Raw genomic sequence first — 288,358 nt, forward strand, 5'->3', positions numbered from 1 at the left:
TCATTGCTTGAAACAGAGCAGTGCTAGCTGGCTGCTTAAGAAAGAGGAGGGGAATGCACAGAGCTGCAGGACTCTGCCCAGCAATGAGCACTGCTCCAGCACATGGCACACATCAGGAAAGCTGCCACTACCAGCAGATGAGCTTTAGAAAAATGACCTGAAATAGCTCCAATACAGATGCCCAGGTGCAATTCCCACCCTACGCCCCTGATGGGCAACACATGGCAGAGAAGAGATGTCCCCCATCTCCACTGCTCAGCACTTCAGCCCTGGACAGAGACCCAGCACAGCGGCCAAGCTGCTGCTCCCACTGCTCCCACCACTGAGGCAGCAGCCCCCAGCAAGGGGCAGCTATGCTGGCACTGGGGAGCAGTGACTTCCAAAGACCACCACAGATGCTTCCTTCAGTGCCCACAAAGCAAAGTCCCTGGGGAAGCCACTGAGGTGGCCTTAACCACAGCAGGATCCCCTCCAGGCACCAGAATTGCTCAGGGTCACACCAGCAGGAGAGGTGGCTAAATGGAACAAAAAGCTCCTATCCTGCTCACACTTCATCCTGGGACTTATGACTAAAAACCTCTAGGACCTGATAGAGCTTGGCCATGTCTGGATCCTAGGAAAAATACAAGCACAATGGGAATAATTTATTTTAACACCTAGGAAAAATACAAGCACAATGGGAATAATTTATTTTAACAAACTAAAAATGTATTGTGCTTTTGGAAAGAAATTAATAAATATTATGCTTCCATGGAGTAAAAACAATATGTACCAATATATTTTCTGCCCCAACTTAGGAAATGGGTTCCCAACTCTAAAATTACACAAGTTTGTTAGTGAACACAGTTTTACATGTACACAATTCCTTCATTTATCTAATGTATTTGCAGGTGAAAACTTTACTAACTTGTGCAATAGTTCTTACACGCTTTTAATACATCTCTACCTGAAGAGAAGCAAATTATAAAAGCAAATTCTGTGCAAGATATGAGACTGCTGCAGGGGAAAAAAACAATGAACAAATCAAACAACAATACCCACAAAACAAAAACAAAAACAAAAAAACCCACTTATCTCACATGTAAAACTTTTTTCCTAGCTTTTTGTCCCCAAAATGCATAACACTAGTTGTGTAAAAACTAAACCACTATATGAGGCATATTTTAAAACCTCATATAAACAATGAAGCTTTTATGGCATCCTCAGAGCAAAGAATGTCCAAATATGGCTGAGAGTTAAGTACCCTGAGAATCAACTGCTCTTAATGAATTAACTGAAGTTTGTCAGTCCACATTTACCAAGAACCAGAAGAGAAATAAAGAGAAGCAAACGTGATTCCACTCATTTTCCTGTACCATTCTCTAAAGATACTGTGTTATAAACATCCTCCATATCTTGGATACTGGAGGCATCTGTTGACTCTTGGTCACTGACTACAATTCCTACTGAAGAAAGGCTAGAAATGAAGGAGTGCATCTTTTTTGCATAAATATCCCTAATGTTAAAATAGGGTAGGTCATTGCTTTTCTCTTTGCGATCATTGTTGCACTGGTCTCTATCAATAGCTTTTTGCTTTTGGTAGTACTTAGAAAACTTATTGAAAATAATGGTGATTGGAAGTGCTACCACCAGAATCCCACAGATAATGCAGAGGGTGCCGAGCAGCTTTCCAGCAAGTGTGACCGGGTAAGTGTCCCCATAACCAACAGTGGTCATGCTGATGGTTGCCCACCACCAGCAAATAGGGATGCTCTGCAGTTCTGATGAGTCATCATCCTTCTCCACTGAGTAGACAAGCACTGAAAAAATAGAAATCCCAACTGACAGAAACAAAAGCAGAAGTCCAACTTCTTGGTAGCTGTGTCTCAGAGTGGCACCCAAAGACCGCAGTCCTACAGAGTGCCTGGCCAGTTTCAGGATGCGAAATATCCTCATTAACCGCAGGATCTGAACCACCTTCCCCATGTTCTCAATATCTTCACTCTCTTCTTCCTTCGTGTCCACAGCCAATGTGGCATAAAATGGGATAATAGAGACAAAATCAATGATGTTCAGTGGTTTCTTCCAGAACTTCTTCTGACTTGGAGCAGTGAAAAGCCGGATCACTAGCTCAGCAGTAAACCAGATGATGCATGTAATCTCCACAGCTTCCAGCACAGGGTCTCCAATCTCCCTGTCATTGGCATCCAGCCTTTGAAATTCTGGCATGCTATGAACGCACATGGCCACAATTGATGCCAGAACAACACTCAGGGATGACACGGCAATTATCTTGGCAGACAAGCAGTATGCAGGATTTTCCATCCTGACCCAGATCTTCTTTCTTATTTCACCAAAACAAAGATTATCAAACTTTTCTAGCTCTTTGTCAAATATGGATGACTCTTCATTGGAGGAGTCCATACTGTCATTGCTCTTCTGATCCCAATCTTTTTCAGGACCTTCCTCTTTCCGTTCTTGGTACCGATTGCTGCAGCAGGAATCAATAAACAGCTCATTTATCCCCCAGTACTCTATTTCCTGGCAGAAGGAAAAGACACAAAGTTCTTCCATGACGTGAAGTTTGCCTGTATAATAGAAGTTCAGTACATATCGGAACAAGGAAGGATTCCTGTCAAAGTAATATTCCTTGTCTGTCACACTATAATCATCACACAGTTCTAGAATAGCCTCTTCTGAATGGCATTTGAGAAGTCTTCCAAGTCTGGTATGGGGAAATCGGAGCAAGGTACTTTGATCAACTGATTGCTTAAAGCCACCCACATTCAAATTGATAAGTTCTGCATCTTTGCCAGGTCTGCGGAAAAATTCACCATAAACCATTTTGGACAGACGAGTTCCACTGCTGCTGCCCAATGAGATTATATAGAACCTGAAAAGAACATAAGATATTGTTAGAACATTTAATTCAGTTTTGCTCTTGTGACACATTCTTTTCTCCATCTCTGGGTACTGTGAAATGCTGTAACAAAACAAACAAAAAAAAGAAATAATTTTATGAATACCCTTATTCAGCATTTCACATGTGTAGTTTTAAATTAGGTTGGTTTACAGCTTTAGCAAGTTTGAAAGCAGTAGGTTCTGGTTTAGGTCTCCTTTTTACCAGTGTAAAGGAAGATTGCAAATTCATCTGCAAATCAGTCTCTGTTTCACTACCACACTGAAATTAATAGTCACGAAATCCATGTACTTCAGTTATGCCAAAAATCTTTAAAGACAAAACTTATCAATCAATCAAAACATTTAGGATAAAACTTTCAAGCAGGTTTCTCTCAATTACAGTTTCAGCTGAGTTATATGATGTTGCAATTTATAATCCATTAATTCCAATGTTATTTGCTTGAATGTGGACTGCAACTACTTTTGCTGACAGTTCATTTACTTCTAGCGTAATCCACACATCAGCATTCTGTGCTCTTGAAAACATATCACAACTTCTTTTGAAGATTTTCAATTTCTGACTTCTGAATGCTGTAGTACATATTTGGGTATCTGCATTCCCTCAGGTATTTTTCTATCTGCCTTCCTACTCACCTGAAGTGTCACAACACTCTTACAACCTTGGTCAGTTCCAGAAGCAATTCCTGTTCTGCCACAGCCTAGCTACAACCACTACAGCAATACTGAGAAGTTGGAAATGTCATCTCTGTAAAAAGGAGCTTTTAGAATGGAACTTCCACAGTAATTCTTCCTCAACAACTAACTGTGGACACCTGCAGATGGACAGAAGGGCATTTAAATGTTTCTGTATTTTACTATAAATTCAGCTAAAACTAAATTCAAAAGGCAGTTAAAGTTACCAGTAAGTAAGTTAACTTTTACAGAACTGCTTTCTTGCTTTCCTTCCAAGGAGAAGCTGTTGTAAAGCCAAAACTGGCAGTTCTTACACTTGCCATCAGATTATATGTAACTTAAGATCATGAGGAGAGCAAATGTTTTTGATCTCTGACACTTAAACACTAATTGATGCACACTAAGCTAATTTATTTCAATTTAGTATGGAAATCAATTCATTTTAAATGTGACAAGATAGTATCAAAATTCTCCTGTCCTAAGAGAAGACATCTTATGGTGTCATGCTCAGCATGTAGAGCTGGGGGAAGAAGAGGGAAAGAGAGTTGACACTCAGAGTGATGGTGTTTGTCTCCCCAAATCACCATTAAATGGGATGGAGCCCTGCCTTCCTGGGGATGGCTGGACACCTGCCTGCCCATGGGAAGGGGTCAATGAATCCTTGTTTTGCTTCACTTTTGCTTTACCTATTAAATGCTTTTTATCTCAACCCACAAGTTTTGCCATTTTACCTCTCTGGTTCCCTGCCCCATCCCACAGGAGTGGGTGAGCATGGGGTTGAACTGCCAGTTGAGATTGAATCATGACAACACAGAAATGATTTTGCACCTTTAGATTTAGTTTGAAGGCAGGCATTTGCTAGCTAATAGAGTGGTTGTAAGGCACATTTGCTCCAGGCATTTCCCAAGGCTTCAGTTTTTAGGAATCATTAAGAGGTCAAATAAGACCATTGATCTCTGATCACAGAAGAAGGGCAGCAAGACTCATCTGATAAACATCACCACACTTCACTCATGATCTAGAGCCAAGCTCTGTTTTATAGCACTATAAATAATAAAAAAAAGCCATAAATCTGGACTGGGGTGACTGGAAGTCAAAGTATATTCAGACCCAAGAAACCTCTAGTTATTGATTCATTTTAGTCAATAAAATCTCCACTTCTAGCAACTCATTAACATGAGAACCCTGGCAGTGTAAGTGAGCACTATAAAAATCAGGCAAGATCTCAAATCATAGAGTCACAGACCAATAGAACGGTGAAGGTCAGAAGGGACCTTAAAGATCATCTCATTCCCTCTCACAGGCCAGGAACACCTTCCACTAGATCAGATTGCTCAGAGGTCCATCCAACCCAACCCTGAACAATTCTGGATGAAGTAGGATGAAATATCAACAGCTTCTCTGGGCAACCTGTGCCAGTGTCTCACCAACCTCACAGTAAAGAACTCCTTCCTAATACCCAATCTAAATCTACCCACCTTCAGCTTAAAGCCATTATCTTCCTGTCTGGAGGCACTTCTGATCATGACAAATAATGACAAATACAAAGCAAGTTTTACTCAGAAATAACTAAAGCAAGAACTTAGTGCCCAGCAAATTCTTAGTACACTAGAAGTACACTCACTGGTTGAGACTGCAATATAAAACCATATCGATGATGCAGATTATATTCGTAATTGTGCCTCCATGAAATTGCTCTGTATAATAAATTCAGTGGGCAATATTTCACTGCTTTATTTTGAGGGTACTGTAGTCATAATTTGTGCAAGATACAGAGAGAAAGTGGAACTTGCTTAGGAAGACCATGGTCTAGAACCTGCTTAATGTGTTACTACTATGAAGTGATTTTTAGACTACGGAAAGAACATACAGGAAAGATTCACAATAACTGTGTCAAGAGGAGCTTGATCATCTGAAGAATGTCTTCTTTTACTTGCAGAGACCCTGACTCCTGAGCCATGGACCAGGACATAGTAACTGGCAGAACAATCAGAACAATTTGTGTCACTTTAAGAAGTGACTCAAGCCACAGGGCAATGACCACAGATGACAACTTCTGTCTCAGCACAACGTGCTCTCTACTCAAGGAAACCCTTCACTCACTCAGGAAACTTTTTTCCTCAAGGGTAAAACTGTGCTCAGCTGGAAATGGTATTTTCCTGGAGTGCCAAGGCCTGTGTCATGAACATCCTAAGAACATAGAACTACCACGAACTTTGCAAATCTCAACTTGAAGGGCAACATTAACCTCTCTGACCTTCTTCAAATATAGATAACATAATAAACTGGAAACCATTCCAAATCACACAATTCTTGCCCCGGAGAGAGTATAACAGAGCAAATAAACACATACCAGATGTTAGTTACTTGTTTGCTTTAATTGCTTCAGCTGTTTCAAGGAGCTACTGGCTAAGAATTCATATAGAATAGAAAATGAAACAAGACACAGAAGAAAGATGGTAACTGGAAGAATGAATATTATTTTCCAAGATAACGAAAAAAAACCCCAACAAATAGAAGTTCCAAATGTTAAGCTTCGGGGCTAAATAAAAGCCAGTCATTAGGAAAGCTGTGTGAAAAGGATACAAAATTTGGAATAAAAACCAGAATGACAGGATCTTCCCAGTCCAATTTGGAGATGGGCTCTAGCCAGTGCTTCTGCAGTCACACATTGTTGGTGAGGCCACAGGCCCATTGTCTTGAAAGGGGAGTTGCAAATTTCTGGGCTTTTAGCACGCTGTGAAATCCCTAAAGCTCTCAAAAGAGGAGTCACGGAGACAGTTTGCAGATACAGTCCCTTTGAGACAGCTATGCCACAGATGTGTAACACATCCCAAAGTGCTGTGGTTTCCAACCTCCTCTGGAACAAACCACTAAGAGATTTTTACTGACCACATGGATCCCCATACTACACATTTATTTGTCAGCAAAGTTCCTCTTTCTCAGTTATGTTTTGCATAGTATCTGCACAAAGTCTCCATTCTCTGTGAGGTCGTACACCACAAGCTTCAGAACATTTTTTTTGAGCATGGTACCACTTTGGTACCACTGGTAACTCCAAATTGGGGCAGTTTCATCTTTTGCAAGCATTAATCTGTGTTTATCCAGGCACAATAGAAAGGAAGTTGAACTGGTTTACAATGGTTGTGCTTGGCTACTTAAAATACTCAAAGAGAGATCATGCCTACAGATTTTCTACCAGTTTCTTTCAAGGCTATGTTGTCTTAGCCTCACCCCCTCCTTCCTGCACAGTTACACTCCATAAACCTCTCAAGATTAAGTTCACATTTTAGCATGGTTTCCTCTAAGTCGAAGGAACATTAATTAAAGGGCCTAGTCCTGCTCACAGTGAAGTCACAAGGGATGTAACATTGATGTGAACCTGAAAGGGCATGCAAATCCTGGTAACTCTACAGAGTATTTCCAGAGCTCAAAGACATTTTTTCCCCAAGGAATCTGATGATCTTGGCAGATTTCCATTTTAGGGTTCCAAACTCAGGAGATTCAACTGTGAGTAAATTCCCTCTAAAGAATCTTACTTTGACACTCAGCCATGCCCAGGAAGCAGATTTTGTCTCCTAATGATGCAGACAAGCACCTGGGCTGTTACTTCTGCTAATTTCCCAAGAATTGAGAGCTTCTACCAATCATCCAAGCTACACACGTGCAGGTTTTGACACCAAGTACTTCTAAAATGCTGTGGATTACAAACCAAAACAACCTTCAGCTCAGGATCAACATTTCACTGATTTTTTAAGTGTTTGAATTTATCCACTCATCATAGGGCAAATACTTGTCTAATGCACCACCTAGAAGTACTGTCTACATTTTCTGACTCACTGAGCAGAGAAAAACATTTAAATGCATGTAAAATTTACTTGATCAATCACAATTAGGGATTGGGACTGAAATCCAGTCAGCATGACCTAAGTTGTTGTCTGTCAGCTGGACAGTAGTAACTGCTTTAGCACACTTAATTAAGCCTGGAAAAAAAAGCCTCCGGAAAAAAGCACAGGCTCTTTCACTATGATATAAGCTGCAACATTCAACTCATTGTAATACTTGACACAGTTAATTGTAAAGTCATTCACAGACTATGGAGGTGGAGGTTAACTTTAAAAAGTCATCTAGCACAAATAGCAAGACCATCTGAAGAAACCACTCTGTGGTTATGGACACTCTGTGAGGCAAAGAGGATAAATTAATCAGCTAAATTATTTTCTCAGCTGTAATTTATTTTTTTGTATTCCACTGGCAGTGTCATCCTTTATCCAGAATATTGCATTAAAATGCCATGAAAATAATAAAATCATGCAACTACCTTTCTTTTAAAATTGATTCAGTACAACCTCCCAGAAGACGTCAGGTAAATAAAGTTTGAGTTGAATTTTGTTCTGATGCTACTCCCATGTAAGCCTATTTGGCTATGGTCACCCCAGTACAATTCTACTGTCACCAGGCTGTTTCAGACACTGAGTGTGTGACAAATGTTTGTGCAACTTTGCAATACAATGAAGATCAGAAAGAGATGATCATCATGTGATCATTATGTAACAACTATAGCTGTTAGAAGCACTACTGACATTCAAATGTAAAATTATTTAAACATTCATACCATTTTATTTAAATGTTCATACCTGTCAAAAAAAGGTCCTCAAATATAGGGAGTTAAAAAAAAAAATCACCTCCTCCAAAAGACCGATAAGGAAGAAATGAAGCTGTTACAACTGAGAGTAAAAGAACACAAGCAAGAATAGAAGAAGCATCTCCAGCCCATGGTTCCCATCACTCAACCAGGCACAGGTTTTTGGGGGTGAGTCACCAGAGATGGGGTCCCCCTCTGCCATGAGTAGGTAAGCAGCCTACATGAGTAGTGCCATGGTGTAACATGGAGTAGTGAAGGGGTGTAACTTCCATGGGACCAATACAATGTAAAATGAAACCTCCCAAAATGAAATTCTGCTATTTCCACTATGAGGATGCTGGTAAGAACAGAGGATATGCCAAGGGTTGGATATGAGAAAGGGGCAAGGCAAAACACACCAGCTGTAGCCTGCACATGACAGAAGCTTCTTGGGAATGCAGTATGTGATCTGAACTCCTTTCTCATATACATAAAGAACAAGTAGCAACACCTAATACCACCCAGTTATTAGAATGTCACCTTGTAAAATGATTAAAGTAAAAAAAAAAAAAAAATTAAAGTTATTCTCTCTCTGACTTGAAAAGGCTCTGGAGATACACATTATGAGAGTTAACAAGGCTTGCACCTTGCAACATTCCCAAAGGCTCTGCAATTTATATTATGTTCATATAAATTAAAAGATCATTATCCGCAACTAAGTGGAAGTGACAGATTAAAATGTGCTGGCTTGAAAACCAACCTGCAAATCCCTACACTGAAGCACAGTTAGAATGCTGCAGTTCCCAAACCTGTTCCACAGCCAGCCCACACAGACAGCTGACCACACTAAGCACTTCCTTGTGTTCTATCATCCCAAGGGCTGAAGTTCACAGAAATATTTGAGAAGACACCAAAGGCATTGTTACAAGCAGGTCATCACTGCTGTGGTTGATGGTACAATAAATTGTTTCTCTCCAGGTTATTTTGGCAATAATCTTGTTTGACAGGTCATACTAATGGCACCCATCAAGAGCACAGCTTCAAAACACAAAGTACTATCTGAAGTGGACATTGCAACTTGTAGGTCTAGGTACCTCTGTAATGAGCACAATTTCTATGGATCCCTTCCCCAAATTATTTTTTGTACCCCATTTTCCACGGAGTTCTCCATTTTCTTCCATTCAAGTACTCCTCCAGTGATCACAATGAACATAAAATCCTATTGTTACACTTACTGGGGTAATTTGTGGTACCACTAGTTGTCAAAAATATTTGATACATGATCCCAAAGTCAAACACTTCCATATAGGAAAAAATGATGCAGAATAAAAATATACTTCTTAAAAATATACTTCAATATACTTCTTAAAAATAGTTCTGCATTCTCCATCATTGATTAGTCTAGAATCTAAGAAGATCCTCGATGAAACTGTAATTCACTTATAAATGTTGTTTGATTTTGAAAGGTTACCTACCTAAGCGAGGAAAATAACGCAGATACCGAGACACAGAGAGCAGTGTCCCTGAAGTCACACAGAAGATCAGCTGCCCACAAACAAGCCCACATCCCTCTCACATCATTACCTCCTTCACAGTCTCCCCAAAAGCAATCACACACCACTCCAGGTACTGGCACACTGAGACATGTGGGCCTAGAGCTGCCTTCTGACAGTTCAGCTAATAAAAACCAACAAAACCAACAATATTAATCTATCACAGAAAATCTAAATACCATTCCTGTATTTACAGTGCAGTTTCAATATCCATGGCTGTATCGAGGGGCTATGACGGCAGAGATGAAAAACTGCCCCATCTATCCCACCACAACTCCTCTAGGCCCAACATAAAGGGATGAACAATTAGACATGATGTATTTTTTCCAATACACAGGTCCATGAACCATTGAAGGCTTTCCTGAGATTTTAAGGAGGGTGTTAATGGTTCACAAGCACAGTGGCAAATTATACCCACATAGAGCCATAACTCTTCCATGTTTAGGAAAGGAATGCTGACCTAGGTGCAATTCAGAATACTCTTATCTCTTGTGAAAGGCGTACAGAGTGTTAAAATTAAGATTTAGTTCACTGCCAAGAAGACTGATCTGATACTCAAAATCTTCTATTTGTTTGTCCATCCTACATTTTCTGATTTCTCACTTTGGAGTCTGAGGACCTGTCCTCTTATTCCTAGTACAGATGGCAGAGCTGTTGATCATTTCTGCTCCTAGATTATCTCTTCCCACTCCTAATTTCTTTACTTTTTTTTAAATTAACTTTTTTTATTTTTGGAAGCAAGGTAATATTTTTAAAGGACACAAATCCAATCACAACAGTCAATTTCCCTGGGTGAAAAAGTTGTTCTGAACAATCTAAAATCTATGCACCACATAAAGTAGGACTTCTCCTTAAACTGAGAAGAGACAATAACATAAACAGCAGGATTATGTTGCAACACATTACAGCCGTAAAAACTGTAAGGAGACCTGAAACCAGTCCTGTCTGTGCTATCACAACACCTCCACTAGCAGCAGCCACAGGAGCAGCAGAGCTAAAAGGGCAATTCAGCTGCAGAGCACTCAACTAGCTACACAACTTTTGAATCCATTATATCTTTATTCTGCAAAGTCCTGGCTTTGGGATAAGCTGCTTGAACAAAAAAATTATCTCACTGCAATACTGTTCTCGGTGTACCTTGTTGGAGCCTTTTTAATTTATTTAGAAATAAGATGCTTACATTAGTAACATACCACTGAATACAGAAAACAGGCTTAGAATGGACCTTGAAGAGTAATATAATTCAGCTTCTCCCCCTCCTCAAGGCAGGATCAGCTACTTCTAGATCAATTTTGGCAGATGTTTATTTCATGTCCCATGATAAAGCCTCTCCAGGGAGGTTTTGGAATCTGCTCCAGTGCTTGAATGCCCTTGTTCTCCCAAAATTATTTTCCTAACATCTTTTAAGCACACTGTGCTGCAGTCCAGGCCCATGGATGTGTACATGTCCAGCAGATTTGGAATGGGATGGAGTCATTGAGGATGGACAGCAGAAACAGACTATCTACAAATTCTCCACAACAAGTAATTTACTTCCTTTGCTATATATTTAATTTTACTTGTCAGCCTAAGTAGATAAAGTTACATTATATTTATTTTTTATGTTTTGAAAAAATGCTATTAATTTCAGAGATAAACAAAGGTTTTCTTGACCACAGTGAAGTTCTCCAAGATATTCAGAGTCTCTTGGGCAACAAGAACACAAGCAATTGTTATTGTGAATATTCTGACTGAAACCTTCAACTGAAAAATCTGTAAAAACACTTGTGTTTGCAGCATGTTAATCTCACTAAAGGAGTCAGTACTGTTCAATATAAATTCTCTTGACCCTAGAAAACTCTAAAGCAGAGCTCCAAATCTCACTTACATATAAGTTCTGCAGCCTGCTGTGATCCAACATTCATTTTCAAAGCATCCAAGTAAGTTTTACAATGTGCTAGCATGAGTGACTTGAGGCCACAGGCTAAGGAAGGATACGTGGAGGCAGCTGGAAAAAATATCTGCAAGGGACATAGGGTTCAGAGCCACACTGCAAACCTTACCCACAGTGAGGCCTCCAGAAGCCTCCATTTCTTCGAGCACTCAGATTTTAGTACTTGCTCACTGCTCCTACACTGGACATCGTTTGGTTACACCACTCCTCTTGACTTTCCAGGTAACATAACAAACTAATTTGTGGTGAAAAGATCCTTTGGAGGTCATCTTTCCCACCCAGTGTCAAAGCTGGTTCAGTGAAAGAAGGCTGTTTAGGGCCAATTGTTTTTTTTAACATCTCCAAAATTTCCCAAACTCTCTGGTAACCTAGTCCAGCCGGACCCCTCTTATGGGGAAAATATTTCTCCTAAAGCCTAGTTAGACATTCTCCTGCTCCAGTCTGGGTTCAGTGACTCCTTCTGTGGACCTGCTGGCTACAGCCTTGCTGACAAAGCCCAGGATGCAGCTGGCCCTCACTGTGAGGGCACAGTGCTCACTTGAGTTCTGCATGCTGCCTACCCCAATGCCTATGTCCTTCTCTGAGAGCTGCTTTCCATTCAGCCACCCCCAAACTGCTGCATGGGGCTACTTCATCCCAGATGGAGCTTCTCCAGGATGCTGAAAGCCCTTTTAACAGCATCCCATCAGTCAACCAGTGTATTATTGGTCATCTCAGTCCTTAAAAAACAAAGGTGTTCTCCCTGTTTGTTTCAACCAGGCTGTGCCCACAAAGCATTCAGCAAGAAAGGACATTTGCCAGAAAATGTGTGAAGTGAGGACGTGACAGGCTAAGACACAGAATTGCATCACTGCACCGCTGTTCAATTGAATATTCACAGAAGCTGAGGCATTGTCATTGCACACAAAAAGGAACAGCCAGCAAGTAAGTTTTTTTTCGCAAAATAAATGTCAGTCCTAACTACTGCAATTCATTTCAGCACTTGTCAGCATTATTACCCATTATTTTTTTAGGAAGTGCTGAGTAGACACCATCACCTGGATTTACATATGCAAAGTGATATCACACATTGGCACAATTTGTAAGGTACTGGGGGTGCTGTGTGCGTGGGCTGGATTCTGGCTAGTACATGTGTTTGCACAGCCCTTAACAATACAGCCATTTAATCAACTCAAAGGCAGACCTTATAAAATTACTCTGGTGCCATTTTTGCTATTGTCTTCCAATGGCAGAAAGTTTGGAACAGACATAAAGCCCAGCCAGATTAGGAGAAATTTCAGAAGTCACAATCCAGCCCTTTCTCTCCTTACTTCTCCCAACTTTTTTTTACAAATATATTTTTCTAACTTTTAAAATGACCCACACAAATGTTCAGAGAGGGAAAAATGAAGGTGTGTGGCTGCATAAATCCTAATCCCACAAAATTAGCAGATGTTTTGTGGAAGACTTTAACAGGATAAGGGATTTCTTAGGTTTTTGCCTGGGCTAAACTTCAGCTAGATAGATTCATAAGCTCCCACAACAAGCCCCCAGGATTTTGAAGACACCACACACCAAGAGGTCCAAAGGAAGATCTGAGATCCTAACTACATGTCTTCCAAAAAAGAATTAGAGTTCATTAAGCATATGCAGTGCATTAGAAGAAACTAAGAGCAAAACAGATTTGGGAGTTGTTGGTAGTTTCCCTTTACAAGCTGCTGCTGGAAGCAAAGCACCACTGAACATCACTGTAAGCAAAAACTTGTTTGGCCTTAAGGGCAATGTGAAACTAAAGCTCTCTAGAAGAAAAATAAGATAGTTGAAATTATACTTTTTTCTTTCTGTCTACTTTTGAATGAGGTACTTCAGTAAGTGCTCAGTAAAACTCTGGAGAGAAAAATAACAACTTCTGCCTCTCATTTCATTTGTGAGGCAGTTTTACCACAGCCCTCAGACTTAGTATCTGAATAAATAAACCCTTGATATCTTCTGAAATCAGTAATACTTATCTAAGAGAACATGTCTGATTGCCTAAGACCCAAGTCTCAGGGCCAGGAGCTTTTAGAGGTGTCAGTTGAGACTCAGCCCAAATTTTCCAGAGACTTGGTCCACAGTTTTCAGATAGAGTTAAATACACACACGCAAAAGGAAACTTTTCAAGTCACATTGGACTTCTTACAAGTTGGAGTACTGCCTCAAACCAGGGCTTTTGCTGAGCTCCAAGGATAAGTGATAGCCTAAAAAGACTGAAACACATCCCCTGCCTCTAGCAGCTACAGAAGACCTCAGGAAACACTGGCTTCATGGTCAGGAAATGGATGGAGCATCCCAGAGAGCCAGGAACAAGCACTTGGCCGAGCAGCAAGTGCTTGCAGATTAAGCTTTTCTCACTTTCAAGATTCACAGGTTTCAATGTGAATCCACAATAACTCTTATTTGACCACCAAACATGCTATGAGCTAATTTTCCCTTTGTTTTGTTCTTTTCTGTCATCATAACAAATTAATCAAAGTAAGTAGGAAAAACTTCTCTCTGCCTGGCCTAACATCCAGCAAACTGTAAAACAAAATCATGACTCCCTGAAAAGAACAGCTTACAATGACAACATAAACACCATTACTGTTTCCAGACTAATAGCACTGAGCTAAAATACCACCAAGAACTCATTCTATCCCCCTTGTCCAGCTCAAGCTTTTACCAATTTCATGGGTGAATTAAAAGAGCAGTATTGATCTATACTGGCTGCCCTTTTCAGAGCAAACATTGCACTGGACAGGAAGACACACAGATCTTCTTAGCTTAAGAAGAATACACAAGGCAGCATCATTTTCAGCAGCTTATTCAAGGGAAAAGGTGTCTGCCCCTAAAATGTCATGCTGAAACCATCATTCAATGCTTGTCACTAGCTACAGCTAAACCATGGAGGACTGATTTACATTTGTGCTGCAGTAATGAGTGAGCTGTTTTCAAAATGAAAACCTAACTTATGGCTCTATTTGCTCTTCTCTCAACAGGCAATAAATGGAGTTCATAAAATTACCAAGCAGCTTTGGAATGGTAACCTAATTAAATCAGCAGTAACTGATTGAAATAACTGAAGAATTTTATATATATACAAGATAAAGCCTTCAATAAAAAGGAGTCTTCTTTGGGACATGCCGAGTCTTCCACCACCCCTGTTTTAAACATACTGATTGACAACAATTGTCCACAAAATTAATATTGTAGATTTATAATTGCATCTCACAAACTATGAGGGTGATTCTTCTCTCACTGAGGCCAGGAGTAAGAAGCCCCTTGCTCCCTGTAACACATACCACCATGGTACCAAAAAGGTTTTAGAGCTGAAGCCTCCACAGAAGTTAACACCACCGGAAGCAGCAACAGCTCCTGTCTGCTGAAGGAGAGGAGGTAGAAGAGAAGCAAGGAGCATGGCAGAGCAATCAGAAGTGCTTCCAATTTTTATGAAACTACCCAGGCTGTGTTGTAACTCCTCCATGCAAACCAAAGTTGTTATAGATTTTTCCTGAGTTGATTATCTGCCTCCCACAGGTAACCTGCCTGTACTTACATGAACACCAACAGTCAATTTGTTAGGCTCAAACAACAAAAAACCAGAGAAATATGAAACTTAGTATTGGCAATTTTGTGCCCCATATAAAGTTTTACAAGATTGATGTACGAGACAGTTTTTGTCCATAAATCTCATAACGCTTCTATTAAGAGCTGTGAGGCAGATGCCTTGGGCTCCATGCTTTGGAAGCTGAACCTGAGACTTGAGATGTGACCTTCTCGATGTCATGTAGCAGGTCAACATGTTCTACTTCAACATTCCCAAGTCCATGAAGACTGCCATTGCTTTGAGGAGAAGACAAGCAATCCTCTGCCCAAGCTGAGCTCTGAGCCTGTCATTAGAGTAGCACTGAGCTAGAATGACTAAACATGTGGAAGAATCAACCAGTTTTTAAGACACCAGTTGGCATCTAAACTGCTTGTCCAAGCTGATGAACAAAGGAGAAAAATGTAAAAAAGGAAGAAAAAGGAGGAAGCAAAATTCTGCCTCAGATCATAAATAACCTGTCCTCCTTAAACCATCCACACTCTATTTTGTCCATGTGGCCTTTGCTGGTTTTTACTGACAGGCTGGTAAGACCAAAAAAATTTTAAAAAATGGAAAAGAGAGAAGTTAATTTCTTAGCCTTTACCCTGTTCAGAGCATACACAGCTCCAGCTGCACAGAGGCACCTCCAGAGAACTCACACAGTGCAACACTTCACAGGACAAGAAGGGACAACTGCATCTCTTGCTGGTGCTGGCACAGGTGAGGATGTGTCAGAACCCAGGACATCCCTCTGGCTGTCCTGAGCAGCCAAGACCCCTGCCAGGGGGCTCAGAGACCCTGGCACGGGGCCCAAAATGCCTGTGGTTTTGATTATGACCTGTGGAGCAAGTTAGCAACCTTAGATGAAGATCTGCAAGCCGTGACAAATTAAGTAGAATGATAGTGAATTTATCACAAGGTGAAAAAGTAGATTTTGGGGTTTTTAGAATGGGGATTCAGGGGGGCAAGATGGAGGGATCTGGGTGTGTCCAGCCTTTCTCCTTCTTCTTCTTGGCCTCCATCTTCTGCTGTGATGTTGGCGCTTTTAGATTGGTTTAGAGTAGAAGCTCACTAACATAGGTGATAGGTATTGGGAAGTAATTGTAAATACTGTACACGTAGTTTTTAGTATAAAGACATAACACTGCCCTGGGGGCAGGCAGTGTGCCTTGGACTGTCTTGCAGGGCAGGAGAAAGAATTTTATGGATAAGATACAATAAACAACCTTGAGGCCGAGAAATGAAGAGCCCTGACTCTTTCTTCAAGCGCAGAGCTGGGAAAAGAGACTTTCTAACTTTTCTTGGGGTCACTCTGACCAGAGAGAGATTCCGACAAGGATGGTGCCAGGCTGCCCATCTGCCACTGTCTGCCTGTGGATTGATTCTGGATTCACAGTTCAGCAGCCCTGCCTGTCCAAGATGAACCTTTAAGACATAAACCTGCCTGGAGGAGATGGCAACAGACACTGAGCAAACCAAAGTCAGGCTGATGTCTGCAGCCAGGGCAGGTGGCTGCTCTGAACAAAAGGGAGTCTGAAGGGCTGAGCGGCAGTGGCCTCTCCTGGAGGCCCCTCCCAGAAATTCCTCATCAGCTATGAGAGCTGGTGCACCAAGACCCCTCACCTCAGTCCTCACTCACCTGTCAGAGATGGGAAGGCAAAATGGGTAAGACACCTTAGTGTGAAGGGCAAGAATATGAGATGGAGAGTTTGTGGGCAAAAGAAAGGAGAACAGAAATTCATGCTATGACTAGGGACATCAGGAATACCCAGCAGACAGACAGGAGTGACATAAACAATTTAGAGAGGGCAAAATGAGTGAACCCTTCCACACCTTTATATCAACATAACCAGCACACAGAGACCAATATGTTTACTCCAGCCTTACCTGAGCTCCTTGCTGAACAATGCATGAAAATCAAGGTCTCAGGCTTTACCTGTAACACAGCAAATGGCCCCAAATGTGCAGCAAAGTAAGCAGAACAAGAACAGTGACCAAAATGGGACCTTCTAATACAAATCATAAAGCTCATCTTGCCAGAAGACAGATGTCTCTTGAAAATTACTGTGGAATGAGCTCCCTCAGAAACTAAGGACCAACACAGTCAACATAATCTTCCTCTGCAATAGAGATAAATATTCTAGAAGTCATCTCCTTTAAAATAAAATGAAAAAACAAAAGAAAACCATTACAAGCAAGTATCACATGCAGAACACCCTTGCAAGAAAAACGAGCCAGTTATCCACAAATGACAGATGACAGCAGTTTAACACACTGCTGTTAGGATGTCAGGTACAATACGAATGAGACAAGACAACGAGAACACATGCACATAAAATGGAAAGTACAGTAATAAGGAAAGAAGCATCAGTAAAATATGGGAAAATGAAAAGGATCAGAAGGAAATGAGGTATAAAAAAGAAAAAATGGTAAAGAATGAAGCAACATACTGAGGTAGCATATTGAAGCAGACGATCCTCTAGCATTTACTGGTGCAGAACCATTGTCTGGAACAGGTCAAGGACAGTTTCTGTCAGCTGAGGATTTGGTCTTCCACACAGAACCAGGCAATGGCAATGACAGCATCCTGCCTGGTTTCCTTGGGATGCCTTCCCCCTCAGAAAGTGAAGAGGCAAGACAGGAAGAAAATAAGATGATGCCATAAATTAAAAGGCAAGGCGTAACAGAAATAAAAAAATAGATGAAGAACAAGAAATAAAAACAAAGGGATGGGGCAAAGGCAAGATAAAAAGAAAATATTCACAGATTAGTGGAGTACATTTTATTTATTCATGATCTCTGTTTTATTATGTGTCCTTGGCAGATGTCCCACAACTGAAAATTTGCAAGGCAGATATTGATGTGAGTTTAGAGACTTGAGCCTTGTTTCTAGTCATTAGCCTTAGGCAGATCTTTTTAATAGATGTGCCCCAATAGGAAGTAAACAAGTTCCTTAAATCAAGAGTCTTTGGACAGGAGACATGCTGCAAACAAATGGGCTTAGACAGGGACTCCAGGAGGTAAGACCAAAAGCATGGTCTCGACCTTCTTTTCAAGTAACCAAGCTGAAGGTCAGGCGGCTCATACAGACATTGTCTAACAGGATACAGACTGCTCTGACAAATTCACACCCGACCCTGCCTGTCACACGCCCTCCCTGTTAAGCAGCCCTTATTTCACCTGAGAGGTGCAGGCTCAGCCTGCCCAGCTGGCAGGACAGGGATGCCAACACAGGCAGCCACGGCAGCGGTGGCAGCAGTCTCTGGAACCATCCCAGCAACGAGGCAGGATACAGTAGGACACAGCAGGACACGAGTCCCACACCAGCCTGGCCAGGGCCCAGCCAGAACAAAAAGCTCACCTCTGGCAGAGGCACCAGTGCTGAGTGCAGAAAGCTCAGCTGCCTCACTCCTCAGGCAGGTTTAAGGTGCCTCTGCAGCTGCCTCAGTCACTGCAGAACCTTGTTCTGCACTGAGGATGAATGGTCTTGGCACTGAGTGTGAGTAGTTGATTTTATCCAGCCTGTGGCTGTAATTGCACAGCTAAGGTGATACTGGTGGCCAAACACCCATTTATCATATTTTGAGTTTAAGGTGGTTTTATTCTTCTTGCCCTGGGAAAGTTGCTAAGTCCTAGAGAGGGTGAGCAAAGAACTGCTCCTCCTTCAGGATCTCTCTGTTTCTGCAAAGGACATTCTAGTAAAACATCTGACCTCACCTGTCCCAGGAACAATTCTAGGGGTCACACTGCAGTTGGTATCAGCTCAGCTGAAAGCTGATTATTGATTTTCTTTTGCCCACACTCACAAATAGGAAGTTGAAAGGCTGCTACAACTTCTGTGGGTTGCCTTAGTGCTGAGACAGGTAACAAGACGCAGACATTTATAGACAAGGAAGAAGGTCTCTCAAAATGACCTTTAATGTCCTCTGCTATGAATACATATAGATTTACTCTTTTTTTAGTTCAAGACTCTCTTAAATCTGTCCAGACAGTATAAAGCAGATCTAACAGACAAGTAAAGAACCATGATTTAGGAAATCTGATATTATTCTGAACCTTCCCCATACTTTAATTCCTGAAATTGAAATGAAAATCTAATTATATTATGCCTCTTTTTAAAGAAAACTGTTCTGAAATCTGCAGCTAAGAAGCACCCTTGTAAAAGCTAGGTATGACTACTGTCAATTAAACTTCTTTCATCATTTAGCTACCTACCTGTATTTAAGTAATTTACACAATTTCAGAACATAAAATCATTTTTGTCTACCCACACTACTATCTCAGCAGAAATTTAGATACAGAAACGAAAAAGTTTCTTCATTACAAGCCATGTAATTGTCTTTCATTCCCCCAAATGACTACTGGTTTCAACACTGCTGCTATGGGCAGCGCAGCAGCAGATATTAAATACATATTGCAAAGTTGAAAAGCCACCTCTACTTCATGGCTTAGGATGAACTCAGATCAATTCCTACCAAAACTGTACATTATTTAACCCTAACTGATTAGAGGAGAGAAATATTTTGGGAAAGGCTGCAATTTTGACTTGAGGAAAGTAAGAATGAGTGGTCCAGGACATGTCTCATGTCTCTGAAAATGAGATCTGCCCCAGGTATCCCAAGTTAGACACCCAGAACTTGACTCATACATCCCCTCTGAAACTCCTGGCTCCCTACAAAAGGCATGCCTGCTCCCTCTGTCCCCTCAGGATGGTAGCTTGAGTGCCTTATGCCATCTATTGGCCTAGACCGGTGACAGGCAGTCGGAGGAGAACTTTAATTCTGGGAAAGTGACTGTGTTAAAAGGAATCTGTCGGCAGATCTGTAAATTCCGCTAATGGAATCAATACACTGCCGCTGCTCAGATCTTGAGGTCTACCTTGCCTAGCAGACACACTGAGTTCAGCTCCCAGAATAACCAGCAGCTGTGCTTTGCATTAGGAAAATGAAAAATGGTACACAGCGATCTCGCAGGCAAGAAAATCCAGAGAATCCAAAAATAAGCAGAGAGAATTTTCACTGTCCTACACATGAACGTTTAAAAAGTCATTCATAAAAAAGAGAAAGTTCCTTCAAAGTCCACTTAGTTCTAAAATCTCGTTAACTATCCCAAACTTAGTAAAGTCTACTTTAAACAGGACGTGCACAGTTAACAAACTTCTTCCACCTTTCCTTACCCACAGAGGCTACTGTAGCCATTCACGGCTGCTTAAATCTAGTTTACTTTTTAACCTAAACGAGTTTCTAAAAGACAAGGCAGAGCTGTGCCATGCGAAAGGACTCAGAGGCATCGCTACTGATCCTCTCCCGTACAGGCCATTACAAAGCAGCCGCGGAGACCTCGGCAGGACGCGTCCGCTCCGAGGGCCAGAGCGGTGCCCGCGCCCCGCTCCGGAGCCGCCTCCCCGCGGAGGGGCTGCACGTCCCGAGCAGGATGGTACAAGGCAAGACTTCGCCGGGGCAGCCAACGCGCCGAGGCTCCCCCTTCCCAGGTGGCTTCCTGTGCACCCCTCTTCTTCCTCCTCCTCCTCCTCCTCCTCTCCCCGACTGTTTGCCCCGCGAAACGCAAGGAGAAGACACCGCGCCGGACTCCGCGCTGTCCCCTCCGAGCCGCAGCCGCTCCCCTGGGCAGCGCTGCCTACCTGGAGCCGCGGCCGCCGCCGGCCGCCCCGCCGCGCTCCGCCAGCTCCGCGGGGCCGCCCGAGGTGGGAGGGGAACACCGGCGGCGGCAGGCGGGCTCAGCCGAGTCCCCTCCCCGGCCCCGGGCATCCCCCGGCCCCGCTCCCGTCGCGGCGCGCAGCGGGCCGGGCGCTGCCTGCGGCCCCGGGGTCCCGCAGCGCCCTCGGGGGCCCCGCTCCGCTCCCCGTGGTTCCGCACCGCGCCCGAGCGGTGCCGCCTCGCCTCCGGGGGTCCTGCTCCGCCCGGGCGGTCGGTGTTCCCCACAAGTCCCGCTCCAAGCCCCGGGGATCCTGCTCTGTGGCGGAATCCCACCCCCACGGTTTCCTCTTCTCTCCCGGAGCGTTCCCGCACTTCGCCCGTCGGTCCCGCACAGCACCCCCGGCGCCTCGCCACGCGCCCGGGGCCGTCCCGCTCCGTTCCCCGGGGCAGTCCCGCACCCGCCCGGACCCCGTGCCCGGACCCCGTGCGGACCCGGCTGCGCCGCTGCCCCGCGTCGCCACCTACCAGGCACGCCCAGGCGGTCCCCGCTCCCCCGCGGCTCGGAGGGGGCAGCCCGTGCCGAGGGGCGATGCTGCCGAGGCGGAGGGGCTGGGCCGGCCGCCTCCCGCCCGGGCTGCGGCAGCAGTGCCGGCCCTGCCGCCCGTGCCGCGCTCTGGGCTGCGGGGCTCGCCCCGTCCCGCTTTTGTGCGGCGGCGGGGCCGGCGCTGCGCGCTGAGCTGTCAGCGCCGGGGGATTGATCTGCCATCGATTCCCAGGCGCTGCGCTGAAGTAGCACACACGCGGCTTGATTAGCTGGCGGTGCAGCCTGAGATGCGGAGTGTCCTCCGCACGCTGCAGGGGGATGTAATTTGTGCTCCGTGTTATGCCCCAGAGTAGTTGTCTGCTTGTGTCGGGGCTCAGTTCTGCCCGAGTTCAAGTCAGAGGGCAATGGGAAGCCAGGCCAGCTCCCAGTGTAACTCGAAAGCACAGCTGCGACAGCGTTCCACGATTAAACACTTTTTTTGTTTCAGTGGTGTCGTTTTGAAAATTGCCGATAATGAACGGGGAAGTTTATTCCTTTATTACAAATTTTGACACAATGTAAGGTATTTTCTACACTTTTGCCAAACTTTTCAAAACTTTTCACTAAGAAAAAGTACTCTAAAACATCATCATTATCATCATCATCACTAACTGCAGGATTGGGGGGGGGGGAATCTGTTTCATAACTATTTCTGTCAATTATTTTCCTAATCAATTTTAGCTTGAAAAAAATCCTGCACAAATATTGCATAAAATTCTCCTCTGTTTTAGGGGGAGATTTTGTTGTGGTGGGTGTTTTTAGATTTTTTTACATATTTTAAGGACAATAATTCAACAACCTATTTTTTAGAGGCAACACAAATACTTACTATGCTGATGTGTTCCTGTTGCGGTAAAAATTTTTTAGTCTTATAAGAGTTCTCAGTTGTGAAGACTAAGGAGAGGGGAGATCCTAAGAGAATACATTTCTCTCTGATTGTGTTTACTGTTATTCCCTTAAGATACTATTGCTGTGCAGAGAGGATGAATTTTATTACATGTTATGGTGTATAATAGCATTAATAAATTAAATTTTTTATCTCATTTCTCTTTCGTTAATCACAGAAGTTTTAATCACTGCAGAATGTCTTGTCCAGATATTACATCAACCCTTCAATGTTGTGTACAGCAATATGCATTTATGCTACACATGTTTTTCAAAAACCTATAGTTAAGCAGGAGTACAGAATGACATTTAGTTACAGAAAGTTTGTGAGAAAGCCATGCCCTGAGTGCAAAGTGAGTTCCTCAGAACTGTTCAAATACAAGAATGTGAACAGAATACTTCCTGAAGACGAATGAGGTCATCTTAGTGGGTCATTTGGAGATTTCAGCATAACATTTGAAAGATCCTGGAGAAATATTGTTACTGACTTTTGGAAATGATACTGCAGCACTGCAGCCCATCAGATGGTTACACAACCTCAAGTCATCACAGGCAAGAATGTGAGATGCTGGAAATTGCCCGGGAAGGTGAGAGCTGCAGCTGCCTGGGCAGCAAGGACACACATGTTTCTAACACACAGGGACATTTGTAGTGACAGAGGGGCAAAAGGTAGGTTTATTGCCGGTGTCAACACGGCTGGTGACACTGGTGACTCTTTCCTCAGAGCCTGTTGTGGGCACTGGATGTGTCCCATGGTGCTGCTCTGCCTGGCAGAGAGGGCAGAACATGCTGTCTTGGCTGCTCATCAAGCCTGTCGAGCTGCAGTCTGCATTATCATAACTTAGAGCTCCTTACATCAGCATCATCCTGCACTGCTCTTTTCTAAACAACAGACCCAGTCCCCTGAGGGCAGCACATTTAGAAAAGCCAGTTCTTTCCTCCCAGTGTTCTGCAGACCCAGGCATCTTCTGTATTTTATCTGCATCAAGAAATACCACAAAACATAGGGATTGCATTTATTTTTGTATTTGATGCATCATGGTTTCTTTTTACATAAGCAGTGTCTGAGCACTGAGATGTCTGAGAAACATCTTCCCTTTTAAAGCAGTTTTTCACGTGCTTCCTCTAAAACACAGCAACTCCCCTGAGCTGTGATCATGCTTTTACATGGAGGGATGACTTGTGGGGTTTTGGCAGGTTTCAGCAACTACATTTTAAAGTATGCCCTGGAATTTGCTTGACTCAATCATCTGGAGAAGGAGAGATTTCTATCTTCCTCATGCAGAAAAACTTATTGGCAGCTGTTTATGGTAGGCATAAGCCTAGTTCCTGGCAGTGAGAAAAAGAATTGAAAGGAAATCTAAGCTATAACTCCATCATCTTCATTGCCCTGCAGTGGTTTATAATATTGCAAAATGGTGTTAACTGTTGCTCTCCAGCTTAAAATGACTGTGAGACAAAGGCTGTTAAGGAAAATGGCATACATAAGGCTGGCTCATAGTATCTTGTGCTCTAGCCAAGGGTCAACCAGAAATATTATTCAGGAACAAATAATTACAAAATGTCCAGATTAGTCTTTAAAAATATTAACTCCTTCAAAGTTGCTGGTAATAAGTTAACTCAAGACAAAACTGTTGTTTAAAATTTCTCGTAAGAAGATTTTCACCAATGGAGTGAATGGAGTGAGGAGTGAACATATGGCTACATCGGAAGGGATTGTGACCCCCCATAAAATAGCTTACATCCTTTTTATGGCTCTTTAAAGCACGCAGTGGGCCTATCCAAAGTCAAGCTGCCACTGGCTAATCTAAACTGGAAACAGCAGTGCCCTGCCTGAGCACTGTTGTGCATGTGTTTGTTGTGTTTGTGTAACATTTCCATCCCTAGGGACTGGCCATTATCCCCCCCCCCCATTTGTTTTCTTCCCTGAATTGCCTTCATCCAACCAAAACATGTCAGCAGTTACACCAGGGGGACTCTATTAAAGACAAATGGACTCAATGTTCTTCCTGAAGAAATACTCACAATTTAAGCTGCGCAGCTGTGGGACAAATTTAGAGTAACTCTGCCTTAGGTACTTTCTTGGGGGAAAAAGAAAAAAAAAGGTGATTAGAATGGCAACCCTCCTGTCAGCAAGAGCTGAATCTGCTCCATTCTGCCTGCTGCAATCCCACCCTTTCCAACCTGCTAGGGACACATGGGACAGGGACTGCAACACCACTTGCAGCCCCTGCAGTGCCCTGCTGGTGACCATCCACGGCCACCACAGCAGCCAGCACAGGGATTTCTACTTGCTGCACAAAACCAGACACAAAACACAGCTTTTCACACTCCCATGGACTTACATGTGCCTCAGTGCAGGGGTTTCATTTGCACCCTGTCTGGATGAAAACTATCTCATTCAGTGGAGTTTTACATGGAGTTTGCACTACCTCTAAAAGCTCAGTCCTGCCTCTCATACAAATCAGAGGAACTGCTGTTGCAGTATTTTGTTTTTGCATTGTCACAGGTAAACTGACCACAAGTAAACAGAGGTAAACTGAGCCCTCTTGTATTTGCTTTTGTATTCCACACCTGGGGACTGTCTTATGCTGTTTTGATTTAAGAAAGTTAGTGGGAATTTTCAATTCATTTTACTCAGTTCAAGAAGATAAAACTTTATCTGTGAATGGCAGGACCTCTTCTTAATTATCCTGAGAGAATAACTTCATATAATGAAACCTAGTGCCTTCAATTCATTAAATAGAATATTTCTAATAATAAAAAAGTATTACCAGAAGAAAGTCAAAGGGTTTTAAATGGTTTGTGCGGCAGCATGATCCAGTAACGAGGAAAAACTGCATCTGCTGCAGAGCCAGGAACAGAACTTAGAGCTCTGGAGTTTTTTTACTATTTTTTAGTGCTGAAATTGTTAGTAAAGTATGAATAGTCAGAGAAGAAGACTGCATTTGAATTTAAAAGCATCTGCAAGTGTTGCTAGGAATATGTGAACCATAACAGATCTTCAATTAAGCAGAAGGTAAGAAATTTATCAGTGTCAGCTCCCTGGTTACCAGGCTATTGACACAGTTCTTAGAAAGATAAGTCAAATGTACATGTGCATTAAACATACTGCATTTCTGAAAATTATTTTTTCCATTAATTATGAAAACATATTAACACAGAACCTTGTTTAACAAAAGATGAACAGTAAATTACTGAATCACTACTCAGCAAAGCAGGTAGGAAATTCCTGGTACATTTTCTAACTCAAAGCAATCTCAAATTACAATGTGACCTGTAGCAGGATGTGTCTAAAGTGAGCACAATGTATAAACAACTCCTGTGGAAATGTTGAATGCAGCAGCTGTCATTACACAGGCTACCAGTACAGTAATTACACTTCAGATGTGTAACCTGGCTTGCCTGTCACAGCTGAATTCTTGTTTACAACAAATACACTGGGGTTTGCAGAGCTGTGCCTTTTTCAAAAATAATGGGAAAACATAGTTCCTAAGGTAAAAGATGAAAAGGTCTTTCAGTGGGAAAAGAGTGGTGAAAATGGCTTGTATGTAATCTTTTAATTTCTATTACAAGTTTATGGCAGGGGAAGGAGTGGGTGTGTGTGCTTAGGAAGCTGCAGCAGAAGGTGGGGGCTTCTTTTGTCAACCTTTTTTCTCTTACTTTTTCTTTTCTCCTTTGCTGTCTTTCTTCTCCATTTTCAACTCCATTACTATTTGGCATTACTAAGGTAGTCCCTCAGAAACCTCAGTCCAGGCACATAATTTCATTTGGATACTTGGGATACAGTCAAGTACAAAGGAAGAAATTCTGAAGATTGAATAAGACAGGGCTATAGAAGAAACTAAAGATCAGGGTTTGGAAGGCAAGATAATGCTAAAATGAATAGAGCAATAGTAAAGCTACAGCAGTGTTTCAATTTTCCTTAATTATTTTCTTTTATTTCTCTTCAAATCTATAATACTTTTTCTTCTTGTTCTAGTTTCTTTTCATTCCTTTTGGGGATTTTTCATTATTTTGCATTTATGCTCAGCTCCAAAGTCCTTGACATGTCCATTTCTCTGACTTTCTGTCACCACGTGTGTGGGTGAAAAATAGGATTGCAAAGATTTTCTTCAGTACTTCAGAGAAAAATGGGCCAGGAATCAATATTGCTATACTGGCATAGTAAGGGTATTTACATCTGAAAGCATTCTACCGTGCTCTTCTCATGAATAATGAAAGAAATCATGGCATTCTTGTGGGGCTGGGCTAGCAAAAAAAAATATTTGGAGAACATGAAGGGACTGCTACATTTTCATTTCCATCCTTTGTTCAGTTATGGTGTTCTGGGAAAAAAAATAGAACACTAAAATGTAAGAATTTTGTCCCCATTTTGGAAAGTTTATATTCTGAAGAATCTATGGATGCAGACCATTGACACCACTACTACAGAAATTCCAAAGAAGTTTGATACAGAAGTCTTTCAGTTCTAGAGACACTGCATTTTAGTGAAATGATAAGAAGTTCTCCTATTTGCATCCCTTCAAAGGCTAGGTCTTCAACCTAAGATAAACAGGACCTTATTTTTATCACAGATAAGTGGTTTGATGTATTCTATGTATCTTAAACATGCCCCTGATAAGAAGAATTGTTTTTCTGGGGGGATGCTCATCTTCATGTGATTGAGTACAGGACAAGCTTTAGCCTAATGGCTTGGGCTAGGAACTTAAAATCAAAGGATTAAAAGTAATGTAGAGGAAACCATGTTCTATGTGATTAAAAATCAGGGAAATCTTTTTCTAGTTAGGACAAAGGATATTTATATGACTTTTTTTTGTCATGAAGCAGTTGCACAAGAAGCACTCTCCAAAAAAGGCAGCATCAACAAAATGACTGCATAGCTCATTGCAGATGAGACAGTAACATGTTCTTGATGACAAAAAAAGAAACACTGGCATTCAAAAAGGAATGTTTGTTCTGCCCTCAAAAGAATAAATAACCATCCTCATCACTGTATCCACAAACAGGGTAAAAATGTAGATGTTGAGTGGAGAAAGTGGATTAAATGGGGTGTCTTACTCTGCTTTGCCAAAGTCTCCTTTGGCTGCTATCTAATTTTCCATCAAACAGCAATATAATCTGTTGCATTATGCTTTACAGTCTCCCCAGAAATCTCCCTGATTCCAGGATGTGAGCATCCCTGAAACCCCAGCTTTAAACTCGTGTCAGGTCATATTCCCAGCAAAGAATGACTAAGCAGGACACAGTCTGGTGGTCAAAGGGACTTATGACAGGCTTACTTTTCATAGTGCACGTGATTTTTTTGTGGAGCCTTTCTGTCCCTTCTTGTGTAAACAAGCTACATTTCATATAGGTTTATGTTTAGCACAGCATATAAAATATTTGTTACAGTTTTGTGCTGCTTGAAGGTGGGAATTATTTTGCATGCAGCAGTTCAAATGCAATGAGTGGAAAGGTCTTTTAAGGAACCCATCTGCTCAGAGTTTAGACTTGAAAGAGTAGAGAAAGGTGTCATTAAGGTAACTGGTCACCCCATGGCTATGAGCAGAACATGACCATAAAAATCCCAAGGTATCTTCAGCAGAGATAAACTTTCCTATCATTATGTACTGTTCTGGTAAAACCTCATCTGTGTTCTAGTGAACTCTGTTACAGAGACACATGCTACTAGGATGCTCAGATGAATGGAGAATCAAGTGTAAAACAGGATGTGAAAAATTAGGGTGCTTCAGTCCACAAAATAAAGAGTAGCAGTATGAGTTCTTTTGAAAATGAGTCAAAAATCAGGAGGTGAATTAGAGTAAATTGGACTCACAAGTGTATTGGTACAAGAATGAATCAATATAAACTACTCAAGAACCCAGTCTAGATAAAAATTACAACATTTCCAAATGCCAATGAAATAAAGGTCTGGAACATTCTTTCATTAGAGAGTTTGGGGGAGGAAAAAACTTTAATGGTTTTTTGAGTGGGTTTTTTGAATATGGTGAAAATGATTGTCTAGAGGATTGCCTACAATATTGGGGTACTAAGTAGAGGGATTTATGGACTCATAAACTTATGAGATTTTTAAGAATTCCACTGCAAGCAAATGTAGAAAACCTCCAATTTAAAGTAGCACCATATAACATTTGCACAAAGGAAGCTGTGATTTGTCAACATGATCAAAAGTGCTTTTAATGCTATATCCAATTTCTTGTCGTGGTTAAAATCAGGTACTTTAAGAACTGCTTCCTTCAGCAACAAGCATCTATTTATATGCCCAGTTTGAGTGTGAAAGCACTGGATAAACATAGATGCAAACAATACATCTGATGAGACTGGTCTTACCAAAGTCAAAACAGGCAGGTCAACAATAAATCAGGTATAGAGCAACCTGACTCCTTAATGGAAAGATAGATGAATCCCACAGTGAGCTTGGGTTTAATAGCACTGTAGCACCCTCCTGTACAAATGCAATAAATAGTACAGAACTCAGTAAAATATTTATCTGAATGAATTATGAAGGTTCTAACACAGTATCAAAACATGAGCTTTCATACCCTACAAGTGTGTGAAAAATATTTTCCCTATAACATTTGGATATTTCCAGCTGTTTGAGTTAATGTAGTTGCAGCAGAATCTATTATTTTATTAATACTTACTTTAACACCAGCCACTGCTCATTGACTGCATGAGATTAAAAAAAAACACTTATCACCTTAAGGGGATGAAGATATTCAAAGCACATTGAAAGAAAGTAAACATCAGTGCTGCTTCCCAATGCTGAGCTATAAAGAGACAGCAAGGGAGTTTAAAGCAAACTGCTTTGCAAACACAGGATTCAGTTGCTACGCACAGAAATTCTAAAATCTGGGACATCATCTGGATTAACATGCAATATTATCAGGTTGATGGATAGTTTTGAAAGCTCCATCCTTACTCTGATGCAGATGTCAGAGTGCTGCTCTTTAATTTAACCATGGTACTGGATGGGGATTTCACCTAATGTAAAATTAAGTCATATTATGAACTGTAAGATGATTTTGTTTTATTGTAGTAGTCTTGTCTCTAATATGTATAAAATCTAGAATAGCATATTTGCATGTTGTTTAGGGCATGGCAATGGTACCATAAAAACATCAAGCCAGTACTCCCTAGATGGAGCCCTCCCTGGCCAGGGCATTGCTGCTCTTTAGTTCTGATGTACTGGGCAGGCTGGAACTCCAGTGGGAACTTGATCTGAAGGGACTGTGGCATGAATGAGTCCATGATGGAGCAGAGATCCACCTGCAGTCTATGGAGAGTCCACCACCAGAGCAGGTGGATGCCTGAAGGAGACTGTGACACTCAAAGGATGAGATAGGGGTGCATAATGAAGTTTTATTGAACAGTCTGGGACCTGGGCATAATGCAAATGGTATGGAATAAGGGGTGGAATGTGCTGGTTTGGGCTGTAGTAGAGTTATTTTTCTTCACAGTGCCTGGTGTGGGGCTGTGTTTTGGATTCATGCAGAAGACAGGGTTGTTAACAAATCTATTTTCGTTATTGCAGGGCTTACACAGACCCAAGGCCTTTCCTGCTTCTTGCACAGCCATGCTGTCAAGGGGGTGAGGGGTACATGGGAGGGTGGGAGGAGACACAGCCAGGACAGGTGACCCAAAATGACCCAAAGGTCTATTCCAGAACATATGGCATCATGTTCAGTATATAAAGTGGGGAAAGAAGGAGGAAAGGGAGTGATGTTTGAAGTGATGGAGTTTGTCTTCCGCGTCACTGTTAGTTTGATGGGGCCTTGCTTTCCTGGAGATGGCTAAACACTTGCCCAGCCATGGGAAGCAGTGAATTAATTCCTTGTTTTGCTTTGTTTGTGGATATGGATTTTGCTTTCCCTATCAAACTGATTTTATCTCAATCCACAAGTTTTCCAGCTTTTACCCTTCTGATTCCCCAATCTCACTGATGCTTGAGTGCAGCAAGCAGCTGCAAGGGGTTTATTTGCTGGCTGGGGTGAAACCCCAGCAAGGCTACTGCACGAACAACCTCCTGTTTAATTTGTTCAAAAGTTTGTTGTTGTTCAGGACCCCACTTAAAAATTTTCTCCTATTCCACATGATAGAGCGGGTTTACAATCTGGCTCTGGAATATTCATCCTCCAAAAACCCTCACTGCCTAGGAAAGCTTGTCTTTCCTGTTTTCTGTTTGGTGAGGGCATAGTTGCTATTTCATTGATCATGTCCTTTGGAGTCTGTTAACATCCATCTTGCCATTTTACTCCTAAAAACTGAATCACCTGGGGAGGTCCCTTGACCTTACTCTGCTTTATGGCAATACCAGCCTTTGGGAGACTCTGGATTATCTTCTCCCCTTCTCAAAAACTTCTTTTGTAGTGTGCCCCATATGATGGTGTGGTCAATTCACTGCAAGGGTTCTGGAGCCTCTCCCTTTCCCTGCAGTCTGTCTCAACTGCAGCCATGCCAGCCCAGCTGCTCCCTCCACCTCCAAACCAGCGTTAACCCACAGCTTCCCCCACCACATTTGCCCTACCAGAAGGAACCCCTTCTCCCAGGAAGAGACTCCCTTTCCCTGATCCCAGCAATGACCTGAGATGGTAGAATAACCTCCAAGTCCTGGCCATGCTCACTCCTGGCTACTGCGAAAATTAGCTCTCTCCTGGCCAGAACCAGGACACTGCAAAACTACTAAGTGTCCATGGAATTCTGAAATGATTGGTATTGGCATTCTGTCATCATCCATCAGGGTACCCTATGGGAGCTGTGGTTCAGTTGCTGAATATCTTCAGTTTCTCTCCATGGGAAGGAGTCTTACGCCATGCAAAATCTTCCAGGATGCAGGACAGACTGTTACTCATCAAGACATCAGAGCCCACTGCAGCTGGGGAAGTCTGGCAAGGGAATTTGGCCTGCTATGGAGAGATGTGAGATCACAAAATCATAGAATCATTTAGATTGGAAAAGACTTTACGATCATCAAGTCCAATCCTAAAGACATTTAGTCTATAATCTCCAAATGATATCCAGAAACTCAAAGAGATTTTGGCCCAACTTCTAAGCAACCTGATGAAAAACCCCTAGATTCTTCTAGATTGAATTTCTTCTGAATTCTTTTTCTCTCTAGACTGAAGTTCAGTTCTTTTGAACTTTCTCTTCTGCTAAGTATTTCATTATTTTTTCTCTCTATCTCTGTTTTGGAGTAAAACAAATGTCAAACTTATTACCAGGACATAATGCCATTTTTTGACTGAAACTAATGAACATTCAATGACATTTATTGTGGAATCCATAGAGTATATGAAACACAGAACAGATGTGACCACTATCTCATTAGGCCACAAACTTTTTCCTGTAGAATACATAATCTAGAGCACATTTCCCCTGTATTCACTCAAATACATTGTAAATCTAGATTGATTCAATTTAAAATAATGATGTTGCTGTAGATCACAAATGATCTTCCATTCTTACCTGGCCATTTTGGTGCATGTATTCTGTAGTGTAAGAGCAGTTCACAAAGTTTTTGTATCTTGCTTAGCAGTACTGTGAACCATTATTACCCCTGTCTTATAAATGGGGAATGTAGATGCTGGTGTCTAAGGAGACTTCCAGGATCACTTAGAAAATCTGAAACAGAATGCCCAAATCTCAGTATAATGTTCTAGTTCAGTGCAATGATTCCTGTTTTGTCTTACTGCTCAAGATGAAGAGGGGAAAAAATCGAAGAAGAGTTTGGAAGACGCAACAAGCTTCTGATTAGCACAGTATTTCCCACATTCTGTAGAGTTCAGTTGGAGGTTAAGACCATTTTACCATTCTGGCCTTATTCATAAAGTGGTCTTCATATATGAGACTGGTTCCTTACATTTTCCATTGGACAAGATGGGGATATTCCCACAGCTTATCCATGTGTTTCATGGTCCTGCATAAGGTCATTCATCATTTGGTTTTTATTATTAAAGTCTCTTTCTACAGAAGAAGGAAATCTGGCAAAAATACAGAATTGTTTCCTAACCATCATGAGAAAATGCAGTGAAACCTTTAACTTAACCCTGAACAGGTGCCAGTTCCAGGAACAGGAGATGCATCATCTGAATTTAGACTTCTGCTCTCCCCACAAGCAATATGGAGCTCTGTAAGCAATGCAATACAGATAAACACTGATGACATTGAAGACAGTTATTCTAATTATTCAAATTTTCAAAAGAAATAAACCATTAAGCCCAAGTTTTTCACTGATTACAGTGTGCTAGGAAAACATCCTCCATATTTTGGGACCCTAATCCGAAAGTCATCAAAATCAAAGAGGATCAGATTGTTTTTCATTCAAGACTGTAATATCAAACATAAGACTTCAATAAATAAGCACAAAAGTGTATTTAAATAAATTACAGTTAGACTTACAAGTTACATTTTATGAAGACACTCTGGGAGGATTACTCTTCACTTGCTTATGTATGTTTTCATTTGAATTGCTAAGAAGAAATGGAATTACTGGAACAGATGGATCAAATTTGTTTATTTGCAGGTGATTACATACTATTTTTACTTGCTATCTCTATTGCTACAAAGTCTAATTAGTACCGGTGTATGGTTGCACACCAGAGAAAATTTCCTGCCTTCTTACAGCACCAAAGACTTACTGAAGAACTAAAAGATATTACAAGGTCTCCAAGACTCTACATAAATAAAGACAAGTTTCCAAATCAGTGAAATATGAGTATAAATCCAGAGAAGTATTGATAGTCACCAAGGAAATTTGTCTGAAGAGGAGGAGGATTGAAGATGAGCTAAAAATACGGAAAGATTCTCTCTGTGTGACCTATCTGTATGACAGGAGCTACTTTATGTGTCCATTACTCTGAGGGATATAAATGTGCAATAGCATCTTTAAATATAGACAAAGAGAGAGAATGGGAGGGAAGAGTAAAATATGTTTGTCTATATTTGAAATGGAACTAGATCATAGATTGTATTTTCAATTTAAGAACGAGCCATTCTTTCCTTGTTTATTATATATATCATCGTGTAACCATATATAACTACATATAGACAAAGAGAGGGTTGTGTGGGGGCAGCAATTATTAATGGACATTACTGAATGATAAATAAAGAGCTAGCTCAGAACTGGTATTCATTGCACACAGATGTCTGGACCATGGGCAGATGTCTTAAATCGTCTACACAAAGCGCTTTTGTACTATCACAGTAATCTAAATTGCTTTGCATTTGGTTCCAGGCATTTCCACACACTGCTCTCCACCACACATAAATTCCTATTCTCAAATCCCATCTAGGCTTCAAGGACCAAATTACTTCCTGGTGTAACTCTTTGGCTTAATTTGCCTCAGTTTTATTGATGCAGACAAACGTTGGCCTGGTGTTCTCAGTTACAGGAGATCTTGTCCATAACTTAGATCATGGTGCTGGCTCTGGGGAGGGCATCCACCTCTCCATTTTGGAGGGGATGAAAGCATGAGCAGGAAGGAGGAGGGTTGATGCCATGGCTTCATATGTGCTTTGTGTGAACTGTATCGTGACCAACACTCCTGGGGGAAGCTTGCTTCAAAGGTCCTGCTGTTCCCTGTTCAGAGAAGAAAGGACTGCCATAGCCTGCCTTCTAAAGCTTTCACTCAGAACCTCTGTCCTTTTAAATTCTGTCAATCATCATACCTACTGTCCTGGGCTACAGGGGAGCTCTAAGAAAGCCACTCATAACTCTGAGACAGGCACTTTCCTGACTCTCTGAGGTCTTAGAACTACTGCACTCCCACAGCAGGACTGTGCTTCACTGCAAATCAAGTCAGTGATGATTTAGGAAATAATTTCTATCCCCAGAGGAGGCATATCTTGCAGCAGAGACAGCCCAGCATAAGTTGCTGAGTTTTAGTTAATGGCCTGAGTCTATCTAATGTGTCTGCTCTTAGAGATTTCACTTACAGATGAACTGTGTGTTTTCTGTCTCCTCGTTTTTTTTATATGGAAAACATTTGAATTAGGCTAGCACATAAACACTCTGTCTAGGAACAGAATTGTGGGAGGAGGAGTTAACAGAGAGAGACAGATGGAGTAGTAGTTTGAATATATTATTTTGCATTGCAACCCTATGAAGAAAATAAGTCATGCATTTCCTGGTGGACATTTTACAAGGGTCACTTTATAAGGGTGAGATTGCAAAATCTCTCTCACTTTTACTATTCCTATTAACACAGATTTATCTTTGTTGTTAATTTAGCATGCATTTTTCCATGCAGTCAGAATAACTTTCTAGGTCTATTTAACAGCCATATTAGATTGTATGGACTGCCTTTTTTCCTGCTTGCTGTGGGAGAGATGCCAGGTATCAGCTGAAAGGCTGGTAATTTTAAGATACCCTGTACATAGTTGTTAGCACTGAGAGTGTGCATAACACCACATCCTTTCTCCCTCTTCTTGTCCTGATACAGATTGAAAGGCCAAAAGGAATTCCTTTTCTGTTATACTGGACATTTGGACCATACAGTTTGAGTAAAGCCTTTTAGATTTCACTTGAACTTTAGCAGTTAAAACTGTGACAAACGAAACTTCTAGCTTTCTTCCACAACTCAGAAACATAAAAGTATACAGAAATTAATCTACAATTGATGGATGAAAAAAAAAAAAGAAAAAAAAAGAAAAAATAAGGAAACAAAGATTCACTGAGAGTGACGGTGTGGATAAACAAGCTGTGTAATGTTTTCAGTAACTCTGTGATAAGGCTGTGCTGTAGCAGACCTACTGCAATTCTTTTTCCATTCTGCTAAGTGGTTGTTAATTATTGTGATACTGGTTAAACTGCAAGGAGTGAATAGGACACCTCTAGAATACCATTTTGCCCTATAGCCTCAGCCTATATGTGAAGAATTTAAGAATTGAAGGCAGGTTGAAGAATTAAGGGATACCTGGATGGAATCTGTTTGGGATGGAAAAGCATAAGCAACCTTGACACTGCCCTGAGCCAAGGTTACCATGACTTGTGATGTGCTTGTCAACAGTGCAGATCTTCAAATGCCCAGTGGAGTTCTTGCAAACTAGGCAAAATCTCAGGCAGTTCCTTGGTGGTACCTAAGATCAAATTTGGGAAAAATAGAATAACCCTTTCATAATATTGTAAAAGCACACTGCGCAGTGAAATAAATCCATAACTCAAATGGTTTCAGCTCTAACTATAATAAACAGGGTCATACCATCCAATATTTAAGACCTGACTGCCTGATCGTGGGCTTATTTATTATTAGAACTCATTATTTATATAATACCCTTGATAGATAGTGCTTCTGAGGAAAACACCTTCTAAAGCTACAAATCTATCACATAGGGAATTTCAGAAGGAAACAACTGCGACACAAACCAATTGGGAATAACACTTGTTTCTGGAGCACAGCAAACTTTGGGTTTCACATTCAATTAATTTTTTTTATACTCTTGAAGATGTGCGAGAGGTCCAGTGAGGTTACCGTGATAGCAGCACAAATACACGCCAATTTAAGACGATCCTGTGCAATCTTTGTTGGGATCTAGAGCGAGCCCTGAGCGGCTCCCGCTGCCCGGGCTGCGCTCCCGGGAAGGTGCCGGAGCGGAGGGAGCAGCCGGGCGATCCTCCGGCTCCCTCTCCAGGACATCGGGCTTAATTACAAATAAATCCTCCAGCTCTGCGGCTCCTGCAGCCTTCTCATGGGCAAAGGGAAGAGCGAACCCCGAATGTCACAGGCATAAGCCTAGGACAGGAGTATCCCCAGTGTAAGGTTCATTTCGATCCGAAACGCAGTGAGAGAGGGATGCAGGCAATTCTGAGCACTCCCTTGGAAATAACTGTGAACACCCGCAGTCCTCAGCACTTACAGACAATGTGAGCAGACAGCACAGTAACCCCTTTGCTCACTGTGTGACCTGGCCATGCTCACTGTGTGACCTGGCCATGCCCTGAGCGTCAGCAGCTCAGCTCAGCAGCGCCAGGAGCATCCTGCTCACACACATCACTCACCTGGACTCAGGGCCCAAGGTGTAACTTCTCTGCCTTCAGCATGCAGCAAAGCCAGGGTCCTTTTCTCAGATCTGTTTCTGCTCAGATTCGCTTCTCCATTGGGTTAATTTTCTCCAAATGTGAGGATCATTTCTGTTCTAGGTGTTCAACACATCCCCCAATAAGATAGTTTCTTCATTTAGTTTGTGACACCCATCAGCCTCTAGCTATGTTCTCTTTTACTGTTAGTTTTGACCTCTTATTTTAAAGGTCAACAGTTTCTTCCTATTTTGTTAACCCAAATGTCTTAGAACTGCATTTTATACATTTGCTTCTGTCAGACTTCAGCTGTCCATGGAAGGCTATGCAAAATCCTCCACAGAGGAGACAGGACAAATTGGCTTTGGGTAGCAACGTTTTCATAGCAAGGGGGACTACTGGGGTGCCTTCTGTGAGAAGTTGCCAGAAGCTTCCCTCATGTCCAACATCCAATTTCAGCCAGCTCCAGGACACATGTGCTGGCCAAGGCTGAGTCCATCAGGGATGATGACAGCATCTCTAGCATAACAGAGTTAGGAAGGGGAAAGAAAGCCCTGTGCCACTGCAGCCAGGAAAGAGGAGTGAGAACATGTGAGAGCAACAGCCCTGCAGGCCTGAGGTCAGTGCTGGAGGGGCAGGAGGTGCTTCAGGTGCCGAGCAGAGATTCCCCTGCAGCCCCTGGTGCAGCCTATGATGAGGCAGCTGTGCCCCCAGAGGTCCTTGGGATCCAAGAGATCCACCTGTAGGACGATCCCACCAGAGCTGTGGGTGCCTGAAGGAGGCTGTGATCCTGTGGGAAGCCCCTGCTGGAGCAAGGGACCTGTGGCCTATGGAGAGAGGAGCCCATGCTGGAGCAGGTTTGCTGGCAGCACTTGCGTCACTGTGGGGGATATTCTCTTCCTGAAGGACTGCATCCCATGGGAGGGATCACATTGGAGCTGTTTGCAAAGAACTGCAGCCTGTGGGAAGGACTCATGTCAGAAAAGTTCATGTAGGACAGTTTTCTGTGGGAGGAACACTGGAGCAGGGGAAGATTGTGAGCAGTCCAGTTAAGGAAGGACATTGAGACGCTGGAGCACATCGAGAGAAGGGCAGCAAGGCTGATGAGGGGCTTGGAACACAAGTCCTGTGAGGAACGACTGAGGGAGCTGGGGCTGTTTAGCCTGAAGAAAAGGAGACTCAGGGGTGACCTTATCACTCTCTACAGCTCCCTGAAAGGTGGCTGTAGTCAGGTTGGTCTCCAACCTGAGGTTGGTCTCTTTCTCCAGGCAGCAACTGACAGAACCAGAGGACACAGTCTTAAGCTGCTCCAAGGGAAATATAAGTTGGATATTGGAAAATGTTTTTACAGAAAGGGTGATAAAGTACTGGAATGGTTTGCCCAGGGAGGTGATGGAGTCACCATCCCTGGATGTGTTTAAAAAAAGATTGGATGTGGCACTCAGTGCCATGGTTTAGTTGAGGTGTTAGGGCTGGATTGGACTCAATGATCTTAAACATCACTGGTATTTCTGGGATTCTGAGTCCTCCCCTGAGGAGGAGGGAGTGGCCACAACCACCATTCTCTGTTGTCCTGTGCTGCTGGTGGGGAAGAGGGAGAAAATTTGGAAGTGGAGTGCAGAAAGAAGGCATAGGTAAGGGGAAAGTACTTTTAAGATCTTAGTTTTTATTTTTCATTATTGTACATTGATTTGATTGGCAGTAAATTAGACTAATTTCCCGAAGTAGGATTTTTTTTCTTAATACAGTCACTGGTAGCTGATCTCTCCCTGTCCTTATCTCAGCCCAAGAGCCTTTCCTTATATTTTCTGTGTCCTGTCTAGCTGAGGAGGACACTTTGCATCCAGCCAGGGTCAAGTCACCACACAAGAGCACAGTAGCTGCAAAACAATTGGCTCAGCTCATGCTTTATCAGAACAGCACCAATTTCACAGAATCACAGAATAACTCTGAGTAGGAAGGGTACCACAAGGATCATGAAGTCCACATCTTAGGCAAATGGCCCATAAAGGGATCAGACCCACAACTTTGGCATTATTAGCAACCTGCTCTAACCAAATTAGTCTTGAGAACTTGAGAGTTAGGAGCTGACAGACATAAAAATAGAGAGACCTAGGAACCAAGTAAGAGCAGATTCAATCAGTAAAACAAATAATCAGGTGATGTGAATTACAGGTTCATAATTAAGAGGATAAACAGCTGAAAAAAGGTCTCATCAATATAAATGTGGCAGCCTTTCTATTTAACCCAAGACTAAAAACCCAGTAAGGCTTTGATTTCTATGCAAAACTGAGAAAGGAGGTTTTTTTTTTGGTATGGTGCTATAAAGGAAAAAGCACCATACATAGAGGCTGAGCAAAGGAACAATGAAGCTGAGCCTGGTGCAGAGGTGAGAGCTCTATGTCTATTAAACATAAATTATTTTAGTTAAGGTGTTAAATGTATTAACTTTTCTGGTTTATCTTCTGTAACTTCCTAGTGATGACTAAGGAAAATTCATTTTTCCAATTGCCTAGTCTAGAACTGTTGGCCTAAACTTAAGGCTAATTTAATATTTTGAGGAGAACTTTCTGAGCAAGAAATTTGTAATCAGCTTGTCACAGCTCAAACTGCTGCTAATCCCTATCTTCTCTTACAGGTTGTTACTAATAGTGATATTTTTCTCTGGGGTATGGACTCAAGAGACACCAGGTAATGTTGCTGCAAACTGATTTTACATCAGTTTGCAGGCTTTTCCATAGGTGTTATCTAGGCTTATGTGTGTGTTTCAGAAGAGTCTGAAGCTCTTGTGGCAGCCTTACTTGCATGTTTTTCTGTGAAACTTTAAACATGAAAGGATTTGCTGGAAACTGCATTCTTTAGTTTCATGTGTCACTATATTAAGCAAATGTTTCTACCTTTCCTCACTCTGGTAACAAGTACTGATGAATTAATAAGGAATTTATTTTTATTCTCTTGAGTGTAGTTATTGTTAGTCTCCATACAGCATCTAAGGTATTATATCATCATTTAATCTAGCTAAGTACCAGGAAGCTGTTTGCTCATTCCTTGTCCCCTCCCACCCCAGCAGAATGGGGAGGAGACTCAGGAAAAGCCTCAAAGATTAAGAACTATATTTTAATAATTTGAACCAAGTAAAATATACAAATTATAATAATTTTAATTTTTAACTTTATAAAACCTAAGAAAAAATTGTGATGCGCAATAGTTGCTCATTACAACTGATGCTCAGTCTGTCCCCGAGCAGTGATTGGTGCCTCCCCCCAGTTTATGTATAGGTCATGACAGTCTATTGCATAGAATATACATTTGGCCAGTTCAGGTCATTGTCCTGACAGTGCTACCTCCTGGCTTCTTGTGTACCTCCTCCCTGACACAGCATGAGCCACTTAAAAGGTCTTTGGCTTGGTGCTAAGCACTGCTCAGCAGCAACCAAACTTCAGTGTGTTATCAGCATAATTCTTGCACTGAATCCAAAATGCAGCTCTGTACCAGCTACTGGGAAGAAAATGAACTCTATCCCAGCCAAAATCAGGACAAAATATTATAAAGATAGTAGTGATTCATCTCAGAGGAAACCGTTTTCTTAGCCAAAAGTCTTTCCTTACAAAACAGAGCTGGTCCTGGAGCAGCAGATGCAGAGAACTGTTTCTAGGACTGTCTGCCCTACTCACTGTGGGTCCTGTAAAAAATGCATTGGCCATCCCCAAAGATCAAAGTAAATAGATACTGGAGAAGGTTTTATCCAGCTTGGAGCAATTATCTAGCTTCTGCACTGAATCCAGTTGGTAGCTTGGAGTGTGGGTGGAATAGGGTCATGTTCACCGGCGTCTGTCTGCGCTCCTCAGAGTGACCATCTCTGATGTGGGAATTGCATCACTAGTAAACGTCAGCCTGTGGTGCTGAACCCTCTAGGAAAACGAATCCTCTCAGCTCCTAAAATGCACCATTATTATAAAAGGTCTACCTAGTGTTAGCTCATGATGCCATAGAAACAAACTCCTGTTGAGGCAACAAATCCCCATTTATCAGATGTGTGTGTCAAACAAGAAGCCTTCTCTAGTCCTACACTTAGACAGTGTGTACCTGCCTCCTGCCTGGAAGAGGTTTGGGAGCCATGGCCTGGTTTATGCTGTGGTGATAGCTTGGGACTGAAGCTGTTCAAGCCATCTTCTCTGTTTCTGTGTGGTCCTTTCCCAGTATGAGCCAGCTGGCTTCTGGTACTGGTACTTGGGCAAGTGACCAGGGTAGGCTGATGGAAGGGCACAGCTTATGTGGCTGCTCTCCACCCAAACTGACTTTTGGCTCTTGTAAATAGAGGGGTACAGGTGGAACGTTCTGGTTATTTTGTGGTTGGTTTGTAGGGTTTTGTTGGGATTTTTTTGGTTTAGAGGTTGGGGGTTTTTTTTCACTTTTCAGGAGTGTGTGGGACTTTGACATTTTGTTTTACTTCATCTAAGGTGTTCAGATTGGGGCAGCCAATGTAGTACCTTTTTGACTGTGTTCCAAAATCCTATTTCCATGACCAGCTGTTGCAGGTGGCATTTCCAAATCATCGAATGGCATTACTAATAGGATACTAACTTTGGAGCTGGCTTTTCTCCCGTAATTACTGCCAGTATAAACACAACCTCTCACCTCTCTTGATAAGAGTTGTACGACTATCACCACACTGACTTTACAAAGCAATCTGGGAAATAGCAGATTTGTTTGTAGTTTATTTTGAATCCCCACCTTACCAGGTTTTCAATACATTCAACACAGGATCCATGAGTTCAGAGTGCTTGGGGGACTTTCTGAGCATAACACTGACTGCAGAATACTTTGAAGACAAATACTTATCTCTTTTTGTTGTTGGTAAGTTGATGTAGAAGAACTTGGTGAGAGAATTACATACGGTGAAATGTTTAAAATTCTCTAAGGTGCTTCTATACTAGAATTCCCTATATATAATACTAGATTATTCTACTGTTATAGAGCATAGTAGGCTGGATCTCATTGTAAGTAAACCCAACTGCTACCTTGATTTCTGTGTAACCTATACTGTCAATTTGATTTTTGATAACTTAGCCATGATCAGACTTGATTTTGGGTTCAAATTGAAACTTACATGGTAGTTTCTAGGCATGTTAAAGCTGGATCTCACAAAAAATCTCATGGATTTTCTTTGTGATAAGAATGTTTTTAGTAATGGCACATAGTGCTCTGAAAATTCACTAGCTGAAGCTGGCACATTATTATTATTTTTGTACTAGTGGCTTCAGCTTGGTGGAGGTGTATACTTAATGAAGTTTAAGAAAAATTAGCTCAGCCCTCTAGCTATGGACTTAGTAGTCAGCAAGATGTACATTTCTGTGAAAAGCATCACAGAATGCTGTGGAAGGGCACGGTGATGATACTTTTGGGATATAAACACCTGCTTTAAGATTATATGTATAAATGTAAATTTGGCCTTGAAAAAGCTCTCCATGCCATCCATTATTCTAGAAGTGGGTTTTGTGTCAAAACCCACTTAAAATGTGGTCTTTGTTCAGACATCACGCACAAAAACACTCTGTAGCTGGGATACATAAATCTTAAACCATAAAGAGATTTTTTAAAGGAAAAACCCAAAACAACTAAAACACTAAAAAAGCTCAAAACCACAAAAATTTTTTGTATACTAAAAACATCCAAGCTAATCATTAGTGTGTTCAAAATCCTGGTCGATTGTCTCCTGAAGAGACTCTGCTGGGCAGGCATCAGAGAAATATGAGCCTGTGCCAGCCACAGGTCATAGTCCTGATGTTGCTGTTGTCATCTGTCACCATATTGGTGGTTTGGATTTTTTTTCCATCTCCAGTGCTTCAGCTGCAAGTATTTCCTGTCCCAGTGTGCCTGTAATTTTACCATTCTCTTTTTCTTTACACTTAGTCACAGCTCTTTCCCCCTTCTGAGTCCAGGGAATACGGCTGGGCTGTATCACAGCAAGTTCAGCTGAATCTCTATGTCAGAGCAGGTTTCTCAAGGAGTTAGCAGAGCAGGAGTTATACTTGTTAATACAGCTAACACAGTTCTTTGCTCTCTATTTGCCTGTAGATCAGTCTGGCACAGCCTGGGAGCTGAATGAGGCCATGGCAGCCCAGTGTGGCTATAGAGTAACTTACACCACCTGCAGGAGCATTCAGCTCCGTGCTTCTGCACTCAGCTGCCATTCTCACTTAGAAGTAAGTCTGTTACAGACACTTCAATTACAGTGCTCTTCTACACTAACTTTATGTGAGAAATTACTGAATTATTAATGGGCATTAACTGAGGTGTCATAGTGTGTTGAGTATCTGTTAGTAGAGAATAATATAATCTTCTTCAAATGTATTCAAAGGTCTGAGAATATTCCATGGTACTGCCATTTGGAGTACCATGTACAGAAGAACAAATGAAGTATATCACATGTGCCCTTAAAGGGCAACTATTTTCTTGTGGCTTGCAATATGGAATTGCATCAGGCAGCTGTGTTGCACTCTGCCCTAATATTTAGTGTCTTGAGACACTTCACAGCAAAAACGAAAACTTTGGTTGCTGGCTCACTGCTACTATGTCATAAAACACAAAATCAGCTATCTCTTAGGTTTGTTTATTTTCTTATTGTTCACTTCTGGGGCTATGCAAAAGGAACAAACCTGCTGCCCAAAGTATTTATGTTGCTGTGTAGTTATACACCTATGTGCATACATCTTGTGCAGTCAATGAAATTTAAAGTGATAATGCTTCAGTATGGAGTTGCTCTTCTGTGCAGAGGCTGGTGGGTGTATTTTGTAATTTAATTTAAAGTCACTAGGATAGGTGGTGCCCAGCTAGGGAAAAGCAGTCTAACAGGCAAATGTTCCATTTGCCCACACAGAAAGATGTGTTCACAGTAACTGTACAAATCAAAGCATCTCACACTCCTGATATGAGCAATGCTACAACTCATCTGAAAAGTGCAAGTTGCTATTATGGTCCATGGAATCCCAGAGAGATAAAATGTGAAAATAACTACATGGAGGTAAGTACTTATGGAAAGTGATAGAAGTAAAGAAGTAGGTACTGCAAGATGCTCTCTTAGATTGTGTTTCCAATGCATATTCCTAGAATTTTGTCAGCTTCAGACTGCCCCATCATGAGCAGCTTGTTAGTGAGTGCACAGTATGCATCTTAAGTGATACATTTGTATTTTGATTGGGTAACTTATATTAGCAGTATTAGCTAATAAAGCTGAAAAATCATATCAAAAAGGTTAAGCTCGTAGATTGAACTCCCTGAATGTTGCCCCAATAAATCTTATTTGAGACAACAGAGAATGTATAACTCCTGAAGGAAGTTTCCCTGCTGGGGAGGAATGCAGAAGGAGAAGTGGACTCCTCTTGGAAGAGGACGTTGGAGTCAAGAACAAACTCTGGTGTTAAGTGGAAATAGAAAGTAGAAAATAGGTGGAAAAATAAAAAGAAACTGAAATCAAGCAGACTATAGGTGAATCACCAGGCATGGTGGCATCTCTGTCTAGGAAATTCTGTCTAAGTTTCTCTTGAAAAAGGCTTGTAGGGTGTTGAAGACAAGGAAATAAGTGTTATCAGCAAACCGCTTACAGATGTTTTTTCTCCTCAGATTTCTGTCAGGAGGGAGGTTCCACAGACTATAAAAGACTTTGTTCAAGATGAACCTGAGGACTGGACTCTTGTATTTCCAGAAGTAAAACTGCAGGTTTCTTTTTTCAAAAGCTAGTGCTACCTCTGGCACAACTATCTTTCTTTTCATTAACCACGCAGTACTTTCAAAAAGTACCTAAGTAACAATAATAGGACTTCTGTATCAAGTGGTTTTAGTATATTTTTATAGATTAGAAGTACAGACAGTTGTAGGCTGTGTCTCCAAGAAATCAAGTCCTCCCCAGATAGGAGATTGTTTTGGTTTTTGTTTGCTTATTTTTTGCACCAAAAAAAAGCCTTAAAATCCTACAGCCCTTAAAAAAATGTGAAGAGGCCTTTTTCTTCTTGGACTCTTGTATGTGCAGAGTCTTCAGCAATGCAGTTAGTGCCATTAGTTAGTTGTTCTCTGTTGCCCTTAATATGGAAAGTTTTCTGTATGCATGAGGTGGGGAAAGCTGGAGGGATATCCCACTAGTAAAATTCACAGGCAACAGACCACTGGGCAGTTCAACACAGTAAATCATTCAATGCAATAAACCTGTTACTTTGACCATCATGTTTAAACTATTGATACATTTCTCTGGGTAGGCAAAGGCAGAAGAAACCTCAATATGGCAAATAGTATTTCATCAGCCAGAAGAAAAAAGGGCTCTGCTTGTGAGTAATGCTTGGAGTGCAGGCTATGGACTCAACGCCACAGACTCCAGGGTTCTGCTGCGAGTGCCATACACTGCTGCCCAAGTTCAGCTGGTTGAGGTTGGTGTGCTCCTTCTGGCCCCACAAGCTGCCAGGCTGTGCAGGTCTAACCAGATTCCTTCCTTACAGGATCAGGGAATTACCTTTTCTGTGCTGAGATCAAGTACATTTTACAAATACCAGTGGGTGATCCTGATGGTGGATACTGCTGTGGCATGTCCTGTAGGTAAGGAGCGTGGTACCATGCTCCAACACCAAAATGTACAGGGACAGATTCACAGCCAGTGAGCTGACAGCTTTCATGTCTTGTCCCTAAGATGGTGTGGACTACACAAACAAAACAATCACCTGGACTGTTCCAAAGTATATTCCACCACTGTCTGCTGGAGTGACTAGCCTTAAGGATGTGCTTGTGGAAGCTGGCGTGGATCTACACAAACTCTCTGCCAAGGAAATGGCTTCCAGGAAATATGTGTTATTGAATGAGTTAACAACAATTACAATGAAGGTTCCAATTGGTGCAGAAGGTGGTTATTACAAGGTTGGTGACTTATATTAGGTGCCATGCAAGCAATATTCTGGGATGTATGTTTGTTTTCTGATGACGAATAATTCTTCATCTTGTGCCTTTCAAATGGAAGATGGAAGTGTGGGAGTGAGGGAGAACAAAGGATTTGTTAAAAACTCCAGAAGCCCTGGCCAAAGATAGCATTTGTAATCACTACTTCATGAACAATTTCTTTTCTTGCAAGCACAGGTAGACAGAATCCTACACAGAACTATTGATTCATTAATTACTCAGGTTAACAGGGAGCTTTCGCCTATTATTCCAGATGTCATACTCCTCTGAGATGGTTCTAACTGCATTGTAAAGCATTGATGAGTTCCTGTTGTATTTTACACAGACCACTTAAGAGAATGGGAATAACCCATTAGTCCAGCAGACCATGTGCCCTTGGGATGGGTTAGGACTACACATCTAAATCTAGCTGCTTGGGGTGAACTGAGTCTTGGGCAAATGTAGCCACTGAACTTCTGGTGAGGTTGCATAAGCAGCCCTATTCACTATGAAATAGTCTCCTGCTGCTTTGAATCTTGGGGAGTGGGAGATCACTTTCCAAAGGAAGTCTTCTGAATATTCTGAGATAATCTAAACAGGGATACAAGAGTTCAGGATTCCTGAGCAAAAAGGGCAGTTGGTTGGGGCTGTAGATTTAACTGACCTTGAGATACTCCAACATAACTTTAATGCAAAATCAAGCCATACTAAAGGGTACTGATTTGAATTCTAGACTTCTGTGAGCAGTGGACAGCTTGGGGTAAAATACACCATCAACCTGTTCTTGGAACACCAGTGGGAAGACAACAAATGGGGACTAACCAAACATACTATCATCAAGGAAATAGAAACACCATTTGAACAAGCAGAGGTTGTTATAACCAATAGTAAGTAGCTAAACATTGAATTTACTAAAGGTTTTGGTACTGTTAAGAGCTTAATGCTATTTGTTCCTTTTCAGATTTAAATCTGAGTGCAGGGCTAATGAATGTTACAGTGGGAACATTCCTCCCAGATGCTGAGCTTGTGAACTTAACCATTGAAGGGGTCGTTGTGGCTGTACCTGAAGCTGTTCAGCATGGCTACCTAATACACAGGGCCAGATATGCTAATGGAAGCAAAGCATATGTACTACAAGTCCCACTTGATGCACCAAGTGTTAAAAAAGAGGTATGTACTAAGGCACTGCAGCATCCCATGGTATAGAAATGATGATATTACTTGGTGATTTTTCATGTCTAAATATTGTTTTCCTAGTACATGGGAGAGGACATGAGAACCTACATCCTGAATGTCACACTCACATTCATCACCTATCCATCAAGTGAGACCTTTGTTGTCCCAGTAGTTGCACTGTCAGCTGTGAAAGATGCAGGTAAACTTTGTGGAACTTAGACAAAACTGCACCAGCCTGGCTGTGAACTCTGGCTGTGAGCTGGGCTGATTTCAGCCAGGGATGCTGCCAGTCCCAGGGAGCTGCACTAAACTGATGGCAGCTGGCTGACTCTTGGTTGTTTTGCAGTACTGCCCAGTGCAACAGGGTTTTGTGATGGGAGGAACCTCCATCTCATTATCACTCGGGGGAATGTGGACCAAAACTGGCTACCTTTCATCTCAGACTGGCACCTGACCCAAGAGGCTGCACAGATGTACAATTACATTCTGAGGGACAATGGCACTCACCTGGCAATCTCTGTCCCTTTTCCTTCTCCCCATGTGAGCTATGAGGTAAGGCTGCCAACATGTAGCAATTGAAAGGCATGTTCTAGCTGTCAGATGTCAACAAAACACAGTATATTGTTAAAAGCAAAATAAAACTTCTCTTTGAGGTAATCCTCCCTTATATCTGAGAAGACTATTTTCTGCCCTTGTAAGAAAACTTTAATTTCCCTTGTTGGCAGAAATGGGCAAGAAAAAAAGAAACATATTCTGCATTTACTGAGCATTTGGCTCAGCATATGGCTGAGCGTATTTAAGGACAACTATACATGCAGTGGAGTTTGTATTGCATTCTTTTACAGAACAACTGAAAAATGATCACCCTGTGAACTTCTGGATTAAAAACATCCTGTTTAAATACATCCTGTGGACTTGACTTTGCTCAAGCACCATTATCTTTGGCTTGTGATAACCTGCCCTCTTAGTTTTTGAATGCTTTAGTTGAACAGTGTGTATTCTCTTGTTTAACCTGTGATTGTCATCTCTAGGGCTTTCACACCTCTGCAATAAAGGCTTCATTCTACTTAACCTTGAAGGATGACATCACCTTGGCTCAGAGGAGAGATTTCTCGATTTCCTGCTTATTTTCACCTTCAGAGCTAATACGTAATAGCATGTTGGGGATTAGCTGTTAATGCTATTTGAGTTGCAAAACTAAACTATGCAGTCTGAAACGTTTCTTGGTTTTAGAGTTGTGTGGCACTCTGTTTGCTTGTCAGACTTCCTACCAGTTAATATGCCACAAGGCAGGTATAATTAAACATTGGAGTGGCTATCCTGCCTAGTACAGGCATGGGGGAAGGAAGTGGGAAAGTCTACTTCCCCACACACCTCCAGAATCAAGAAGCTATGTAAAAGCTATGTAAAGGGTTTTTGTGCTTGTTTTGAGAGTTGAATGGGGGGGGGGGGGGTGTTGGTGGAATGTGGGGAGGATCAGCATATAAAATAGTCATTCTAAAGATGTTAGAACCCTAAATATTAAGAGTTTTAGCAACTCATCAGTATTAAATGTATGGAATATCTTGGCTAGAAAAATCCTTTTAAAGAGAATGAGAGCTCCTTGTGGGCTGCCAAAAGAGCTTGCCATCAAATCCATTCAGAACTTTGTTGTTAGGCTGCAAGAGGAGGTTGAATCCTGATTTGCATGAAAATGTATATTGCTCTTTCAGAATGCCTGCCCAATGGCACTGTGATTATTACTGCAATCAAACTGGTAGGTGGTGAAGACCTGGACACTGCTCTGCTTGTCTTGAGGGACAGACAGTGCAAACCCAGTCTAGTGACAGAGAGGACTGCAACCTTCAAGTTCAATGTGAACACTTGTGGAACGAGTAGAAAAGTAAGGACTTGGTCACATCAAGTTTACTCTGCATTAGGGTAGGGTTATTGCTAGACCTGGCAGAATTTCAGAGGGAGCTCAAGCTGCATGGAAGTCACAGCTGAAACCAGCACAGTAGTACATCTGTACCTTTCTGAGCTTACTAAATTCAGTTGAGCAGCATTTCTTACTGAGTAGTAAAAATGTTTTTTCAAGATCAGAGGTGCTTTCTGAAACTTGCCTTCAGTTTGACACCTCTGAATTGTTTCATGGTGGGCTTGAATGGGAGTTTATGCTGGTCAGATGTACTTGTACGCCTTGCAGAAGCTCTTTGGGTATTGCTAATGACTACATGGCCAAAGACTAGAGTGGGTACTATTCCTACCATCAAATACTGTACAAATAGAAAACAAACAAAATAGAAAATAATCAGAATATGCCTAAATTCCGATCATAATAAATGCAGCTTTCTGCATTGTTTCATTTCATTCTACTCACTGATTCAGTAAATAAGCTCAGCTGTTCTTTTTCTCAGGACCCATGCACTCCCTTTCTAGGGTGCTCTGTCATATTCAAGCTAATAAGCTTTCTTCTTGACTATGGCATAGCTGTCACCTATGGTAAACTTTAGTTCAGTGGGCCTTGGGCTTTTGGCTGGTAATTTCTGCCTAATTGTAAACATACTCTGCTCAGTGCAATCTGGCAGTCAAGCAGAGGGATGTAGATATTGTACCAAACACAAATCAGACTCTAATGTGACTGTCCTGTTTGTAATGATGTACATGCTTCAGTTCAACAGCACAACTGTCACATATGAGAACGAGGTACTCTATTTCAGACCTGGCGATGCTATTCCCATATACCAGTAAGTGTTGTTCCCTAAAAAAAGATTGTACATGTTATTTTGGCTGTGAAAAATCTAATGCTAAACCCTTTCTTTCAGACTGAAATTTCTCTGCTTGTATGCAGTTGAGCAGACTGCTGATGTTCCATATGAATCTAAGAAGAACCCACCACCCAGTATTAAGCCAGGGTCTGGCTGTCTTGCCCTTTCATTGAAGCTTTTCAAAGGTAACATCTGTGATTAGACTCTATAAAATCACTGAATGGCTGCAGCCAGAAGGGATCTGAGATTGATCTTACTCATCCACTCTGCTCAAGCACAGGCAGTGTAGAAAATGTTCCCCAGAACCATGTTCAGATGACTTTTAAATGTATCAAAGGATGAAGAGGAAAATTTTTAAGGCCTCTGATGGGACTTTTCTTCCAAAATGCAACATAAATGGTCAAATATCAGTAGTGGAGCAGAATTAGCATCACTGACACATGTATGGTTTTCCTGCTTTGTCTGGGCATGATGTAAGTTTTGTGTAGTGAATGTGATGCCAGCTTCTCTCTCCTATGAGCTCCTGAAGTGTTGCTGAGCAGGTTCAGCAACTCCCTGCAATGGTTGTAACCTGTGTCAAAGATACTGCTTTAAAGTGGTACCTATGCCAGCAAAAAGGGTTAACTGAAGCCTGAACCAAACACTCATGATGACTGGAATGGCCATTATGATTTTTTTTAATATTCATTTTCCCTTTTCACTACCTTTGAGACAATTTTGAATAGCAATATTAATGGCTTTTTGCAGAAGGAGTGTTTCATTTCTGGATCCTCAGAGCCAGGGAATATGTCTGAGATTTTTGCTTTCACAGCTGATCTTGCTTTCTTACCATTCTGTCCCCAATTCCTGACATTTGTATGCTGTCCCAGGTTTTAGTATTACTATGCCAGAGTAAATGGTAGTGGAAAAAACAGTGAAGCAGAAAGTTTGCAGATATTTCCTCCATAAAAAGGAAGCTTCTAATATCAATACTCTCTTGCAGAGAAATCCTATTCAGAGCCCTACCAGGAATCAGAATATCCTGTGGTAAAATACCTGAGGGAGGCTCTGTATTTTGAAGTTGAACTGCTCCAGCCTAAAGATGCAAGACTGGACCTAAACCTGGATGACTGTTGGGCTACCAATTCCCAAAGCCAGGACAGCCTCCCCCAGTGGCACTTCCTTATACATGGGTGAGGAAGGCTTCCCTCCTCTGTTTGGTAACTGCTCAGCACAAGGTGCTGTACCTCAGCTGGGAGGAAAGGGGAAGAGGCAGAGGTGCAAGTGGCAGAGGTCACCTTGGAGGCAATTGCTGCTAATCTGTGAGGCATGTGTTGGTGTCAGCATAGTGGCTGTGCCTTATGGGGCCAGCAGGTCTTGGGGGTGGCCAGAAGTGCTTCTAGCTAACAGTTTTGGCTGGAAATGAAGAGCAAGAACCCTGATCGTGAGCAAAGGCAGGGATCGTGAACTGGGGAGATCCTATTCATTCCCCTATGGCCCAAGGAAAATGGAGAGGGAAGCTCTGCTGTATTTAATTTCTTTGCTGTGTTTGAAGATCTGGTTGAAGGTTTAGATCAAATACATTTCCTCTCGTGCATTTCCCAAACAGGTGTGAAAGCAACAAAGACTCCTACAGAACTGTGTTCCATGAAGTTAATTACAGCTTCAGAGTAAAATTTCCCCAGCACCTCAAGAGATTTGAAGTGAGGATGTTCACCTTTGTCCAGGGCACATCTCTGTTACAAGAGCAGGTCAGATGTCTCTGTTCTGTCATGAGCTGTTGGCAGTCCTGACAGGTGAGCCCAGGGTGATGCATGCAGCCCATGCTGTGTAAGGGTTCAGCTGGCCAGTGCTGCCTGGGGCTACTGGACACCTCCTTGAAGGTATAACACCCTCCTAGGGGTGAATAAAGGCCATCCACTTTTGTTCAGTTCACAAAACAGACTTATAGATTCATTCAGGTTGGAACAGACCTCCAAGATTCTCAAGTCCAATCTTTGACTATCATGCCTACTAAATAATTTTATGAAGTGCCACATCTATTCATTTTTTGAACACTTCCAGGTATAGTGACTCCACCACTTTTCTTGGGAGGCTGTTCCAATGCTTTGTCACTTTTTCAGTGAAAAACTTTAAACTAATACCCAAGTTGAACTGTTCCTAGTGCATTTTGAGGCCATTTTCCCCTTGTCCTGTCACTAGTTCTCTGGGAGAAGAGGCCCCCCCCCCCTGCCCCCACCTTGACACAGCCTTCATATCCTTTGGGATCGGTACAGCCTTGGATTCCAAGTAAGACTTCCCTAAATAATCTAAATATTCTTGTCTTGTAGTTGTATTTCCACTGCAGTGTGGTGATCTGCAATACTAAGCAACAGCCTTTAGACCTCTATTGTCCAAGGAGATGCAATCCTGGGAAGCACAGATTTGGTAAGAAAACAGACATGTCTCAAGTCTCTCCTGTGTTTTTGCTCAGCAATTTGGCATGTGCTCTCACTAATCGTGCCAGGTTGCAGACTTCTAGTCCTAGATTATGCTGTCCAGGGAATTAAAAGCTGAAATGTCTTACAGCCCACAGTGCACATCCACATGGCCAAGTGTCATCTGGACCAGTGCTTGTTAGGAAGAAAAACAATAAGGACAGGTTGGTGTCAGTCTTAAATTACACTATTGGAACACCAAGTGTACTGCTGCTGCAAGGTAACAAATTTGTGTGTACGTCTCTTCTCCCTGCAGGTCAATGCACCAACTTCTGACAGACTGAACAAACACTACTTCATTTTATGAAGTTGCAGTTAGGTGCCCTAAGCAACCACAGCCTGCTGCCCAGATTCACAAGTAAAATTGTTTCTGTGGTATCTACTGGGAAAATAGATTATCAGAGTCTATGGAGAAAAGGGTCAGTTAACCCATATTGGGTGTAACTCTAAGTTAAATAATTGTATTGTTCTTCTCTGTTCCTCTACAACATTAAACTCTTGGTCTTTTGTGTGTTCATCTGACCTAGTCTGCTCAGCTAATATGTCTGAAACTTGTGTTACTTTGCAGTTGGAAGCATCTGTTTTGGAGTAGGGGAAGAAGATAGCAACAAGTCTGAACTTAATTGTACATCACTTCAAGCTTTTCTTTAAGCTTCTGTATGAACAAAGGACTGGGAGAACTTAATGTCAGTAAAAGAATGTGGGTTTTTTTGGAGTAAGATGGAATGAACACCCTTGATCCTGTAGTGGCTGTTGACAGGAAGGCTTTAAACTGAGATTCTTGCAGGAGTGTTGTGGCTCTACCATGTCAAGTCGCCTTCCCTAGGTGGGTCAAACAACTCACAAGTAACATCAGTGACTGCTTAGCTAAGTATCCTCTGAGGATTAGCTGAGGAAAAAAAATTAGCGAAGATTTGTGATAATAATAATGATAGTATGTCTCTGTCCCTCTGGGAGCCTCTCAGGAACCCTGGGCCAGTCCCGAGTCGGCAGACACCGGGGGGCAGCCCCGACACGGCCGACAGCGGGGAGACACTGTCTGTGTGTGCCCCAAGGGTGCTGAGGGCACCGGGGCTGGCAGGGAGACACTCTCTGTGTGTGCCCCGAGGGTGCTGAGGGCACCTGGGCTGACAGCAGGGAGACACTCTCTGTGTGTGTCCCGAGGGTGCTGAGGGCACCTGGGCTGGCAGGGAGACACTCTCTGTGCCCCGAGGGTGCTGAGGGCACCTGGGCTGGCACCTTTGCAGCACAAGAGACACCAGAGACATCGGTAGAAGATAAAGGGCCGACTCTGAGCAGGGGTTAATCCAAGGTTTTATTAGGAGTCCCAAAGGAGCTCCTGCACCTCAGGGGGCCTCCTGCCGAGAGCCCCGGGAGATGTGCCAAGGTTACATTTAAAGGGAGGTGGAAACCAAAAGTAGATAACGTTTTACCAACCAATGAGTGACCCTAAGGGATGGATGCTGGCGGATAGACATTTAGGACAGCGTATGGGGCAAGGCTTGGGGGGCTGACTCCCGGCCTCTGGCTAATCACTCGATGACCTGGACCGAAACTTCTGGATGGAGGGGATGGGATGCTGAGTGTTTGACAGAGAGCCAGGGTGGGGGTTTGGGGATGATCTCATCCCAGGAGAGAGATAACACAGGTAAAGGGAGGGGGGGTACAGTTTGGGATAAACCATTTGGGAAAAAATATGGGGATACAAAACAAAACTACTTCAAAGTATTACAAAATATAAAAACCCACTACAACAATAGTACATGGACTCTATCTGCAAAATGTTAATGATTTTTCCTTACTAGAGAATGTGATGCTTAGGGGCTCCTGACAGATTTTCCTCTGTGTGTTTTGTTTTGGTTTTTTTAATGGATAAGAAATTTCTTGGTTTCCTCTTTGCATCTGAAAAGAGTTTGGATTCAATATTTTTTATATTTTCCTGTTCTAATGAAAGCTACTGCTTAGCATGAATCTTGATCCCTTAGAAGTAAATATACAATAATGGGTGCCTGCTTTTTAACTTTAGATTAAGAAGAATTATACAACAGGAAATTTCTGTGAAAGCTAACTTGAGCAAGAACATATTTTCTGACTCTATTAGCGCTTTGTGAGGCACATTTTTTCCTACTTCATGCTATCTCTGTTGCTACCTGTACAGAGACCCCCTCCCCCCCCCAAACGGTTTGTGCTGTAATTGCAGCCCATGTAAGTCTTGTCTTTTAGTTGTCTGCTAAGTATATCTATAGTGATGTCTTACTGTCATTTCTGGAGAAATCTCTGTGGGCTTTGTGATAAGAAACATGTCAAAACTGTTTTCCAGTAGAGAAGGCTATTGTGATGAAGGATTCATTTTGCTACCCCTGTTGTAGATGAAGACTAAAGCCACGGAGTTGTGATATTGAGGAATATCAACATAGGAATAGTGGGAAAATGCAGAACACATAAGCCTGACAACAGATTTGACAACTCAATGACTTGGTGCCCAGTGCTTTCCCCTGTGTTAGCCCACTGGTCTGAGGACTGGGTAATGCTCACTCTGCAGGCAAAACCCATCAAGAAATCAAGGGAGACACCTCTACTGTGCTGCCAGGGTTTTGCACCTAAGAGAACACAGCCATGGGAGCTTTAGCGAGTGTGGTGCCTTCCCTGTGTCTTACCTCGTGCTGACAAGAAATGAGAAACCTCATGTCTCCCCAAGAAATTAGACTGTTAAGCAGTGTTTTCTCCGGTTGAGTGAATGGCAGTCTTCATCTGCCTTCACCAGCACAGCACAGGCTGCCTTGAGGAACCTGAGCCACCTTCTTTCTTATATTTGTGTGGGGGAAGAGCGTAACATTTAGAGACTGCTGTGAGAACCAAGCCTGCAGTTGGGCAGCCCATTTCAGTACTGTTAACTCTGTCTTAGTTATGGCTCCCTGGGTTTTCAGGTCTTTTTCTTAAAACCAAGGCTCAAGGACATCAGCAGGCATAGAAATCCGGTAATTACAATCTTGTCTAAGACGTTCATTTATTTTCATAAGCTTAGTCAACATCTAGACATGCTTTATCTGTTGATGGGCTTTCAGGGGTTGTAAAAAAGCAAGGTGATGGCCAGGTACATTGTGGCTCTACTCTTCAGTTCTTCTAAAAGCATTGTTTAGTGCCATTTTGAAGGATGAGTTATGTAAAGAATCATCTTCTCTATTAACCTTTCTGCTATGTGGGGAAATTCAAGGACATTTCCCTCCATGGTTGGACAAGGATTTATATAAAGCTTCTTGTCAGATGTTCCAACAGCCTGTGAGACACACAAAATCCATTTGAATATCAGCAAAATCTTTTAAAGACATGACAGTAGTACTCTCTCTACCTCAGAGGTGTCTGTTTATACTAAAATTCAGGAGCTGCCTTCCTGCTTATATATATAAAAAAGAAAAAAAAATCTTCAAGTGTTTTATCAACACCTCTTTGCCTTTTAAGTGGATATTTTATGACCACATGCTTTTCTCCTGGTATTTGGGATGTTATTTTTATATCCCTGTTAACACAAGTTGAAAGCAGATCAATCTTCTTTGTTTATGCTTCGAGTCTTCTGCAATTCAATAGGTGAATGACAAAAGTGGTAAGGGAAAAGAGAAGTCTGGTGTGATTTGTTTTTTATAGGAAAATAGGAACAATAACAGAAATATACTGCAGATAGTTATTTCCATTTCAAGTAAATATTGATAAATCACTGCTAATAAGTAACCTCCTATCTGGTCACTGATAGGCAGAAATCTCCTCTTTTATGTAGGCTGTATTAAATGACAGCCAGTATTTTAAAACTTACTTTTGTTTTGGTGACTTAAAGTAGCAACAACTTAATATTGAAAAACTAAGAAAAGTGCCATCTACTTTTTTGTCCCAATTAATTTTCTCTCCCTGGCATATTCCTTTACTTTTTGTTTTACATGCCAAACTCTTCAGTAAATGCTATGCACCTCTATCCAGAGGAAAACATGTTCTGACAATGCTCTAATGATTTGGAAAGCTTAAGGAAGTTCAGGTCTTGGCTTCTGCCACAAATCTATTTGAGCTTTTAGCCACTTCCATATAATTTCTTCTTTTATTTGTGCCTGTGAGCCTAGAAACACCTACAGTATTAGCCTGAATGCTGAAAGGGCATGTGCTTGGAGAGAAATGCTTTGAAGCATAAATAAGGTGAGTCTTCCTCCTTATCATGACATCAAGCACTGTAAGAGTGCAAGCCTAGGCTGATGTTGGTGTATAAAGAAACAAAAAGTCAGGGGCTTGATCAGGGATGGGGGCTTCTATAGCTCATTAGAAAGAGACAGATTTATTGGGATCTGTGAATTCTCTTTCCAGTTTCCCTCCTGTTAAAGGCAAGAAGAGGATTTGTGGTTGCATGGCAGATAAATTGGGCAGCAAAACTCAGTCACTGGGCCCTTAGAAGCTGGAGGTGTATTTATGTTTTTGTGGAGTATTTTTTAGCTACTGCTAGGCAGAGCTGGAAGCATAGCTGCTGGCTTCCCTAGCTGGAGAGGATCTGGCAGTTCCCAGAGAAGCAGCTCTCCCAAGGCACTGGCTGAAGCCCATTTGCGGGAGGTTTTCTTTGTCCCAAGCACACCTATGTGCAGCCCAAATGTGTCACCATAAAACCTCTTGGCACCTACGTGGTGCTCCTCAGCATAGAATTTCAAAGCCCTGTTGTGTGTGCGGGCGGCTCCAGGCTCGCCTCTGCTTTGGGGGCTGGGGGGTGAGTTCTGTGGATCGCTTGGCTGGGGAGCTTCTTCCACTGTGAGCCCTTAACCACTGGGGAATATTCTCTCCAAGGTTCTTATTCTTCTCCTCAAGAGGTGATTTGACCTCCTTGCCCCCCTCAGGGTCTATGTCTAGGTATTGCTGCTGCTGGCAGCCAACACTGCTGTACAATCCTTTGTACAGAGTGGGCAGAGAAGCTGCTGGGTTCAGGTGGAAAGCCTGTCCTGCTGAGTGAGGCTGTGCAAGCCTCCTGAATCCCGGGCTAATCCTGCCTGCAAGGCGCCTCCTCCTTTGCACTGCTGTGCCTCCTGCTAAATAGAGCATATCTTCTCCTTCCAGTTGCCTCAGAACAGCCTCTGGTCCCTGAGGCAGGAAATGAACCCAGAGTCTATTGTCATATCCTTGGTACCAGCAACTGCTCCTTCCAGCAGCACCAACCAGCTCATGGAGTTAACTGGTTAACTCAACCAAAGGAGTTAACTGGTATAAAATCCATTATATGTAACTGCCTGTTCTGCCCTTTTTCTTCCCTAATAAAAGGTTTAGGATGGATGTGGGGCTTCAATCCCTCTTCTCCCTGGCTTCTGGAACTTTTAGCCCTGTGTGGTTATATCTGGTCCCCCCTCAGCAATTCAGCCAGAGAGGAGGCAAGGGCACAACTTGCAGCATGAAGAACAGCTCAGGACACAGCTGCTGGGGTCCATTCTTCTCCTCTGATTGGTGCCACTTGCTCATTTCTCTTGCCCTCAGCCTGCTTCTGGGCTGATCTCTGGCTCAGTGAGAAGTGTGTATTTTAAAGTGTGGAAATACTTGTTTAAAAAGCTGAAAAATGTATTTATGTTCAGCAACTGATAGTAATCACCTCCTCAGTAAACTGAGAGTAATGGACGGGTAGTTCAACCAAATTGCAAGGTTGCCTGTATCTGAGGGCTTCTCCTGAGGTTCTAAAATCCCCTTCAATTAATTAATTTCTGTAGAAGATCTTATAATGGACTTTATCCAATTTCACTTTAGCACTTAAGGACTGTCCTGCTGTCCTTTCATTTTTATGGCTAGTATCACTTAAGAAGTATGATTTCATGTACCTGAGAAGATTTGATACAGTAGAAAACTGTATTTTAGTGTGGATGGTTTCTTCTTTAGGATCCACATTCTGCGCTCCAAGTTACTAAGGAATTTTAATGACATGCTAACCTGCAAAAGAGTGAGCTCTTGGGGACAAAGAGTTAATTTAATTGTGTAGGACTAACCCCAGTTGCCTCTCCTGTATCTTTTCAGCATGCTGAACTCTATCAGACAGAGTATAAATTAATTTTTCAGCCATGGTCTTTCAGCTATTTTAGATTTATTTCCATGTATATTTTTAACACATGGTGTTGAGAGAAGGTGCTTGTATGTGAGAGATGTTCTCTACTTCTGTGCCTTGTGCAACTTTTTCAGACTGAGGTTCAAATTTTTGCCTCTTTTCTTCAGATTATTGCTGTTAGAATTAAATACAGCTTATGGACCTTACTCTCCTGAAAGTTAGATCTCATAACCATAGGTGGGGAATCTCTTGATCCCTTTCATATCACTTGGATATCCTAAACTCCTGGGCCTAAAGGAAAATGAAGAGGAACCTGAACTGTATTCTGTACTGTATTCTGAACCTGAACTGTATTGAGAATAACAAAATCCAGTATTTAATAGCAGCAGGCCTTGTACCATCTTGTACTGTGAATACAGTAATTCAGATAATTTTCTCTGGATCAGTGAAATGTGTGTTAAGGGGAAGAGTTACAAAAGGTGGGGCTTATAGAGCTGTTGCATGTTAGGCAGAGGAAGAATTCATTTCTTTCTGAAGGGGAGGAACAAATCTGACACATCCTGGGAAACCTCAGCCATGGGCAGTACTAAACCTACTTCTTCCTCCTATTCCCACACCTAAGTTGGTCCCACTATCCCCACAGGTGAAAGGAGAGATCCCCCAAGAGAGGATCAAATTAGATTGTGCATGAGCAGAACCTATTCTAATAAACTCTCTGCATTGTGGATGTGGGCTTTGCCCCTCTGTGGCACAGGGAGTGATTTAGTGGAACTCTTTCCCCAAGGTCAGCTTAGATGCAGCCCTGTCCTGCTGGAGCCATGGGCGTAGACACAGCCAAGGTCTGGCTCACTGACACAGAGCCGTGTTCTTCTGAGACTCACAGCCTTGCCTCATGGTTACCTAGAGCTGCTGTTCCACCTTGCACTTGCAAGGAGAGGAACTCCTTGGGCATGTAAAAAGTTACAGCTCAACTGCTTCGGGGCATTTACCTCCCCATTTCATTGGGGTGGTGGGGAATGCTGACTGAGCCACTTCTCCAAGGTGCAGGGTACCTCCTCCTGGGCCTTTCTCCATACAGCATCACCCAGCTTGTGAGCAGCAGCTTTCTGAGGCCATTAGTCTTTGTTTGCAGATGGAGAAACTGAGGCAGCAATGCTGGATGACCAGCCAAGGTCATGAATAAAATAAAAATTAAAGCAGACCCTTTTAACTCCGTGTTTCTCTGTTTTAACCATGACCCTACAGGCTTTCATAGCTGGAGAGCATAGTCCCTGCCTGTAGTTTCAGGTGTAGAACACTTAAAGGACAAAGTTAGAAGTCTTCCCACAAATATGTCTTTGAGAAAGAATCTGTGATCAGGCTTTCAGTTATAGTTCTGTGCAAGGTATCATGCAGTTTCAATCCTTTGCAAAATATTCAGATTGACTTCTCCTATGTGGCAAATCTGCTGAAATCTGGATAAGCTGCACAGATTTATACTGAGAAATGCTCTCCTGACATCAGTGTTGCCACCTCATATTTCTAATTTGACAATTTTATAGGGCTTTAAAAAATTATTCTACTTCTACTCTTGCTGAAACAGTAAAGTCTGTAACAAATCTAACATGGGTTAGTTACAAACAGAAGCATATGGGATATGCTTAAATGTGGTTACATCTGAGTGACAGTAGTACCTGCATAAATTTGAGAGTAGTTGCTTTTTTGTGGTAGTGCTGGATTTCATTCTGATTGCCCCAGTATGCACATATTATGTGAGAAGAGCACTGAATCAGCTTAGGCTGATCCTTGGAAGAAAAAATGTACAAAGATAATAGTAATTCCTTCTAAACAAACAGAGGGGAAAAAAAAAGGGAACGAAGTTTTAGCTTTGTGGTTCTCTGCTACAGGATTTATCCACCAATCTAAACCAGCTGTCCCACAGAGACATGCTGATCTGTGGAGAGACAAACCTGTTACCTTCCAGCTGCTGTGTGCTCTATGCCTTACATCTCCCCCAGCAGAAAAAGTTCATATGACTTATATGACTAATTAGCTCCCCACAACTGGGGTTTGCTCCTCTCTGGCTTGTTTCATCGGCCAAGTCTTATGCCTCAGTTAGACAATGAGATTTACAGAGCAGCACATACTTTCAGTGGTGTGGTGCCCATCAGCTGAAAGTCAAAGTCATTAAAATTAAAACTACATCCCTAGTTGTTTTGTTTCTTTGGGTTTTTTTTAATCTTTTGTGTGCATGTGTTACAGGACTGTGGCTGGCTGTAGAAAACAGCTGAACTTTGATTGGCTTTTAATAAAATTATATGATTACCAGAGCCCTCCTAGCTTTCAGTACACCTCGAGAACAGAATTTCACATCTTTGTGAAACCTGAATCAATTTATTTCATGTCAGAGAGTAAGATATCTCAATCTAATTTATTTGTTTAAGAAATTTGATGTAAAAGTCTTCCATCATTTATTGGCATTGCATAAGGGTTTTTTACAAATTAAATACAGAAAAATTATATACTTCTGTATATATTAATAAAGAAGAGAGGACTTAGCAGTTTATCTATACAAAATGTCAGTTTGTTTATATTTCATTTTCAATATTTAGCAGTCATCACTAGATTTTACTTATCTATCAATCAGATTTATAATACAGCATACAGACTATGACATTTATTTGTTTACATGCAAAGATGTTCTCACTATTACTTAGTTACTTGATTTTTAGGTACAGTGGACAGGTGGATAAATAGACAATGCATGAACTAAATACATGTTTTTCCTCATCCTATGATTAAAGTGCCTACAAATCAATACCCATAGTATTCTTATGAAGCTGTTGTCATATTTTAAAATTCAGTTTAACACCTATGGATTTACGATTGTCTTTATAAAACAGGCTCGGTCAGAAGAGTGATGTGTAAATCCTAAGAAGAGCAGCTGTCTTTTTTTTTTTTTTAATTTCTGTATCAGATTAGGTTTAATGTTTCTCAAAAGCTTATTCAAACAAAAAAAAAAATTAAAAACCAAAACAAAACAAAAAAACACCAAAAACCAACCAAACAAAAAAGGGCAAATAGCAAGACTTCTGTCTCAGCAACCTGCAGCCCAAGTTTGCAGGCAACCCTACATCACCTTCCAGCCTCGCGTCCCAGGTACAGAGGTGCTTCCCCGTCCCTCGCACCGTCCTCCTCTCACACCGGGCCCCGCCGTTCTCTGACGAGGAAGAAATTTCGATGTTTTTTGTTTGTAAAGACCCTGAGCGTGCCGGGGCAGGCGCTCCCGGCGGGCTCTACGCCCGCTTGACGCTGTTGAGGAGCTCGGTGAGTTCGCCGATGTACTTGATGGTGTACTTCAGGGTCTGGATCTTGGTGAGGGGCTGGCCCCGCTGGCTGTAGATGGGGGGCAGGTAATTGCGCAGCGTGTGCAGCGCGTCCGCCAAGGTCCTCATCCGCAGCTTCTCCCGCTCGCTGGCCTTCCTGCGCCGCTGGGCCGACATCCGCACCTTGGTGCCCTTGGGCAGCCGGGCCTGCCCGGGGCTGGGCAGGTAGGCGGCGGGGAACTCCACCAGGCCGTACCCCGCCAGGCCGCTGCCGCCGCCGCCGCCGCCGCTGCTGCTGTAGGGGGTCTCGGCCGCCGCCGGGCACGGGGACGAGGAGTAGGATTCGAAGGAGGGCGTCGGGGACAGGCTGTGCGGGGGCGAGATGGGGTGCAGCTCGAAAGGCCCAGCGGAGGTTTTCCAGTCCCAGGCTGACAAGCAGGCGGGGTGTTCCGAAGCCAGAGCATCTTCCATGTTGATCAATGTCTCGTGCAGCTTGTCCATGCTGGAGGAGCGCTCGGGAGAAGCGGTGCCCTCTGCCCACCAGCAAAAGCTGGAGCCGCCGGCTGCCGAGAGCTTTTTATGATGGAGGGAGGAAAGTGACAGAGTGGGAACACGGGCTTGGTGCGAGGAGTTCAAAGGAGCGCCAGAAGTGCTAAGATAGAAAATGAACTCCTGATGTGCTAGTTTCTTCTCAGTGATAATTATCAACCTTCAGCTAAAAAGCCTTTAAGCTAACAGGCAACAGCAAGAAAGGGAGAAAAAAAGATTATCTTCTCGCAACTAAACCGATTAAGGCTCCGCATCTACACTGAGCGTTGGGCTAGAGGGAAAAGTGCTGAGAGAGGAAAAAGAAAATTAATCATTTTACAAAACAATTTACAGATCTAGAATTTATTGGTCGCTAACACAGACCCTAAATTTTGGCCATTGAGCCCTGATTTCTGAGTGACTGAAGGTGATGGCTCTGCAGCAGTGATATGTGACCCATGCTGACTGCTGCTGGGCTATCTCTTATCTGCATGTTAATTGTGAAAGTCAAAGATGGTTTGTTTGGATTTGTGTGTGTTATGGCTCTCCGTGGATTTTTCCTCTCATGAGATTGCAACTCACGAGAAACCAATCACTTTGGTTTTCAATATGAGAAAGGAGGAAAGAACTGCAGTACATTCCCCTGCAGTTTGTAGCTTTATGTGCTATTTTAATACATGACTGGGAAATCAAAAAGGAAATCTGTAATTGTAAACAAGGTCAAAGTCCCATTAAAAAATAGGAAAATGTAATTAAAAAGAAAGGTCTAGGAAGCAAAATATACAATGTATAAACTTTGGGTCCAGACAAATGTTTTCTATGGAAATTTAATTCAAAGTAATATATAGGTTATATATGTGTTAGAGAAGAGTAGAAGCTACTTCTGTAAAATTTTCTACCTCTAGGAATCTGTTCTTCTGGCAGAAAAGCCCTTTTCTAGCCCCTGTTCAATGCAACAGTAGTTACATGTTACACAGTTCAAATGAAAACGTATAACCTATAAATTAATATCATTAATAATAAGCACTTCTCATCTCTAGGCTTCAGTACAGCTTCCAGTGATGATTAATGGTCTCTATTACTCTGGGGAAATGGCTAAGTGGAGGCAAGGAGGAGCTTTCCCCAAATCACACAGCAAAGCATTAGGAGAGCCAGGAAAACTGTCCAAAACTCCTGAGCTCTGCAGATGTTGAGCAGCTTGGCTGCCAGCCATGACTTTGTGTTGGCACATAATGGAAACAAAATGTAATATGTAATGAAAAGAAGGGGAGAAAGAGTGTCAACCTGGAGGAAAAATAAAAGTAGGATTTATTTTAGAGTTTCCTTCTGTGTAATGATCTCTGTGTGCTCCATAATCCACTCCAAACAAAGGGAGGGAATGCCTCAGAATTGAACATGGCCTGCGGAGGTTTTGTGGAACATGCCACTTCTTTCTGTGAAATCCTCACTACAACCACACAGAAAAAGCCCAATCCAATACTCAGCATAGTCACTGAGAAGGCTTTTGTGAGTTTTTCTGAGTAAGGTATCAAAATGTTAGGAGGCATCTTATGGTTTAAAACTTAGTGGGTTTATCCTGAGATGAGTAAGAAAGTACCAAAAAGTGAAGGATTTTTGCATTTCAACCAGGGCTGAGAAAGTTTGACTATTGTGACATCTACCCCACACGAGAACTCAGGGCACAGCTCCTGCAGACAGGATTGCTTTGTGTTTTATGGATACCTCATCATATTCTGAGCTCTTCTCTGGTCCTTCTTTAAGGAAAATGACATTAAACAGTCCTAAGAAGCACAGAGATGCTGAAACTGCTGAAAACTAAATTAAGACAAGATGACATGTATTTTCTGTGACTTCAGTGATCTGAATGGTTTCATTGAGTACCCAGACAATGGTCACAATGTCACAAGTTAGGCATGGGATCTAATTTTGCATAAATAGGGAACTTGTGCTATCCAACTCTTTCACCTTTTTTTTCCTTTTTCCTCCTTGTATTTGTGTTTGTAGTGTCTTTTCCGTTTGATAGGGCCCCTGCTCTTATTTAACTTTTTTTTTTTCCTCTTAACACAGCAATTAAAAGACTACAAACACAGAAATAGAAGGAGGGGGAAGTGGAAAAAAAGGCACTTTTGTCAGGATGTGAAAAGGAAAAGAAGCTTCCCAATATATGTATGCATATATGTATGCGTACATGTCTATATGTGCATAATATATACGTATGGAATATTTAAATATATTAAAAATACATAGTGAGCACATATAGAGACTGTTCTGTACAGCAGTTTCATTTTGGAACCAAATAGCAATTAATGCAGTCAAATTTAGAAGCAAAAACATCAACCAGTCACTTGTTTGATGACTATAAATCAAAAATCAGTTAATTTAAAAGTGTTGGTCAGACACCAAAGGGGGAAAGGATTTTGTGCACATCCAAGATTTTGTTCAGATTTTTGCTGTGAATGAGAGATTAACTCATTCTGATTTCATCTCTCTGTTATATATTGAGATTAGGCAGGGAAGAGGAATGCAAATTATAGCAATAGCTATAAATTTTCTTGTGTCTTATGAGTAAATGTTTAAAGCATCCAAGGCAGGATATGAGAGTATGTCGACGAATATTCTAATAATTGCATGAAAAATCACTGGATCCTGTAAGGTTGTGCTCCTTGAACTGTTACACATGCAAGAAAAGTTTACAGGTTTTTCTGTATTAATAGATATTATGGGGCTGATGCCTTGCAGTTCTTGTGCATCCTTTTTATGACCATTGTGCTCCCTGACACTGCTTTAGCTTGGGCACAGCTATTTGTGTCCCAAAGGCTGCCTGGCTGTGGTCCAGGGGTGAGCAAAGGGCTTCCCCAGACTAAAGCAAGTGTTGCCACAGCACATCTTCAGAGCCAAAGGAGGGGCTGTGCCCTGTTTGCTCTGCTGGTGGAAATGCAGACAGAGGTTCAGTTTGGAAAACCAGCCACCCATTTCTGGCCACAGCCCCCAGGTTCCCTAAGAAGACTCAAATGAAGCATGCCTCAGTTTTGGCTGAATTGGGAAGCTGTGCAGCACCTTTCCATGATCCTGGTGTGATCCACAGCCTGCATTAGTCAGCAGAGTCTCATGGCATGTAGCTGTTCTTGGATTAACGAGTTTTGGACAGTGTTACATTTGCACCCACTAGAATGAGAATTCTCACTTAGGAAATTATCTTGCAAAATATATAAGAAAGTTATAACACACAAAAATCAATGGGAATGGTAGAACTGTTCTCAGTGCTATTTATAACACTTTAAAAAGTATCATACAGAGAAAGATAAGGCTACAGGCTGGATACCAGGTTTATTTTTCTAAACCTTATGACAACTGGATGCTCTCATTGAAGGTCTAAGAAAGTCCAGTATTTCAGGTGGCCTCTTCCTAGACATTAAATACACAGAAAAAGGAAAAAAACAAAGTTTTGCAATCTTTATTTTATTCTGCCTCCTCAAAATTTTAGGAATTTCCTTTTTATCCATTAATAATGCCAAAAAATTGAAGGAAAGTGAGATACTAGGCTAACACCAGTGAAATATGAACTGACAAAAAACGATAAGGCATTTTCTTCTTGACTGGTAGTTTGGATTTTCATTTCAATAATATATTCTGCAGTACAAAGGCTAACATCTCAATCTTCATCTCCTTTAAAATGAAATGTTCCTTGCTCATATTTTTTAATTCATCACAGGAAAATGGATGCATAAAGGAGCAAAAATTTTTCCATTTAAAAAACCCAAACCACCCATGGCATAGAAAATTTCTAGAGCTTCAGGTTTTACATTTAAAATAAGAAGTCCAGATAATATGGCATGATTATGTATAGTAAAAAAATGCATTTTTTTGTACAGTAATTTACAACTGATATAATTTTTTTTCTATATTAGAATGTATTTCCACCGTACTGTGATTTTGATAGGAGAAACATAGAGTGAGAAAAAACTATAGTGGCTGGGAAGAATGCAGGCTGAAACTGAGTTAACATGGATAAAGATGTTTAAATAACACTAATCTCATCACAGTCCGCCTCCTTCACAATCTTGGCTTATTTTTCACAAGAAGTAGACCATACTAACATCCTTGTAGGGCAGTTAGATGATACAGTCTCATCTTGCAGTTTGTAAGGTGAAAAAAAATCTCCCAAAAGCTTTTAAAGTCCCTTCACCTCCTCTTTTACAAACGGCTCCCCAAGCATTGGCTGCAGTGCCACCCGCTCGCTGGGGAGATGTCTGTGGCCTTCCTGCACAAGGAGTCACATATAAAACGTGGGGCACGCAGCTGCAGGTCTCACCAGCTTCAGCAGACCCAGCAGGTGTTCAACACTTCTGAAAAACAGTGTTGAACACCTCTGTTTGCATCCAAGCTGGCAATAAAGGAAGGAAAGGATCCACCACATTTGTTATCCAGACTCATCATTAGCCACCAGACAATGCTTCTCTCCTTTTTAATGCTTTGCCTCAGTTTGGGTAGAATAATTTTTTTTTTTTTAGAATTTTTAGACCTTGAAGCTCCCTTCCTACTTGTGGAAGAAGGTTTAATCTGGGTCCAACCTCAACTGAAGAAAATTAGACTTCTGAATAAGCAAACTGGTCAACAAATCCATATATTTGGGGGTTTTTTAAGGTCAGTATGCTGAAGAATGCAGATGCATAGCCACTTACAGTTCCCAGAGAGAAAAAAGGCAGTAAGAGAACAAGGACCAATTCTAAGTCCAGCCGTATAAGAGGGAGGCCAAAACTCTTACTATAATCAATTAAAATAATACGTAAATTAGATGTCTAATTGTTATTAGACAACTAGACCATCTTTAGTCAAGCAAATCTGTGGCTAGCACAAAAGAAACTGTTGTTATTAATTTGTAGTAAGATCAGAATGCTGTTAAAAAATGTTCTACTGCTGTTAAAAAAATCCTGCCATAAAGGTTTAAAATGTTTAATGTTCTCAAGGGTGCAACTCCAAAATATCCAGACTGGACCCTGCTCATGGAGAAGAAACAGTCAAGTGAGTATCACCGATTTCTCCAGGGCTTTGCATTGTGAACCAGCATCTCTCTGGTGTTGGGCTGGGAGGATCAGGACTTATCTATTTGCTTTACATCCTCAAATGTAAGTATTTGATCCTCCAAATAGTGTCAGTCCCCATCGACTGACAAGTGACATCAGCTCCGCAATTCATTTAAAACATCTGATCTCCAAGCAACTGGCTTCCCAGATGAAAAGCCCTACGTGTGGAATTTACACCTACCCACCTTTTAAGTAGTGAGTTTATTACCTAGTGGTTTTCAGCTGATATTTAGGAATGTCTTTTTAATACCCCTGTTAACAGAAGTTGAAAGGAGGTTCGACTATGTGGTTGGTCTTTAATGTCCACTGGCTACTTCAGCCCGAAGGAAGGGGCAAAGCTGGGGGAGGAAGGAGAGCCTAATAAGATCAAATTTGCTCAGAAATGAGAGGTAACAGATATTATCAAAATAATAAAAGCCGTTTCTGCAGGAAAACTCTATTAGCACTTAGTGCAGCTAATTATGTCCATTTTCATATTTAGTTTTAAAAACTATTGTGTGCTGTAATGGAGGAGATATATCTCCATTTTTCATGGGAGAGGTGGAGGGTTACCTGTTGCAAGTATTTCAAGATCAGCTATACCTCCTTTCCTACCCAAAAGCATACATTCAAATTTAATAAATTGTGAAGTACAATATATTTTATCCCCAAGTGTTTCTTCTACTGTCCCATGAACAGTGGGATGATTGCCTTTGCCATGTGTAACAGTGGTTTCACAGGCCTTATTAAAAACTGGGATAGCACCTAAGGGTTTGCAGTCTTGCTTTCCTGCTGTTAAAATGGGCTTTCATGCATTCATTTTGCAATCTGATGAATTTTCCAGAACTAGGTAAATATTACAAGAAATTAAAATAGCCAAGAAAATTGCATTGAAAGCTCAGTTGTGGCTGTAGTCGAGCTGCAGAGCTGTGTGTTTGTGAAGGGAGCTCTTTTTCAATTTCTGTGATTACATTTCAGTTCAGGCTGTTCCTTTTTGTCCACTGAACCTCCTCATCAGTATCTGCTCATTTCTTCCTCCCCCACATCTTAGCACTGATGGGCAGAATTGCTGTGTGCTGCTAACAGAAATCATGTTTCATCTCCATGCTAAACGAACTTATGCTCTGGGCAAAGTCTCAGTTCAGTAATTATAAAATGGATCAATAGTCTGGATAAGAGACAACATACAAGTGTTAGATTACAGATTTTATTAGCACTTACATATTTCACATTCTGAAATAAAATGCTGTGTGTCTGTTGAGCACCTTTCAGAGCACGTGGTTAGCCCCGGGTGAGGACCATTAATTTCAAACTGCAATAATAGATTTCTTGACAAGTTGCTAAATCTTAATTTTAGTCACATTCAATCTCACCAAAAAGCCCCCAAGTCTGTCTTTCAGGCTATTGATGAATCTAAATAGGATGTTAATTTGGGGATTTTTTTTTTTTTGCATTTGCTCAGAGTGCTTCCATGAATTTTGCCTACTGAATTAAACTCAGTCTTAGAAGAGTCCATGAATCCATTTGAGTAAAATCGTTTGTATTTTTGTAGATAATGCTGTGTATGCAGAGGTTTCCAAATGATATTGAAGTGTAGGTAGTGGTTAATGTCTTGGAGAGCAGAGCTTCCATCAGAGGGACTGGAGAAAATTATCTGGGAGCAGCCATGGGATGTGCAGAGAAAGCAAAAGCAAATCCCTGTGCTGGCTGGGATAACCCCATGCAGCAGCACAGGCTTAGGAAGACAAGCCAGGAGGCAGCTTCTTGGAAGACTTGGGAAGCCTGGTGGGTTGAAACACTGGAGCAAGTCTAGAAAAAGTTCACCAAGCTGTCTGGGGGACCCTAGGGAATGTGGTGTGTGGAAAGAGGGCCAAGGAACTCAGGGCAAGCCTTACCTCTGCCTGCAATTGCAGCTACCTGGTGGGAGGGGAAAAGAAGAGCAACCAAGCTCTTTGCACACTGCAGGAAAGAGGCAACAAACAGCATTTCTGAGTCTTAAAAGCCCTTGACCTTTCAGTGATGCATTATAGGTTTCCTGCTGGTGATAGAAGACACAGATATTTTTCCTGCCTGATTATGTTTTTGAACGGTTGTGTTTGGGTTATGAGACCATAGTGCAGAGGTCTACGACTCAAGACCCTGCTCCTTTTCTTTACCTCATAATCAAATTTTATTTTCTACCCCTTCTCAATTTTTCTACTTCTAGTTTGTTCCATCTATCACTGAATATTATTCCTTTTCCTATTTGTTGTCATTTAATTAATTTAATTTCTCTCTCTCTTTCTTTTTCTTTGAGGTTTCATTTACTTGATTTTCTGTGTCTCACTCTTTTTGGTTCTTCTTGGTACTGACAGGAGAAAATTATGCCTTTTCTTGACATCTCCTGCTCACATAATCATACATCTCTCTTTATCTACTCATGGATAAAGTTAACTTAGAAGCAGGAAACATGTAATTATCCACTTGAAACAAGTTTTTAAGGCAGTCCTAAGCACAGCCCATCAAACAGGTATATTGTTTTACTATATAGTTACAGCTGGGGACTCAGTTAAGGTTGTAAAGTTAAAAAAAATAAAAACAAAACTTTAGCTCACTGCTGTTTAGAAAACTATTTCTATTTTTAAACACAAAAGAGAGTAAAAAACCTAAACTCCAACCAAAAATACTTAAGTATGGGCCAATAAGTCAAACTTAGGAATCTATCATCAGGTCAAAGAAAGAGAAGTCAAAATGTAGAACTAGAGGGAAAAAGGATTACCAATCAAACCCTCAGCTTGCCTTCATTCTGAGAGCCCATTTAGCTGTGTGTTGCTGTCCCCATCACTCTGAGGAGACACAGACATCTGGTTTGCACCCTGCCTGAGTTCCTGCTTAGTTAATGGTAATTGGATGTGTAAAAGTGGTGCATGCATGAATAAGCAGGTAGATCTCACAACAGCAGGTATGCAAATCCGGGAGGCAGCTGGTCCTGGCTACCACTCCACTCCCTTAGCATCCAGTTTGCTGCAATCCAGGGAAAACAGTAAAGCGCTGTCTGTGGAGGCAGCACAATCAGGTCACAATCAGGATGGAAAATCAGGTCACCAGTGTCCCGTTCTCCACCCTGCCACTGAGCTGCATGATCACAAAAAGGCCCTGTCTTCTGCTCTTGCTCCCCAAATCTCTCCCTTCCTTGGAGAGAGGCCGTGCCAGGGGAGGGATTACCTCTGCAGATATCTCTATAGTGCCCACCACAGCGGTCAGCTTAAAAGACTGTATAAAATGGAGACAGAAATAGAAAGCAATTACATCTAAATTCTCTGGTTGATACTGCTTTAAGCCGGTTGAGCTTCCAGAGAAGTGACTTTCTACAGTAAATATTGGCAAATGGCTTGTAGTAAAAATAAAAACCAAGGGAAAAAAAAAAAGGAAAACGTTGATTTCCCTGACATTGACCTGCCCTGTCAGGCTGGGATGCGCATTCATCAGTGTCTCGCTCTTATCTGGTATCTGACATTCTGTGATCAGTTGAAATCAAAGTAACACAGATGGATGGCGTTCCCTTTTGAAGAACAAAATGTACCGAGAACTGAATTTTCAAGTACATTCAACTTGAAGTTAACTATTAGATTGAAGGAGCATCTTTTAAAGGAGGGGCAGGGAAAAAAAAAAAAAAAAAAAAACAGCAACAAAAACAACCAGGAACTCAGAAGGGCATTTGGGGTTTCCCTATTGATGTGCACCAAAGTAAGCTAACATTTACATAGTCCCTGCTACCTTCAGTGTGCTCCAGACAATGGCTAATCAGTACTCATTACACAGCTTTAAAAAGGCCGAGTATTCTGGGGTGGTGACCTGCATCCTCCCAAATAAAACCTAGAGCCTGAGGCTATTTGGCCACACACCTCCATCCTTGGAGCTTTCCTGAGATCAGACTGGCTGTCCCCCTCCAAGGAACCTCCCAAGACTTGTATTCTTTCAGAGGAAAAGATCAATTTGTAGAAATATCATTTGCTAATGGAACAGGAAGGAATTTGATCCAGGGAATCTTTTAATTAGTGAAAAGACTACTTTAGGAATCAAATCTGTGATGAGAATGAAATGGAGCACTGGCTCACACACCTGGAATTCATCATTACAATCCAGCAAAGGAATCAGCTAGTTTTGTGAAATTTTAAAAAATCACGAGGGATACAACACTCCTGTTTCAAATTCTAAGCTATGTTCCTACTGAATCCTTAGACTTCCGACTTATATTGGGGTCACATAGTAAATACTAAGAACATCTTTTATATATCCTAGGGTTGTGTGTTTGATTATGCTTGCACATGCTCATGGTGCCAGGAGCACCCTGATTTTTTTTTCAAGGTTTCCTCTTCTAGCCCAAAGATAGCTCTCTTGCCCAGAGAGTTAATTTTTTTTTGTTGTTTGTTTTTTAGCAAAACAAAAATTAAAATAATATTTAATACATGGTTCCATGGCTCCCACAGTCTTTTCTCACTTGGTATCAAAATTCTTCAAGTGTTCTGCAGCAAGAAGTTCTTTTCAATAATAAATTCAAACCTATGGAAGAAGCCAATCTTTATAGCTAGTGGACCACCAGACTGTATTCTTTAAAATTTTCCATGAGGACTTCCTCTAATTTAAAATAAACTCTAATAATAGAAGTATCAGTGTATTTTATTTCTAGTGTTATATAAAGGCCACTCAAATTCAGCAATAAAATATTTTCTGGACACAAATAATTTCTTTTTTTTTTTTTCTAGTGTAAGTCTTCAGGGTGACTCTCAGAGCTACTTTTGCTCCTAGATCTTCCACCTGGTAAAACGTGCACGTAGGTGTCCGGCCAGGGGCACAAGCACTGAGGGGAAAAGATCAAAGGCCTATAAATGTGTCAAACTTTCAAATGCAAATCACCTGCCATAACTCTGCTGAGAACAAATCCTTCATTATCACCATTCTGTGAAAGGCTTAAATTAGCCTGAATTAGCTGAAAAGAACAAGAAAAAGAAAGCCATCTATCTTCCTGTGAGTTTTATTACCTTTAGATTTATTTGGCTAATGGTTTGATAGCCCACTAATCCGAATATCTGCATAACCGATTCTTCAAATAATCCATAAATAAAATACGCGATCACAGAATGTTGTTATTAAAGTGAGATCTGTGACAATAAATTAATAAAAGAGCACTTAAAATAAGCCATTCCTTTTCATTGCCAAACTATGAGCTACTGTGAGTGATATAATAGCAATTATCAACTGGCTTCTTAGTTTGAATCACATTTAGAAGAATTTTTTAATGGGCACTTCCTAAATTGTGTGTTCTCCAGATAGATGCCGCACTCATCTTTACTATTGGCTGTCATTCTGCAAACATAATTACTTTTCTAAGAGGTACTGTATCTTGGAGTTTTTTATGAATACTTTTAGTGATATAATAGAGTATTTGATCAATTTAATTGACTAAAAGAGCAAGAGTTATAACCCCCCACAATTGCACTGTATTTATAAGGGGAAGTCCTAGCACTGTATTTTGTTAAATGAACAACTGCAGAGAGGTTTTGTTAAGTGAACATTATTTGGAACTTGAAAGAGGGTAGACTGCTGTTAGAAAGCTCTTGGTTGGGTTGGACAAGGCAATGTCTGGGAGGAGCTGGCTGGGGACCCCTGAGCTCCACAAGCTTCTTCACAAGGTATCCTTGGGTGGGTCTGGTGGGACTTCCCAGAATATCTTTGCTGGTAAATTCTATCTGCACCATGGACACTTTGTACCTCACTGGCTCTTCTGTTGGTCAGATTTTTTAATATATTCCCTCCCTGAAACATTCATCCCACACAGTCACTTGCTTAGGTTGTATTCCAAGTTATCAATACAGTTGATCACAATATTCAAACTTGGGTCTTTTCCCCAGGCAGGAGTAACAAGGTTCTAAGATTTCTATACAAGAGGGCTATACCAGATCATATGGATGAGGACCCCACAATTTTGAAATCTACCTGTTCACTGTCATGTCAGAGCAGCTCCAAGTCTTTGACTTCTGTAGTGAGAGTGCCCTGGCCATTGGAAGACACCAGTGATTGTTGATAGTGATTTTTCCTGAATCTGTAACTTATGGCTTCCTAGCACAAACAGTTTGTGTTGTAGTAGAAAAGAAAAAATAAATCCCACACTTAAATTACTGGTATTTTACAAAGTAAATATACTATCACAAAGAAGTTTTTGCAAGATAACACCTCTGTCATTGGTAGGAATATAATCTTGGTGGATTTGTTCAGTTCTCTGTAAAAATTCCAACATTTTCAATGCCAGAGCCTCATATCCATTTTACACAGTTATTCTTCAGATTATTAGTGTGGGGAGAGGAATGTTGTCTCTGTAAAACCTCAGTGGTGAGCTATTGAGAACAGAACAAACAAAGAATTACTGGTCTTTTAATTTTTTTTTTATTAAATATGCTGGGTTGTTATACAGAAACCAATAGATTATCACAGGATATTTTTCAGCCCAGTTTCCAAACCACTAACACCAGAGAGTACAGTGTGGAAGGTGCTGGATTAGAAGGTTCTGGATAAAGGTTTGTTTGGTACATAGAAACTTGGCCTTTGAAGCTGAAAAAGCCACAACCAACCCCAAATAGAAAATATCGCTGTTCATCCTGCTTGGTTTCATTATTATATCTCAGAACTCCTTATCTATATTATTATTGTAGCATTTTCTTCTGGTATTGCTAAAAAGAATATTCTTAAAACAGAACAGCAGAATAACATGTTCTATGAGTTTTTACCATTACCATACTAGAAACCATAGCAGGCAGCAACTGACTGTAATAGTGGGGAAAAACAACAAAATGCCATCAACTGAAAACAGCATTTCTTTAGAAATCACAAACAAAAATCATGAGGCTACAACTTTTCCCAGATATCTTCCTTGCAAATTCTAAGCAATCTGCAAGAAGAAAAGGGATTTTTAGAAAGGGAAAAAAAGCGACATCCTCTTTGATGATGGCATTTCAGTAGATGCCAGAACAATGATGTATTTCTGCTTGGAGATGCATGAGCACAAACCCATCACCTTCCCTTGGACCTGATTGATAGGAAGAACACCTACAAATCCCACACATCTCATGATAAATAGTAAACACAGACAACACAAATCACTATCTGAACCCATGCTGTAAAAGCTTGTATTTTTCAGGTTAAAAGGTAATAGAAAAGCAGGGGTAGATGGTGGGCTGTGCATGACTCGCTAAAAATCATTGTAGGAGCCATACACAGGGAGGACACAGTTTGGCTGGGCTTGTACGGAGGAGTACAGACTTGCTGATCTGCATGCCTTGGACTTTGCCAGGAGGTTATACCAAATCTGGCAACACAAGTGCTTGGGAATGCAGGATTCATATATGCCCTATGCCACCCCACTGTACTATTTCCTGCTTTTCTGTTGTATTTCCTAAACTTCTCTCTAATATCAGCATCCCCTTTTTCAGTTTTTTGATATCTCCTCAAGGCAAAGCCTTTACATCCTCATGTACCCCTGCTGTACCCGCTGTATTCTTTGATGTGACAGACAGCCAGAGACAGCTCACATCACAGCTTAGGGCAGCACATGTGAGCTGGCTGCCCAGCAGACTGTCAGCAGAACCACTGCTGATTTTTTTCCATCAGGAAGGCATGGCCCTAATTAGCAGAAATCAGACTCTACTCCACATTTCTAACTGGCAGGTCACAGAATCACAGAATCACAGAATTTCTAGGTTGGAAGAGACCTTTAAGATCATCGAGTCCAACCCATGTTCTAACACCTCAACTAGATCATGGCACCAAGTGCCACATCCAGTCTTTTTTTAAACACATTGAGGGATGGCGACTCCACCACCTCCCTGGGTAGATGATTCCAGTATTTACCACTCTTTCTGTGAAAAACTTCCTCCTTAATTCTAGCCTGTATCTCCCTTGGCGCAGCTTGAGACTGTGTCCTCTTGTTCTGTTGTTGCTCGGAGAAAGAGACCGACCCCCAGCTCACCACAGTCACCCTTCAGGAAGCTGAGGAGAGTGATAAGGTCACCCCTGAGTCTCCTTTTCTCCAGGCTGAACAACCCCAGCTCCCTCAGTCGTTCTTCATACGGCTTGTGTTCCAAGCCCCTCTCCAGCCTCGTTGCTCTCCTCTGGACATGCTCAAGCACCTCAACGTCCCTCCTAAGCTGAGGGGCCCAGAACTGGATGCAATACTCAAGGTGTGGCCTCACCAGTGCCGAGTACAGGGGAAGAATGACATCCCTGCTCCTGCTGGCCACACTGTTCCTGATACTAGCCAGGATGCCGTTGGCCTTCTTGGCCACCTGGGCACACTGCTGGCTCATGTTCAGCCGACTGTCAACCAGCACGCCCAGGTCCCTTTCCTCCTGAGCACTGTCCAGCCACACCGTCCCCAGCCTATAACGTTGCAGGGGGTTATTGTGGCCGAAGTGCAGGACTTGGCACTTGGACTTATTGAACTTCAACCCATTAGATTCTGCCCATCCATCCAACCGTTCCAAGTCCCTCTGCAAAGCCCTCCGTCCCTCTAACAGATCGACACACGCTCCCAGCTTAGTGTCATCTGCTAATTTGCTAATGAAAGACTCTAAACCCTCATCCATGTCTGGATGAGACCAGACCCCTGAGGGACACCACTGGTGTGATTTGGTAAAGAAGCCATTCAATAATTAGAAAAACTAGCAACACATTAGTCTGGAGATAAAGTCCTATGAAGCCCCTGTACATTAGGGATGCATGTGGCTGTCACTCTTGAAGCCCTTTGTTCCATTAAACTCCAGGTTTTGGGGATTCTGAGACTGAGTTCAGGGCTCTTTCCTACCCAGTTGTAGATCAAGCAGGAAATCTAAGTCTCCAGTGCAAAAGCTTCAAAGAAAATGTCTACAATACACTGCAGTGGGCTGAGAGACAGAGGCTTAAAAGCTAAATCTGCTCTGGGACATGTCAGTCATGTTGGACTGAAAGATAGCCTGAATTCAGCCTCACAGGGGGCCACAAATTTCATGGTTTTGAGGCAGTTAAAACTTGGAGAGTTTCTAGGGTTGTGCCTATCTCATCTGTCTGTTGTTATGTGGTGTCACTGCCAGGGCAACACTGGGATCTTGGCATGGACGATTAAGACAGCATGCAAGGGCTCATCTAGTTTGCCCCTGAAATTATCCAAAACAGACCACACTCACAATTCCTCCAACCATGTGCCAAAGAATACCCAAAACTTACCACAGATCCAATGTTTGTGAAAAATATTTGGTGAGACAACTAGCTGGGCTTCAAACTTGGCTGCAGAGGTGCTCTAGCAGAGCAAATTGTATTTTAAAATAAGATATTCAAATAACAAACGCTAATGTAGAGCTACTTCTACACTACATTGGCATTTAAAATATTCCTGATTCTTTTCCTTAATTGATTTTTATTCAGGCAGCTTCTGAATATTAAATATCCATCAGGAATTTTAGTAGGACTAGCTGTTTTTAATGAACAAGATTTTTCAAAGGTATGTCCCTTTCTACAGTTGTGCTCAAGTCTCTGAAGTGGTAAAACCTCTAACAACTTGGTCTTGGGGCAGAGGTGGTCACAAGGCTTGGGCTTAAAGAATTTTAAGGTTTCTTATGTGATTAAATTAAATTCAGTACTGATGGTAGCTGCAATGCAGGATACACGAGCAGGAGAACTGTGCAGAGTGGTTCTGTCACCGATTGTAATTTTGTTTTTTGAAACAGTTAAAGTGTTTTGTTTCCTGAAGGAAAAAGTGCCAAATCTAGCGCCGAGTTTACGGTTTCGTCAGTAGCACTTGGGTTTACAACAACTCCCAGTAATATTCTAACTGCAGTTTCCTTTTATCTGCTGTTATAATATGGCAGGGCCTGACACCTTTTTAGACATGAAAAGACTATCTTGTCTCAAGTAACAGCTGCCATTAGTCTCTTTTGCCACTCCATTTCCAAGGATCTCCCTTGACACAAGAACACAGAGCCAAGGCTGTGTAAAGTTAAATAAATCCCTTCTCAAATTAGGAAATTTCTTGGTTAACTATCAAAAAATTCATTATGTTCATCAAATTTTTGTGTTTGTTAGGTAGGTTCCCATGTGGGTAAGTATTTCAGTAATCTCTACCAACGGAAAAATGACAATGGGATACAGAGACATTGAGAAGTGATCTTAAATTATATTTTTTTTCTAGCTCTCTATGTATAAAGTCCATGTAAACAGCATTTATTTTCCTTTCTTGTTGATTGTGGACCTGAAATAATGTTACAATCCTAAGGAATGCCAAGTAAATGTTTCCCTTTGTCAAGCTATGCTGAACAAATGAGCTGCATTTAATGTTTGATACTGTTTGTAAGTGGAAATATTTACCCTGCTAAGACAGAACCTATGGCTCTGCTCTATATCTCTGTGAGCATCATTCAAGCTAGAGGGATGCCAGCAAGAGTGACAGATCAGGTAAAGTACTCAGGCTGGGACAGCAGATGTGCAGAAAACCTTTCAGAAAATGACTTTAAGGATGAGCCCCTTACCTGCTCCACCTCCATGGTAGGTACATTTTTATTACTTTGTATGAAGCACCCTGGTAGAGCCAATTCACACAGATCAGGACAGACGATAAATGAAAATCTATTCAGGCTCATAAGGTTGATGCATCAACTGATTTATTCTTACAGGCAGTTTAACAGAATCCTGGAGAAACATTCTCTGCAGAAGAAAGTTATGTTACACCCCCTCAATTTACTTAAACATCATTCTCACAAGTGTGAGAGGTTGCAAAGCAGTCAGCACAGTAAAAAGCTCCAAAAAAACCCCATACCTAATCTTTAGATTGAGTAAATTACATAAAGATGAGAAACTAAAACAATTTAAAAACTGTAATTACCCTTCTGTAATGAATCACAAGTTTAATTCAAGCAACAGTCATCCCCAATGATAAATGTTTTTATTTACTGCAATGAGCAGCTACAGCATAAATAGAGGGAAAATTCTACAGAGTTGGGTTTTTTTCTCCCACATCTATCGCTGCTTCTACAGTAGTGGCAGAAAATTGGCACAAAATTTGGATGTATTACATATGAAAAAATGGAGAATTTTCTGCTTTTCATGCTTGAACTGTACTTGTGAAACCCAATTAATTACCAGGAAAAATCAGCAACATAATATTTTTTCCTCTGTGGTTCTTAATATATCTCATTTCTGACTTTCATAATTCACATAATTCTGACAGTATTTTCACCTACTCATCCATTGAAGCAGTCATCTCAAGCAGATTTGGAAAACAAAGAAAATTCCCTCCAAAATCCACTCGGGCCCCCCGATTCTAAAGAAAGCTCTAAATCACAGAAATCCACACATTGTGGGTAAAACTGAATGATCCCCCAACAAAAAAGCACATTCCCATATCCTAGGAGGGAACAAAAGTGTGTTTACATGATGTTGGCATTTTTATTAATCAAAATTTAAACACTCGATTTCAACTTTCAGTATTCAAAACCATCAGGAAGAAAAAAAAATCATACATAACCAAAAACAGTGTTTTTTTTCCCAAAAAAAGAAACCTCCCACTCAGATCCCTCCATTACTGACCACTGCATAAGGAATGGTTCCCTGCCCATAGCACAGGGGTTGGAACTGGATGTTTTTAAGGTCCCCCTCGACCCAAACCATTCTGTCATGCTATGAATCTCTCCCTTTAAAATTCCCAGGTGACTCCTATTCTCCTTCACAACTCTGTTCTTCCAGCTACCTTCTCACATCAGCTGGGCACTTAAAAGGCTCCAGAAGTCAAAGATCATCTTCAAAACTGAAAATATGTTTCCAATATTTTCAATTTTTTTCTCATTTCCAGAATACATCTCTCATTTGGAAAATCGATTATAAATAAAACTTTTCCATCTTCCCACAGAGTAAACTAAGAAAGTACCATTTTGTCTAATTACAGACTGTATTAGCTATAGGTTACCTATGTCTTCCTTAAACACATCTGGAATTCAACTTCCAAACTTGGTCCTTGACCATGATGAAGAACTGACGTTTTTTACTAAGGCACAGATATCCTAATTTCTCTTGTTAACAATATGTCTTGGCAAGAATTGTCTTCCTTCTGGCTGGTGCACAGAAGTTACAAACACCTAATACAGACAAGGAGGCATTCCTCCAACAGGCAGCTGTTGAGAACAACTTTTTCAGGTGTATGAACAGAGATTGCTTCTGCAGTGACGAGGTAGGAAGAGCACTTTCAAAACTGTACTCAAGTTTCCTCTTTTAAAAAACACCCAAACATGATATTATCCAAAGAACTTGCAATACGATAACTAGATCTTCTGTAATTTAACTTTCACTCTATTATGAATGGAAGCGAATTTTAGATGAGATTTCAGCCTTCTTTAAGAAAAAATGTCCTAATTAAATTTAATTAAATCAGTCATCAAATTTCCTTAAATATTAGATATGACAGCTACAACACCAGAGTATCCTTACATGGCTTATTCCACTCTTTGGAAGAGGTGCACCCCCGAAGAACAGCTTATTATGGGGCATGGCAGATATAAATTCAGCTACCCTGTGAGGTACATCTGCTGTGTGTCTCTCTCTGGTCCTTTAGAGATGGTCAATACAACCAGAAACACAGGATTTCAAAACCCATTTCAAAACTTGCAAAATGAAATTAGTAGAGGAGAATGGAGAATTTCAGTTAAAAATGCTGCATCACTTTGTCTTATTAGGAAAGTCCAACAGCACTGCAGGCACTGTTTAGTAAGTGTTTTTGTAAGCAAGACTAATAGCTGTACACAAAATCTGCACAACTGGTTAGGAAAAAACCCCCTTTTTCTTAAATAAATCTCCCTCATCCTTGCATACTGTATCCTGATGCTTATGTATCAAGTTCAGAATGTAAACACACGCAGAATGACTGGTACTTGCCTAGAACCAACTGTTCGCCACTTTTGTTAACATTTTTGTTCCAAACTTCAGCTCCAGTGCCAGCACTTCCTATTCATTAAAACTGTGTCCACATAAGATTGATAGAGCATACTGCAGAAACTCTGAGAAAGAACTCTTCAAGAACTGACAATTAATTGCTATCATAATCTATTTTATGGAGAACCTAATTGATTTTGATTCTTCCTTTCAGTCTTTCAGACAGGGGAAGGGGACTGTCTGCCCACGCAGAAGTCAGAACAGCACTTTTCTCTTGCTGTGTGGGATCAGAACCCAGTCTTTCAATTGGTCTCTCTGGACTTTGGGAACAATTAACTTCCTCTACAGAGGATGGTTTTGGAGCTGCTTGCACTGAGAAACTGTTGGCAGCTTTCTTTAAATTGGTCATTTTAATCTTCCCCTTAATTGTAAGGGCTGAGTCACTGTTTGTCCTTTTGCTAGTAACAATGCTGCCCTTTTTCTTTGTAAAACATTTCTTGAACTGGCCAGGGTTCAGCTGCCTTTTCTGCTGCTCATAAACCAGGATTTTATCCACATGCCCATCATCACTGTCTTCGCTGGAAGAGCATCTGTTCTGACAGACACTCTTCTTAGAAGAAACTTTCCAAGTAGTTTCAATACAAGCTTCTTTAATGTGACAGCCAGTTGCATCTGCTGCCTTTTGAGATGCTGGAAGCATTTCACACCCAGGATGAAGTGTCTCTGTTGTTTTCCCACTGCAGGTTAGAGATGCTGAACCACTTCTAGAAGGGTCTTTGTGCACCATTTCAGCCAGGATGTCAGCTTTTTTGTATGCATCTTGATAGATATGTAGGCTGGATTTACTAGCAGAGTTTTCTGATAGAACATTTTTATTTTCCTGCACTGGGTTATTTAACTGACATGAGGAAGAGACATGATTTCTATCAGGATTCAATGTTTCTTTTGGTTGTTTAAAACAATTCAAAGACTCCAGTAGCACTGCATCTTCAGGCAAAGGCTGTGATGGAATGGGAGCCTTCTTAAGTATTCTCTCACTTAAAGACCACTCCTGAATTTGTCCCACAGCATAATTTGTGAACAAATCATCTTCACTCTCAGAATGTATATCAGACTGTGTAACATCAGAATATTCTGAGCTATTTCTTACTGTTTCATGACTTAGTGGATGTGAGTATTTTATGCATGTGGTTAAGTCAGCTGCTGGATCATGGTCATCACCTCCATGGGCTGGTGTCGTGCTGAAGGAGGTTCCTTTCCCATCAGTACTGCTCAGTTGCAGACCAGGTACAAAGGAAGAGGATGACATCCCTGAATACTTAGTGCACTGTGAGGGCACAGATGAGTCAGCAGGAGCAGCTGCTGATGTTGACACATGAACTGATGTTATGCAGGAAGCTGAAGGTAATGCTACATCTTTTGATCCATTACTTCTCTGCTGTGTCTGATCTTCTGGGAGAGATTTTGTATCTGACATGGAGTGTTGCACAGGAAGAATTCTGTGTGTAGGCTTTAAATTAATTTGAGACAGAAGACTGGTAATTTCATCATAAGAATTTGGTAATTCCTTTTCTTCTGATCTGTCTTTCTTTTCTGAAAAGAAAAATAATAAAAAGTGCACTTTGAATGGTATATAAATCACAGTTCATATTTCTTAGTGCAAAAGTACAGAATAGTAAGATTAAAGCACAGTCCTCTCATCTTGCTTTGGCATTATATTGTTCAAGAGTGGAAGAAATGTTTTTTGCATTCTGGCAAGACATATAGATTCATATGAAATAAGCTTCTGGACTTACTTTTCTGTTTCTTCTGAAGCATGTCTGACTTTTCCACTTGATAGAGGGCAACAACATCAGGATAAGCAGCCTGAAACAAAGACTCTTCTTCTACCGTGACTACAAACAACTCCACAGGCTCATCTTCTGGATCAACATAATGTTCTGAAAAAATAATGAATTTACTTTTGATATGAATATACATGTCAGACTAGGGAATGAAAAACCAAACAGCAAAGACTTGAATAAAAAGAAGGTACATAAAAAATCAATAGTATGATATTTGAGATTTATCTACAAGTGAGGTCTTTCTCTTCCTGCCAGTCTCCTGGCACAAATGGACACATTACAGGGAGGAGTCTGGCAGCACAGAAAATTTTCTAGCTAGTAAACAGTGACAGCTTCGGATACATAGTGAAATAAGGTATGAAATACACAGTTTAGGTCTTATTTACAGGTACTAGAAAAAGTAGCTGAAGACTGAGTCCCTTGCTTTCTAGGTAAATTTGTTGTCTTTAAAGCATTGCTTTTTCTTTCAGGGTATGTGAAATTTGATGCACATTTCCTGTTATTTCCATGGAACAGTTTCTAATCTTGCCCACATTCCATTGCCTTAGAGTGTTGCCAAACTCTTGTCCTCTATAAAGCTTGATTTTATTTTTTTCTATGAACTGTTTTGTTCCATAATGTACATAGAAACCAGACCCACCTGGTTTTTGCCATTCAATTTCAAAACAAGGAATTCCATTTTTAACACGTGTTTTAACAATCCTGTAAGAAGAGGAAGTCCATTAAAAGATTTAAATCTAGACTTAAATCTAAAAATATTTCAATATTCTAATTTGGATGATTTAGAGAAAAAAAAATCTTCTCATGAAATTGAAATTACTACATCTTTAAATAAAATACACTACTCTGTATACAGAAAAATCTGGAGTATAGATTTGACCACTGAAACATTTTTATTTGACACTCAGAAGAGCATTCGTACAAAATAAAAAAAGCTTTTCTGTAAGATACAAACATAATGCAGTCTCCTACCAAACATCAGTTTGGTATCTTCAGCTGACCTGCCTGAAAGGCATGTCCTGCTTGACCAACCTGATCTCCTTCTTTGACAGGGTGACCCACTAAGGGGATGAGGGAAAGGCTGTGGATGTTGTCTGCCTAGACTTTAGTAAAACCCTTGATGCCATTTCCCACAGCTTTCTCCTGGGGAAACTGGCTGCTCATGGCTGGGATGGGTCCACTGGGTTAAAAATGGTTTGGATGGTCAAGCCCAGAGAGGGGTGGTGAGTGGAGTTAAATCCAGCTGGACGCCAGTCACCGATGGGGCTCCCCAGGGCTCACTACTGGGGCCAGTCCTGTCTAATGTCTTTATCAGTGACCTGGATGAGGGGATCAAGTGCACTCTCAGTCAGTCCACAGACAACACCAAACTGGGCAGGAGTGCTGACCTGCTGGAGGGCAGGAAGGCTCTGCAGAGGGGTCTGGAGACTGATACTGAGGCCAGTGGTGTGAGGTTCAACAAGGCCAAGTCCTGTCCCCTGGGTCATAACAACCCCTGCAGTGCTACAGGCTGGGGAAGAGTGGCTGGAAAGTGGTCAAGAGCAAAAAGATCTGGAGGTGTTGGTCAACAGCAGCTGAGCATGAGCCAGAGTGTGTCCAGGTGGCCATGAAGGCCAGTGGCATCCTGGCCTGGATCAACACAGTGGCCAGCAGGACCAGGGCAGTGATCATCCACCTGCAGTCAGCACTGGTGAGGCCACCCCTCAAATCCTGTGTCTATTTCTGGGCCTCACCACAAGAAGTGGTACTGGATGTGCTCCAGCAGAGAAGGGCAGTGGAGCTGGTGAAGGGTCTGGAACACAAGTGTGAAAGGAGCAGCTCAGGAAGCTGGGGGTGTTTAGTCCAGGGAGAACCTCATGGCTCTCTGCAACTGCCTGAAGGAGGTTGCAGCCAGGTGGGGGTCAGTCTCTTCTCCCAAGTAACAAGTGATAAGAAAGGAAAGGAAGCGGCCTCAAGCTGTACCGGGGAGGACTAGATTGGATATTAGAAACAATTTTTTCATGGAAAGGGTTGTCAACCATTGGAACAAATTGCCTAGAGAAGTGGTTGAGCCACCATTCCTGGAGATATTTAATTTAAAAGATGTGTAGGTGTGGAACTGAGGGACACAGTTTAGTGGTGGACTTGTCAGTGTCAGGGTAATGGTTGGACTTCTCCAAACCAAATGATTCTATGATTTTAAGATATTAATGCCAGAGAAGGCTGCTGCCCTGGACAGTAATGTTCTGAATGATCAGACAGGGTCATTTGTCCTCATGCTCTCATGCAGAAGATAGAAACACAACTTGAACTAAGCAGGGACAGTCAGTCACTGAGATTTTTCTAAAAAGTCTATCTACACCCCAGTTTAGTAGCTTCCTATGCATGAAGAGTAGGATCATGCTGATCCTGCTGGACCATTACTGCATTTTTAAACACTTGTTAACAAAAGAAATCTTCCAGTGCATGCACCACCTCTCTTTTAAACTCTTGAAACACCAGAAAGTGTTATAAACAGAGAATGTCAATTAATTCATTCATAAAGGTAAATAATGGTAATTTATCTTGCTAATCAATTTTAAAAGCATTCTCCAACCAATCTCCCCAATCTTTTGAAAGATAACACTGAATAGATGAGCATCTCTAAAAGTACTAATTCAAGACTATGACACATCAACCCAGAAGTGATACTATCACACTGCTATTGACTGTCCTCCTGTGCCCCAAAATTAATGTCTAAAAACTTCGACTAGCACGGAAAAATTACTAACCTTCTTCCAATAAAAGAATTAGGGAGGCAGGGAAAATTTGGGTTTCATTTGGGAAACAAAACCATCAGATAAAATTAAAATAAGTTACAATTCCCTTCGCAAAGTGAAGTTCAGATTTGCCAACAGACACTGTAGATTCTAGAAGTTGACTTAAGTTTAAGAAGAGATTAGATCATTAAAAAAATAAATTACATTGAGGGCTGACAGAATAAGAAACTGCTAATTCTGGCTCAGTAAATTCCTAAGTAACAGAAATCTGGATGGTGGGAAAGTATTCTGGGAGAAAGTAATTGCATGCTTATCTTGCTTTTTCTTCCCTGCATGTCCATTTTTAGTAACTGTATACTTGGCCATTTTTCCATTCCTAGATCTAGCAGTCCTGAATGAAAAGTAGGGTTGACACATAATACAATGAGAGCTGGTAGGTCTGATAAGCAATCAGAGATTATGACTAATTTTGCAGATGCTCATTTCTAAGCCTGAACTCTTATTTTGAGACACAGAATTCAATCAAACGTAAGCTAAGAACCTGAGAAGAGGACTGAGACAGATCTAAGGAAAAGGAACAAAGAGCAAGCATAGGAGAACACAAGCACTGCCAGTTCGAATGAAACTGCTCTATGTATTTGTGCAGCAGTAGAATTGGTGCACTGATCTGAATTTTTACCTCTATTCAAAACAAGCACAAAGCTTGAAACAAAGATGGAAGAAAACAATATTTCTTTTTTTTTTTTTTTTCAGAAAAGCCTTGTGGTTTTTATCTGGCATCAGAAGTAAACATATTAAGTTCAAGAAATCAAGCCACATTACCGTATTGCCTGCAGTTGTTTTGAGTCAATGTTTCCAGATTTTCTCTGGATCATATCATAACGTGTCAAAAGTGCTAACAGCTTCTTACAAGCATAATGTTTGGTCCATTCCATCTTCTCTGAAGCAAATAGCTGTTTGTATAAAAAAAAAAATCCCAAACTTTAAAACATTCTTTATTCTATTAGATATCATGCTTAGATAGTTATGTAGTTGGGACACTGGGCTAAATACTTAAAATATCTAGAGTACTTTTATATATTGGTGTAATGCCCGCCAACACCTCACTGCCAAGGGAGGGAACAGCCACCCCTAGCAGGACACACTCATCAGCTGTCAGTGACAAGCCAAGGGAACAGTTGTGGGGTGGCAGCAGCAGGGATAAGACAGTTGTTAAACACCTTCTCAGGTTCACATCAGCTCTTCCAGGAGCTGTGAAAGTTACAGGTTTCACATGTGAGACAATGAACGTGGATTTTCATTAAAGCCACATTGTTTAACTGATCTACTCTACTATGCGTAATTCTTACATTGTCATCAAACCCAAAAAATTAAACATTGTAAGACATCTGATTTTGCCAATAAAAACCAAGTAAAAAGCCTTCCTAGAAAACAATGCTAATGTACATATATTAACATCTTCACCCCCACCTAGCAATATTGGACAATGAAAAACAAAACAATGACAAGTGAGCTTTCTCTTTCTTCCACTTTTCTATCTAGCTATTTACAGCAACTGATTTTTTCCAAAGTCTTCAATTTTAGGCTTTCAAAACAGTGAGGTATATTAAGATGTTGTAGCAAGATTCTTTAATTCTTATTTCAAGTAAAATTACCAATGAAGATCACCATTATCACTTCCTTGAATATTCAATATTTTGTTACATACCTGAAAGGACAATAAATTTGGCCTTCGACATTCCTTTATGTTGATCAATTTATTCTTGTTTATAAGAAACTCTTGGATAACCTTGAGATAAAACATAAAAGAAACAGTTTAAGAGACGATATAAAGCTGAAATTTAAACTAATTGATTAAAACAATTGATATTAAGTAGGCTTGTTTGTTACCTCAGAAAATGGAAAGCCCTCACAACTCATGGCTTTTCTGGAGGTAAAAACAAATGTGTTAGGAACTGAGGAAAAATGGGAAAAAATTATGCATCTAAATGCTCACCCTGCATATGAATGCAGGGAAAAGCAGTTAAATTTTCAGGCCATTCCTACTTTCTGATACTGTCCTCCACTGCATTTGCTTGTTTCACTCGCTCCCACTGATGCCATGCACAGGGGCAGCAGTGTTTGGAGTCACTGGGCTTGCAGCATCTCACACTTTCACAGAATTTACATCCATTGTGCTCGTGTTCCTTGTAAGACCCTATAGCAACAGACACACAAAGTGAGGAGAAAAGAGGTTCCCAAAATCTCCAAACCTCTAAAGGCAGTATTACAAATACAAAGCTCAGAACAAGTATGAATGTGATGTGAATGGCAGCTGTAAGCAGATCTGAGTGCATTATCTGCATTTATGAATCTATAGTAAAAACTGAAAAAGACATGCAGGCTTCCATTTTTCTGAAGACTTTTTCCCTCAACAGTTTCAGATCTTAAGCTGGAAACTTATTATCACAAAACTACAGAAGTAATGCATGATAACCTGGAAAACATATAAATAATGTATTTAAATCAGGCTTTTCCTTCACCAAATGATGGATTTGAATGAATTCACTGATCAAAGATGATACCAAAATCAGGGTACTTGGGATTAATTTCTTCTTGAAAAAACACTGCCACATACCTCATCAATTATGAGATTTGGTCCTCTTGATGCAGGACCAGTTCAAGCAACTAAAGAAATAGTTGCTAGGCAGTATAGAGTACAGCACGCTGTCTTTACTGATCATGTTAAAAAGGCAAATATCTGGGATCCCACAACAGCATAATGATAACATTCCATATGCTGTCCACTAGTTTCACATTTGAAGAAAATTAGTCCCAGGCCTTGGAAGTGTTTATATAAGGGCACATATACATAATCTTGAAAACATGAAGATGGAAGCTGAAAAGTGTTTTTAATGCTAGTAGAAAAAACCCCATAACCCAATAAAACAAAACCCATCACCCCATAATAAAAAGTAAACAATGAGGCTAAAAGTACAGCTCAGCACTTTTCACACTGACCTGGATGATGGCACTCTGAACAGTGAATTACCCTTTTAACAACAAAAGGTGGATCATCATCATGCTGAAATTGTTCCTTCCACTGCTCAAACCTGAAAGGATCATGGTAAAAGGATCAAGAAATATTTTTGGCTTTCACACTTAAACCACTGAAAAATAATTTCTTTATACTTGTCAAGCATTTAGCCAAGAGACAGTTCTTAAACACTGAAAAATAATTTCTTTATACTTGTCAAGCATTTAGCCAAGAGACAGTTCTTAAACTTGTGAAAGAGGGGTCTTTTATATTATATCATGTTGGATTTCTAGCATTGACACACACATTATGATAACATAGAAAGCACTTGGTATCTCAAATCCTAATCCACAACCCAATTAAAAATCAGCAAGTCTCATTAGTCCCTACAACTTTCACTCCAATATATCAACTTATACCTGCTAGCTCAAGAGCTAGGAGCCAGCTCATGTTTAAAACAAATATGAGACTTGCCTAGCAAAACAATTCCTTTAGCAAACATAAGGCAAGGAATGTGGTAATATCCTCCCTAACTTAAAGTATTACAAACATTGTCTTGGAGTTGAAGTACATACTGTTAAGTCTTTGAATAAAAAACACTTAAATAAATTTCCATCTTACCTTTGCAATAAGTTTTGACCTTTCAGAGTCTCAATTAACTTTAAAGCTTGCTCCTTCCCAACTCCTGGAACCCCCTATAGTGAAATATGAAATATTATTTAATTACAAACAAAATATTCATATTCTCACAAAAACATCTTTATTACATAGTGTAGAGAAATGACAAAAAGTTATTCCAGATGTTGAGAATAAATTGAGAAAAATATTTTTGACCAAGTTTAAGGGCAGAGAAGGTGACAGATTAACAGCTGTATTGCCAGTGTAACACACAAGCTGTTCTTATGCTCAACAGCACCTGAGATAAAACAAGGCAAAGAAGGAAGTAGAAAGCAAAAATAAACTAAAAGCAAAGAGAAGTTACAATGAAGTAGAGATACACTGGCACAGGTTGCCCAGGGAAGTGGTACATGCTCCATTCTGGAAATATTCAGGGTCAGGTTGGAATGGGGCTCTGAGTGATGTGGTTTAATTGAAGATGTCCCTCACTGCAGGGGGGTTGGACCAAGTGAACTTCAGAGGTCCCTTCTGACCCAAACTACTGTATCAGTCTATGATTTAAAATATACACATATTGCTTTCCAGTTCTTTCCATCTTCACCCTATTTTGCCAAGAATCAATACACCTGATTATGAAGATTGCACAGAGTGTACTTTCTACAGCATCATTACAAATAAATCTGTATTTATTCAGTTGTAAGGGCACAACTGAATACATACAGGCATGTAAAATAAATCTACATTTCAAACCAAGTCCTCATTGGACTTCAGTCAGACATTCACGTAAAGTCAGACATTCAGCTTCTGCAAGGAAAGATTATTTTGATGTATTTTCAACAAAATAAGTGCATGTATAGCATGGTATTCTCATTTACCTGTTCTGCCAATCTCCATTCCCAATGCACTCCCATAATTCAGCTATCTTAACAAGTTTCTGTCTTCATCTATTTTGCTGAGCTGCAATAACTGAAAGGATCTATCTGGCATCACATAATTGTGACATTTTAAGACTATGTAAGAACCTGGCATTCCAGGAGCTGCTTTGGTACAATAACCACTGATTATCCACTGTTTTTTTACTCCCTCTCTTTACACAGTAGTAACAAACTATTTAAAGATTCCCATAACAGAAGCAAAATTAAAAAATAACACCCAAAACAAAACCCAAACCAAAAATAATGAAAGGTTTGTTTTTTCCAGCAGTATCAGTTGTTTCAAGGATAGTTTTATCAAGCTGGGACACAACTATTTAAGAATAACTAGATATCTGCAGCAAGCCTGAATGGGAGCAATCATTGTCTGAAGTCACTACATGATGAACTGTAGGTTAATCAAGTTTCATCCCACTTCTTCTCCCTTTCAAATAGCCATAACAACAGCTTCTGTTCAGTGTTTCAAAAAAGAATTTAAGAGTTTACAGGAAAGAAAGAAAAGAAAGAAATGAAGCAGTTATGAGTGAGATTCCTCTCAATTAATTAGGTAAACTTCCAAATAGATAACTTCTAATTCTTCGTAAATTATATATTTACAAACAATGGAACAGGAATACATCCAAACTGCATCCAGAACTGCCTTTACTAATAACTACAGCTCAATACCATCACTACTAAGTCTTCCAAAGAGCACAGACAAAGCCATTTCTTCTCATTTTCCACAGCTCCTCTGCCAGGGATGCACTTTATGTGACTTTTTACAAAGCATCCTCATAAACAATGGAGTTCTCACACCTTGGCTCAATGTAATCAGCATCTAAACTTTTGCCTTCCCCTCCATTATAGAAAAGGTTTGGAACGAGACAAAAGTCTTAGACTGATGTTCATGAACCATTTTGAATATCTTTAGCCTTTTAGAAGGCTAAAGAATAGAATTTACAAATAGAATTTACAGTGACTTCCTACACATCTTCTGCTGGATCTCAGTAATCATGCATTGCATAAGCTTTCCCAGCATGCATATCTCCCTTGATACATACATTTTGTTGTTTTTGAAGACAGTGTAAGTGCCAAATAAAAAATAATTATGTTGCTTACCTTTGGAAGATAATCACAGCCCAGAAGAACTGCTAGCCCAATCAAAGACTCTCTGTCACAACCGAGTTTCTCTTGAATAGAGGACATTGTGTAACTGTCAAGATGTGGATCCTGCAAGAGAAATTTATTACATATTATTGCTGTTACATCTGTTACAGGGAAGGAACTGCCCTGAGTCACATTCAGTTGGGATTGCTTACTCACCCCTATTCACCCACACCCAGAGGAAAGGGCTCTACCCCATAAGAGGGGTCTAATAGAAAAAAAAATTGCCATTAAAATTTATACTGTAATACATGGACACCACATGAACAACTACAGTTCTGGAACTTCAAGTATGGGCATCAACTGTTGAAAGAAACTAAAATAAGCCAAGAGGTCCAGCTGGATAACCATGTTAGATGATAGGTGAGCAACTGCCTCACAGGTCAGGCACAAAGAGCCACAGTGGATAGGGTTAAATCAAGCTGGCAACCTCTCACAAGAGGAGTTCCACAGGGCTCCTCCTCAGCCCACTTCTCAACATCTTCATTATCATCCCGAACTTGATACCAAAAGTGGTAATTCAATTTCAGGACTGGAAGGAATACTAAGTAAGTTTGCCAACAACACTAAATTGGGAGGAGTTGTTGACTCCCTGAAGGGCAGAGAGACAAACTGGAGAGATGAGCATTCACCAACCATATGAAGTTTCACCAGGGGAAGTGCTGGATTCTGCACCTGGCACAGGGTAACCCTGGCTGTGTGCACAGGGTGGGCAATGAGAGCCTGGAGAGCAGTGCTGGGGAAAGGGACCTGGGGGTCCTGGCTGATGGCAAATGGAACATGAGCCAGCAGTGCCCTGGCAGCCAGGAGGGCCATCCCTGTCCTGGGGGCATCAGGGACAGCATGGCCAGCTGGGCAAGGGAGGGGATTGTCCTGCTCTGCTCTGCACTGGGGCAGCCTCACCTCCAGTGCTGGGGGCAGCTCTGGGTGCCACAGTATGAAAATTTCATTAAGCCATTAGAGAGAATCCAAAGAAGGCAACAAAGATAGTGAAAGGCCTTGAGGGGAGGCTGTATGAGGAGTGGCTGAAGTCATTTGGTCTGTTCAACCTGGAGGAGACTGAGGAGAGACCTCACTGCAGCCTTCAACATCCTCACAAGGGGAAGGAGAGGGGCAGACGCTGATCTCTGATCTTTTCACTCTGGTGACAGTGACAGGACTCGAGGAAGCAGCATGAAGCTGAGTCAGGGGAGGTTTGGTTTGAGTATCACAAAAATGTGTTTCACCCAAAGGGTCGTTGGGCACTGGAACAGGCTCCCCAGGGAAGCGGTCACACCACCAAGATACACCTGACAGAATTCAGAAAGTGTTTGGACAAGGCTCTCAGGCACATGGTGACTCTTGGGCTGTCCTGTGCAGGGAGACAGGAGTTGGACTCAATGATCCTGATGGGTCCCTTCCAACTCAGTATATTCTGTGACTCTAGGTGTTTTTATTGTTTCCTCCCTGTAGAAAAAATGTGGCAAAACTAATGTTATCAAATCCTAGTGGCTGTGCCAAGTCATTTCAGGAATGCATGTAATCCTAAACATTAAAATGCATGTAAACATTTCAATGTACTACGAAAGTAAAATAAAAGAATAAAAATGTTATCTAACATATTAGGCATAAGCTAAAGAAATATTTGAAAGGTAAAGGGACTCAAATACAAAATGGAATCAAGATTAACATGAATTAAAACATAGGCCACTGTCTCCTTCCTCAATCACGACAAAAAAATCCCCCCACAAGCCAACAAACTGAAGTGATCCATTTTGCTAGAACAGCTGCCCCTGACAGTGTGCACACTCACAAATTATTTTTTATGCTGACCTATATACGTACCTAAGTACACCTGAAAGATTGAGCTTGCCTTCACTGTTGGTGATAAGTGACAAGGAAGCTGAATGAAAGAACCAGGTCAAGGAAGAACTCAAACATGGTGTCACCAAAGCAAATAACCTTCCATCAACCCTAATTATTTTTTCAGAGTTAATTATTTGTAGTGCACTTCTTTTGTTCTATTGATTTTCTCATATCTCCAATGTATTTTTTCAACAAGTCTTTCAGATGAACATTATAAATTACAGAAATCTGGAGTAGCCTTTCTCCATTTCTGGAAAATTGTATTCTTAACAAATGAACACTTCAGTTTAAGGCCATAAATTATTTGGTTTTTGAATGATCACAAAAATTGATTGTGATACAGATGTACAATCCCTACACTATTCATATCCAATTGAGGCGAACAGCATTAATTGCAAGTATATTCATAATAAAATGAACCTGTAAGATGCAAGTATGTGAACACTTATTAGACCCAGGAGGCTGATCACTCTCATATGACTTAAGGGGAAAATTTATAGGAAGTAATTACTTCACTCAACTTCTCCACAATAAAGAAGGAAATAGGAAAAAAATTGCAATTTAACTTTATATGAGACACCACAGGGTATTACAAACACAGGCAATATTACCCTATTCTCAGTAGTTTTCCTCTCACAGCCAATACAACAATTACCAGTGAATCAAATAAAATGTTCCTGTCTTAAACACATTATTTTAAACAAACCCAACTACTACAAGGTAAGTTTAATAACATATAAGTATTTTTTCAAGTCCTTTCCTTCTATTTACATTTTTATAAAGAGTCTATAGAAAGGGTGGGAACAGGGTAAGATACATTACCTTAGCATTCATGGCAAAGTTTCTATAAACTGTTTGAGCTCCATACAAGAAAACATCTCCATCATTGGTAATGCAGCCATCAACAAGTCCTTTTGCATTTAGGTAGGCACACATTGCCTCTGCCTCTCCAGCTGCTTGAACCCAAGGGACACCTAAACACTCCAGCAGTTCAAGACACTAAAAGAAGGAATACAAAAGGAAAGAGGTTGAATGTTGAGCTATTAAATTCACTTATTAGCATGCATTTTCTCAGACACAAGTGCCTTTAAGAACTGCTACTGTTATTCTGCCTATGTAACACCTCATCAATGAAAGCACTACTTCAGCAAAAAATAATTTCCTGTAACAGTGAAATAGTAGATATCCACAAAGAGCTAAGTATTAATTAGAGGACTTGAACACAGCATGATTAATGGCCACTCCTTCACAAAAATCTTTACACTTTAAATAGACATTTAGGATGTTTTCAGAAGAGTAGTACCAAAGAGTATTTATCTTTGAGAAGCAATGCTATTTACTCAAACAGTAATGCTGAGCCAAAACAGACATCTTCCAACATATGCCAAACTTCCCAAGAGTATCAAGCAGAGAAGTACAATGCTGTCATCCTACCAAGACTAGACCACTGTGCAAGACACACCGATACATACATACAGCTTTCAGAGAAAATATTTTATTTTAGAATTTTAGAATAAAACATGAATTGGTATGTACAGTCCAGTGAAGCCCTGAACGGCCATGAATTCTACTTCATAGATTTTTGAATAGACATAAATGGTTAATGGGGGTGGGAGTATATGAAGAAGTATGGATACTAACACCATAAAAGAACAGCTAAGTTAAATTTTGCAATAAATCCTCAGTTATGGTTGTCAATCACAACAGCACAACATGCTGTTGTGCTGGAACATATCAATAAGAAAATTATTCTGACACTGTTTGTCTTCTATAACACTTAACAGATGCTCTAAGGCCTGACTTCAAAGGTGCACATTCCTTCAAAAACTTCAAAACATCATTTACTTTTGTTGTGTTTAAAGCTGTGAGACACTGAAGTATTAGGGGTTAATAACTCAAACAACTGGTCACTTGAAAAGGCAGCAGGTGCTTTGCTGAGGGCACATTTGCACCCCCAGCCAAAGAGCAGGAGAATTTTTGGGTGTGTGTTGGTGAAACCTCTCATGTAGTATGACACAGGGGGTGCACACCCACCATGGAAGGATGCCAACAAAAAACCAGCCTTTGTTTAGCAACAAGCTGGTTTTTGAGCTGGGTGAGGCCAACAATAATCAGATCCTGTGAGGTGGGATAATGCTTTTTTAATCTTGCCAATTTCCTCCTTTACACAACTGGCTCAGGTGTAAAAAATGTACACACCAGTCATTCAGTGCCATTCCACCCTAATCTGCCCCCAAGGAATCTCTTAACAAGAACCTCAGTTACCTGGCCTTCAGGGGTGGGTTGTAGCAAAAGCTATCAATTATTTCAAACTTCTGTATTTAATTTGGTTAAGATTTCTTTCTATCACATTAAAAATACTTCAACACTCAGTTACCCACCTCTTTTAACATGGCTGTAAATAAAGATCTCCCTGTTCTTACAGCTCCAGCTTTCTTCAAAGGCCCATAGCGCATCTCATTCCTCTTGCTCATGGTGCCTGCTTTCAGCCTGGGGGCCTCTCCCTCCATGACAAACACGAGTTTAATTCCCATTGATGTAAAGAAAGAAAACCGAAAAAACAGGTTTCTGCAATAAAGCAAAGTGTTCCATAAGCTGAACTATTTGTGAAGACTGATCTCTTCAGACATTTTCCTTATTTCTCTTATATTTTCCTGACCCTACCACTGGAAAAATCCTAGCATTGCCTTTACCTCTAATGATTCTCTCGCCCCCAATCTAAACAAACCTCTGATCTATATTCCTGTCTTTGGCTGAAATTGTCATACTATGAAATTGTAGCAGCTTTATAAAATTCCTAAGAAAATACCAACAGAAAGGATGTTTTTTTGGGTGTAAAGATGTAAGCAAACTTAAAAGGCTTAATAAAAATATATTAACTATCCAAAATCTGCCTCCAAACGCATATTTACATTGATTATTTTATATCAAATATTAACCCCAGATCTATCAATACAGGTACACCTCAAGTGACTGAATGCTGTAGTATTGGACAGACTTCTAGATACCATTACAATGCCAATTTTTCATATGCAAACCAGCACCATTGGGGGGTGGAGCTTTACAAGGCTGCAGTAATAAATACTTGGACTGTAACAGTAAAATTAACAGCAGTCATATCAAACAGCATATACTTTAACCAGTAATTCCACTATCAATCTTTCCAAAGGAGTAGATCAAACATTTATATCACTTTGACACACATGGAGAGACCATTACAGTAGATTTAATTTTGTAGATTTAATTTTACTACTAGCAAAATACAGTAAGCTGGTCTTTTGAGGTTAGTTCTATTTTCACAAATGATGTAAAAAATCAATCTAAACAATAAGTTACTCGAAAATACAAATTCTCAAAAAAAATATTTTCAACTGTCTGAAAACATTTTTTTGGTAGAAATCTGTTCAACTCCTTGTCTTGCTTTGGAGATCTGGACTGATGCTTCCAATCCACTGCACACAGGACATCCTACCACACTGATGTAATGACTTTGGTAATCCTGCCAGTTTTATAGTTAATTATCCATCTGAGTTTGTAAGTATAAAACAATTTAAGACATTATTCTCAGAAAATTCTGAGATTTTGTATCATGCTGATATTTTATATCGTGCTGAATTCAACAGAAGTCACAGGAGTGTATAACACCATGTAGTAACTCAGTATTCTACACTGGTAATTAACAACAAGCACTGATGAAAATTTGTGTATGTTTTCATTATTGTTAGCACTGTTTGCAGAGAACAGTGCTTTGAAATTACAGATGCTTAGACATGCTCATTCCTTAGATAACTCATTTAAATTAAAAATAGATCCATATTCCTCAAGTTTGTTCAAATGCCTGAAGAATGACTTAAACATATTTAATTCAACATGGGGGTCCACTTAGAACTCACTTCAAACCCTTTACATATGTAGCATAAGTGATAACTGAATCAAAACACCAGTTTTGATTTTTCTAAGCTACTCTTAGAATTCTATTGAATAAGTAACATATTTAAAGTATACAGCTCCAAGACATTTGGCTCAAATAATTTATATGGATACCTGAGATGTGGCTTGGTAACTACTCCAACCATCTTTTTAACAGTCTGTGCTTCACAAACCCACAAACTTAAATCAACAGCAAGTGTTTTCCCTCTGAGACTACTTATGTTGACAGGTTGCCTCACAGGCTCAAGGATTTGCCACAGGTAAGTCACTCCCATTGTTTTCGCTTCCTTGTTGTCAGAAGGTAGATTTTAACTGTGGAGACCAAAGAAAATAAAACAGTTTCAGCACATGGCATGAAGTGAAGCATTATGACTGTGAAGTTCAGAAGATAAATATTTGCCACTATAAGTGCTACTTTTTGGAGGCAAGAACACTTGCAAGTCCAAGTCCACTTCCAAGTCTTCTAAGTGTAGCAACTCCAGTTCACAGATGGTTTATTACCAAATACCTTCTTTGGACAGAACAGCTGCATTGCTGAATAAGCTGAATAATAAATAAATATAATAATAAGCTGAACATAAATAAAACCAAACTCAGGGAAAAGAAAAAAATAAACAAAAAATTATTCATTTCCAAGTCTTACGTGTCCCTTACATAAACACAATCCAAGTTTTATTAAAAAAACAAACCACAGAATTCTTAAGGAACTTACGTCCTGATTTGAGGTAGGATTCACATTAAAATTTTCTGTTAAAATAGAAGTAGCTTAAAGCTATTTGAGGAATATTTACAATGACAACAGAATTTAAACTTTCCTTGCATTCCAAGATGATACAACAGGGGTCAACACCCAGAGATTCTGGCTTAGGAAATTCAGGTTGGAGTTCAGGAAAAAAAAGATGGTATTGCTGCTGTGGCTGCTCACAGGTTGCAGACATTCTTAACATCCAGCTGCCACACTGTCTACTTTTAATCCAGTGCTGATGGAAGCCTCTCTGAGCAGGGAATCAGCAGTGATTGGCACTGAAATTTGTGAAGAGAACTCCAATGCAGTATTAAGAAGGAGGCAGTACTTTATTCTGGCCCTGGATGCCTGGGGAATAGCTCCATACAACATGCACACCTGGCTCAGGATGGTGCACCTCTTTCTTGGCCAGGATATCCACGTTCATCAGAAAATTGTTACTTTTCTGAACTTCTTACTTAGGGCACAAAATCCAAACTTATCACTTCAGGCAATCACAGAGCCCTTAAAAAGGACTGGGCCAACTTGTTACTAAGCTCTCGGTGCAACATGATGACTTCTGAATTTACCTTCCAAACAAATGTCCTGGCATTTCTAACACTGTGGCTGCAGAAACACACCAGTGTGTTTCACTGTGCCAACTCTGGTACTGCAGGACTAGCACTACCTATAATGCACACCAGTTGAAAACATACACCCACTAGGAGGTATACCTCTTCATCTTATGTAACTTTACTTACACAGCTCCACTCACCATGGTACCCCATTACCACACTCATTTTCTTCTTTTCATTATTCTTCTGGTTTTCACATCTTGCCAGTTTTATACAAGGCCTCGAGCACAGACTCTGCTTTCCACTCTCACAATACCAATTTATTCCTGCACTGTCTTATGGTACAAAGTTTGTCTCATGCTTATTTATTTTCTCTCTTCTCTCCCAATATTAGAATATAAAAATCAAGTACAATGTGGAATGTTTTGTATTTCTTTCTGCTTTTGACACTACTGTACGATCAGATAAATTAAAATGCTCCTTTGAATAAATCAGACTAGATGACCCCTAGAGATCTGAGAGATCTGCTTAAGACACATGAGGAGCTAAGCCAGTGTGTGGTCTCTCACAATTAACACCAGAGTCTGTCAGGACAGCAAGCCTGCCTTTGGAGGGTGCATTATTTCATACTCTAATTCTGTTTTAAAGCAAGGCAGCTATTCAATTCCAGGTTGTTTACTTTCAACACAATCCAGGCCTCTAATCCATTTCTTTAACTACTACAATGACTCAACCTCATTTTAGTTGTATGCAGACAGAGAGAGTATTGCTATTGTTGTTGTATGTCAAGCACATAAAAATTAGTTAAAAATACAAATCAAGCATACAGCTACATAGTACAATTTCTTGAAGTCCAGGATAATCAGTTTCTCTGATACACAGGGCAAGTATCCAAACCTTCCCAAAAGACAAGCACAATAATTCACCTTCAGTGAGAGAACACCTAACAAAGAAGGGAGATGTCTTTTTGGTGTTATAATTTGGTTTCTGCTAGTCTGCATCAATACAATTGCTTAAAAAACACCTGTTAGTTTCTAAGTATTGTTATGGAGTGTCACATAGTATTTAATTAATGGGAAAGACAAATACACTGCAAACACCCTATATCTGGTTAGATTACAAATAATAATAAAAAAAGCATAAAAATTGAAAACTAAAAAAGTCGACTTTTTCACTGTAATAAAGTATAGTTATTTGAGGACTTAAGTTTTTCACATCACTTTGAATATATATCTAACAGTGAGTTATGAAAGCCTACAAGACTGGTAGCAGTCTTTGGTTTTTTTGAGTGTATTTCATAAGTTATTTACATTTGAATTCAGTGTACAAATAGCTTAACTACTCTTAACATGAATGATCTGTCTACTCGGATTTTATTTAACAGCTTCGTTCATCACGAGCCTCCAACCCTAGAGAGATGGCAACTTCCAGAGAAGCAAGACTGAACTTGATTTATTTGCATATACTTAGAAATCACTGAAGATGGTTAACAGTAAAAATAACCACTCACCTACAAAACCTTCTCAATGTCTCTTCAGGCCAGAATGTGCTAAACCTATAAAGCTTTTATGCCTTATATAGTGCTTTAAGACTACATTCTGCTCTACTAAGTTTTTTTACACTGCCAGAAATGCCAGTTACTTAAAAATAACCACAGAAAGCATTTAACGCTGAAATTCAAACTATTCAGAGATATTTTCACACATGACCAAGGTAACTTGCAAAGACGGCTAAGCATATATTTTATGTCTCACCCGGAGGCCTTTAAAAAGAAGGAAAGATACGGCAGAGGAAACATGAAAGCCCTGACGTTTTTAACAACTTTCCCTCTCTCTGCGTTACCCCAGCACAGCTTTGCCAATAAACCAGCACACCCGAAGGACAGCGGCGGCGCGCTCCAGCATTTGCAGATTCCTCCTCAGCGCCTGCGGATCCTTCCGGCGGGATGAACACAAACAGCCCCGAGCCGCTGCCGGCGAGCCGAGCGCGGGCTCCCCGCACGCAGCGTTTGAAACTCCCGCCCCGCTGCGCCCACAGGAACAGGCGTGCCCGAGCTGCCCTGGGCTGCTCAGCCTCGGCCCGGGAGCGGCCCCGCCTCCGCGGGGAGCAGCAGGAACGCCCGGCCCGTGACGGCTCCGTGACGGCCCCGTGAGAGCCTCGCCGGGCCCGCTCGGAGCGGCTCCAGAGCGACGGGCGCTCCGCCCCCCACACCCGATAATGGCGCGCGCACGGAAACGAGCCCCGGGGGACGCGGAGCGCGCAGGCGCCGCACTCGCGGAGGCGGCTCTTCCGCCCGCTTCGGCCCGTCCCGCCCCGTCCGCCCCGCCGTGCGGGCATCGGGAGCTGTCCCAGGTAACGGGGCGCGGAGCGGGCGAGGGGCGGAGGGAGGGGAGACGAGGGACGGGTGACCCATGCCAGGCGAAGAGGCCGGCGGGCGCTGTCCGGGCGCGCCGCGCTCTCTGGACGGCTGGGAGGGAGGGCGGCCTGGCGGCCGCAAGGCGGAGCAACCGCTGCCAGCCGCTCCTCCCGCTGCCCCCGCTGCCCCCGGCCTGGCGCCGCGCTCCTGGCGCAGGTGGCTCTGCGGGGCCCGTTAGCGGTGGGAGCTGGCGTTTGTCACCCGCTGCCCAGCGTGGGCGTCCCGCCGGGCGTGAGCGCTCCCTCGGGTGCCCATCCCTGACGGCGGAGAGCAGAAGCGGCGGCCGGACGGGCGTTCCGGCCGCCAAGGGACCCGTGTCTCTTTTCTGGGGGGTGGTGGAGCCTTCCGGGTCGTGCGGTGTTGGGAAAAGCAACAGGTAATGGTGGACTTGAGGGGATTTGTGCCCCGCTTTCGTTTTCGCTGTCCGTAGAGGAGGCAGAGCTGCCCTCTGTGCCGCAGTGCAGTTCTGGGCTCCTCAGCACAAGAGAGAGGTGGAGGTCCAGTGGAGGGCTATGACAGATGATTAATGGAGTGAAACATCTCTTCTATGAGGAGAAGGCTGAGGGAGTTGGACCTGTTCAACTTCGGGAAAAGACTGCTGAAAGGGGACCTCAGTCCGTGTAAATGTTTAAAGGGAGGGTGTCAAGAGGCTGGACCTGGCTCGCCTTGGTGGTGCCGAGCAGTAAGACTGGAGGCAACGGGCAGAAACCGATGTTCAGAATGTTCCACCCGAACATGAGGAGGAATATCTTTGCTGTGCAGGTGAACACGAACTGAAACAGATTTCCCGGAGAGGCTGTGGAGTCTTTCTTACTGGAGATATTCAGAAACTGCCTGGACACAATGCTGTGCTATGGGCTATGGGATGACCCTGCTTAAGCAGGGAGGTTGGACCAGATGTTCAACCTATGAACACTGTGAACCTATGAACGCTATGTTCACTTCCAGCGTTACCCTTTCTGTGATCCTCTGGGTCAGGCACTGCTTCTCCAGTGTTTGATGGGATGGTATAGGCTTCTTATGTACTGGCTGCAAATGTGTTAGGAGAGGAGTTGTCAACGTCAGACATACAGTCTAACATAGAACATCTGGCTCAGATAGTCCCAAAAATGTAGAGCACTCCACTACTGTGTCTTGAGACTGGGCTTCTGACTTCAGCCCTCTGTAATACCTCTCTTTAACTTCCCTTTCTGCTGTAAACGAAGTTGTCACTCCCAAAGTTAATGTTATGAAATTCCTTTAGAAACCTTCTCCCCTCTGCATCCCCCTCACTGGTTCTATGACCTGGATGTTAATTTGTAATTTTATTGGTATTTTTGTGACTGTTAAATGTAGTATGCTATACATCAGCTAAAGACCTCAACTATTTTCTTCCTCTCCTTACCATATCTTGTGTTCATCCTGCCGTAGGTCTGCTCTGATGTCTTTGCTTTACCTCTGTTTTGCCAACTGGGTGGAAGGCAGGGTTATAGCTGGGCTGTGTCCAGAGTGTTTAAAGTGGATGTCCCACAAGACACATGGGATACTTTCCTACCTTATCTGGATATCAGGCCAGCAAGGGCTGCTAGAAAGGCACTCATGTGGGTTTGGTGACAGCAGATTGGTTGTGTCAGCCCTGGATGAGCCAAGCTGTGACCAGCCAGGCAGGGAAGAGGGAAACAGTTGTGGAACTCCATAGCAGTGAATACTTTGGAAAGATAGGCCATTGATTAAGTTGAAACATGGGTGAATATCAGTGGATGCAGCCTCTGCCTTCTTATCCTTTGATGTGTACAGGGTAAGTACTTTTCTAACATGTAGCAGTCATTTTATAGAGGGCATTTGGGGCTTGCATTTTTCTTTTGTGCTTTCATTATATGCATAAAAATTGCTTGTTGTAATTTGGAGTGATCCTTTGATTTTTCTAATTGAAGCTGTCTTGCTCCCAATTTGCTCCCAATTATAGATCCAGTTTTTATACCTAACTGTATACTCTTATGTTCCATGATAGTGAAGATTATTTTTATTAAATCAGTACTCTTGATTTCTCTTCCTGAATGACTGTTGGATTCTTGTTTGAATTATTAACTTGACTTTGTCATCACAAGTTTCCATTAACATACTCTTACTTTATATTGTAATATACTAAAGTATATTTTATACTTTAGATTTTAGGTATGATACCTGATCCACTAAAAGATCCTTTTGTTAACATTTGTTAATAATGTCCTTTGTTGGCTTCTCAGTAGTATATTTTATATTTTAAAATGTATTGATGTATTTTTTGCCAGTTTAATTGTTTCCAGTATAGTATTGCATACTTTAATAACCTTCAGATAGCTTGGATCAGCTGCTTTTCCTTTGGCTTGAATAGTTATTCCCAAACTGTTGTTAAAGTTAGGCTAAGTAGTGCAGAGACTGAAAGCAATATTTTTTCCAATTAAAAACTTAATGTAGAAAATTAGGGGTGCCTTGGTGCAGGAGTTTGGGAGCAATTAATGTAAAAAAATTCTTTTCTTGTCAAAAATACCCAGATGACATGAAGAAAAAATTCAAACATGTCATGTTCTGTTTATTTATTTTTTAAAATGATGGTTATTTCTTCCTGTGCCTTCTAAAACCTTGTTTCTTGTAAAATCTTCTTAATGGGTTCCTTGTGGTTGCGGTCAGTTTCTTTCTTCTTTTGGATTTTTTCTACTCAGGGAAGGTTCTGCATCCACTGATATTTGTCATAATTTCTGAGGCTGAGTTTGCTTGTAGTTCCAGTTAAGTTTTGTTTTCAGTACTTTCTCTTTAACAGTTTTGAGGTGCAGATGGTTCTGTCTTTTGCTTTCCTCATAGTTAGATTACATGAGATTATTTTGTTCTGTGTTCTGCTCTTATACTCTCTTTTCCTTAAATTGTATAGCAATGGAACTCATAGCCCTCGTCTTTAGTTTGGATGTTATTAATTAAAACATTTAAAGCTTATGTTTATGTCTTCATATTTGGGTGATGGATGCCAAGAGCTTGCAAGTGACTGATTCCTGATCTCAGTAATTTGGCATGAAGGCATGTTTTTGTAGTAAAGCCAGAGTAGCATAACAAAAGGTATGTAAGCTGAATCATGAAGTGTATTTACTCCTTGATTTCCTTGTGTGTTCTATTAAACTACATAACATAAAGTGGATATGATAGTTTTGCTGTAAATACTTAATGGGCATCATCATTATAACAATAACAGTAATAATAATAATAATAATAATCATCAGTTATAAACATCATCATCCTTCTTCTCTTGCTCATCTAATATTTGATAAAGAAATCCCTACCATACAAAATTATTGTAGGAGTGTCAGATGGCAAGTTTATTGCATTTCTGCATTTGCTTTGTGTCTCGGTCCCTCTGCGAGCCTCTCAGGAGCCCTTGGCCAGTCCCAAGTCGGCAGACACCGGGGGGCAGCCCCGACACAGCAGGGAGACACTCTCTGTGCCCCGAGGGTGCTGAGGGCACCTGGGCTGGCAGGGAGACACTCTCTGTGTGTGCCCCGAGGGTGCTGAGGGCACCTGGGCTGGCGCCTTTGCAGCACAAGAGACACCAGAGACATCAGTAGAAGATAAAGGGCCGACTCTGAGCAGGGGTTAATCCAAGGTTTTATTAGGAGTCCCAAAGGAGCTCCTGCACCTCAGGGCCCTCCTGCCGAGAGCCCCGGGAGATGTGCCAAGGTCACATTTAAAGGGAGGTGGAAACCAAAAGTAGATAACATTTTACCAACCAATGAGTGACCCTAAGGGATGGATGCTGGGGGATAGACATTTAGGACAGCGTATGGGGCAAGGCTTGGGGGGCTGACTCCCGGCCTCTGGCTAATCACTCGATGACCTGGACCAAAACTTCTGGATGGAGGGGATGGGATGCTGAGTGTTTGACAGAGAGCCAGGGTGGGGGTTTGGGGATGATCTCATCCCGGGAGAGGGATAACACAGGTAAAGGGAGGGGGGTACAGTTTGGGATAAACCATTTGGGAAAAATATGGGGATACAAAACAAAACTACTCCAAAGTATTACAAAGTATAAAAACGCACTACAACAGCTTTGAATTTTGTTCATTCCACATAATGGAAAGGGATTGATACAGTTTTTTCTTTATCTTTTAGATGCTGTGTCATAGAAAATTAATGAGAGGATCATAAGACACTGTATTTTACAAAGCAGCCAACAAATATGTAGACTAGAAATTAAAAAGTCTTTGTAATGATGTAGAAAATTTTGATGTCTTGTGTGTCTCTTACAATAAATGCTGTTCTCTGTGGTACATGGTAGTATAAGCTGTCTGACCTCTCATCAGTTGAATTCAGGCAATAGTTTGACCAGAACATGAGGCTGACACAAGGAAACTGCTCAGAGAAGCCTCTTGTTCTCCACAGTGACCCACCCATACAGAGCTGCATGCTGAGGTGGTTAGGAGCTCACCTAACTAATGTTAAAAGAAAGAAGTTCTTTCCTGCGTTACTTTTTGGTAGAATCAAAGACTTGAGGTGATTTATTATTTTGTTGTGCAAAGAGCTGCTTGCGCTCAGAGGGATGAGACAGAATGAGAAGAGGGAAGAAAAATTGCTCCCCTCCATTGTAATACAAGTTCTTGTGACTAAAGTTGTACTTCAGCAGTCTTTATTTAATTCAATTCTTTGTAGATTCTCCAAGTAACTAATCTTAAAACAGGGAGAATGTGGAGCAAGACTGCTGAGAAGCTCTGGGAGAGCTTTGACAAGGGGGCCCCTGGGGATCCTGAGACTGTGCACTGCACAGCTGGACCTGCTGTGCTGACCCACCCAGCTTTCTCACAGAATGTGCCACCTCCCTCAGGAGATCATGGTAGGGACTGTTAGGCTGACCTCTATGACTTCTCTTCTGGATTATCCCATCTGTCCTGAGGGACAAGGAGTGCTTGCTTGTTGTCATCACCTGTATTCATGACGAGAAGTCTTCTGGCCTCCAAGTCCCCAGTGTGTTACCAACTTTAGGCATGCTAGGTCTCTAATGCTGGTCATTCTTTCCTGCACCAAAAAATAATATTTTTATTAATTTATTTTTATAAATAAGCAGCCTATTCTTAGGCCATGTGTCATTCAGTGATCTTTCTATAGGAGTGAACGTTAAGTACATTTATTGCCTCAGAATTTTCCTTGAACTGGTGCTGTGCATTAAAGTTGGTTGTCGTCTTTCTACAGGGGAGCTCTAGATGAAATTCCAGCAAACAAAACTGAGTAGGAGAGCATAATCCATTTCAGAAAAGTTTTGATGTCAGAAAACTGTGCAGCTGATATTAGTTTTAGCCTGTTTTAGGTACTTAGCATAGCTGACTTAACTGCTGACAAAAAGATTGTGTATTGCATTTGTGCAAATATCACCTTGCTTCTTCTTAGGGCAGGTATGTCAACTTCTGTATTTTGTGTAGGTCTTTGAGTCTGTAGGTATGAAGAATGTAATATATACTTTTGAGGGAATAAAAACGATGCCATAAGCGTATGATTACAGAAAATCTGAGATTTTTGTATGTTTTCGTAAAGCTTGTTACTTTTGCAAGATTTGTTGCAGACCAGTCCTATTAGTGCTGGAAGTCTGTGCATTATTTATTGATTTGTAGAGCAAATTTATACATGTGTCCTCTTTATAGAGAGAATAGTTATCCTTTATTAGGAGCATTTTGTTTACTGTGATCATGTTATACTACCTTGTAGTGTAAGAAACAGCTCAGGAACAGTGCTATGAATCTAAATTTCCCTTTATTCTACTTTTATGTGTTCTGCATATTAATTTTCTTGGCTTTTGTTAGCTGACTTCAATCAAACCTGTATTGATGGTGCTGATTATACTATGTTAGTTACGTACTTTTTACCACTATTCTTTGTGGCAGTGTGTTTTTTGATTGTAATGCATTTCTAGCAGTCAGTTTTATAATCTTTCCTACTTCGTACTGTTACAGCATATTTTATTACTGATGGATTGTTCCTGTCCCCCCCGTGTTGTTGGTTTTGCCTTAGCTGTCCATCTCCCCAAAGATCTGTTCCCTGTTCCTGGTCCTATTGAACGTCAATCCCTCCCCAAGCCTGCCTCTTTCTCTAGAAACTTCTGTATCAATTTTGTATCATTCGAAACCCCATTGGTTTGTTTAAATTATTCTCCTCCCCTGCAGTCCCCTATTGGTTTAAACATTGTATTCCCCACCTTGTGTTCCTCCCCCAGTTTTTCCCAATTGGTCAAAGATTGTATCCTCCCCTGGGACGTCCTACCCCTTATAAGTTGCTGTATGGGGGTGAGTTTGTGTTTCTGTCCCTAAGCCTCTAGGAGTAGAGTTCTTTGGAAACCATACAGAAGACCTCTCCCTGATCCTTGTCCAAGGAAAACAGAATCAAGGTTGATTTTATTTATTCAGCTTGATTAGAATAATGAAGCTGTGTTTCTTTTGTTTTGATGCAAATCCTTCATAGCAAGCATTGCCTTAAATTACTGAGGTTTCAGTTCTGGGAAAGTATTTGTTGTAGTGTTTGCTGTGATTTTAATATTTGTTTTACCGAAGTAAATAATTTGGTATTTCTGCGCTATCACCTGTGGGTATGTTGTCAACTAGAAAACTGAAACCTATAATATTTCATTACTTTCATTTTTCAGTACTCATGGGTAAGAGAAAGGAAGAAAGTGTTCTAACTCCTGGGTCCCAGAAAAGGCAGAGAAAAGAACACACAGATGAACCTAGTGATGAGTCTGATGAAGAAGAAACTTTAGAGTTCTCAGCTAGTAGTGGTTCCTCTTCACAGTCGGTAAGTATAAAAAGTCATAGAGAAAAAGATATAAGAAAAGTTCTGTGCCTGTTGAAATAAATGTCTTGGATGTAGGCATCAGTAGAACAAAGATAAAAGAAACTAAGGATACTGTCTGTGGTGAGGACTTCTGCATGAGGTTGTTCTTACCTTATTTCTTTTGGGTCATATAGTTATAATAGTCAATCATAACAATATTCGGATTTAATAAAAGAATGCTACTGCAGTTGTAAAGTAAATGAAGGAAATGGATTTGGATAGAACTATGGAATGTTTCATTTATAGTAGTAGTAAAGGCAGAAAAAATATTTGGAAAACTATTTACTAAAAGAAGTGCCGAATATTTGTTTGTTTTGCATTGCTGACACTTTCAGATATCTGAAAAAGATCTAGTGTTTGAAATGCAAATTTTGATTGAAAAGAAACTCGAGAACGAGAATATTATTATTTTCTGCTTTTCTTTTAGTAGTTGAATTTTAATTTGATAGAAGACTTAAAACAAATTGTTTTTGAGATTGCAAATACTGTCCTGTGTATTTAGGTTGGACATTAGGAAACATTTCTTTACCAGTGGTAAGACACTGGACCAGGCTTCTCTGGGAGGGTTGAACCTGTCTGGGTGCCAGGTGTGCACCAAAACCACTCTTTCACTGCCCTCCTTTCCTGGATAGGGGAGAGAAAATAAAACAAAATACTTGTGGTTGAGATAAGGGCAGGGAGATATCACTCCCCAGTGACTGTCATGGGCAAAACAGCCTCAGCCTGGGGAGATTACCTGAATTTATTTACAATCTAATCAGTATTTGAGAGATAATGAGAAATGAACCGAAATCTTAAAACACCTTCCCTCCTTGGCTCCTCTTCATTCCCAATTTTCTTCTTCCGCCAGCCCAACAGCACAGGCAATTGGGGGGGCTTTGGTCAGTTCATTACATGTTGTCTCTGCTACTCGGTCCTCTTCAGAGGGAGGACTCACACTCATTCTCCAGTCTGGATCTCTTCCACAGGATGCAGTCCCTCAGGAACAGCCTGCTCCACTCTGGGTCTCCCATGGGCTCACAAATCCTACCAGCAAACCTCCTCCAGTATAGACTTCCCATAGAGTCACAGCCTCCTTTGGGAATCCTCCTGCTCCAGCACAGGGCTCTCCATGGGCTGCAGGTGGATCACTGCTCTGATGCCTGGAAGAGCTCTGTCCCTCCTTGGTGTCTGCAGAGCTGTTCCTCTCACATGTTCTCACTCTCTTCTCTGGCTGCAGTTGCTGTAATTGCAATTTCCCTTTCCTGGCTCTTAGCCTGGAGGCGCTTCCACTGTTGCTGATGAGCTCAGCCTTGGCCAGCAGTGGGTCTGTCTTGGGGGTGGCTGGGGAATGGCAATGGCTCTGTCAGACATGGGAAAGCTTCTGGAAGGTTCTCACAGAAGCCACCCCTGTAGCTTCCTGTCCCTGCTACCACAACCCAAAACAAATACAGGTTCCCAGAGAGATGGTTGGTGCCCCAAGCCTGTCAGTATTTACGAGACATTTAGGCAATGCTCTTAACAACATGCTTTAACTTGGTCAGCCAACCATTTTGGACCTATTGCCTTAATATTTTATGTTGATGGTAAGTTACTAATAGGGAGAACTGTAAGTTACTCTGTGTGAGAGATCAGCTTTGGTAGCTTTTTATTTTAATAAATAGCTGCTCTATAGCAAGTGACTTTACACTTGCTATAGTGTTGTGAAACATTTCTGTTTCCTTGTGGCTTGTAACAACCAATGTTTTATATCATACTGTCATTTTAATTCTCATTGTCTTTAAAATATACAAACTTAATCTCATTAAAATGCATATATAACTTGAGTTTTATTTGTTCATTCTTTAGTCTGATGGTGAGGTTGGGATAATTGAAAGTATCCAGCTGAAGAACTTCATGTGCCATTCAAATCTGGGGCCTTTTCAGTTCGGATCAAATCTCAATTTTGTTGTTGGAACCAATGGAAGTAAGTATTAATTGCATAGAATCTTTGTCGAAGAACACTTCTGTTAATAATGTAGAAGATGTAGTTTTTTTATTTGAAAAAGAATTGCTGGCCATCTTTTAGGTGTGGACAAGGATTCACTTTTGAAATGAGGTACCGCACAGGTCTATCCCAGTAGTTAAAGGCTGGTGAATTAGGTCTTAAAATTGGCGATTTTTGCAAAAGATAATGTGAATATAAATATTTTAATAGCTAAACAATGCATACATTTTTATTTGAACTGAATGTACTTATATGTTTATTATTAAATGCACTATAATTGTCAAAGTACCCGCAGTGCCCATTGCTGAGTTTGGACGAACCACTGTGGTTGTAATGGGGATTGAAGTACTGCTGATAATTGCATAATGCTAAACTAGATCTAAAGCACATTCAGCAATATCCTGCTTCCCGAGGACATCCAACATTTTGAAAAGCTGTTGCGGTTAGCCTGGAGAAGGAGGAGAAGCTGTGTCCTCTCCCGGCTGGCTCTCGGCGGGGTGAGAGGTGCAATTGTGAGCATGTGCCGCTAGATGGCTCCCACAGCCCAGGGTGAGGGGGTGCCGAGCGCTCGGACCAGGCGAGTTCCTGCACGGCCGGCAGATCCGTCATGTCATTTATTACATCATATCGGGTCATTTGCCGTATCATATCTTATCAGCCAGCATTGCAGAGTACTTCAGAATGATAGCCTTAGCCCAGGCTCCAAGGGTGATAAACAACAAAGTAGGGAGTGCCTGCTATGAGGAAGGTGTTACATAATGCAGCTCTGAGAGCCAGCACAACAGCCCTGAGAGCAAATAAATCAGCATTGTGATCAGCAGCTATTAAGCTAATGTCATGAATGCTTAGAGCAAATTTGTTTTAACATACTCTGGTCAGTTATATCAACCCTTTGAGCCCCACAGTGGGTGCTAGAAAGGACTGTTGTCATTTAATCCCTTTTAGCAACTAAATATCATGCAGCCACTCACTTCCCCATGTCCTCCAGTGGGATAGGAAGGAGAATTGGAAAAAGGTAAAATCTGTGGTTTGGAATAAGAACAGCTTAATAATTGAAATAAAATAAAATACAGTAATTATTGTAATGACAAACAGAAAGAAAGAGAGCAATAAAACCCATGAGAAACAAGTTCTGCGTAATACAGTTGCTCACAACCAGCCCATCCGTGAGCAGCAATCAATGGCTCCTGGACAGCATTCCCCAGTTTATGCACTGGGAATGATACTGTATGGAATATCCCTTTGGCCACTTCAGGTCAGTTCTCCTGGCCAGGCTCCCTCCTGCCTTCTTGTGCACCTCCTCAGTGGCAGAGTATGAGACCCTGAAGAGTCCTCACCTTTGCTGCTTAACAACAACCAAAACATGAGCATGTTATCAGCATTATTGTCATGCTGAACCCAAAACACAGCACTGTACAAGCTACTAGGCAGAAATGGAGCTCTATCCCAGCTAACCCAGGACATAGAAACTATTATAGGAAAAGGAAGTGATACCTATTTATACAATCTTGTTTCTTCTGGAGAAATAATTTTAAAAAATAAACATAAATTTTGAAAGAGAGCTTAAAACCTTTCAGGTACTTAGATAAATGGTAATGTGTGTTTGATTTCTTTTGTTGTGTGCGTCTTTTCAGTATGCTTTTAAGAAAGAGGAGATTCCTTCCTTCTGACTTATGACATGGTGAATGCAAATTGCTAAACAGAAGTAACAGAAGTTTGGGTCAGCATGTTGGGTTTTTTTAAGGAAGATTCTTGAAAATGGCAGATACTTTATTAGCGTTATTGTTATTTTATATGTTGAGTAAGGACAGAATTTGGACTTGTAATGCATGAATATATAACAAGTCAAAAACTGAAGTCAAAAACTGTAATATAGGTGGCATAGAAATTACAATATCTTCTCTTTAAAACAAGTTAAATGCTTCAATTACAGGTGGAAAAAGTTCTGTATTAACAGCACTAATTGTTGGACTTGGTGGAAAAGCCACTGCAACTAACAGAGGTTCCTCATTAAAAATGTTTATTCAAAAAGGAGAGACGTAAGTTAAACTTTAATCTAAAAGTTGCATTTGTAGTTTGCTGATTGTCGTTGAGGTTAGCTTACGAGTTTTCTGTTTATGATAATTTTCTGCATCTTCTTATGGGATCCAACAGACTTGAATAAAAAGCATAACATTTAAACAACACTCTCCCCTCGCACAAAAACCCCAAAGCCTGAAAACAAAATACTTCAGAAGTTTTACCACTTGTATATCATTATTCCTGAATGTTGTATTTTGAAACCAACTGGAATAACTCAAACAGTTGATCTCTGTCTCCTACAGTGAGAGAGGGATAAAGATGGAGATTGCGTGTTGAAATAAAAATGTATTGAATAAAGCCATCAACGAGATAAGGAAAACAAGTGGTAGCAGCAACAATAGTAATAACAACAGTGTATAAAAGATGGTGATTACAAGCAAAAATGCTCACTGAGTCTGATGCAAGGTGACTGCAGCACGCCCCCAGTCAGACATCTTCTGAGACAAAGAAGAAAATGGCAAGTGGAAGTGTCTGTGCTCATGTTGTGAAAAAAAGAAACAATGGTGGACAAATATCTGCACCCACACTCCCTCCCCAAGCCCAAGATGAGAAAAACAATGACATACCAACCCCATTGTAGGACTGGAGCCACTCCACTGCTTCACTCACCATCCACTTTCCCTGGAACAAAGGAACAAAATGGTAGCAGTTCCACTTCGTGTTCTCCTCTTCCAGCTGAAGCTGTGTCCCCAGAGATGATGTGTGAGGTATAGAATAACAACACTCACATGGCTCTGGGCTCTGCCCCTCACAGTAATGGCAAGAAAATTATCTCTGTCCTACCTGAGACTGGGACACTGAACTAGCTAACATAGTGATGTGTTCTCTATATTCCCTGCTCTTGTGTATTACTTCCACTCTGTCATTGAATATCCTACAGAAAAATGGGAGTCCACTAGAAAAATTCATAGGTGACTAGTTATCATTATTTTGCAAGCAGTGAGGTTAATTATTTTTCAGTCTTTCTGGTGATGTGAATGAATGAATGTAAAGACCTATGTTAGAACATGCAAGAAGTGGATTCATGTCTGCTGTGAGATTGGGGATTATGTGTTTAGGGAAACCAATAAAAAGATAGAAGGCTTATGAGTTTACATTTACATGAAGCTGTTATTCAGAGTCAGATATCCCAGTCTTTTCCTTTCAGAGGTGCTTAAGATTAAAATTTTGGTAGTTCTTGCCTTGTTATTATTAAGTTAATGTTTCAGCACTTACTTGAGAAACGGGAAATAGGAATTTGGAACTGAAATCACATCTCATGTTTTCTAGAAGAATGGCTTAAGCATTCTGCTGTATATTATTTTGCTGAGGCTGTAGAAGCCAGACAACTGTTTCATACAGAAACCAATTTGAAAAAAGGAGAACTACCAAAAATCAGCTTGATTCTGCGATGTAAAATGAGGGCACTCAAGATGAGGAGGGAAGATGGAAGAAATCTTCTCTCACAAATACTGCTTTTGCTCTTTATTTAGGTGAAGCATAGGAGGTGCAAGCAGTCAGTGTAGGGCAGCAGTGTGTCATGGTTATGGAGAAGAGGGCTGGACTTACTGGCGGTGTTTGATTCCATACCACCAATGTCATGGCAGGGCTGTGCTGTCAGCACAAGGAAGCCAGGGCTGAAAGAAGCTTCTGCTGTCCCCAGGTGTGAGGGAGGGGGTGTGTAGGTGTCAGGGTCAGCCCAGCAGACTTTGCCCATCTCTGCCACTGGCAGTCTGTCTTGGTTTAGGGACAGATTTAGGAAAAAACACTCTGGAATGAGTGTCTTCTCTGAAGAGAATGGCTTCAGTAATTCTTTTTGCCAATGAGAAAATGAATACCAGTGGGTGAAAGTAAAAAACTCCCTGTTTATTAACCAGAAAAGTGCCTGCACAGCGTGAAAAAAAATTAAACAAATGCTAGATACTGAACTTTCAGAACCTTACCTCCCCACCCACACCACAACAAGAAAACCTCAGAATGCCAGGGGAAGAAATAAACAGGCTGGCTGCCTGGCAGAGGGGGGGACAAAATGGTGACTGGCTTTTGTCTCAGGGAAGAGGAAAAAGTTCACGCAGCGGCTTAGGCAAAACAGATGGGAGCCTATTGGCTGGCGTTGGTCTCCTCCTCAGAGCAGATGAAGCTGATGGATTTTGGAGTCCTTTCTCTTGCTGGTTCATCTTTGCCTGAGGTTTTGGGCTGGCTGGAGTGGCCCCCACTGCTGGTCTTGGCGAGTATCTGATCTTGGACCAAAACCAAGCTGAAACAGTTCAAGAAAAACTTAAAAAAACACCTGCAGAAGGATTGTGGCTGCTGTCCAGAGGAAAGGTGGTGGGGTGGGGGGGAAAAAGGAAACTTTTTGCTTAGTTACTAAAAAATCGAGTTAGCTAAGCAACGGAGCAACTGCTGCTCTCTGCAACACTCAGCATGCTGGGGAGTGAGTCTTGAACACGAAGTCTGTGCAGGAGCCCCCCAAGGCTCATGCCCCTCCTCTGGACCCACCTAAAAGTCACAGCAGCCATTTCTGGGCATAAAGCAGACAATCAGGAATAGTTCATCATCATGAAATCACCCCAAGACATGGCCCCTTTCCCCTTCCTCCGAGCCACGGCTTTTCTGGTTTGGTGCTGACAGACAAGGCCAGCAAGCCCAGATGCCACTCAGAGAAAAAGAAAAGGGAGGGAGCAGCATCAGCGCGGGGTAGAGCCCAGCCAAGCTGTGTGGAGCCCCAGCCACCATGGCTGCAGCACTGCAGCACCACTGCTGCAAGAACCACCGAGCACTCCAGTCCCACTCATGCACAGTCAGGCCCAGAAAAAGAGTGCCCTGACCTGATTCAGAGCCCTGTCAGATCCCACCAGGTTTTGTCTTGTCCCTGTTTTCCTGTTGTTTTCAGAAAGGGGAAGTTAAGCCATGAGCATCCCTGACATAGTGTCCTTGATTTATCATACACACACTACATGGCCCAGCACAAGGCCAGTTGCTATTTTGCCTTTGTCTGAGAAACCATGCCAGGTGCTGTCTTGGGGATGCATTTTTGTTTAGTGTTGAATACCCTTCTGTGGGTAAAACACTCTCTGTTTTGTACAGTCTTACTAATATTGTTGTGGCTTTGAGATTTTGCAGTAAATTGCGATTTCATTTTATAATCTCTGCTATTGTTTCCTCCACTGTGGGAAGGGGGTGGAGGGAAGGGGACAGCTTGAGTGGGTTTACTTTTCCCTTTACTTTACTTTTATTTTACTGCTGGGTACTGCTTTTCCCTTTACTTTACTTTACTGCTGAGTTTTAAGCCAGCAATGCTTCTAATGCTGTTATGGATCAAACTAAATAAACACATGTTTTTCTGACTGGTACTGTGACTTGACTTGCAGTTGTGACCTGTAGCATACATGACAATTTGTATGGAAAATTAAAACGTTCTGACTTTTTTTGTTGTTTTTAGATTTGAAATTAATTTCAGGGGTTTTAAAATTATTTTTGTTACTTTTTTTAGCTCTGCAGATATTTCCATAACTTTGCGAAACCAAGGAAGAGATGCTTTTAAACCAGAATTGTATGGTACCTCTATCACTGTGAATCAGCATATTAATCAGGATGGAAGCAGAACTTGGAAACTGAAAAGCAAATCTGGTTAGTGGTAGTTTGCTTTGTTCTCAGTCTTAGAAGTTCTCTAAACTTGTTCATGGATTTGAATGCCTTGATGTTAGTAAAGGATGTTGTTTCTCTTTTCATAAAACCACTCAAGGATGATTACAATGTCCATTTTTCTTGTTTTTATCCCAAACTAAAAATATTTTAGTAGGTCAAAAGCAATTATGTATTTATTGATATGTATTATTTAGTATGTCGGATATAACATTATGTATTTGTTTTCACAAAAATCTGCTTGTGTGATGAAGCTGAACATAGTTTTTAGTCTTTTTTGAGGTTTTACTGAATTCGCTGATTTATCTAAATTCTGTCACAGAGGGTTTATGAGGCAAAGAAGGACTTGAAGTAGAAGTCTTTCTGTGCAAATGAAAATGTATTGAAAAAATAATAATTAAAAAAACCCCTAGTGTTTCTAGTTCAGGACTAAGTCTGTGTTACAAAGAGATGGAATTCATTTCTTAGATTCTCTACAATGAAGAAAATACTCCAGGGCATTGTACCTATTGATATTTTTCCTTTCTTTTTTTTTACCACTAGGGACCATAATTTCTTCAAAGAAAGAGGAACTCATAGGAATACTGGATCACTTTAATATACAGGTAGTTGTTGTGGTGTTTAAATTCTGTGCAATTTAAGAAGACATTGGTATGTGATATTGTAATTCTTCAATTAAAAAGAAGGAGAGAGTTGCACCTCTTCCATATCATTTAAAGATCAAATTCATCAGCAAAAGGAAAATTGAAATATATACCTCATGCAATGCAGAATAGGATTCTGTCCCAGACAGATAAGTATTTGCTGTCATCTGTGAGCTGTGAGTCATGTGTTCTGTTGATAAAAGTCTTGATATATGTAGGTTTCTTTGGTATCTGGAGAGGTTTTTTCTGCTGATTATTTCAGTTCTAGCTGTTTCAGAAATTTGAATGTGATTTTTCTGCCTAATTGATTAATAAAAGATCAGGTAGTGCATGTGAAGTTTAAAATATGCAACTTAGAATTTCAAATAATAGGAATTGCAGTTAGTATGTATTGATTTTATTTTGTGGCAACATCTGTAAGAATATATGAGTCAGTTAATTGCATTTATTGCAATACTTTGACACAACAAGAATTTCTAATGCTGATTTTGTTAAATAAATGGAACTTACAGGTACTGTTTTTATAGAAGTCACATATCCTCTTGGAAGCAGTTCCTTAGTTGTCCTTGCTGTGGTTCTATTTTATATTTGATATAGTTTTTTAATTTTCTGTTTGTTACTGGTTTTGTTTGTTATGTTTTGGTTTTTTTTAAGATGTGAGAGGATTAGCAAGCTTGATTTTACCACATTAGCTTAGTAATAAGTTGCAAGACTAAAACAGGGTTCTCACTTCCATGGATTTGCAGTTACATGGTAACTTGTAATTAAAATAAAATGAAAATTATTTATTTTTGCAGGTAGATAATCCTGTGTCTGTTTTAACCCAAGAGATGAGTAAACAGTTTTTACAGACTAAAAATGAAGGGGATAAGTACAAGGTAAGAAAAAAAATAGCATAGTCATAAAACATTAAAATATCAATTGCAAATTTTTAGAGCATTTGGAAAAAAAAAAATCAAATTCCTTGATTTTAATCACCTCTTTTGGGCTAATTCAGGTAAGTAGCTAAATACCACACAACCACTCACTCACTTCCCTTCTGTGCTGCCCCCAAGCTTGGGCTGGGGGAATGGGAAATGAAGAGTAAAAGTAAAAAAAAATGAGAGGGATGAGATAAAATTTGTGTGATAACTGAAGTGAAAGCTGGAAGGAGAGAGAGAGAGAAAGAAAGTGAAGCAAAATAAGAGATGCAAAGGGAATCATTCACCACTTCCTATTGGTAGACTGAGGCCCAACCAGTGCCCAAGAAAAAGATGGCTAATCCCCCCCTAAACCCTGTCTTACCTGTTTTTATTACTGAGCATGGCTGTGCTGGTTTGGGCTGGGTTAGGATCAATTTTCTTCATGGCAGCTTGTATAGGGCTACTTAGTGGGTTTGTGCTGAAATAGTCTTTATAATGGGGAGATGTTTTCCTTATTGCTGTTTGGGTAACTGCTGAGCAGGCCTTACACAGTCAAGGCTTTTTCCTTTTCTTTTTCCACACCACCATCAAGGAGGCTGGGGGTGCACAAGGCTTTGGGAGGGGTCACACCAGGACAGATGACCCCAGCTGACAAAAGGGATATCCCAGACCATGTGGCATCATGCTCAGCATATAGAGCTTGGGGAAGAAGGGGGAATTGGGGGATATTTTGAATGATGCATTTATTTGTCTTCCCAAGTCACCATTAGGCATGATGGAGCCCTGTTTTCCTGGGGATGGCTGAACACCTGCCTGCCCCAGGAAATGGTGAATGAATTCCTTGGTTTGCTTGGCTTGCCATGTGCAGCTTTTGCTGTTTTGAACTATTTTTATCTTATCCCATGTGTTTCTTGCTTATACTTTTCTGATTCTCTTCCCTATCACACCCCAGGGTAAAGTGAGTAAGTGGCTGCAGCTAAACCATCACATGGTTTGACAATGACATTTTCTGAGGTGGCAAATCTTGTTGGCTGCTTGGAATCATTTGCCTGTTTGTATACCTCCCCAACTTCTTGCACACCCAGCTGGTCTATTCACTGAGAGGGCAGAGTGAGAAAAAGGAGGCTTCGGTGCAACAGCTAACATATGAGTGTGTAGTCAGTAATTTTTTCGATCACATATCTAAAACAAAACACCAAATTTAACACTGTTAAATTTCCTGTAAAGTAATTTAACTCCATCCCAACCAGAGCCAGTGCACTATCTGATTGCACCAATTATCCACTTGCACAAACAATATTTTTGAAGATTCTTCTCTCTAAAGAGATGGATAAATTTAAATTTTAGGGCTCATTAGTTAGTTAGTTCATTATTCAGAAGTACCCCTATGGGAAATGAGTGTTCTAAGTCACCCAAAGAACCACTGGCATAGGTATCAGCAAAAGCAGGTTTAATATTAAAGTGTGGCTAGGTTTGTTGGCAAGGTTCGCTCTCCTTGTATAGATGCACAAGAGGAAAATTGGACTAAAACCTGAAATTAATAAATCTAAAACCAAAATTAACCTAAAATCATCTGTACGGAGGTTGGAATGGAAAAAAGGTATGGATAAAAAGGAGTAAAGGAGACCTTCCCATTAAGTCCCAAGGTTCAGAATGCATCCCCTTGACGAACCTAGCTCTGGACTTGACCACACTTCAGGCCTAAAGGTTTTGACAGTGCATTAATTTAACAATACTTAATTAGTAGCCTCTTTTAAACAATTTGACAGATGATTCTTAGAGAGTTTACAATACTACAGTGGTAACTCACTCATAGGCCTAATTTTCTTGCTAATTAAGTACTTCAGAATCTTAAAAAACATTCATAATACAGTTGCTATGCCAGATGCACACTTGTATGTATACAGACCTAATGATTGTATACGAGTTGTATACCTGTGAAAAATTCCCCTGCAGCTCAGAGAAGTACTCATGTCAAATGCCTTTGGATCTTCTCAGAGGGTGGAGGTTGATTCTTGAGGAGTGGGGGCATCAGCCCAGGCTCTGTCAGCTTCTGGCAGCCCTCCTCCAAATAAACTTGACAGTTCTCTGGCTCACAGTGGTGTCTCACTCAGAGAGAGATGCTGCCACAGCCCACTGTGGTCCTGGAGAGCTCAGGGGGTCTCACTTGCTACCATTGTTCATAGGGTCACAAGAGGGTGGGCTTTAGTCATAGTAATTTTTCACCCTGACCACAATCCAAGTCAGTAATTTCTGTGAAAATTCGGTAACAAAAATGTTGTTCTATTTGGGTTTTTAGTCAGGCAAGAAAAACAAGTTTCAAAGGCTCTTCATTTAGAAAGAGGAGCTTGTCAGACAGTGTAAGTTCCTGGGAGTAGAGAGTGTTTCTGATAAGAGGAGAGTGTTTCTCATCAAGAGGAGATGATCCTAGCTTCTGTTCATCAAGGCTGGGACTAACAAACATTTCAAATACCACATTGTGGCCTGAGGAGGGGGTGGAAGTTGTACCACCACAACCTGACCAGTTTTTTCACTTTGGATATCATTAAGCATGCAGGGATGTTGGGATGAATGGTCATTCTGTCATAATTATTGAAGGTCCACTTAGATAGGGTGCTGATCTCACATCTGCATCTTTTTATTCCATTCTAGTTTTTTATGAAGGCAACTCAGCTGGAACAAATGAAAGAAGATTATTCATTTATTGGGAAAACTAAAAAAAATACCCGTGTTCAGATAGAACAAGGGGAAGAGGTATGTAAAAGTTAAAATAATTATTAGGACAGATCTGAGCAGTGAAGGAAGTACAGGAGTTAAACTGCATAGTTTGGTTTTATTAGGTCTCAGTGACATTAAATTTCAAAACCCCAAATATTTCCAAAATTTCATGTTGTATCACAGCTTTTCACACTTATGATGGAACCCCTATTTTCTTTTTTAAGCGTCTTGAAGAACTTAAGCAGCTTTATTTGGAAAAGAAGGAAACTTTCAAAACCATCACGTTTGTGAATGACATGCAAAATCGTCTGAAAGATTTGAAACATCAAATGGCGTGGGCAGTGGTAAATGTCTTGCTAAAATATGTTTGTTCATGTGAAATGTGCATCATTTCCAGTCTCCTGTGCATATGCTAATACGGGCTTCTTTAGGTGAGTGAGATGGAAAAAGAAGTAGAGCTGCTCAAAGAAGGTGTCAGAGCTGAAGAAGGAAATACAGAGCTCCCTCAGAAGGTCAAAGAATGCCAAGTAGGTATATGGTCTAAACCATATAGCACTCTAGCTCCAAGTCAGAGATCTGTTGTGAAGGTTTTCGTGGGTATTATTGCCTTTAGAAAAGAGCAATGATTTCAAGAGACATCTGGAAGTTTTGGGATGGTTCCTAAGACTTCTGTAGGTAGCAAGAAAAAATAATTTTGTCATACATTCTGATTTGCATATGAAACACATTTTGTGCAGAGAATCTGGCATCATTATTTTGAATCTAGAATCATAGAATAGTTTGCATGGGAAGAGACCATAAAGATCATCCAGTTCCAACCCCCCTGCCACGGGCAGGGACACCTTCCAATGGATCAGGCTGCTCAAAGCCCCATCCCACCTGGCACTGAGCACTTCCAGGTATGGGGCATCCACAGCTTCTCTGGGCAGCCTGTGACATTGCCTCACCACCCCCACAATAAAGAATTAATTCCATATAGCTAACCTAAATTTCCCCTCTTTCAGTTTAAACCCATTATTCCTTGTCATATCAATACAGATTATGAAGAATCCCTCTCCAGCTTCCTTCGCCACCCTTCAGATACCAAAAGGCTGCTATGAGGTCCTCATGTGACCTCCACTTCTCCAGGCTGAACAGCCCCAAAACTTCTCAGTCTATTAAAAGTCCTCCAAACTGTTCTTGTTAGCACTTATTTTCCTTTCTTAAAAAAATGTTTTTATGGGTTTTTTTCTTTATTTTAAAAAGTACGTGTTTCACAATTTCACATTTTTTGGTTTATGGTCAGCATGTCTATGTAGCAATGAAGGAACACTGTCTAGACACTGGTTTCATTTCTTTTGGTGTCATGGTACTTGACCTTATTGTATTAAAAGTCCTGTGGTTGAGTAAACCTTGACATAGAAAATAGTCTGCTGTCTGTGTCAGATTTGGTAGCCTGTTGATTTCCCAAGAATGAACATTTTTGTGTTTTCATCTTAGCATATCCATGGTGGCAATGTCTTGCTCTTTTTTTTGAAACGCAACAGAACTCAAACAATTGATGGATTCTTTTGAGAGATATTTGTCTTGTAACATTAAGAGGTTTTGAAGAAAATTTTGTTCCATTACTACTTGTTTTGTTGTTTTTTTCACCAAAGGAAAAAGTGAATGAAGCAGAAAAAAAGTACAAAGCAATACAAGACAAATTGATAACAGTAAGTGAAGAAGCACAAGCCCTTCATCCTCAGTGTATTTCTTTGAAGGCTGAAGTGCAGGCAAAAAGAAAAGCAGTCAATGAAGCTGAGGTAGGCAAAAAAAACCCTTTCAAAGTTCATACCAATTTAAAGCTATAAACTTGTCCGTGCTCTACCCATCTCTAATTCTACACCTGTGTCTTGGCTTCTTAAGTCCATGGTGAGTTCAGAACAGGTGCAGTTTCCTGCCTGACTGGCAAGTAGTGTCCGTTCAGGAGCCCTGGCATTTATGCCTTTACATAGTTACTAAACAGTGTTAAGCTTAGGTCAAAATAAATAAATAGATGTAATTCTGAAAATCAAGTTAGGTTTGTCTCATATGGTGCAGTTCTGTATTTACTCAAAACTGTACTTCTTTCAGAAATTATTTCTTCTATTTGTTAAACCACTGTATCCTGTTTTCTTGATAGATCGTTTATAATCGCTCCAAAACGGAGTTAAAACGTCTGGAAAAAGACAGGGAACAGCTCCATAAACGAATTGAAGAACTGAAAAGCTGGTAAATACAGAGACAGTGATTATGGTTTATGTTTATTAATATATAGGTGGAAAAGAAGTAAGCTTTTCTGATTACTGAGAAAACCTGCAGTAATAGAAAATTTTTATTTAGTCTTTAGCAGGTTCCAGTTAAATACCTGAATATTTCTGATCCTGCTCCTTTACATACCAAGATTTTGACTAAAATGTCAAAAGAAGAGGCAATTGGGTAGCAAAAGTGCTTTTTTGTTTGTTTTGAGGTTGTCTTGGTGTGGTTTGGTTTTGGTGATAATAGATAAACTTTACCTTCCATGATAGTGCAAAACCAATATGTCTTAAACTAAATGCAATAGGAATGTAACTGGGGGGAGTTACGTGTGATTAGAAATCTAAAAAAAAATGAAAATTGGCATTATTGCTATGTATATCTTGCAACTTAACTGAATCTTAAATGTAACTGATGAGTGAATCTTCTCTACACTACAAATAATGAAATTCTTGTCACTTTTAAATCATCAATATGGTTTTAAAATATGGACCTATGTTCTTTTCTAGTGCTAATCAGGATTCAGAGCCTGAGAAATTGGAAAGAGAAAGGAGAATTGCATACTTAAGGGAACAGTTAAAGGCATTCCATGATGAAGAAATAATGATTAGTCAGCAGTTGGATCAGTTTCAGCAGGCTACATCTAAGTGTAGGGAAGATCATTCTAGACTCAGGTAAGTGATGCTTTTTGAATGTAATTGTTTGCCTCTGTTTCAAGTTAGAGGGAATCCCTTCTTTTATGTATCCCTTCTAATGTACCTGTGATCCCTGAGGTATTAGGCTCCAGTTTATTTTTCACATTATAAGAGAATAGATACACTTAGGAGTAATTGCTGCTTCTGTAGTTAAGGCAATCCACAGAGGCTTTGAGGCAAAGAGGTTCAAATACGAATTTAGCCCATACCCAAGACAGAAAAAACAAAGCACTCTGGCTTTGATTTGAAAAACTGAACTTGAACAATGATTACTGAAGGGGATTATGACAATGTCAATTATTGTCTTAAAGGATTTGAGAATTGTTCCTTATTGCACCTGGTGTATTAATGTAAATGGCTCTTACCAATTATTATAACCAATGCTTACTGTATGTTTTGTTGAAGATCTTTGAAGACAGTGAAGTTGAAAAAGATAATTAAAAATAAAATAAATTTATTATAATTTGTTAGAAATAAAAAAGTCTTGTAGAACTGTTACAAAGTAGCATTTTTCACACTTGTTTTTTTTTCTCATGTTTCTTGAAACTATAAAAATCTTACTGCATGTGTGTACCTAGCTTTACATTGAACTACTGATACCTTGATACACAATCCTATTAGTAATTGAAAAACAAGGCTTTACAATTATTTTAGCGCAATTTAGGCTCTATAACTACTGAAAAAAATCTGTTTTCTTAGGAGAGAAAGCAGTGAAGTGCAACAAGCACTGGATGCCCAGCAGAAACAGCTGAGAGATCTGAAAGATAGTAAAACAAACACTTTGAAAAGATTTGGACCATATGTACCAGCATTTCTTGAAGCAATTGAAGTAGCCCATAAACAAGGACAATTTAGAAAGAAACCTCTTGGACCTTTAGGTGAGAGCAGTTTCTGAAACATACTTTTTCATGGGATATTTTTGTATGGCTGCTAATCTAAGTAGTGGTCTTTTAGAAATCTTTGTTCTTTAAGGAACTTCAGATATATCTTTTTCTTCTGTACTTCCTGGACTAAAGGTTTTACCCTGGTAGGTTATCTTTTGCTTCTGTTATGCACTCACTCACATCTACTGGCTTTCCTCATTTTCCAGCCATTTTTGTTGAGATATTTTACAATGGTAAGCTTTCAATGCATCCCTCCAACTCCCCCACATCCTTAAGGCATCAGAGAACTGTGCTTTGACTGCTTGTTCCTCAGTGGATAGCACTGTCCACATCATGGACAGATTTTGTTTAAAATGTCCAGTGGCTGACTTGTGGGTTTCTCAAACTTGAGATGTTTGGAAGGAACAGGTCAGACAGACACAAATGAGATTTTCTTGGGAAGTTGGCTTTTATTTGTCTTCTGTCCAGCTCTGACAATGGCTGTTATTTTCAGTTTGTGAATGGGAGGAAAGGTTTCAGCATATTCTGGATGTAAAGTACGTGGCATTTACTGCAGGGTAAGAGAATATGTGCCACTGAAGACCGGTGATAGAATGGAAATCTTCGTGTTTGTTTAATTTGCAGTATAGTTGTTCCACTGCCTTCATCCTTAAAGCCTTAAATTTCTGATAAGCTGTCTTTGCCTTGATTTATTTCTGCTAAGCTTTCATAAAATTGGTACCCTAATGGAAGAAAATACAGGCCTCCAACAACGTATAGGTTCTCTAGGCAGAGAAATTATATGTTTGTAGAGTCTTTTAACTTTTAGTCAACCTCTTAAATTTTCTTTTTCTATAAGAAACGTTTATTTTAGACTCTTAAAAAAAGGTAGGTCTGTTATAGAGTCTTTTAACTTTTAGTCAACCTCTTAATTTTTTTTTCTACCTATAAGAAACGTTTATTTTAGACTCGTAAAAAACCTGAAATACAACAAAACAAGAATCTTGAGTGGTAAAAATGCTCTACTGAACGTTTTCTCATGGAACACAGCACCTAAAGCCTTGCTTCTTGCTTCTTATGTTTATTTAGGTGCTTTGATTCATCCAAAAGATCCTGAACTGATCTTGGCTATCGAATGTTGTTTAAAAAGCCTTCTTCAGGCATTTTGCTGTGATAATCATAGCGATGAAAGAACTCTTCAGTCACTGATGTCAAAATATTATCCACGTGGACATAGACCTCAGATAATTGTAAATAAATTTCAGAATAAAATTTATGATACTAGTCAGAGGTAAGTATGTTATAAATTTTATTGCTTAGCCTTGATGGTTGAAAAGAACTATTTGTATTTTTTTTTAAGAATCTCATGTGAGTTTTATGAATGGTGTTTTTTTTCTTTTCTTCAGAGCTGTTCATCATCCAGAATTCCCAACAGTTCTGGAAGCATTGGAAATAGAAAATCCAGTGGTTGCCAATTGTCTGATTGATATGAGGGGTATAGAAACAGTCCTGCTGATTAAAGTAAGGCTTTATGCTTCCTGTTGATCTTTAAAGAAAGAGCATGGAGCATTTATGGTGTCTTCACTGGTAATGTCTGTAATGGATAAAAGAGGTAGAGGAAGTTCTGCTCCCCTCTCTGCCCTATGTGTTTCAGGACCTTCCCTGTTTGTTTTTGGGTTGTTTGCCACTACCTTTCTGGGCCTCTAAGTGGTGTAATTTGCCAGTGCAGATAGTCCATGTGTGTGTAGTCAGCCTCCTAACAGCTGGCTCTGTCTCATGTCTCTCTGTTACTTGGTGGGTTCAGGATGTGCTGCTTTTGGGTAGTCTGGAAGTTTGCAAAATTTCCAAGCTGGCCCTACCAGTTGTACCTAGAAGCTGGTAGCTAAGTTTCCTGACACTATCTGATTTCTGATCTTAATTGATTTTTGATTTTCTGTTAATACCGAAGATACCAGCTCCTGAAGATAAGATTACAGATAAAATATTCAAAGATAAAAATAAGGCGTATGTTTTTATTTAGAGAAGGCAGGATATTCTCTAAGTAAGCAGAACTAATGATCCTTACTTTTTGTGAATTTTATTTTTCTCCAAAATCTTTTGTCCCAGTTTATCCTCTGACATTCTTAGTAGGGAGAGGTGGTTCATTCTCTGTCTGAAGCAGAGCTGACTGTTTATCAAGCATGACTATCACTGAGTGGGTTATATAACAGCTGAATTTTGTAGGCTTTTGTCATGGCAGGAATGTTGGGATTGTTCTTCCCCCTCTGCCTGAACTCATCAGTGATTTTCATAACATTATTACCTTTGAGGCCTACCTGAGCAATTTCAACTGAATCTGAAAGAAGTATCCTGTGGAAAAATTAATACATTGGAATGGATAACATGGTTGCCTTGAACAATGGCATTTAGTCTGGCACTGCCAATGCTGGGATTTTTTACCAACGTGTTTCCCTGAACTTTAATAGAATCTTGTTTGATGTCCTTTATACCTTGCTTTAGAAGCTTCTCTCCTCTACGTTTATTTACTTTTGATAGTTGAATATATCTGTGCATAGTGACCTTCTGGTTAGTGATTTTTTCCCCCCAAGGCAAATTATAAGGGACTGATTAGATTACAGAATTCGCAAATAAATGAGCAATTAAACTTAGTGGGTTCTTGAGAATGTCTTGCTCAACTAAGAAAAGTAGATTCTTGATGCTACAAATAATATTCACATTCTTTCATTAATGTATTTCTTTTCAGTAAGAATTGAAATTATTTCTGGGTGAAAACATCTGGACAGCTTCTAAATTCTTCTCTTTAATTATGGTTGCATTTCTGCTGGTGTTATAAGGCCATTTTGTTTTTCAGGGTAGCCGCAGGGCTCGTGAGATAATGCAGTGCAATCGGCCCCCGAGAAACTGTAGAGAAGCTTTCACTGCTGAAGGTGATCAAGTATTTGAACGACGCTATTACTCTTCCATTTTTGTCAGACCCAAGTTCCTAAGTCAAGATGTTGAGGCAGAAATCAGGTTAGTATCTTGTAACGTGTTTAGTAGAAAGTGCAATTGTTGGTATGAACAGTGGAATTGCATATTTGTCTATTTGCATGTACACTACTCTCTATTTTCTCCTGGTATTTATACTTTCTCCATTTTCTTTCTGATATTTATACTTCCTTTCTGAGAATTCTAGAAAATTCTTAATTTCAGTGCCTTTTTGTGATAGGAACAAATTTGCATTGTATTTAGTTGTCTTTCAGCTTGTGGCATGTAGATCTTACCCACCAAGCAGGGATTTTCTGTGCTCAGTACTGCAGGAAATCCAGCTACCTTCTTTTGTATGCTTGGTCAAAAAGAGTATGAAGTCAAGGCTGTTTCTTTAAAGATACAATACTTGAACAGAGATGTCGTAGTTTACTGCAAGGGAGGCCTGACTATTCAAACCAAAGTTGTTAGCACACAGCCTCCTGTTGGTTTCAAACTTTGGATCTGTGTTTCCTCAGGCTTTTGACTTCATTCATGGTAGTTATCTCTGAGAATTCCCTCACCTTTTATATTTTTAGGGGTTTTTTCTCTCATTGCTTTCAAAATGGTAGTTGGAAAAGCAAAATATACTACAACGATTACAAACTCTAGCTGTCACCAAGGAATTTGTGACAATAGAATACTTTCATTTTGAGGCTCAGATTATATTAGAGACATATTAGGCAATTTTAGTATTAATAGCTGATAGTATCAACTGAATTGAATGTTAAAATTCATTTTTATAAACTCAAAAGTTTTAAATGTGTCAGTTAATTGTAGTTTGTTCATGTCAGTATACAATGAATCTCACTCAAAAATTATTTTGATTTTTAAAGTGTTACAGGCATTCCATTACAAATTTTGCTATGGGGAAATGATGTAGGCTAGTTAAAAAGAAGTGCATTTTTACCCTTTGTCTTGTAATGCATTTAATTTTTTTTTTTTGTGTATTTCTGTATGTGTGTGTCACAAATAATACATGTGTAGTATGTAACATCTCAATATCACTTTGTTCATAAAGTCACTTGAATAAGGAAATTGAAAACAAACGGGCACAGTTGACAGCCTCTCAGCAACGCTTACATTCCATTGAAAATGAGATTAGGCAGAATGAAGATCATCTCTGTAGTCATCGGCGACACCAAAAGCAGCTACAGGTAAAAATAGGTACAGTGTTAGTTTTTAGAAATTCCTCAGTCTTTTCCTATTTCATTTTGACTTCTGCAATCTATCTGGAGTGCCTGATAGTTTTTAATTTTTCTCCTTACTTTTCTTGTTTGCTTTCATGTTTTGTTTTTTTTCTTTTTTTCATGGTATGCTCTTACAATTGAGGACAGAATGATAGAGGCCACATCAATCCTTATACATGCTGTTGTTTCTGTTCGGTATCTTTCCCCACCTTGTGCTAAACCTTACAAATTTATACTGCTATTTTTGACACTAGTAGTAAGTTGTTGCACAGAAAAGACACTTGCATCATATAATGCTTCTCCCTCCTTTATTTCTGTTGAGCCTTGCCTCTTCATTCCCAGAATCTTATCTTCTTGCTCTTCTGGTATATTCTTAAGCCGTCTTGATACGCTTAATATTTCTTCTTTAAGTTCTCTTCATTTTAATTTCTTTATAAACTATTTTACAGATGTTAGCCTCCTTTCTGTGGTCTCTGGTACTTCTAGGTAGGATATATATTTTTGGTGGCCAATGGTGCTCCTGGTAGACAGTGTAAGCTAATACATATTATATCAGTTTATATTCAGTAAATAATAAGTAAGAAGCAGCAAAAAAAACCCCTAGCATGCAGTCTGAAATGCTGAAGATAAATACTTGGAGAAAAAATAAAGTGTATTTTATTAAATTGTCATATTGAATGGAAATATGATAACTTAAAGAATTAAAGCACACAACGTTCAGAACAAGTTATATCTCATGAAAATGAATTCCGCAGGTGGGTGTGAAGAGTTGTGTATCTTGTTAGTCACTAACAAAGCTAAAAAATAAAAGTATCTTCTTTCCTGTGATGACTTAAATAAACAAATGTGAACTTTTCTCTTTAGTTAAGCTTCAGAACAAGTATTTTCTTTTTCTTCCCAGGCAAAAATAAGAACAGCAAATGCAGAGATAGCAGATCTTGAAAACGTGGAAGAGCACCAGTCAGCAGACATCCATATATTAGTAAGAACAGATTATGGAATTATGTCTAATTAGCATATGGACAATGTCTTTTAATGTTGGCAATGCTTTGAAATAAGCAAAGTTGGATAGTGAGGAATGGAACGCTTGCCATAATTCTAAACATTTCTTTAAATTGAGGAATTTTATTTATTTTTGGTGATTTAATTTTTTTTCCCCAGGTTTTGCAATATTTCTCTTTTTGAATCAGAAAGTATTTATGATGATAATTTATTAGGAATGATGTTATTTTCTAGGAGACAACAACAATTCACTTACTCTTCCTGCATTGCATTGTGTATTGGATGTATATTGGCCACAGATCCAGAGGGAAGTTACCTTGTTCTTTTCAGTCTTTTCATCACAGCTCCGAATAAAATCCTCTTAATTTTCAGTCACATAAATATGAAGTTCCACTTTCATTTTGCACTTTGATTTATTGGTCTCCTACAAGGTCTGTCAGTCTCTTCCTTTGGGCTTTGGTGACAATTACATTGAGCTGCTCCTATTCTTACTAGAGTTACAGAGAACTTCATGTAATACTGTACCCTAATACTGATAGTAAAAAAATCTGGTACAGTAGTTTACAAATGTGTCTCTTTTTATTATTCTTAACTTTAATACTTTTTGACAGCAAGACGAAGCTGAAGAAAATAAGGGTAGGATGGAATCTGTGAAACAGGACATGCAGCTACAAAGCAGAAAAATGGAAGAACTGAAAAATAATCTCCAAACAGCTGAAAAAAAATTAGAAGAGGTGAAAGAAAAAATTCATCAAGTGGAAGAAATTGCTGGCCCAATTAAGGTAACAATAATTTTATATTGTATTTTTGATTTGTTCCATTTGTGTGTCAAGGGGAATGAGGTTAAGAAGAGGTGAGGCAAGAGAAGAGAACTTGTTGTTGCCTGATATACTTAAGGTATACGTAGAAGATGGAAATGGAGCATTCCATCTAGAACATGTTGGGAAATGAGCTTGGTAATATTTTGAAAGTGATGATGATTGTTATCTGTAGAAACTGTAGTGTTTTATGTTTAAAGAGAGTTAATTTCTAGGTATCTTTAGTCATGGAGTAAAAAGGCAGGAAAACCAGTTTCCTTGACTTTCCTTTCCTGTGCATCACATTTTTTGTTTTGTTCTTGGCTAAAAATGTTCATAACTATTCATTTCTCAAAATATCATTTGAAGTTCTATATGAATTGGTTGTTATTTTATGAAGTTACATAATCACAGAAGGTACCAGTATATAGTTTTAATTATTCAAGACTACAGAAGGCACCTGGAAATGGCAGAAAAATAGCAAGACTTAAGACAAATAGCAGAATGTTGACATGCAAAATTTGATATTGGCAAATGGAAGGTAATCTCACTTTGGCAAGAAGAACTTATGGTTTGAAAATAGAAAACAGAAATAAGAGTTCAGGACATTTATAGTACTTTAAACTTGTAGAAGGATGAAATGAAGAGAACTTAAAAGATCACTATGGCAATCTCTTATATGTTTCATTTAAACTGTAAATTGCTGTGTAGTCAGCCCAAATTAAAAGAGCAAACAAAAAGAGTAAGAAAACAGGGCAGCAAAGCAACAGATAAATGTGTGTGTTCTAATGTATCTAATACGGAAATTCTAGAGATATTATCTATTTTAAAAGAACCACTCTGTATGGAAAGAGATTTATTCAGAATATGAAAACATTTCTTGTTATTTAGAGTACTGAATGCAATTGAGGGAAGCAGTGAAATTCCTGAAGAGGTTTTAAATCAGATGTGTTGTTAAGTGTTCTACAGTTGTTTAATTAACTGTTGACCTGTAGCAAGTTTTGGTTTTAAGATAGAATTGGAAAAAAGTAAGAGCATATATTATTGTTGGTGATGGTTGGTTTTCTTGTTTTTTGTTCTGGGGGTTTTGAGTTGTTTCTTGGTTTTGTTCTGTTTGGTTTGGTGTTTTTATTTTTGTTAAGACAAGCCATCTAGTTGACAGGGATGAAGAAGAAAATGTGTCCTAATTTATGTCATTCTTTAGACCTCTTTTCTTCTCTGGAAAGATACGTCACTTCAGTGGTATCAGTACTTATATAGAATAGAGGTTTTCTGGTGAAGGGTGTGGAGCACAGTTCTTGTGAGGAGCAGCTGAGGGAGCTGTGGCTGTTTAGCCTGGAGAAAAGGAGCCTCAAGGGGGACCTTAGCAGTCTCTACAACCACCTAAAAGGAGGTTGTAGTGGGGTGGGGCTCAGTCTCTTCTCCTGGGTAACAAGTGACAGAAGGAGAGGAAAAGGCTTCAAATTGCACCAGGGGAGGTTTAGTTTAGACATGAGGAGAAAAAATTTGATGGAAAGGGTTGTAACCCATTGGAACAAACTGCCCAGACAAGTGGTGGAATCACTATCCCTGGAAGTGTATAGCTGTTGTCCTGCAGGATGTGGTTTAGTGGTGTGTATGGTGGTGGTTTTGGGTTGATGGTTGTACTTAATGTTCTCAAAGGTTCCAACCTTAACTATGCTATGAGTCTATGATTGTATATTACAGCTATAGCAGGATACTGAATTTCCACACAGAAAGGCAGTTCTGACTGATATCACACAGGCATCTGAAGTTCCAGATAGAATGTAGTGTAAAAAATAAATGCATTTTTTTTTGAGCTTTAAGAGAAAGCATAGCTTTTCTTAAAGATTAAAACATCACCTCAAGATATAATTCCTAAAATCATTGCATGTATTTGTTCCTTGTCGGAATTGAGCATAGACTTTCTCATAAGCTCCTGTTAAAGCTCCCAGACTCTAGAAGTAGTGTTACTGAAAGCAAAATAAGTTAGAACAACCTGTGAGAAGTCAGTAAACATTAGAGAGATTCTCAGGAATCTACCCCAAACAGCTCACATCGTGATTTGTTCCAAACAGGCTGAATTAAACCAGGCTGAGTCAGAAGTGGAAAACAGTAAACGCCATTTGCAGCACTATGAAGACAAACAGAGAGAACACGTGGCTTGCATAAAAAAGCACAAAGATTTACTAGTTTCCAAAGAAAAGGAATTAGAGGTATGTGTGGTGGGGTTTTTTTTAGCTGTTGAAGTCAGATGGTCATGATTCTTCTAATATTTAATAATAAATCATTCTACTTGTAAAACATACAGACCATATTAATATACTCAGCTGCACTGAGTATTCTCTCAGCCATGACTGTCTAAAGCAAGTAAAGTAATTTTGTGTAAGTTAATTGAGACCTCTTTTTTTCTGATAGGACACCAGTTTTCTCTTGACAGATAAATTAGGGTTCATCATTCTAGGAACATTTCTTCCGTCTTTTGCAATGAGAAGATTAAAATTACTTAAAATTTGTGGCTTAAGTTAAATTGAATAATGTTGTTTTGGTTTCTTGGGTGGTAGGGTTTTCCTTGTACAGGCCCCATATCTGGTCTTTTGAAGACTTACCTAATCAAGCTTTATTAAATAACTCTGAAATCACATCCATAAAGACTTTTAGAAGACTGCCCTATTTAAATATGGTGATTTTGGTTCCTTATTTGTCTGCATTAGTTAAATAACTGTGATTGTATTAAAAATCTTGGATACAGTTCTTGGCACTGAAATGATGCTCATGTATAAATGTTGTCAATAAAATTGTCAACTGGGTTTGCTGTAATGAAAACAGAAAGAACACAAAAATATTGTTCTTGCTTGGAGTTTGTAGCATAAAATACTTGCTGTGAAGACTAAACACATTTTTGAAAAATGTGACAATTGTTTGAGTTTCAAACATTCCTTTAGGAAAAAACGGCAAAAGCAAGGCAAATCTTCTCGGAGCCCATCAAGGTCAGCAGAACTGTTAAAAGTCTTGATGCAGAAATGAATCGCTTGAGAGAGAAGATAAATTTAGAAAGCAGTCACCGTGGAAACAGAGAAGAAATAATCCAGTAAGTCATCTTTACTGTCTAAAACAGTTCAGGTGGGATGGAAAAGAGAGGAGAAAGAAGAGTTTTCTTACTGACTCACTATGTGTTTATGTGTGTTTTTACTACTTAAGCTATCTATGAAGCTGTAGAAATGTTTTGTACTGATTCTCCCAGTACTGAACAGGCTTAAGAGTCCTGAAACACCTTCCAGTGGTTTTAAGCAGCATCTCTGCTTACATATATGATGGTACCAATAATCAGACACCCTCTTATGTTTTGACGTATCCCAGTTACAACAACACGAATTTAACTCGCCATATTGTTTTGTGATGCATTGAGGATTAAGCATAATTCTGGTTTGCATAACTAATGCACAAGCTGGGAAGCTCCTTGAGTGTATTTCAAGGAAGCACTCCCCTCAGATATTCTTGAGCATGGAGAAACCAGTCATTCATTCTCCTTGGTGAAAGAATTTATTTTCAGAAAAATTAAAAATAGAATTAAGATTTAATTTTTGTCCACATTTCATAGTGAACAATGTCTTACTTATTAAATGCTTTTAGCTTTCACATAAATTCTCACAAGAAAGTTTTCATTTGAATATTTTATCAAAATTATTTTCAGCATTTAAAACAATTGCTCAGTTTTAATGTAATGCATATTGCTCCAAACCTTGCTCCTAACAGGCAATTTCAGTATGCAAAGGAAAGGTACGAGGATGCAAGCAATAAAGTAAAGAACTTACGTAGATTTATTGGGGTTCTGGATGAAGTGATGGCAGAGAGGCTCAAAGTGTATCGACAATTCTTAAGGTGAGTTTGAGACAGTGTTCACAACAATCTTTTTAACCTATGATTGCTCCCACTTTCAAGCTTATTATGCCTGAGAGTTTAGAGGCAGCCTGGACTGACAGCTGGAAAAGCAGTGAGATAGTGGAGCCAGTATTTTGCTTTATCCCGAAGACCTCAACTGTGATGACTTCATCCAAGGCAGTTCTGTTTGAATGCTGGTTGTGGTCAGTAAAATGTTAACAACATACTAGGACTTGAAATAATTTGGGCTGTCACTCATTTTTATTGATTATAATCAGTAGTGCTGAGCTCCTATAGTTTCATTTTAGGCCAAATGATTCTCCTCTGCTTTGTGCTGAAAATTTTTGAAGCTCTTGATTCAGATTCTATAATTTGACAGCTTCTTCCTCATTACTGTGTACACCTCTTCTTTTTTGCTTCAGTCCCTTATTATCTTATGCCTATCCATGAAGATTTTTGTTGTTTCCTTTCTTCAAAAGGATTCTCTCCAGTACGTCTAATGTTGCCCACTTGAGAGTGCAGTTGATTTTGGGGGAATACTGTTATTGGAGGAGGGCTTAATACTTAATGATGTGGAACTGTTGATGTCAATCTGTTGTCACTTTTCATGTATTTAAAAACTTTCTCCCCTAATGTTTGTTTGCTTGATTTAAGGAGCCTTTCTATGCGATGCAAACTCCACTTTGAGCATTTATTACGTGTTCGAGGTTGCTCTGGACATATAATGTTTGATCACAAGAATGAGACGCTTTCCATAACAGTAAGTTATTTTATATTTCTTCAGTTACTATAATATATAATGAATTATTATCTGTTTTAGTCTCAGATACTAGAAATGCATTGCAAATGATAGCATAAATTGTTTTTCCCTTTGCAAAAGGTGATTGATTACTTGATTAGAATATTTATAACATTACAACTTAGTGTAATAATATAAAAGAGTTAGCTATGATTACAAGAAGAAAATTGTGAAGTATAAGGTGTAGAAATGTTGTGCTTGAAATATGCAGCAAGAAATTGCTGGACTTCTGTGTTCTGGTTCAGAAACTATGGAGACTGTCATGCACACCAGTTATGCTGCTTGGAAACCCCCTATCCTTCCCATCTTGGTTTGAATATTCCAATCAGTAGGCCTCAGTAGAGATGACCAATGATTGTTTTAGGACAAGAATGCTGATGAAGTTATATAACTAACAAAACCAGTCATTGCAAAGGTTAAATTTAAGAGTGGGCATATTATGTATGCATAGTATGTAAAAGAACTTATGTAACAATGATTCAGCAGAAAAAGTATGTAAAAATGGCTGGATTTTGTCTGTGGAGCGGGACACACGTTGGAGGAGTTTCCAAAAGCCTCAGTGAAGAAGTGTCTCCTTAATCACAACAAATAGGTGTTGGATAAGTTTCTTTAGTCCCATTTGGTGACAGTAGGATGTTATTGAAAACAAGCAAGGACAGAAAACATTGCTATTTTAAATGGTTGCTAGATGACAAGGAATAAATGTGAATTGGTCATCCAGTCTTTCAAAATAACTTACTCCTGGATCATCGATAGGAAGTTCAGCAGTATTTGTGTGCTTCGTAATGGCTCTAGTTGTTATTTAAACAACTTAATGCAGGTAAATTTTGGCAGTTTTTTTCTGTGTATGTTTTAACCTACATCCCAAAAAGTTTTATCATGGATTTATTTACTTTAGTTTCTGTGGCAGACTTCAGTTTTAGGGATTAAGGGGAAAAATGTGCAGTGACAACATAAATATATGTCACAGTCCTAATTAGACAGGTGAAGCACATGTATCTGAAGAACTAAACTCAGTCCATAAAATATGAAGTCTTTACTTGGCTTTATCAGAATATAGTTTTTTAATAGCTGATGTCTTACATATCTCACAAAAGAGATCTGTATTTACTCAAGGAATATAAGTTACAAAAAGCAAACAATTCCCTGCAAAAAAAGATTCCACTTCAAAAGAATCCTTATTTGCCTGCTTAACTTGTTAAAGGCAATGCAATTAGCAGGGCAAGAAAATGCCCAAGTTTCATCTTACAGAAGGAGCACCACAAGATGTCATCATAATCAATGTAACCAAATGGCTGTTCACAATGTTTCATGTATTCCATTTAAGAATCCCTTCCTCATTTAAAATTCTTCTGTAAATCAATTCCCTGCTCTTCTATTGTACCTGGTAACCATGGGATTTTACTGTTATGTAAACATTTATGTTGACATTTATTAAACACCGTGTAACAGCTATTAGAAATAGAGATTTGAATAACCAAACTCTGGCAGAGTCATTTAATCTGTTCAGTGTGTATGACTGATTGAAGAAATTGCAGTGATCTTAGAAATGTGTTACTAAATGGTTAGGGGCCATCCCATTCTAGAATGGCAATTGCAGTGAAATGCAGAAAAGTGTTTTCAAGTGATCTCTGTTCATGTATAATGTGTTTGCTGTTAAAATTATGATTCTGTTAGTATGTCTTCATCTCAGATGAAAAAATTGTTCCAATATTTTTATTTCAAGGTTCAGCCTCGAGAGGAAGAAAAAGCTGCCTGTAGTGATCTGAGATCCTTATCAGGAGGTGAACGTTCCTTCTCCACAGTTTGTTTCATTCTTTCTCTGTGGAACATTTCCGAATCTCCCTTCAGATGCATGGATGAATTTGATGTCTACATGGTATAGTTTAAATTTAAACTATATCTTCTGTTCTGATTTGTGTAAACTAGTAAAATAGTTGGGTTGTTACTTGTATTTGATTAAATTTAAAACCACTATGGTTGACTGCAAATTATAAAAAGCTCCCATACCAAAATCAAAATCCCCCAAAACAAAATTTCTTAGTGATCTTGTATACTTTGGTGAGTTTTGAAGCTTTTTTGTTTCTGAAGTTGGTATCCAGAAATATGAGCCTTTCTGTTAATTTACGTGCTCAAACCATTGTTCAGCACAAAAATAATAAATCAGCTGGTACTGTGTTTGTCAGAGGTTGACTCTGCATATTGCTGGGCTTGACATGTGCTTTGATTTCTGCCAATTTTGAGATCAGTGTGGGTTTTTTTCAGAGCAAATGTAGCAATTCGATTCACTGTTGCTACTCATTTTATAGAAACTCATACTTCAGCTAGGAGCATTTTTCCAAGATTTTGGAATGCAGAATAATGAACAATAAATACTAATGTTGATAAAACTGATAAATCGTATTTCTGTGCACAACTTCTGTGGACAGGCCACTAACCCATTTTGAAATTTATTTTCTTTTTTTTAAGATTTATTTCCTATTTATTAAATATGCGGGGTGGTATGAGTTTGAGAAAATATTTACTTCAGTGAGACAAAGATTTGATACTGCCTTATTTGTGTCTCAGTGTCCCTTCCTCATCAATCATTTATTTACTAGGAATCACTTAGAGGGAACAAAGATAATACATTAAAGAATATTAAAGAATTCACAATTTCTATTAAAGAATTTTAAAAAGGACAGTATGCATCTAAGGAAGTGAAACAGTCATTTTTCAGACAACTTTCAAATCTTAGATCCTCTTGTAAAAGTTAGTTGTGGAGAAGTTTGTCCATCTTTTCAGAAAAGGATGGATACTCAGAACTGTAGGCCTTGCAAAGAGCTTGCATGTCATCTATTCTATAAATGATTCCAAACAATTTGTCTTTCCACCCCAGTGCCAGTAATGCAGCCTTACTGTCCATGCATTCTGTAGTCTTGGTGTAGTCACAGAGGCCCACCACATGAGGACTCCATGGTGTGTTTTCATGGGAGATCTCTGCTTTCATGAGGAGCAGGGCACAGCAGTAGAGCTTGGTTGGTTCCTCCTAGTAACAGCTTCCTATTGTGCATCCTTTTCAGTAAGCCTAATGCACAAGGTTCTATTCAAAATAGTAATACTGATATTAACAATAATAATCCTAATAAAAACAAGCTCCATAATATCATAGGTTTCATGGAGCCCTTAAATCCTTTCAAGTGATTTTTCAGGCAGGATTTTACAGGAAACATTATTCAGCTAAAGTACAGTTCATCTCAGTGTACCAATAAAGTAAGAAGTACATCAAAGTATGTATGTACATCAAAGATGATAGAAAAACACTGTAATTAGATGAATGTGTGATGTTTTTAATAGAAGCTTTCCATTGCCCATGTATACTAAAAAGTACAGTCTAAGAATTTCCTAGGCTTTTAGATTTTTACCCTGATGTTTCTCCAGGTTTTCTTAGTTTTTATTAGTCTTACTTAGATATTTTCTTTAGCTAGCCTTGACTGTATAGCAGTTAATTCTGGTAGGTTTTCTAGAATCATGCTTTCTAATGTATTTTTTATTGTCAGTACCACTACCTGACAAATCTTTTGTCTTTAGGATATGGTTAACAGAAGAATTGCCATCGACATGATTCTGGAGAGGGCTGATTTTCAGCCCTATCGACAGTTCATTTTGTTCACCCCCCTGAGCATGAGGTAATACTCTTGTGGTTTATCTCAGGATAGAAGAATTGCAAGGAGTGTAAGTTGAAAAAGTTGAATGTGAGGAGAAAGAAATTTTGCTGTTTGTCGCAGTAGAACATAAAAATTGAAGCAGTTCTGTGAATCTAAAGAGTTTTTTTAACATAATGGTAATTCATTGGGACTTGGAATAGTTAATCTGAAATAACAACTTTTAGAAATGTTTTATTTTGTCAAGCAGGCTCTTCTTAGCCTAGCTTTGTATGTCCCTCTCCTGTCCCAAAAATAACAAAAGAAGGGATTTTTCAGTTAATGCTGTACTACTTCAAAGGGGTTTGTCATTTGAGTTGATTTCATTTTCTGGGTTTTAATGTTGCTGATCTAGAGAGAGTCGTAGCTTACACCATCTTTTAAATTTGTCATCCAGTGGTTCAAAATACTTTAAAAACCTCTATATAAAGGTAGAGCCATTCCCAGTTTAAGGGGACAGTCATGTCTCTAACCTTGTGCAGCCAGCTCCTCTCTATTAACCCAGTGTAACTAGTGAAGCCTGGGAGGGTAATTAAAGTAGTCTTCAAAAAGAAGTTGTTTTATTCCTAATTGTCTTCCCTCACTAAAGTATATAAAAAGTAGAGTAGTGGTATCTGTTGTTGTTTAAGTGGAAATGCTTTTGTGGAGATTTTCTGAAGCTAGTAAACACGCAGGATTTTTTTGTATGGTTACTGTTGAAAAAATTTGTAATTTAAGTTCACTTTGAATTTGTTACATTGTTCCATGTTTCATGTTTAGCAAACATTAAATTTAAGAAAAATATGGGGGCAACTTCAGGAAAAATCCATTTAGGATAATCAGTGGAAAAGCCTGTGTGAATTTGTTAGTAAATTAGCTCATTCTTAGTATGTTGGGATTGATTACATGTGTGTGTAGTATGTGCTACTTCAGTATCTGTAAGGCAAATCCTTACTTGTATTCCATCATTTGTTCATTTGGAGGTTTTGGTAAAAGAACCTTTTCTCTAGTTAAGGCAGTCTAATTGTTAGAAATCACATGATTGAAATGAGTGCTTGTCTTTACCTCAAGATTTTATTCAACTTGGGCCCAGGATCAGTTCAGTGAAGCCCAAACTTCACCTTATGTTACTGTTTTTTAAAACTGTCAAAGAAAAAAGGTGGAGTTATTTAAAGGAAAATACGTAATTTAAAGAATCAAATGGAAGTACTAAAATTCTTGGAGAAGAAACACTGTTTAAATGATGCATCTTTTATTTTTAGTTCTCTGCCTATGAGTCCCCATATTCACATCCTCCGCATGCCAGACCCTCCAAGAGACCAAAGAGCACTGACTTTCCAAAATAGGAATGACGGAGATGAAGATCAATAAGTATCTCTGTATGAATATGGTATTATATTGAGGACAAATGTGTAATAATATATGTAAAAGTGTTGCTTCCTGAATCTGAAAAAGATGTTAAATTGTTAGATACTCTCAGGAAGATATTTCTGTATTGTTATTAATTATTTTTTAAAGGATTACTGTGTGTGCACAGAAGACGAATAAGCACAGTTTGGATAAGGAGAAAATTTTGAACGTTCTGTTGATATTTTTAGCTACCAGTTGTAGAATTTTTTAATCTGTTGTTCTGATTTTTCTTCTGAAAATTTTGAAATATATTTTGTATAACTATAAATAATATTTTAATAAACTGGTTGAACTGTTACTTGTGGTAATGTTTTAGTGTCTCTACACGCTTAAAATCAGCATTAAGTTACAAATACTGTTTTCTTCCTAGCTATGCTTTATTTCTTAAATGTGTGGTAATACATGCAGTAAAATGTGTTTCATTTATTTTCCAGTGAAACCACCCACAGTAGCTGAATATGAGCAACTATTAGAACTTACACTTTCTTAAAGAGAAAGGGAAAAATTTCATATGTAGTATATTATCTTGGTGGGAAAACAGTTCTTTCATTCTTTTCTTAATGGATTTGGACATGAGCTTACAAAACCCAGCAAGCTGTATCTTTATAAACCTAGATTCTTAATTCCAGTGAACTGGTTCTTACACACTCTTGAGTTTCCAGGTACAGAATAAGTCTCTAAATATTAATTTTATTATCATAAACTACAGAGACACAAGTCTTCCCAATATATAGGAATGAAGTAGAATAAGAATTTTGGGAAGTAATACTTTAACTTCTCTACAGCATTGAGGAGCTGTGTTTGGTTGGGTCTGCCTGCCCTCTCTCCCGATCCCCATTTTCCTGGGACCAGAGTACTTAAACTTTATTTGTTTAGATATTGCAAGCACTTACTGGGGATAAGAGGGAGAAAGAAGAAGCAGATTTTTCAAACTCATTCAAATTAACGTGTTTTTCTTGTCCTGTTTTTTTTTTTCTCCAGGAACTCGAAATTTTTGGCAACTCTTCAAAAAAAACCCCACTTTTTAGAGTTCAGCTGCATTTCTTTTTTGTTGTTGTTTGATGGGGGATTTTTTATTGTTGTTTGATGTTATATGGTTACAGGTGCCATTGAGACTACTCAGAGAACAACATTCAGCAGTTTCTGCACTTTCTTACTGAATAGCAGTTCCTCAATAAAACCTTATTACAGTGTAAGTTTTAACTTGGTAGCGTAATTTGTTTTCAGTCGCAGTACAGTATTAAACTTTTAGGTTTCTTTAAAATATGGAAGCTAGGTAGGAAATACACCTTAGAGAATCATGGATCCATAAAAAATGCTGAGTTGTAAGGGACCCATCAGCTGTGTTATGTTCCCAGCTGACTTCTGGCAAGTTGAAGTCCTGCATAAGGGGAAGGGCAGTTGAGCTGGAAGTGTCCCTTAGTTCCTCAGAGACCATTCCTCAGTGTCATCATCCTGGCCCAGAGGTCTATAGGAGACTTCCAAGATGACACTGAATTATTTGTATGTCACTTGATTCTTACTTAGAGGCTTGCAAGTATGCCATTTCCAACTGTAGGCTCCGTACATTACATCCCTGACTTACAGTGCTGCCCTGCCCATCCCTCCTGAAGAGCCTGTAACCATCCAACAGGGCACTCCAATCACAGGACTAAGCCCACAGTTTCACTTAATGCCCAATCTCTGAGATTGGGCCAAAGGCTTGAGATGGTCTTGTTCCTCATGCTGTGTGCATTAGCATAGAAACATTTCAGCTGTGGTGCTTTGCAGCCAACAAACCTGAAGGAGATGGCGGGATCCAATTAGTTTTCTCAAGTTCTTGCATGCCATGCCATCACTCCACACTGGCAAGCCTGGTTTTGTCTCTTTCCTCCTTCCAAGTTGGTTTAAATTTTTGTCAGTGAGCCCTGCTGGTTCCTGTGCTAGAGCTCTTTCCCCCCCTGAGATAGGTGCATGTCATCAGGTGTCAGTAGAGCAGGTGTTCAGTAGATCATCCCATGGTAAAAACCTGATCTTTTTTTTGCTTACGCCAGCCTTGGAGCTATGTGTTGACCTGGTGGATCTGCCTATTGCTGTCAGTATTATTCCTTGTTACCAAAAGGATTGAGGAAACTACATGTGCTTCTGATCCTTCAGCCTTCAACTCAAGCCCTGAAGTCTCTTTTGATTGTCCTTGGAATTCTCTTTGTTTTTTCATCATTGCTGGCTTGAACGACCAATAGTGGATAGGAATCAGAGGGCCTTACTAGATTGGAGAGTTTTCCAGTAATTTCTCTTATCCATGCCCCTGGGAGCCAGCAGAATTTGCCATGAGTTCGGTCTGGTATGCATGTCAGGCCCTCCCTCACCTCCCTCCTCTTAGAGGGAGTTTCTTATTACTGCTGCCCTTCTTTTGCTGTTATCAGAGGAGGTCTTGATGCAGGGTACAGGAGGTGTTGCTTTAAGAGGCCCCTCTGTCCCAGTAGAACCTTCGCCCACCTCATTGTCCGGCCTTGTTCCAGGGGGCCTCATAGCTGTTGTAGAAGGTTCCAGTCCTACTTGTTTTCAGGAGGAGGAGGAGGAGGAGGAGGAGGAACCTCCTCCCGGTACGTGGAGTGACCTGCTTCCAGCCTTCATCTTGAGCAGACCCTTGACTAAAACACCCTTGACTAATTACCCTGCAAGGTTCTGAGTCCACTTGCTTCTCCACTACAATGGAGGTTTGAGACTCCTGGGAGTCTTGATACTGTGGCATCTCTGTAAATAACTTATCTGGTGCTTGTTCATTGGAACACCACATAGCCTGTTCACTTCCTCCTGAAGCCCCTCCACCTGGCAGCAGCTCCTCAAGCACAGCACACCCTCCCCAAAATAACTTTTTGTCAGCCCCAGCCTCTCAGAGAGGCATCAGGCACCCCTGTGACCCGCACTGAGGACCCACACAGAGCCCCCTCTGCCCTCAGCACACCACACTGTCCAGAGGCCTCTGGCACAGCTTCAGTGATCCAGCAGGGGAGAGAGCTCTACACCGAGTCATCCATAACTGGGGAAGCTTCCACTGCTACACAGATGCAGCTGGGGCTGAAGGGATCTTTTTGTACTCTTCTTCAACAGGCCCTGAGGCTGTTTGCCTCTCCTGGCAGACTTCAGACAGCCCAGGGTAATGGGCAGACTCCTGGCAGCTGTGAGGAGGTTACTGACAAACAGGACCAGGCTTTGTTAATGTGCATGCTGCAAGAGACAGCAGTCATGGATTGAAGTGGGGAGGTTCTGGCTGAGCAAACCAGGAGGGATTGTTTATGATGAAGGTAAGAGGCGTTTGAGCATGTTACACAAGCAGGCTGTGAAATCTCTGTCCTTGGAAGTTTTTGAAGTCTATTGAATAGATGCCTGCATCTCCTTCAAGCAGGGAGCTGGGAAAGAGATCTATGAACATCCTTGCCCATCTGAACAATTCTATAATTCCATAATTCAAGGTACTTACACCTTTAGGACTATGTGAAGATACTGGGGGGTGCCTTACAAAGTGCATGCTTGGCAAAACTTGTCTGGAACCAGCAGGTTGAGGGAGGTGATTCTACTGCTCTGCTGTTGTGACATCCTGCCTGGAGTACTGCTCCCAGGTCTGGGGTCCTCAGCATTGGAAGAGCATGGACCTGTTGGAGCAGGATCAGAGGAGGCCACAAAGATGCTCAGAGGGCTGGAGAACCTCTGCTATGGAGAAAAATGAGATTTTCATCTATTGAGTCCAGAGAAGGCTCCAGAAAGACTTCGTGGCACCATCCAGTACTTAAAGGGGCTATAAGAGAACTGGAGAAAGACTTTTTACAAGGGCCTGTTGTGACAGGACAAGGGAGAGTGGCTTTAAACTGAAAGATAGTAGATTTAGATTAGATATTAAGAATAATTATTGTGAGGGTGATAAGGCACTGAATAGGTTATCCCAAGAAGTTGTGGACACCCCATCTCTAGAAGTGCTCAAGATCAGGCTGGATGGGGCCCTGGGCAACCTGTTTTAATGCAAGATGTGCCTGCAGGGGGTTGGAACTGAATCATCTTTAAGGTCCTTTTCAACCCAAACAATTCTTTGATTCTAGGACATGATCATGAGCCACATGTGGAGCTTGACTCGATTTTATGATTAAATTGGGGTAGGTTTCAGACCTTTTTACAGTATGAGATAAAATAGCATTGCTTTATTTCCTCCTGATTCTCTTCAGTATCCAAAAAAAAAAAAAAAGGCAAAAGTGCAGAGGCAGAAAAGAGTAAAGCATTTATCTTCATTAGTCTTCTACAATGAGTTGTGTGGAGAAAAGAGATTAAGGAAAATTAATGCATTCCTACGGAGCTAACACTTCAGCTTTCTCCCAAGCTTTTATAGACTTACTTGAAATATTGGAGGAGCTGGCAACAATTCTGGTCTTTCATTCAAATCAATACTTTGTATTTATTCTACTCTACCCCTGTACTTGATGAAGATGTGTTCTTGACTGTATAATTATTATAAGCATATTTTCATGGTAGAGAATGAATTCTGAATAAACAATTACTGAAGCCCTTTCATGGATGCACTTATTTTTGCAGTGATCCTACTAAGGTCTCCAACCTATCATATTCTTGGTTCTTTAAATACATAGTTTACTATTGTGGCTACCTAGAGAGAAGATTGCAGTGCTGATGTTACATTTTTAAGTTTGACTGTGTTTTTGAGTTGTTGGCCATTTTGGATGGCAGTGCATTGCTTAATGCTGCACTAAAGTAAATGGAGCCTGTCTAGCTACATAAATTCAATGTGCAGGGAAACATAGAATGAGAAATTATTTTTCATGTATGTAAACCAGAGGCATAAAATCTGAGAAGTATTCAATGTGAGAATATAATTCTCAGAAGTATGTAATTTCTAGAATGTGTATTTTAAGTTACGGCCAAACGCATTAAGTGTACTTCTCCCTCATTTGCTAAGACTATTATATGTGTAGTCTGTAGTAAAATTCTAGAGTAAAAATTGTAGTTGACATTTGTGCTTTTGCTGTTTGGAATACAAAGCAACCCAAAACTGATAGTATGGCTCTGGTTGTGGCAGCCATCGATTCCGTGATCCGCCCCCCACAACAACTCTTAGCAAGTTGTGTAACACTGCTTTTTGTTACTTGTTTTCTTTTCCCTTTAATTTTAAGATAAGCTTTGCATTTTAAATTTGAAAATACAGAGAATTATTTGGTTTGGGTCATGTTTTATTGTTTGATTTTTAGCTATTAAAAGTACGGTCCTGTTTCTTCATAAGGTAAGGGAGAAATATCAAACATGCAATTGTAAGATGTTCAGATTGCTTTTTTTTTTTTTCTTATAATCCAGCAAGCAACCAACTGTTTAAAGCATCAGGGAAATGGGGCATAGGGAGTTTTTTTCATTTGCAGTTTCTGCAGTCTGATAGTTCTTTGTTCTTTCCCAAGGCTGTGCAGAATTTGTCACAGGATAGAGAGAAACTTGATTTGTGTACATAGAATTGAAGAGGAAGTTGGTTCTTCTCACTATCACTCCTTTATCATCATACTTCATGGTTAATTTATCAGTAGTGATTTTTAACATCATATCTGTTTATATTAAACATAGAGTAGTTTAGTATCAGATGGTAAGAGAGAAGTCTCTTACTTCAGGAGGGAAAAAACATTAAAAACCAGGTTTAGGCTGAGCAAATAAACTGTATTTCACTTACACAGCTTAAAAATCAGCACAGGTTTAGCAGCTGCGCTGGTAAATCTTAGCAGTAGATCTTAGAGCATCAACAGCTGCTCCAGCCTTAAATACAAGAACTACAACTTTTGGTTTTGAATAACATGCCTATTCTAGTGAGTGAGTGTAAAGTAGTTTTCTTCATGCTTCAATAATGAAATACATATTTCCCAGTGTGCAGTGACAGATAATTAAAGAGATTGAACTTTTTCTTTTTTTATTACCATGCTGAAGACATGAAATAAGAATTAGGGGAAAAGGTCAAATGTTATAAATTTATTTTGGGACATATATATTGCAACCTCTGTGGAAGCTTTTGAAAATTCTGGCAAAGATCAATACACTTCCAATAAAACCTTTAAACTTGCAATAAAACAATATTTTAAACATTATATATATATATATTTATATATATTCTTAATTAAAGGGTTAATTAATTTTAGCAGGATTTTCTTTTTTTTTTCTTAATATACTGCATTCCTCTGACATAGCTCTTTCCATATTGAAGGGATGCAAATGAGGTAAGAATTAAGGCAAACCTAAAAGGCATGCAAATGAAGTACATTTATATCCACTGACAATACAAGCACGTGTGGACCAGACTTGGGAGCCGAGAAGCTCTTCCCTTCTGTCTGTCCAGTACTACTTTACAGCAGAATGGTGACATGATTTATAATAAACAGTTAACATTACCATGGGAATTCAGTGTCACTAACATTACTCAGTCTAGGAGACACAGAGCTAGCATCAGTAAAACATGAACAATAAATAATATAATTCACTGCAGCACAGGCCTGCTGCACAGGATTCAGAGGAAGAGGGTTGTTATGAAATGACATTGCACACATCACGTTGTGGCAGTTTATTTTTATAATATATACTTTTAAAATTCTTTAGCAAATGACATTCTCATGCACACAAGTGTTTCAAACACAAGAAGCAAGTCCATTTATAGGTAGTCCAAGCAAATTTTTGTGTGTGTGGAAATAGCTGCAAACTGAATGGAACATTAAACTTCTGTGCAGTCTATGACGCGTCGTACACGAGCTCATTTTTGAATGTCACACTGCAGGAGTAATACAATGGACGGATCACTCTTTGCAGCTTCTTTGAACTCATCCAGTGTGATCTGATCGTCTTTGTTCTTATCCATCTTACTGAAGATCTTGTCTACCCGTTGCTCAGGCGTCAGGCCATCCTCATTCATTTTCATCATTATCACAGTGCCCACCATTTTGTAGATGGCCTTTGGAAAAAAACCAAATGGAAAATTCAACATGAAATTCAATCTAATTTTTTGATGTGATCAAATTCTGGAAATATGTTCTAACAATAAAATGATTGCAAGCTTCTCTAAAGATTGGTTTTGGGTTGGTTTGTTTTTTTTTTTTTTTTTGGCTTTTCTTTCTTAGGATCCAAAGTCCAGATACTTAAAACATGGAAGAATATATTTTACTTTAGATGTAAGTTTATTTTGATGTTTACATTTTACATCCTGGAATGAATTTCTTTGGCTTCCTATTTCACAATGTAAAATTCTTGTAACTAACTCTCTGAATCAATTGTTTAGTTGAAATATTTCACATAAATTCTGAATAATTGGTTTTAGAAGTCACCACCCTTAAATAGGTTTCTGTGTGTAGATGTGGGCACAATCTGGTATTAACTACTGTGGCAGATGACGAAGGTGGTAAACTTTATCCTTCCTCTTACAAGTTGTGGTCATCTTAAAGCCCATCTGCGAGAGCTCACTTAAAATAGCGTGTTGTTATCCCTGTAAATTTCTGTAATCATCTGAAGTTAATCTCCAGTAAGGCTTCAGCTACTTGAGCTACAGTTCAATAATTTCATGGGTGTCAAGTGACTGAGATGGGCTTTGTAAATCCTGTGCTGTTCTTGTGATTAATCCATTCATCAGGAGAAAAAAAAATCTCAGGATATTTAAAAGCTTATATGCACATATGTAGTCTCTGCAATTCTCCAAGATTACATCTATTAACAAACATGTGAGTGTCCTTGTACCACTTGGGCACCAGTCAGTGCAGGATTAATGCATGTAATGTGCATTTAATGTACCCTACAGCCTCTGGTGAGCCTAAAATCTAAAGTCTGTGTGAACAAAGAATCAAATTTTATTAATGTTGTGATGTTTTTGAGTGTCATATTGACCTCACCTCTATAATTTCCAGCATTTCCACTCTTGTAATTTTACCGTCACCATCCAAGTCATACATGTTGAAGGCCCAGTTCAGCTTTTGCTCAAAACTGCCTCGTGAGGTGATGGACAGGGCACAAATGAACTCTCTGAAGTCGATGGTCCCATCTCCGTTTTTATCAAAGGTTCGGAAGGCGTGCTGGGCAAACTTAGAAGCATCTCCATATGGAAAGAACTGCAAAATAAAATAATATATAGAACTGTGTTAATGCAAAGGAGAGAGCTGTATACATGACTGCAAAACACCAAAGTGAGGCATTTATGAAGAGTGGCTGATAAGCTTTGTGGGAAACTGAGGATCTGCAATGTAAGGTTCCCTAACAGTTACACTGGAATCATTATTAAATCCTCAGGTTTCCACAAACTGTAATACAAATATACAAATATATATAAAAATACAAATATATATACAAATATATATAATGCTACTTTAAAGCTAAATTAACTAGATGAATCTTAAAATGAAGTTGAGTATAAATGGTAGATTGTAATATTCTCTGACTATGAAATAAAGAAGCCAGGGTGCATTCTAAGAGACTTTTAACCAGCCCTTGAAATGTTGCAACCAAGTATATGTGTGGGATTGTTGTTATATAACTTCATTTATTTAAAAAAAATAATCCACATGTAGCATAAAAACCCACATGAACATATGTTCCATTCTGCAATCCAGCGTTCAAGTACACAAGATGAAAGCATGGATTCAGTTAAACAATACAGTGCAATGCTTTTCATGTTTAATATCCTAATATCCTTCAGTGAACTCTTCAAATGGCTGTAGCTTAACAGAGTATTTTAAATGACTATAACATGTAGGTTTTCAGCTGATATAATCTTTTCCCCTCAGTAAATGTATTTAAGACATTTGAGCAGGTAGTTGTTATTTCTGTGGGCCAGACTCAAGAATACACACCCCTAAAGAAAGGGAGTTTTAAAGTGCTGAAGTGCTATTGCAGTGCAGGGACCATACACAAACAATGTTTGTTATTATATTCCCAGCACAATTTCACTGAGGTTTTCCTGCTCCTAAAATATAAACATGCATTACTCCCCATATGAGAGCCATCTTATTTTGTTCTTTATAAAATTCCAATTCCTATTAAATACTGCATTTATAATGTAAGCTTGAAGGAAAGTCTGCAGTGACAGCCAAAGTGGAACTGCATTTTACAATTTTCCATTTCCCCATCCAGAGCTGTGTCTTGCCTTAAAAATGCAAAACGTAGAGCTCAGCCAGCTGCTTGCACTGTGTGGCCATGTGGATCATGTCAGGAGCCACTCCTGTGTTGCCACAGGAGTCTCAACCTGAAAGTTTCCTTTCAACTTTCTGTTTTCTCTGAAAGAGCATTTGGTATTGTCTCCTCCTGAAAATGTAACTTCTGTGCCTGTACTCAACCCAAGCCCTACTTCTATTTTGATAATCATAACTGATGGTGAGGTCAAGGTGCTGCCACAGATCCTTCTGTACTTTCTGCTTTCTGGCCATTGAAAATGATCATGATTGGGCTCATCAACAGATACAAAGATATTTGGGTTCTCTGATACAACTTAGGATTTCAGAGGCTGCAGTTACCAGACCTTGCTCAATTGTTCTTCTAGTGACAGCCTCAACCTTTTGTCAAAGCAAGGAGAGCTCCCTCCGTGGGAAGGCTCCTTGGGCGCACCGCCTGGCATTCAGGGCCAGAACCAAGTTTGCAAATGTTATCCAAAACCTGAATGTTATTTTCAGGTTCCTCATTGCTTTCTCTTGTCCGTGACCCAGCTCCCCCTCCAATTCCTGTTCCAGCTCTGAATCTTAACATAGGTGATATTTAATTTTATGTGTATGCGTAGAATGTGCACTTCTCCAGTCCCCTGCTGAGAGGTTAAGAAATGGCTCTCATGGCCTGTATGCCACCATGAATTCCATGTCCCCCAGCTTTTATTCTTGAGAGTTTGCCGGCTGTTCAAAGCTGAAAGGATAAATCTTTTGTTTTTTAAATCTGTGCTGATGACACTATCCTGTGATGCATGTGTAACTGAACAAAACACTTCAAAATTTTACAGTCTTTCCAAGTATTTTTGCTCAGAGCTGACTGCTGCTGAGGTTGCTGCCTGATCTCTGTTCCTGTGACTGTCACTCTACAGTCTCTATAAAAGAAAAGTAAATACCTGGAGGGAACTGAGACTGTTCTTTTCACTGCCCAGAAAACCAAAGTACAGAAATGGTGCAAACATATTAGTGAGACCAAAGAATGAAAGTACAATGGAAAAGCACACCTACACAAAAGGGGAAGAAGTGTAAGACACCCCAAAACATGTAAGAGTCCAAGAACAAAGTGGGGAATTAGGTTGAGTCAGTGGCTGGAAATCCTGAAAGCCATTTTTAAGTTGTTCTGGAACATATTTTTCAGTCTCCCACTGGAGCAGCATCAGCAAGCTGTGCCTACCTCTTTGCTGGTCAAGCCATTAGCCTCATGTAGCAGTTAGGAAAACATCCTTCTAATTTTTTATCACATACAAGACCATGCTTTTTTTCCTTTTTGAGAAGACAGTGGCACTGCTCAGCTAAGTCTTGGCCTTTACAGCATCATATGGAACTGTTACCTGTTTTTAATTTTTTTTCCTATTTGTCCTCCTGTAGGGAGTAAATGCAGTAAAATGTCCTGAAGGCTCTGTTCTCTAGTCTGTACCTGCTGATTTGTATTATTTTTAGCTCAGAAAAACCCAAAAACATTGTCAAAACTTGTTTAAAAACCTACTTGAAGATTTCCATTGGCCTGTTTTGAAACTATTCATAAATAAGACATGAAGTAAAGAAAACTAAAACAATAACAGAGCAAAAGATGTCAGCTCTAGTAAAACATTTTTTGACTATTAAAACACAGTGAGGCCTTAGCAAAGTATAAAGGCACAGGCTTTAACTACTTTCAGAGCAGCCTAAGCCAAGTGACAATGGGAGACAGGGATCTCTGAAAGACAAACACCAAGTTTTTGTCAGAGGGAATACGAGGAGGGTGGTTTAGTTTGACTCTTGCATGAGCTCAGTGAATACTTCAGAAAAAAAGTAAAGAAACACAACTGGGATTTTCAGATACAGCTTCACCTTTCAGTGTTTCATCAAAGCCTTGGCCAGGTGATCAATCTACATTTGAAAGCAAGGAGTTCCCTTCTACTGCAACCTGCCACTAAAAAGGGCACTCCATGCAGCAGCATTGTCTCCTCATTTACCCTTTTTGTCCAAAACTCAAGACAAACTATACCAGCCAGTTCCATGGGTGACCCAACACTGTTCACTGCTTTGTTTCTGCTTCTCCAGCCTCATCTAGTGAAAGGCCTCCCTGGTCTAGAGAAAGGTGCCCCTGCCCGTGCCAGGAGGTTGGAACTATATGATCTATGAGGCCCCTTTCAACCCAAACCATTCTAGGATTCATCTCTTGCTTGGTTCTAGGATTCATCTCTTGCTTGGCCTGTGTATTTTCAAGTTGGATCAACATGCTGGGGTGTGAACAGTGTTATCTCTACAGTCAACTGCCAATTAAGAAAAGAAAAAGGAAGATTTAAAAAAATTCCCTTATCTGTTCTAAATTTTGTATGAGGATTGTCTTGCAGATTCTTAGCTCCCACTGTGTTTCTGAACACTTGTCTGGTGTTTGGGGGGCATTCAATCAGTCCTGGAATCAGAATAGCTAATGAATAACACCTACAAATTGTACTTAACTCTTGGGGAAACTGAGCAGATACCTGGAAATATTTATCTGCTTGGCTGCAGCTGCTTTAGCCTCTTTGAAGTGATGCTGTTCATAGGCAACCCAGTGATCAATTCATTCAGATCATCTTTGGGAGGGAATTATTGCAAAAGCAGAGCATATGCTGAAGCATATGGCTAAAATTTTAGCATGTGGCTAAAACAAAATTTTAGCATGGCTAAAGAAAAAAAACCTCAAAATCGACTTCCCCAAATTCCCCAGTGATAGGGAGGGCTCAGGAAAGAAAAAGTCTCTCTAGCCTTACTAGGATGAGGTAGAGTGAATCTATAGACTGGCCTGAGTAGTGCTTTGTTTTCCACATGCTGTTTTATCATGAGATATTGGGATGCATTTCTTTTAAAAGGGAAATTCTGCTATAAAATAGAGAAAACTAGAATTTCACTAGTGTACAGAAAGCAGGGCAGGCTGTCTACACATGCCCAGGTCACTGATGTAAGGTCGCAGCTTCCAGAGCTGGTGTGGGAGCTGTAGCCCAGAACAGGAGGTGGGAAAGCAGGAGATGGCACAGGGCTTCGTACCCCAGGCTTGGAGAGGATGGAAGAGGCAGCTGCTGCTTCCCCTATCAGAGCCCCATCTGGGGCTCAGCACCACCAGCTCTGCTGAGAGCTGAAGCAGAGAAGGGGAATGAGGGGGCACAGCCAATGCAAGGAGCGGAACAACCATTGTCAAGGGCCAGCACATAAAAACAAGCCAAGCATTTGGCTCTCATGGGAAAAACCTTAAACATTTAATGCTGTTATGCTTTAGGAAGGAGTTACCTACTCTTGTTATCTACTTTGTTAGTGTTTTATTTTGTAAGTCTGCTAGGCATCCATGTTAACTCTGTAAGTGAAGAACATGAGCACTTTGAGAATCAGAAAGTTTGGCTGCTTTTTGAAGCTCAGACAGGTATTTTTTAATAGCCAAACCTCTTAAAGTTGAACCCAGATGCAGATAGCTGTTGGTCTAGCCTGGTCTTAGAGCTCCTCAGAACTGCGCTCACTGGGGATGATGCCTATGATGATGGGGAGAACGTTTCTCCTTGCTTATTTTCCAAGAAGATGAAGTTCTGGATTCCTGCCAGCAGCACAACACGGGAGTTGATGAGATAATTGATGAGATAAGAAAAAAGATTATTCTTTAGCTGTGTCCTTTAGAAAAAGAAAAAAGAAATTTACTACAATGCACTGTACTCTTGCACTTCTGTTAAGACATCAGAAGGGGAAGTGGAATCCAGGCTGGGACTGCCAGGACCTGTTGGGAAGGCTGTGCCACTCTGGTACCAGGGTGACCTGCTGGGCTGCAGCCTGTCCCTGCCACCACCTCTTTGTAAAAATGAAAACGGATGTAACAAGGGCAGAACTAGGCCAGGCACAAAAAGACACAGCCACACATCTGTCCTTGTTCTGGAAGAGATCTGACTGCTGCACTCTCCAGCACATCTGCAGTGTGAGGTAGAAATATTCCACCTAAAGCAGAAATATCCCAGATACCTGGCTTCAGTCTGCTAGAGGGTCCCAAGGAGAAGGGACCATCCACAGCTGTGGGTCTGTATTTCTAGCAGCAGCTAAAGCACAGGGCTGAGCCTCTGGAGAAGATAATCTTGTAGACCACCAAAGAATCTAAATCTAAATCTAAATGTCTCTTTAGATCCAGGACTCAGTTCTCCATGTAAATCTGTGAGCTGTTCCCACCTCAGAGGTGCACTGAGGATAAATACAAAAAAATATCTGTGATGATTTCAGATGCTGCAGCAGGGGAAGTCACAGAGCTGGCAAGAACTGGGGAGAGCTGCCAAACCTCATGGATGTTTGCTCATGTCTCTGCTCAGTAGCTTTAATGCTGTGAATATGTGTGCATGCAGAGACACGTGAGGAGGTTTACAAACAGCTGTTAGTTCTTTACATAAAGAAGAAGTATTTAGATGAACCAAGAAATGTAACTTCTTCTGCTGGTTCACCTGAAAAATTCCCAACTTGTACAGGCTGAAGTGGGATCACCAAAGAGTTTGTGTCTCACCTAGACCTCAGAGACTGTGCCTAGCCCTTACATTATGGTTAAGGACTAAGCTGCTCTGTCTTGCAGGTCTTTTAACCACCACAGAAATGCTCATTTGAAGAATATGCAGAAGAAATATTTGAGAATTTAGGAGCTGACCATGAATTATCGATAGCAGTTCCTTTCAATTGTGTAAGACATGAGTTAAGAGACCAGAGAATAAGCACAAACCCCAGGCTAAGAGAAGACTCTAAACAGCTAGAATACTCCAAGAGATTGGAGGAAGATGAATGGGAAAAGAAGAGCCACGCTTCTTCTTCACAAACACTCATCTGGCAGGGTCTACCTCTAAAAAAACATTCAACATGAAAAGTTAATCTTTATATTCACATTTGTGGGGAATTAGTCATTAACTAGCAGGAAATGAATCGATTTTCAATCCCAGCTTTTCTCTGATTAGATTTGGACAATAAGAAACTTAATTGAGCTGTGGTAGTGCTATAGGTCAATACACCAGCAGCTCAGCTATTACTCAGTGCTAATAAAAAAAATCTTCAGGGAGAATTCTCATCAAAACAATTAGTATTGCTAGTGCTTGACACCACAACTACCACTGATTAAATGTTATTTCTCTTTGATCTTCCTTAACTGAGCAGCAGCACTGGAACACTTTATTTACTTTAAGTTTGGCACAGTCTTGCACTACCCCAAGGTCAGCGACAGCACAGGGCTATCAGGATCCTGCTCTATTGTGGCTCTGTCCTGGCCTAATTACAGCTTCAGTTTTCTTGACACCATGTTATCTCTCCAGGAATCTGGGAACATACCAAATGGAGAATACACTGGGATATATCTCTTTTTTTCCCCTCCTCTTTTTTCTCCCCCCTCCAGTAAAGATCATCTGATTTCTTTTCATTTCTGAAAGAGACTTATTTTTTCCCAGTCAATTTTAGTTCCCAAGGTTCAGAGTATTAACTTGAATGCTATGCCTGCTGTGTTGTGAAGTCCTCGGTGCAAATTTCCCAAAAGAACAGGGCTGTTGAAGCACCAGTAAGTGCCATTTCCAGCCAAAAAGGGATTTGAAACACGAGTCACTAAAGTCTGAGACAGCCATCTCATGAATATACAGATGGAACTACAGGAAAAAATACTTGTGCCTGAAATATCTGACTGTCTCATATACTTATGTAATGTGTCCTCCTAATATTCCTCTACATATGGAGTTGTTATAGCCTGGTACTGCAGAAAGGAAACTGCAGAGAGAGAAGGAAAATGGCTGTAGCTGGGCCTATCAGAGAACTGATACTTCCAAAAAGGGAGAAGAGGTAAGAGAATGGAATGGACCCCAAAAGGAGAGAGTTGGATGGCAGCAAAAGCAGCAATAGTTGACATAATACAGAGGAGACAGGCGGGCAACAACTTGGTGTGGGCATTTTTTCCCTGTTGTCCCTAAGCATATCCTATTGACTTTGAGTTTCAGTATTGAGTTTGAAAGCAATCCAGCAATTCACAGAGGAACTGTGCTGAAATGAAGTCTTGAATAATTTAAAATCAGGCCTGCATTTTTAACTGCTACAAGGTGTGTCTTCAAGCTTTTCATCTGCATTAAGGCTGAGAGCAGATAGGTTTTCAGGTACCCTTGCAAAAATTCTGTACAGCCTGACCTATGAGATTCATCCCTCTGTAATACTTCCAATTTTTTTCTTATGAAGAGTAATATTAATAAAAAGAGACTCTTTTACCACAGTGCAGTTTTAAGAAGACAGCTTTCCAAGATAATGTATTTTTGTCCATATCTATCCTTTCAAAAAAGTAACATAAACCCTTCCAAAGGTCAAGGCCAAGACTTACAAGCCCAACAGGATATAAAAAACTTTGAAATATCAGCATTCTGGTGCAAGGGATCATGCATCTATACCTATATACACACCTAGAGAATCATGTGTATATCTATAGAGACATACATCAAGGGGATGGATTAAATCAGTTCTTGTTTAGAAATGGGACAATACTGTTGAACTCACTGTTGTTTAAGAAAACCCACTTTTATTTACATGAAGTGCTGTGCACATTTGCAGTTCCACATGGATAACTGTTATTATTGCTGTTATTGAAAGTCACAGTATATAGGAATCTTGGTGGAGCAGCATTTGGGTAACACCTGAAGCTCAACATGTAAGAAAGAGGAAAACACAGTGCAAGGAGGGTGGAAGAAGTTTATTTGTGACTTGAAAGGATTTTCACAAGGCTGGGAAAGAAGACAGGAGCAGTGCAACCTTTTGTGTCACCTCCTGGTAATTAAGAAGCTGCATGGGCAGGCCTAGGATAAACCACAGGTATTCAAGCAGTGAGAGCTCTCAGGTACACTTGGCTTTAGCCTCACAGACCAGCTCCCCTAAGGGGAAGATGCCTTGAACAAAGACTTTCAAAGGATGTCTGGAATCATAAAAAGGAGCATCACACTCTTGTTCCTTGTGTAAAATGGTGCAAGAAGGGAAAATGCTCATAATATACAATTTATTTTTTTCTATCATATGTATTATTTTCTTTCTGTAGAAAGAGATGTAGAAAACCTCCCTGTGGGCCATATGGATAACTGCTTTCACACAGAGATGCCATCTCCCTGAACATACTGGTGCTGTGCTGGTACTGGCTGTGCTCAGCCAGTGGAGACAAAATGTGGATATTGGTATTAGTGATACTCAGTACTAGCTGGCTCCCAAAGGTGTCTCCTTTTGAGGGAACAGGCCAGCTAAAGAAGACAGTGTCATGCCACAGAGTAGAGTTCCTCCAGATTTCATCCCAATCAACTCCAATCAACTCTTGGGGGATGCAGATTTTTGTGAATTCCATGAAGTAGACCTTCAGAGGAGGAAAATTACCCATAGATTCCGTTTCCTCAGTAACTTTTTATCAGGGTAACTTTGTATTATCAGCTTCCAGTGGGTTTCTATGGGTTTATCCACTCTTCCAGGTATCAAACACTATCACAAGGGCTCATTTTAGGGAAATACATAAACCTTAAGTATGAACTGGAACATGATGCTTGTTGACTCACTGCAAATGAGAGTGCCTCCTCTCCTGCATTTGCCTGCTGATGTAACCTTCAGTCCTTCAGTGCCTGGTAATTTTGAATTTCAGCTTCTTTTTCTCATGATTAAACTACCACTGATGCAAAATAAAACCTATGAATAGAGTAACCTCTTCTGTTACAGAAAAGTCAACCAGCTATGGGCTTACCTGCCACTTGGTTCCTTCAAGATCTTATAGTTATTTTCATATACTTAGTATATGAAAAACTTTAAACTAGAATGCAGTAAGACCATAAAAAGGGATAGTATAAGACAAATTCTAAAATCTGGAGAGAATGAGTTACCTTTAATTAAAAATTATTTTTTTCTAAAATGTGAGAAGGACTATACTCACAAAAAAAGCATCAATATGCATGCTTAAAAGAAGCTACTATCCATGCCCATTCTTCCAACACCAGGATCTCTCATTGCATGCACTATTTGACATCATTACAGTGCCCAAAGTTTCAATAATGCAATTGGGAGTCATCTGTAAGGAAGACACAACAAAAAGTACTTAAGCAATACACTTCTCTGATGTTGATTCTTTGCTGCTTTATTTATCACAGGAGCTTTATTTATTAGTGTAGCTACATGTTTTCCTTTGGATTAAGTTTCCCTCTGTGCACCAGACCAGCTGAAGGTCCCTGCATCACTTCAGTTGAGCACAAAATTCTGAGCCTGACAAATGTAAAACTGACATCTTCACTGGACTGGTGAAGGAAATTGCTTTTCAAAATCAGATCGATAAGAATTTTTCCCATCATTTTTACTAAAAACCTGGAAATCCAACTAAATAAAATTGCAAGTAGCAAAATACAAGATCTATTTCTAGACATGGCAAAGCATAACTAGAAGGATGTATCATAATCAATGTTTGCCATTAACAAACATTACCTCAAAAACACGCTCAAAAATGTAGAATGATGCAATTTGAACTGCCCAGCACTATAATTATAGCAACTATCTCACACTGGGGAGCAACTTTTATTTTCCATGCTGATTAATGAATATGAGTAATAGATTTGTGCTCCTCCGCCCCCTCGAAGTATTCTGGTAAACATGTTAAATAAATCAGACTTTGGGGTTTCATGAATACACAACAACAGCTACTCAGTCTAGAGCACAATGACAACAAGAATGGCAAAAAAAGAGTTCAATATGGGGGTGAGAACTCAAAGGAGGTTTGATTAGTCATATGTGCCTTCAGAGAAGTTCACTCTCCTATCTTGTGAGACCAGCACATTGTATCATCCTTAATATTCTCCTGCCCCAGAGTCAGTGAAGGTGATTAAAAAGCTGTGTAGACATTAATGGCTGAACAATAAACAGTATAATCACAGCCAACCTATTATGCTACCAACTGCTTTCCTAAAGGATTCTGGTTTATGCTTGCCAAGAGGGAGCCTCCCAGGAACACTGTTCTTGGGAAGCCAGTTCCCAAAGCATCCTGTTAAAGTTTACAGCTGGGAGATACAGCCCAGCTCCTGACATCCACAAGTTCTTTCATATCTCCTCTGTGAGCTGACTGCCTCTAATGCTCTCTAGACACAAATTGTTTCTAGAGGCACAGTAACTACATATATTTTACACTTACTTGATGGACTCACATTTCATACCAGATGTAATTAAGAATAAAATATAATGAGTTTATTCTAGAAGGGTGTTAAATTCCCAAACAAATGAAAAATATCAAAACCAAAGTCACAAGAAGATGAGAATTAAACAAGAAAGCTTTCTTGCAATTGTTTGCTATTTCACAGAGGTGAGAGGTCTTTTCTTCAGCAGGGGGGCTTTTATGAATTTCCTCCTCTATTGCATTTTCTCAACACACTCCTACCTTAAAGTCTTCTTGATGATCAAAGGATTTTAGAGGCCAAAGACTCTAAACATTTAATAACCCATTTGTAAGAGGCATTCAATGAACAACCACTTTCTTATGGCAGCTGTCTCTAGATTGCAATGAGTTTCACAGAGACATCATGTGACATCTTATTTAAAAATATATGACAGGCCTGGCATTTCAACTGCTTTAGAGTTCATGTTCTTACAAAAACAGGGCAACCTCCTCCTTCTTACAGCATCTTTATGAAGAGGTGGCAACATCTTCATAACTAAAGTTACAATCAGATTTCCTCATAAAGAAATCTCAAAATTCTTTTCATCTTTCCTCAGTGACATCCAAACACCTAAGGGTAAAATATGCCCAGGAAATGACCTTCTACAAAGCAGCCAGTCTCTGAGGAAGTAACAAATACTGACTGAACAAGAAACACAGGAGAATTGTGTCTAGTCCCTCTTAAAAATAGGAGAGAAGAAACTTGAAGTATGGACAGAATGTGTCTAAGGAAAAACAACCCCTACCAAGCTAAGGGGTGACAATACTTTTCAGTGCTGTCAAAATACAGACAAGCCTATGTGCCAGGCTGGGGTCTAGGGTCCAACTAGAAATCACAACTCTGGCATTTCTTGCTGCACCTGGGATGGAGCCCAGAGGATACCTAGTCCAGCTGCCAGGGCAGATATAGCAGCATCATCTGCTATGACCCTGGGAACAAACACTGCATGAGAAAGAAGGCAAAATCCTAAACCACAGCTCCAGAGCTCTCAAATTCAGCATTTTAAGCACTCATCCAAGAAGACACCATTAGTAGTTAGGAACGGTATTTTAATTCTCTGAAATCTATGAATGTCAATCAGAGACTGCTTTCTGAGGAAGCTCTGCTCTTCCTTTCATACACAAGTGTTGGCAAGAGCCTGCACCTCCAATGGCTCAGTCTCTCCTGTTAGAATGTCAGCACACTGCCAGCTCTCTGGAAGCTCCCAGAGCTGAATGATATTTTCACAGAAGTCTGCCAGCTGGAGACTCCTTGTGTCAAGGTTTTGGCTCTCATCATTTGGGAAACAGTGAGCATATACTCAAAGCAAGCACTGAAAAAGGTAGACTTTTCACAACTGTTCAGATTATTCTTGAAGAAAATTGTCTAAATTCAATCTAAATAAAGCCCTGCTGGCAGAGAGAGAAGGTCTCAAATTTAATCACCTCTACCTGCAGTCAGCATCAATACTTTTCCAGCCTACCCTAAAAATGTTTATATCTAACTTCTCTCATTCAGAACATTTTGGACACTCTCTCAGCTGTGGAAAAGTCCTGATATCCAACTGGTGCCACAGGACCTACACATCTCATCTGGGAATATACCCTCTTTTCCTCCAGTAGCACTGTTCACCTAAAATATGTTTTTGTGAGTTGATGTGTTTAAATGGTTTGGCCCATTTAGCCCAACAAACACCAATTCAATGCTCATTGCTCAATGGAGAGAGGTGCTGCCTCTTAGTGGGGTGATAAATCCCAAGGTGGGTTACAAATCCCAATGTAGGAATGTCCCAAATCCCATTCTAGGTGAGAACTTTGTGATTTCTTGGGTTATGAAGATTTGCATGACTAAGGCTGAATACATGAATATCTCAGTGAAGAGTAAGATTTTAATTCTCAACTGAAATATAAAGTGCTATTTCCTCATTCTGTCTTAAACTGATGATGTACCTATAGTTCTTCCAGATTTCCCAATGAACATCAGTCCTGCTGCATGTCCAGTAACGTGCATAAATATCTGCAATCTACAATTACCTATTTCATGTGCTGATCTGAAATTACAGGGAGAAGAAGGGGTGGATGGTATGGTGCTGAAGCTTGAGCACAATGTAAATTTGAGGCCACAGCATCATGTGTTTGAGGCCTGTCATGAGGCTGAAATACAAGTGAAGCTGTCACAGCAATACAATGACAGCACAGTTCAGCATGCTCAGGAAGAGACTAAAATCCAGGATGACTGCAGAACCAAGGGGGAAAAAAAGCTGGTTTTTTCCCCTACCCTGTGTACATAAATAGGAAAGATCTGGTTGTGTTGTCCTGTGAGCACACTGAGATGTCCGTCTAAAGCAACAACTAACCTGAGCTATAATTATAGAGTGGCAGAATATGTTGACTTTTCAACTGAAATGTATTCCTTGGCTGTTTCTCTTGCAGCAGAGCTGTGTTTTCACAAGAGGGCAATGTACATTTTCTAGTCGCAGCAAACCAGTTTGTGCTTTTCCCCTGACAGATATCAACATTCCCATTGTCTCAGGAGAGACAACCATCTGTAGATGCAGCCAGCTATGCCAATTTGTAAGATGTGTACTTAATAACAGGTTTTCAATTTAAAAAAGAGCTGTTTTCACACCTACAGAACTCTGAGTGATCCCAAAGTGCTGTGCTGGCATCAATCTAATCCCACAATCTAAGCACATGGGTGGACACCAGAGAACCTGCAAAGCCAAGCGACAAAACAAATGAGCTCATGGGATCACACATAAATAAGCCATCTACCAGCTTTTATACCTGACCTATCACTTTATTATTTTTGAATCCATCTGCTTGGGACTATCAGGTGAAAACAGCATGGAATTTAAGTAGCTATTATGAAAATTCAAATTCCAGATAAAGGATCATCCTGCATTTGCAGGCTGAGTCCCCAGTGAGGCACAGCCTGTATAACACGTACCAGGAACACCAGGGTGGCTGCCCAGGCACTGCAGTCAAACAGCACATGAACACTATGCCCAGGACTGAAGCCAGAAGGTGCAAAGCTGATGGTTTCAGAGCAAATCAGTTATACAACATACAGACATCAGTTACACAACATACAGACATTGGGAGGAGCCACCTGTTATTCACACTGCGTGGTGTGGAAGCACGTAACTCTCCCCTGGAAGATTACTGAGAAGTCCAAATGCAACTAGAAGAAACAGCATTTTTTGAATTTGGATATTGGAAACAATTATCACATCTGAATCATCTACAGCTCTCAAGCCATGAAAGCAAATAGCACTCTACTGAGAGGGAAGGCAAATTTCTGGCTGCTCTGAAAAGCCCAGGAATTACAGTTTCCATGTAAAGCAGGTGAGATCTTGCTTTCCAAATACTTTGGATCATGAATCTGATCTTCTTCCAAATTCTCCATGGAAAGGTTGGTTTTTGGTTTTAGGCATTAGTAACAAATGCCAAAGCCAACTGATGAGCTAAGATGAGGCTTTTATGTCTGTGTTATGTTTCTGAACAAGTCCCAGCCACTTACTTAGTCATTTACATTTGAATACTGTGCCATTCACTGCTTTCCATCTCACTGTTTAATGCCAGGTTTTCAGCTTTACTTAAAGATTGTCCAAAGGTGAGGGAGAGTATGAAGTGTGAAGGACCTTCCAGGAGCTCCCACAGTGGGGGACCAGTTTCATACCGTCTCAGCATCTGATGCTGCTCAACACTTCTGGGCTGCTAAAAGCTAGGCAGCATCCCAAGAAGCTTCAGGGAATTGGCAGAGCTCTGGGGCCCTGCAAATAGCGACCATTTTCACTGGAAACATTTATGACACTGGAAGGAAGGTCGCCCCATGATGTTGCTTGCATCAAAATCCTGTGGACATGTCCTTCCCTGCCTGGAGAGCAGATGCAAGGAGGCTACAGCACTGCTGCACCTTCAAAAGCCCCTGCCACCATCATCTCTTTTCAGTTTAACTTGAAAAGATAAAAGCAATTTAATCTTTCCTGCCTTCAACTTGAAGGTTTTGTTCTAAATATATTTTGACAGCAGAAATAAAGACAAAGTTTTAATAGAACTAACTGAACCACAAACTGAATTATGTATTTCCATTTCAGGAGACAATCTTGCTGCTAATAACATCACTCTCCTTCCAAAAGCATGCATGACAAAACTCAAAGCATTTCTCTGTTCCTTCACGGCATCTGGTGTCTGGCAGCAGCTCTGCAGCACAGAGAGCTGCCTCTCACACGTGTATGTGTCATGTGCCACACACTCTGTCCGGGAGCTGGGGTGGAACCACCTCAATTGCTGAACCAGTCTGTCTGGAAAATTTGTATGCTAGGGGATTGAAACGCAGGCTGAACCCTGGCAACAGCCCTGCAACATTGGATCTCGGCCTAGAACCTTTATTTCTTCAGTGCTCTCTGGAAACATGCAGCAGCTGCAGGCTTTCTGTAGGACCCCCACACCAGCAATCTTCCCCCTCAATGGAAGCACATGGCAAGGCAGATCTAAACTGTACTGACAGCCTGGAGCATCTTAATTTTTCAACACTGGATTCTTCATTTGGTTCCCATCTTACAGAAACAATAGCAGTCAAGCAGCTTACTAAACCAGGGTCAAATCCTGAATAGATGCCTTGCTCATAGATTTGTTCTTAATTAGCCAAACTCCCTCTGAAGTCAACAAAAGTGCCAATCAAACAAAGACACATTTTATTTTGTGGCCACAAGGAAAGGGATTGAAAGAATTTACATCGCCTGCTAAGCATATGCTCTAATGACCACCACTGGATTATTAGAAGTGACCTAGATGTAGAAAGCTTTGATCTTCTTACTCCTGGTTTATTATCCAGTTTCTAGATCTCTTAAGGTCAACCAGAGTGAATAAAAATTAGATGGGTAGAAATTGTGTGTGATCCAAGAAAGAGGACCATGAAATATCGATCCCAGACATTTCACTGACTAAAGCAGGCAGACACAAGTAAACGTGATTAATCAAGAGCAAGCCAGGAAACAGCATTACATTTCAAAGAAGTCTAGGGGTGAATAGCTTGAGGAAATGAGATACAAAGTCTTTCACATGTAGGTCACCCCTTTTAATCCAGCTCTGCTCATAGCAAACTCCAGTCATTAATATCTGACAGCTGCCTGGCAGCCAAGTAGAACGAGATGGTGGTCTTTGTTAATTGCTAGTGGTATCTGCAAAATATAACATATCAACAGAACTGCAATGCTGAAAAAAGTCTAAGCAGGAAGGTCAAGGACTGACTGGGCTTTGACAGAGGATCTCTACCCGCTTACCAAAAAGCTTCATTTCCTATTAGTGTCAACCTGATATATCTCAAGGGTAATAAATCTTTGTGGGTGAAGAGAGGATAAAGAGAGCAAAAAACAGTTCAAAGAGAGCTGTGGTAATTCTGCTGCCTTGAACTCAGAGCAAGGGCCAGCTCCCCAGCTGGTAGTTCCTGTGAAGTGCCAGCACAACACCAGTCCACCCTGGCCCAGGGCTGCTCCCTGCTCCTTCCAAGGAGAGCAGCACAAAGCCAGGACCAGCAGATGCAAGGGCAGACACATGGAACCAGGGAAGGAAGGCAGAGAGCAGATCATGGCCTCAGCAAAGAGACTCAGAAGAAAAAAGGTGCTCTGAACAAGACTAGAGGATGACAGTGCAGAAGATGACCTTAGCATGGGCCTTTCCCCATATGGAGCTGGTTTTCACACCTTGGTGCAGAAAGAATTTAAGATGTGCACTGTTGGTCCCACTCTGTCTCACAAGGGGGTCACAGGGGGCACCAGGGCTGCAGAAAGAGCCTGACCACGTGTCACTGACCCACCCCTCAGCCCAGGGTCCCTCTTCAGGGTCTCAGCACTTGCCAGTTGAGAAGTACAGTGCGGGGAGAGGTTCAAGCTGTAATTCATGTGATTGGAATAAAGGGTCCATACATAAATGATAAGTAAACAGAATTCCTTACTGCTGCCTTTTCAAAGCCTTTTCTTTACAATAGGAGAAAGGTCTGGATTTCCAAAGCCCATGTGACATAACTGACATTCACCTCAGGTAATGACAGAAGAGATTATTTTACAGCTTGCAAGACAAATCCTCCCAATTGCATATCAGAACAGAAAGCTGATTTCTATGCTTAACTAAAAAAATATTATTTAGGTGGGTTTTTTGGTTTGTTTTTTTTTTTTATTTTTTAATAAAGGCCAGATTAAAAAATTCAGTTTTGATTCAAAAGAGCAATGGGGATTTTCTTTTTCTCTAATAACTGTGCCTTTGTGCCTTTGTTTTTGGACAAAATTTATCTCACTTTATCTGTTCCAAACCCAGGTATTCCATCTTGGCTACTTATCAAGCTTCCCTCAATAGTGAATGAAGAGAAGCAGTCACCTCCAACAGGAGATTGTTCTTCTTAAACTAGGAGGATGTTTGGAGTGCGAAGGATGAATTCTCCTCTCAGGTGGGGGTCACTGGAGGTGCCCAATGTGTACCTGGTTTGGACTTCAACATGACAAAGTAAAGTAAGTTGAACACAATCTTTTGTAACCTGGAGTGACTCTTGAAGCATTTTATGGACATTTTGCATGTGTATTTTGGGTTCTGTCTTGACCAGTGTGCACTTGATGCTATTATATAAAGCACAATACTTTTATGTGTCACAGATAGATTGTCTGAAGGTTATTCGTTTGTGAAAATGAAAAATCAAATGTGTCTAAAAAGGATAGCATAGAGTTAAAAATGATGGGTTTAAATACTTCTTCTTCACAACTACCAATGTTGTTTAAACTGCTCAGAATAAGAAACGTGCCAAAAAGGGGGGCATGGGTTTTGTTTGGATTTTTTAAAAGTATTTTCCTTTTAAAACTCCTCCACTTGCTTTTGGAACTGTGTACATGACATTCAAGAGTCACATTAGCAAGTATTTTGCATTCAGCAATATCTTATAAATACCAGTGATCTTTCATATTGCATTTTTCATTCTATACTGATCATTCACATAGCCTCTCCTGCTGTTATACAGGGACAGACTTCCCAAGAGATTTTTTTAAATTTTAATGTTTTCACTAAGTAATCAAATAAATTATGCAAAAATGTTTTGAGGTAGAATAGCCCCAGGTGAGAATTTTCCCAGTTTCCAGGATAATGCTGTGTAGTACTCTTTAAAGTGCTGTCCATCAGGCTGGGAGGTAACCACCACTAGATGGTGGTGGTGGATGCCACACACAGGGTACCTGGCACTTCTTGGTTGGCTTTCTCTCAAGAAACACTTGGGCACACCGTGGAAACTCTGGAAACTCTGCTGTGCTGTAAGTGAAACATTATCCTGGACCCCACTCCAAGCAAGAACCAAGTGCTTTAACTTGCTACAGGCTGTTGTGTTACTGTCAGAAGCTGCATAATGGAAAGACTTAAAACTTTGGAAAAATGTCATGCCCAGTGTGAGACATCTGAGCACTGCAGGACATTGATAAAAACAAAAATCAGGAATTTGAGAGTTTCTCTAGATTTCATTTAAAATAATCACACTCTGTCCCATCATGGTTCAGCTGCTGTTGTCAAATTCAGCTCCATAATTGGCAGTGGAAACCTTTTTGCTTCCTCTCTTATGGAATTTACATGTTCTGCTGCTCTTTCCTTCAAGCAATGTAATTAAAAAGCCTGCTTAGCATAATTAATTTGCAAACAGGTTGGATGAAATGGGATTGTATCCCAAAGGCTTTTTCAGCATTAAGTAGAACTACTTCTTCAAGTATACTTTAATCTAGAGTCTCCTCTACATAAATTTCTTGCATTTTGCATTTTAAAAGCTCTTCAGTTTAAAAGGTGCTACAGTTGGCAGCCCAGTTCTGACTTGTGCTTCTGATATGGTCCTAGATTACACAGCTCATTCTGCAAACCATGTCCCCAGAGCATCCAGTCCCTGAGCAGAGGGAGGTTGTGCAGTCAAGAGCTCCTGCATGCTGAAGAGGGTTTTTTTTCTGAAAACAACTTATTTTCCTCAAAAATCCTCTCTCCAACATCATGTGAAACAGCAACATGGCATTTTAGATGATAATGGGAATATTAAAATCAGTCCTGCACAGCCAGCCAGAGGAATACTGAGGGAACAGGGAGGGAGGAAAACCTTCCCAGAGGGAGCAGCTGGGACCTCTGCCCTGTGCCACCGCTCGCATCAGCAGCCGTCGTTCCCCACCCAGAGCTGCTCTGCTGCCTGCACCAAGACTTGGTATCATTCCTCCTTCCTCTGTAGGCTTTGTTTTAGGTTGGATTTTTAGTTGTGTTTGTTTTTTGTTGTTCTTGGTTTGTTTTCCTTTTTTTTTATTTTGTTTCGTTTTTTTTTGAACTGAGAACTTGTCCCCTTCGCTCTACACCAGAGAGATTTCAGCACCCTCCCATGACAAACTCATTTCCAAAGAGTGATAATAAATCAATCATTTATGGCATTAACAGCTTAACTCCAGAGACTTTTAATTCCAATACAATTGCCAGTAGCTGGCAACAGAAGGCAAATGGAAAGCCCTACCCCCCCAAACCTCATTTAAAGCTTATCATCCCAGATTAGAAACAAAGAAGATTATTTCAGTGATCTAACCTGAGAAAAGATCATTTGGGTAGTTTGACAAAGAGGGAAGTACACTTGTGATGTGATAGTAATGGGCAAGTGCTGTAATAAACAGTAAACAGTCCAGTCTCCTTCATCACAATCTTTCCACACTTGAATTTACATGGATACTAACAGAGTTGGCCTGTCAGTGCAAAGAATAAAGATTATTCTCTGCTAATAAAAACTGAGGTGTTGTAGTGAAGCATTTATTACACTCAGCAGTCACATAACAAAAGTCATTTTAGCAAGCTCACAGTTTCTAGTGATTATTGATATTACCAGCCAATATTATCTCTATTTATGCCCTAATTGTACTGCTTTTATAAGCAGTTATTTTCTAATACAAGCGATACAGTTCATCAAGTAGTGAACTGAGTGATTCTGCTCAGTTCAAGTAGTGAACTGAGTGATTCTCACCAATGGAGAATATGGGGAGAGAAGTCACTGGACTTTATCTGTTGCTTCATGACTGGAAGCAATGAACGTGCATGATGCTGTCTGAGGCACTGAACTGGTCATTCCTCAGAAATCAGACATGAATCCCAAATAACTGTCAATCTAACAATGCTTCTAAAACATGAAGAAATTTGAACAAAAGCAGTTATAATATAAGAGCCACTGCCTTTATTAATGAAGACCTCTTCCACACATAATCACTGTATCACATCACTAGAGAGTTACAGGCTATGTCACAACTGAAAAGCCATGAAAATAATCTGCAGGGCATACCTGAAGCCTCGAATTACAAACTTATAATAGACATGAAGGTTTATCAAGATCTGTATGTAAGGCATAATCATAACCTACTATGGTTTAAGCAATAAATTTAAAATCAAAATGATAAGACAAAAATAATGTAATACATTTTATCTTGTTTTAAATTATTAATAGGATGGGAGAGAAACAAGTACTTGATTGCTTCCGTAGGCTTCATAATCTTAATTGGTTAATATCAAATACTTTATTGAAATCGTTAATAATTTAGTTTCATTATTAAATACGATATTGAACAAGTTATTAAGCTTGCTAACAGGGGAAAGATAACCTCTTGAGCATCAGGCTCAGAGAAACTCATCACTGCCTCTCACAACTGAGTGCCCATGGGAATTGCCTGATACACCAGAAGGCTGCAAACATGCTCACAGCTCAGTCACATCATCTGCATTTTCTTAAGAAAGGAGACAGCAAATATTGCCCAGACTGATATGACAGACCAACTCTAGGCCCAGCCAGTGGCCTTGGCCAGCAGCTCTGACCTAGCACAGCCCAGTACTGCTGCCTTTGCTCAGCAGCACAGAGAAGAGGCTGAGGGAGACTGACAGAACCACATTAATGCCAAGTGTCAAGGGGACCTGAATGGGAGCTCAGAAAACTACACTGAAGTAATACTTCCCAGTGGTGGTAAGATTGCATCTCAACTCCCAGGATACTTCAAGACACTTCTTTATGTGCTCTAGAGGAGACACAAACACTGCTTTTGTGGAAAGGTTTGATTTTGCTGTGGTGCCCTGCTCCAGGAAGGGTTCTCCACCCTAGGAATCAAAGACTGACAGACACAGCTGTCATGAATCCCATGATTCCTGGGAGCACTTCTAGATCTATACCTCCTCTCCTGCACATTTTTCATTGGAAAATCAGCTCTTCCCTGAAAAGACTGGCTCAGGTGACTAAGCTGACCCCCACACTGAGCAGGCACCTAGAAACACACCTTGTGTGAAGAAAAAAAATTAAAATGTATTTCCCCTTGAATCTGCCCAGTTAGGTCAATTGTACATTTTTTGTTTCTTTAACATCTCCACTATGCTGGTATACTCAGGATCTCCTGTGGACATGCTGTTTATACAAATTTTTTCCAAAAGCGCTCTTCATCTATACAGGCTGTTCATGCTCCTTTTCCCAAATTAGCCCAATAGAGCAATTCACAGCTCTTGCTGTGGAAGTGCTTCATTACTTTGAGACAGACTGTCAGCACCTGGATTTCACTTCTGAATTCTGAGTATAACAGAGGGATGCTTAACTCATAGACCTTCTTATCTTATCATCCATCCTGGGTCCCTTTATCTTGGCAAAGGCAGACAAAGAATGGTCTTCTCTCATGCTGGCACAGAGAGGAAAAGATCAAACCAAGCACAGATGCTGTAATAAAATGGACTCTGATTTGTAAAAAATAAGGCTTACCATGCAGAATAGCCACTGCTCACACAATTTATTATTACACACAATGTGTTAAGTCCACCACTAGCAGTGGAAGGGAAAATAACAACCATATGTTCTTGGCTGTACATGGTGGAGGGATAGCTGACATCAGTAAGCCTTCTTGCCAGAAAGCTTCTCTTATATGCAAGGAAGATATCTTTTAAAGACTAAGCCAATGAGAGGAGGCCATCCTTTAAGAGTTAAAAAACTGTCTCACAAGACCAGACAATCATTATTTCTTCTTAATTTAGTGATGGTTGGTTCTCCAGAGGAATTCAAGACTGTTTTGGCAGCTGAAACCACCTCAGCTTTTGGACTTTTTCCTCCAACCTGTCTGTTACCAGAACTGTCCATCACTCTGACTTTTCCTTGTAGTTGTAGATGGCTCCCATTTCACCAGTGGACTATTTTAGCAGGAGGTTGTTTCTGTTTCCTCTGTAGAGCACTGAAAGAGCATTGCCAGCTTCACAGCACTGTTCTTCACTCCTTCAACACAGAAGAGCAGTTTGCAAAGACACTTTTGGGTGGCAGCTGGAAGAGGATAGGAATAAAGACTACCTGCTCTTTCTGGATCTGCCCTGTGGTTCAAGAGTGACAACATTACCCCTGTGCCCCGAGGAGTCCCAGGTGGGGGTCGTGGTGAGCACAAATTCTGCCAGCACAACCACTGGCAAACACAACTTCCCATTGTCAGAGCAGGAGCGAGAGAGGCTCTGCTCTCATCCAGAATCAGGGGGATTAATGGATTCATTCCCCTGGATAGTTAACCCAAGGACACACCTCCTCCATTCCAACAGTACTACTGGAAAGAATGAGGAGTTGTTTCCATGACTGATGTCATCCAGATGTGATTTTATGGAATCATAGAATCATTTAGGTTGGGAGAAACTCTTAAGATCATCAAGTACAACTATTACCTTGACTCTGCAAGACCATGACTAAATCACTTCTCTAAGCACCACGTCTACATGACCTTTTTTGGCTCTTTTGTTTTGGGTTTTGTTTGGTTGGTTGGTTGGGTTTTTTTTTATTTTGGGGGTTTTGGTTTTGTTTGTTTGTTTGTTTTTGGTTTTTTTGTGGTTTCTTTTTTCTTTGCAAGTATTTTATTTCCGACCCATGATCCTATTTCAACTTCTCTCTGGATACATTAGCTCAAATTCCTTCAATTAAGTTAAAACATGTGGGCACAGGTGAGAACATTCATTGGAAGTGCTAGCATGAGGAATAATCAAAATATTAAGAGATTTATTTTTTTTCCTCACGGTTTTTCTCCACTGGTGCTGATGACACAATCTCTTTATTCCAAGCACTTCAGGTTGTCACCTTCAGGTGCTGCCATTCAAGAAGTAATATGATCCTCCTTTATGAATCATAATGCATGAGAAAAGAAAAGGTAGCCATGCTCTATGAGAAAGCAATCACTGCTCTGAGAACAGCAGTAAGATTTTCAAATGAGATAGCCATTGCCTCTCCTTACAGCTTTAAACATATCCTTAGGGGGAAAAAAGTTAAGGCTAAGAATACATTGCCTTTCAAAACAGCATTAACATATTATAGAAAAAAAAGAAGAAAAAAGTATTGTGAGGCACAGAAATCCAGAAAATAGAGTTAGAGACCTTGTATGGATGTTAAAGTGAGCAGCTGAAAGTCTGGGGTTATCTGAGATGTACTTGTCTCTCAAAGTTCCTCTGCACTCAGTAGAAATATTCTTGTTCTTGGTGATTCTAGGGAGAATTTTTATCTCTTTTCAATAACTCTTCTATAAGAAATCTAGGAGACACTAATTTCAGTCTGGTGAAGGTCTTTGCTAGATTCTTTGGAAAGTCAAGGAAATTGTATTAATCAGATTATCTTAACACAGATGTTCACCTACCCCATCAGACACCTCTAAGAGGTAAGGAAAGAATACAGTGTTGACTATTCCCCAGCACACTGTAAATACATAAATAGCAGTAGATACACTTCAGACTTCATACTAGTGATACTAGACAGGGGAAGTATAGCTAAATTTAGAATGTATAGCTAAATTTAGAATCATAAATCTATGATTCTAAAACAGAGTTACCTGAGTGCTAAAGAAAAAAAAATTGTTTGGTCAGACTGAGCCATTGATATAATCTGAATTTTTGTATGTCAATTTTCCATGGCATTTGCCATTTTTTTTCCTAAAAATACAATGTGGTTTTATCATAAAAAGATAAATAAATCCTAAGTTTTTTGAATGATGTTACAAATCCAGTTGTTCCGTTCTTATTGTGCACAGCAATAAATGTTCATCTTTTTCTTTCTGCATAAAATTTTTTTCAATGTTTTTCACAGTCTAAACATTTTGCCCCAAATGTCACAATTTTTTTGTCTCATTTCACTAGTTTTGTTAGTAAAGCAGTGTGTACCAAAATGCAAGCAATACATGTGAAAATGCTTTGTCTCTTATTCCTAGGGGGTAGCATGTATATAAGTTGGTTTATAGACAACCAAGGGATCTAAAGAATAAGGAATTTATTTCATAAACATCCTGGCTAAAATGACATTTTGTGATGTTATATTGTCATCAAACTCTATCTTGAAGTGCAGGAAAGGGTAACCATTTTTTAGGAAACTTCCCTTAAATGCTTTAATAAAGATTAATAAAATGTAAAAAGTTAAACGGTATATAGTGTTATTCTAGAGGAGGGAATGCCTTAAGGAATTATAAAATGCCTTAAAAACTAGGGAAACATATGAACAAAATTAGAGGAGAACAAAGAACTTCTGCTTCTGTTGAACATAATGAAAATCTGTCACTTTTGCTGTCCAAACAGTTTGAACTTGACGACTGAAATTTTTCTGTGTCCTACAAAATTTGTCTTCCTGCTGTTAACACCATGCCAACACTGCTGCAGAATTAATTTAGCTGTCCTGTCAGCTGAACTGCAGCCTTCATGGGACCTCTTTCTTCCCCCTACCAAGGCACAAATGCAGACTGGGTCTTCGAGCAGTGGCTGTTGCCTGTTACCAATTACAGTTTTGTAGCAAGCAGCATTTCCCACTGCAGGATGGCTCCTCCTTTTCAAATGTCCCCTTGGAGTCTCCTGTTGTTACCCAAGGCTTGACAATGAGGCAGCTGGCATTTGGGCTGTGACTTCTGGGGCTCTTGGTGTTGTTTCACGCTTCACATTTATTCTCATGGTCTGTTTCCCACCCGTGCACTGCCTCCTCCTCCAGTGCAGGCTAATTTGCAGGATAAAGGCATCCTTATGCCTTGTGCTGGTACAACACTACTGACCATGCACCCTTAGACTTAGATGCTAATGCCATTAACTGCAACAACATTTCTAACATCCAAACCATTTCTCAGAAACAGTCCCACCCAGCTGAGCCAAAGCTGACACCAAAAACAGCGATGGAAAAGAAAGCCAATCAAGCCTTTGAAAAGCACTTGAGACTGACTCATTTCTTATCCCAATGTAAATACATTTGTCTCTAAAAGAAGAAGCAAAATCACTATGCATAATACTATGAATCAAACTTGGTTGGAACTAGATGATCTATAAGATCCTTTCCAACCCAGGCCATTCTATGATTCTACTATTTAGAAATACTATATGCATTAAATTAAATTAAATTTTCTTGGTGATGTTCTCCCTATTCCTTACTCCCCATTATCCAACATTGCATACACACCTAACACTTCTTGGTAAGGTTTGGCAAAGCAAAACTAATCTGACCACAGCGTGTTTTCAAGAACAAATCACCAAAATACAATAAATGGCTTGATTTTCTTAACTTTCTCTAACACATTATATAACCCTTAGTCACATATTTCTAGAATGGAATTGTATTCCTCTTATACCTCCACATTTCTACATATTTCCAAAACCACATTCCTCACTTGTTATTTTAACTATATTATACATCTGTGTTTCTATCCATCCTCTTTACAGATCTGGGATTTAACTCCAGGCTTTTGGCAGGTAACAGCCCTGTTGCTTAGCAGCAGCTGAGGCACATGTAAATGCAATAATGGAAATTCTCATGGTTTCAAAAGTGGAAAGCCTTTGCCTGCTGAAAATGGACGTTTATAAATTGTCTGGGAGTGGAATAAGTGGCACCATTTCTATCCAGCAAAGAACAGTTTTGATTACATATCCAACTGGCCTGACACAAGCAATAGAGACTGAGGCTAAAAAAGTAAGAGTCAATATTTAATTATGATTGCTTTTACATATTGATTATTCCAGCATTTTAACCATCGTATGATTACTAGTAAAATAGGCCACTCTTAATTTCATTTAGTGGGTGAAATAATAGATCCACAAAAATCAACCACAAAACTTTCACCACCTTTATAGAACTGGGATTTCTTATTTTCTAAATCTGTTTTCATTAACTCTTATTTTGAAAAGCATTGATCCAAGTGTTAATGTGGATCCAAAGCCAACTGCTTAGTACTTCATCTTTGCTTAAAAAAATACCTGTTTTAATCTGCATTTGACAGATCCATGTGCTCACAGAAACATGCAGATTACAACCTAAGCTTCTTAATTCTACAGTACCAGCAGCAGAAGGGAACCTAAAATGGTCTCCAAACAGAACCAAATTAACATGAGAATGATCCCTGTCAATGATGAGAATTGTCCCTTTCTACACATACTTCAGTGTAGAAAGGAAGTTTCTGCATTGCTGGCATGTAGCATGTTGAGGGGTGAGCCCACACTCCTCATGCAATTTATCTAATTTGCATCCAAGTTGTCTAAGTCTAAAAAACAGATATGAAACATGAAATTCCCTCTATAGTGAAAGGAGAATGCTGCTTCCATAGCATCATTAATTTATTTCAAAAATAAAGGTTTATGGTCAGATTAATTCCTTTGAGAACTCTCCTTTGGTCCAGCAGCTATTAAAGAAACAAAGGTGGTTCTGCATAAGGCAGACAAAACTAATAATCCCATGGAATTACCTCTGTCTTTTCATTGACTCTAGTGTAGCCTAAATAACAAACTAGCCTTCAGATGACAAAATTTATCCCAACCCTTGATTCTGTGCTGAAGCTCAATAGCAGAGATGAGGGTGAGTAAATAACCAATGATCTATTGGAGAACGCCCTGGATTTTAAATGACAGGCTCTGCATATCATCCCCAGAGGTGCAAGCAATCTCCTGAAAATTAATTTTTCTATTTCCACCTCCAACCCAGACTGATTCTTACAGTGTGTGAAACAGTTATTTTGATACACAGATTTTGTTCAGGGCTTCTTAGACCTAAAGATAATTTGAAACCTCGTATTTTGCTCTTCAGCACCACATTCCCAGAGTTCTAGCTCCATTTGTTGTTTATACATTGCATATTTCTATATGGCACAAGATTGTTTTTCTTCACTGAACTCTGTACAAGAAAAGGATGAAATAACAGATTTTCCTACTCTAAATATTTGACAAAAGGTTTTATTTATTTCAGCAGAATGCTATTTATTCTTTTTTTTTTCCCCTTCTACGTATGATGGTTTGTCAACTTGTGACACTCATTTTCTATTTATTTTCATCAGCTGTGTCTCTGGCTCCCATGAGAACACTTTAATTTTGTTGCATGGCCCAGAAATATGATAATCAACAAATATTTCTAGGCCAAATCCATTGTCACAGTGTCAGCAGGCTCATGTGAAATACTGATGCAATTAAACACTGATTTGCCACTCCATCTCCCAGCAAGACAGATATAAAGTACAGTTTGGTTTACATAGATCTTTTTAAATTATCCCCTTTAAAAACCTTATGAAAGATAATTGGTTATACTGAAGAACTGAAACAGGAAAAATGCTTAATACTTTTACGGTGTTTTGCATTTTACTGCTGTACAAACATTAAGCCTCACAATACCCAAGTGAGGAATGGAAGGAAACATTATTATGGTTATATATTATAATTATACTGTCTCATTTAGAATTTCCTGGGTTTTGAGTTTTAAAGTAATTATTGTAATTATCACAAAACTAATAAAAAGTCAGAAACAGTATTTTTTTCCAGCATGAATATGCTCTAAGCTAAGCAAATAAATAGTTTACAAATACCTAAAAGCACACTTTTTTCCATGTAGCTCAGCTTTTGCTTTCCCTTTGTCCATCTGAGTCTACAGAATTTGATATTGTTTCCAACAAAGGGGAAGAAACTCTTTTCAATGACCACAGTGGATGCTTGAATTTAACAACAAATATATAAAGAATGTGTGAAGTGGGATTATCTCTGGGATTTTTACCATTTGCTAAGAAAGTATTATGAGATCTTGATATAAAACATGCTTATACATCCTGAACAACATTATTAAATCTATATGATAGTTTGCAATTGGGATAAAATTTTAATTATTATTGTTATTATGCAAAGTTGCTTTTCTCTCAAATACCTCTTACAAAGGTCTGGGTTCCTCTTCCCAGTTGTAGACATCTAAGAGCTCACTGGCACCCTTTAGATACAGGTAGATGGTTCTTTCCAAGAATGATTTCTGCCATGTCTCTTATACATCTATCCTGTAATAAGATGATTTCCCAATGAAATGCCTTTGCTCTCTCCACTAGTAGCATTTTCTCTCTCCAAGTCCCAAGCATTTCTCCTATAATCCTGGAATTTTCAAGGTCTATAGGGACAAAATCCACTTTATTAGCCATAGAAAATTGTCATACAACATTTGAATATTCAATTGGCTTCATCACAAATAGCTAGTCACTGCAAATTCTTAGAAGTCAATCACAGCTTGATTATCCTCTGGGAGAATATTCCTTATAAGACCATAATGAACCAAATTATAATTTGGAAAGGGATCTCAAGTAATTTCTGTTTAGTTGGAAAGATAGTTTCCTTCTTCTTTTTTAATTTTGTGGGAGAGACGTAATATTAATAATGTTTGTAGAGTGGATTGAACAGAAGAGAAAAAAGAGAAGTCTAATGAACCCAAAATATGCACAATACTCTTTTGTTGGCAAGTGCTGGAAAAATTAAAAAAAAAAACCCAACAAATAAAGATCTGATAATATATCAAGCAGGTCAGGCCAAGATTAATAGAAGACACAACAGAAGGATGGGATACCATCTAGAGGGACCTGGACAAACTTGAGAAATGGACCCAAAAAAACCTCATGAAGTTCATTAAGGTCAAGGGCAAGGTGTTGCACATGGGTTGATGCAATCCTAGATATGAACACAGACTGGGAGCAGAACTCACTGAGAGCAGCCCTGTGGAGAAGAACTCAGGAGTTCTTCTAAACTATTAAATAGTTTAGTATTCTAAACTATTAAATAGTTCTTCTAAACTAATAAATAAAACTATTTATTGTGCCTGTGCAGAAAAAATTTCTTGCGCGTGAAAATCTGGACAAAAGCACAGCCCAAAAAGCCAAATGTGCCCTGGGCCGCATCCAGAGCCCCGTGGGCAGCAGGGCAGGGGGGGGATTCTGCCCCTCTGCTCTGGTGAGACCCCAGCTGCAGGGCTGCATCCAGCTCTGGGGTCCCAGCACAGGAAGGACATGGACCTGTTAACAGCAAGCCCAGAGGAAGCCACAAAGGTGCTCAGAATGCTGGAGCACTGTTCCTGTGGTGACAGGCAGAGAGAATTGGGGTTGTTCAGCCCGGAGAAGACAAGGAGCTGGGGAGACCTTATAGCAGCCTTTCAGTACCTTAAAGGAGGCTTATGAAAAGGAGGGAGAAGGACTTTTTATATGGCCAGATTGGAACAGGACAGGGGCAATGGTTTTAAAGTGAAAAAGAACAGATTTAGATTAGATGTTAGGAAGAAATTCTTTACCATGAGGGTGGTGAGGCACTGGCACAGGTTGCTCAGAGAAGCTGTGGATGTCTCATCCCTAGAAGTGTTTAAGGCCAGGCTGGATGATGTTGGGAAGGATGAAAGTTTGACAAGAAAGTCTCACAGATACGTATGCTTGGCAGAAAGATTTTTAAATGTAGAGGCTGATGAAGGAATACAGATGGAAGCAAGTTTTGACATAGAAGAAAATAATTGTTGAGCCAGTCTTACTGGATAACCACGAAGGCAAAGGGTGTGTTAGTTAGAAGGGGTTTTTATGATTTAGAGCAAAGGCTAAACCCACCTCAAACAAGAAGATGTTTTTACCAAGCGGGACGATAGCACAGGGAAACAAGCCTGCTGATGTGGCAAGTAGAAAAAAGGTTCCAGAATTTTCCACTGCAAGAAAACTGAATAACAACTTCTAGCTTAAACTGTAATGTACTAACTTTTAGTGATTGGAGAATAGTAACATGAATATGGTAATTATAGTAGTTATGATAGGCTACAGATAATAGTTAAGGTATAGTTTGGTTCTACTGTATTAAGATGCTAAGCAAAGAAAAGTCTATAATGCAATGTAACCAAAACCAAAGGGTATCCAGGCCTGCCTGCAGCTGGAGCTGACAGCTGTAGGCACAGGCTCTGTCGCCCATGACCCTGGACTGCTGTAACCTCTTGGATGGAATAAACTGCATTTTGGAGAGCTGTCTGGAGTCCTGCATCCCTCATTTAGGCTCTTACAGGATGAGGCTTTGAGCAAGCTGATCTAGTGAATGGCATCCCTGTCCATGGCAGGCAGGTTGGAGCTGGATGACCTTTAAGATTCTTTCCAACCCAATCAATGCTATGATTCTATTATTCTAATATATTAATATTATATTAAATAGATTAGTGTTCCCATCTTGCAATCTAGAAACCAGCTGTGTCTCTAACTCAGCATGATGGCTTCCACCTACCCAAACCATGGCTGGAGATGGTGCTCAGTTCATTTGCCTGTTATAAAAGGAAACTGCCATCAAATACCATCAACAGGGGTCTTCTGTAATGTAATTATTTTTCTGCATCAAGTTGTCAATACAATCCTTGTTATAGATAGTATTTTGACTGCACTTTCCTCATGACACTAGAAAGACCATCTGGCTAAACACATGTGGTAATCTGATTTGTTTGGCCAATGAACTGAAAAGACCCACAATGGCTTGAATGGGAGTTCCCAGGAGTGCCCAATCCAGCATCTTCTCTGGATGCTTCCAGATACTATGTTTATAACTTCAGGAACAGTTTGGTAATTATTGGAATAGGATCCCAATGTAGCCAGATGGAATGTGCTTGGGCTCGTCTGGTCCTTGCTGCTTGACCAGAGGTGTCAGCTGTGGTGTTTCACCTCAGAGACACCTTTGGAGGGCTGGATGCTGCAGCTGGCACTTGGAACAAGTCCAGGCAAGCAGGAACTCAGGTTTACCTCTAGTGGAAAGGCTTTAGGCAAGGTGAAGAGGAAAAGGAGACGGATTCTGCCGTAGGGTTTAATCCAGGGTTTTATTCCACGGTCACAGATCTCCAGATCTTGGTAACAGCTCCAACAGAATCCCGACCGCATGGTCCCGTGTCTTTTTAAGCACGGGGAAAGGGGGAGGGAAGGGGTAGGTGTGCCACCAACCAGGTGGGAGGGGGGCAGTCTCAGGGGACAATGACACCTGGACTGGCCAATGACCCCAGGGCTGAGAAGCATCTTTGGAACTGCACCAACCAGACAACGCCCTTGCTGGAATGCTAAGATTGATGGACAGCACTTAGCAAGGGGGCAAGGGAGAGGGGAAGGGAGAGGTTGGCACACCTGAGGGACTGGGAAAGGTGAAACAGGACATTGCTTCACACCGCAGCAGGAAATGGCTTATTTGCTTGTGGGAGTTACCAAGAAAGCAGGAATTTCCATACAAGAGACATAAAGTGACCGTATTTTCATCACAAAAAAAATTAGCCATAGGGCCATCTGTTACTCTTTTGCAGTGTTTCATATGTTATAGAACGAGAAACTAGAAAAATGCAAGCCAAACTTGGTCCCTCAGAAGGTGTCAAATCTCCCATGGACTTGAACAGCACCATTGGCTATTTCATCTGTTTATTAACAACCTTATCTAAAGGCTGCAAGTGCAGGTCTTCTCACAGCTATGTGTTTTATTATAGATGTACAACCATAAATATGGAATGGCTTGTCTAGATAACGTCCCCCTGACAACATAATCTTCATCATCTGTCATAATTTTTAAACACCTTAGGTTCATAAAAATAAATGTAATTTTAAATCTTCCAAAGTCTACAGCAAATTTACACTTACCCAAGCCCAATTTCTTCTCTTTCAAATTTACTTTCATGTCTCAAGCCTGTTCTGCTTGATACCACCATGTATATAACTTACATTACTGCCAAATTAGTTTAAAAAATTTAAAAATTACAACGAATGACCCTCACCCAATCTTTGGTTTTATAAATTAGAAATGTATTTATGTTTAAAGATCAAAAGGAAGGCATTTCAAAAATCTTTCTGGAAACATTTCATTTTAGTTCAGGTAGTAGAATCTGATAGTTTCTTTTCTCAAGTGTTTCTCAGCACCATTACAATGAATAACAAACATTTATTATGCCCATTCATTTTGCTTTGCTATGCAGCATCTTGCCAGAGCTTTTAGACTTATTTTTTAGAGAAGTTTCCAGATATAAGGTTCTTCTTTGATAAAGGACTGGGCTGGCTTTCTGATATGGGACTGCCCTTGTCTTGAAGTAAGGAGAGAGACAAATTAAAAAAAAATGACCAAGCCCCAGTCACAGGCTGAACAAGCACAACTAACAGCAAGCTTCTCATTATGCTGCAGTCACAAAGCCGAGTTTGCAGAAATTCAAAAGCTAGAGAAGAAAAGGACAGAGGTACAGACATCCCATCAGGCTTCAACACTCATCTAGCTAGTGCCCTAGGGAAGAAAGATATGAGCTGGCTGGGAAGAAAAGCACATTACAGTAAAGAAGAAGGTGGGGATGTATCTAAAGATTCCACAAGCCTGACAGCCAGGATTGTACAGGAATTTGGAGGTTCCAAGGCTGCATCTTCTGGTGCACTCCAGGAAGAAGGAGGGTACTTTGTTCCTTTAGGAGAAAAACATTTATTTTTTCATTGTATTGCATTTTGTCAATTTAGGATAGCAAGAATTGAGGCTTTAATGCAATAAATGAGTTCTGGCAATTTAACAAAGCATATTTTTAATCCATCATGGATTATATTAATGGAACTGTCCTCACTTTGGGCAAACTCTTACCCTCCACCACAATGCTTCCACTCCACTGCAGATGTGACATGCCCTGTTGCCACTTCTTTGGTTATGCAGGAAGTGATCCACACGGGAACTAGGGACTGCATTTCTTGTAAAGAGTTTTCCCTTTGTTTTTCTTTTGGCTCCAAGACATCCTGTCTGCATAGCAACACGACTTCAGCTGTCCCTTGACCCAGCTATTGCACCAATGTGCTGGCAATAAAAGCTGTGAGGCTTCTTCAGCCAGGCAGCCAAGTGAACTCAAACCACCCACCCACAGAGTGCCATGGTTTTTTTCATAGTGTGTCCACACAAAGGAGAAGGAGAAAAGGTACAAGGTATTCTGGCCCACTGATGTACTTTGCAGTGACATGGGCCACCTCACAGAAATCAGTGGCCCTTTTAGGACTATGTGCTGGCTTTCACAGCGTTATATGTAGAACAAGATTTCTATGAAGCTGGAAATGCAAATATAGCCCAAAGTACTCTGGCAACATGCACACGCACGAGCCCAGAATAGATGAGAGCAAAGAAAATGATTGAGATGAACAGTCACGTGGAAATAAAAACACTGGCTACATGTATAGAAAATGAAAACAAATAACTGAAAACTGCCTGAAGGCAAGTACTACTGGTGATAATCCAGGGATAATGTTTTCCTAGGGATTAACTGTTCTGGAGCACTTTTCCCATGTGTAAAGCACAACATACTTTTTATTCAGATAGGAACTATTTATTGTGCCTGTGCAGAAAAAATTTCCAGCCTTGGACAGCCAGAATAAAGGGTTTTTTTCTCTCCCACTGACAATTGCCTTCTGGATAGAGCTCAAGAGCTAATTTCCCACAGATCGTCCACTTCTATAGAACTATTAGAAGCTTGTGTGCCAAACTAGTAATTTTGAATCTTGTATTTTTAATAAATTTGGCTACAAGGTAATGTAATTTTTATACTGAATGTGTTCAATTCATTCTTTGGAAATCTGTTTCGTTTCTTTGGCAAAATGTCATTATTCTTACAGAGAAGCAACAAAGAGGTACATCACTTTAAAAGAAACTGCTGTGCACAAAGACCAGCATTTACCTTTTGTTAGCAGTATTTTTACTCAATTTTATTGCTGTGGACCTGCTGGTGATTTTCTGTAGGAGAAACTAAATTTCTTGAGAATGAAAATATGTTTTGCTTTTAGGCTGTTTCAGAGCATGTGCTCTTTCTCATGATTTTTCATGTTTCAAAGATATCCCAGGGTAGTAGATACAGGAAGCAGAAATATCCTTATTCCTACAATTCTTGGCTGTACATTAGAATAACCCCAGAATTTATGTCTCTGTGAAAATAACCTTAGGCCCATTAAACACCATTTCTGTGCTATACAGAAAAGCTCCTGGGGAAAAGAATCTCAAAAATAAATGAGTGGATAGACTAACACACCATAGGGGCTAATTTGTGGCACTGAGCAAGCAATTCTAACACAAGGTCACTAATTTTTTGGGTTTCCCTTGTCATATACTTGCCACAGTTGTGGCAAGAACTAATCAACACATAAATAATTGCTTCTTCAAGCCAGGACTCATATAGCACCTTTACAATTAAATATGATTATTACTATTATAAACTACAATTTTCAGCATTTGTTCTAGACTTTAACCAGTTTTCCTGCAGAGCTTTTAAGAACCACAGTATAGAACTCAGAAAGTGTACCTTTCTCAGTCCAGGTGTTATTGAATATTACTTTGTTGTAAAAAACCACAATCAAGCAAACAAATGTAATGTATGAAAATTATATTTTAAAATAAATAAATATATAAAATATTTAAATATGAAATATTGGGAATTTTGACTTCTAAGAGTAATAAATATAGTGTTAAGACATCCCTTGTTCTGTACAAATGTGCCACAGAAGAGATGAGATGAAAAACAATTATGCATGAGTTCAAAACTAATGATGCTCAGCTGTATCCTTCTGTGGCTCTAGATATACCATTACTGTATTCCTCCAAGAAAACTGTGGGATTTGGTCATCACTAAGCAACTGTGAGCTCAGAAGTGATTGCCACCTAAATCACTTGTCCTAATCAAGAAGTTTAATGTGCGTATAATGTTTGTACTGAGTATACCAATGCACATGTGATAAAAGGCTCAGTGTGCTCAAGATGCTTTGTACAGAAATGTAGAAATTGGGTCCTGAGGAAAGGAGATGTGTTTTCCTCCTGAATGAAATCAACATTGTTAATTGAGCACAGTGGACAGCACCTGATCTGCCAAGGTGTTGGGTGGGAGGCTAAGTGGGAAGCAGAAGGTAGATGGGCAGCAGATATTTCACAGCTCCATCCTTTCCTGCCAGGGCTAAGGTGTGTGGGTGGATAGAAAGGCTCAGAAGGAAGCTAAGGACATCTGCATTTCACCAGGACCATGTCCAAAGAGCATCACCTCCCAGAGACCAGCATTCAGCAGCTGGATGAACAGCAGCTGCATGGAGTTTATTCTGGTGAAAACAGATCCATGCCAGGAGGAAGTACATCCCCTAAATTCATTTGCATGCCTCTGATGTCCTGTGAGGCTTTCACAACATAATTTCTTGTTTTAGCTGATCCATTCTTAACAACTCCATCATTTAAATGTTAAATGTTTTTAGCTATAATTATCTCACCAACACATAAAATTAGGGCACAATAATTGCTACATTAATAAACACCAACACAAAGTTTTTCAGAGCCAAAAAGGTATTTAGAAGAGGGACATGGGTACAGCCAACATGGACATTAGCAGTACAAGCTGAAGCCTGTGAACACAAAAGCAAATTCAAGGACTCTTTCCTTTGATCAACCCCTGTGTATCTGGTGTTGGCACCAGGGACAGGAACCACATTGCCAAAATTCATGTATCTTGGAACAGGGCTTCATGCATCTCCTATCCTGATGGTTTGACAGGGAGGAGCAAACTTGAGGATGTCTGTCAAGGAAAGCTGTAGAGTCATAAGTATCCAGAGAGGTGTGTAATATCCAAATAAGGGATAACAGCAGTCCTAGGGTATAATGAAACAGGAACTCTAGAGAGATCTAGAAATAACTTCATAATTTAAATAACTTCATGTACTTCTTGTGAAAGCTGCTGACAAGGTCTACATACAATTTTATTTCAATAAATGAAATACAAATTTTTAATTCCTTTTTTTGTTAACATGGAAATAATCCCCAGTTGATAGTCACTTTGAGGTGAACTGCAGTATTTATTTACACTTTTGTTTATCCTGCTCTTTCTCTGGACTACTGGGGGATTTTATTTAAAGCTGCATGTTCAGTTTTGGGCTATTCAGGGAGCCAACCTTCACATCTTCACCTGGTGGATTTCACACCACATTTTTCTGAGAAAATTTCAAATGCATTTTAGTAAAATGGCAAAATCTCCTTCTGTCTAATTTTCCTTCTGTTGATTACTTTATCTTCCAAACCATATGTTTTTCTCATTTTGTTTTGTTTGTGATTGAATACAAAATTAAGATAGTTAACTAATTCTCATGCCAGGTAGCAGAAAGTCAACTCAATTTGGCAATCATTAGGTTTGTCAGTGCAAATAGTCTATTCCTATGAGCCTTAATTAAACATGAAAAGATGGAAATTTACTCTCATTGAAGAAAAAGGAAGTTGATATCCCAAGACACTGGAAGCGTTCAGACTACAAATAGTAGAAATCTGACTGGAATGGCAACTAATGTCTACATGATAATAGAAACTGTGTTTGACTTGATAACTAACCAAGCTCCCAGATGCCTTCCCATTCCACAGTACCCTGAAAAAGCACTTGTTTCATGAGCTGCATGGCTGTAGCTCCCCACAGCAGCACATGCTGCAGTGCTAACAGTGATTTGCCATCTCAGCACACCGCAACAGGGGGAACAGGCTGACACACGCTGTGCTTGCCTGTGAACACCATGGTTCACTCTAACGAGTCCCCTTTCATTTTTGAGGTTTTCACACCCAGCTACAGTGACTCACTCCATCAAGTACACATTAGTATGGTAAATTAACTTTCTGCAGGACTGATGAGTTTCCTGGGAGGAGAGAGGGAGAGGAAGGTGAGGCAGGGAGTTGGAGACAGTGCAGCGAGATGAAGGACTGTGGTTCAGAGCACCAAATTCTTGTCTATACCTTTTGAAATAAGAATGTTGTTTTCAGCTCCAGGCCCCGTGTGCAAGTGAGATATTGAATGCCCACTTTGATACTAGAGGAAAGCACTTTAATGTTTGAAAGTAAAAAAAAAAAAATTACATCACAGTAATTCACTCCAGTGCTGAAATGAAGCGCCCTGCTTTAATGCTTCCTTCAGGAACCCTGTAAAACTAAACAGCTTTTTATATATATCTTAAACAACCAGCAATGTTTATAGTTCAAGAAATGTGACAAGAAGAGGTCCCTGAAAGACACTAGTTCACTTTGTCTCAAGTAACAAAAACACGATTTCTAGCCTGCAGAATAAGGCTGGTATCATCCAAAAAGGAGGATCTGCACTTGAAAATCCAGGTCACTGAAGACCGAAAATACAGGTTTCCACTAAGACACGGTCACACCTTAACTACAAGGCCCAGAAACCAGTGTAGATCTCAACTAGATATTTGATTAACATCTGGCCAGAAGTGCCATACTGTTATGTGCATGTATAACTCCAGGAAGGTATTGCTAAGCCAGCCTGTAGGATAAAAGAACAAACCCTCACTCCAAAGAAATGAAGTCAAAAGGGCATTTATATTTTGACCGATGAAGTAATTGCAGCCCTGACTTTGCTGAAGACATCAAGCAAATGGTTTAAACTTTCAGTATTTCAACTGTTCATACATAATATAGAGACTTTCTTCATTCATGACAATTTTATTTGATTGCAAGAGAAGAGAAGATCTCTGAAAGAAGTATAGTCAATATTACCTCTCTCTCTCTCTCTCTCCTGTGCATCCCCAAGGATTTTCACAGGTTTTGTGAATACTCTTCCTTGGGATGAGAAGGAAAACACTGAGGTGGGATGAAGGGAGGTGGGAAGCAGAAGTTTCAGGATGACAAAAGTCAGAAACACTTGACTTTTGCAACAGATTGTGTAGAGGTTGTGAACCACTGATCAGTCTTGATAGCTGCTGTGAGGACCATGTAACAATGGTAAAATAAACATTGCTACAGCAGCTAGTAGATCTGAACATGATAACAGCTATGGGATGTGATGCTGACAGTTCACTGTTTTTTTAATCTTGAGCTCTTTCATTCTCAGTGTTAGCAATAGCTCTCTCCATCCAAGCTCCAACATTCCTCTATTACCCTTCAGATAACCTTATTAATGAACTCAGTATTTTACTTCAGAAATAATCACAGTATCCCAAATTCATTGTTTTGATTTCTCAGAGGAATAAAACATAGATCAAAGGTGAGCTGCAAAGGAAGAAGGTCTCTTATAAAAATGCATGACAATTTTGGGAACTGGTGAACTTCCTTCAAAATAAAAGATGAAGTGAAAGTAATTTGCATGTTATTGTTGGAAAATTTACCCAGCCTGCATTCTTTTATCAGGCTATGCTGGAAACTGGGGCATGCATGTAAATGGTGATATTTTTAAGCATTCCAGGCTGGATCATCTTGTCCTGTCTGGATGTACTCCCTTCAATGTATTGGGAGTGAGTTTTAAATGCCTCAAAGAACCACATAGAGCCACAGAATTACAGATATAGTCAATGCTTGGTAATAATCAGAAGTTTGGACTAAATATTTGCGTTCCCACACATCTGCTGACTCTGTAAGCCCTGAAGTTGCCTTTGGACAACTGGACTGCTTTCTGGATTCATGTGACCATGATTGCTGCCTCTTCCAGACAGAGTGTCAGCATATGTTACTGATTTGTTCAAGCATTAGGAAGATTCATTCCACCAGCCTGGATACTCCACAAGCTACCGTTCAGAGCAATTAAGATTTAGATGTTTAGATTTCATCTCTTAAAATTGTCTGACTTCCTCATTTCCCAGATTTAGAGTCTCCAGAGGAGATTGTCTAGAGGATATGAGCCATTATATGCTCTGCAACAGAAGCAGGGGAAAAAAAAGTATTTTAGCCTTTAAAATTAGCCACTAGCCCTAATACTGCAAGGAGAAAACAACTTGTCTTTCTTTGCCTGTGAAACTTTTTTACCAGCTTTAGGACCCTTAATTTCACCCCTTTCCTCCCAGATTTAGGTTTTAAACCATTGCTGCCTTTAAATGACAGCTCCCAGCATGCACATCTTCACATGTGGTAGAGAGGAGCTCTCCAGACTCTAGATCCAGCTTGTAGGACTGGACACTAATGGTTAATGGAGCTGGCAGCAGACTTCACAGCACTCAGGTCTCACAAATATAAACAATTTTGGGAGCTCAGTACAGTCCTAAGCGCTTAAGTAAGGATCAGGAATGAAAATTCCCATTAGCTTCACTGAGATTAGTGTTTCAATCTAAACTGACTCCATTCCACGTTGTTAAAGGCTCTTAGTATCCAATGTTGTGATTTACAGCCATATTTTAAGAACTGCTTGCTACCCAGCATGCTGGCCCTCTTCTGGAAATTACTGTTTTCAATTTGCTTTGCAGCTTAAATGAGAATCCGTGGTTTTTTACTCTGGGGTGTTTTTTTTTGTTTTTTTTTTTTTTTTTTGTTTTTGTTTTTTTTTTTTTTCCCTATATGGTTGCTGATCTTTAAAGCTCTGTTTACTAAAGACAGATTTTAAAATCTGTTCCACAAAATGATATTAAGCCCAGATATTATTTTTCCTGGGATAAGCAGAGAGACAGAAATGCAGCAAAAAGGCACATGACCAGTATCCTCCCCTTCCCTGAATTGCCCAAAGTCAGCTTCAAAGTTAATGCTGCCTTCAGGGTTTGTTTGATTTTGGTTTTTTAAGTAAGGAGCATTCTAGCCCTTTGTTTTAAAATTCATGGAGCACAATGTCAGCTTTTCTTTGAAATATATAATAAGCCTTTTATGTGGTTTAGAAGTAGACCTGCATTTTGGCACAGAACCTGCCTATTCATGTCTATAAGGAGAAGAAAAATTATAATGGCAAAAGCAGTTTTGTATGGAAAACATCCAGGCAACAAGACCATGCCTTTTTTTTTTTAGCCAAGTCCTGTTTGAAAAGCATTTGCAATCACTTTTGGTTTTAAAGTTATCAGAACCCAGTTTTAACACAGCTTTGGAGCACCAAGAAGATTGCTCATCCTGAAAAGCACACCCCAGTGATAGTGCTGGGCCACAAGCCCAGTTGCTTTTCAGCACACTGCCATTTAGATTCTCCTATATTAATTTTCTCTTCATAGCAACTTCACTGGATCTCTGGTGAAAAAGAAATTTTTTTCCTAACGATTTATAGTAATTGTCTCAGATGTGCAGATTTGTATTAAGTGCTTAAGGAATGCATTAAGAATCTCTACCTCATCAACTGTTTTACTACTCCACACAAGCAAAGCTTCTACTGAGGCAAATAATGTTACTGTCATTCCTTCCCAGACTTTATCTGCCCATCTAGATATGCACTGCTCCTTATAGAGCCATACTATGGACATCCCCAAACCAGTGCTATTTGTTGCTCTATTGGTTTGCATAAAATTCCTAAAATAACAGCATTAGTTTTATTATTCCATATCAGTTTGAAAAATTCAATCAAACAGCAGTAATATTAATAATTTTAAAGAGTTTTTATAAGTAATCTTTATAAATAAATACATATGATGTTTTCTGTGTTGCAGTTAAATTTAGGTGATTCATGCAAGCAAATATCCTGTCATACTGTCCAGAAATACTGCTGGCACATCAGATGTAATCTTCTGGAAGGTAGCAACCAGGCTAAAAACATTGTGTGGGTAGATAAATCAATATTTTTTATAATCTACATTATTTCAAGACATGCTGAAGTTCTATAGCAACATAGGATTGGTATAATATGCTAAATATATAAATTATATTTGGTGTAATACACTTAACATTGGTATAATGTACCTTAAAAGTATTCTTGTTATAGGGAGAGCTCAAGTGGCCAAAGCACACTCATAAAACCAGCACAGCTCTACCAGTTAAGAGATGATCCCAGGAAACATCAATTTCTGCCAGTACAATTGCATCTATGTTTGGGACATCTGTAAACACAGCTGTGCCATTCTGGAATCCTACTTTTTTACCACTGAAAAGCCTGAAATCCAGCTCTAACCTGATATTTTGAGGAGCTTTGTGCTATCTTTAGAAAGATGCTAGTCTGTCTTGAAAGAGGCTGCAAATACACCCACTTAAATTTCAATATATTTTTGAGAATCTTTTGTTCTATGCATATTAAAATGAAGGACTAAAAATCAATTCCCTTCAAGGCCAGAAATGTGAGATAGAATCCAAAAATATGACAAACCGTTTGATTCCAATTAATGAAATAGCATTCTTTTTTCTTTTTTTCCACCCTTCATTTAAAAGTTATCTATAAAAGTCCAAAACATATCTAAATGATATAGGGGCAATAAATTCACAAAGTAAGTTACTTTATTATTGTTAGCATTATATTATGATCATTCCTAACTCTACTCTTCCAGCTAAAGGACCATTGGTTCTTGCTTCTATTAGAGCAGAGATATGCTTCTCATGTTCAGTGACCCAGTTCCAAGAAGTATCACAATATAGAAGCCTATTTTCCACTTAATAAACATGCATAATTCCTGTGAATATTAGCAGTGATTATGCACACTTACACACTCTAGGGCATATTCATCTAAACCCAGTGAATTCAAAAGATCTGAAGGAAAATGTATTTGGCCCTTTAGACTGCAAGAAACCCTAAAGAATGATAGGAACGCTCAAGAGTTTTTTATTGGTATCTTTTATTTTAATGACAGTTTTGTATATTAATTTCTTAGCTCTCTGCCTGCAATGATAATTAAGTTTTATGCAAGATAAAAGAATTAAGGACTTTTTAGGAGAGAAAAAGGAAAATTAAGACAGCTAGTAAGGATTAAGCTTAACAGTGAGGATATTCTCTTTGAAGAAGGAAATTTTAGGTTTCAGCTTGTCTGATGCTATTTCCCACAGAAGAATAGATTAATTGAGATATTGCCAGCAGCCCAGAAGGTCACATCTCATCACAGGTAGATAAATGAGAGGGCAATCAGTGCAGATTCAAACAGAGCCATGATAATTCACAGAATAGGTAAAGTTGGAAGACACCACAGCAGATCATCTGCTCCAGCCTCTCTGCTCAAGCAGGGCTATCCCAGAGCACATGGCACAGAACTGCATCCAGAGGGTTCTGGAATATCTCTAGTGAGGGAGACTCCCCAGCGCCTCTGGGCACCCTGTTCCAGTGTGTGGTCACTGCACTGTAAGGAATTTCTTCCTCATATTGGGAGAAACTTCCTGTGCATCACTTTCTGCCTCTTGTCCTACTGCTGGGTACCATGGAGCAGAGCCTGGTCCTTCCTCTTGACACCTTCCCCTCAGATACTGATAAACATTGATGAGATACCCTCTCAGTTAGTTCTTCTTGAACAGCCCCATCTCCCTCAGCTTTTTTTCATAGCAGATATGCTCCAGTCCCTTCATCATCTTTGTCCCCCTCTGCTGGACCCACTTCAGGAGCTCCATCTCTCTCTTGCCCTGAGAAGCTCAGAAATGGACACAACTCTCCAGATCCATCTCACCAGGGTTGAGTAGAGGGGCAGGATGACCTCCCTTGACGTGCTGGCAATGCTCTTCCTCTAACTGATTCAGTTTTCTACAGCTTAAGGAGTACATAAACCACTGTGATACTGGTAAGGCAACTACATTATTTTTGTCATTAAGAGTGAAAGCAAAAGGCCTCCAGTCAGGTGATTTTGCTTTTTCTACTGTTCTAGATAGCTCTCTGCAGTAGGAAGATCTAACTCCCATACCCTGGAGAAACTTAGAATTTAGCACCAGCTCCTGTCCTGAGCAATGCCTCGTGGTTTTGCATGTAACTTCACAAAATGCTGGCTTGAGGTATAGCTTTCTCAAAGTGCTATCCACGGATTTCTCCCTCTCCCATGCTCTGTGCAGACTTTGAGGACAGCTATCTCAGTGTTTCAGTATTGAGGACTCCTTGTGGCTCTGGGCTCCCAGTACATACTCAACTCTTCAATAACTATTTTAAAAACTGCAGAACATTCACTTCATTCAGCACCATGGAGGAAAACATGAGCCCTAACAGTTTGCCATGGATTTCATATCCCAAGAAGAATCTATCTACCCAAAAATGGACCAGTATTTTCAATGAACCCACTATATTGCAGAAAAGAAAATGTTAAATATGCAACAATATGAAGCATATTTCTGCCTATGTTCCCAAGCCAAACTAGAGTAATTCTCCCTTTAGTCAATACAGTATTTATCTACATCAGTAAACAGCACAGTACAATTGATGCAAATATGTAGAGTTGGAAGGGTTTGTGTTGAGGACCTGACATCCACATCACACATGTTCTGGAGGTTCCCTTTCAGACCAACTCAAGCTTATTAGCAGCAATTAGATACAGTAACTTATCAGGTATGATCCCAGGACATATCTAGTTATGTTTCATAAAAAAAAACAGAACCCAAACAGTTTCTATGCCCTAAGTGCATCCCACTCTGTAATTCTGATGGAAGTTCAGATAACCAGGAAACTCACTTCAAGCTATTGTTAATATGAAATGTCTTGTCTATTTAAGCTGATGATATTTTCTACTGTGCATTAGTAAAAAAAAAAGAGTTTCCTTTGCACCTAAGTTAGATGACCAACACCTTTTTATCAACACACATGAAAATGCTCCCCCCACAGCTCTCACAAACAAGAACAGTGTCATCTTAGGTCAACGTGAATTGGAGATGGAGGAAAGTCTTGTATTTCTTTTCAAAATATATTGATCTATTGAAATCTTCCTCAATAAAATCCAGTTCAGACAAACAGATAAATGTCATCCCTCCCAACCAGAAGTTTATGCTGAGGAATTACAAATCAATACATGCTTCATGCATTTTCACCCTGAATATATTTTAAGTGAAGTGAGATGCTATAAATGTAAATGATAAAGATTCAGGTCTCCTGCTGGTGGCTCCTCCTGGAAAGATCAAATTTCACATCTGGGGGTTTATCTGCAGCCAGAAGCTGGGGTAGACAGAATGCCCTACACAGAAGTTGCCACCATGGCCAACACTCAGACTATGAGCTCCTCAGAGACATTATTTTTACAAGCATTTCTATGACACACAGAGAAGTAAAGCTCTGGATTTACTACAGATAATCATGTTTCTCCTCACAAAATTAGTATTTTGCCCCTTATGGACATTAAATATAGGATGACAAGAAACTAGACTAAATATATGGCAGTGCCATTACATAGCAAAAATCAAACCCCACAACTACCAAAGCAAGGCAGAGAATCACATTTCATGTCCATGTCTAAAGATACATGAGGCCATAAAACTAAAAGCTGGATATTGCAGCTTAGTAAGATTACAAAGCTGTCTGAAAATTTCAGGAGCAAAATACTGCTTGTGCTCTTCATGTTATTTTTTGCACTACCATCTCAGAAAACATGATATTGAATTTACTTACTCCTGAAGACACATCAGAGAGTATCTTGTGAAATATCTTATGAACACTTCAAACACTTGTTTGAAGGAAGGAAGTCCTGGAAGTTCTGAGTTATTTCCAGATGTTTTTCCTCACAGAATACACAAATCATAAAAAAAACCAACAAACCAAACCACCACCCCACCAAAAAAACAAAAAAACAACCAAACAAACAACAACAAAAAAGAAAAAAACAACAAAACAAAGCAAATAACCAAAAACCACCTTAACTGTGATTTTCCAAAAAGAAATATTTTTTCCTGAAGAGTTGACACACTTTATTAAGAATTTTTTAAAGAAGGTTTACTTTTTTCCAGAAACATGTATGGGCAATGACTGGATGTCTGCTCTTGTTGGATGTGCAGTGAGTACTGTTTAAAATGGAACTTATAAATTATCAGTCAATAACAAGTACAACACCTGAGGTTGTACAGATTCTTTCATCTGAAAATAATTCATTACAAACTTATTTGTTTCTTAAGAACAGGATTGTGAAGCAACATCATCTTCAGCCATGAATATTAAAATATGAAGACAGAAGCTTATTTGTGTAAGCTGAATTAGAAGTTTATGCTAGAACCATTTGTTAGAAAGGAAAAGGGTCTAGGTAATACTTTGCAGAGTAATCTGGTTCAAAGCTGAAGAAATTTAGGAAAGAACTGCAGAGTGCATCTGAGGAAAACGACAGTCCCACTTGTCTGCAAAAATTGCCAGTGTGCTCAACAGTAACTACCTACACTTGAAAGGCTGCTTTATTTTTATTCAGCCTCACATTGTATTTATGATCCTACAGTTCATCATTGCCATTCAATATTTGTCCTAATTAACATTACTTTGAAGTGTCTGACCTTTAGGTCGACACTCAATTCTGAATTAAAATATAATTATCTTTGTAACATGAATACACTTTTTATGCTTCCCCCATGTTCTTCTTGTTACAGAATAAATACATAATAAATGTAAGCGAAAGACTGCATTGAACATGACAAAGTAATAAAAAATAAGAAGAAATAAACAGATCAGCCTGCTTTCCCTTCCCAATAAGATGAGAAAAAAGTGACAGCAGGGAAAAAATAAAAAGCAATATCTAAAATTTATGGAAGAAATCCTTTGTGCACAGTGCATAATTTATCTGCAGGTCATACTGTCATGAAACTTCACCACTTTTATATAAATATGTCCAGCTAGCACATGGTTTATATTGATGACCATGGCCATCCTTTGAAGGTGAACGACATCACCTTTAAGATTTGAAATGCATGTCATGAATTTCAGAGCACAGAGAGTGTAATCTATTTCTTGTGAATAAATCACAGCTTTTTTTCCTAAACTTTGGTTCCTGTCACTACAGTTACACAAATCACTGGTGTGAAGAGGGTAACACTTCCCACTCATTGTCTCTTCTTCACCCTTGGTTCTCCAAGCAAAGTTATTCCTCAGTCTAAATGACCAGCAGCTCTGGACCATATGTTTGCTTTACATTACTTCATAACTCTTTCTACAGTCAAACAACTTACTTTTAAGTTAACAAATAACTTAGTAAATAACTTACTTTTACGTAGAGCTGCTGAAACTCCTCAAGGTTCAGTCTACCACTTGGACAGTCCTTTAGAAATCCTTTGTACCACTGTTTTAGCTCGTGTTCATTGAACTCCGTGCTCTTCACCAGATCCTCCATCACCTCAGGGGCCAGCTTACTATTTTGTTTCCCCATTTTGCCTTAGGAAGAAACACATGAATACAATTAGCCAAATGTGAACATTTTAAACTGGAAATAGCCACATAACTTGAACAATTGTTTTGTGTTCACTGCTGCTTTCAGGCAAACGTAACTTCACAGATTTGCTAGTGAACATGAACCTAAGTTATGCTTGATTATTGGAGGCTGAAAATAGTAAAAAGGAAATGTTCTTCTTTCATTCAGGAATCTTAAGGCCTGGAGACAGATTACTCTCATTTGCCTTAAAATTAGGCAATTTACAGCTTTTCTTTACAGTAAGATTGAAAATGATTACTTTTTTTTTTCTTTGAATGCAACTAGAAAAAAAATCACAGATTCAGGGCTGTCCACAGAGTTCCTCCTTATCTTTGTCTTGAAATTATCTTCTGATATGACAGCTACAGTAGCAGCTACTCCTCACGTGTCCAAGGCTGTAGACAGACAGGCTTGTAACATACAGCATTAGGTATTCCACTGGGAGGAAACAATGCAAGAGTCCACAAACTTGGCCTCAAACAATGACAAAAGCAAACTGTAAAAATAAATTTAATTCATATGCATTTGTACATACACATAGGTATAAATAGATGTGTATTTATATATTTAATGCATAATCGATAAACAGACTGTTTACATTTCATGATCATTAACTCTGAAGATATTCACTGCATCTGTTATATACATTTTGTATATATTTAAAATATTAAACAGAAATACAAACTTCACATGTGTGAATAGATAAATACAGCAATTTCAGTACTACTCATGTTGGCCCTTTGAGACACTTTCAGGTTCTCTGACAATTCACCAAAGATGTCCTTTGAGAGAACTTTAGAGAAAACTTCATCTTTAACATTTTCCCATTTTGCCAAAGTTTTTTCATGACAGATATCTTTCAGTTTCTTTTTAATCAGATGAGAGACAACACTTAACTTGTCCTGTAGAGAACTGCAAAGCAATGAATAATTTCTTTCCAGAGCCCAGCTTTGCATTTCCATTTTTATCTCCAGTTTAGCATCTGTGTCTAATGACTGCACCACACTGAATGCATTGATTTCTAGTCGATATCACCACCCATCCCATTTAATCTATGGCTTTTGGCACCTTCCCCTATTTCAAAGCAGAAGTTTTTTTCTCCTCAAAAGGACAAACATTGTTCTGCTCCAACAAATCAATGTATTTATATAATTTCCTTTATGGGAACATTTCCTTGAGCAGGTGCAGAGTTAATAATTCCTCCTGGTCTCTGTGTGTGGTGAACATGTCCCCTGGTGCCACAGTGCCAGCAGCACCAGGTCTGCTCCTACAAGACCTCATAGCCCCTCTCCCTTCTGGCCAAGGGCCTCCCTGGTCTGAACCTACTCCCTGCTCTAAACTCACTTTGAGGCTCTGCCAAGCTCCTGTTCACAGATTTCGGTAAACTTAGCACAAATACGTGAGAGTTCAATCTTCCAGTTAATTGTCACAGGTAAAACTGTGCAGATGTCCAGAAATCAGCTATTTTGACTAAATGGTGGGTTTGCAGTTTATGGTATTTAGAGCAACTGCCCCAGCCTTATCTCTGAAGTCCCCATTTTCTCATGTATGACCACGACCCAGTTTGGCACATTCTGAATTTAAATCCCACAGAGATTAAAGTATACTAATGCAGTTATTTCTCTAGCTCCCAGATAGGTTTTACAAGAAACAGTGACTTTTTAAATTTTTTTTTATTCTTTATGGGCTGTGTTTTCTTCCTCTTTTTCTTTTTTATTTACATGCTGCTATGTTGTCATATATATTGCAAGAGTTCTATTGTCATTACACTGCAAAGGTTCCATATTGCTAGAGTTTCATACCTCCTTGATTTTTCTTGCAGGCAACTCCTCTAGCATTGACTCTTCCTTATCCTCACAGCAGCCAACTGAATCTACTTGCCACCAATCCACTCTTTTATATCACTCTTCTTATTGGCTTCAGGTGTGGCCTGTTAACATCAGGCCTGCTCCTAATCTTGAGTAATTGGTTCAGCTGCAACTCTTTAGGGGGTAAGATTACATTCTATAGCACCTTCCTTTACCCATACTGTATCCCTCTACACTGTTACCTTTTGAAGTCATAAGGTGCTTTGTTTAGGATCCAGAAAATCCCTAAAGATACTCAGCAGTTATAGTAACTATCCTAGGTACATTCAAAAAGCCATTCAAAAACCATTCTTCATCAGGATTCATATCCCCATAAGTATTTAATTTAACAATATTTATGGATTAAAAAAAGCATCCTCAATGGGCAAAATCAGGTGGTTTTGACTGACCACTTTTCTGTTATAGCATCTTTTTGATCCATGTTAGCTTTACAGCCCTTGGGCCTGGCACTACAGAGAGCTGAAACAGAACAGATGTGGTGAATCTCACCACATCTGCCAAAGTTGCCTTTGTTGTTTTCAGTGATGGGAACATAATCCACGTGGGCCTGCATGTGTGTAAAATACATGAATAGACACACATATCCACACATAACCTATCGTCAGAGTCAGATAAACAAGCCACCAGCTTTTGCCTCAGTGATCCAGGTCCCTAATTTGGGCAGCTGCCTGTCTGTCACAGGTTGTCCAGTAAGTGCCAAACATCTTTCAGTGATTTCTGATGTTACCTCACCACAGAATATCTCCTAGTAAAGGAAACACTCTCAGATAAACACTCTCAGAAACTATTTTTTCCACAGAACCAAACCAGTATTTGAGAAAGGTATAATTTGTGATTTCTGGGTTCTGCATTCTTATTTGCTGCTCCAGCATTATTATGGTGAATAATCTGCTGGGCTTTGTTTGGGACAGAGTAAGCAAACTGACCTAGCTGGTCACAATGCTTTCCTGGAATTAGAAGCACTCATTCTTTCTTCATGTTTTAAAGCTCTTTTCTTAGAGAAATTGAATTACAATCTGCAAGAAAGCTCAAGAGTCTCATATAATTATCAAATATAAACTCAGACTTCTGGCTCTGGGAGATCCATCTTATTTGGGAATAAAACTCAAATATGTAGATTATCTAGTTAATCATATCCTAACATCTTCTAAAGCTTCATTGAATCTCTTATTATTACTGAAAAAGTACAATCACCCATTAGTGATGAGTATGCTACTGCCAACACGTTTAGTTTTCTAAAATGAAAACTATTTTTAATTAACTTACAATCAACAAGCTTTTTCCTTGTGAAAATCTACAAATATGCCTTAGGAAAAGACAGGTGAGAGCAGCTGCACAGTCCCTAAGATTTTAAGAGTAGGAAAGATCACTCTGCAAGCATTTTTTTGTTTATTAAATTTTATAATTTTGAACTATAAATTTGTTTCTATGTGTCATATTTCCAACCATGCAATGTGACAATCCAAGCACTGCTATTCATAATCAGTTGTGTTTTCTGGCAGAAAATCATTAAAGGAAAAAAAAATAAAGCCTTCATGTGGGGGAGAGATTCCTGATAACCAAGGAACCAGGTATGTGGGTGCCACATAGCATGGATACAATGTCAGGTCTGTTCTCAGTGAGATTACTTTGGCAGGATAATGTTTATTAACACTAGCAAGGACAACACAATCCAAATTAAAGATCAAGAAAAACACTAAAACTCTACTGTTGTGCTACAGGTAGCAAAAGCAATGAAGGTTTTTTGAGGTTTTTTTGAGTTTTAAAACATATCACTTTTCTGAAACACTTGAAAAGGCTGTCAGCCATCCAGAGAAAATTGCTTTTCAGAAATACTTGGTAGGCTACTCCAGTATTTAATTAAGTAACACCTTAATTGCTGCTTCTACAGGCTCATAGAAAAGTCAGATTTTAAAGATGGAATTTTGTTAAACAGCCAATCCCCAACCTAAGGCAGCCCAGGCTGTGCCAGCAGCAGGTGGGGCAGTATGAGGATGGATCTGCCTGCTCTTTGCCTTGCTGGACCTCAGGAGGCTCACACCAGACAGCTCCTCCAGCTTTGAGGCCCGGTATTGTTTGTGTGATGTATTTCCTGCAATGCTATCATCTCCCACACATGCTCATGTTGCTTCAAAAGCTCTCCACTCCATCATCATCCAGACCTCCTGGCCAATGGCAAGGCTTTTTCCCTAGAATATTTCACAGCAGGTCCTGCACAGGTTTATCAGGTCTGCCTCTCCCATTTGGCTTGCCAGCAGTAAACTGTCAGTGTGAGCACAGTTTCACAAAACAAAATTTAAACTGCACACCTAAGAAATAAAAAAAATAATTTGAATAACAAAACATGACTTATAGAATCTTGTTTGCTTTTTAATGATATCAAAAGACCCCATAGCTTTTGCTTACACAGCTCCATTCCCAGACTTCTTTCCCCTCCTCTCATTCCCCTTCGGCCTCCTCGGCATCTGCTCAGTGTTCAAAGGGACCAAGAGCAAACAAATGAACTCTGTCTGTTCCTAAGGGAGGGTGAACTGTGTGCTGCCTGAGATCTCCTATTTGTGCTGAAAAAGAACCCAAATTCCACTGAGAAGACAGCCAACAATGTCCCTATAACCCACCTCTGTGTTGTTTTGCTTGCTTTCCTTAGACATAGTTACAAAACCCATTCTCTTTCCAAGCTGCTTTAGGAAAAGTGCTGCCAGCAGTTTGAGGGAGGTGATTCTTCCCTCTGCCCAGCACTGGTGAGACAGCTCCCACCATTCCCCAGGTTGCTGCGTCCAGTGCTGGGTTCCTTACACTGGGCAGACATGGACTTACTGGAGTCCAGCAAAGGGCCACAAAGGTGACGAGCACTGGTTATTGGAAGGAACTCTGAGAGGGCTGGGGCTGTTCAGCCTGCAGTAGAGAAGGCTCAGGGGTCTTACCAGTGTGGGTCTAAATACCCAATGAGGGGAACAAAGACAGCAGAGCCAGCCTCCTCTCAGTGGTGCCCAGTAAGACAAGGGCCAATGGGCACAAATTCAAGTTCAGGAAATCCTCTCTTGATGTAAGAGAACATTTCTTTACAGAGCAGGTGATCCAACACTGAAACAGATTACCCAGAAAGGTTGTGGAGTTTCCATCCTTGATGATATTTAAAACCCAACTGGAGCAATCATCTATAGTTGACCATGTTTGAGCAGGGGTTTGGACTTGAGCATCTTTGGAAGCCCCCTCCAATCCTGATGATTCTGTCATTCTGTGAAACACAGGGAATATGTTTCACACATAAATGGGTCAGTCACACCACCTATTTTTGATATCCACAGTAGCTGCTTAATTTCACTCAATTCCCACATGGGTAGCTGAGAGAAAAAGTGCTCTTCCAAGGCAACCTTTGGAGAAGAGGTACTGGCGACTCAAGCCACCTTCCTCCCCCCACTGATTCCAGAAGTGCAGAAAGATTCACCTCATAACCCTGGGCAAAAGCACCAAAGTGGTTTAGGCTACCCCAACTTATTCCCATGTACTCTGGCCGCTTTGACACGTGCCTGTGTTCCCATGCTCACTTTCCCAGTAATTCTGCAGGAGTTAGGTAGCTGCTAGTCAACCAATACCTCTGCAGCCTCGTGAGGTCTGTGCATTAAATGAATTCCCTTGTATGGTGCATGTTTTTCTTGCTCTTCCCTGGCTTTGGGAAGTGGGAATGAGTCGTGTGGACTATGCCAGAGGCAAATGACAACACTCACTTTGCCAGCTCAGCTGTGCTGGCAGGCACTCATTAGGCTGGAAGGAAAACTGTGGTTCATCCCCACCCCTGTGCCCACTCCCAGCCCACGAGCTCCCACAGGAACGTGCTGACTCCTGGGCACGACATGTGAAATCCAGGCACTGAGCAAACAGGAGTGGTGGGTGCCTTTGCAGTCTTTCACCCAAGGCAAATCTAGAAACAGCACACCTGTGTTTAGACTCCAACATACACACATATATAGGGGCAACAAAACCCCAAACAATTAATGCTGGGGAAAGCAAAGACCTATGTCTATAATCTACAGTAGCAGAATAATTTCCCCATGATTTTTAAGCAGACTATTTATCGAATTTCCAGCCTTGTGCTGATAACTCCTAACAGCTCCCAGCATTGTTCCTTTCTCTTCAGGCTGTGTCAGATACTGCCTTTTCTCTACTAATGCCAGCATGAAGGATAGATAGAAAAGCTATCAAGCCACACAGATGCCTCATTCCTTCAAATACATTTATTATTTCACAGAGGAAGAAATTTGAAGCTAAAGTCTGTCTTTCACACACAAAATAAACAATGGCCTCATACCCAAAGTCCAATGGAAATAAGTATCCAAGGAATAACATGTTTGGAAAATAAGAGGAATTTTGCCATCCCAATGGAGAGAGACTCTTTACTAGGAGCTGCCATGACATGACAAGGGACATTGGTTTTCAACTGAAAGAAGGTAGATTTATCCTGGATATAAGGAAGACATATTTTACAGTAAAGGTGGTGAGGCACTGGAACCAGTTGTTCAGAGAAATTGTAGATGTTCCATCCCTGAAAGTGTTCAAAGCCAGGTTGTATGGGGCTATAGGCAACCTGTTCTCTGTTCTAGGGAAGGTTCCTTGCCCATGGCAGAGGGGCTGGAACTAGATGATCTTTAAGTTCCTTCCGTCCCAAATTGTTATACAGTGATATTTTCCCTAAGCAGATAGTGAAGCACCCTTCACATCAGTTGTCGACACAATTTCTAAGTCAGCTTGCATGTAACAGGGATGATGCTGAGCCCTCTCCTAACCACTCAGTAAAGCCCTTTTTTCTCCCAACACATGCAAAAGATGAAGGTATTTTAAAGGAGGTTCTGGCACTGTGGCATCATATCAGCTCTTAAGATTCTGACACAATATAAGTCCTACACTGTGATTAAGCCTTCTGAAAAAGGGGTCAGTCAGGCTAGAGGCCTTCTCCTTTCACTATCTCTCCTGGAATTGGCCTTTACTTCATGATGTGATGGCATCTGCAGCTTTCCAAGTTCCCATAGGACAAGAACTGCCTCACTCAGTTCAGTCCCATCTTCCTAGTCTTTTCTCAGAACCCCTGGATCCAAACCCAGAGCAGCTCCACGCCTGCACTTTCCTCACAAGAAAGAAGGGCTGCAACAACCTGTAGGAGTGGAAGATGAAAGCAATCCAGCGGCAGGTGTTTGGTGTCAGGACAGAAAAGGCAGGCAGGGAGCAGCATGGCAGACACTGGCAGAGGTACCAGGGCAGAAGGTACCCAGCACAGTGACAGCCAAATGGGGCTGGGCAATGCCAAGCAATGGCCCTGCTCTAGCTGACCCTGCTAACTGGGGCTGAGCACTACACAGTCTTCAGAAGTCCCTGCCAACCTCCACAGTTCTGAGATTCAAGAACTGCAGATATCCTTTCAGTAGCTGTTGTGGGAGAAAATTGATTATCAGGTATAGGTAGATTTATAATTTATAGACTTTCATGTTGTTATATTGGCCATAGTGACATCAGGACCACGGTTTTCCCTTTACTCAGAAACAAAACTGACCCTGAACTAATAGCTCCTTTCTGCACACAAAACTTAGGGCTCTATTTTAAGTTTTTAACCTGCCATGATCAAAAAATAAGAATTGAAATGTATGTGTGTATGAGGAATAACTTCTTTATTGTGCAGGTGACCAAGCCCTGGAACAGATTGCCCAGAGGCTGTGGAGTCTCCACCACTGGAGATATTCAAGAACCATCTGGACACAATCCTGTGCCATGAGCTCTGGGATGACCCTGCTTGAGCAGGACCACATGATCCACTGCAGTCCCTTCCAACCTGACCCATTCTGTGATTCTGTGTTTGTGTAACACCATACTGAAATTAGAAGCAGTCATGATTTACTGATAACATAAACCTCAAACTATGGATGAAAAAATAGGCTAGGTTCCAATTTATGTGGCACTACAGCAAAAATTGGAATAAATCCAGTGATTTCAGATTACTTTACTGGCTTTACCAAATATCAGATTCAGGCCTGCAAGCTCTCTCTGTAAAATAAATGGGGGAAAATAGAGAGTAATGGCATTAAGGAATGCAATTATCCAACCAAATTGAATAATGAATGCAGAAAAGAGGTCTAAGCAAAAGAAGAGAGATATATTTTTAAATTTTATTTGAAATGAGATGGATATTCAATTAGATTCAAGCAATAAAGAAAGCATTTGAAAGGGTAAAACCTGTACAGGGGGATGCTCTAACTTAACAATGACTGATATGTAGGGTTTTTCTCTCTAGGTGACTAGAAAGCTAACAATGAACTTATTTCATTAAAACCATTTGTTTTCTGTTAATTGTGGAATAAAGCAAAAAGGTGTTCTCTACATTTTCAACATGAGAATCAAGGGCCATTCCAGACTGTCAAGTAGCTCCACTGTTGTTGCAGCCCTGTGAATCACAGTAGGGCTCTATTCACAGCCCGAGGCTGAAACCAACAGCTTGGGTAGAAATAAACCTGCAGACAGTGGTCTGAACGACATGGCAGGGTCTCATTTCTGCCCCCTTTTCTCATTTGGATTGGGAAATTGCTTACAAAAAGCCATAGTTGGCTTTCCTCCTTTACAAGTAGACAGAGATGACAGGACAAAGTGTAACTTACTTGCGTTGCCCAATGAGACACAAGTGCTCAGAAGAGTTTCCAGGCTCTACCAGTTAGTTTTAAACTTGGAAAGACAGGGGCAATATCCCTCTTTGGCTTGTTCTTTCTCTCAGGCTCTTTTAGACCACATGGAGGAGTGTCCACCTTTCTGGAGGAAGCTTAGGCTCTGAATGTTCAGTTCTCTTTAAGAAAATTTTTGCTTCCCCCTTACCTCCATTATTTGGCTTTGATACATCAAAGACTTGTTTGTTTCTGGTTTATTTTCTTCCAAGTCCCCTTTTTTCCAGTATTTCAATAAAATTTAGTGATTTATATGTTCTACAGAATTTAGTGATTAATTTCTGACAAGAACAATCAGCTTGTTAATGTTGAGTGTCAGACACATACTTGAGTAAATCTGTTGCCATAGTTTCATTTTGCTATTGGTCCAGTGTCTGTAGACAGTGGTGATAGTAATTAACAAAGAGGTATGATTTGAGGAGGAAGACTGATTTTTCAGCAATGGAATGAGTATTTTCTTCACTGGACTGTTGTCCAGGAAATTCTGTCCTTGTAAATAATAATCTTAAAATGCCTGCAGAACATTTACCTTTCTCTAATAATTCATGTGATGAACAGCATTGCAATCACCTAATTATCCACAATGCTCCAACATCAGAGCTTTGCTGTGACAAATTTGTTTTGTACCTCATATGAAATATAAGAGTTTTTGACTGCTTTCTCTGAGGTTTTATTCTAGAATATGGTTTCCAATAGTCTTTCCCTCATGAGATGAGAAATCTGTAACCTCCTGGACCTTACAACTTCAAAGTGGCCACAGGAGAAAATTACACAGCAGCATTACATAAAGGTCACTTGCTGAGCCTTGCATTTCAAAGAGTGTTTTATACAATTTTAGGTATGTCAGAGATCTGTCCAATATTCAGTACTGAACCTTTTCTGGGATAGTTGCTGTAAACATCTCTTTTTTGGGGGAAGATTGACAGGGCATGCCTGAACATTATAGCTTCCCTGAGCATGTTCCAGTGTTCTGGAACCAGTCTACATTTGTGTAGACTGTAAACAATTATTTTCTTTTGTTATGCCAAAGTGTATCAACATTTCCTCAGCCCGAGACACAGATTTTTTTTATCAATTTGTAGGGACTAGTGTCAATTCTAGCATCAATTAAATGCTGCTTTTCTTTGAGATAAAGATTATTGAAGGTTCACACTTGGGGATACGGTTTTTTAGACTTTAGCCACTGCCTTGACTTCATTTACATGTATGCACAATTTTTTTTCTTAGTTTTCATTTGTCTGTAAACAAATATTCATCTGTAACAATGCTATTAAAAAAATAAAATAATGCTATTTAAAAAGTTAACATGTGCTTTCTCTCTTAAATTACAGGATGTTTTATTTGCTATCAGTTTGTTTTATTGTTAGTTTGAAATGTCATTTTACTCTTCTGTTTGATATGTGCAAAACCAAATTCCCTAAGGTGATATGCTTACAAAGAAGTACTTTTACTGTTCACCTTCCAGCCTCATTTTAATTTGAGTTTGACTCCATCAGGTGCCTTTTTAGAACTCTGACTCATAAGTCATTGTCTGGATAGTACACGCTTCAGTCTTATATCCATATTCCTCATCACAATAACTGCCCTGACTCCTGCAAAGGTGGATTAATCAAATCTTTGCTGTTTAAAAAGTCAGTTGTCTTTGGTCTCTCTGCAGTCAATGGAGAGGGCCAGAAATTTCAGTGATTCACCCCGTGCAGAAAAGACATGTGAAAGAGGCAGGATGAATATATGTGTGTGTATTTTAAGACAGAATGAATCAGCAAGCATCTCTTTCCTTCTGCCACTTGTAGAGGCAGCCCTCTAAATCTTCTTGGATCTGAAACTGGATTTCTAAATGCTTAAAGTGACGCAAGAAAAGTCCCACCTTGCTCATTGGCAGTGGATAACCTAATGCTGTTCCTGATCTCACTAGGAAAAACATACATTTGCCAAAGTCCATTGCTATTCCTATGCATCACAACACATTCAGGTGTGATTAATGCCATTACAAGTACAACAGGCTGGTGTACCAAATGCAATCCTTCCCACAATGCTATTTATGTCCCTCATAGCAGCGGAAAAACTCTCTTCCGCTCTTTTCCAGGCCCCCACAAAACAAAATAGTTTTAAATAGCTGAACTGCAGAGATCAAATTGTTCAGGATTGTTTCATTATGCCCTTGTCATTTCCTGCTTTTTCCTCAATATAGTTCTTAACCAAGTAAAGTACTGGCCTCTAAGAAAAATCTTTTTTATTATTATTAAATACAATATTCTTTTGCAACAAATTTCACTCTGACCATCTAAATGCTATATTAATTTCTCCCTCCAACTCATCTCTAATATCCACCTCCCTCTTTACCCAACAGAGTCCCTTTAGCAGCCATGTCCAGTGGTGCAAGGCCCTGTCTTACTGCACTGGATTCTCAGGGGGAAGCAGGTATGGTGAGCACTGTATGGCCCTCCTCCAGTCTGCTGGGAATAACAGATCAGTGCTCACACTGGTTCCTCTCTGTTCCCAACTCACACAGAAGTGACAGGATCTCTTTCATCTAGTTCGTGCTCCTGTGTCCTGCGATGACAACTGTGATTCGCAAAGGGTGTAGTAAAACTGAGCAGTGATATCAGCACATGGTCTATAAATAGTGTTGTGATAACTGAAATAAATATAAGCTAACACATACAGACACACTTCAAACCCTCATTTCCATTCAATTTCTGCATGAAAAGGAGCACCCCAGACCCTGGTGTTAGCTGGCTTTTGCACACCTATGACTGCTGTACATGAGCGGATTTCAACAGATCATTTTGACCTATGGTCTAAACTCTACATTACTAAAAACCACGTGGCTGTGTTACAGCTGATGTTAACAGGAGTGGTTAGCAGAAAAGCAGATTACAGCTTTTTATTTTACTAAAAACCTTTCAAATTCAAAATAAAGTGTTTGTATCATTGTGGCTAGTGATCCATTGACGCAATGCTCCCCCCAAACTCATTACAAATGAATCTCCAGAACTGTCCCTTGTGACTGCTTCAGATGGAGCCTGATTAAATGCAGAGGAAATATATTACTGAGAAGATGAATCATAATTCTGCAGAATGAAATCAATGGCTTTACACCTTTGAGTTGGACACAGGGTTGATCAAAAATGTTACTCATACAAATGAGTGAACAGATGAATCGTGTACACAGCTTGGACAGGGAAAAGGTATCTAAAACAATCAGAAGTAGCCTTGACTATGACAGAAAGCCAGAAGAAAAATTGAAATGCTTTCCCTAAGGTAGAACTTTCAAATAAAAATTCTTTCTTTGCACTGCTATGAAATGCATGGTTTTTTTCATCACTTTCGATATTATGGTTTGGAATAAATGTAAAAATTTTACTTAGAGTGGTGGGATAGCTCATTTGAAACAACATTTCAGTTACTTCAATCTAGCTCTAAGCTGACAGGTTGTTAACAAGGATGAGATGCCCTAAGAAGTACCCACTGGTATGACTTCAGCCACTCCAGTCAACTCAGCTGCTGAGACACAGGGTGGATGTCTCAGACACCTTAGGTCCTTTCAGGTAGCACTAGACACCTCCACTTAAGCAGATGCACCAGCCAAATGAGATCTTTCCCTCCAGAAAGGGAGGGACACCTAACTTAGAATCATAGAATCTTTAGCTTGGAAGAAACGTCTAAGATGAAGTCCAACCTTTACCCCAGCACCACTGTGTTCACCACTAAGCCATATCCCCAGGTGGCACATCCGTGTGCCTTTAGAACACTTACAGGAATGGTGACACCACTACTTCCCTGGGCAGCCTATTCCTATGTCTGACCCCCCTTTGAGTGAGGAAATTTTTCTTCATATCCAATCTAAACTTCTCTTAATGCAAGTTGAGGCCATTTCCTCTCACCCTGTCATTGTTACCTGGGCAGAGACCAACCCCCAACACCAGCTTGAACTTAACAGTTAAATGCTGCAGTGCCCTGTTTCCATAGCAGAGAAAAGTCATTGTGGAGAAACCTTGCTCACTGAAATTGATTCATCAAGATTCCATCTAAAGGCTCTCCCTCTGGAGTTTATGAAAAATGTTTGCCTTCCCTTAATCCCCATTTATGCTATGCAGGCAGCATCTGAGAGCTGGGAGGGAAATAAGGTGTTTCTGATGCCACTTAACACACTGACACTGCTGTTCAATGCTGTGCTAGACATCAAGCTGTGAGCCCTGCTGCCCACTCCAGCAGGCATACACCCAACCAGCAAAGAGGGCACGTGCAGCCAGCTGCTGTGCCAGCAGTGCCCAAAGCAGAGCTGCCAACTCACCTGCTCTCGGTGCCCGCATGGATCCAACCACAGAACCACGGAATTGTTCATGTGAAAAGATTTTTAAGAACATCGAGTCCAACCAGCACCACCAAGTCCCCTCTGCTATTTCAGAGAATAATGCACAAGAGGTCCAAATCACAGCTGATCTCATTTTTCAACCTTGACTACTATCCTTAATCGATATTGGAGCAAAAAGGTCAAAGCTGGGAATGTGTGAAACTGAACTAGTCCCACCAGTTCAGTCTGAATTTAGAAGTATTCACTGACAACTGTGCTTCCTCCTATAGGACATCCCCTTTCCAGAGCAGCCAATCCAATTTCTGTCATACAGCACAAAACTGATTCAAATTTTAATATGGCTTTAATGCAGACTGAATCTATTGGCAAACCCAGCATCAAAAAGCAATAATGCATATAACTATTAGTTGGTGTTTCCTCATTGTTAATTAACAATCAATATGTGTTAATTAACACCTATTAGTAACACTTTGAAATCACTCATAGATAATATAGATGAGCCTCATAAACCCTTCTTCTGGAAAAATGAAAGTATTTTTAGAGGTGATAGAACTACTAGCAAGGTTATATATTGAGAGGAAAAAAGAATGCACTCTGACATTAATATTGATAGAAACTGCAAAATGAGCAAAAAGGACAAAGCAAAAGGAATGCTGGCTGTCTCAGAGGAGACTCTATGTCCCCAGTACAGGAACCTCATTATTATTTAATGACCTTAATGGCAAGGCCCTGAGCCTCGTGTATGTCCTTCATAACTAAAGACTAATTACAAATACAACCCAGTAAATCTCAGCCATGAAGCATTTGAAAGCTGTTAGCTATTTCTTCTGGTTTTGACTTCATTTATACAGTATAATAGTTCTGCAAGACAGCATGGTAAAACATACAACATTCCATGGGTCCCAAATACGAATCATAGCATATGGTCTTTCTGCTAAAAGATGCCAGAGGGAGACAGGGAGGGAGAGAGAGAAAGCCTCTCGTGCTAGAGGACAGCACAATTTCATAATTTCATACATTAAAAGTAATTGGAACAATTTATTCCAACTGTTTTTCAATGAGAGCTCTACTGGAATAAATTTATATAAAAACTGGCTACTATTGCTGTGCTAATAAAACTGATAAATTGCTCAGCTGAATCCATGTGTGTGCAAACATTTTTTTTTTTAGTTTGTGAAATAAGAAAAGGTATACAAAATGAAAATAACAGAGAGAGATACAGTCTAAATTCCAGTAGCATTTACCATGGCCAAGAATAATAAAATCTATACCAAAGAAAGAAGAGAAAACAAATGAGACCAATACAACACACCACACATTTGTAGTACCACATCATCCATTTTCATCCAGCTTCTGTGCCTCATCCTGCAAAGGACAACAGGTTTGTTGTGTTTTGGGCTTTTTTAGTTTAAAGACATGCCTATTTTTCAGACCACTTTCTAAAATCTAGGACACAGAGTTCAGCAGTTGTATTTTTGGTGATGACATAAAAAAGTAAGCAACCTTTTTGATTTGGGTTGATATCAGTGCGTGCAGAACTCCTTCAGCAAAGCACATGGAAAGCTGCTACAAAGGAACAGCTCTGAGACAGGCCATAGAAATACATTCAACAAAACAGAAAAAAAGCAATGGTGAAGCAGATAAAAATATGGAGGAAAACAAATAAAGCTATATAAACCCTTAAATTATTATGAAATTCACAAAAACTGTTGTCTGAATTCCTTCAGTTTAACAACCATGAGGATAAAGCACTTGATGGAGGTTGCTAAGCAAAGACAAGCTGACTCAGAAATCTTTCCAAAGGTCTCAAAATTGCAAATCTAAAATAGCAGCCCACAGTTCCATTAAATTGTCTAGGAAAATATAATTTTGTTCTGATTCACTGTCCACCTTTGGTAGATAAAGACCCACTGAGGAAACTATTTTAGAAAAACAACAAAGAAAAAGACATTATTGTAGGCTATGAATATTGGAAAGCATGATATATAATTCTAATTCTTAAGGGACAGGATGTTTTTTTCCTAATTTAGGGCTGTCACTGAATTGTCCATAGGAATAGCTGAGGTCTATGGAACCGAACTACAAAGGTGCTGGATAAAAAAAGGGAAAAGTAACCATAAAAAGACATTTTTATTTTCTAGCAGACCTGCATTTGCAGAAACAACATCGAGGGTTTTGCCAAAGCTGATCAAGGAGGATCTCTCCAAACTGAGGGGGAATTTTTGGAGGTAACAGGCAAGAACAAAGAGCCTGGACAGCCTTTGCATGGCTGTGCCTTTCACAGCAACTGCTGCTCCCAGGTGACAGGAATCAGCAGTGGGTGAAATATTTTTATTCCCAACCATGATACTAAGCAGGAACTGCACTGGCAGCTACCCTGGACTATTTAAGTCTGTAGAATCTGGAAAGCTAGAAATATCAAACACTGCCTTCCTTGGCATTACCTCATGATTACTTCGCTCATCACTGGAGAATGTGGAGGCAAAAAGGTTTACTATAAAATGGTTGTTGCTCTCTCTCATGATTCCAGAGGCTGGGAATGATATAATCTCTTTGGGAATGATATAATCTCTTTCATATTAATTATACTTCTGATATAAAGCATACAAATTAAACTGATTGCAGTAAAGAAAAAAAATATCTTGAATGACAAATGGGAAAATATCCTTCTTTATAATCAAACACCTTCTTCACCACTGAATTGCACCCACAGCCTTTTTAATTGCAAAAATGCCCCACATCTTTAGTACAGGAAAATAACATCTATGGTGGGATTTAAATCAGCTTGCTTTAATGCTCTCCAGTTTTGGTGTCTGTACTAAGTTAGTGACTGAGACCAATAGAGACACAGTCATCTCCAGGTAGAGACTCAGCAAGTTGATCTAAGACACTTCTCCTGGGTTGGGATGAGTCATAGGCTGGAGGTGCTGTCCTCTCTCCATTGATTCTCCAGACTATCATGGCTAATAATCACTGATTAAATTAGCTTTCCTGAATTCGTCTGATCCCTTTTCGGCCACATTTATATCTTGGTCTCCACAACATCCTGTGGAAATCAGTTTTGTAATTTAATTAAATGTTATACAATAATTTCATTGGTGACCCTCTTTCTGGCACTGTGAGAAAGAGTGACTATTTCTTACTCACCTGCTCCTCATCAGACAAGAAATAGCCAGACTCTGTCCAGCCTATGTGCCACATTTCTAAACAATTTTACTCCCTTCTTCTAGGCTTTTTACAAACTTACTAATTGTTTACCATACAAGTGACTACAATTACAGATGGAATGCTCCATGTGCTTATAAAATAGAATACATTTCTACATTTTCATATTAGTTCATATTTTCACATTTCTAAATTTCTACATTTTCATATTAGTTCCTAGATATTTTAGCTGCTATTTGATATGAATTGGTAATTTCAGAGATCTGTTCTCACTGATTTCCATTTTCTCTCCCAATTTCTACTTGTTACAGTCATCCATGTATTTTGTCCCACAGGCATTCCCTTCCTCTTATTACCAGTAAATCCACCTGACATTTTATATTTCCGATATTCAGTATTTTATAATCATGTTGCAGCAGTTTATAGCAGATTTAAATCCAATTGTTATGAGTAATCTCAAATCATACACAAACCTTCTCACTTCACTAGACAATTCTACAAGTCATTTATGAATACTTTTCATTTTTATCCCATTCTTCATAAATTGCAAAAATGTGTGATAAGTGTTTTTATGTCTAGTACCTTTTACCATATTATGTGTATATAAGCACTACACATAACTTGAAAAATTTAAAACTAGAAAGAAAATGCCTTAAACACATTGTTATCATTAAAGGCTAAAAACTTGATAAAATATTTCATAGAGTCCTGTATTTAACAACCTAGGAAGAAGTGTTGCACTCATTTAGGGTAGAAAAAGTATGATTTCACGCCCAAATTCCTTGTTCATCTCCAGTATTCGTCATTGAACAAGAATACAGATTTTGGATAGGCACCTGGTCTTGATTCAAAGTCTTGATTGAAAGCAACAGATAATCCACAGGTCTGCAGCTGGATCAGGCCCTGCTTACGTTAAATGCTGTGCTGGTAGAGCTGTTAATTCTCTCTGGTGTGACAACACAGAATAGAGGTTAAAATAAATTAAGGCTGCAGTTTAGGAATAAGACAAACAATGGAATAAAATATAATAATAACAAAAAAAATCCCCAAATCCCCAGAATCCAACATCACAAAACACAGTAATGTTAAAAACTGTAGTGGCACTTTGCAGGAGTTTAGAATATGTACTAAATCAAATCAGAGGACATAATATAAGAAGAGTTCCCTTCCAGAAGGCAAAACTGTTTGACCTAGTTATACTTGTAGCAGGGTTTGGGGTTTTTTTCCTTTCCTTTTTTTTATTTTTTGTGGTGGTGGGGGGGGTTTTTTTGTTTTCTTGGTTTTTTTTTTTTCCCTCAACTACTCCCAAAAGATTCACTACAAAAAGAACCTGTTACAGAATGGCCTCTGGAAGTGAACAAGGCACCAAATGATGGGCTTCTGATAGTGATATTTTTCAATCTCCAAGACAAAAAGGAGTACAGAACAAATGATATTCAGGAAACCTGCTTTTCCATAGTGAAAAACAATCCCTTTATCTTTCCAGATCAGAGTAGCCCTGTTACTGTGACCAAGCAAGAAGGGAGGGGAGCGAGTGTGCGTCAAGAAATAGATTCAAGGAAAGGGATCAAAAATCTCTTCTCTTGCTTATAAAAATCTGTATTATTATTTTTTTGTGGGAAATGTGTATATCTTGGAAAGGAAAAATGTAGACTTCAAAACAAGTGATATAAGGCCAGCTTTACAAAAACATGTAAGTGCTTCTGTGGGTCTGGACCACTGGCTAATGTAAGTACTGTTGCCTAATTGCATTGGTTCATTTCTATTCAAGTAAATCAAGGTGATGTTCAGTACAAATGTATCAAGCATCCCTCTGGCAGCTTGAGTGCTCTTCAGAAATCTCACCAGGTACCTAAATAGCTATGCAAATCTCATCTCAAGTATTTAGTTGCTGCATTCCCTGCTCAAAATGCAACTTAAACTCTGTCACCTTTACTTTCTAAGAATACAACACCAGCATACAAAGCAGGCCAGACACTGAACTTTAAAAGGCTGTGAATCTGTGCCTTGGTACCTCACGTGGTACCACTTCTGAACATTCTGAAGGTCCCAGTTTCTCACACACTGCCACTGCAAACCTGTGAAAATTCAGGTTGGCATTTTATTCTTCATGAAAATAGCCAGGCCTGTGAATAATCCTGTATTATATCAGTGTTATTCCTGGGTAAATGTGAGTGCTGAGCTGTGAGTGCACATTGACAGAGTGTGGTACAGCATGTGCCTGAGCAGCCTGTGAAAGGATGGGCTATAAGTGCTGCTGAGAAACAACACCACATATAGAGATGTACACACACAATAAATATAGGCTAAGCTGTTTTATTATAGAGATGTGCTTAGCATTAAGGGTGCCTGCACAGCATTACCATGATTCTGCTCTGAGACAGACAAGTAGGTAACAGCAAATTGTAAATCCCAGGCCCAGGTTGTCCCTCTTCCTCTTCTTCTTCCTTGTCCAATCCTTACCCTGTACTTTGGCTCCCTGGATTGCCAAGACAGTCCCACTAAATCTGTACCAGCTCATCCTGACTCTTTCTCCTACTTTCCTTCCCTCCATCCTTCCTATCTGGTTCTTACTCCCTACCCAAGGCCAATTCTCATCACCCCTGGTGTTTTATTTGTACTTTGTCTTTTCCTTCTCTGACTTTCCATCAGCAAAAGCAGTGAGAGCAGTGATGTTCATAGCAGGCAAGATGGATGCAGAAGGACAAAAAGCCAGGTATGCTTGTTTAGGCTACAGTGGAATTCATCTGGGCAACATCTTGTTGACATTTAAACAGTCTTGGCATCTTCAGGCACAAAGATAACACAACCACTCCCAGAGAGCAGAGAGGGATGCATGCCCAGGCTGCCAGCAGGGCTGTCAGCATCACTCAGAGAGGCAGAGGCTGAATGGGAGGCATGGCAGCAGGATGCAGCATGTTTAAATGATGCTGAGAACTCTAAAATATTGAAGAGACTTTTATGTCAAAAAATAGATTGTAAAGCTTAGTGAGTTATGTTGTGTAAAGCCAAAGAAACCCAAGCCAGCCACGAAAGAAACACCATGGTTTACAGGTTAGGGATGGGGGTGCAGATGAAGCTGGGAGGATGAGACTGATAGCAAATGCTTCCCTCACACCTGGGCAAACAATCTCCAAGTACCCTAAATCACCACAGACTGGTCAGAGGAGAAAACACTGAAGAAGAGAGCTGACGTTTCCCAGTAGAGGCTTAAACTGGTTGTGTTTGCTTTCCCCAGAACAAATGCAGAAATGAACCTGACTTGCAGTTGCTGATGGCAGTCTGTCCCTGATCAAAGGATATAATGAAAATGGAAAAGGCAATGAGGCCACAGATGTCATGTCACTAGCATTTGTACTTTCTCTTTTAAAACTAAGTATACTTCTCAAAAAAAAAACAAAAAACAAAAAAATAACCCCAAACTTTTCAGAACATCTAGGAAAAACCTTTTTTAGGGTTAAGAGCAGCATTCAATTTACTCCTTTGCTCTGCTTGTCATATAGGTCTGTTTCAAAAAAAAAAAAAAAACCAAAAGGGAAAAAAATCTTAGATCTGACATGCATGGGAAAGCCCTGAGGAGCTACAATCTCCAGAATACCCAAATAATTACTATATTGAAGTTTCCATGAAATTAATGCCTGCCTCCAAATAAAGCCATTTGACAGTTGGCTTATTCTTCACTAATGTCATGGTCCCACCCTATTTCACTATCTGTGCTCCAAACTTTATTAGAAACATTTTTTTCTTTAGCTTGAGAAGAGTCACATTGATTTATGACTCCAAGAAGCTGGCCAGAATCCAGAAAATCATCCAAAAACCAGCCTTTAACTTAATCTGTTCCATCATGAAAATGAATTAGTGCTCTTTACAATATTATTAATGATTACAGTCAATAACAGAAACGGCACAATTTTAAAAGCTTTCATATGATCAGGAACAACAGAAAACTGAGCAACTGTACTATTAATGGCAAACCATTTGAAATTACTGCAAAGAAAAACAAGAGAAGACTCTAGTCCTCTAACACAGTATCTATAAATCACACACAGAATAATAACAGGGAAGTCATTATAGTCAGTAGCAGGGAACTAGATTAATCCAGGTTATTTCTACTTGGGTGGTAGCCATTAGAAGTTGGATATCTAATCTAAACTAGTCATCAAGGCTCCAATGTGCAATGGAGAGAAACAGGCACCCATTACAGCAAGAAGCCATTCATTCCATGCTAAACTATATATAAAAGGTGACTGGCATTCATTGCTCTCTGGAAATACTTACTCTTGTTTGACTAACAAAAAAAATCTACACGATTATTTTAGACTAAGCATTTAACTCCTAGACAGCTAAAAAGGCATGAAAAAATATTCTACTCCCTGAGCTCAGACTGAGATGACTCTCCCAGTTTGGGGACAACTGCAGAGCCTCCAGCCAAACTGTGCTTCACACCTTGTGAGCCAAACCTTGGCACTGCCTGGTGAAGCCCAGTGAAGGCAGTGGAGCTCTGCTGAGCTTGTGGGACACAATACCAGCTCAGCATTACAGCAGCCCCTACACAGACTCTTCCCAAGAAACTCTTTCTGCCAACACAGCCAGTGAGCAACCAGCTTCAAACAACAGACATACTAAAAATCACACAGATTAATGTTCTGATTTCTCTGAAGCCGGTCATATATTTATGCAGATGATGAGCTTCTCTTAAATGACAGAGGACTACGTTAACTTAATGATTTTTAAAGGTGTTTTTGGCAGGTTAATACCATTGCTGATACTTCCATGGGGAATGACTTAATATCAACTGGTTCCAGTCCTTGGTAATTAATCTACAAAAAATACAAAAGAAATAATACAACCATTTCTACAGTATTCCATTTCTATAATTCTATAAAATATTTTTTTATTAATGCCTCAGTAAAAGTTAACTTTAGAAAACAGCATCTCTCTGGTGTTACATAAAGAATTAGTTGTGACATTCTCACTGCATCTACAATGCTTAGTTTGGAGCACCAAGAGATAGGGAAGTATCCTGAAAATCCTATTTCTCTAAACAGCACAGGTCATTTTGACATTTTTAAAGAGGACTAACTTACTAGGCATCTGAGCACAGTGTAAATTAACTAAATGTGTTGAAGCACATCCAGTCACAGCCAAGGGTTCCAGTTCAGACACCATGTAACTCTACTTCCAGTTCTTGTGACATGTTTATCAAGATTCTTGTTTTTCTTCAAGAACTGTCCTCTGAATACAGAGGCATGCAACCATCCCTAACTTCAGCCTTACTTAAGCTTCTTTGATTTGCTTTCAACCATGACATATACTCACTTTGTCCTTGCTTTTGTTCTCTAAAGCAGTTTATAAAACTTGAAAAGAAAAGGAGTGCTTTGTATCATATGGAAAATAACTGTGCTGTAAGGAACAATACCAAGGCTGAAAAGCCTAAAATTAGACCTGCAAGCTTTGCTTTCATTGGCAGCGATGTGTGAACAGTCATATTGTCCCAATCCCACATTCTACCTCTTTATTCTTGCTAAACACACTACTTTCTGTAAAACACTGAAGTTTAAAATTAGCAAACCTGTCTGATTCAAGGGTATACTGACCTTGGTGATGGGCTATTTTGATCACCTTTAGGCCTTAATAGTGAATTACACGATCAGCTATTTTCAAAAGAAGCAAAGAAAAAGCATTTGCAGAGCAAAAAGCTAAACATCTCTGAAATGGTGCCTGGAATAATACTGCAATTTCTAGCTTGCTTTTTTTTTTTTTCTCCTAAGAAAACTCAGAAGCAAATCTAATAGCTGCATTTTTGCTGAAAGCAAGCTAGTGAGGAGATATGCACTGTATAAAGTTCCTGGGGCTGGGCAATGTGGGACTAACAGGGATAATTTAGTCATAACAGGTTAGCATCTATGATATACCCATTCCCTTCTCAGCTATGCTCCTTCAGCTCCTACTGCAGTCAACAGGGGAGATAAATAAGAGCAAAATGTATTCAGAAGGTCAAACTTCATGGATTTTCAAGAAAGCCACAGAGAGGCTAAAGTGAAACCAATGCTTGCTACTGCCTTAAGTATAATTCAAGCAATTGCTAGTGTAGTGTTTATTTTGAGTGTCTCCTTGTGGAATTTCAGGATAAAATATGAGATTGGCAGTGAGCCTGAAGGGGGTATAGTCAGAGCAGTCCAATTTCAACAGACTATCAAGATGAACTGTGGGGAGTTATTTTACAGGTTTATGGCTATAGCTCACTTTGAAACAGAGTGTTATTAATATTTGTAGAGCACTATGATATAAATAGCAAGACTACATCCACCACCTTGATACCTGTGGTATGCTCTGACAGAGCACTTTTTAGATTACTAAATACCATTAAATGTGCCCCAAATGCAATACTTGAGATAGGATATTAGATAGAGATGTAATGCAACAGTTATTTATGCATCAAAAATGCTTATGCAAAAATGCAGCACTAACATTAGCAGCCTTAGGCACTAACTCCAGGGTGATTTTCTGTCTGAAACCAGAATTAATTCTAACACTGTTACAGCACAAGGAGCCAAATAGTTTCTTGGAGTTAGTGGAAGCCTAGATAATGCTGGTCCTGAACTGTATTCAGTGTTTCCCATTGGAAAATCTGTGGCCATAAAAAGTAATGTTTTCAAAGTAAGACAAAGAGCAGCTGGAGAATTCTATTTATTTCATCACACTGTTCTTGTCAGTATTTCCTAATGTTTCCTACACCCTGGAAACAGCATAGGCTGTCCATCAAGTTTTGCTTACCAGCAGCAAGCTCCACGGGTCACATGGTGGCATTTCAGACAAAGCTGAGCTTTTGGAAAAAGAAGGGAGGCGGATTGTGCCACTGAGAAAAAATGGAGATGTTAACTACCAATTAACCACCAACTGCCTCAGGAGCAGCAAGGAAACCCTGAGAAAGGTAAATACACCTTTCTCAGGATCAGGGAGTTTTGTCCTAGATCCAACCTCAAGATGAGGTAATTTCTTCCTGGGACAGCCCTTCTTTTGTGCCTAATAAAGCCAGGTAATTGCATCCTGGATTTTGTGGGTAGGAACATGATGTACAGCAAGACCATTTATGGAGCTGTGGCTTCAGTCTCAGGCTTAGCTTTCTATTCTTACATATAGAGGAGTAATTTTACTCCCTTGGTAACTGGCATTTTTCAAGTTTCTGTAATTCCTTTAAACACTTCTAATGATTTAATCCTTATGAACATGCCTATACTTGAGCTATCGTTCAAATTAAAATCCGTAGTGGATATGAAATACACAAAGCATTTCTGAGAAATTCAACATGACAATATTCTCATTCCTTCCTTATTCTTCAGAAAGCATCCTGTTAATACAGTTACGTTTCCAATGAATAATAATTCCCTAGAATAAGAGTATTTATACATGGAACTATCTTGGAATACCATTTCCCAAAGAACATCTGGAACAGGAGAACTTCTCTTTGCAATTCACTTTACTACCAAAAATGTGGGCTTTCATTTTTCATAGAATCACATAATTTGGCTTGGAAAAGACCTTAAAGATCATCCAGTTCCCAGACCTCTGCAATGGCCAGGGACACCCTTCACTAGATCAGGTTGCTCCAAGCCCCATTCAGTCTGGCCTTGAACATTTCCTGGGCTGTGGCACCAACAACTTCTCTGGGCAACTTACTACATTGTCTCACCATGCTCATAGTGAAAAATCTGGTGTGGGCACAGACAGCCAGCATGAGATGTGAAAAATAAGTGAAAAATTTCTTGTCAACATCTAATCTAAATCTGTCCTCTTTCAGTTTAAAGCCATTACCCCTTGTCCTATCACCCTATGCCCTTGTAAAAACTCCTTCTGCAGCTTTACCCCTTTTGGTACTGGAAGGCTGCTATAAAGCCTCCCTTATAGAAGGTTTAAGAGACACAGGCCTGTATTCCAACAGTAATAAATTTCATACTATTTATTAATTGTTATAATGGATTATCAGTAGTAGGATTCTTTACTGTGAGGGTGATGCAGCACTGAAACACATTGCTCAGAGAAGTTGTGGATATCCAATCCCTAGAAGAGTTCAAGACCAGGCTGCATGGGGTTTTGAGCAACCTGGTCTGGTGGAAAGGTCTGTTCCACTCCAAACCATTCCACACTGGAAGAAGAATTACCACATAAAAATAATCAACAGAGTTAAAGATTCTGCAGTGAGCTGTAGAATCCTTTTTTAAATATTTAAATTAAATTAAATTAAATCTACTTTAAAGGAATCCCTACAGATTCCTAAATCCCCACACAAGCTATGCACACTGGTGCTGAATACTTCATAAATTTATATACTCCATACTATACCATATGGAGGTTCTGCACAAATGTTGGAGGTAGATCTGAAAATTCCTTCATGAATAGTGTAGGTAAATGTAATTTAGGCTCTCCCAGAGCCAACTTACAGAGCAGAGGTAATGGCACAATATCCTGAGTCTGTGTGTGCCCCAGACGAGCATGAAAATTTTTCTCCAAGGTTCACCCAGACCTCAGGAAAACGCAAGGTTAAACTTGTGACCTGGGCATAACTGATGTGGGATGTTTCTATCTTAGGGAAAAACGTGTCATCATTCAAGCTGTCTGTGCAGTCTCCAGGTTTGCAATCTCTTGGAGGATCTTCATGGCAGGTGCCAGCCGTCACTAAGTGGTGGGTGCTGAGGTGAGTGGCACTGGATTTCAGAACTGCACTGGATTTCAGAACTGCCCCAGCTCCTGGGCTCCACAGCTCTCCCCAGCCTGCCCAAGGCAGACACCTGATGCTGGCTGTGCCCACACCAGATGCAGAAATGGGACCTCAGCAGCATCCTCTGTGCTTCACTGCACACCACCTACTTCCCAGCCAAGAAAATATGTATTCCAGTCAAAAGCAGTCTAGACATAAGGTAATAGGTGCAATACAGATGCACAGGAGATTATACCTGACACAAAACTCAAAGAAATAATCTGATAAACTTAGGAGAAAAAATTAAGATAGGCTGAGTAAGCTATTGACTATATTCCTATCATCTTTTTAAAAGCTACTTCATCTGCTCACCACAGGAAGAGCTGCTTGCCACTTCCCACTAGCCATATTCTGCTTTTCCACTACTTGCAGCTTGTTTTGATTTTGGCTCAGTGGAAGATAGATATGGAAAATCCTTGCAGGAATGCCAGAGTGCAGGGAGCAACCTTGCCTACTAATCGATGCAAGCTGCCCAGGAAGAGAGGCAGGCTGATCATTTCCTCCCTGCTTGTTCATCTATTCCCCTGGGAACAAGTTATACTGCAGTGACACATTAGGGCATGTGCTGTCAAAGTACTTCTGGCAGAAAAAGTAAGTGAAGTATCAAGTGACTGAGCCCTTTAAGCTAGCCATGGGATGCAGGGCTGTTCCAGCCAAAGCAAAGTTCCCCTACAGCTGAGGAATACATTTAAATTTTTCATTTAGAGTGATAAAAAATCCCATTGAATAGTCTGCTACAGGAGCAGAGTAAAACTGGCAAGTTTGTTTGTTAAAAAACAACCAGACTTTGCAGTTCTACTTTTAGAATACACACCTAAGCTGGAAAGCTTTCTGTATGAGCTCCTGAGTCTTGATGTGCTGAAAAAAATTGTATAACCAACTCTTAAACATGGCAAACCTTCTTTTGTCTTCCATAATGTGGTCTTGGACAGAACTTAATAACAACTTGATGGAGCCTGATGGAGTAAGATTGGCTTACATCCAGCATGACTGGTGCTCAAATGACTCCATTTTTAAAATAATTTGCCATAATAATAAATGGGAAGTTATGATCACCCACAGCTGGCCAAAGAATAAGGGATTTTTCAAAGGAAAAACAGGAAGTACACAACTTAAGGACCATTCCACATAAAATACATACCTTTCATTTTCTTCTGCTCTAGTACTTCTAAAAACACTATTTTTACCAGGTATTAGGCTTTACATTGTCACACCCATGCCTCTCTGAAACAAGGAAGAGTGGATAATAGCCACTCCTGCCAAGGCTTACTGCAGAGACAAATCTCAGGCACAACCCTTGGATTAGCAGAATGCAACTGGTTGTACCTGTTCTCTGCATTGTACTGAGAAATCCTCACATTTCACTTCATTCACAGTCAAACTGAGTTCCAGGTAATGCTAATGTCCAAGGGGAAAAGCTACAAAGCCTGTCTAAAATGGAATTTTTCTGTACATTATAGAGCTTAACCATTTAGCTCTATGGTACAAAGCACAGGGATCAGTCTCATGCTTCTTTCTAAAGGATAACTTCAAATGAAAATGAGAAACTGTTCTGAGCTTATTTTTTCATAGTACTTTTGACAACATTGCATGCATGTGCAATGAGCATGTTGACACCTGTATTTTTTTATGCAAAAGCCTAAAGAGGAAAAATATGTCAAGGACTATGGCTTAACTAATAATTGAAACTGACATAAGAATTGTATGGAAATGCAATATAATGACGTAATTAATCCAATGTAATTAAAACCCAGAGATAACAGAGACGTGCACCTCCTCACTATCTACTCAAAGAGCCCAGTCCATGCTCTGCAGTTCACCCCTCATCAGATTTAGTCCAAGTGGATCATCATTATCACAACACCACCCAACAGATCTCACCACATTCACTATTAAGCACAGGAAACTGGGAGACATACCTGCTTGTTTGCATTTCATCAACATTCCAAAATTAGACTGCTGCTGCTACTAATGATTTAAATGTAAGCTATACAATATTTATTATTTTTATTACTTGTTACTTACTATTATTATTCAATAATTTTGTTAAATCTTTAGTTCATCAACTATACACAAGCACGTGCTCCCATAACAATTTATAAGGTTTGCCAATATTACTAAACTGCAATTTTAGCTTCCTACCAAATACCTCAGAGAGCCAAGAAGAAAGACAAGCCTCAGGAATAGGTCACAGGCTGATCACAGCTCTGTATTGCTCCCATTGCACCATGGGATGATTACATACTGATTTTAATATAACACAATCCAGTTCTCCTGCCAAAAAGGGTTATACTCTGCAAAGAACCATATTCACTTTGGAAAAGAACTCCTTACCTACTGTCTTGTGTATATCCCAGGATTTGTGTGGCCACGTGCAAGGTAGATAAGAAAAAACTGGTCATGCTTCTTTACCCAGAAAAGGAAAAAAAGGGGCATTTGGGTGAGATAAACCACAAAAAAAAAAAAAAAAACAAAACAAAACAAACAAACAAAAAAAACCAAACAAACAAAAAAAAAAAAAAGGCAAAAAGGCCATAAAGCCCTGCCAGGAAAGGCAAAGTTCAGCTTAAGCTGGTGCCATGTTCTCCCTCCTGCTTCTAGAGCAGAGATCACCTGGTGCTGGGGCAATCAGGCATAGCCCAGACAGACTGGGGCACACCAGTGTCACACAAGAAATCCAATGGGACACTGCTTTCATCCAAATTTCTAGTCCTGTATCTTCTTCCTTTTAAAACCCCAGATGTGGTCACACCCCCAGCAAATCTTGTACTACTTGTCTCTGGCAGAAGACAGTCATTGATATGGGAATGATACCAGAACTGTGTGAACAACTCTTTTGAGGCAGAGATTGACCTTTACTGGTGTATGGCACTGAAATGCTTAGAACTGAAAAATTTACACAAGTTGCCAAATGCTTTTCTACCTTGACTTGCAACAACTAGAAAATGTTTGAGGTCTTGTACAGCCTCTTTAAATTTATCAGTGCTAACTGAACTCCTCCCATGACAGGAACTTCAGTTTTAGCACTGTGGTCAAGCACATGCATAAAACAGGTTCTACAGTTCTCTGAGAATAAGGGTTTGGGATTCCATCCTCTGCTTTGCCATCAGTTCTCTAAAAGCTCTTGGACAAGGTACGTTTCTATCTTCTGCATCATCATCATCATCATGTAATACTAAGTGAATGAAATCATGTTAAATTCTATCAATTTGCCAATATTGTAGCTGCCATATCCCATTCAAAACTGGCATCAGCAGTGAAAAAATACCTGGCACATAAATACAAATGCAAAACAATGAGCAACTTGTCACATAAATTCTTCAAAATCAGCTCTCCAAACAGGTTTTTACTTCAGAAAAGAAGAATTTTTAAGAACAGCTGTTCAGTCATAAGATCAATGAATCATATGATGAGAGAACATATAAAGTCTTATGCAAATACTTCCCATTTTATTTTCCAATCCTTCTCCCCACTTAGTTTCATGTCCTAAATGCCTTTGGATGAGCAAATTCCCCTGCACCCACACAGAGCTCACAGTCAGAGAGAGCCTGCACTGGGGGTGTTTCTGTGGTCATTTTTAGGACTTGTATGTGACTTAAAACCATCTCAATTCTCCTTCCTTTTCTCCAACAGCTACATCTATCACTCATTTGACACATAGTTATCACAGATAACTTATCACAGCTCAGGTAGGCATTGGCAGTTCAGTAGGAGCTTCCTCTGAGCACCTAACTCAGATGCTTCTGCCCTGGCACAGCTCTGATATAGCTTGTCTGTTACTACATCAGATGGAGTAGTTCAGAGAAAAGTGGCAAGAATCAGATGGATTTATCATTAAATTCAATGTCTCCTGCAAATTCAAATTTTCCCTGTGGAGTTTTCTCACAGCACCTAAAAAATCACAAGAAGTAGTGCATCTGTTAGTACTTTTCATATTAATCACCCTTTTGGTGAGAGACTCCACTCAGTGTTTCCTAGATGTTGACACCTTTGCCTTCTGCTATCTTCAAATGTTATGCTACTCCTTTTCCTTGCTCCCTCCTTCCTTTTTGATTCATTTAAAATGAATCTCCCTAGCACTGAAATCCTCACAGACCTGATCCTGCCTACATCTCTGACATGATTCATGATCACACCTTCTCCTTTCCCCGAGTCTCATCTCCTTTAGGCTAAGAGCTTGCTGAACATTACACCTACATTTCCAGTCAACTCTGTGTGTTCAAAGCAACAGATTTCCCCATGCATTTAAATCCAGTCACTCACAGACATGTTTTGGTGGTTTAGCATGTACTCTGCAGCATTCAAATCCATTCCTTGATCAATTTTTTTCCAGTAGGGATCAGACAGATCACCTCAGAGAATGATTCCTTACATTTGTATGGCCTTGGGTCCAGTTACTTCAGGAAGGGATTAACCCAGAAATCTCCATTTCACATTTAACTCTATGGTAATTTTTTATAATGACCATCAAGCCATCTTTTCATGTGTTCCTAAAGATTTCCTGATGTCAGTATTTGTCAATAATCCTGCTAATGCCACTGCCAACTGATGGCACAGATTTCTTTTCACTGTACAACCACACCTAACTTTCACTGTAATTTGAATTTTTAAAGCATGGCAAAGTAGCATAGCACAATTGTCAGAGGGTGACTTTGCTTTTGTATCTTGTATGACTTTGCTACCTTTTTAGTTTGTTGGTTTCTTTCTCCCAGACTCAATGTTTATGCCAGAGTACCTCATTAGTCAAGTGCCCAGAGTGATACCTACCACTAACTTTGCCCGTTCAGAACAAACCAAAAATGCTAATTTCTGCAAACCCCTTGAAGGTATTTTCAAAGGAAAACAGAAATGCAAGACTGAAATGGCTGCAAGCTGCTGTGTAGGTCTTCATAGACTTGAGAATCTCGTAAGTTAGAGTGACAAAATGCAGAGTTGGAAAAATAAGGGAATGTGTTAGTTGTCTCACACAGCTTCAGATGTTGAAGACCTTCTGAGTATATCAATACTGTCAACAGTAAATGGATGGGTTTACTGGGCAATACAAGAACTACAATCTCCAGCTATCTCTGTTACATGCAACACCAGAACAACCTTGAACATTTCATGAACTTTCTTTTATCTGGAGATGAGCTGACATTGATATATTGTTATTGGTTTTCACTAATATACTCCTGTTGGCAACAGGGAGATGCTAGCAGCTGAAATGAGTCACATACTGCAAGACCTTGCAATTTATATGGAAAGAAAGTGCAATTTAAAAAATATGTCTCCTCCTCAGCTGACTGTGCAATGCAAGACACCCACTAAAACTCAAGTCATAGTCAGACAGTTATTTTTCACGTATTTGAAGCACATGAAGTTGCAGTGTTATTTTTTTATTTTAAATTGACTAGCTTTAATTCGCCAACATTAAAAAAGCAATACAAAGTAATGCTAGGAGCATTTGATGCTGAAATAAAAATTGGTCTTGTATTTTATATATACCATGGATTTCTCAAGCAACAATTCAGATCTTTGTTACACTGTTTTCATTTATTTATAGTTGAACATTATGAAAAAATCTACAGTTGGTTACAAATATTTGAAGAACATAATAATCTAAAATATACCTCACAAACAACTGAAGTAACTAGCCAACTATTCTTTAGCTCATTCTCATCTAAAGAAAGCAAACTGCTTTGTAACTGAAGGACTTGCAGGGATAGGTTTTGTTCAGCAAATTGACAACAATGGCATTAGATGATAGGTACATACAATAGAACTATTTATAGCACTGTGCAGGAATAAAAACCACAGAGAATGTTATCATAAATTACTGTAACATTGAATCTTTTTACCCCAACATTCCACATCTTAGGAAAAAAAAATAAAAAAGAAAAAGAGGTATATAGGCTGTGTTTCTATTCTGCAGATTTACAAGAACATCTTGGGTCTTGCACTGTGATAAATAGTTAAGGTGCTGAAGAGAGTGATTCAACAGAAAAAGCAGACAGACACACAGACAGAACACAGCTGTACTCAACATCTGTTTACATTGTACTGTGACTTCTTACAGACTTCTCTTTGAAAGTACCAGATACCTTGTACATATCTAGAGCTATCTATATACAAGCCCAGCTGTTTAGGACATATTCTAGGGTATATCTACACCACAGCCCAAGAGCTGGAGAACAGTGTGTGCCTCAGCCAGCTCTCCACTCTCTGGCTTTGCCACTGGGAACAGCCCCATGGGGGGAAGCAGAATGTGTCCTAATTAGCTCTGCAGGAGGCAAACCCAGTCCCTGCTACCAGGCATGGATTGGCTGAAAGTCACTCCATTCCACCCCTATACTTGCACCCTATCTTTCTGCACAGGTTGTAGGCAGAGTACGTATCTTGTATATTGCTAGAATTTTAATAAATTTACCTTTATAGCAGTGTACATACAGCTGCACTTTCTAGAAGATATGCAAAGGCCAGATCCTTGTTTTATAAAGCTCACAGTTTAAAAAACAAACAGAAAACTACAGCTAAAATGCAAGATGAAGGAGGCATCCAACACGGTTAAACACTGCACAGCCAGGATCACCAGGGAGAGGGAGGTTCTTAGGCAACAGGAGACTTTGGAGCAGAGTCAAAGACAGGAAGCAGAGCCAGAGAGGGAGGAAAAAAGGGATCAGTAAAAGCTAAGGATGAGATAAGACATGAGGCAGTTAGTACCTGTTGACACTTCAGGATTATATTCTCATATAACAGAGTAGGAAGCCTGACTGAGTAATGTCCACCTCTTAAACCATGTAGAAACAAGTAGTTACTTACTGATCTGTGTTCCATTAGCACCTCTTTGTGGCAGACACGTGAGAAATATGTAAAAACATCACAGCCCCTTCCAACAATCCTATTTTCCCAAACAGGAATTTAAATGATTAAAAAATAGCCATTGAACTAAGCAGCTAAGAACTCACCCAGTGTGGGGACAATTCTTGCAAACAAAACCTATTTATGAAGAAGGCTACTTGGTGGTCTTCTTACCATACCTGAGGAGGAAAAGGAGTCTTAGAAGCTACTCCTGTTAAGCACTTTGGCATTTCAGTAATAGTGGTGTATTGTTGGGATTTCACTGACAGACGGCAAGAATATTTATGCACATGGAAAAAACAGTCTGTGATTATCTGACTCTCTTTATTTAAGAATGCATGATATAGTTTTAACATGTAACATACTGATATCATACTGTTCTTCTAAATGTTCTCATTCTGTATAGATGGCAGGGACCGGATTCCAAACCACCTGGAGCTCTATGTTGAGCACTGTTCAACCTTACAATGTGGTTGATGTGACATATCTAAGTCAGATTAAAGAAAAAAAAAAAAGACGCACATGATCCTCCAACAACAAAATCCGCCCCCCCCCTTACCAAAAAAACAGATCAAACTTTGTTAGACATTTGAAGATGCAGCCCTTTTGTACAAGCCAGTCTGGTTTGCAAAAATCATCAGTATCATCAGATGTTTCATGCATCAAACTAAAACCACTTTTCAGGCTTATCAGTCTTCCAAACTGAAAACCTTTTATGCCATTCAAAACATGAATTTTAAGAACATTCACAAATACTCATTTGTATGGTTTTAAAAATGTATATTTAAAAAGAAAAATGACTGTTTAAAGAATAGTATATATTCTGGTGTAATGAAAGAACATTGACTGTAATGAAATTGGATACGTGCTGGATGTTAACAATAACTGCACAAATAATTTTTTGCAGCTTTATCCATTTATCCAGCTGATTTTATTTTCAGTGCTAAAAACCTTTTTAAATGTTCACTTTCACTAACTTTAGAAAATCGTAACTTTTTCCTCTACATATACCAGCTTCTACTAAAAAACAAGAGCATTTTAATTCTAACTACTACTGATATCTCATATTTCATTCTCTAAGAGTCTTCAGTTACTTTGTATTTCTAAATATAGCAGATAAGAGTACAGAGAAATACGCTGTAAGAGCTTTTATAAACAACAGTTTCTAATTTTAGACTACTCCATTCTGAATAAAGTCTAATTAAACCACATATATTCTCAAATGCAGTTCACAAAAAGGATAATATTCATGTCTCCTCACTGCATTTGATTCCATCTTACAGTGAATGACTTAATATCTACTTTTGAGTAAAAATGTTTTCTATAAAGTGGAACACTAAACTTTCATTTAAAAAATAAAATTTCAGTAACATATTACCTTTGTGAAATTATTTTCAGGTATTAAAATCAAGTCATAGGTACTCTACACACACCAGGCTCAACAGCTGATCTATTTTAAGATTTTTTTTTTAACTGCTTTGGGGATTGATTGCTCAAGAACTCGTAATTAAGTCCAGAACTATCACATTCTAACACTAAGGATAATTACTTACTAAAAAAGCTTAGCGAGAACAGAGATACATTTTCCATTCTCCATGGTCTTTAACTCAAGACTGATTTTTTTTCCCTTCCCCCAAATTTGTTTGTAAAAGGAGAGCAAAGGCATGACTGAGTCAAATGCTATAGCTTCTGCTAGACATGCTTAAAATGGTCATTAATCTCCCTTGTAGATTTAAACATTTATGAACCTAAGAGCTTTCTTCTCTACCATACAACTTTCTGTTTAGCTAGAAGTTAAGACTAATAAGAGTAACTTTCATCAAAAGTTTTAGAGCCTTATATTTATTAGTCTAAAAACTCTATAAATTTCTGTCACAGCCTGTTTTCTTTTTGAGTATATAGTTTGACTTCTACAAAGCCAGAGCAACCAAATTAATCCCAATGGTTGATATTATATTGGTTGATTCAACTCATTAGAAGTTAAAACAGAATATACTATTTTTTATTCCTAACTACTGTATGAAGATATCTTGAGAGGACCAAAAAGAAATTTTTCAACATCATTTCTAAGTTTTATTATTATGGATCTCCATTTTTAGATCTTTTCATAAATGAACTTTGAGAAAGTTTAAGTTAGTGAACAAGAAATTGAGTAAAATGGTTTATTTCTGTTATTTAACAGTGCTGCATGATGCTTCTCTGAAATCATCAATTACTTAAGATTAAATCTGCTTTAAGCCAAAAGTGATAAAAGGTCATTTAAACCAAAAAGTTTAGTATCTCATATTTGTATTAGTGTAAAAGCTATAGGAATCAGCATTACGTATTTTTTCCTGCACATCAACTCAGACTTTTTAAATACAGATTATGTAGATAATCTTCCTCAGAAGGCTTTGTGATGGTAAAGTGATGTTAAAAGTCTTTATCTTCCTATTAAGAAATTATATTATGATAATTATCTTAAAAGATCCACTTGGTAATCTCAAATTATAACTTCTCATTATTTCAAAGCTTGTAGGTTCTTGACAAACTCAAGAATGTAGCAAACTCCTGATTTTTCAAAACAGTGAAACTGAAAAAGTTATAATACATTCCACTAATTTTTACAATCTGGGATTATATATATGACTTTATAGGGTTTATTTCAGAGAGAAAATCTTCAAAAATATCTGTAATGTTTATTCCTTTGTCCTTGATATCATAATTTCAGAACACATAATGCCTAGTTCAAAAAAAGATGCAGTTGTCCTTTCACTCCCAAGGAGCACAATTTATTTCAATTAGCTGTGGTTTTACAAGTTATTTTACCAAACATATTCTGTTCCTTACTTTCCTCAGGGGAATAATCACAAAGGAAAACAGCTTGATATTCTTATAAACAAATCAGTGAATTTGACTATCAAGTCGCTTTTATCTTTTTCTCCTTCAACTGTCTCCTTGAAACTACTTGCTTTTTTCAACTTTCATCTATGAGACCATCTCTAATGCTCTGCCTTAATTTACTACAAGTGTACTATGGTCCTTTCAGTCACATTCACATCCAAATGTGGAAAAACTCTTGAAAGCAGAGAGCCTGTGGATAACATAGTTTAAAAAATAAAAAATACATATATATTTTAGCACTTTACAACTTAAAAAGCAATAAAAATTTGTAGCACCACTCCGAAATTTTACATTACATGAACAAATATCCTTTTTATCATCTGTTTAATTTTCTTTGAAAAGTTTTATAGCTATTACTCTCAGACCAATAGCATAAAAGTCAAAATTTAAGATTCTCTCCTTATGAATAAGACAAGTAGTTGGAGCTGAGGTAAGAAAGCGCCGCCCTGTGATGGGAGCCCATCTGGATCCTGACATCTTCCAGCACAGCAAATGCTCACAGCCTTCCCTGTTGGTGCTGTATTCCTGTACCACACAGAGGCTTCAGCAATGCCATGGAGAGAAGCTATGGGGTAAACCATGGTCTTTCCCAAGAAAGAAATAAACAGAAAAGAAAATAACTGGTCAGGTGGAAAGCGATCCAAAAAATGCAATGAACATGCACAAAAAGAAGGAACAAAATTACACTCTGAAGGAAGAAAAAACCCAAGCATGTAGAGAATGACAAAAGGTGTGCAAATGCAGGTAATAGTAACCCAAAAGAAAATGGGGACAGATGAAATGGTCTAAGCTCATTATAGAGTAGTCTGAATCGAAATTAGGCATGAGAAATAATGCAGGAAGATCACACTGTGCTTTTCTCTGTTAATGTAAGACAAAATTAAAGAAAGCAAAGCATCCATGGGCAATCAAACCCACCTGGAAACAAGCTTCTTTACAGACCACTCAAAATCAAAGGGTATTTAGCCCAAATGCACACTGCTAAAACAATACCTATTAAAAACAAAAGGATGAAGACCGGTGCTGACAATGTTTAACATCACAGACGAGGAGCACAGCTGCTCAGGGTAAGTGCTGCGTGTTTCAATTCCTAAGACTTTAAAACCAGATCTGTCTACCATACTTTAAATTTTCTAACTCTATCTTCAATTAGCGTACATTGCTGTTTGATTCACAATTAGAGGATGAGCCAGCATTTTTTGGCCAAGTGACATAAAATTCTGGAAATCTGTGGGAATCTGCAAAGGTTGACAGAACTGAATACCTAAAATGGGAGCGTGAGGCACAGATACAATACAAAAAAGCTTAGGAATCCATTGCGCAGACAGACATAACATTACAATTCCAAAACTGAAAAACAGAACCAGGACAACAGCTTGAAATGTAAACAATTACGGAATCACCCACAACAAAGTTCACCACACTCAGTGTTTCTTAAGGGAACCTGTATCCTTAGATTTAGATCCTGCAGCTATATTGAGTGTATAGACAGAAAGAAAAGTCAAGAGGCCTGTAGCAGCACAATGGTGCTGCAGCTCTCTAGGAGGACCCTGCTGGAAGGAACATTGGGATCCCCCCAGACCCCAGACACGCTGCAGTCAGCAGGATGTCGCAGCCTGGGACACATGGCGCCTTTTCCAAACAGCACCAGAGCCAGTGGCATTGCACCGCTTCCATCCTGCACAGCCAGCCTCATTGCCCTGCTCTGCTCTGCCCTAGCCTGCCCTCTCCATCACATCCCAGTTAGACTTGGCCTCATCATTTCGGCCAGAGCAGAGTTCCCCTTTGGCTGGTGCTGTGGGGTGGCATCAGCTCTGAGTGTTCTGGTACACTACAGCAGGGGAAGGGACACAGGGAACCTGCACAACGGAGCGGCAGCGGCAGAGACATCTCGGGCATTTGCTCTGTGTTGTGAGTTACATAACGCTGTGATACTCCGGAGTAGATGCCGCTTGATGACACAACTGATCTGCTGGCAATAGCTGCATGTTCCAGAACAAGGAGCACGTTGAAAAATCAGTGTTGTGCAGGTATACCTTTGTATCAGTCAAGAAGACAGGGCAACCTAGAAAACTGGTTAAATATTGCAGCTCTATGTCATAAAAGTTTGTGGATAAATAACAAAATTAAGGATTCAGTCCTTAATTAAAAGGTAGGCATAACACATAACCAAGATGAAGAACATGTTTCCTTACTTTTCCTTGACAGCAACATCAGCCCAGACTACTTCATGCTTTGTTTGAATGGAAAAAAACATAATTAAAGTTTTAATTAGAATTGATCGCAGTCCACAAACCTGAAATGGATTGTGCTGTATGAACAGTGTACTAGAAGATCTTTCAAGCAAACTGATGTTCTTAAATGAACTATGTTCTTTAAAAAGGAAAGGCATTCTGTCAAGTAATAGGGTAGTAGTGAAAACTAATGACTCTGAAAATGTGTGATAGAAACAACTACAAGGAAGTACGCATTCTGAAAGGGACAGTGATTGTGTATTCTACAGAGACTGAGCTTCCACATACACTTATTTTTCTGTGTGATTAATCTGTTGCATGTCGTATTCTGGTTATGAAATGTGTCCATCTTTTTATTCTTCATAAAGAGATAGTGATACCTCGGAGATCTGAACTTTCCAATATGTGAAGGAAGAGAATGTCTATCCAAAGGCACACTAATAACAAAACATTGCTAAAAATATATTGCCAGCAGAATTGTTGGGAGAAGTATCTGTATTGCTTAAACCCATCTGCTACAATAACATCTGTACAAGAACACGGAATTTATTCATGTATTTGGCCTTTTGATAATTGGCTATGGGTTTAATGCCCAAGCAATCACGCTTCGATTTTAATGTAAAGGGCAGGTGTTTTCATCACCCCGTTATCTGCACGTTTGCTTGTCAGCCAGAAAACCTGGCGGTGCAGGCAAACCCCCTCTCCGCCTTGCTGCACTGCTCCGGGTCGTGCGGGATTCGGGAGCGCGGTACCTGCGCGGCAGCGGGAGCTCCGCCCGCTCCGCCTCCAGCTGCCGTCCGCCCGAGGAAGGCGCAGAGCCCCGTCCCACCACCGAAAAGCCCCTGAACAGGCTCCTCCAGGGCCGGGGAAGCGGAGGGTCTGCAGTTGCATAACATCAACCCCCGCCTCCCCTTCGCCTGTCCCTCCCAATCCCCGACGGTTCCTCCGCACGCCGGAGGGCCGGAGCAGCCAGCCCGGGATGGGGCAAGCCGGGGAGGTGCCGGGGGAACACCCAGCAGAAGAAAGGGGAAAAGCTCTTGGCATTGGGGACGGGATGGGAAGCTGGGGTGAGGGGAACCTTGCAAGTGGCTCCATGCAGGAAGGGGATCGCCTGGCTGGGGTGGGAGGAGGGAGGCGTTCCCCTGTGGGGGCAGTGGGGAGAGCGGGGGACTCCGGGGGGTGGGGACACCTCCGGGCGGGCGGGAAAAGCCTCGCACCGGGGGAGCCGACGGCACGGGCAGCGCTGCAGAGGGCAGCGAGCGGCGGGGACCGAGCTGTGCGGGAGGGCGGCAGTGCTGGGGTCCCTTCTGGCAGCGCCCCGCACGGCGCCGAGCCCCCTGTCCCGGCGCGGCACCACGGGCGCCGGGGAAGCGTCCCCCGCGCAGCGCTGAGCACCGCGCTCCCCCCGCACCCCGCGGCCAGGACCCGCTCCTTCCCGCCGGGGGATGGAGGAGGAGGGCGAAGAAGCCCTCGGGGCACCGGCAGGCGTTCCTCCCCTCGCCCCACATAAGCAGAGCGTCTCTCCGGGTGCGAGCAGCTTATTTCCAAGCGATGCTGGCGCGCAAAGTTGCGCCGGTCGGACAGCCCCCGCCCGCGCTCCCTCCCTCCCTCCGCAGCCGCGCACATCCCGGCCCCCGCAGAGCCCCCGCGCTCCGCTCCGCTCGGGTCAGCGCGGAAATCGCCTCCCTCGCTTTCCGCCCCGGCTGCTCACGATCTGCCTCAACCTGCTCCACCTTTTGTTTTGATCTTTGGAAATGAAATTCTCTCTCCTGCCGTCTCCTTTCCCTCCTCCTTCTCACGCCTTCGTGTGGGAGATGCCCAGGATCGCACACCAGCTTTTGTTATCTCCTCCCACCTCCATCTTCACTCCGATTGATGCCCTAGTAAATAGCAGGAGCGCGGCACCTCCGCCCCGCACCTACCCCGCTACCACCTGCAAACACTTCGCCTGTTAAATAAATTAAACGATAAAATAAAAACATCCCTTACAGGCACTGTGAAAAGCGATACAGCGATCGCATGGATCGGGAGCACTTTTGCCTCCCTCGTGGTGTGATGACCTTGTGAAAGCTGCTCTGGCGCTTGGTTTCGCAGGGTCTTTTTTTTCCCTTTTTTTTTTTTCCTTTCCCTACTGGAAAAAAAAAAAATCACGCCCTTTTCGCTATCCCTTTTCAAACGAACACGAGCGCCAGACTCCCTCTTCCACCAAAGCGTTTCAAAGCGCAAATTGTTACGCGACAGCTCAGCTGTTCCTTTGGATGCTGTCGGTGCTCATATCCGGATCGGTGGGGGATTCGGTCCCATCTCTCCACAGTTAACGGCAAATCGCCGCGGGTACGATTTCCCTCCATCTCGCCAGCGGAACAACTCCCGCACACCGATCGCGCACACCAACTTTCCCGGTGAGGATGTTCTCCGACCGCCGAGCAGCGCCGAGGCCGCGCAGCCCCCGCCTCAGCCCCGCCGCGCCTCCATCCCGCCGCCTTCCCGAGAGGAAAAGCCCCGAGCGGGGCAGCCCGGCAGCCGGTTCTCGCCCGCACCTCGCGGGTGCGGAGCCCGGATCCCCCCCTTTCCCCCTGCGGGCCCTCCCCGCACTTACTGCGGGCGGGGGTCTGTCCGCGGTGCGGAGGAGGGCGCAGGGCCCGGGGTCCCGCGCGCTGCTGGGGCCGTAGGGACACGCGGCGCCGCCTCGGTGCGCGCCCGCCGCCGCTCGCGCCGCAGCTCCTGTGCGCGCCCCCGCTCCGCCCCGCGCGCCGCCCGCCGCCGCCCCGCACTGCAGGACCGCCGCCCCGCGCGCCGCCCCGCGCTCCGAGCATGCGCGCGGCGCCGGGAGGCGCGGGCGGGAGCGGGGGAAGCCCCGGGGCGGGCGGGAGCGGGGCCCGGAGCCGCGTGGGGCGCAGGCTGAGGGGCACGGACCGGCGGGGTCGGCGCCGGCACCGCGGCCCGCTCGGCCCCGTGGCCTCGGAGTCACTCACGGCCGAGCGCAGGCTCCCTGTGCCCGGTGTCGTCCGTGCCTTGCCCGGCGGGCTGCGCCTCGCTCAGCGGCTCCTTCGCTCCACGCGTGGAACAGCGCTGCGCCCGGCGTGCGGGGACAGCGCCGGCAGCGCGGTTATGGCAGAATCGCAGAATCAATTAGGTCGGAAAAGACCTCTGAGATCATCGAGTCCAACCTGTGCCCAAACATCACCTTGTCAACCGGCCCGTGGCACCGAGTGGCACGTCCGGTCTTTTAACACCTCCAGGGATGGTGACTCCACCGCCTCCCTCAGCAGTCCATTCTGTTATCTAACCACCCTTTCTGTGAAGATTTTCTTCCTAATGTCCAACCTAAGCATCCCCTAGCACAGCTCAACACTATGTCCTCACACAGGCAGTTGCCAGGGAGAAGAGGCCGATCCCCATCTGGTTCCCATCGTGTGCAAGGGTGAGGGCAGCGCTGCCCCGCGCCCCGAGCCGCCTGTCGCTGTCACACGTGTGTGTGTAGGCGTCATCTTCCATGGCAAGCCACGCTTACACCTCTTGTCCACAAGCTTCTTACACTATCATGGAAGTTGATGTTATATAGCTTAGCTTCAGAACATCATTCAACCCCTGAAATGTGAAATTTAGGTGGTCTTGCCCTTCGATATAAAGCCCAGCTGAGGTTGCCCTGCCCTCGCTTTTGTCGCTTTTGTCGCTGTCACTGTAGCAGTTGCTTTGGTGGTAGGAGTAAACCATCAGGGCTCCTTCACAAGACACTGCACAGCGTGTAACTAACTGTAGGTCCTCTCTAAGGCAGAGACATACATCAGTGTTTACTTTCATGCATGACGAGCTCTGTCACTGACTGTTTACATAAATTAAGCATATTTAGCATGTCCTAAGCACAACACTGCAGAGAGCAGATGGATACAGCAAGGAGGTGAAAGGGAGGCAAAATAATGACATATATAAAAAAGTGAATTACACCTTGCCTGTTTTTAACTATCTGCTCATTATTTCAGATAGACAAAAGCATGAAGATTGTGTAGTAAGTGATAGATGGAAATAATGTTTCATTTACTGTTGAAATGCCCAAAGAATTAAATTATAACACAAGCTGATGTGTACAAATGTACAGGAAGTGATAGTATTTTCAGTATGCTAATGTAGACAGTTGAATTCATAGGTTATCTTTTTGTGATTGGTGAAAATCACCAATTTTTCTCCCAGACTTTTTTTTTGTGTGTATGTGTGTAGGGCAGGGGGCAGGAATTTTATGGTTTTATGCTTTTATTTTTAATTACCCAGTGCACCCCTCTCTTCAGTTCATGTTTTGATTTTCTGGATGTGTAAAAATACCACCTGAAAATGCTAAAAATTTAGTTCTATTCCAGGCTTAGCAGAAAGAAACAGGATTTGATACACTTCACGGGGTATCTCTGAAATTCATGTTTTATTTGTTCAGATTAATTCAAATTATTTTCTGTCATCTTCATATTGTGCCACCTCATTGCTTTCTTGGCCTGGCAGATCATTAATAATCATCTCTAGCATAATGAAAGTTAGAATGCCATAACATCTGCTTCTAAGTTTTAACCATGTTGCTCCCTCATATTTTCTGTCTCTTGCTCAGTTCTTTATAAGCTTGTCTTTTACCACCACAGTGCAACATTCACTCTGTGTGACCTATTTTGATTTTGTCCATATTGCAGTTATTGCATGACTTCATCTCATCTTTGTAACTTTTCTAGTGGCAGCAGCTTAGCTATGGAAGTGCAGAGCTGTGGGGTGACTCTAGACTCAGGGATGTACTTGGTGTCTCAGCTGAGTTTTCTGTGTTCTTCCACAACTGCCAAGGTAGCAATATTTCAGGCAGCTGGCAAGAAAGCTGCCTTAGACTTGATTGTCCACTGTGTGACTGGGACATAGAGAAGATGCCCATTTCCTCATCATTCAGGGTCATCCTTTGCAAAAACCTGAACATTTGCCTACCCTCAAAAAGCAGAAATAATAGGTTGAATTTAAAAAAGTGGATAAAAGACATTCAAATAGGACTTTTAAAACATCATAGTATTTTTTTAAATCTAATTCAGTGGCAGAATTCCCATCAGCTACAAAAAAGGTGTAAATTAAGCAGCATAAACTATGTAGTGTGTTTTCATTTACGACTTTCCCTGTCTACATTTATGTAATTCCATATAAAATCAGGTTACTTAGACTGCATTTTCAAATGCATTTGAAAACAAGATCATCCTAAAAAAGAGGTGCTCTACAGTGTTACTCTAGAAAACTGGCTTATTTTTACATGTATTACATCACAGAAATAATGCAATTCAAAATCCCATTTGAAAAGTGTATATACATAGAAAACCTCTCCATTTGCATTACTAGAGCTTAGTCAAAAACTCCCATGAAAAAGCTTCATTTTGGAGTGGATCAACAATTTAATAAGTTACCTCTATTCTATTCATGGTGTTATCACTAGAAAGGTAATAATGACATAACCAGTGTGTGCTATTATGACACGTCTTACATGGTACGGTCCTACACTGCATGCAATTCCTGAAGGCTTTTGTAAGTTGGTTGTAAAAGTTTACCTGTTCAGATTGTTGGCATTTTCAGCCACTTAGCATTCATTTTTTTATCTGTGCAAATACTGTTGTGTTTTAGACTGTGGAGAATTACATTCGCTACACTTGCTTCTCAAGATAGATAATGGTAGAATTTTCCATTTTCTTGCTATACAGTTCTTTGGATGTTGCAAATGCAACTTATTGTTGCCAACTAATTGTTGCAACTTCAGATGATTTTTTTAACCTAAACAACATGATGCTCATAATGGGGCTACAGCAATTTAAAAGAAGTCAGGGTCTGACCCAAAGTTTTCTGTTGAAAGTGTATATTTTTTATTTTACCCTCATTATGAACAGTGCAAATATAAGAATTCTTAGCTTGTGAATGAATAGCCTAACAATGTGGGTACCTGCTCTGTTACAGTCTTCCATGCCTTACAAGGGTCTTCTTTTGGCTTTCAATCTCCTGAACATGCTGCTTGTACTATTGAAAGAAGCCAAGTGAGGCCCTAAGACTCTGATCTTGTCAAGGGAGATAGATAGGCACCTCCAGAAGGAAATTCAAAATCTAATGAAATTGAGGATCCTCCTCCCCTTTTTCCTCTCCCTCCTTTGCACTCCAGAGTAGACAATTCAATATTAAAAGACACAGGAGTCTCTGAGAGGACTCACTATCTCAGCAGGTGGCTTACTGGTAATGAGATTTTTTTTTTTTTAATTGAGCATGATCTCCTGTTTTGCAGACATCAGTTTAATCGCAGAATACCATTTTGGGGGTTGTATTTTCCCCTCTCTCTCTAATGCTCAATACTTGCTAAGAATATATTTGCATATATATTTTACGAGCATCAACAGCAGAAAAAATATAATTAGAAGGAGTTTGAGTCTATATCTACATCTCTAGCTGTATGCTTTATGTTCTGCCAGGCCTTTTGAAGGAATGATTTTCTTTCTTCTTCCTGTGTTCCCTTGGTGCAGTTTTTGCACACTGAGATGTACTTGTCTGTTAGATGGGGAGCTGAAAGCAGCAATGCGGCTGCAAGGATTGGCAGAAGGGAGCTGCTTCAAGGCTCTGTGATTACAGGAAGCTGCTGCAACACACTGCAGTTGGAAAGGGGTGAGATTCTTGATGCTCAACAGCAAACAATGAGCATGGCTGATTTTATCACTTTCAAAGTGACTACAGATTGTCTCGCTTCTTAATGTGCTATATATAATTACATGAAAATGACATTTATATATATATATATAATCTTTCATTTTCATCTCTCATTTAATTTTTTTTAAATGATGCCCCTAAGAATACAGATAAAACAAAATGAACTTATTTTACTAATAAATGCAATTTTTCTTCTTTATGAAATGTAGTGATTTCTTGTGTGCAGATCACCTTTGTGTCAGACCAAATAAATTATAATTCAGCCTTTTTATTAATGAGACCATTTATTAGTCTTCAATTTCTTAGGCTCATGAAATGAAATGCAAAGAAAATACCATTTATGTAACATTGTCTCTGATGTTGTATAATACAGTCACAACTGGGGAGTGTGTGCAATGCCTGACTTTAGAGCCTACGTTTGATAGCTAAATACCTGTCTATTTGCTTGAATTTCCTTTTATGTCAGTGAAAATACAAAGAAACTGTAATAGAGTGATTCGGGCTGGGAACCTGGCTAGCAAGAGTCAAGAAAAGAAATATTTAAGTTCTGGCACCTAAATGAAATGTCTGAAGCTAAATGGCATGAGCCCAGGTTTCACTCCAGTGGGCTGCTTCCCACAGAAGCTCTTCCAGTTGTTCTTCTTAAGTGAGGCGTTTGTTCAAGCAGAAATAAAAGGTTGAAATTCTGGACCTGAGAAATATAAGCTTCAAGTAAATAATGGGTGTTTAGAAGGATAGGAATGACAAAACTTAGAAGCATTTCATTTCTACAAATGTCCTAAACATAGCTTTCCTCTGCCATTTAGCTCAAGGCAGAACTTTTACATACACAGAATAATTCCTGTGAAGTCACACTGGTCATGTGGCCTTGAGATGTTCCAACTCTGTTTGGACTTTGTTTGCTTATTTGATCTGTGAGTGATTGTTCTTAGCTAAAATATTATAATGATGACATGGAAAAATTGGAACACAACTGTAGAAGTAATAGCAAATCAGGAAATTAAAAATAGAGGAAAAGGTCACAAATTGCAGCTAGGTTAGCAGATTTATTACTAATGGAATTCTTACTTTAACCAGCACACATCAAAGCAAACAAGAGTCTACCTAACCTTTTCTGACACCAGAATATCTTACTCAGCTTTTCATTTGTGTCATTATTTTTATTATTAATGTTTTTCATAGATCTTTATAATTCATAATACACTTCAATGCTGTGATATGAGTGTATTTTCTACCAAAAATGGTGGGAAGGGTAGATGGAGTATAAGCAGACTGTTTACTTGCTTATGGACAAAATGTACTCACAGCTTGGTGATACATAGGTAGTTACCTTTGTGTAATTAAACTGCACTGTGAGACATGATGACTTCATACAGTAGTCTTTATTTCAGAGGTAATACTTTTTAATATGATTTGAGAGAGCAGCAGTGAATCAGCACTCTTGGACCATCACAGGAGCAGGATGTACTGCTAAGAGCAGAGATGCATCTCAGAAAGTGGGCTACTGGACAAAATCAGTTCAGAACCAATAGACAGAAAAGAGCCATCAGAGAAAAGAGATGTTAAACAAAATGTTGAAAACTTATTTCATAATTCTCTTTGCAATGAAATAGAATTCTAATGCTAGGTCATCTTTTCTGCATCTGTTAACCCCTAACATAAGTGCAGTCCTCTGCCCACACCTTTCTAATTGCCAACATCTCTATTTGTCAAAATCCTGCTACTGCTTCTCTCCCCAGAATACATCACACAGTATCCGGTCTTGTACCTGGTATCAGAGCTTAAGAAAAATCTTAACTTAAGAAAATCTTATCAAAAGCAAAGCAGTTGCACAATGTTTCTATTACAAGAACTCCTCTCTTTGTAGTAGTTTCAAGTTTAGGAACATGCAGAGCTGGAGTACACTTTTGGATCAGGAGCCTTAACAGGTAACTATAAACTACTTAGTAATGAGTCTTTGATACTTAGAATTCATGTCTGTGATTTCTGTAACTTCCTGTTGCAATGAGTTTTACATTTAACTAAGTTTTAGATATGTGAAAAAGATATTTACCCATACCATTAATCTAGAACCCATTTTTCATATTCAGGGATGAAAAATGTACTGCCACACTGAAAACCAGCTGAGCAATAATAACATATTAATTTGAAGTAATGTTGAAAATGCTAATTTATAAATATTTATTAAAATACATAATATAAAAAGATAATATATTAATACTGAACTAACTGTGCTGATTCTGATTAAAAACAAAGTTAAGCTTCAAACAAGTGTTTTGTAGTATATCCTGTCTCCATGTATACTTGCTACAGAATTCATGGGCATTTCCCCAGTCAGACCTCAAGGAGCTCCTGGGGATTGATTTATTTGTTTGATGTGGGAAGATGAAGAGGGGAAGATGAGGAGGGTTTGTGTTCTCAGAACCCACCTCCTAAAACACTGTGTACTTGAAAATCATTTATCTGTGAGAACCATCCTAGGTAGTTTAGCCAAACATCAGACTCCTTTTTGAAGTGTTTCCTCTCCCCTGGGCCTCCCTGAATACATTCCACTCCCTTTTGAAGCCCTGTGGGTAGCTCTTGCTAAATTTCCATTCATTGTGACTTTTGTCTCAAGTCCCTGTCTGACTGTCCTGCATCACTGTTTGCTCCTTCATCACTGGCATGTCCCGTACTCTCTGCTGCACTGAGCAACCCCTTTCCATTCCCTCTTCCAGAACAGCTGCTTCCTCCCAGAGGAGAGTCCTATCAAAAAGTGAGAAAGGATGACTGTGTACATATTCTATTTTAAATTTAAGATATAGCTTATTATCTTATGTATGTATCTTGTTATGCAAGAGAAGGATAATTTTAATATTTTCACTTGCTCTTGTGACTTTTTCAACATTGATGGAAAAGTAAACAAAGCTGAAGGGAGAACAGTCAGGTGTGGCTGTCATAAACAAATAAATATGTAGCAAGCCAGAAGACTTAAAACAAATGCAGCAGATACTTTGCAAAACTGTTGTCTCAAATATGCATTCCAAACTTCTCTAGTTATATTTATTGGTCTGAGATATCTCAAATGTTTCTGGAGACTACTGAAAAATATTCACATAATTGCTAGCTTATCCAATTTAGGAATAATATAGCAATAATAAATATTTCCTGTGCGCATTTTTTTTTTAATTTTCAACATGGCTATTTACTTGTATATTTTTTTATTTGGTATTTAATATTTGGTATTTGGTATTTTATTTTTAATTTAGTTTATTTCATGTTTTACAGCACTGTACACTGTATTAACAATTTTCCTCCAATTTTCAGACCATTTTCATATAATCATGATTTTTGTCCCCGTAATTTTTTTTATGTGATGTGTAATGTTCTGGTCAGCATATTTCAAGTCATTCTCAGTGCTGTTTAGTTCAATAATGAAGCCATCACTGTCTGTAATTTGGGAGGTAAACCAAAAATCATGGAGTTAGCTGCATTAGGTAAAATCAACTCACTGTGAAAATAAGGTTGCCCCTAGTTCTTTATTATATGACTGCAGGCTGCTAATAACTGGGCAGTACATTGTAGCACAACACTGTATCACAGCAGGAACAGCAGAGAATTGAAAGCAATATTGAGTTGGATGAATTTTAATTTTAATCTAGATCATTCTTACCAGAATGATCCCTTTCAGAAGCAACATTATAAGAAAGCAGAGGTTAGGTTTTAATGTCATATGGTGTTCTAGATGATTTGTCTTTACAAAACAGATGCATTCATGATCCTTAACTGTGATGCCATGTCAAACTACTGAAAGTCCTAATAAGCGTTTTGTCCCATTTAATTTAATATGAGCAGTAGTGTAACTGAGATTCTGTTGCTTCTCTTGAGAAATTTATCTCATGGTCTACACAAGTTGAGAGAATCACCAAATGTGCCAGGCTGTTTAAATGTGTTAGTGTATATACATAATTTGTGTGTGTATATGCACATACACACAAACACACACATACTGTTAAAGCTGTATTATTTACTGCCAAATTTCATGTGTTAAATGATTTATTGTCTTATTTACAAAATTTGTTTAGAATTTTTTATTGACTACTTACTCCCCTCTTAGTTGCTCTTTAGGCAGATGAGTAATTTAAAATAGGCCTTCCTATAGGAATTATCTTTCCTATGGATTGATCTCTTTTACCAATTTGTTGATGTTTAACAAAATATCTGAGATATTTCACAGATGTTTTACAGGACATCTGAGCTGTTTCATAGATATTTAATCAGCTTTCCTCATGTTGAATCTATTAATTTCTATCCACAGGTGAAATGGGGGTTGAATGTAGGAATTTTGTAAAGACTTACTGGAGTGTAATTTTTAATTTATACATGTGTTTACACATAAGTCTCATACAAAATTGTACAAATGTACATAACTGTGATATACAAAAATATCTATGATAATTTCATACAGGTATAAAGCCAGCATATATGTAATTAGTCAACCTTTTATGTGAGACCAGATGATCATTTTACAAGATATTTTAGAATAAACGCCTGCAGACTTTCTCATGTTGGTAGTTGACCATGCTTAAGACCGAGCCAAGCAGGAGCCAGAAACTCTCTTATTTTGCCGTAATTCAGCATGAACCCCCAGAAAAAATTCCACACTCTTAAGGAATTTTACCCCCTAAGGCTTTAATTCAACGCATATTTCTGATTCATATTCTTGAAAAAAGGACATTAAATTCTTCCTGTATTTCCTCCACCAATATTTTTTTCCCTAAGACCTAAATGTGAAAAACATTTAAAAGGGAGATTCTGTTTTAAATAATTAACTGATCCCTATTCATACCATAAGTATTAATGAAATTCTGTGTCTCTTTCCAACTAGCAGCACCTGAATAGATTAAAATAGATTAGGAAGAATGATTGCTGAATTTAAAAGTGAACTGCTTATTAAATCAAAGTAGTCTACGAGTTGTTTTAGCAGGCAGTCAGTGTGGAAACCATTTACCAGTTGCTAGGATGTCTCATTTCTAGTGTCGACCTTCAGCTGTATCAAATCACTGCCTGCTGTGAAAGAGAGGAGAGGAGCAGCCAGCCTACCTGTGTGCTCTGCCTGATTCCTGGGGCTTGCTGAGCACAGGCACAATGCTCTGGCACTTTACTGCAGTGCCAGGCATGCCTGGGATCACAGGAAAATATATTCCCATTGGAAACTGCACTCCCATCCAGCCCACTCAAGGATGAGTGAACTGAGTGGTGAGTGGACATTTTACCTCTGTGTTTGTCTACTTCAGCAACTTTTCCTGTCTTCCAGTGTTTTTCTGTGTCTGTGGAGAAGACTTTTGTAAATAAATAGATGTGTGTAAATTAACACTACACCGTGATTTCATTGTATATATCAGAGAGCATCTTCTACATGAAAACACATGAACAAAGGACTGCTATTTTTTCAAGATAATGAGACAAAGGCAGTGATTTTTTTAATGTACTAACCTATTCTCTGAATACAGAAATAATGAAATAAAGCCACAGAATCATGGATCATCTTGTTTTTATTGTTGTATAACTGGTATTTTACACTGTTCACATCCTAAAAATGAATATAGATTTTATTTCTTTTCATTTCTTTTGTATGTGTTTTTAACCCATGAAGTATTGCTCATATGAATGGGCACATAGCAATTTTTATCATCGTTCCTATTCCTTAATGTATCATGTTAGTAGTTTTTTTAGACTTTCCAGTCTTGCACACTAACAAATTAAAATAAGCATTTTGATCTAAAGTGTTTTATATGTGTTATTAAAATTAGACTATCTTATCAAATCACTTTAAAAGATGCTTAGAGACATCCACTATGTTTAAAATTGATCTGGATAAAAAATTTTAAACTCATTTGGTTTCATCTTACTAGTACTGCACAAGAGGTCAAAATCTTATTATTGACAGATCATTTTGAATTGTGCTTTCACAGGGAAAAAATATATGGATTTTAATTATAAGACATTTAGAGTATTTCATCATTATAACCTACAGTTTCCTTAAATACTATCAACAGTATTCCTGCTTAGGAAGTTAGGGGAGTTTCAGGTTTTTCCAATCTCACTTGCATAATTCATCTTTTAGTCAAAATTTTAAATATAGAAGAAAATTTATTCACAGTAAGCCACAATATTCTTCCAGTGGTTTCATATTATATTAATAAAAAGCTACTGTATGTTACTGAGTGTGTTTATGCTCACTTTTTATGCCCACAACTAATACTCTGTGTTAGATCAGGAAGATGAGGGAGAATAAAAAAAGAAAAATAATGTGTCTGTTGGTTAAAATGTGCCTGTTCCCTTACAGTATAAGCATTTAATTAAAGAATTCAGAAAATATTTATCATTGCTAATATATAGGAACAGAGGAACATTTGTTTGGAGGAGAGCTTTAGCCATGGATTGCATATGTAAATAATTAGGAGTCGAGATTTTGGTAAGAAATGCGATTTATTAAATTGTAATCCCATTACAGGAAACAGTTTCTGAAGTCCAAATAAGAGATTTTAATTTTGAAGAACCTATGGGATGTTAATATGTAATGAAAGCTCCCTCTGCAACCTTTGCCATGGAATAGTGTGCTCTTCAAATTCCAGTCAATTGTTCTCAAAGTCAAAACTGTCTATCATGTCTATCATGAGAACAAAATGTACCAGTACGCTGTTCTGTCTGCTGAACGATCAACATATCTTCTTTTTGTCACTAAAGAGGTACATTTTTCAGGAAATTTCAAACAGGAATGATCAAAAAAGCAAGGAAGAACTCATTCAAAAATATTTAACTGATTTAAAGAGGGATGGATATTCAACCTGTATAATGGACATTGGGTTTTTAAGGCCAGTGATTTATTATTTCATAAATATTTAGTCTTGATTACTTTTCATTAGTAGCACATTTCATCATACAGTATCTTCTGAAAATGAAAAAATACAATTTCAGAAGTTACAATAGCACAATTTTGAAACATAGATAAAAATCTGAAATATGTATGTAATTAAAAAAAAAAGTTAAAATGTCCATAGTGGATCAGTTGTTTGTGTTTGCCCTGGACACAGATGGCACAGTACATTGACTCCAACACTGACCAGAAGCTGATGTTTAGAGGAAATGTAAGAGAAAGGATCCAAATATAAAGTAATCCTTCACTTGGTACCTTGTAGCTTCTGATGATCAACATTTTGCAATTTTTTAAATCTCAATTTGCAGTCAAGTCATTGTGTTTAATATATTATGGAGGTCTCTTTCTTGAATTTATTTTAATTGCTTTTTAAACCTTTCATATCTTTGATCCTCATAACTACATGCAACCATGAGTTCCACAATTTAATTATATATGAAAAGTATTATATTTTGTTTGCACTAAGCTTCTGAAGCAGTAATTTCTGTGATATGTCCCAGCTCTTGTCCTGCAAGGAATATGGAATGCATTATTTGATTCATCCAGAAATTATCTGGAAGGGGGAATGCGTAGAAAGGTGGTTAGGTTTGCTGATGATATTGACCAGTTTAGAGTGGCAAAAAAGACAACCACAAGTGAAGGACTGAATAAAAACCTTGTGAGGTGGGGCAATAAACTGGGAATTTAAATTTTGTTTGAAATAATGTAAAATGCAGCGGAGAGGAAAAAATAGTCTTAGCTTCACATTTAAAATGATGGACTCTGAAATGACCCTTACTGCAGAGGAGCCAGCTCTTCAAGTTATGATGGATGGTTCAGCTAAAATGTCAGTGATCATCAGCAGTCAAGAAATCAAGCTAAAAGTTAAAAATTATTGGGAAAAGAATAAACCTTAAAATGAAATAATATTAAAATGCAGATGCTTAAATATGTGAAGGACCTGCAATTTTACCATTAGATATACTTCTGATCTCTCATCTTACAGACAGTATGGTAGAATTTAAAAGGGCTCAGAGAAGGGCACCAAGGATTATCAAAAGTGTGGAATTTTTCTTGTAATGGCATCAACCAAATAAGGCTCTACTTCAATCTATAAATAGATTCCTCATCATGATGTGATAGATGTTTAAGAAACATGAATAGCCTGTCAGGATTCCGTAGGGATTGAGTGTTCACTGTGTATTTCTAATGCAAGACAGCAAGGTGGTAAAGCACAGCACTGGTTTCACATGGATAGAAAAGGAACTTTTCATAAAATTGTTGAGGTGAAGCTGGTACTGCAGTTCTTTGATCTTAAATCTTGTAGGTGCTAAAAGTTTATGTGGAATTAAAGGGAGATTGGAAAGAAATCATAGAATCATAGAATGATTTGGATTGGAAGGGACTAAAGATCATTTAGATCCACCCAACCTGCCATAGACAGGGACACCTTCCACTAGACCAGGTTGCTCAAAGCCCCATCCAACCTGGACCTTCAACACTTTCAGGAATGAGGCATCCACAATTTGTGTGGACAACCTACTCCTGTGCATCACCATCCTCACAGTAAAATTTTCTTCCTAATATCGATCTTAAAGCTGCCCTCTTCCAGCTTAAGGTCATTGCTCCTTCTCCTATCACTACACGCCCGTGTGAACAGTCACTCTCCAGCTCTCTTCTAGGCTCCCTTCAGGTACTGAAATGCCACAGTATGGTCAGCTCAGGGCCTTCTTTCCTCCAGGCTGAATAATCACAACTCTCTATCTCTATATCTTTCTACTGAATATAGAAAAGAAATCCATGGAAATCCTGATTATGTAGACTGTAACCAAACTAGAAATGGTTGCAGACTGAGGCCTCCTAGGAGATGTACATGTGACCCCAGACTTACCCTCTTTACATGGGCCTGAGTTTTTTGTAGCTGTCAGGATGCTGGGCTGGACTGACCTGACTATTTCCCAATATGGCCTCTCTTCATGTCTATGAATACTCCTTTTCTTGTTCCATATTTTATACTATCAAAGATTTTATGGACCCATATCTTCTTCATTAGTAATGATCTCTCTTCTTCAGTTAAAACATATACATTCAGTTAAAATATATATTCTTTTTTTCCACAGGAAACTTCTTTTACACTGCTCATCACTGTTGCTTTTTCTACATTCTCCAATTCTATTCATTTGGGGTTTTTTTAAAGGTGGGATGACTGGAGTAAAACTCACTGTTAAAGATTTGAACATACTGTGCATTTTAGAAATATAATTTTCCCAATAATTTCTTATTTTTTCTCTTTTTTTCTGACTGCTTGTGAATGTTGACTTGCTGTTTTCAGAAATTTTCTGTAGAATGCTCCATATATTTTTTCAGAGTAATAAATAGCTAATAAATATATATTAAATGTACCTGTAAAGAGAGGGTTATATTTCTTTTATATATTAACTTGAATTTTTCAATAATGAAATGGATCTATTTTATTATTTTGCTGTTGTTTAGTATTGGAGGATGATTCTGGGATTCTTTCCAACCAGCTATATCTTTGAGTACTTCCAATACCTGTGATCTTTCTTACATAGTAAGTAATTTATGAGTATGTCAAACAGTATAGTTCTCAGCACAGGTTTTTCAGAAATAAAAAGAGAACTAATAAAGGGTTTGTCAGGCACATCAGTTTGTTTTCATATGAAGTTTGATGCTCAAAGGTAAACTAAATACACAATCCTCAAAAGTGCACTTCAGTTTTTTATATTCTCCTTCAAAAGGCACTTTCATCTTGCACACTTAATTTTCATCTGTTCTTGCCAACAAAGCAGGTATTATAATCCGGATAATTTTAAGAAGCTAGATGGCAAGTGGCAGAATGAGACTTTAGAATATCCCTGATAAGGGAACTAGAAGAGTTGATTATTTTCCTGTTTCTGATACAGCCCCAAACTATCATGAAATGATGCATAATACACTTTTGCCAAATACCTTTGTCTGAGAGTTCAGGGACCCAAATAATTAACCTGCAGTGTTTTTATTGCCTTAAGGCAATAGACTATCTATATTAGTTGTCCACTTTTTTATACAGGAGCTGAGGTGCAATGGATGTAGGGAAAGTACCTTGTGAAGCTCCTCCACTGCCCCATGGATACTTTGCACTGAGATTATGTGCCTTGGAGGAGCATTTTGTGGGTGCAGATCAAACTTTTACACTGTAGACCCCCCAACATAAACTGTACTTCCCAAGAGTTTCTGCACTCCTTTATTACCTCTTGAATGCCTCCACTTGTCTGAGAAGCTGCTTGAGCAGCTAAGCCCTGCAACTTCTACAATATACTTGGCTAGTAATGGCAGAAATGGCACCAGGTTTGTTGTCAACCAGGCTTATTTCCAAGGGGATAAAGATCTACTGATAAGCAGATATGGCTAATACTAAGTTTTACTATTTGATTCTGAAACATCACTTATTAGCTGTAAAGACTGTTCAAGAGCAAAATAAGAAATCCAGATATTTTATATCTTCATGATGTGTTTAAAGATAAAGACTTGCTTTTTAAAGGTAATCTGTTATTTTAAAAAAACTTGTGATCAGAAATATTTAATTCTGTAAGACTGAGAGAAGAGCTACATGTATTACTCATGTATTACACAGGGTTTAGTTAATCCATATATGATCAGCATAGACTAAAAGAATATGGATTACTTAAAATTTAGCATTATAACCAGCTTTTAGTAGCAAGCACTTCAGAGGCACTGGAGAATCTCTAACCCTAGAGATACTCAGATCTTGACTAGAAAAGCCCCAAGCAGCTTGATGATGAAGGACTGAAGTTATATGCAACTTGAAAGCTGGCTGTGCTCTAAGCAGAGTGGTCCAGATGATCCCCAGAGATCCCTTCCAAACGAAATTCTCTGTGACTCTATGAACCGGCCTTATATTCTATGCATCTAGAGCAAAAGTGAAATAGGATTAGGGATCATATAGACTGAGTTCATTGTCCTGCTAGTATGAAAGAAAGAATGCTGCATCTCAATGCCTCTAGATGTGTGTGACCTGAATTCAGCAGCACTGCAGACGTTCAACAAACAGATCTTGAGCTGTCTGACAGGCAGAACTATTTTCACTGCCCTTTATGAAGAAGATGGATAGTAACAAATAAAATTTGATGCAGAACATTTGTATCTCTATGTTTTGTGCTCTGTATACAAAGGGCCTTTTTTTGCTGCTTCTGTTTTGAAATTAAACTACAAACAAAGTGTTTTAGCAGGAAAATGAAAACATCTTTGAGATGTACAGGGACTCTTATAACAGAGAATGATATGGTGACAGCAATGGAGCAGTATGATCAAGCAGTGTATCAGGTGAAAGATAATGTGTCCAAAATATCAAGTCCAATAAACAGCAGTTTTTATTCAACTTGACAGCTGTCAAATGAGTAGGACAAGGCAGTCAAGCAGCAACTTCATTGCAGTGGACAAAATAAAGGGGTCATGGAGGGGTATGAGTCACCCTCCAGTTCAATAGAATTGGTTCAAGTTCCTAAGCAAGTGTGTTCATTTCATATCCCTCAAGATGTAAAAGAACTCCCTTTGAAAGCAATGCTAGAGCCTATTCCCGCTGGAAATCAGAGCTGGTCATTGTGGTAGTCAGGCAAGTGAAGACCAGTGCAGGGAGAAGGTGGTGTGGGCCCTTTTCCCAAAAGTTAAAGAAGAAGCTTTGTCTTGTACTTCCCTGTTACTCTCAGCTTTAGACACAGTGCCTTCTGAATCTCTTCACACCCTTTGTTCCATAACCCAATTCTATATAGTAACAGTGCTGTACTTGGGTTGTGTTAAGCTTCTGGAACAGTGCTTTTTCTTGTATGTCCCAGTTCTAGTCCAGAAAGGAGTTCAACACAGCCACAAATTATTTGGAAAGGGTAATGCATAGCAAGGTAACAAAGTTTCCCGATGATATGGACTTAGAGGAGTAAAAATGAGAACTACATGTGAAGAATTGTAGAAAGACTTTGGGAGATAGGGCAGTAAACTGGGAGTTGAAAATCAATTGGAATAATGTAAAATGCTGCATAGGGGAAAATCTAGTCCTGTCTTCACATTTAAGCTCATATTTTACATAATTTTAAAACTCCTTTTCTTGACAGAGTATTTTTCTTTCATTTTAGCTTTGTATGGAGCTACAGGAAAAAAAAAAGATTTATGGAACAGCTTCCTTCTTTTATGAAAGCTACTTTTGTGTTGGTCATAAAAGGGTTTATAAAGACAGAAAAAATGAAAATGGGAGGAAATATTAAAATAATAGCATCTCAAGAAATGTCACTGAGCTGTTAGTAAACTTGTACTAAGTAACTTTTCAGAGAGTCTGTGATTTTCAGGGCACTTTTATTCCAGACCCAGCTTGGAAGGACTAACATATCACTAAATCACTGCAGGGCTGTTTCTTGCATATACGTGAAAGCTGATCATAACACCAAGTGTCTTCCACATGATATTTTTTCTTTCTTAGTCAATATGGATACTCTGTTGGGAATATGGAATTAATATCTGCAATGAGTAGAGAAAAAAATAATAGCTTCCTTATGATTTAAAGTACATTGGGTAAAGATGAGATTCTACCTCTGTTATAGCAAAGAAAAGGTTTATTACCAATAAACAAGTGTGTCAGTATTAGTTATTGGGGACAGTATGAAATACTCTTGAACAAAAGTAAGGACTAAAGGTTTTCCTTAATCTAATTCAAAATTACATGGATACATAGGAAGCATCTGCATTAAGGCTGCAGATAGAGCAGTTGTGATAGAAAAGGTTAAAAGTATTTTCACACTCCATTTTTTAATGAATATTTTAAATAATTACTTAATAATAATGGTGGTTGTGTGAAGTGTCAGTAAGATGACTAAAAAGGTAATTTATAAAATGCAACTTCATACAGTTGATGACCAATATCCTGTTCATAAAACTAGTACCAAATTGAACCTTTTCCTAGTCAAACAGGAAATTCCCTTTGGAATATTAATTATGACCTTTGATGAATCAATGTTACAAGGTGAGCTACTTGCAGAGCGGAAATATTAGCATTACAGTGCATGATACAAACATGATGGATTACAACAGTCCTTCAGCCTTGAAATTTCAGGTTCCAAAAAGGCAGTTAACTCACAATGAATTCTAAGCACAAGGCTGCAGTCATTAAGCCAGCACAGCTAAATTGAGACAAAGGACTTGAGCCAAATTGCACTGTTTCACTTGACAAATCAAGATTGTCAGAATTTAGTGTCTTACAGATCACATTGAATAGCATAATTGATTTTGGTGCTGTCTTTGTGAATATTTAACTCAATTTAAAAAAAATTTATTCCTGACCTTTCTTTTAAATATTTTGCAATGCTTTTCTTTGCTAGTTTTCAATAAAAAGAATAAAAAATAAAAGAATGAGAGCTGCAAAACGTTTTGTAAGAGTTTTAAATAATGGTTTGGCTGCTGCATCAGTATCCAAAATTTCTTTCATGACTTTGTCAAGATACTGCTCTACAACATACTTCATCAACTTGCAAGCACAGTAGAAGAGCTAAAAGAAAGTAACAGTTGGAAAATAGCAAAATTCTACAATGAAAGCACAGTGTTTGCATCCTATTAAAATTGAACCAAGTAGTGGGGAAAGCAATTATGTCTTTTTTTCTACTCCATTACAAAAAATATGCTATACCCAATTTGTACTAGAAGTAAACAAGTGTTACAAATAAATCTTCTTCATGAGTTCCAAATTGGAAATTGCAGAGCATGCAAGATATGCTCCACTGTAAGTCTGTCAGATGCAGCAAAGTAAGCCATGGGTGTGGAATAGCTGGATGGAGTTCCATAAACAATTTTAATTTATAGCTGTGTAGATGCAAGAAAAACCAGTTTTCTTTACTGTTCATGTAATTCTGGTTGTTTTAACTGGCCAAACACCAGAATAATTTTAAACTGGCTCCCATTTACTTGCAATTCACCAAACACACTAAGGAACTGTAGGCAGGTGGGAGTGGAGGGTAATATTCTGTTCAGAATATGTTAGAAAGAGTGGTGAAACCTCCAGCATTTCTGTTCAGAGAAATACAATGCTTTGCTTCAGGAAAGTAGATGCTATTCCAACACACAGGAGTAGAAAACATAAGCAGCATGGTAAATCTCTCTTATACACCTTAAAATCCTGCTTCTAGTTTGTATGATGACCTTCATTCCATATGGTATTTTAAATATTTTAAGATTTATATGTAATCTTGATTTAATAGGATCTATATCTTGTTAAGTAAAGATTGATTAATAATTATATTTTTAATTATAAGAAGTAGATATTTGACTGGCTTTGCTTATAAAAGCAAAGCTGTTAAAGAGAAAGCTATTTTAAGGCTCAGTTCTAGACAATTGCTGTGTGTAACATTCACTACCAGGAACAGGGATCTGTTGGGCTTCAGTGGATTTGTTTACTGTAGTTTGGATGACAAACCTTAAAAAAACATATATTTGCAGCAACAGGCCCCCAGGATGTTTCTATTTTTACTGCCCATCTGTAATGGTATTACAGTGACCTGCTAGTTTAGCGCCAACTTTGAAAAATAACCATTTGGACATTCCAGTGTTTGGAGAGAAAATGTCTGTTTCAAAAGCCCGGAGCTATATGGATACTGCTTATTTTGGGAATAAACTCCTTGGTGGATCAGTGCTTGGTGCTGTGAAAAGAAAGATCAGGGATACAATGTCTGCTCTGGAAGGGAATGCAGACATAACCTTTTGCTCATGCAGGGCCTCATATTTTTGGAATCAGGGAATATGGCAAAATACATCCCACTTGTGGAAACAATCGGCGTCGGGATGCTCCGCTCTGCTCCGGGGCACGCCGTGCTTAGGCTTCAAATGAAGGATTTTCCATCCCAGCCGCAGCCTCTGCCGCCGGGACTCTGTTCCACCCCGACCCGCAGCCTTTGGCGCATGAATCCCGACCGGCCCTCGGTGCCCGGGCCGAGGAGAAGCCGCCGGCCTCGTCCCCGGGGCAGGGACACCGGGACAGGGCCTCCCCTCACAGCGGGCGGCCGGGCGCGGTTTTCCCGCCTCGGAGGCGCTGGCGGCGGCGGGAGCCCCCTGAGGGTGGCGGCAGGACCCTAGCCCGCGGCTCCCGGTTTCCAGCTGGGCAGTCCCGTGCCCCGAACCTGAGGGCAGGGGAACGCTGGGCACTCCGGACCCCGGGAGGAGACAACGCCCGGAGGAAGCGGGGGAAGGCGGGGGAGGCGGCTTGGCTGCGGGGGAACCCCTCGCCCCTGAGGGATGCTCCGCGGGCGAGTGCCACAGGGCGGGACCGAGGCTCTCGGATAAACACTGCGGAAGGCTTAAAAGGGAAAGCTTTCAAGAGGTTATACAAACCGAGAGGGAGGGACGGCTGCCTTCACACGTAGTTCCCAGAGGTGGGAAGAGGGTGGGTGACTGCCAAGAGGGAAATCACCTCGGCGACAGGACAGGGCAGTCCTGTCACCTGCAGCGAGGGGAACCCCTCAGGGAGGGTCAGAGCAGCCTCAGGGGAGGCGGAAAAGCCCCGACCGTGAGGATTCATTTTACAGGTATATCCCTCAGTCACTGTGCTCCTTGCCAAAGTAGATTTTCCTGTGCCATTAAAAAAGCAAATCTGTCAAGTTAGGAACAGTATGTGATTACTGAATCTCGTAGTCCTGGTTAAGAAAATTATTTGTCTTAATTAGGTAGTTAATGAAAGGTTTTGAACATGTTCCTGTCGTCTCTCAGGTGTCAGCTCTGCGCTGTGACTGGGTTGTTCAGAGGCATTGATGAGGCAGGCTGATACAAGTGTGATTAATCCTCTCAATCGCTATACAGAACTTAATTCAAATTATGTTCTTCACAAGAGGCAGATCACTTTTTAAATTAAGCTGACGAGTACATTTACCTTGAAAAAACATACACTAAACCTCCCCAGCACCAGGACATTTAACAACCCAGATTTGTGCCTGCAACAGCACTGCCTCTTTGCATATGAGGATAAAACCTGATACAGTGTTTTGGCATACCTGAGAGCTTTTGATAAACTTTCCTACAGTTGCACTTTACAACTTGACACACAGCAAAGGCAAGACTGTAAAATTTCTTTTAACAACTAAAATTTCAAGAGTTTGAAAGGATCCACTCCCAGATTTAGAGGAGTTCATCAGCGGTTATTACTTTCTTGATATTTGTTCTTAGTATTCAGGTTTTTTTTTTGCAAAAATGCTGTGTAACAAATGCATTAGAAAATGCAATTAATCGCCTTAACTTGTCAACATAGCAAAGATATACATTTTATTTTTACAAAAATCTGCAACTTTAGTAAATAATTTCTTTTAAGTTCTAGATCTTGGTTTTAAATGTTGTTCAGTGATCCTGCCTTTATCTCAGGTCTGTAATGTATATATATATATATTTTTATATATATATGTGTATATATATATATCTCCACATATGAATGTGGAAATAGATTCTATAAATGATAAAATGATAGAATTACTGATTTTTTTTCTTACAGAGTTAGGAAACCATTAAGATGCAATTTATGCCTAAAACTTTAATATTTTTAGCTTTCAGGACTGTCTCTGCAAATATAGTACTGATTTTTGTGAGCATGAAAAGTGCATATTTCAAAAGATTTTTATTTGCATCACCAGATGAAACTGAATGTTACCTTAATGCAAAGAGAAATAAAGCAGAAAATGGTCAAAAAATTGGAGAGAAAGAGGAGCAGCAAAAGCTAGAAGAAAGCATAGACTGTGGGAGCAAGGACCAAACATCATCACGTGAACTCCTCTATTTGTCAGAAAGACAAAACAACTGGGCTTTAGAAAAACAGAGTTGTGATACAGAAAGAAAAACTTGTATGAGGGAGTTTTTCAGTTCCAAAACTTGTAGTAATGAAAGATTAGCATGTAGAGTATCAGAAAATGAAGCATTCACCAAACAATGGAGTCCTGAAAATGAAGACCAAAGTCCTATAGAAGATGACATGTCCATGAATACAGGTGGACAGCCCCTTGAAACAGAGCTGCTCAATGTGTCAAGCACTGCTGGCACATGTCAAAATCCACTGGCACTAAACCCACCCCAAGTGCAGCAGAAAAACAATATAGAACAAAATAATAAAAGAAACGAGGATAATGAGCTCAAACAAAATTCTTCAGTTACATCATTAAACAGACACATGTTTCAGACTGAATTGTTAAGTCAAAAGTCTGTCTCCAATAAGAAGTGGCAGCGATACCAGCTTTTTCAAATTCCATTTTTGAGTGGAACAAATTCTATGTTTTCATGCGTAGAAAATAAAAAAAGTAAATTTCTGAAAAATGTATGTTTTGCAGAAGATAAAAATTATTCCAATTGCAATAAGGAAACTACTGCAGAAAAAGATAATAAAGAGAAAAATAATTCAATGTATATAATGCAAACATTGAAACCTCTTAAGAGTATACGACCACTGGAAATCCCTAATTTTCAATTTCCTAGGATTTCAAATAAAATAAATAGAAAACAATCATCAACTAACTTTAGAGAAACAGACTGGAGAATTTTGAAGGTGAACCATCTTTAATGCCATCTAAACAGATACGTGGTGTGCAAAAAATGTCTGAGATAGGGAAACAAAAAATTCAAAATGATAAAAGCAGTGTAAGAGCTTCAACTGTTGATTCTGAATTAAAAGAAAAAAAATGCCCCCCAGTTAACAGGAGCACAGTTAACAGGAGCACAGCACTGTGCAGAAGGAGAAGTATCTGGAACTTATTTCAGATGCAACAGCACTGACACTGAATGTAATAAAATATTTGCTGAAAATGACTTCAAAGATAAAATAATGGAGAATTCAGAGAGTGATGATGACCAGAAGTCAAAGATTCACATTTACATTAGTGCTAAAAATGTTCAGAATGAGAAATGTGCCAGCTCTAATGATCTTTTGCAGAGAAGGGGGAGGAAGAGCACTAATGAGAGTGTGGGAATGTTTCATATGCAGATGAGTATTCCAGTAACAACAGAAGCATTAGAGAAAAATAAGTTAAACGTACACTGTGGCGTGCATGATTCCAACAGGGATATTTGTTTGTATGAAGCAGAATCAAAACTCTCCACAAAGAAAACACTTGATTTCCAAAGTTATGTAACAAAAAATATTACATTTAAAAGTAGTTGTCCTTGCATTACTGTGCAGGATTTACCATATAAGAGAACAAGTTGCAATGTATTTACGGGGAAGGAAATGCTCAAATTAAAGTTTTCATTTCAAAACATGTTGTTTGGGTGCGTCAGGATGTGGACTGAGTCTTCCCATGAAGATATGCCCACGTGTCAGGATGACTGTGCTACACCTTGGTCTCATTGCTGTGACACATTAAAAGAGCAGTGTGATGCTCAAGAGTTGGTAAGGAGCACTATAAATAGGAGCCACAATGATAAAATATTCATGTGTTTGCTGGCTGTTGTTTCAAAGCATCTGAAGGTGGAGGTACTAAAGAAAATGCTTGCTTCCTTTTTCAGTAGCACAAATACTCTATTGACAACTGAGGGGAAGTCTGTGCGAGGAGAGAAACAGTCCTTATGTGGCAGAAAGCAAAATCAGTTAAACTCATGCACAGATGATTCTTTGAGGCAAACCACAGGATTTCTTAAAGAAAATGAAACTTATCCAGGATTTGTAAGTTCTAAATTTGTGGAAAGCATTGATTTTGAGTTGCATAATGGATACCAGAGAAGATGCTTTTATAGAACTTTAGGTGAAGAAGAGTACCCTTTCGTTCAAAGAGGAGCTCTCTTTTGTAACCAAAAAAGCAGATTATGTAAGAGAAGACATGTCAGGAAACACCACCTCTTATCCAGAGTGAGTGAAGGGTTTAGCACTGATTTGAGGTCAGTCAGTCACAAAAACAGTATGAAAAAGAAAATTTTACCTGCTAAATACCTTATCTTGCTGCAGGGCTCTTCTGATAGTTCTTCACTACACAAGACCTATTGCTGCAATATCACAAAAGTACAGTATCTGATAAGAGCCAGTGTTGGATACCAGAGTTACTTTCCTGCTGATTCACAACCAAAATTTGAAAAGGTACATAAGAAAAGAACAAATCAGGAAATATCAGTAAATACTCTAAAGCAGGAGAAGAACAAACCAAGCATAAGGCTTAATAGTTCTTTTCATGTAGAGTTATTTAAAGCTATCCCTTTTGTTTTGTATGAAAATAAGAAACATAAAGCAACTGGATATAGAAATGGCATCACTTCTACAAATAAAGTCACTAATGAAATAGCATATACCATGAAAAAATATTTGAGTAACTCGAGTTATAGAAATGCTGATGAAAAAGAATGTGTTAATCCAAAAGAGTTGCAAATGAATTGTCATGATTTTCTTTATAAAAAATCTTTTTCTATTTTTGACACATATGAAAAAATCCCCCTAGCCACTGATTCTGAAGATTTTGACCAGATCCCACTTGTAAAACAAGACAGTTCTATCCAAAAAAAGTTGTGTGAAGAAAGTGCAGTCACTGGTTCAAAAGAAATTCAGTGTTTGCCTGTTAAATCAAACGATGTCTTAATTCCAGCTGAGCAGCCAAAAGCAACTACAGAAGAATATAATTCTCTCCTCTTGCTAGATAGACAAATAAATAAACATGAGAATTGCAAAGACCTAGATACTTGTAGCCCATATCTAGCAAATAAAAAAGTAGACAACCAAAATACTTATTTATTTTCTGAAAATTTATTTCCTAGTTCCTCAAATATTTATCAGTCTGTCACATTGCCACTGGATAGCAGCTCTTTTGTCAACAGAGAAATAAGTGAAGATGGGCACTGCAGGAATTCCTCAAGTGCAGGCAAACAAAAGGCAAGTGAAACAATTCCTGCTGTGGTACAGTATCTATCTGGGGGCAGTCCTGCCATGACAGATACATACTTGCAATTACAGGGGAAAGAAGCTGCTCAGTTTTCTGTACAAGGCCACAAAGAGACGAGTAAGACAGGCAGTTCAGAGCCAGCAACTTTGAAACATCTTGAATATGTAAAAGAACAGGAAGAGAGAAATTATGAACAAATGCATGTAACTAATGAAAGTCAATGTGAGACTGTAATGAATTACTTGATTATGTCATATTCAGAAGATAAATCTGAAACATTCATTGCTGCCGAAAAGGAATTAAAAATGCCTTTATCCATAATGAACAATGGATGTCTTGAAGATGTGAAAGATAAGTATTTACCCTTAGAAAATAAAATCACCCACGAGTTTGAACTGAAGAGAAAATTTGATTTAGTGCTAGAAGAGCTACGGATGTTTCATGAAATTAGCAAAGAAAATGTAAACAATTTATCTAGTTTGGAAACAAACTTGCCCAACACTTACTGCAAATTAAATAATGTTGAGGGAATAGATGAAAACGTGGCAAGGGATTCTCAAAGGAAAATAGGTATTTCTTCTCCAATCTGTGGTACCACAAAAGAAAAACACATAACTGACATTAATGAAAGTTCACTACATGAAAAGATATTAATTGAAAATGAAGACCAGAAAGTATCTAAGGACTATTCTATTTCAAGAATGTCAAGCAAAGAATTGCTGCACTCTCCTGCAGAAGGTAAGCACATGGAATTACAGTCTTGTGTAATAAAGAAAATTTAAATGTTAGGCAATATTTAATTTGCTTTAAAGGTAAATTTCTCAACTCAAATAATTTTATGTTTTCATGGAATTCAGAGTTTGGTGGAAAAATGTACTTACATATGAATAGCCAAAACAAAAAAATCCCACACTACAGCAGCTACCTGCACACTGTGCTGTAGCAGGTCTAGCTCAGAATGCAGCTGGTCAGCTCCAGGCTTGCTCCAACCTGTATTAATGCACATTCTTCTTCCTATTATTAATTTTGTCTGATTTCATCACAATGAGCCCTAAATTCCCTAGAAGAGTCAGAACCACATTCAAAGAGAGAAAAAGTCTCAACTAAAACCGGATACAATGTTTGCAAAGGAGACAATTGTTTCATTTCACTGACATAATGAATTCAGCCATGGAGTAGTTTGAGTTGGAATAGATATTTATAGGTCATCAAGTTTGACCTCCTGCAATGAACGGGATCATCTGCAAATAGATCAGATAGCTCAGAGCTCTGTCCAACCTGATCTTGAATATAACTATATAACTCATGCAATTTATATAAATATAGTAATGTTTGTTCAAAATTTAGATGCTGCTGGTTTTAACACTTTCAATTTTTTTTCCCCTAGAGAAGATCAATCCCCATTACAAACAGGATGTGGGGAAATATGATTCATAAGATTTCTTAGAGTCATAAGACTCTAAGACTGATACCCCTTTTGCTAGATAATCAAGAGGTATTTAATGAGTAGAGGAAGGACACTGGGAAGAAAACCTGGTGAATGCTTTACCTTCTTGTATAAATAACTCAAAAGTGATAAGTAAATTATTCAAAAAAACCCTCTTGGAACAGTTTATTTATCAGATTTTGGACCTGAAATTCAGTTTGCAGAAGTGATGAGTTCTTACAACTGCAAACAAAATTTGTGAGGTTCATGCTTTGGTCACATTTGGTAAATTACCTGCTGAAAATGCAGCTATCTCAAAATTGTCATCAGAGCTAAATTTCTCCGGGATTTGGCTCTAAATTTATAAAGTGAACATTTCAGAGTGGTTATGAAAGTAAGTACTGTCTGGGAAAAAATTGTTAAAGTGTCACAGAAAAACCCCAGAAGGAATTCTGTTCAGTAGAGCCTTAACAGTATAATGTGCTGCAAGTTACACCTGAATGCCTTGCAGAGCATGAAAACCTGACAGATACTGGGAAAATGGCTCAGCAAGTGATCACTTTTCTGCCTAAGCCTGGAATAATAAGATCCAAGTGGAGCACCTGATATGTCACCAGAGGATTAAAAACTGCATTATTGCATTTATGCAAAGGAGAACTTCATGAGGTGTAGAAGCAACTTTTTGCAAGCCTCTGAGAATGAGACTTTGTAGTTTTGTTAACATTACCTATAGTGTGCACATACATGTTTTAATCACATCAACGAGAACCACAAATTAATTAATAGATTTGTTTCTAGTGATCAAATTAAAAACTTAAATGTATTTATTTTTTTGTTTTAACACTACTTAGGTGCAGCCTATAGAAATCCATACGCATGGAATCCAGCATTTTTATCTGGCACACTTTTTAAGGAACAAAGCTATAATTTACAGGAAGAAGGAGGTAATGTTACATTATTCTGCAATTTATACCACAAATCTTAGTGCTAATAGAGTTACTTCTCAAACATTTGTATTTGTTTTCTTCTCTTTTTATTTCTATCTCTATAGAAATCACATTTGGTTTAATTGTAGGTTACTAGAAAAGTGTCCTGTCTTCAGCTTGGTTCACAGAACAAGCCATGCTAATGAGTATTTTTGTTCTTTGGAGAGAAGAAAAGAACTTTAACAACGTGAGGTTTCCTTTGTTGCTTATTTTGGAGCCATTTGGAACAAACAGCTTTGGGCCTTCAATCATTGAGATAATAGCCAAGCCACGTTCTCTACAGGGAGAACATGGTTCGTTATACTTTTTTTGAAGATCTACGGTTTTGTACCCATTTTGGAAGGAAATTCAGAAGGATATTGTGAAGTGATCTTTTAGCATTTCAAAAAGCATGTTTTGGCAGTTTGTCCAACATATGGAAACAGTAAAATGAGGCATTTGGTTTATTCTGAAATGAAATTCTAAAACTTTGTCAAGGAAAGGCTCTATGTAAACTTCTGTTTTATTTAATGAAATCATCTACTGCTACTTTGGCTGTTATTCCCCATTACATCTCTTAAAACTGTTGCACAACTTACTGGTTTGAGGATTCAGAAACTGTTTCCTTCACTCAGGCCATTTTTTGTGATGTGGATTCTAGTCTCTGACTTACATAGTAGGTATTGTTATTGCTTGGGGAAATTCAGATTCCAGAATGCTGTATTGTGCATAACACGCTAAGGGAGTTGATATTAACATCTTCTTGGAAGTCTTGTTCAGATGAGATTGAAGCTTGCTAAGTGAAACATTGTTCCTCCCATGACTGAACCTGGATGCTTTTCCTCTTCTTTCCCTGCTGTTTTGGGCTGCAGGGTCAAGGGCAAAGGAAATTAGGTGTTTTCTCCTTTGCTGCTATGTCTATTTCCTTTCCTCTGCTTCCTAGTGTTCTCTAAATTCCCATCTGAGCTTCTCCAGAAATGTTTGGGAAGAGACCTTAGCAATGAGTGTCTCCTTTTTTCCACCGTGATTGCTGAGGAATTGGACAGGTTGTTAGGGCAGTGGCATATTTCTAGGGCATTTTATTCCTTTTTTCTAGTGTTTTGTCAGAATCAACAGGAATCTAGTATTCTTCCAGTAGAAGAACCTGACAAAATGGAATGTTCCCCTCATCATCCTTCTCAGTTGATGGCAAATAGGAAACTGTTGAGTAGTCGTCTTTCCTTGAGGAGGTACATTGGCAGAGACAGTTCTCTTCCATTTACACTGAAAGTTGCCTTGGAGGTTATTCTGAAACCAGGTTTTGTCAGGGGAAATGCTACACTTACTGTACTGATAGGAGTTAATGTCAGCAGCTATGCTGATATGTGACTGTCTCCCTCAATTTTTCAGTAGAATTCTGAGCTGTCACATCTTGTCACAGAACCTGTGGCTGCTTTGGAAAGGAGATACCTAGGTGGGACAAGAAGATTTATACTCCATTAACTTTACAGTTTACTGTGAATAACAGCTATGCTCTCCTGGCAACCTATAAACCCACAACACTTGACTGACTTTCAGTTCATGCCTTTCCTCTTCTAGCTGGCTCTTACAAGTCCTAGAAAAGACATAGCAGCACTGCTCTCTCATCATTGACTTAAGAATGGAACTCTGGGATTTTTTCTCATCCCACCATTCAAAATTCCCAAAAAACCCTTAGAGAAATTTTTCTCTCCCATTACTGGGATACCAGGTGAATACCTAAGGCTCTTATACCTGCAGGATTTTATGTGCTGGCTAACTGCTCAGTGCTTCATCATTTTATAGACTAATGCAAAATAGAACTGGAAAAGATCTTGAGAAATTTGACCCTTTCTTCTCCCAGATGAATCATTGTCCTAATCTCTAGTTAACAAGGTCATGGACTTCTATTCTGCCCAGTGAGTATTATTTTATGCAAAACAAAACAACTTCTAAAGGATGACTCTTACCACACTGATCAGTGCTAGAGATCACTACACGGTGCATACCTTACGTAATAGAATATGGAACAGAAAACAGACATCCTCCTACCCTGCTTTATGTAAAATGAGTGGCACAGAGCAAGACGTTAGACTAATTGTGAGTATTAAAGTGCATCCACCTCAGCATGTCTGCTCTGTCCTGAAATGTTAACCTGTATCAAATTGTGTGCCTTTTGTGCCTGTTCCTGTAGGAATGTTATGTTATGTTGGGTTGAGGATTATTCTAATCAGAAGGAGTCTGCACGTGACCCAGCTGCCAGCATTTCCTTCTCAGCCCAAGAGAATCTGTTAGATGGTCTGCAGCAGAGTGGAGGTGGGATAGGATGTAGTAAAGGATTGCTTAATTAATATTGGTCTAATTTATCTAACTGGTCAGGATGTAATTCTTATCTATATCATACAGAATTCTGGGTCTGCTTTCATTTTTTATTCTTTCTTTTAAATATAGGGTACTTTTTGTCTTGTGACATCATAAGAGTGCAGCCTCTTAAAACATGCAAGGGCCCCATCAGGATTGGGCTGTCAAGAAAGGCTCGGCCAAAGAAGCTTCATCCTTATCTGAAATGATTTCCTGGATTCTTTTACCAACCTTCACATCTGGGATCACTCTGCTTGAGATCTGTTGAAATGTTTTAACGTTAATTTTTTTGGTACTTTGATCTTTGTGGTTTAAGGGGGTTTTAGATATTAATATTTCAGTATTTGCTAGTGATTTATTTAGGAATACTCCTGTGAATACTTGATAGCAAAGGGATTTATAATGAATGTTTACTAGTAGAAGTTTTAACGGAAGGGTGAATTCCTTTTAAAGTTTATGTAATATTAATAAAATCTGTCATATATTTTTCATCTATTAAAATATACAGTTGGAATTTTCTGTCACATCCACACATCCTTAGAATCCTCTGTGTGTTTATGTAGTTTTAAAAACTCTGTATTTTTAAAGAGATTTGTTACAAATGTTTAGAGTGATGTAGAAGAGAATTTCAGGAAGTTAAGTTTAGATTGCCAAAAGAAAGATTATGTTTTAGGCTTCAGTGGCAGTTTCCTTTGAGGTACTTCCAGTTCCATGTACTTGTCCCACTAGACAAAGAGTTGGAAAGGAATAAAGCTATAAATGCTACAGACGGATTGTCTCTTTCTGAGGGTACTGATTCCATTGCATACATAATGGAGGCGAAATAACAGCGCATAAATTCTGGAGATTATGTATCTTGAGAAATGGGACACTTGGAATGCTCTGAAGCATGCAGACCTTGGTTAGGGACATCTTCTAATTCTTATTATGCTGATATTTTTGTTATAAAGAATAGAGGTAGTTTCAACTGAATAAAAGCACAGCAAGAAACAAACCTGAGTGAAGTCTGAAAAAAATTCCTGAAGTGTCAGAACAAGAGTAATCTAATAACAGGTATTCAGAAGAAAGCTTTAAGCCCTCTGTGATTGCACAGAGTGTTTTAGATGGAGAATATTTCACCCTGCAGCGGATAAGAGAGTATTCCAGTATAAAAAGTGTTACAGAACAGTGATGGAATGATGATAAACCCCTATAAAAATAATAATATGTGCTTGCAGCTGGCACAAGGAAACTGAGCAAGCTGAATTGATAGGGAATTTATCTGCAGATAAAATATTTTATACAATATCTAGCACCAGTGCAAAGACTAAGTAACTTCAAAGTTATTTTCAAAGTTAATTTCATTAGCAGTGACATTGAGAATATATCATATGTAATAGTAAGCATATCAGTATATTTATGTTATAAGGATCTCAAGAAAAAAAATTCAGTCCACAATATTGAGAGAAATCAATGAAACAATAAAATCTAGAAAAAGAGTTATAATTTGGTTCATAGTTCCTTTTGTATGAAATAGAAAGAATCTCAGATGAAAATTTGTTTCTATGAACAGCTGGTTCTAAAATAAGAGTTTCTAAACTGATCTACTGACCACAGGTCTAAAAGGTCTAAATGGTCTAAAAGGTACAGTAAATGGTGTGCACCTGGTTTAAATTTTAATTTAAATTTTAATGTGATTTTTAACAACAAAAGTTGCTAACTTTACCACTAAAAATTTGGTGATGCAAATGCAAAACTGTACATGCTAATTGAAAGCATAATTTTAGACAAGACATTTTCCTTCATCAGTATAACTAATTTATGAAAAATTTAAAAGGGCTAAACAAATGGATGACTGGGACACATGTTCAGAAGCAGCTCCTAGCAACTCCCTTGGGAGTATGCAAATGAGGCAGCAGCTGGACAGGAATGGATGGATGGATGGATGGATGGATGGATGGATGGATGGATGGATGGATGGATGGATGGATGACTGTTGAACCTTCACCATCAGCAGCAGACATCTGTGTCTCAGAGAGGGTAACTTGGCATCACAGGGTGACACTGTGGAGCAGCTTGAGGGCCTATGGATGGTAGCAAACTCTAAATGTCAGCTGAGGATCAGTAGAGGAATTCTGGTTTCTCAGAGCTTTGCAGGAAGTATCAACTTAAGTTTCTCTGCATCCCAGAAAGAAGAAGCTGATCACAAACCTTTAGCTGAGTGCTGTTAATTGTGTGCTGGCACAGAGCAAGGGGAGCTGGTCTATAGGCATTGGAATGTTCCCCTGGAGTTTTGTCCTCACAGCTGGGCAAACAGTTTTCAAGTGCTGCCAGATATGAACCGGCTTTAAGGCATTATGTCTTATCAATAGCTTTTTTAGGTCATATTTCTAAAGGTTGATGTTTAAAATAGGAGGATTTCTTAAGATTTGGGAGAGATACTTCTGTATTTAAAACCCGTTCTCGGAATTCTTTGGGAAAGCTTTTCTCTGTGTCATCTCCCACAGAGATATATCTTTACCCCATGGAGTCATTTTCCTATATCCTCTTGTTCCATTGGCCTGTGATAATTAATGACACAGGGAATACAATTAAAACATTGCATTTTTAATGTTTAATGATTGTGGGCAGCTCTGATGGCCATGGCTTGGAAATAGGTATATAATTTCTGTCCTAGCACATCTGTGCTCCCCCTGTTCAGAGCATGGCAATACCAGGTTTCAGCTGCCTTGAAAAGCCACTAAGCACAGAACTTCACAGATCAGGGCAAGGATGGCAACCCGACTATATGTGTCTACCAGCAGCTTCCACACCACAGAGTGGTCCAAGTTTGGAACGTCCAAGGCTCAAGAGCTTAAATACTTAGTATGGAGGCTTCATAACTTTGATTCATAGTTAATAGTGTCCAACGGACCCAAGAAAATGGCCTTTGTCATTCTGAAATCAGTTACTTCAATACAAAGTCATGCATAGAGATGATATGACCCCACCAAAGCGTACTTGTAATGAACATTCACATAGATAACTCTGAAACTGAAGGATAACTGTTCCTTGAAATACTTAGGCAATTTTATTCTGCCTTATAGTAAAATTTGGGATGCCTGGAAACTCAGATTAGTCTAAAAACTGCAGAAATTAATATCATGGAACGATTATGTGAAATGGCCTCAGAATTATTTATACAGCTAATCATCCTTCCACTGAAGAACACTTTTCCCTATTTTTAAATTAATGAACTCACCTGTTTTTAAAATATGTCAGTTTATCTGATGCTTGTATAAGGAAATACTACATTCCTCTTGTCTGCAGAAGACAGAGGTACACAAGCTACTTTTTCAGGACAAGAGATAAAGTCTTAATTCATGGAATTTATACTCAGTAGCAAACTCCCTTGTGTTTAATGATGCAGCTTGTGCAAGAATGTCCCCAGATATCCTGGAAAAGAGTCTGGAAAATATCCAAATAGAAAAACCCAGACAATAAGTCAAATGAAACAACAAAAATTGGACCATGCAGAGAAGTAGAATAGTCCAGCTGACATATTATGTAAACTTTATGTCTGACTGCTCATTCAGCTGGAGAGAGCTGCTAACAACATGCCCTCATCTTAAATAACAGAGGAAGGGTTGGCACTGGGAATGCTGCCTGGCCTTCTGCCAGCTTCAGCTTCCCCAGCCACCATCAGTTCAGGTACCTCGTTCTGCTGGGGAGCAGCACAAGAGCACTCAGCTGTGCAGAGCAGCGATGGAAGCTGGCGTCGTTCCAGGCACTTTGGGAATTGCACGGGAAAATGCCAAGTCAAGATCCTGCCGTATGTCTTTGCATATGATTGAAGCAGTATGTATAGATTTTGAATTTTTCCATCACAGACACCATATCTGGATGTTTTTTGAGTTCTCTAAGCTTGCTAATGCTGACTGTAACAGAAATGCAGTTGTTAAGTGTCATTTTACTTTAATAATTATGCAGGAAAGCTTAAATATAATTTCTGAATCATTTTATATCAGCTGCTAAAACAATAGATATAGCTTGGGCTTGTTTAACACAAAAGGATTCAATTATAGCCTACTGAAAACCTTGAATTCCATTATATCTACCAATACATGTGATTTTTTAATAAAGAGTAATTGAATTTATTTTTTTCATCTGCCTTTTGAATGACTGTATGCAAAGCTAAAACTGCTCTTCTCAGTGTATTTTGAAAAAATGTGGATGATTAATGAGTCAATATATGCAAGATTATTAAAATCCAGTTTAATAACAACAGCTGTATATAGAAGTATGGGTGTTGTCTCTATCAGGGAATTGAATGAAGTAATGAAGATAATGAAGTAACAGGTAATGAAGTCCTGTTACTCCTTCTACTGTTGGAAGACAGTTGCCAAACCAAAACAGATGACAAATTTCAGGGAAGTTCATTTGGAGGAATGGTTCAAATGACTTTATCTATCAAAAAGTTGGGCATTAAGAAAGATGGTACCAAGGCATTTTGTGAATACACTTTACCAAGTTTCATGTGATTAGGGAGGAGTTCCACTTTTGGTCTTACAATTCACATTCAGTTTAGATTTTAATTTTCTTCTCCCAGCATGGACATCCCATCATGTTATTCCAGCACACCACTGGAGAATGTACCTGCTGTTTTCCCCTAGCCAAGACACTGAGGTCACTTCTTCTCCTGCTGAGCCAGAGGTAGAGCATTTCTAAACAGAGTGACAGGTAAACTAAAAGTACATTTAAAAAATATCAGAGAAAGTGAAAAGTTAATTTTGTTCAAAGTTATTATTGTCAATAATGGTTCAGGTAAAAATGTAAATAAGGGCACTCATTTCAACATTTGTCCATTGATAGTCTGTGTGGTAGATGAACAGTTGATAGTTGTCTTTATGAACTGCAGCAATTTAAGAATTTATGTTTAATTTCATGAGAAAAAATAATTTACCATAATCTGATAAAATAATAAAAGATATTATTATTTTATAAAATATATGCTACCATTTGGTATTTGGTCTGAGTCAATGCTACCACAGAAGTGTGTCCTCCATCATTTGAAATTTTCCTAGCATAAGGCCCCTTCAACGATGAAAATATTTTTAGCCAGGAGCAGTAGTGGAAATTCAATATAAATCGTATTCACTGTATGCACTAAGATGCATAGAATAATCTGCTGTTAAAGCACTTTCTATCAAAGCTTAAATATGCAGAAATATGCAAAAGTTCCCAAACAAATGTGAAAAATAAGTGCATCAGCATGTATATATAAATATATATATATGTATATATATGCACATGTATAACCTACCATGTGTAAAGTATTATCAAAATATATGTTCCTATTACCAATGACATTTTGAAGCCTGTAACTCAACACACTGGCAATGATAGATTCAGAAATTGTAACAGATGCTATGGCTGTGTGGAGAGATGAGAAGCAGATTGAATTGACTCGGGAAACCCCAGCCAATGGAGTAAGGTAGGCCCTAAGGCGACCTGAATTGCCTTTGGGACAGAACTGTCTTCCTCCATTGAACAGTGGGGAGACTTAGGGGAAGCTTTGCCACAGTCAGTGTTCTCAACAGACTGAAAGAGTTGAAAAATCTTTTTTATCTGTTACTTGGACCTAAGGGTGGAAGAATTTGCTGTTTAAAGTGCTCTCTAGCATTGAAATCCTGTTATTCTTCAGTCTATATTCAAGCAGCATCCAGGATCTCTGCTCACAACTCACTGTTTACTACACACTCTTGCAACAAAGACTTGGTTTCTGTCCCAGAGTTTTTGCAAGTAATTTTTCTCAGTCTGTAAATTTACTTTTAGTTATTTCTCATTACTATGATATTTAAACATGGCAAAATGAAAAAAGAAATTTTTAAAGAAAGCGATCTTTGGTTTATTACTACATGGTAGATAAATAAATCTTTCCATTTTAAAATATCTCCACTTTTTGGAGAGGGATGCTGATGGAGTCATGAGTGAAGGGATGGATTACATGTATGCAACAGGCATGGAACTGTCCCTGGCAAAGACAGTGTCCTATAGATAGTCTGGAGATGGATTTTGAGTTTAATTCTTCTCATCTGTTTCAAATATTCTCACACTTTTTGGAGAAAACATTTCCTTGAGAAAATGAGTCATGTTTAATGTGCCATTTGGGCCAGTTTCTAGAATTTTGCACTAGAATTTTTTTGGTTTTGGGCCTTATCCTACATATCAAATTGTTCTTCTTCATGCCTCACTTTCTTCCCTGTCCTTAACTTCTTTTATGCTGGAATTTTCTGAAGTTCTGCCATTATGGTAGAAAGCAAATAGAGTCAGACTTTCCCACACTCAGCCTAGTTCCAGCACAACTTACCTGCCTGTGCTTGCCAAAGTTGTGAACTTACCTTGCTTTTGCCATAGATGTGCACTAGAACTGAGCAGCTGTCACGAACTACTGGTCTTGTCCAATATTTTCACTGTGACAGAGGTTCTTTGGCCATGGGTGGATGGGGAATTGTCTCACTGTTCTTCCCTCACCACATTTCTGTAAGCCTGTGCAATCATGGGGAGTGCTGACTCACCCAACTTTGAGCTGGTGGGCAGGAATGGTTCTAAAATACAGTAGTATTAGAAATCTCCATTTCCCAGGGACATGTGGAGTGTGGTGGCCAGGGAAACTTGAACAAGACATTGATTTTGGAGCCATAGTCATAAGGAGAGTGCTGTGAGAATTAAAATATAACTCTGCTTTTGCTTCCTATAAAGTATTTGTGAATATTTCTGTGCTTATTTCCTTTTATGCATGTATATTTCTATTTTATATGTACATTTTATTATTTGTCTTTAAAAATCCCTGTTATTATCAATATATATGTAAAAAAAAAACTTTTGTGAAAAGGGAAAGTTGTAGAAAAATATGTTTTGACATATTTTCAGAAGAGGATCTCTATTGATATTTTTCAGAAGAGGAGTTTTTTTAAAAGATGATGAAAGCTTGAATTATGCTTGCATGCCACACTACACTGCTCTTCTTTTATCCCATAGATTTAGAATGCTATTGCTTGAAAATAATTATAGGGTACAAAGATTGGAGCCATGAGAAATGAACATTTGAAAAAAATTTCAAGACTGTTCCCAAAACTGAAGACACAGCACACGACATGTTCATCCTTGTGAAAATTCTTCTTTTGTAAGTGCTGCCAAGGTCAATGTCAGCTTGAATTCTTTAATGCATACTGTAAGTGCAAGCCATGCAGATTAGATCTGCCCAGAGCTATTCCTATTTGTTCATCCAGCTTTTAAAAATACATGTTTGTGCTCTTCTATTAAAAAAATTTCCATTAAAGAAATCAGCAGTCCGAGCTTGTATCTGATCTTTCATTATATTCATTCTCCACCTACCCTTCATTTTGCCCCAGAAATACATACCAACAAGTTTCCATCTGCACATTGCTGAATGTATTCTCACATTCAATAACAACAACATAATGTATTTCCTTCATTTTCCAGATAAGTTAATGAAATTAGATTATGTAGGGAATAAAAATAGTTCCATGTTAGGACTCATTATGGGAATCTTTACTTCAATATTATTAGTTCAGAATTTACTAAAATGCTGAACTAATAATATTGAACATGAAATTGTATTTTAATTGCTTTTATCTCTAGGATGAATCTTTACCTGCATGAACTATGTTATTAAGGGCACAAAGTAATCCCAAGGGCAGCAATATTTCATGCAGTCCAACTTATTATATTAAAGCTCCTATTTTTCTGAAGCTTCCAAGGAAAGAAGAGGAGGAAAACAGTAAGAAGGAGAGAGAAAATCGTCCCTCTTTGGAACTATTTGATATGATTTCTTAAATTGTGAAGTCAAATGAGAGGTTGTTTGGCTATTGAGAGATTTTAGGGCCAAATCTTATAGTCTTTTTTTGTATCAAGCTGCTTTTCTCTAGCAAAGAAAATATTGGGAGAAAATCTAAATCAGCCTGATTCCTAGAGATCCCTAGAAGACTTCTTAGAGATTCCTAGGTCCTTATGGATTCCTGGAGATACCTGTCAATATGACAGGGAGGTATGAGATACTTCTGGGGCAATCACACACAGGAGGAGTCTGTCAGTGTTTGCACTAGAATTTGTACAGAGTCAGTTGTAGCTTTGCCCTTGGCAGTCGCTTTCAAAGAGCTCAGGAATGTTTCTGTAACAGCAGATGGACACTTTTGGACAATACGTGTGTAAAAATCTGCCATAAATATTAAAAACTTCTTCAGGAAAATTGTGGTGTCAGAGTTTTTCTATCATCATCAATTATTCTGGACTACCAAAGAAGGTGGGTAGTCCACTGGGTTTCCCAATTTGAAAACAATTGATATTGTTTCACTGGCACTGAGACATCTGCATTTCAGGGAGATGATTCCTCTTGATTGCCATGTTAGTAAGCAACTCACTGTCTCCTGGCTTTACTTTGGAAAAAAAACAGTGGGTTTTCAAAAGTTTAAATTACTATTTTCTTCTGTTTCCTGCTCACTCATCTCTCCTTGCTGTGCTCCTTGCTGCTGCTGGTCAAGCTGATTCTGCATTGCCTGTGTCCACTGCCAGGATGTCTGTTGTGGCGCTGACTTTGACCCATGGCAGGATGCTGGATCTGTTGCTCCCACACGTGTCCCCCTCTGTACTGTTGCAGTTCTCACAGTGCCTCTGTGAATTACTGACAGTTTATGTCATACTTTTCCCTTAGGAAAAGTGATCTCTCTTAAGACTGTGCAAAAGGCTGTTTTTTGATTGGTGGCTGAGCCAAACTGGAGAAGTATTACCTGAATTGGAGGGGGTTTTGTGGTTGACTTTTTGTTTGTTTGTTTTTTTAAGATTTTATTTTTGTAGTAGATTTATTTCTTTTTATAGTTTTTCTCATTGCAATGGAAGACTGAAAAATAGTCATTGTGGATCAAGTAATTTGACATCAAACATGATATTTTGTTTCCAGTGGAGATTGTGCTAACAAAAGTAACCAATATAATTACGACACTGAAAGTTAAGCATCAGTTGCAAAACTGGCCAGGAGTATTGCCCTCAGTGAGTAGTTAGGACATTTGCACAAAATGTAGGGGGCTTGCATTTAAATCCTCCCTCAAGAAACAACACTTCTTCACTTTCTGCCTGCCTGATGCACGTTCTAGATGTCACATTGTGTGGGTGTAACTTTACTCAGTCCTTCCACTGCAGACATTCTACTTTGTGTAATTATTTTAATAGGAACTGACAGCTGTGTTCTACCTTCTCCAGAAGTGTGTGTGTAACCTGTTACATCATTCTTAACTTATGAATTTTCCTCCCTTGTGAATATTTGCAAGATGAAAGAGCTTCTGAAGAAGAAACTGGAACCACTTATTTGAGAAAGCATTACAGCCACTGCAGTGGTCCCATACCGTGTTCTGAGATACTGTTTCTGAGGTCCCTGTTCCAAGTGCACACTGTGAAACTGCTGTTGTCTCCTTGTGACTTTGTTGAACATAATTCCAAGTGGTTTTGTTTGTAATAAAGACGTTTTTATATTCCTGTGTCACTGAGTTCTAAACTGTGCAGACCACAGTGACCCCTGGAGCAGGAGCTGTGCATGTACCAAGAGAATTTGTTTTCCATCTTGATCTCTGCAGTTAGCATCAGTTCTTGAAGAAGGATTGGTTTCTGACACGATGATATTAGTAATGAGTTGTGAATCCTGAACGAAAAATTGACTCCTTACTGATTGTTTGATCACTTTCAGTTTTTAGACAACTGTAGGTTGAAGTGAAAACTAAGTACTCAGTCTCAGTTTCACTGGAATCCACTCCACAGAGAAGTCAAATCCAAGTATATCTGCTTAGAATTTTGGTGTCATAATGGTATATAACCTTTTGAAAAGCTTGCAATATGTTCTTAACTAATGTGAGTCTCCAAAACTTTCTCCTTGTTTCAGTCTGATACTTCAAAAAATGAATAAAAACTCTTATGCTTAGCTATAACTAAACTGGGGATATTATTCCAAGCCATGCTATTTCTGTTCACTGTCATGATACCCTGATATTTTCTGCTTAAGCTTATTTTCCCAAACTACTTCTTTTGAAAACCCAAGCTGTGGGATAAATCTGGGTCTGACCCATTTTCACAGGTAACACTTTTTCTCTGCTCAAACCACAGCTTTCTTCCACCTCACTCATTCAAATGGTGAGACTAAGGTGATGAAGTTGAACAAATCCCATTATGAAACATTATTTTTCCTTTCAGTGACAGGAAAAAAATTTAATGTTGAAAGGTAAGTCCTCTAGTCATGAGTATTTTAAAGCAGAATTGCAACTCTCCTTTAAGTTGCCCCTTTCATGAGCTGAGCTGTCTAAAGGAGTAAAGCTCCTCTTTTTTATATTTAGTTCAGCAATATCAGGTGATAAACCACAGCATTTGAGTTTATATCCCTCTTTGAAATCATAATAACTGAGTCTATTAGAAGCTTTCTCCTTCACCCTGCCTTCCTATTTAATTAATTTAAAAAATTGGCTTCAACTTCTTTCCTTGTATTTCTTACTCCACATTATCATTTTTGTCCAGAAAGATGTTATCTTTTCATTTCACTTTTATGGAAACATTTTTAAACTATTTTTTATTCTTTTGCCTGTATCAAATGCTTTTCTATCCACAGTTAAAAGCTGCGCTGAATTTAAACTAGTCTTTTGGAAACTGCTGAAATTATAATTTGCTTATTATCGGAATGTAATTTCTCAGACCATTCCTTTTGTTATGAAGACTGGGATTAAAGTGATCTGATTGTCAAGATCACTACTGTCATTGTAAACTTCTCTGTCATTTTCTCAGTTTAGTAAACCAGTTTTAAGAGAGCTGCCAGGCTATGGCTCAGGTAAAAGGGGCAGCAATTGCAGTTCCTGCAGCACTTCCTAGATATGCTGGAACATCTTGATAAGCACTTTCATAGTCTGGACCCTTTCTTGGAAACAGAGGGAGATGGAGTGGTTTATTCATCCTGTCATTTATTTGTCATGTGGAGCATATGTTTGTCCTAATTTCCTGACCCTAAGAATCTAAGACACTCTGGTAGAAAGTATTCTTTTCTATAAAGGCAAGGGACTAATGATGTCCATTCAACCATCCCCCAGTCATAGACAGAGGTTATGTGTACTCAGTCCCTCGTTAAAGCAGGCTGTGGTGGATAATTCTGGACTTTGCCCTGGCATTATTGGCACTCTCCAAGGCCCTGTTCTGAATAAAAACCATCCTTCTTTGGGGATAAACACAACACAGTATGATAGTGATAACATTTACATAACATTATCTTGGGAACCCACACCAAGGCAAACTTTCAGAATATGCACACTTGTATTTCTTAGGGTGTTGTATTATTCATAATCTGTTCCCTCATATCAGTTAGAGGATTGCTGCCATCAATAATGACATTGCATGAAAATTATGAATAACGAGACCATAGAATTATTCAATATAGATTTGGGAATCATACAAGCAGTCTGAAAAAAGAAGGAGGGCAAAATAAATATCAGGCAAATATGATTTCAAAATACAGGCTCTTATTAATCTTTCCTGAAGGATAAGACTGAATATCTTTGCACAAGCTTCCAAAAACGATGTGTTTTCTGTGGGAGCACTGTTTGGCTAAAGAGAGCAATGTGCTGTGCTGCCTGAGCGTCAGGCTGTGCTTCCCGACTGAGAGCAGATGTGGAGCTGCTTACACTGCTTGGAATATTTTTTGCATAACACTGAAACCCAGCAAAACAGAGGAATATTCTGCAATTATTCATCTGTTCATCTCTTCACAGATCTGCAATCTGCAGATGTCAGCCACATGAAACCACATGTTTAAAGTAAGAAAATATTAGTATGGAGCAGATGAAGGTAGCTGGTATGACCCAGCAGGTAATTTTACCAAAATTTTCACCTGACATGTCATAAAGTATTCTTGAATTTAAGATGAAAATACCTTTTTTTTATCCAATTTCATATAGATTCATGAGTGGCTTACATGTTATTTTACAGTAGATTAAAAAGGTTGGTTTTGTTTTCAGCTATAATACTCTAATGCAATCTATTTGATAAGAATAAATTCGGTTTTGATCCTGCAAAGTAATATGGAGGTTGAGAACCTGAAATTGTTCTGAGAGGATATGAGGATACACAAGCAAATGCCATGAAAAAGGATGTTATCAGTGTGGTCAGTAGAAATCATAATTTTGTCTGCAGTGCTATAATGTATCCACTCTTTTTAAACCCATGGCAGCTACAATGTGTTTCTTGTAAAATGGTTTTTTAGCCCAACACATTCTCCATGCAAATTCATTCCAATTTAAATTTTTTTTTCCAAAATCAGCAAAATAAAACAACCAGAAAGGTGTTTTGCTAGCACAGGAACATGACCCAAAAAAAAATCCACCAAATTCTTTTTATTAATCTACCAAATTCTTTTTTACTTTTCCGTAACCATTTAAGCATGTTTAAAATGCTATTTCTTGATTCAGCAACTGATTTGGCTATTCCTTCCCAATTCTGACTGATGTTATTGATTGGCTTCTCAAGGCCTCTTGAAGTCAGTAGGACACCACTAATTTAATCTGTGTGCTTTGGATCAGTCCTGACGTTTAATCAGAATAATTGATGCCTCTTTCTAGACATCTTGCTCTTCACTGTCACTGATTTAGTAACAAAGTGAAATCAGCATTAGCTGCAATTAAACTATAAATTCTTAGTCCCTCTTGTAATTAAAACATAAAGTATACAATGAAAACATGATATAAATTATGAATGATAGTTCCTACTTTAAAAAAAACTCACCTAATTTTACCTTGAGAGGAAAATCATTTGGGCATACTATGATTTTGGGTTTTTTGAGTGAGAAAATGAAACTAATATTAGAAAGTATAAAGATCACAGGGTACAATATTTGTAAATAAACCTAATGCAAATCTATATTGGGGTTTGAATGAAATATTTTTAATCGTTCTTAAGTCTATTTCAATTTGAAGCTCCCAATTTATCATGCTCTGAAACAAAGACCCCACTATAATGTTAACATTAAATATACATTTGTGCTCCTACTCTAAAATGTAGGAAATAGATTTATTAGGTAACAAGGAAGTAACTTTCCAGCTGCTAAAATACTGTGTTAAGTAAGTTCTTCTCATTAAATTACTTTTGTGCTGGAAATTCATTAATATTCATTCTCCAAAATCCGGCAAAGGTCAGCCAAAATGTAATTGTGTCAGGACTGAATACCTTTCCTTGGAACTTTCTGTACATATTAAAGCCAATTTTTTTCCTTCTACTTCTGCAAAACTAATTTGCAGTAGGATTTACTGTCTCTGTCAGATCTCTCTTACTTCAAGACAACCTTTTAGAAGCTGTATCTTCTGCAGACACACACATTCCCACCAGAGTGTTGTAAATTTACATGGCTGTGAGGAATTGCCAGCACCCCTGGGGAGCAGCCTGCTGTGAGCTGCAGTGGAGAGCAGCAGCAGCAGCTGGAGGCAGCAAGGAGTCCCCACTGTGTCACCCAGAAACTCCAGTGGAGCTGGGCACGATTTTCCAAACACCAAATTGGTGCTTGGCCAGGAGAATGCAGCAAACCCCTGACTTTTAAAGGAGTAGCGCTTGAGCATTAAGGAATTGAAGAACAAACCAAGGAATTGAAGAGCATTAGGGAAGAAAGTTGTGCAGACTTCACATTTCAGCCAAAAAGTGAAACCTCTGCACATAAAGGGCACATCAGCATTTATATAATGAGGAATGGCTTCAACTCAGGCTCAAAAATAAGAGTAAATTGTTATTTACTGTAAACAACTAGCTACTTTTAAGCTCATCTTAAAAGTTCAAGTTGAACCCTAGGGGACAATTAAGGATTGCTAACTCAAGCTTGTGTATCATCACTATTTCAACCCAAGAGCAATGGATAGTATTTTACTTTTTGTTGGAGTTTTGTCCTAGGCATAATTTATAATCTGCTCAGGTATCAGGGCAGTGTCTGGTCAGCAAAGGGAGACACCAGCTCACCTTTGTGTGGCCCTAACCCTCAAGAGGAGCTCTGTAGACAGGTGAGATTGCTCTTTCCTGGGGAGATAGTGAGGGCTCATGGATGGCAAAAACTCCTGGAGATGAGGGAAGAAGAAGCAGAGACCACCTGGGAGCAATTCAGCCACAGGAGGAGAGGATGGGAGGTTCCTTAGCAGAGCAGGGACATGATCAGACTTCAAGGTGCTGGCAGGGAGACTTTCCTAAAACTGCACAGGGCTTTTTCATGCCAAATGCACTGACAACAAGGATAGGAAAGACAGGAGAAAAATTTGCTAATCTCACTGAGCAGACTTGTGTCCTGCATATAAAAAGTGATTTTGTGTTAATTTTCATTCGACTCAGACAGTGTCTAAGATTCAGAGCTTCTTGGTATCTTTGGTGCCTGACTTGAAGCTAGCAAATCAGCTTATTCAGACTTACGCTTTTTCTGTAACTGCTGTGGAATTTCTAACCAAGCTAGTCAAATGCCAGCAGCTTCCAGCTGAACTGCCAATGATTCCTGAAAGGTCACTGTGCCACAGGGACACTGGGTGCCACTGAACCAATTCTCTTTCATAATGAAAGAAATTTAAGACTGGTAGATAAAAGGTTTTGCAACTTAGCAGTTACACAAAATCATTGCATTCTTTTGTCAAAACTATTTTATCTGGGCTTGCAAACACCCTGGTCAAATGTTAAAACTCTTCCAAAAGATAATTAGTTAATCTTTTTTTTCAGAGAAAATACAGTTTCCTGTCAAATGCTACATCAGAACAAACCCAAAACTGTTAAGATGCCAAAAAAACCCACCTAGAGCTGGAGAGAAAAAGCTGACAAGAAGGGCACCTCTTAGGTCTTGGTCCTCTTTCTTGGTCTCAGATGTCTGACATGGGTTTACAGACCACCCTTGTCATTTTGTTTCATGCCTGGGAAGAAGTGTTCACAATTTTTTTCTGGACTCAACTATGCAGCAAATATTTTATCTACACAAAGTAGGCAGCAGGGCTGAAGGAGGAAAGGTGCAGCCCATGGCCACTGTCATAGTACATTGACAGGATCTCAGAGACCAACTTTTATCTTCCTCCCAGCTCAAAAAGTGCAGGTTGGAACATGGTGCCACATAACTTCACATATATACCCCTTCATAAATACAGAACTGAGATAATGGGAACATTCCCATTTGGTTTTTTGCCTCAGATTTAAACCAGCTTTTCTCACCTCACTTGAAAATACTGTAACAGTGAGGGTTTTCCAGGCTTGAGGAGCTCCTTTTTACATGTAGGAAGACAACTTTCTACACAGAAAGGAGAGGCATCACCTCTTAGAGCTCACTCGTCCAGAAAGAAAATGTTTATAATGGTTATTCTCATTTTAAAAATAATTTGACTAGTAGGCACTCAACTCAAAGGGACCCATTGATGGTTTTGGGTGTAGTTTATTTCCTAAAAATGATTATATTTCATTAAAAAATACACAAGTAGTTTCCAGGTAGTAAACCAAGACAAAAGTATCTTCCTTCAACTGAATCCCCTAAACATAAATTTACTTAATGTTATTACCAATGTGGTCTAGAGAAATTTGAGTGGGTTTCTCACAGTGAGATTTCAGTGGGGAAGACTAGGATATCATGCTCCATCCTCATTTTACCTTCAGGAATAGAATAACCTGTTGTGGTTGGGAGATGGAGATTTTACTTCTTAAGTCTGAAAAGAGAATTCATCCCACTTCAAACAGAAATGGCAGAGTGAAAGGTAAATAGTACTGCAACAAATGCGTCCTGCAGGGTGTTTGCTTCTGTCAGCATCTGATACAGTCTGAGAATCCCAGAGGCCCCTCAGAAAGATGTGCTGATAACTATCAGCCTAAGCTGATACTTAATCACAGTAGGGTGACTTGGCATGCACAGAGGTACTTTTTGTAGCTCTTAGAGAGAAATGAAAAAGAAAAAAAAGACAGAAAAAAATAAAAAAAAGGAAAGAAAAGAGATTAGATTATTAGATTTAGCCAGATGGTTAAAATAAATTTTGAAAAGTGCATTCTGCCCCATATATCTGGCATAAGTCAGGTAATAGTTACATTGAGTGTGGCAGAGATTTTTGTGGCCACTTAAGACTTAGATGTATCTGAAAAAAAAGCATTTTGCATGGTCTGCTAGGAAAGAAAATTAAAATGTATGTGTCTGTTCTTATGGAATGAAATAGGCTGATCAGTCTGATTCGGTCTCACATGCTGAGAGATATCATACTTCTCACATTGCTCAATCTTTCAAGGATAAACAGCATCTAAAATGAAGACTGTGAATAAATGAAACTGTTCTTTTTCAGTATAATTCAAGGTAAGGCAGATGTCCAGTACAAGTATATGTAGTACCTCTACCTTGAGAATAATTTGCCTGAGTTTTAAAAGATACTTTGCTATAGGTTTTATCAGTAGTTTTCCTAATTGAAGATATGAGCTGTTGCAGCAGACCCACAAGAAAATTGCTAAAGCTGATCTGATCAAAAGGTTGAAAGCATTAACATTTTAAACAGCAGACTAATTGAAATGCAGACTTCTTCAATGCTAGGCATGGCTTATCATATTAAGAAACTGTTTCATGTGAAACTGGCTAAGAAGGATAACGAAAACTGATGCAACAACAAAAATACAAAAAAAAGAAGATGAATAATGTGTTTTCTGGTATTACTGCTGATATAAAAGTTCTTCTTGTATTTATGTGTGTAGAGATGTCATGACAAATATTTTGAAGGGCATGGGTGACATTTCTCTGATTTTTACTGGAAACTAAGGAACACCAATCCAGCAGCATCAGCTGAAATCAATAAGTTCTACAGCAATTATCTGCAATGCAGAGGATACAGGGGATGTGCATTTAAAAGCAGCCGGGGTAAAGAAAATTATACACTGATGCCTGGATACAGATTTCAAAAGGGAAAAAAAAACCCCAAGCAAAAACCCCACATAGGCCAAAGCTGTCCTCAGAGCCTAGGCATTTTCAGCATGCAGCAGATAGCAGTGACCAAGTGTCAGGAAAAACAGTGACATAAGAATTAGCAGCTATTAGACAAGCTTTGGATAGCAACAAGTACTTCTAAATGAAGTCATCATGTTATCTTGTTTTTCCTCCAGTTAATGTGTAAAGGGTAATTTAAAAGGAAGATCCCACTCTACCAGTTATAATTGAGTTTTATTTTATCTGTTTCACATTCTTATTAGGGAGAATTAAAAATGAAACACGTACTAAACTCCCGTTTGTCTTAGGGCTCATCATGGCAGTGAGGAATACCTTCTGTGAACTGAAATCCAATAATTTAGCATCATACATCATGCTGATTTAAGGCAGACTTTTTTGCCTAAAGGACACTCTAATGATACACTCAAATGATACACTCACTCTCTGTATTTAAAGTTGCAAATGATTTCTCTTTGTGTCTGGGTTTTAATCTTGCCATTTAAAATGGCCAAAACAAAATTAATTATTCAATTGATATATTTGTTTGTTATAGAAAGTTAAAAGTGTGGTGATAAGCTGATAAGCAAATTTTCTTAGTAAGATATGGCAGTTTTAATAAACTTCCTTCAGTAAACTTCTGACTTTTTAATCATTATGTCTCTTTGTGGTACCAAACATCATTAATTTTTATTGATTTCAGAATTCAAAGTGAAACCTCTGAGTAGTTTAGGATTGCAAAGTAGTTACTACTTAAATCATCCTAAACATATTTGGAGAACATAAATGAATTTTATGATATATGGAATTTAAGTTACGCTTTCTTTATGGAATCTGCAGATTTACTATAACATTTTATTCCTGACATGAAAGAAGAGGGGATGAACTAAGGCACTTTTCATATAGCACTTATTAACCTTCTTATTAAGTGCCCAATTCATGTCTAGGAATCTACAAGTTTTAAATTCCCAGGAACTTTGCCACAGAACTGGAGCCATGGTCCAAGGTATGCTCCAGTTAACACCATGGTAAGAAAATCAGATGCAATCTGCACTGGCGTGGCAGGGTTGCCCACAGGTGATAGAACTCAGATAAAACAATCTTATTCATCATCATTCAGATGATGTCACTACTGACAAGTTTTAGGAAAAATTAATAAAAATCAAATGTCTTGGTCTGACTTTTTGGCCCACACCACTGCGGATTCAGTTGTGAGCTGTGAGTGATCACTCCTATCTCTTCTGAGCAAAGTTTTTATGTTCTTATTTTGGGGATTTTTGTTGAGCACTTACAAGCTGGAGAACTGCAGATTAAACTAGAAGCTACTTAGATTCAGAACAATTCTTCAGAAATCTAACCTTATTTCTGGTATGATTGAAGTATATACTTTTTTTTCATTGCCTCAAATCTAGTCATAAACCTCACTTTTCAGTCCAGGCAAACATCCAGGCAAAAGACTTAGGCTACAGATTCCTGGTCACTGTATGTTTTTGCTGCACATTTGCTGGAATCTCTCATATTTATTTAGATTATAGGATTGCACATGAATTATTTTGACTTTGTGCTCTTAAATTATTGCCATTCTTACAGATTGTGATCATCCCCAAAGATAATAAGAAAAAAAGACCAGTGGGCAGCAGCAAAAATTGTTAGTGCAAAAAGTTTAACTGAGTATTTCTAAACTTTCCAGGAGTTAGGTGTCATGGTTTGACACTGGCACAATGCCAGCGCCCCCATGAAGATACCTTCTCCCTGGTTTCTGCTGTGAGATGTGACCAGGAATAAGCAAAGCAGGCTCCTATTTAGGGAAAAAAAAAACCCAGAACTTTATTAACTACTCTACAACTACAAATAAAAAGGAACACACACACAGGGAAAATGAAAACCTCACAAATGCATTTCCTCCTCCCCCCACCACATTTCCAACACAATACATTTATTCCTCAAATCACTAACTCTCGGTCTAGCACTACTTTTTAGACAATCAATCCTCAGTTCATCAAGAGGAGAGGAGTCCTTCTTGTACCATGGGCTTCCCCTGGAAACACAGTCGAAGCCTCGTGTGTTTCTGTGTCACTCGTGGCACCGCCCGGAGAACATCTGCCGTCGTGACCTCTTCATGTCCAGTGCTCTCACCACTGAACACGGACCAGAGCTGGTTCTAGGGTTGTCTTTTAAGGATGCTCTGTCCCGATCCAAAAAAGGCACAGTCTCTCCTTTGGGACACCTGTCCCCCCCATATTTTTTCACCCCCTGGGGCCGAGGGGCACCAACACTGAACCCTCTTGGTTCTGTGGCCATTGCCTCCCCCTAGAATGCAGTCTCTGTATCACAAGGAACATGGGTCTGTCCATGGCTGTACAAAAAGAGTCCAGCAAAAGCTACTCCATCATCTCTTCCCACTAGGATTCTTTTCTACTCTTCTACTATCTCTCGCTCGCCCAGACCTCTCTCACACTTGCACATTTCCTTCCTCATCTTCCACTCTATCTTCCAGGAGAGGTCAATGATCTGTAAAGTTCTCATTCTCCAAAAAGGGGTTAAAAGCTCCTACAAGCGGCCGGCTGAACTCCCCCCTTCTTCTCCGTCCCAGCCGTGCTGCCGGCGCAGGCCCATGTTTATCAAGCTTCAAGGTTACAGTCCCAGGCAGCGGCTCTTTCTCTCTCTCTCTCTCTGTGTCTCTCAGGGGGGGCTGCCCGATGGCTCCCGGTCTCTCTCTCTGTCTTCCACCCTTCCACCCCCGGGCTCAGGCCTACCTCTCCCGGCCACATGGCTTTCCCCTCCCCCTGCCCAGCCAGCAGCTGGGCCGGGGCAGAGACCCGAACTCTTTCCCGCCGGAAACCCAAGAGGACCCTCCCAGGGGAGAGCTCTGCTTTTAACCCCGTGTTCTCAGAGGCGTGTCCATGTCCCAATGGCCAGGTTAAATGCCAATATTAAAGTCTGAATATCCATTGGCCAAAAACACAGCATCCCAAAAACCACATTTCCTGTCAAACCACCACATTAGGATATTTAGATGGAGCTTGATTCTGACTTCAAGTCAAGAACAAATGTAAATGCCTTTATGAAATACAGGACAATTCAGGCCTATCTATTTAATGAGCATCAATGATTATACAGAAATCCCTCTGCCTATGTGTTAATTGAATGTTAATTGAATGAGATCCAAAAAGGAAACTATTCCCATTTTACTAAGCAATTGTTTCCACAAATTCAGAGATTCAGGAAGTCTACCCAGCAACACTTGAAATTGATTTTTCATTTTTTATTCTTATTGAGCTAAATACGTTGGAGTGCTGGCTTTCAGCTACATTTATGGAAAGTAGAGCCATGTACCAAAGCAACAGTAGTGCAGTAACTACTACTGTAGTAATGTGGCAATGCTTAAGATCACAAATTATTTGGCATCCTGTAAAGTTCAGTGACATACTTCAGGCACATATTATGTTATTTAACTGTTAGACTTGAAATGCCTGGCACTAGACTTCAAGACTGCTGCAAGTAATAGCAGAGGCAGGCCTCTCCAATTTGGCTCTGCTTAGTAAATGATCCAGAAGGCCTTTTTAAAAAGGTATTTTAAGCCCATTTAAAATCAATAGACCAAATGGCTTCTAGGATCACTACTGACTTCATTGGGCTCAGGCATTGTATCACTACTCTTCTGGTGCCAAAAAGATAAGTGAAATTACATTACTCCCTTTTTTTTTACTGGTCTGAAAAGTGAATAAGAGCAGGAGTGCCTCACTTTCCTCAGCTGACTGCTGGAAAACTTTTTAATGTTGTTAATGTAACCAAAAATCCTTTGTAAATGCAAAAAAAAATGTATAGATAGTGACTTCTGCTCCTGTACTTTATTTATCCAGGTAAATGTGAAAGAAGACCTCTGAAGGAGACAGGTTGCCCTTCTCACTTGCTCTCACTTGTTTCACTTCTCACTTAGTGGCAGGATGCTGGGTGTGGGAGGGCTCATTGCACCCCTGTTAGAGGTGTACGTGCAGGGTTCTGTACTCAGTTGCTGTGAGAGTTTCACATTTCACTGGCTGGTTCAAAAAGAAGCTGTTAGCACAGGCCAAATTCCAACCAGGTGTAAGTCATCAGAGAAAGATTTGAGCAGCTACAGGTGGGAATTCATTAGAGAAATAAATTGAACAGGAGAAGGAAGATGCTTGTAGCAAAAGGACCCAAACTCACTGTCTTGTTTGGCACTTAAAAGTGGCTTTGTCCCTTTGCAAATATCAAAAATATTTCACTGGATGCTGCTCATAGCCTTAGAAGAAGTTTCTCCAGGATAGAAGAGGAGCAGCAAGTCCATGGATCTGATGGAAGTGTTGTCTTTCTTCAGTATCTTTCCTCTCCAAGGCGTGGTTGTAGCATGAGGAGCAGAGAACAAACTCCATCCATCTGTGCACAGATATCATTCTAAGCTTGTAAAATGGTGCTCCTTTATAAGTGGGGTATTGAAACCATGACTGGGTAGAGATGAAGTTAATGTTGTGCTTCATTGCTGTGTTATGTGATTATTGCTTGAATAGCTGGTTTATATTAATCTGTTTAACTTGAAATAGAGCCTAGGAAGAAAAGTGTTCCTGCTGCCACACACCATTTTTGGCTTGGCAATGGCAGCATGAGTCCTCCTGACTCTCAGGAGAGACCTGCTAGCTGGTTTTCTCCTTTTTCACTTTTCTATAGCTGAAACATATTTGACTTGCTCTATGAGAACTAACACATATTTTCAGAACAAGCTCTGTAGGGAATGACAGGTACTGGTGTTGCTTGTCTGCTGAAACCACTGTGATTTTAAATTAAACTAGTTGCACTTTAACAGAGTAGGAATAAAAACAAAGAAAAAGTTCTGCCAGCTGTGAAATTAGGAGCTCACTTGAGAAATGTCCCCTGATTTGGTCTCAGAGCCAAATCACACTCTGTGTTGTGTTGGGATATTGCTGCTTACAAGCATTTTTTTTTGATCCAGGGTCTTCTTCATAGTGCCACATTCTTGATTCTTGAGAAATGAGCATAGTCTGAATTGTGTGAAAGGTTCAGATTTCTAGGATAAGGTGGCAACTGAGCTTATCTTACATGAGTGCTCCAAATACAATGATGTACTTACAAAAAAATTAGACTCCAGCTTTTTCTATGGATTTTGCTTGCTAAGTGGCCAGACATTCATTTTTGAGACCTTAAATATTGAGCAGATGTGTTAAATGTGCTCTAAACAAGACAGTAATGTGTCTTGCACTACAGCAGAGCAGAACCAAATCTAATTCTGAATCAACCAGGTTGGGAAACAGGACTTGCTTAGACTCCTGTGGTTCTGATTATGTGCAAAAGTGTAAATAACTCTAACAAAATGAGGATGTCTAGTCTATTTTGTGTCTAGTTTGGGATAAGCTGCAGCTGACAAAGTCAGGTGAAATATTTCAATTAGATACAATTTATTTTGAATGCAAAATATGTTCAACATATTATTCCACCAATGAATTTTCTAGGCATAAAAACTATTTCTATATTTGAAATCATCAATCCAATAGTCAAATCATGTATCTCTATTATTCATATAAATAGTTCAGGGATTTTCATGTCCTTGCAGGTTGTCACAAGAATTAGCAGCTAACTAGCCTTGGTTTCTTTTTTTAAAAATTGTGTCTGTTAGTCAGGAAGGTTTCCATTGAGTCCCAAGGACTGACATGGGGGGTTTGCTCATCCAGTTCAGAAAAAGCAATTTGATTCAAGAACTGAGATAGAGGGACTGTAGTCTTTAATTTATTTTCCCAATAAACTTGCCAATTAAGATACCAAACATTTTCACAAACCCAGATTCATCCTACCTTATTTAGGCATTGAACCAGAAATGCATTTCCAGAGGACAGTTCAAACTGGAGCTGAGTTGATTTGCTTCCAGTGGTGTCTGTATTTCCTGGCTGACTTCAGGAGATATTTAAGGCATCCAGACTCCTGACTAAACCCTGCAAGTGCCTACAGCTAGCTGAGATGGATATAATGTCTAACTCATCCATGCTATCAATTGCTTGGATTTCTTAGGCAGTGGCAGTGAGCTGCATAACACCATGAGCACATGTATAGATTCATTGCCTGTATCAAGAAGTAGAGAAGCTCTTGGAGAAGAGTTATAGGGCTTAGTTGAGAACTTTGTAATTGGTGATGTGGTATTTACATGAATTAGGGTTTGGCAAGCTTTGCTCTAAACTAAACCTTATTGCCAGGGTTTGAATGGAGAGCCTGTGTCACTACCATTGATCATTACTCCCAGGAACAGAGCACAGCATTGAAGTAAGGGGCAAAAGAGGCAACAAGAAAATAAAACCTACCATTTTTATTTGCTATTTATTTATCTTCTTATTAGATAGAGAGCAAAGTGGGTCCAAGAGAAAAGAGCCATAGAGGTTCTCTAGAGAAAGGCAATGGATACAACTGGATGCTAAATGTACTTGTTAGAGATGAGCATTACAGCAAATAGGTCAAAGGATTATTTTTAGGGATGGAAAATGTCTGAAATGGAAAGTGATTCACTCTTTAATAATGAAATTTGTGTTTTCACATTATGCACTTTCACTAAGCTGCAACAATTAAGCCCTCTCATTTTGCATGATGCCCTTGATATCTAAACACACTTCTATTGTGAATTTGGTACCAAAAAATACCATGGGTATTAAAAGAATTACTTCAAAACCAGAATCTCAACTAGATAATTTTTTAATAATAAATTTAATAATTAATAATTTCCTTCTAAGAAATTAGTAAGTTCTAAGTTCTGCTTGCCCTTGTTTCAGGCACACAAAATTGCTTTTTTAAAAAAATAATTTTCTGTAGAGGTATTTTAAAATTGAGAAGGAAAAGCATCCAACTGATAATGAAATAAATGGTAATGTGGCAACTTACTCTTCCTAGAAAAGCTCTGATACCTCCAGTGCAAAAAAGAAGTAGAAAGCCCAGGTAGTGAATGTACAGCACAGCAATTCCCAGCTGGGCAGGATTAAAAATTAAATTTCCTGAAAAGGTCACCAGAAGTAGGTGGGGGTATCACTTCAAACACCTTTCTAAAGGCAGAAGCCCTTACTTTTGCCTTTGTCCTTGGAAAAGACCTTGAAAGAAAGCAGCAAGTCCATCACCTTGTGCTTTGGAGAAATTAAGTTCAAATGCTTGAAACAAAAGGAAAATTCCTAAGCACGCTGTGCTGTCTTTTTCAGATTACATTCACTGTGATTCATGCTGCTATCCTTCATTTTCTAGTACTTTGCTCTTGGGACTGCTGGAAGATTTTGAAGGGATGAATGAATATTAATTTGACGAAAAGGTGAAAGGCATATCTATCATACCCTGGTTTTAATCAGGTAATTTCTAAAGAGGCTGCAAAGTAGTAGTAACTATTGTAGGTAGATCGAGGATTTTCTTTTCCTTTTGAAATTAAGCACAACTTGGTTTTATGCAATTATTTGCAAACAGCAAAAATCCCAATTCAACTGAGAGGACCTGCCATGCTATTTGTGCTGTGTAATGTAATCAGGTGGGCATTGAGCGAGGTCCTCCAGGGACAGACATGTAAAAGCAGCACTTCTGCTGAACCTCTGTTTCCAAGAACTTCTCTGACATGCATTTCCATGTAATAGAGGAATCCTTGAGCATAAGATGAGACATGTCAATTATCAGTGAGTCAGGAGAGAGTTGTAGCAAGGTTAATGTGTGCGTAGGTGGCAGAAGTCTGTTCCCTCTCCTGGCTTCTGCTCAAAATGGTTTCTCTCCTGTTTCCCTACAGAGGTTTGGAGTAGAATCTTTCTAAACAAAAGCAGTGCTGATTGTTAAAGTCCCATTGGCATGGAACTGTCATCCACTGGGGTTTTAATTTCACCTCTAGCAGAGATCCTGAGAATGACTGGGACACAGAAGTTACATCAGTGCAAACAAATCAATCAGTGACCTGGGTCTGGTGTTGGGAGAGTGTGTATGGGTCTGTGCATATGGGGCTGTGTGGCCCAGCAGCCACTACATGGTAATTCTTTGCCCAGTTTTTTTTGGTAATTTTTACATGGTAATTTTTGGTAATTTTTACATGGTAATTTTTTGCCCAGTTCAGTAAAGAAAATGCACAGAACAGATATGTACTGATTTTGTTAGGGTGAAAACAGCCTAAACTAAACTCACATTTTCCCATTTGATTTAGCTACACATTTAATTTCTATAGTGAAGCAGCACAGGTGCACAAAAAGCTGGTTAAATAATTATTCAGTTTTCTGTAGTATGATCACTTAAATTTTAGGAACCTGAAAGTGGAAAATAAAAAATTTTGGTTGAACTTCTGCAAACACTTATACCAGTGTCATGGCTACTGAAATTCTGAAGTTACATTCCTAGTGCAAGCATCTTCCATGTTTTACAGGTGGAAATGTTTTCTGATTCGAAGATACAAGAAAAACCTGATCAGTATTTGCCTGTCTCAACTGAAAAAATACAGTGCTCTCCATTTTACTGTGAATATATGTAAAATGTAGTCATATATGTAAATTTTAATTATATGCAAAATGTCCCAATTCTAAGGCTTTTGTTCTCATGATACATTTTAAACTTTCACTAAAAGGGAAAAATCTCTAGTCAGTAAAAGTGGTGAGTTCCCAATCAGCTTACTATCCTCCATGGACAAGAAACACATTACATGGGTGAAAAGACTGAGAAGCTTATCCTCCCCCAATAAACATACTCCACACATTGATATGTGGTTTTGTAGTGCCATTAATTTAATCTTTAAGATCTTTTATGCTCTCTATTGGTCTCAGTGGAAAATCTTCTGGCAATATATTGGTGGTTCAATAAAGAGTCCTGTTCCATACTGTGATTAAATCAAGGTTATTTTCATTCTGTGTTAAAGGGAAAAAAAGACACCATACCAAAATCCTCTTTGACATAGATGTAACATCAGCTGATTTAAGGAAGCCTAGGTGGATTTTTTAACATTTACAAAAAGTGTTCAAATAAATAAAAATGTAAGTGTTGCATAGGTTTTTATGTTATGAACTGTTTATTGGATTTTTTTTGTTTGTGAAAATTACTCCAAAGAAAGGGCTGAATAAAACCTGGCAAAAAAAGTTTCAATTCCAATAAATCAGTATTTTTGGAAAAAAACCCAAACTCTTAAAAACTGCTTTTTGATTCAATGTATGTTAAAATGCAAGAGTAAACATGTAATTTACTTATATAATTTAATACATATTTTTTTCCATTATTTAAGTTCATGTAATGGACTGTTCTAGCACTTGAACATCAAAAATGAATTAACTTAAAGTGAGCTTTTGGTGAATTAAGTTAAATTAGAGGAGGTTTTAATTAGATCCTGTATATCTGCTGAAATTTCATATTTTGCACCAAAAAAAATTACATAAGATATTTAAAATGTCTTCAAACAATGAAAGGAACTGTCTTAGTGTATGAGAAATTATTCTGTCAAAGAGTTTATTGGAATTAATGAGTCTGGATTTGGCTAACTCCACTGCAACCCAGAACTCACCAAACTCCAGGGAACTAAGGGTAATGCACAGACAGCACAAGTGGAAATGAAAACCTTGGTGGTCCTCTGAAAAGACAAAATAGGAGGGAAATGTAGTAGAATTGTCTGTGTGGACTCTCTTGTCTTACAGTCTTGCAGAACTAAGTGAGGATCTTAAACCACAGCCCGTCACCTTAGGCATTTGAGATCTGGTAAGAGTGATTTGAGGAAAGACTCATTCAAATAAATAAATTATGGTGATACTTTCTGGTTATCTATCTACTGGGATCCAGTTTGATGAAGATATATGTAAATATTTACTGCTTCTTAAAAATCATGAAAAGATGCGAATCCAGGCAGATTTTATATAGTTTGTGTTTTATACCCATTCTTAACTTCTGTAGAGATATCATTTGAAGATTTTGAATTACCTTATGCCCTCACTTCAGTTTTGCTGTAAGTAGCAGTTGCCTGCCCTGAAACCTCAATTAATTGTTATAATGTATTTGCATTTGTATTAAAGCAGAAATGATGTGTTGATAATTGCATGTGAAAAAGCAAAAAACAAAGCCACATGTTCATTTCTTATCCATGGTGTGAATCCAAAAGATGATAATTCTGGTCCTGCCTCTTCAAATACAGCCCTTCAAAGAACTCTTTCAGTTTAACATCAGGGAAAGCACTGGGAATGTCAAAACTCTTTTTGGATTGCCTTTAAGATTTTGTTAGCTAGTTCTCAGGAAGGCTGTAAGAGGCCCACAGCATTGTCTATTTGCATCCATGTCTGAGATCCAGGTGCTCAGTGTGTGCAGTCCTTTGCTTGGCTTTTGCAACAGTCCTTTCTATTCCCTCTCAGGCCCCATGCCCCTTCTCCTTCCCCCTGCCCTGTAGCACAGAAAAAACGTGAACTAGGTTAACCCACCAGCTTTATCACCAGTTCTGATTTTTCCTTGGGAATTGGTTTGCCCTAAGCTAGTATGATATGAAGCTCTCAGCTTCTTCTGATCATTTTTTCTCTTTTTTTTTCTCTCCATGGAAATTGCAAAAAATATTACCAAGCAGGAGTGGAATAGAAATGCAAGAGAAACTACAGGTTTCCTTTTTCAAGAAAATATGTGCTTGAAATTGCCATAAGTCATCCATGAGCTTTTGCAAACTTTTAATAAAAATAGATTATAGTGAAAAGCTTTTTACTTAGTATTTTTTAGATTTTCAAACTTTTAGAGAAAAAACCTAAAGAAAATTGTACCTGGCTGTCAAAACTTTTTTTCCTATCTATGATATATCATTTCAGATAATGCAATCAATAGCAATGCCATCATTCCAATCTTTACATCCTAAAATTCAATTTTTGTAATAAAAGATGGTGCAAAACCCCAAGGCTGACCATAAGAACTTGTTAGTCTTGTGGTTTGTTTTCTGATATTATTAACAGAAGAGAATGCCTTAGAAATGGCACAGTAGCTGTCAAGCTTGCAGTTGCTTTCCAGCTCAGCTGGAAAATCAGTAATTGCAGAACAAATTTCACCAAGAATTAATGGAGATGCTGGCAGTGGGGGAGGCAGCTGCCAGATACCCACTGTAAACATAATGTATGTAAGTGAAACTATTACTGATCAGCTATTAATGTGCATAACTGGTAACCAGTTTCTTAGATTTAAAAAAAAGTCAGTGTTTTTTGTCCTTAAAGGCATTTTCTGTGTTTTTAGAAGTTTGACAGGCACTAGAAAATTAAAACCTCTGTTTCTCCATTGAATAGACGCTACATGCCAGGGCATTTTTACATGGGTAGATAGGAATAGGACAAGGGTGAATGGTTTATTCTTCAAGAGGAGAGATTTAGATTAGGTGTTCTTTGCTTGGATAGTGGTGAGGTACTGGTACTGGTTGCCCAGGGAAGTTGTGGATTTTCCATCTCTGGAAGTGTTCAAGGCCAGGTTGGATGTGACTCTGCGCAGCCTGATCAGTGCAAGGTGTCTCTGCCCATGGCAGGGATGTTGGAACAAGGTGATCTTTAAGGTCCCTTCCAACTCAACCCAAATCTGTCCGTAATTCTATGAGTTCATATAAATATCAATATAGTTTCTCCTCTTGTTACAAAGGTTCAGCTCAGCTCTCCCAGTTGCAGGGGAAGGTTTTTTAGTGTCAAGAAGAACCGACACAGCTGGATTTTTAGTATCTGGGTTTACACCTCAGGCACCAAAACAGGCATAATCATGTTTTCTGTTAATTATTTAAATATTTTAAATTTATTGTGTGGAATATACACAAAATAAGCAAAACAAACTTCTTGTCACTGAAATTTTAGGTGGAGAAATTAATGCTTGGAAAAGTAAATGCGTTTTAACAGAGATTATCTGTAAATCACAGCTAGAACCATCTGCTAAGTATCAGATTATCTTTCACCAGCAATGTAAGTCTTTTTCTAAACAATTTAACAGCATGAAAGAGGTTTAGATCAATGAAATCCTACTTCTTCTCTTTTGGAGATCATTGAAATATTTATTCTATGAAACTCCCTAGTACAGCCTTTTAAATGGTTCCAGAATATTGAAATATTTTGTAGCTGATTTACCCATATACTGCATTTTCTAAGTCCAGAAAACAACAAATAAGAAAAAAAATCATTAAAAGTACGAGGGTTTGCTTAATACATTAATGAAAATCTCATCTCTTATTAATAGGACATGTATTATTAACTATG

The 288,358-nt window shown here is 39.6% G+C and overlaps 7 protein-coding genes across 10 annotated transcripts; 2 read left to right on the plus strand and 5 right to left on the minus strand.

Annotated features, from left to right (window-relative positions):
* Positions 1-629: 629 nt before the first annotated feature.
* KCNS3 (potassium voltage-gated channel modifier subfamily S member 3) lies at positions 630-2,852 on the minus strand. Its single transcript, XM_036380449.1, has one exon. It carries the CDS (start codon positions 2,821-2,823, stop codon positions 1,342-1,344), a length of 1,482 nt encoding a protein of 493 aa, XP_036236342.1. The 5' UTR covers positions 2,824-2,852; the 3' UTR covers positions 630-1,341.
* A 38,322-nt stretch (positions 2,853-41,174) lies between these two features.
* On the plus strand, positions 41,175-51,979 carry LOC118684708 (uncharacterized). Its single transcript, XM_036379780.1, has 19 exons — positions 41,175-41,262; positions 42,484-42,611; positions 43,286-43,429; positions 44,029-44,112; positions 44,658-44,825; positions 44,895-44,991; positions 45,083-45,306; positions 46,058-46,211; positions 46,286-46,494; positions 46,582-46,699; positions 46,847-47,052; positions 47,532-47,649; positions 48,213-48,382; positions 49,153-49,226; positions 49,305-49,432; positions 50,230-50,419; positions 50,836-50,977; positions 51,557-51,653; positions 51,960-51,979. The coding sequence occupies exons 1-19, from the start codon at positions 41,175-41,177 to the stop codon at positions 51,977-51,979; spliced, it is 2,559 nt and encodes an 852-aa protein (XP_036235673.1).
* A 9,045-nt stretch (positions 51,980-61,024) lies between these two features.
* Positions 61,025-61,555, minus strand: MSGN1 (mesogenin 1). Its single transcript, XM_036381282.1, has one exon. It carries the CDS (start codon positions 61,553-61,555, stop codon positions 61,025-61,027), a length of 531 nt encoding a protein of 176 aa, XP_036237175.1.
* Positions 61,556-77,287: 15,732 nt separating this feature from the next.
* GEN1 (GEN1 Holliday junction 5' flap endonuclease) lies at positions 77,288-99,141 on the minus strand. Of its 2 annotated transcripts, XM_036379582.1 has the most exons (14): positions 98,445-99,141; positions 95,750-95,947; positions 94,087-94,273; positions 92,528-92,704; positions 89,816-89,926; positions 87,789-87,862; positions 87,152-87,243; positions 86,198-86,348; positions 86,042-86,078; positions 85,860-85,940; positions 84,974-85,104; positions 82,054-82,115; positions 81,366-81,509; positions 77,288-81,162 (listed from the first exon to the last, which is right to left on the minus strand). In XM_036379582.1, exons 2-14 carry the CDS (start codon positions 95,908-95,910, stop codon positions 79,757-79,759), a joined length of 2,814 nt encoding a protein of 937 aa, XP_036235475.1. In that variant the 5' UTR covers positions 95,911-95,947; positions 98,445-99,141; the 3' UTR covers positions 77,288-79,756. The 2 variants fall into 2 exon arrangements, with proteins under 2 accessions (XP_036235475.1, XP_036235474.1); XM_036379581.1 differs by having other exon boundaries at positions 95,750-99,141.
* A 46-nt stretch (positions 99,142-99,187) lies between these two features.
* On the plus strand, positions 99,188-137,965 carry SMC6 (structural maintenance of chromosomes 6). 2 transcript variants are annotated; one of them, XM_036379579.2, is made up of 27 exons: positions 99,188-99,286; positions 105,982-106,130; positions 107,997-108,114; positions 110,069-110,174; positions 113,690-113,826; positions 114,385-114,446; positions 115,283-115,363; positions 118,040-118,141; positions 118,330-118,449; positions 118,537-118,632; positions 119,743-119,889; positions 120,249-120,337; positions 120,871-121,035; positions 121,756-121,934; positions 123,009-123,210; positions 123,326-123,440; positions 124,771-124,931; positions 125,947-126,082; positions 127,017-127,097; positions 127,729-127,899; positions 129,993-130,130; positions 130,860-131,005; positions 131,671-131,796; positions 132,451-132,556; positions 134,322-134,474; positions 136,166-136,263; positions 137,520-137,965. In XM_036379579.2, the coding sequence occupies exons 2-27, from the start codon at positions 105,987-105,989 to the stop codon at positions 137,626-137,628; spliced, it is 3,288 nt and encodes a 1,095-aa protein (XP_036235472.1). In that variant the 5' UTR covers positions 99,188-99,286; positions 105,982-105,986; the 3' UTR covers positions 137,629-137,965. The 2 variants fall into 2 exon arrangements, with proteins under 2 accessions (XP_036235472.1, XP_036235473.1); XM_036379580.2 differs by lacking the exon at positions 99,188-99,286 and adding an exon at positions 99,586-99,726.
* A 5,605-nt stretch (positions 137,966-143,570) lies between these two features.
* VSNL1 (visinin like 1) lies at positions 143,571-230,714 on the minus strand. 2 transcript variants are annotated; one of them, XM_036379583.2, is made up of 4 exons: positions 230,583-230,714; positions 191,016-191,182; positions 145,554-145,769; positions 143,571-144,625 (listed from the first exon to the last, which is right to left on the minus strand). In XM_036379583.2, the coding sequence occupies exons 2-4, from the start codon at positions 191,175-191,177 to the stop codon at positions 144,428-144,430; spliced, it is 576 nt and encodes a 191-aa protein (XP_036235476.1). In that variant the 5' UTR covers positions 191,178-191,182; positions 230,583-230,714; the 3' UTR covers positions 143,571-144,427. The 2 variants fall into 2 exon arrangements, with proteins under 2 accessions (XP_036235476.1, XP_036235477.1); XM_036379584.2 differs by lacking the exon at positions 230,583-230,714 and adding an exon at positions 229,717-229,827.
* LOC129046628 (uncharacterized) lies at positions 208,112-229,609 on the minus strand. The gene is made up of 2 exons (XM_054514230.1): positions 228,736-229,609; positions 208,112-208,217 (listed from the first exon to the last, which is right to left on the minus strand). Exons 1-2 carry the CDS (start codon positions 229,607-229,609, stop codon positions 208,168-208,170), a joined length of 924 nt encoding a protein of 307 aa, XP_054370205.1. The 3' UTR covers positions 208,112-208,167.
* Positions 230,715-288,358: the final 57,644 nt, after the last annotated feature.

Source organism: Molothrus ater, chromosome 3, assembly GCF_012460135.2.
Source record: "Molothrus ater isolate BHLD 08-10-18 breed brown headed cowbird chromosome 3, BPBGC_Mater_1.1, whole genome shotgun sequence".
NCBI lineage: Eukaryota > Metazoa > Chordata > Aves > Passeriformes > Icteridae > Molothrus > Molothrus ater.

Coding starts and splice junctions, on each gene's coding strand:
- MSGN1 (XM_036381282.1), bottom strand. CDS start 61,555: ATGGACAAGCTGCACGAGACATTGATCAACATGGAAGATGCTCTGGCT.
- LOC129046628 (XM_054514230.1), bottom strand. CDS start 229,609: ATGTGCGCGGCTGCGGAGGGAGGGAGGGAGCGCGGGCGGGGGCTGTCC. Junction 208,218..228,735: donor GAGCTCCCGCTGCCGCGCAG/GTACCGCGCTCC, acceptor TTGTCACACCAG/AGAGAATTAACAGCTCTACC.
- SMC6 (XM_036379579.2), top strand. CDS start 105,987: ATGGGTAAGAGAAAGGAAGAAAGTGTTCTAACTCCTGGGTCCCAGAAA. Junction 108,115..110,068: donor TGTTGTTGGAACCAATGGAA/GTAAGTATTAAT, acceptor CTTCAATTACAG/GTGGAAAAAGTTCTGTATTA. Junction 127,098..127,728: donor CAGCAGACATCCATATATTA/GTAAGAACAGAT, acceptor ACTTTTTGACAG/CAAGACGAAGCTGAAGAAAA.
- KCNS3 (XM_036380449.1), bottom strand. CDS start 2,823: ATGGTTTATGGTGAATTTTTCCGCAGACCTGGCAAAGATGCAGAACTT.
- VSNL1 (XM_036379583.2), bottom strand. CDS start 191,177: ATGGGGAAACAAAATAGTAAGCTGGCCCCTGAGGTGATGGAGGATCTG. Junction 145,770..191,015: donor TTCAGCAGCTCTACGTAAAA/GTAAGTTATTTA, acceptor TTTATTTTGCAG/TTCTTTCCATATGGAGATGC. Junction 144,626..145,553: donor AAATGCTGGAAATTATAGAG/GTGAGGTCAATA, acceptor TTTTTTCCAAAG/GCCATCTACAAAATGGTGGG.
- LOC118684708 (XM_036379780.1), top strand. CDS start 41,175: ATGAGTTCAGAGTGCTTGGGGGACTTTCTGAGCATAACACTGACTGCA. Junction 48,383..49,152: donor CTTGTGGAACGAGTAGAAAA/GTAAGGACTTGG, acceptor TACATGCTTCAG/TTCAACAGCACAACTGTCAC. Junction 50,978..51,556: donor CATCTCTGTTACAAGAGCAG/GTCAGATGTCTC, acceptor CTTGTCTTGTAG/TTGTATTTCCACTGCAGTGT.
- GEN1 (XM_036379582.1), bottom strand. CDS start 95,910: ATGGGAGTGACTTACCTGTGGCAAATCCTTGAGCCTGTGAGGCAACCT. Junction 87,863..89,815: donor GCTGTGATTATCTTCCAAAG/GTAAGCAACATA, acceptor ATTTCACTATAG/GGGGTTCCAGGAGTTGGGAA. Junction 87,244..87,788: donor GGTCAAAACTTATTGCAAAG/GTAAGATGGAAA, acceptor TGATCCTTTCAG/GTTTGAGCAGTGGAAGGAAC.